The sequence below is a fragment of the Lampetra fluviatilis genome, chromosome 6 (assembly GCF_964198595.1).
Source record: "Lampetra fluviatilis chromosome 6, kcLamFluv1.1, whole genome shotgun sequence".
Taxonomy (NCBI): Eukaryota; Metazoa; Chordata; class Hyperoartia; order Petromyzontiformes; family Petromyzontidae; genus Lampetra; species Lampetra fluviatilis.
This window is the reverse complement of record NC_136280.1, coordinates 3,709,095-3,952,887: the sequence shown is the minus strand read 5'-3', so window position 1 is coordinate 3,952,887 and position 243,793 is coordinate 3,709,095. Positions and strand designations below refer to the sequence as shown.

At 48.4% G+C, this 243,793-nt stretch overlaps 10 protein-coding genes across 20 annotated transcripts in view; 3 read left to right on the top strand and 7 right to left on the bottom strand.

The window, feature by feature from the left end:
• Positions 1-4,647: 4,647 nt before the first annotated feature.
• PGAP4 (post-GPI attachment to proteins GalNAc transferase 4) lies at positions 4,648-7,815 on the bottom strand. Its single transcript, XM_078857556.1, has 2 exons — positions 7,316-7,815; positions 4,648-6,407 (listed from the first exon to the last, which is right to left on the bottom strand). The coding sequence occupies exons 1-2, from the start codon at positions 7,813-7,815 to the stop codon at positions 5,705-5,707; spliced, it is 1,203 nt and encodes a 400-aa protein (XP_078713682.1). The 3' UTR covers positions 4,648-5,704.
• Position 7,816: 1 nt separating this feature from the next.
• Positions 7,817-31,933, top strand: LOC144933063 (glutathione S-transferase theta-3-like). The gene is made up of 6 exons (XM_078857557.1): positions 7,817-7,938; positions 23,286-23,412; positions 26,253-26,340; positions 27,868-28,024; positions 29,320-29,496; positions 30,183-31,933. Exons 2-6 carry the CDS (start codon positions 23,301-23,303, stop codon positions 30,396-30,398), a joined length of 750 nt encoding a protein of 249 aa, XP_078713683.1. The 5' UTR covers positions 7,817-7,938; positions 23,286-23,300; the 3' UTR covers positions 30,399-31,933.
• Positions 31,934-38,287: 6,354 nt separating this feature from the next.
• SLC8B1 (solute carrier family 8 member B1) lies at positions 38,288-61,176 on the top strand. Its single transcript, XM_078857555.1, has 15 exons — positions 38,288-38,812; positions 44,125-44,277; positions 45,030-45,082; positions 47,159-47,216; positions 48,475-48,580; positions 49,169-49,336; positions 50,149-50,265; positions 51,174-51,233; positions 52,609-52,772; positions 53,595-53,736; positions 54,866-54,984; positions 55,778-55,931; positions 56,614-56,694; positions 58,097-58,158; positions 59,420-61,176. The coding sequence occupies exons 1-15, from the start codon at positions 38,681-38,683 to the stop codon at positions 59,606-59,608; spliced, it is 1,758 nt and encodes a 585-aa protein (XP_078713681.1). The 5' UTR covers positions 38,288-38,680; the 3' UTR covers positions 59,609-61,176.
• RITA1 (RBPJ interacting and tubulin associated 1) lies at positions 61,017-66,066 on the bottom strand. The gene is made up of 3 exons (XM_078857349.1): positions 65,903-66,066; positions 62,959-63,282; positions 61,017-61,584 (listed from the first exon to the last, which is right to left on the bottom strand). Exons 2-3 carry the CDS (start codon positions 63,222-63,224, stop codon positions 61,017-61,019), a joined length of 834 nt encoding a protein of 277 aa, XP_078713475.1. The 5' UTR covers positions 63,225-63,282; positions 65,903-66,066.
• Positions 66,067-67,958: 1,892 nt separating this feature from the next.
• On the bottom strand, positions 67,959-79,992 carry LOC144933060 (protein NipSnap homolog 1-like). Its single transcript, XM_078857553.1, has 10 exons — positions 79,928-79,992; positions 76,674-76,813; positions 75,733-75,778; positions 74,807-74,904; positions 74,364-74,434; positions 72,982-73,122; positions 71,947-71,978; positions 69,917-70,011; positions 69,445-69,528; positions 67,959-68,490 (listed from the first exon to the last, which is right to left on the bottom strand). The coding sequence occupies exons 1-10, from the start codon at positions 79,957-79,959 to the stop codon at positions 68,426-68,428; spliced, it is 804 nt and encodes a 267-aa protein (XP_078713679.1). The 5' UTR covers positions 79,960-79,992; the 3' UTR covers positions 67,959-68,425.
• Positions 79,993-81,916: 1,924 nt separating this feature from the next.
• EIF4H (eukaryotic translation initiation factor 4H) lies at positions 81,917-89,091 on the top strand. 2 transcript variants are annotated; one of them, XM_078857552.1, is made up of 6 exons: positions 81,917-82,063; positions 83,569-83,795; positions 84,735-84,799; positions 85,093-85,159; positions 86,223-86,552; positions 87,273-89,091. In XM_078857552.1, the coding sequence occupies exons 1-6, from the start codon at positions 82,005-82,007 to the stop codon at positions 87,425-87,427; spliced, it is 903 nt and encodes a 300-aa protein (XP_078713678.1). In that variant the 5' UTR covers positions 81,917-82,004; the 3' UTR covers positions 87,428-89,091. The 2 variants fall into 2 exon arrangements, with proteins under 2 accessions (XP_078713678.1, XP_078713677.1); XM_078857551.1 differs by having other exon boundaries at positions 85,093-85,189.
• A 2,665-nt stretch (positions 89,092-91,756) lies between these two features.
• On the bottom strand, positions 91,757-107,000 carry PPTC7 (protein phosphatase targeting COQ7). The gene is made up of 7 exons (XM_078857550.1): positions 106,701-107,000; positions 104,693-104,991; positions 98,967-99,146; positions 97,853-98,051; positions 95,449-95,572; positions 94,305-94,434; positions 91,757-94,135 (listed from the first exon to the last, which is right to left on the bottom strand). The coding sequence occupies exons 2-7, from the start codon at positions 104,895-104,897 to the stop codon at positions 94,077-94,079; spliced, it is 897 nt and encodes a 298-aa protein (XP_078713676.1). The 5' UTR covers positions 104,898-104,991; positions 106,701-107,000; the 3' UTR covers positions 91,757-94,076.
• A 1,586-nt stretch (positions 107,001-108,586) lies between these two features.
• Positions 108,587-121,766, bottom strand: HVCN1 (hydrogen voltage gated channel 1). The gene is made up of 7 exons (XM_078857285.1): positions 121,659-121,766; positions 120,530-120,602; positions 112,946-113,186; positions 111,999-112,103; positions 110,947-111,178; positions 110,341-110,432; positions 108,587-109,336 (listed from the first exon to the last, which is right to left on the bottom strand). Exons 3-7 carry the CDS (start codon positions 113,123-113,125, stop codon positions 109,256-109,258), a joined length of 690 nt encoding a protein of 229 aa, XP_078713411.1. The 5' UTR covers positions 113,126-113,186; positions 120,530-120,602; positions 121,659-121,766; the 3' UTR covers positions 108,587-109,255.
• Positions 121,767-127,963: 6,197 nt separating this feature from the next.
• Positions 127,964-138,295, bottom strand: PPP1CC (protein phosphatase 1 catalytic subunit gamma). Of its 2 annotated transcripts, none has more exons than XM_078857538.1 (7): positions 137,803-138,295; positions 135,398-135,529; positions 134,697-134,927; positions 133,668-133,772; positions 131,629-131,852; positions 130,552-130,686; positions 127,964-129,630 (listed from the first exon to the last, which is right to left on the bottom strand). In XM_078857538.1, the coding sequence occupies exons 1-7, from the start codon at positions 137,870-137,872 to the stop codon at positions 129,535-129,537; spliced, it is 993 nt and encodes a 330-aa protein (XP_078713664.1). In that variant the 5' UTR covers positions 137,873-138,295; the 3' UTR covers positions 127,964-129,534. The 2 variants fall into 2 exon arrangements, with proteins under 2 accessions (XP_078713664.1, XP_078713665.1); XM_078857539.1 differs by having other exon boundaries at positions 137,818-138,295.
• Positions 138,296-148,381: 10,086 nt separating this feature from the next.
• LOC144933057 (homeobox protein cut-like 1) overlaps positions 148,382-243,793 on the bottom strand; it is a 198,265-nt gene continuing 102,853 nt past the window's right edge. For 4 of the 9 annotated variants that reach the window (XM_078857540.1, XM_078857543.1, XM_078857542.1 and 1 more), the window contains 19 exons: positions 242,666-242,744; positions 210,588-210,723; positions 209,683-209,759; positions 209,026-209,092; positions 205,817-205,868; positions 204,292-204,432; positions 192,708-192,875; positions 190,597-190,652; positions 189,182-189,230; positions 188,021-188,120; positions 186,733-187,556; positions 184,934-185,078; positions 184,331-184,492; positions 178,051-179,300; positions 171,567-171,729; positions 162,381-162,698; positions 159,274-159,525; positions 156,564-156,906; positions 148,382-153,571 (listed from right to left, as the gene is read on the bottom strand). In XM_078857540.1, coding sequence (XP_078713666.1) covers positions 152,596-153,571; positions 156,564-156,906; positions 159,274-159,525; positions 162,381-162,698; positions 171,567-171,729; positions 178,051-179,300; positions 184,331-184,492; positions 184,934-185,078; positions 186,733-187,556; positions 188,021-188,120; positions 189,182-189,230; positions 190,597-190,652; positions 192,708-192,875; positions 204,292-204,432; positions 205,817-205,868; positions 209,026-209,092; positions 209,683-209,759; positions 210,588-210,723; positions 242,666-242,744 — 5,358 coding nt within the window. In that variant the 3' untranslated portion in view covers positions 148,382-152,595. The remainder of the gene's footprint in view (positions 153,572-156,563; positions 156,907-159,273; positions 159,526-162,380; positions 162,699-171,566; positions 171,730-178,050; positions 179,301-184,330; positions 184,493-184,933; positions 185,079-186,732; positions 187,557-188,020; positions 188,121-189,181; positions 189,231-190,596; positions 190,653-192,707; positions 192,876-204,291; positions 204,433-205,816; positions 205,869-209,025; positions 209,093-209,682; positions 209,760-210,587; positions 210,724-242,665; positions 242,745-243,793) is intronic. The other 5 variants (XM_078857541.1, XM_078857545.1, XM_078857546.1 and 2 more) reach the window with 4 other exon arrangements.

Here is a 243,793-nt window from a genome sequence, read left to right as displayed (position 1 = left end):
ACATGAAGAACCAGAGGCATCTACATCTGCAAAACGTGATGAACCAGTGACATCTACATCTGCAGAACATGAAGAACCAGAGGCATCTACATCTGCAGAACGTGAAGAACCAGAGGCATCTACATCTGCAGAATGTGAAAAAACAGTGGCATCTATATCTGCAAAACATTAAAAACCAGCGGCATCTACATCTACAGAACATTATACAACTTTTAAAGTAATTTCCCGTGTTTAGGGTACGTGCCGTACAACACGTTTGGTCTCGACAGGAGCAGTGAGACTTACGAACAAATCGACTTACGAACAGATCCCTTGAACCTAAATCGTTCATAAGTAGAGGAGTCCCTGTAGCCAGCAACACACGCACACACAGCTCTATTAAGAGTTGTAATAGAAAAGGGGGGTTAACACGTTTCTTGAATTGATCAAATTGAGAATTTCATAAATGCGGGAGAAGTACCGAAATGGAAGTGCTGCGACCTTCAGTATGCTCGTTCAATGCAGCATGGATGGGACGAAAAAGCCCGGCAGACGAGTTCTCAACATGGGTGGAGGATCTTCTTGGTTCTTTCGGTAAAGTCACGTAGAAGGGAAGTAATAAAATAATAAAAATAAAACATAATAAAATAATTCTCACGACGTTTCGGCCACAACGCAAGCAGCCATCCTCAGGTGAAAACCAGGTCTGTCGAGGCGACAGCGTCTGAAAAAATGGGTGGAGGAATCAATGAAAAGTGAAATTGCTGTGGAACGGTAACAGGTGGCAGTAGCGACAGAAGAGTGCTACGGAGGCGACTGGCAGTCGGCGAGCGAGGCAAGTTAATCGAGTGAATCGGTGAGTTCTGGATCAAGCGATCGGTGAGGTGAGAAGTGGGCTGCTCCAGATCTGACAACAGCACGGTATTCCAATGCCAGATTACCGTTGATCGGGCCGGCCCAGTTTGCCAACGTCGGTACTACTCAAGACTTCCCATGCCACGCCATGTGTGCGTCCACTACTTGCCAATTTTCACAACCGAAACCTTTTGTTCTTGTTGTCGAAACGAAATGCGTTTTCACACGCCGCCAAAAATGTAGACGACTTTCTGATTGTTATTCCGTGCGTGCTTGGCATGAGTCAACCCGCCGCCGCTGCCGCATCCACACGGGCAAGGAAGGCCGCTCGCTGGGTGGCTGTCACTTTGTCTTGAGGACCTGTCCATGGCTCTTGGCTGAGATGCATCTTACTGAGAGAAAGAGAGAGATCGGGCGTGGTGCTGGTCACCCTCCACCCCCTCGCCTGCAGTTTCTGCCTTCATAGGTGCTCGCTAACAGCGCTTGCCCCAAAATTATGTTGAGGCTATACGGTGTGGGGTGGAGGGGGGGTTTGTGATTCACATTTTATTGTTGTCCGTTTTATTCCCATAATTGTTGAATGGAATTTTTTAAATGTTTTTTTTGCAAGATGGTTGCTGTGCAGTAGTGTGGGTTTTTTTAGCATCGCCGGGTTACATAACCACGATATGTCGAGGGTTGAGACGCAGAGATAGATGATGGGGGCATGGTGATTGCCCCAGTGTTGGGAAATCCATTAATGTTACAACGTGACAAACGACGATACATGCAGTACGTAGTCATCATTTTCCCCTTAGTATTTTTTCACCGTCCCTTATTTAACCACGTGAAATATAATCCGCGCACCTCATGTTACATTTACGGTTGCTATCCTATCCGTGCCCCGATTGTCGTGTTTGTGACAGTTTGACCCATAAAAGTCTTTCATCTAAAGCTCAACAAAAGGAGTTTACGATAAGTTGCGTAATTTTTGAAACTCCACGCTGCCAACGGTTGCACTCCAAAATAAACGAGAACACTTGGAGCATTGTGAAAGCGAGATTTCATTTAAAGACAAAACGTCAACAATTACTTTGTACGCGAGAAAATGAAAACTTTTATAATTTCACTCACGGGAACATTGTTTCGAAATGCACCGAAAGAAACCAATACTTACAAAATAAAATACCGGAAAATAATAACAACCGATTTTACCACAAAAATATGTTTAAATCATCACAAGCCCTTTTTTGTTATATGAGAAAACAAACTCGTTTTTTTTGCATCAATTTTTTTTACCAAAATGTTATGGGTTCCAAATTTTAAACATGTTGGGGATATCAAATATCAAACGTTTGAACCTTATTTTTACAAAGACATTGTCGTGATAAAATCTTACACAACTCAGCTGCACGTACAGAGAGTTAGCGATCCTGTATTGATAAACTAGAAATCTCAAGCAATACCAAAGCGACAGCCGTGACAACCAGCACCGTCAGCTACAATAATTTAAGATAACGATGACCAGGCCCTCGTTATTGCACTCGAGGGCAGCGAGCGGCCACCACAAACGCATAGCGAAACTCCGCGACGAAAGCATCATTTTGCAATGCATAATGAATTACAAATAGAAGGCATTTTACGATTTTACTTGGCTATTCCCCCTCCTTGGCTCACACTTCGCGAGTCGGGGTACACGTGCGTGTGCAGTTGCCCCATGGCCCACAAGTTGACCGAGCAAAGTCAACCAGCAGTGAGTTACCGGGGGCCACAGCTGAGATTAGTGTGGAGTTAATGGAAATTATTTTCACGTGAGTCCGCAGTCTTTCGTGTGAACTACAACCTGCGGCATTTCAGTCGAGTCCATTTGTGGAGTTTGTAGTCTGAGTTATTAAATGTTGGTGTGAGGGTTGATGCAATTTCCCCGTGGTGAGCGGTGGTGCAGCGGTTAGCGCTACGCTGCGATACGAACCCGGCGATCCGAGTTTGATTCCCGCTCACGGCCAACACCAGTGACGATAATTATCTGAACCGGTCCTGGGCCTCCCCTAGGTCGACTCAGCCTCAATTGATACCTCGTGTGATGTGTAAATATGGCCACTGGGGAGACAAAGGCGGTCTGGCGTAGTGCTGGCCATCCACCCACCTCGTGTACCGTGCCAGCCTTCATAGGTGTTCGCTAACAGCACTTGCCCCTACAGTCTGTTCAGGCTATACAGGGGATCTTTGTCTTTTGTCTTGCAATTTCTCCCCCCCCCCCGCCTCCCAATATTGTCAGGTCAGCCAATCAGTGAACCATTTTATATACTTATACAATACTCTACCTACAGTCAATTATCATTTAGGTCTTCCTAAGTGTACTGCAGTGTTAAATAAAGTTCAATCTTAATTTTAGAACTTTCGTGACTGCAGGAATTATTATTTGGTTCTTTCGGTTAAGTCACGTCTAAAGATAAAATAATAAATTAAATTAAATAATAGAATACGACGTTTCGATTGCAACACAAGCAATCATCATCAGGTATAATGAAATAGCGACATAAAATCTAACCAGAAAACTATAGACAGACATATTAGCAGACAGATATTACCAAGATACATAGAGAGAGCAACACAGGTAACAGAGAGGGGTGATCGTCTCTGTGGGGTGGCCTTAAATAGACAGAGGGGGGGGGGGGGCGGAGGCAGAGAGATGGAGGAGGGTTAGAGAAAAAATTAGCATATCAATGAGTGGTCAACAGACGTGGTGCTGCGAATGCGATGGCACGGGAAGCAAGCCTGAAAATCAGGAGAAGGACACACTAAAATTAAATAACCTAGTAAAATATCGAAATGTAATGTTACTACGTTATGAGTCTGCGTCTCCATTCATACGAGTTAGTTTCGTCTCATCACAGTTTTGGTCTTTGATCGGGCAGTCGTAGTCATCGGCACGCCTTGTGGTTTTCGTAATGACTGAAATAAATACAAATAATACTTTGTGGACGAATATTCTCATCACTAAGTTCGTCAAAAATTCCATCATTGGAGCTGAAGTTCCAGTAAATCTATCCCCCCCGCCTCCGATATAATAACTGGATAGGACGTTACATGAACAAGACATACCAGGCTCACTTGTGGTGGCACATTGACCAAAAAAAACCACCCACGCATTCGAAATTAGAAAGTAGGCTCTCAACGAGACACCGTTTCATCTATGGAAAATCGATACTAGCGCTCACGATGCTCGCATCGAATCGTGCACGTGAGAATCTTTGAAATCCCTGTACGGTTCGTTGCAACATATTCACGTGACCTCGTGGTTTTAAAAAAATATTCTCGAATTGCGTAGGTGGGTGAGTCGTTAAGTACCCGTCCGAAAGTTTTTTCAAGTAATCCCCATTGCAGATGTTTGGAGTGATGAAACAGTAAACCTTTGTTCTTATCAAAGTTGAAAAGGCAAATAACTCTATATCCTCACCATCACATGCCGTGCCACAATCATGTAATTTTAGGGGCCGTCCATAAATGACGTCACGCGATTTTGGACGATTTTTGACCCCCCCCCCGCCTCGTCACACGGCATCACAAAAAGTTAGACCCCCCCTCAAATATGACGTCACAAAGCTCTGCCCCCCCCCCCCCAAAATAAAACACGCTTCAAATCGCTTTAAACTATTGTCATTGTAGTGCGTATTTATGTGGCGCGGCACTCTGATGTCGTAGGAAAAAACATTTATGAAAAAATCTATTTAATTAAGTAGAACGTGTTGTCTATATTTATTTAAACTTGCGCATTTTAATGTGACGTCACATTTCTCAAACCCCCCCCCCCTCGTCACACATCGTCACAAATATCTGACCCCCCACCCCTAGGTGCGTGACGTCATTTATGGACGGCCCCATATCAATAAACAGAAAATATGGGGGAAGACCAAAGAGCTCTCTCTCTCTCTGTGTCTACTGTGCAGCGGCTGCTGTGGGATCCGGCGGAGGGGAGTAAAGCGTCGGCAAGGTGTGGCCCTGGGAGGTCAGCGGCTTTGACCATGATGGCTTTGAATTTTTACTGAACTTTGGTGCAGCGGTAGTGCAATGGTTAGCGCACTACGCTATGAAGCTGCCAAACCTGAGTTGGATTCTTGGCCATGGCTAAACGGTGGCAAATGATATCTGAACCGGTCCTCGGTCCATACCACCTTCACCGCCCCGAACTGACCGGTGTCAAGTCACCTATAAAAAGCACTGCACAATGTACCCATCCATACACATTTTTTAACTAGTTCCTGAATATATAATCACCACTCATTTGTTGGAAAAAAAATATGAAATCGTGTCAGACGGGTTTTCTAGCAAACTTAACCACGCACATGTAAACATCACACCGAGTGACTCCAGTACATCACAGCATTACGAGTTTACACAACAAATAAGATCATGTTTATAGCATTAAATGTAACTGGCAGGACCCGAAACAGACTTCTTTTGCAATAGACACCTTGAGAAGCGTGACGGCATAGGTTGGATGTAACGTCAAATAAATGCAGTTTGGGCTATGGCGCGAGACGCTATGCAGCACACCGGGTTGTCAAGGGCGGTTCCGCGGTTGTCCTCCGCAGTTTGTCAGCAGAGGGCAGTGCAGCGATACCCATCGTAGGACTTTACTCTGCTACCACATCTATGGCTGCCCGCCTTGACCAAACCCCCACGGTCAAGAAAAACGCAAACGAAGCACGTGCCGTGGGGAGATCCTCACCCACGGGTGGGTTGACAAAACGGGCTGTACATGTGCATGATGTTACGCAGGCACAGGTCCCACATTCAGATTCACCACTCGGCAATATCTGGGCAGTCTCTACCAACAACAGCAGGGGTTGATAGTGGCGGCGGGCGGCGGTGGCGGCGGCGGCGGTGGCTACGACCGCAGGGAGCTGTACCGTCCGATATGCCGTACCAGGTTGGGCTCCAGCACAAGGGCGCCGTGCTCGGCGCGGTGCATCGCGGCGTACAGCGCCATGTCCTTGCCGTACTTTGGCGCGCATTGCTCGGCGTCGAGCAGCTCGGCCACGGCGAGTGCCGCCGCCGCGCTCGGGAACGCCATGGCCGGCGTGCAGCACTCCGTGGCGGGTGCCAGCGCGTAGAAGTGCGGAGACGCGCGCCGCAGCTCCAGGAAGTAGTGGCGCCCCACCATCTCTACGCACAGCATCGCGTAGAGCGCGAGGGCGGCGACCAACCGCCAGCGGAAGGGCGTCCGTGCCAGCCGCAGGTACACCGCCATCAGCGCCAGCCCGCACAGCCCGCCGGCTCCCACCCACTCCAGGATGCGCATCGGCTCGGGGTTCAAGTAGCCCTGCAGCCGCTCCGGGTGGAAGAGCTTCACGTAGAGGGCGCGGCGCAGCCGCAGCGACGCGGCACGGCGCTCGCCCAGGAGGTGGTGCAGCACCGGGAAGAAGTCGTCCGCCGGGAGCGCGTCGTCCTCCAGCAGCACCACGGCGCCGCCATCGCCGCCCGCCGTCATCGTCGCCGCACGCCGCAGGCACCACGTGTAGTCACGCTTCTCCTTCTCGAAGCGGCTGTGCGCAGGCGGCTTCCCTGCGTCCGGGTCGCTCTCCGAGAACCTGAACGCAGTGGCAGCGATGCTGGAATCCGAAATGTTCCAGTTCCTTCATGGCCCGCCGGCGATTGCCATCGCAATAGAGTGTGCAGGCCGTGCAACTGCACCGGGCCCAAAGGGCCCTAGGGTTGCAAGCACTTCGCGATGAAGAGCGGGGAAATTGGAGAGAGGGGGTCCCCCATTTCATTCCTTGCACAAGGACCTATGCCAACCATGCTAAGGTTAGCGCTTTGAGATACTTCAATATGAAAGGCACTTTATAAAATAGAGGTTATTATTATTAAGGAATTGCCGCTGGCTTTGTGATTGCCAACATAGACCTTGCCAATGTACCTATGTTCATTGCTATAAAACGTCAAACCCATTATTAAACGCAATTTTATATACGTAAACTAGAAAACTAGAGTATTAGCTACCCAGATCATTCTTCATTCCACAATAAAAAAAATGTCTTCACAGTTTATTTTTTTCTTTCATTGAAACGTTTTAATGTGGTACACACCATTTAATACTATCGCTCCCTGGTTCCTTCCACAGGACAGAATCAACCATTAATTTTGTAGGACAATTGCTCAATAAAGTGTTGTGAATGACTTACAGACTCGCAGAGGGACAAATTCAGTGTCTTATACTGTAGACCAGCGGTGGCCATACGACGTCTCCCAAGCCGCTTGCGGCTCTTTAATCCACCGCACGCGGCTCTATCGACACTGATGCACTTGGCTCTTTGCAGAACTCATGGGCACTTTTGGCTCTTGGTCTGTTACAGGTTGGCCACCCCTACTGTAGACAAACCTCAATGTATTTTATAAATCCGCGGGCACACACTTGCAACACATCCCTTGTCAATGAACAAGACGTTATTAAAACGTGTGGGCCGTCCGATGAACGCGGTTGTCCCGAGGGTTTTACCTGGCGACGGTGTGCACCAGCGCGGAGATCTCGCCTGCCTCGATGTGGTCCTCGGGCACCGCCTGCACGTTGCACACGAGAAGCCGGTGGCGCTCGCACGCTGGCCCGCACGCCCTCAGCAGCGCCAGCAGCCGCGCCACCACCCGGCTCAGATAGGGCTCCTGCCGCCGCACGCTGACCACCGCCACCGCCAAGTCGCCCGGCCCCTCGCCCCGCGTGCCGTTGCCGTGGTGGCGGCGCCGGCGGGGGACGTCGTCCTCCGTCGCGATCCGCCGCAGGAAGCGGCGCGCCCGCTCCGCGTCCAGCGCATCCTCCCGCGCCTGCGCCTCGTCCTGTGCCTGCGCCACGTGGCCGCCGCTGTCGGAGTAGTGGGAGTAGCGGAGGTGGCGGCACGAGAGCGGCAGCACCACCAGGAACGTGAGGGCGAAGAGGGCGGCCACGCGCGCGAGGTTACGGCTGGAGCGGAGGACGGGCGCACGCCGACGCACCGTCGCCGTCATCTCTCAGTCGACGGCGCTCATTCGTCTTCGAGCGCTGCGTCCTGGCACAGGGAAGGAGCTGCGTCACGCTGTGCAATGGAACAAAATTCTTGATAATGACGATGACAGTGGATGTGAGAAGAGGTACGTCAAAGTGCACGTAACAAATGACCCCAAGGAATAATTCGAGTTTTGCCTTAATGATGTTGATGATGATGATGGTAAAGTCCCCAGTACGAACAATGGAAAACTACAACTTGCTAACTTAACGTTAAAAGACTTTTTAGAAAAGTGCCAAAGAGATTGTATCCTCATATCTCATGCCAAAACGTCCTACTTTGCGAGTAGTGGACCTCTGTCGTCTCCACTCGTGCTCACAGCAGACTGCTCGTAAAACACTCTCGCTATCATTGTGCGTCCAAAAACCCAACTTCATGAGAAAAGCATTTTCCAAACCTGATAACCGAGGGAACAGCAACAACAGGCGGAGGAAGCAAGTGAAGGCAGCGGCGTCGCCTACTTTACCACACCTACGATAGCACTGTCGTCTGAAAATGATCAACTAGTCACGCAAATTTTTTTAAATCTCTGTACACGGCAGGAAACCTTACTGTAAATGGTAATCGACAAAGCACACGTCTTTATGGGCTGCTCACGGCAACCACGCCCAGGCGGGGAACATTACTCGTTTCATAGAGGGGTGTCGTAGTCAGATTAGGGTTTCATGTGCAGGCCAATAATGTTGCTCCTCAGCTTTTTACAGTGCACTTTCTTTCATCATTAAAGTCATTTCACCTGATGATAGTCCATTGAAATGTACCATAATCCATGGCAGACCTTGATAAAAGTTCGGGGGGTGGGGGAGGGGTGAATACTACTTGCAACTTTGTAACGGTGGAACACCACAGGAAGGGGGAGTAGAGTCGTGGATGCATAGTAAAAGGGGAGAGAGAAGATTTCAAAAAATTGGGGGGGAAATGTGGGGGATGGAAAAGGGAGAAACAGGAACAAAGGGGTTAGGAGAGATGAGGATGGGGAGGAAGAGGCTGCATCAGGGCCTTGATGCTGCTTTACGGAGGAGCGGCGTCTGTTTTCACAAGGGGTGGCGGACAGGAGAGGGATTCAGGTGAGGGGGGGGGTCACGTGTTTTACAGGAGGCTTGGGCTGATATATAGATACAATACACGATAAATGGTAACGCTCAATATAACAGCAGAAAAAGCTTGGCTCCAACAACATGGCAAGCCTGGCAAGGATCAGGACCTGTCTTTGGTCCGAGTGAACGTGGCTGACCGATTTCACTCTCGTGTCTATTGGAACGGTCACACGTTGACCTGTGACCCCTACAGCCGGCACATGCTTGACCAGTCTCGTGTCTGTCGGTGAGGTCACACGGTGACCTGTGACCCCTACAACCACCACATGCTTGACCAGTCTCGTGTCTATCGGCATGGTCACACGCTGACCTGTGACCCCTACAACCACCACATGCTTGACCAGTCTCGTGTCTATTGGCGCGGGCACACAATGACCTGTGACCCCTACAGCCGCCGATTGCTTGCCAGCTCAACGTCCTATATCGTGGCTTGCCACGGAGGGACACAGTCAATTTTTGACAGCTGTCACTAATATTTGTATTATTTGGTTCTTTCGGTAAAGTCACGTAGATAGAAAAATAATTAAAATAAAGTGAATAAAAATGAAAAATAATAACCATTGCTACACTCTACATTATAAACTGCCAGTACACTCACCCAACTTAATAACCAGGCTACAGTCAACATTATAGATTAGCCAGAACACTCACTCCGATTAATAACCAGGCTACAGTCTACATTACTGTGTTTTTATTAGTTTTTATAACTTTAGTTTGTATTATTATTTTAATCTGCGTGACTTTACCGAAAGAAACAAAGAATACAAAGGATGGTGTTGCGTGTGGTTGTTTTTTTGGTTACTGAATTAGAACAAAACGTGCTCCCTCTTGTTATTTTGGTTGCAACACCAATGTGCTCTAGACCCAATCACCGCGGCTTATTTATATTCAACTCGAATAATAATCTCCGATGTTTATAACTCAATATCCTTAAGGCGTCAACGGCGCCCAATGTGAAAGGAGCAAAATAAATGTTAAGTACAAAAAGTTCACCGACCAAATCTAACTTCACGACGATTCGTGAGCAAGACGTGCAAAGCTGCACAGAACACAGACTACACGTACAGCACTTATGGAAAGCAGATATCATAAGTGTTGTCTTATATAACTCTATACACAACCATACGTAACATCGCAGGCACACGTCACCACGGGTACACTACCTCACGTGTACACACAACCACATTTACACAACCACACACACACAGTGTACACACAACCGCATGTGCACAAACACACACACACGTCGTCACAAACATGTGTACCCAAACAACCTGTCACACAGACGTGTTGACCTGCGCACATACAGGTGTGTGTATCCACACACCCACACACAAACCCCCACACACACACGAGTGTACCCACACACAAACCCACACATACACGCGTGTGTACCCACACACACAAACACACAAACCCACACACACACAAACCCACACACACACGAGTGTACCCACACACAAACCCACACATACACGCGTGTGTACCCACACACACAAACACACAAACCCACACACACACAAACCCCCACACACACACGAGTGTACCCACACACAAACCCACACATACACGCGTGTGTACCCACACACACAAACACACAAACCCACACACACACAAACCCACACACACACGAGTGTACCCACACACAAACCCACACATACACGCGTGTGTACCCACACACACAAACACACAAACCCACACACACACAAACCCCCACACACACACGAGTGTACCCACACACAAACCCACACATACACGCGTGTGTACCCACACACACAAACACACAAACCCACACACACACAAACCCCCACACACACACGAGTGTACCCACACACAAACCCACACATACACGCGTGTGTACCCACACACACACACACACAAACCCACACACACACAAACCCCCACACACACGCGAGTGTACCCACACACAAACCCACACATACACGCGTGTGTACCCACAAACCCACACACACAAACCCACACACACTAACCCACACACACACACGCTAACCCACACACACACAAACCCACACACACAAACCCACACACACTAACCCACACACACACACACAAACCCACACACACACACTAACCCACACACGCACAAACCCACACACAAACCCACACACTAACCCACACACACACAAACCCACACATACACACTAACCCACACAAACCCACACACACTAACCCACACACACACACACAAACCCACACACACTAACCCACACATACACACTAACCCACACATACACACTAGCCCACACAAACCCACACACACTAACCCACACACACTAACCCACAAACCCACACACACAAACCCACACACACACACACAAACCCACACACACACAAACCCCCACACACACGCGAGTGTACCCACACACACAAACCCACACACACTAACCCACACACACACACGCTAGCCCACACACACACAAACCCACACACACAAACCCACACACACTAACCCACAAACCCACACACACAAACCCACACACGCACAAACCCACACACACACACAAACCCACACACACACAAACCCACACATACACACTAACCCACACAAACCCACACACACTAACCCACACACACACACACAAACCCACACACACTAACCCACACACACACACACAAACCCACACACACTAACCCACACACACTAACCCACACATACACACTAACCCACACAAACCCACACACACTAACCCACACACACACACAAACCCACACACACTAACCCACACACACTAACCCACAAACCCACACACACAAACCCACACACACACACAAACCCACACACACAAACCCACACACACACGCGAGTGTACCCACACACACAAACCCACACACACTAACACACACACGCTAGCCCACACACACACAAACCCACACACACAAATCCACACACACTAACCCACACACACACACAAACCCACACACACACACTAACCCACACACGCACAAACCCACACACACACACAAACCCACACACTAGCCCACACACACACAAACCCACACATACACACTAACCCACACAAACCCACACACACTAACCCACACACACACACACAAACCCACACACACTAACCCACACACACTAACCCACACATACACACTAACCCACACAAACCCACACACACTAACCCACACACACACACACACAAACCCACACATACACACTAACCCACACATACACACTAACCCACACAAACCCACACACACTAACCCACACACATACACACTAACCCACACACACTAACCCACACATACACACTAACCCACACAAACCCACACACACTAACCCACACACATACACACTAACCCACACACACTAACCCACACATACACACTAACCCACACAAACACACGTGTGTGTGTGTACCCACGTCCACTCACGCGCCCACCCGCAAGTCCGGCCCCGCGCGTCTCCCCCCTTCCGCCCCGCCCCCTCCTCGTGACGTACTTCCGGGCGCTTTAAACCGCTCACGAACCTCAACACTCAACCATTGCTACCGATTACTTAAGCCGCTAATAAATAAAGCACCGATTAACGTGGGGGTTTGTGTGTGTATGTGGTTACACACGTGTGTGTGTGTGGATTTGTGTGTGGGTGTACACACGTGTATGTGTGTGTGGATTTGTGTGTGTGTGGGTTTGTGTGTGGGTGTACACACGTGTATGCGTGTGTGGATTTGTGTGTGTGTGGGTTTGTGTGTGGGTGTACACACGTGTATGTGTGTGTGGATTTGTGTGTGTGTGGGTTTGTGTGTGGGTGTACATACGTGTATGTGTGTGTGGATTTGTGTGTGTGTGGGTTTGTGTGTGGGTGTACACACGTGTATGTGTGTGTGGATTTGTGTGTGTGTGGGTTTGTGTGTGGGTGTACACACGTGTATGTGTGTGTGGATTTGTGTGTGTGTAGGTTTGTGTGTGGGTGTACACACGTGTATGTGTGTGTGGGTACACGTGTGTGTGTGGGTTTGTGTGTGGGTGTACACACGTGTATGTGTGTGTGTGGGTTTGTGTGTGTATGTGGTTACACACGTGTATGTGTGTGTGGATTTGTGTGTGTGTGGGTTTGTGTGTGGGTGTACACACGTGTATGTGTGTGTGGGTACACGTGTGTGTGTGGGTACACGTGTGTGTGTACACACGTCTATGTGTGTGCGAGTTTGTGTGTGGGTTTGTGTTTATTCGCTTTTGAATCTCACCACCACCAACCAACCACCCCAAACGTATTTGGGTTACAGTCCACCACAGGCGTGTCTGGTGGTGGTGGGACAAATTGTGAGTACGCCGAACTTATTCCCAAACGTCTTGACCGGCGTGGAAGAGAAGGCCAAATTTCCCTCCCAGAATGGCATCTCTTATACTTTACAATTACCGCATCTTTAATTCCACATCGTCGTTATATCCAATTAATTTACAGGTTTAAAAGGGGCTTACATCACCAATGAATACACGAATAAGAACAATTAAGCTCGGGGTCAGCAGCTATATCATGGGATCTTTTTTGACAGTATCAAAGTATGAAAAATAGAAGAATAGGTTTTACCCTTTCTGGCAATAAAACAGGTGTTAAGATTTTCAAACACAACAACACATTGCATGTACGTGTGGTTAATGCAGACATGACTCTTTGCAAAAGGTCTCCATTTGGTGTTTGCACATCTTGACACCTGTTTTATTTCCAGAAAGGGTAAAACCTGTTTTTTTTTTCACCACAACTCTCTCCCATCACTAAATCAGCATGGGATGTGCGTCAAGTACCCATCACTGCACTCACTTTTCCCCCCAGCAATACCGTTAATGATCACGATTTCGTATCGCAAATAGAATTAATAATCTACCGTTAAATAATAGTTTTTTTACCCTTTTATCTGGCAACAAAACTGACACCTTTTTTTTACAAGGAGTCATGTTTGCATTGACCACAATACCTGCAGTCGGAATGCAAACAAAAACCATAACTCTGATAATGTATGCACAGTCCTTGAAGTTGATTGGTCCACACCCGAGACAGTTTTCTTTAGAGCCTAGTCTCACATACATTATCAGAGTTATGTTTTTTGTTTGCATTCCGACTGCAGGTATGGTGGTTAATGCAAACATGACTTCTCGTAAAAAAAGGTGTCAGTTTTGTTGCCAGATAAAAGGGTAAAAAAATTAACCCGTAAAAACAAAGTTTTTCACTATAAATCCTTTATATGCGTGGCGGCTAGAGTCCTCTCGTCCTCTGGCTTGAGATGGCTGCCACCTATGGGTCAGATGATTGCCTGCCACCATTAAGCAATTGGTAATTAAATATAAAAAAAATCCTACAATGTTGAAAATAAATTGTCACGCACAACGAGTCTGTGTGCAAAATGTCAGCTCGATTAGATCACGGGAAGTGGGTTAAAAAACGACCGAAAGATTTGCACGGTCGTAAGAGCGCAAGCAAGCAAGCAAGTGAACTTAATATAAAGGATTTAAAAAACAATTATCATATTTTGCTACTGGCAAATGAGGTTCCAATGGTGGAATCGACCGTTTGTTTGTATTTCCTCTCGGCCATCTATTGGAAAGTATATCTCGCTTGTTGTACCATCTCCATCCATAACATCGTCCTATCTCGCTCGTTACAATGGCTTACAAATACATTTGCTCAATGCTTTCATGTATAATTCGCTTAAATCGTTACCCAATCGATTCTTGAACGCAACGAAATAGGAGAATCGATGTTAATTTGATGCAGTATTTTGCATTTTACGTATTAAATTCGCAATTGCATCTAATCTGCCTAACGATTAATCTCACCAGGCCTCCGCGTGGTTCAATAACAAACCATTAAATCATTTGGGTTAGTAATTTAAAAAACTGATTCTATCCGAAATATTCGACTATCAATGTTGGGCCTCATGTGCAGTGACGTCACGCACAGGGGGTGGGCCTCATGTGGAGTGACGTCACGTGCGGGACGGACAGACATTTCTTGCTGATCATAGTAGGTAATAATGTTATATTGCCAGAAAGCGTAAAACCTATTCTTAGTTTTCATACTTTCATACTGGCAAAACATGCCATGAGATTCTTCTTCTTATTGTTGTTTACCGAGGAAAGTATCAACTGAGTGCCATCATGCCTCTTTCTTCATGAGGGTCTTGACAAGTTTTCGTATCAGGGTAGGGGCGACGATTGCCACGTGGAGAAATGTGCCATGACGTTCACACACAACGCCCTACTCTTACAAATGACTTTAGGTGATCTTACCGACAGGTATCTGTCACTAATTTTTATATTTGTTTTATCCAGAGTATGAGTTATTCTTTAAACACAATGACAGAAGCCAGCCTTAGTGTCCAGATGCTTAAGATATCTCGCATGTAACGGATGGATTTAATACCTCTTCAATCTCACACCAAGAGACAGATTTTAATGAAAACAAGTCTATTATACACTGGTCAACACACTTTTTCTGGCATAAGGTATTCCAACGGTTTTAAGGTAATTTTGGGGTGCTGATTCCAAATCTGGCATCAGTTTTTGTCTATCACAGGTTTTTGAGATATCAAATATTGCATTTTCAATAAAAACTGCAGAAGAAAAATATTAAATAAATGTGGATATCTACATAAAATTATATTATAAACACACTATCCTAAAAATACAGCACCATATTTTGACACTAAAGCAGTCACTGATTCGCAACAACTTGCAATCATAAGTGAGAGAGTTAATTTAGGGTAAAATCAATGAAAATGGGGTATGCCGATAGCATAAAATGAGATGTGATAGAGCAAATCTGAGATCAGATTTGGAATCAGCACCCTGAAATTAGTCTAAAACAGCTGCAAAACTCCAGGCCAGAATTTTTTTTTTGTTGACCAGTGTTATATATTATAAATCAGAGCGCCACTCGGTCCAAAGAACACTTGATACGATCATACAAATTAGACTCGAGTCTGTGGTGCCAAGTTTCCTAACCAAAATAACTTAAATCTCACAACTATTGATTCAACAATTATCATTTCCATCCTCATCATTGTGGCTAGTGTGAAACAAAACAATATAATTGAGACCATTCGTATCTATCCTACTCAACACTACTTGTTTTATTTTATAAGGGTATATCCATATGTTATGGTTATTACACCCGCAGATATAACTACTGGAAATAAGTGAAAACTACTGGACGTCTTTGAAAAACCGCTGGACATCTGCGAAAAAGAGCTTCATAGCTCGTCGGATTTCTCCAGGATAAATAAATAAAATCTGAATAAAAAGATCAAGTTTATGACTAACCAGGGCGGACGCTGGATACGAACCGTGATCCACTGCAGCAAGCGCTGGGTCACGTCATCGTGTGATTAACGGAATGTAATTTAGCCAACTTAGAGCGAGCGGTGATGATTGATGTGAGAGAGCAGTCACGGACAAGACCTCTTCAATCACATTTACATTCCCGCATTATGTTATTTGCATCAACGGAATGTCATCCATTCATATACATCGGCACACAATGGTGAACTCTTGTGGACAATTAAGATCCTTGGTGGTTAATTTGCATATTTGGAATGTCAGTTCATTAGGTTGTCGAGCAACGTAGTCGTCTCTACTCTTGTGTACATCCGACGAGGTCTCGCTCTGTACAGATTGATTAAAACTAATTTATGTACAGATTGATTAAAACTAATTTATGTACAGATTGATTAAAACTAATTTATGTACAGATTGATTAAAACTAATTTATGTACAGATTGATTAAAACTAATTTATGTACACATTGATTAAAACTAATTTATTTACAGATTGTTGGATTCTGCACGGCGGGACAAAGAGTACAGAGCGCGTCCTCTGCTGGCTGAAGTTAAAAGCGCAGCGCTGCAACAGCGTCCTCACGCCACTGTCGGCGGAAGAGCCTCCACTATAGGGCGCTCGAGAGGCTGGAGAACCACCCCAAAGGGAATTTGGCTTACTCTTCCACACTAAACAGGGGGCGTCCATAAATGACGTCACGCACCTGGGGGGGCGGGGGGGGGGGTCAGACATTTGTGACGATGTGTGACAACGGGGGGGGGGGTTGAGAAATGTGACGTCATATCAAAATGCGCAACTTTAAATAAATATAGACAACACGTTCTACTTAATTAAATAGACTTTTTAATAAATGTTTTCTCCTACAACATCCGAGTGCAGCGCCACATTAAATACGCACTACAATGACGATAGTTTAAAGCGATTTAAAGCATTTTTTTATTTGGGGGGGGGGGGGGGCAGAGCTTTGTGACGTCATATTTGAGGGGGGGGGGTCTGACTTTTTGTGACGCCGTGTGACGAATGGGGGGGCGGGGTCAAGAATCGTACAAAATCGCGTGACGTCATTTATGGACGGTCCCACAGACGTCCTGGTAGATGTGGCGTGCCCACACTTTACCCCAACAGACGCGACCTACCGATCGACTGATACGGCTTACCCATTCACCTTCTGCTGGCAGGACATTGGCGTAAAGGGATACACTTTTTTTTGTTATACTGCGTTGGCAGTGGTGGACAATGCAACAAAGAACTCGAAACATTCGCCGATGATACTGCGATAGAGAGGAAAACATATATATAATAGGCGACGTTTTGGGTAACGGCCCTTCATATTATGGCGGCCAGTGAACTTTAGTTTGAAAATCCCTATACCATGGGGCCCTGGAAGAAAACAAGTTTTACAAATGTTTCTAGACGAGCAGTCTAGACTTGACATATTAACAGTTCCCCATTGGTAGATATGTAGTACTGTAATAATGTATATATTTAGTGACATCGTGATGTTTGTTAAGTCAGCCAATAGATGTCACCACCGTATTATGTCCATGAGCCAACGGGGTGATTGGTACCACCTGGTTTGGCAAACGCAGTGTCCACCAGGGACTTAAAACTTAACGAATATACCGCACGTTTTATATATGCACGTCCTATTTTTATAATATTCATATCGTAATTGTTTTTTTACCCTTCTATCTGGCAACAAAACTGATACCTTTTTTACAAGGAGTCATGTTTGCATAGACCACAATACCTGCAGTCGTAATGCAAACAAAAAACATAACTCTGATAATGTTATGTTTTTGTTTGCATTACGACTGCAGGTATTGTGGTCAATGCAAACATGACTCCTTGTAAAAAAAGGTGACAGTTTTGTTGCCAGATAAAAGGGTAAAAAATAAATTATCATATTTTTCTACTGGCAAATGAGGTTCCAATAATATTAATATTCTTTCGATGTTTCATATCACATTGTTTTTTTTTTACAAACCTATATTCTCGATTAAGCACGCTGCGTTAATTCTTTGGGAATAATATTCATACGAAGCTTCCAGGATGACTTACCTACCATGCATGTATGTTTACTACAGATTATATTTTTCTATACAACTATATTTGGCATTTGCCATCTTGTGGGGTTCATTTACTGTAAGACATTTTTGCACTACTGGCTCAAAGTCGATAACTCCGCAACCGTCCTGCTTAATCACTGTAGTTCCTAAGTTTATCCAGTAGACGGCAACATCGTTTTTATTGAGACAATCCCACAAGTTAAATCAGTCCATGTTTTGGCTGAGTCTACCCTAAAGCAGGGGTCCCCAACCCCCGGGCCGCACAGCAGGAGGTGAGAGGGGTGAGTCCGTGCGTGGTCCACCAATGCTTTTATTATTGACCACTTCCATCCGCGCCTCTTTCCCGCACTGCTCACTTATCTCAGTCACAGTTTTGGCAAGCCCACAAGCTGCTAACCCCTAGAGCCAGAATGAGTACAAAACAAACATCGCTGGAGAGCTTCTTTGAAAAGGAAGAAAGACCCAATGATGAACCAACCCACCCCCCGGTCCGTGAAAAAATTGTCTTCCACGAAACCGGATCCTGGTGCCAAAAAAGGGGTGGGGACTGCTGCCCTAAAGGACACCCGTGCCAGGTTCGGATAACAATTGCCACTGATGTTCTTGTACATGGCTCGCGGTTCAAGCGAAGTCACTGGGAGCGTAAGGTGGTGCGCATACAACAATAACAAAAGTCCCCTGTTCAGCCTTTTAACGAACTGCTGGGGCAAGTAGCGGGATATCCCTCGACATATGTAACGTATACGATCCTAAATTTCGATTTAAAGCTTTCGTGACTGCAGGGATTCATCTTCTTGGTTCTTTCGGTAAAGTCACGTAGTAGGGAAATAATAAAATAATAAAAATAAAACATAATGAAATAATTCTCACGACGTTTCGGCCACAACGCAAGGACGGCTGCTTGCGTTGTGGCCGAAACGTCGTGAGAAATATTTAATGTTTTATTTTTTTTATTTTATTATTTCCCTTCTACGTGACTTTACCGAAAGAACCAAGAAGATATACGATCCTGAAAATGTGTCCGTAAAACGAAATTGCGTATATGAAATCCTATTTTAAGAATGCAGCAAATTTTCAAAAAGTACTTTCATAATGGAGAACAAAATTTTATATGCTTAATAACAGTGGTAGGGGCACTCTTTTTAAGTTCCTTCCCTAACTTATAAGTTACGTTGTAGCGAAATTACGTATATTGAATTCAAGGCCGTAATTATAATATATATTGGGGGGGACACATCCCCCCCAATATTCAAATATGCTCAAAATGTCCCCCCCCCCCCCAATATATTGCTATAAAATATATTTCTGTTTATATGATTGTGGTTATGGTTGTACTTTATTAATCCCTCATCTCTGCCATTACATACAATGAAACAAGAAAAGGTAAAAAAAAGAAAAAAACAGAGCAATGTAATACAATACACTTAGGCATTATTGTAAAAAAATTAATAAAAAGTCCATCCCATGTGTTAGTATTTTTTTTATATTTTAGGCAGGAAATTAGTTTTCAAATTTAGATTTTTTTTTCTGGGCGGGGGGGGGGGGACCCCAGACCCCCTGGAAGATTTGGTCCCCCCCAATGTTGACTCCATGGCTACGGCCTTGATTGAATTGCTGTATAACGATGAATGACTGTACTGTGAGCATATAATACTGGTAGGAACCTCCTGGTTCCACCAGCCCATAGGGGATTATTGTATCCGTCCGTCGTGCATCCAAAAATGGGAGAGGTGGGGCTGGGTGGAGAGGGGAGGGTGGGGCGGGAGGGGCTGGGTGGGGTGGGGAAGGGCTGGGTGGGGAGATGGGAGGGTAGGGAGGGGCTGGGTGGGGAGGGTGGGGAGGGTGGGGAGGGGCTGGTCACCCCGTGGTGCCCTTATAAAACTCAACGTTTCACCTACTCATTCCGGCTTGTGCCCGCCCTCACAATCGGGCATATTTGCGGAATACACCACGCCGCCGTTGACCCTGGCCATTGACTGAGCAACCCAACGTTCCTACCAGCTCCCTCCGCAGGAATGTGTTTTGCACCATATGTAGCCAACCATGTCTGCCTCTATCAATCTATCTCCATGTCTCTGTGGTCGCTCTCTCCACATCGCTCTACGACCCTGGTTACATCTGCCTCTATCTCTGTCATTTTTTTACAACAGCGATTAAGAAGAGTGGAGTCAGGGCAGGAGGACACGTCGCTAGATGGCACGATGGCTCATGCAGGTCAAGGATGAGTGACAGTGGCAGCCACTGATTAGAACGTGTCCCAGAGGACACTGCACCGTGGAGATGGAGCAAAACATTCAGCTGGTGTGCAGTTCTCAATAGACTGTGACATCGCAAAACAACGTGCACGATAGCGACGTCTTGGGGAAGCCTTTAGCCAGCAATGGCCTGATCATGGCTGCTGCTGCTGATGATGTTGACTATAACGCTACTCCCGGTCAATTATTCAGTCCCTCCAGAAAAACGCGATTATGCGATCGCAAGATTTCACGCAAAATCAGCCAAAGTCCGCATATTTATGCGGGGGGCGCGTTTTTTCAAATACGCCGCACTTTCGCCGCATAAATTGCAGATTTCCGCGCGCAAAATATGCGGGCTTGCATGATTTCATAATCCCCGCATTTTCGTTGCAAAAAAACACATATCTTAGCAGAAAGTTGAAAAATGTTGCGTTTACTTCACACAAGCGCAGCCATTTCCCCTGTTGCCATGGGAACGTTATGAAGTGACGTCACTCATTACGCGACATCATTGAAAAGCTGCAAAGCCCGCGATGCCAATGAAACCATGATGAAGCCCGCAAATCTTTCTCATTTGCCAACAAACATAAGCGCAAAAGACCGCGCAAAGCAGTTCCCCAGTGTGTTACATGACAGTGGGGGCAAATTATTGTACATAGCTACCTCTGTAAAACAGGAAGCACACATTTTATTTTTTAATATTTTATTTATTCATTTTTACAGAAGTTGTAGCATATTCATTTTGTAAAGCTACAGAACTTGTTCGACTCAATGTTTTGTAAGTTTGAGCCATCTGTTTGTTAAGGTCTGAAATAAAACAAGATGAGAACTTAAATATTCCCAGCACTTTCTGTGATGTAGTATGCTTGCTTATCATAGGAAGTAATAAGAAATGACTCTTTACATTAAAGTAGTAGCCTAGTGAATAGGGTGTTGGGGGAATCACTTTTTTTTCTCTTTTTCATCAAACCGCAGTTTTTGCAAGTTCCCGCAATTTTTGCAAGTTCCCGCAATTTAATCGCATAAAATTGCATAAATATCCCGCATATTCCATCGCATTTTTTAAGAAAACGTGCCGCATAGTCAACGGTTTTTGCCCGCAACAATCACCAAAAAACTCCGCGTTTTTCTGGAGGGACTGATTATTGATGTTGTTTGTAAAGAAAAACCACATGCATTGGAATGCTGTGGCCTCGCTTCGTTACATTGTGAAGTATGCTTTTGAAGTCTTGAGTGGCAGTTGAAATAGTGAAACAGTGTTCTATATAGCATTATCGATTGTCAATGTTTTTTTCTATCTGTCCCCATGTGCTCTTTGTCTCTTCTTGCTCTCCGACTCTCCATGTATCTCTTCCTAACCATCCCTTGCTTTTTCTGTTATGATGGATTTTCAGAAAATCTCGCATGAGCCGAGCTCATGCGCGCCATAACTACAGACGTGGAGACTGCAAATATGTTTCCCAGAGGCAGCCTTTGCAGCAGTGAGCATTGTTGACTCTATTGCAACTGGTGAGTCTTAATGAGAACCAAACAGGTCTATCGTTATCTGTCAGTCTCATTTTCTGCTCGCTCGTCAGTCAGATTTGCTGAAATATATAGGTTGGATGGGGGCCTCAAGACGAGATGACATTGCAGTTTTTCAGGAACTGTTGACAGATTTTGTTTTGTTTTGCAAAACGCACACACGCTGACGAGTGCTTTCATTTTCTCCACGGTTGGCTGTGCTGCTTGAAACGTGTGTGTTTTCCGGCCTGCACCGATTGTTTACGATCGGACACGCACTATCGTCGTACGTATTCGTGCATCTTGCCTCTCCGTCCCTCTCCAGATCTCCGGCGTGTTCCTCTCTCTCTCCCTCTCTCTCCATGCCCTCTCCCCCCATGCGTCTTCTCTTTGTCTCAAAGTTTCCATCTTATTACAAGCCCCCAACTCGCTCTCCCTCCACACGAGGGCCCCTCAGTTGCGATGCAGCAATGCGGTTTCTCAGCTGAATTCATGATTCTGACCTGACCTAAGGCGTCTCTCTCTCTCTCTCCCAACTTCAAATTAACTGGAATTTCCGCTTCAGGGTACACGAACTCCGAGAAACCTCCCTAGAGGGTGCAACACAGAAAGAGAGAGCGAGAAAGAGCGAAATAGCGTGGGGGTTGTGGGGTTTCAGAGGCGGTTGGGATAAACTAAAGAAATAAATTAGGAACGACCCCGTCAAAGCAGAGAGAGGGGGGATAGAGAAAAAAAAACCCACACACACACACGGGGAGGGAATACAATAACCCCGAATGTATTCGCACGCACATCCGACCCCCACCAAAACCCACCCCAATGGGCCCTCAACATCCCCGGCGTGATTGGATGACCGAGGTCGAGCATCAGCCCGCGTCTATAAAGCTGCTTGCGAACGCTGCGGTGGCCAAACCTTTACTGACATCATCTCTCATCTCATCTCTCTCTCATCTCATCTCTCATCTCATCTCTCATCTGATCTCTCATCTCTCTCGTCGGCCTCGACCAACTTTTGGCGTTGGTTATATTTTTGTTGTCGCATCGATTTTTTTTGGTTGTTTTTGTTTTCTTCCCAATTCGCTGTGTCACTTAACTCGCTCTCACTGCTGCTGCTGATCTTCCTGCGGATTCTCACAATCGTAGCTCGCTGCTCCGTTTTGTTGGAAAGTCTGATTTAACGAACTAAAACAATCAACCCCTCTCAAAACTAACCCACCGCAACAGGGTTATTTGATCGCCATGGGCCTGGAGGTGTACGTGGACCTGATGTCGCAGCCGTGCAGAGCCCTGGTGATCTTCCTCAAGAAGAACAACATCCCCTTCGTCCAGAAGACTGTGGAGCTCGCCAAAGGTACCACACCGCATTCCCTGTGTTCCTGCACGTGTTCTGCGCGTTCAGGAACACGGTTCTGACAGGTTAAGTCTTCGTGTCTGTTTAATCCCCCCCCCCCACACACAGTTGATCCGAAATCGGAATATTTATCCTGGAGAAATCCGATGAGCTATGAAGCGTTTTCTTTTTTTTTTTATTGCTTACAGATGTCCAGTGTAGGTTTATTTTCACCTCTTCCGAGATGTCCGGCGAGTGTTTCTGGAAGAGTAGGCCAAAACACCCCCTACAGAGAGGGCTTTAACACCGTTCTCTCCCCTCTCTCGTCGAAGCCCTGCAGCGGTGTAAAGCGAACAAATTGTACGGCCACACAAGAAGTCAGGAATTCTCCGCAACTATGTACGCATCTTAAAAAATATTAATTAATTAATTACTTATGTTGTATTTACTATGGAGCGTCATGTAAACCCAGCATTATTCGTTTCACGGAAAGGTAACTGCTGCTTAAGACTCCAAAGGTTGAAACCGGAGCAGAGACGTCTTAATAAATGTTGTTATAGAGTACTCGTCTGCAATTCCCATAAGCAGATGTTTGTTAATTGATTTCACAAGTGCACTATTGTTTGAGTGCCTTGCAGCTGCTACTGAGAGTTGGACACTTTTAGTCCATGAGCCCAGACCCGACGAAGCCGGAGGTGCAAGAAACAGACAACAAACTAAACACACACAATCGTGATTTGACACACACACACAGAAAGCAGTTCTAAAAAAGAAATGAGTTTTCAATCTTGTCGGTACCACGTGAAGGTGGCATAACTTTAGCGGTTCCAATTTCTTAATGTGGTCAACAACCGTGAATTCTTATTGCATACCCGTGCATTTGAAATTAACGGGGAGGTCATATAATTCACTCGTTTCAATTTAAAGCTTTCGTGACTGCAGGGATTCATCTTCTTGCTTCTTACGGTAAAGTCACGTAGAAGGGAAATAATAAAATAATAAAAATAAAACATAATAAAATACAATTCTCACGACGTTTCGGCCACAACGCAAGCAGCCGTCCTCAGGTGAAGAACAGGGCTGTCGGAAAGACAGCGTCCGAATCGACTTTCCGACAGCCCTGTTCTTCACCTGAGGACGGCTGCTTGTGTTGTGGCCGAAACGTCTTGAGAATTGTATTTTATTATGTCTTATTTTTATTATTTTATTATTTCCCTTCTACGTGACTTTACCGAAAGAACCAAGAAGATAATTCACTCGTGTTTGTGGAAATAAATAGGTCCGACTTAAACCGCATGTGCGTGTGTTACAGAACATTTCTTGGTTGTTAAACTTGGCCCGAGGCAGACATTAACAAGGCGCAGCCAATGCCAACGGAGACAATGCGTGTGGTCGTGAGCGTTAAAGCATGTTCAGTTCCACTCATAAGGGGGCTGCCTGCCTGTAAATTAAGTCAAAATTCTGCAAATCGACCCGTATCAGCATCAAACGCAATTCATTTGGTAATTTACCATTCGCATCATAGCATCTGCAGCTTGAAAGTGATGTCAAAATCAGTCTCGTGTTTGTGGGTTTTTTTGTTCCAATAAAACCTAAAAGTGGATATTTTATTCGGGCGACGATACATCGCAAAACTGTGAGAGATGGCGGCGACTCGCGGAAAGCCTTCATGCAGCAGTGGATAGACCACGGCTGATGATGATGACGTTGACATTTTGTCTACCCCAAGTGTTAACGTTTGTTTAAAGGAAACATGCTTTTGGAACGCTGTTTAGCCTCCCTTCATTGCGTCGTGAAGTATTCTTGTTTGTTTGAAGCCCCCGAGCGGCAAGCCGTACGCGTCGATTCTTGAGACTCAGGATGCGTGCATTCCGATTTGCACGGGGTGGGTATCATCAGTTTGAATTCCCGAATTGCCTCGTCACGTGCGTGCAGTTTGATCACGCGATTCGTATGTTGCATGGGCATACTTCACCACGCTGAGCAGTGCGGGTTGAAGGTGGGGGGGGGGGAGCATCCATCCCCGCCTCCACAACCTCTTCATCAACCCACACTGACCAGCATGGTGAAGTATGGTAAAAAATATCCTACCGTGACCGACAATGCTTTGGAAGGCTGTCGTGTCCATTGGTTGATCGAGAATGGCTGGAAATTATTTAAATGTTACCTTTATTCAAATGCAGTCTAGAGCAAATGTGAGGATAATTTTTCAATCTTTGCCCAGGACTTTTTCCAGGTGTGTCCCTGCTTCGCATTTCTAACCGTTCTCTGCGTGCTCCTGTGTGTGTGTGAGGACCCCCTAGAGTGACGAGACAAAACCCCATGCACGGAGGCAGTGCTCCCCCATCTGCACCCACGCACAGAAATCTCAGCAACCTGCACTGTCACCTGCAGGCATCCCATCATTATCAACATATGGTGTACACAAGCACACGACGTTTATGATTGGACAGGTTATGGATCGAGATGGATTTTGAGTCGTTCACAATACACACGCATGTAGACACCTTAACATTCAATTTGATGTTTGCTTTTAAATGGGCTTAGGCAGAATACATCATGGCCAGAAAGGATGCGTGCAAGAGGATAATTTACACGGGGATGCAGTGATAAAGATCAGCCAATGCGCAGGACAGAGATTAACCGATTGTGGCATCACGAAACCGTAATGGATGGTGATGGCACGGGGCGGCCGTCAACCAGCATCCTACCCCGTAGGGTTTTCACGGTTGTGCCGTATCGGCTCCCCCTGTGCGCTTTTGCGGTTAGTTTTTAGGTGCGTGGTTCGGCATGTCGCGAGATACACCGCACGTGCTTGGGATCGTCTTCGGTAACTGAAAAAGTGTGTTCTGATGTCACAGGTCAGAATTACTCCGAGGAGTTCCTCGCGGTGAACTCGTTGGCCAAGGTGCCAGCGATCCTGGACGATGGCTTCGCACTTGCAGAGTGGTGAGCTAATGGCGAGAAGTGCGGCCGCTTCTTACAAAGTCGCTGTGTTCCATTCAACCTTGCATTCCACAGAGTGAACCAGTCAGCCAAGGCTGAGCTACAAGCGTTGCAGTTTTAACACTCCCCCGCATCAAGGACAACCCCCCCCCACCAAACTGGATTGTGTGTGTGCATTTTTGTGGCAATCAGCAGACTTTGCAACGTATAGAAAATGTTCAATGATGGGAATTGACTTAACTTAAAAAAAAAACATTTTATTTAGAGATAGTATTCCAGTTGTTCTACTGGGTGTCGTGAGAAGAGATGAAGACATTTACATTCTGCACTTGCAGAGAGCGGTGCATCACCCTGTGTCAGTCAAGCGGTCCTGGAAGATGATGATGTTGCAGAACTGCATCTGAAGGCACTTCAATACTCGGCCTCTCTAGCCACACGAGGGGCACAGCTTTTAATATCCCGCGAAGATTTCTCGTCGCATGTCAATCAAACGAAATTTTAGTAAGATTTCCAGGGCTGGAACATGCCAAACTAAAAATCTTAATTTAACTTGACAGTTTCTTTGCGTGTAACCATTGAGACAACTCACCACAGCTGAACACCCAGTTTAATCACAAGTACAGTATGCTGAAAATCAGATTTGACCCCCAATAACTCAGCAGTGTCAGCTGAATGCACCTGGCCATCTCTAAGTTAATGTTGTCCAATGACTAACCTCCTCTACTCTGTACAAGTCTGGCTTTTTTGTTCTTAAAATTTTGCTCAGAGCTGGAAACGCGAAAAAAACACCACCCACCCTTACTCCTTTAAACAGGAAACCACTTAGATTTATTTTTTACGAAATCAAATTGTGCAACAGACATTGGTATTAAGGTCTGCAGAGCTATACCCACGGGTACGATTTAGATTTTAGCCATCCGTGATCTAACTGGATTCTCAAGAGTAGAAAGCTGATGATCTCAGCCTGGTCACCAATGACTGGCAAGAAGTGAACTGCCTTGCCTGGTATACAGGAGGTCGTGGGTTCGATCCCAACCCTGATGCCTGCTGTATATTTGGAGTTTGCATGTTCTCCCCGTGGTCGCGTGGATTTTTCTTTGGGTCCTCCGGTTTTTCCTTCCACATTAAGAAATATGCGTTTAGAGTATTTGGCTGTATATAAATGTCCACATGATAAGCCACTTTTGTTTGGGATATCATTTGTGGCCAGGCCATTTCTGAAAAAGAGCCTTATCTGGTAGAATAAAAAAAGTAAAATAGTTTTAGTTTTCAAATATTGTTTTATAACTTAATTCAGCTAAATTCCAGCTCTGAGAATTGCATAGCAACCTTACAAGTAGCTCTGCAATGTTTGCTTCTGAGGGCTGTTCTCCAACACGGGGTCACACTGTTCTGCAGGCGTGACCTCGTTACAAACGGATACTTCATCTCGCGATACGAAACCGCTGACGCGTATCTTTACTATTATTTTGTTACATACAAAAAATCCCCCACCATTGCTGCTGCTGCTGATGATGATGACCCTGGCAGCGTGGCCATCCTGCGTTACCTGCTGGCGCGCTACTCCTCGCTCGTGCCCGACCACTGGTACCCGGCGGACGTCCAGCAGCGAGCACGCGTGGACGAGTACCTGTCATGGCAGCACACGAGTGTGCGTCCGCACGCCGCCAAGGTCTTCTGGCTAGAGGTTGGCTTCACGCTGCCACTACCCTTGACGCTCATTGAGAGTCGCATCACTACCCGAGCAACAAGAGGGGACACAGTAAAGCAGTGTTTTTCGCAAATTTTCTGGAGGGGGCCAAATTTCGTCGATAAGACATCAGTGTGAAAGGCCGCCACACATTTGAAACCATTGGGTTTGACAGCACGATGATGATGATGATGGGGGTGGTTTCACATTTTTGTATTGTCGGGGGGCGCACGTCAGGGGCCACATTAAAGGCCACCAGGAGCCGTCAATGGCCCGCGAACCTTGCTATGAAGAACCCTGTAATAAACTACGTACACGCTTATTAATTGGCCAATAACACCTAAGCTTGGGCAATTTCTGACTACGGCTCACCACCTGGCTGCCTTCCTGCTCCGTCTGCGGTTCTTTACGCCTCCCGAGTTATTCTCTCACTTTCGACAGTGAGCCTATACTGTGCTCGTTATAACTTGAAATTATTACATAAACACAAAAGGACGTACGCTGCTTTAACCAAAAGTCTTTGTTCCTGCGTACGTTTTGGCAGTTGTGCTGTGTGGCTCTGTGTTTTTGGGTGATACAGCATGCAGTTCAACCCCTTGGGTGTACAATACGTGGCACAACCAGAAAACACATCGTTATTTGAGCCGCGCGTGTCGTTGCATGCCTGCGTTCCAGCGGCACTTCGGAGGCAAGGGGTTGGTGGATTGGTGCAAAGCAGATTTGTGAAACTCCCAAATCTCACTAGGTTGCGAGGTGGTCAAGACATGGCAGTACAGCAGGTTGCTTTATTAAGTTTATCTTTGTGGAATTTTGATTGTTATCACCTCGAAAGAGTAGCCACAAACACACCTCTAGAGGTGGGGGGGGGGGCCCTCTCGACAACACCTTTTAGTGTTGAGGCCCATCTGCCAGCAATGGTGTGAGCGGGAAATTTGCGGCGCTGCACCTTTACATCTTCACGCAGAGTCTCAAACATCCTGGAGAGGAACGGGTGAGGTTGGAAGGTGGATGAAGTCAGTCGATAACTCCCTGCGGTGCAATATGTACGTATGCAAGTTGAACTTCTTTCGCACCGTACATAGCCAACCGTACTAATGGAAGGTGCTGGGGAAGGACAACAAACTAAACACAAAAATAAATTTTAGAGAAATGAGTAAAATATATATATATATTTTAAATGCATCCCATAAAGAAAAGAAACCACACAGTGCAGTACACATGAACGCACAGATCGTTTGCAGCGTGTGAGTGTGAACCCAGCGCGGCGCGTGGCTCATCGTGTCGTGCTGCAGGTACTGATCCCGATATACACGAGGGAGCCGGTGGAGCCCGAGAAGGTCAAAGAGGCCCTGGAGGACCTGGAGAATACACTCGTCGCCATGCAGTGCAAGTTCCTGAAGGACCAGCCCTTCCTGTGCGGCCAGGAGATCTCGGTGGCCGATATCTTGGCACTCTGCGAGCTCATGCAGGTGACCTCGCTCAAGCCAATTCACCGTTTTGAGGTCGTCGCCGGATTCTTACGATCTCGCAATTTATTTAACACGCGCGGAGTTTGAGCAGACGGCTTCTACCACGGGTGAACATAAGCACGGCCAATTGGCTGTCACTGATAAGCGTGGCATAATCAGACTTGGAAAGGTTTGCATGACCCAATAGTTGGTTGTGAAATTTGTGTTTTATACAACATGTCTTGCAATGATAATTCTAACAAAATAGTAATTTAGTATATTTGGTATTTGCGCCATTCTTCCAGCACGAGGGTATCACAAAAACGCTGTTTCACAGACGAGTCGTGGTCTGCCAATAGGGGGCGATGCAGCCACGTGGTTTACGCAATTAAATGATTTGTAAGTTATCAAATTCGGCAAAATTTGGGCCGCGATATCGGCAGACATTGCCTCAACTCTTTATTCAAACGACATCACGGCATCTTTAACATCCACCGGGGTAGCCGATGGGACCTATTCACAAGTATTAACCGGGGTGGTCATTGAGTTCGAACCGTGAACTTCGACAGCAAATGGCAGACACGATACCGCTCAGGCAGGTCACCGCCTTTGAAGCAAAGGTCACGGCCGCATCGACCTTTGACTCGGCGAAGGTAATTTATATTTCCGCCGCCTGCCAATAACATCCGTCTTGTCTGGCGTGACAGCCTGTCGCGTGCGGCCACGACCCCTTGGCACCACACCCACTTCTGGTGGCCTGGCGTGCCCGCACCGAGGAGGTGCTGGGAGCTGACCTGCTGGCCGAGGTGAACGCGTGCATCATGGGAGCCCACGACAAGCTCAAGAACTATTTGCACCCGCAAGGCGAAGGCACGCTGGCGGTGCCCCCGGCCATCAAGCACCTGCAGAAGCTCACGAGATGAGCGAGCGGAGAGTTGCCACGACGCTCAGTCCTGCCCGTCCGCAACGCTCACCATCTTGCAGCAATGCAAAGCATCCTGGGGATGAGTTCTAGGCATGTAACGATTCATTGAGTTGTCGTAATGTGGCGTCACGATTCGATAGCCGATGCTTGTTTTAGCCTCTCCGGTCTTTTTGGGTTGTCCATGTGTTGTTCGTCACCAAGTCGGACGCCTCAATCCATGTGCTTGAGGAGCTTTTTCAGGAACTGAACTGTGCTTCTCACTTTTTTAATGAGAGTGTTGTCGGCTGCTGCTGCTGCCGGCATTCTCGATTCTTGGCAATGTAAGCTCAGCTCTCTGATGTAATCGAAATCACGTTGCGTTTTACATTTGTTTTGTATCGTTTGTATTGTCTGCCTCTAAAATTATTTAGAACCACATTTATCAGGAACGTAAGAATCAATTTCAATCGATAAATCGTTACATGGCTACCAAAAATACAGTCACCAGGCTATATACTGTTGGGCTTTAAAATTTAGAAAATACTTATTTAGATGTGCTACATCATAGTTTGTGTAAATCATGTGAAAACATGTATTTCAGTAGTCTTTGAGCTACGTGTGTGTTAAAATAAGTTTTATTCAGACTGGAACACAAGTTATACTTTTAAAAAACGTGTTCGTCTTTTTCCATACTTATATCCTGACCATGTTATGAGATGAATAATCAATTTTTGATGTCTCCAAGGGCAGTGAAACCCTTTATGTTGAGAGAACAGTCCGTGGAAGTGGATATCACAGATCCACCACTTAAAGATCCCTTCAAGTGACCACTGGTCTACAGGGTAGAGGGCAGCACTCTCCCAGCTACTCTGCCACTGAGAATAATACGTCGCACAGCAGTCAAACAGATTCATTTTCAATTTTCAGAGCTCGAATTTAGTCAAACTGCGCGTAACCAAATTTTACGTGATGGAATTTTTGCGTCGGTGTTGGTAACCAGCATATGACTGTCAACTCGATACACTTGAGAACCTCGCTCCATCACAAGTGGCTGCCTAGATTCGACTACCGGAACTCAACGGTACCAGATCAGGGTTCTAACGTAATTGTTGAGCCACCGGTCCACCTCAGGAAAACAATTTACACTCAACACGATTACAGTATCATTTTTTTAATCATTATTATTCATGTAGCACTGTGCACAATAGCCCATAACTGTGAAGGCCCATGTAATAAAGTGGTCAACATTATAGTAATCTTTTATTATATGATGGATTTCATAAGCATTATAATAATTAGAAATCTAAGTTCTTGTAAGCTCACGAAAAGGGTGCACCAATATAGAGCATCAGTTTACTCAGCAACTCTCAGACGATTTCACAATAAACCGTGGCAGTCTTAGTACTAACTAAAGTATGTAGATCCAAATAAAAAAAATTGCCTTTTTCTAAATTTGTCTCTGTGCTTAAGCAGTGGTGGCTGTGTGGTGACGTTTGATGGAGAGGTGATGAGTTGTATGATCGGTTATGTCAATAAACTCTGCGACCGGAAAAACAGTGGGCGAGAGTCGAACTTGTTTATCTTGGGTAAATAGTATTATCATTATTTACAATTAACTCACTAAAAATATATAGTATATGCAACAATTAATTCACTAAAAAAATAGAGTATATGCAACAGGCTAACGACAATTAACTAAAGCATCTATATAGTTTATACAGATGAAAGGAATGTATCTTACATATGATTACTCTCTGTTTAATCCTACACAGCTGTATACCTTGTTTGTAGTCAGTCATCCTCTTAGACTGCACAGTCTAAGCCGAGCAGTTGTTACCAACCCCACCCTGACAAGAGGACCACCTGGGTCTTATCCCTGTCCATTCCCCCCCAAACGCTCCTCTGCCTTCTATTCTTCTCTCATATGCATTCATAGCAGCAGATTAAAGATGTAATTTTAGATTTGTTAATCACTCAATTGTCTTTTCAGACGCAGAGTGGATCTCGTCCGTTCCTCCTTTAAAGGAGTAAAGAAGGCAGATGTTTACAATGTGGTCGATCGTTTGGGATTCGTGCATCAGGTGGCTGCATCGGCCATGCCCGGTCCTGATTCAGTTAATGGTCGAGCATTGGCGCCGTGGAAGGTTGAAACCGGGAGGTTCCACGGTAGGGTTCTGTATGAGACGTTTACTTTTGACGTCGGCCGCAGTTCAGACTTGCTTCCATCTCTCGCCTTCATTTTTATCTGTGGCGTGGAGTGAGGCTGCTGTGATCCAGAAGGGGTGGCGTGATTTTAGGCGAACAGGCGGCACTGGGTTCACGTCCCTATGAATCGGAAGGTGCGGGGATTAACGAGAATTTACTTGGTACTCCCGGACGGCTGCTGTTTCACGACGGATTTGCGGCGGAGCGATGTGGGGCGAGCACTGGGACCCACTGGTTCGGCGTCGACTTCAGTGTACCTGAGATGACACGCATTGCGATGTTGAGGTGTGTGTTGATAACCCGAGTGTGAGCGCTGCGTCCACACACAGGTGAGCGATCCTCTCCCGTCGAATACACGAGGGCGAGTGTGGCGGTCCGTAGTGTTTGCGCATCACAGCCAAAACTAGCTCTCTCTCTTCCCCTATTCTAATGTAGGGTATGGCCCACGTGTTCAGGAGATAAATGCCAATGTCGAGGTCTGCGAGTCATGACGGGAGGGCTTCAGGTGAAAGTTCGTGTCGCTTTGCTATTCCTCCTTCGTTGAAGGAGCGCGGAGTATAGTGGTTTATATTTTGGGTTGTATGGCCGCAATCACACTGATTTGTCTTTAATGGTACCTCCTTGTGTCCATGTGAAACTCTACTTATCTGTGTTTCTATGGGTCTCTTATATGGGCCATAGTTTGGGTCGCAGGGCCAAAACCGCACGACTTTATTGGCTCGTGTTTAATGTTCCACTTACGAAGGAGATGTGCAACATCGGCCTATTCACGTTCCGATGCAGGTACACCATGTCCTACTTCACTGAACAACACAGCAGCCATGGGAATACCCCCCCCCCAAGCCACCCCGATTTATAAATGTGAAAATGTTCTCTTTTTAAAATGTTGCAACTGGCCGGTTACGTAGCATTTCGATGTTGCTGCAGTTAAAACCCTGTTGACCTCCCTCCCCCCCAGCCCACCTATTCACTTTCCAGATTTGAAGCTTTCGTGACTGCAAGGATTCATACTCTTAGGTTTTTTCGGTAAAGTCACGTAGGTAAAAAAAAATATTCTATTATTTTTCTTTTTATTATTTATTTTTACCTACGTGACTTCACTTTCCCCCACGTATGTAAAAATAAATAATACAAATAAAAATAATGGAATTTTTTTTACGTGACTTCACTTTCCCCCACGTTATTCCTGGGCCCCTGCATCACTCTCTCCATGCCAAGTGCTGCCCCCTATCGGCTTGCGGAGCGCAAATGGCTGTACGTCGATGTATATACGTATGCGTGTTGAACTTCTTTCGCACCGTACGTAGCCAACCGTGATAATCGGAAAGCGCGGGTCGTTTAACAACAAAGTAACACACAAAAGAGCATCCGTGGATTTTACATGGGGATTTAAAGTTTATGGTGCTTAGTTCACTTGCTAAATCCAATGTTTGTACCTCTAATTGGCTTATTTTACGGCTCGCTACACTTAAACTCGATACCTCTTGATAGAATCGCATGGCAAATCGCATGGCAAATCGATGCACTCGAATGTTCACGTTTGTTTCTTTTGCCTGTGCACACTCGTCCTTGTGTTGGCGTAGCGCATCGCTTTCACGAGCACCGGGTGCTTTGTCCGCTGCTCAGTAAACACGCAAACGTTGGGCCACCGTCGTGCCAACGTCGTGCCAACGTTTGCAAGTTGGAACCGATGGCCCAATATTTTGCCGAACTTTCCAAGTTGACCACACTGGACTTGCAATCCAGAGGTCACCGGTTCCATCTCATGGCGCGGCACTTGAAGCAATGGCATAGCTGTCAGCCCTTATACTGGTAGGAACCACCTGGTTCCACCAGCCCACAGGGGATTATTGCGTCCATCCGTCCGCCGTGCATCCAAAAATGGGAGGGGTGGGGCTGGGTGGAGAGGGGAGGGTGGGGAGGGGCTGGGTGGGGAGGGTGGGGAGGGGCTGGGTGGGAGGGGTGGGGCTGGGTGGGGAGGGGCTGGGTGGGGAGGGTGGGGAGGGGCTGGGTGGGGAGGGTGGGGAGGGGCTGGGTGGGAGGGGTGGGGCTGGGTGGGGAGGGGCTGGTCACCCCATGGGGACCTTATAAAACTCAACGTTTAACCTACTCACGCCGGCTTGTGCCCGCCCTCACAGTCGGGCATATTTGCGGAATACACCACGCCGCCGTTGACCCTGGCCATTGACCGAGCAACCCAACGTTCCTACCAGCTCCCTCCGCAGGAGGAATGTGTTTGTTTTCTTCCTGCAGTCACGAAAGCTTCAAATCAGGGTAGCCTTATTTGGGCATGACACATTCAGTTATCATTCATTGTATCGTCATTTATCGCTTGAAGTCACGCAAGCCCTTTGAGGAACCAATGCGCTTAACCTTAAACAATGCGACTTCAACCCCGATGAAGCTTGCAGAGCTGAATTGAGTTCAAAAGACCCAACGCAGAATATCTCTGGGTTTGATCTTTCCGCGAAGCTCATGGTCCATCCTAAATCGAATCCACTGCCACAAATAATGGCATTAGATGCGGATACACCTGAAGCACAAATGGAGAATCAAGAACTCTGCAGTAGTGTGCGACTGTGGCCATCCAGAACCAGACTGCCTTGAACACCTTGAACGTAAAATCGTAGTTGCTGTCTCTGGCATCTACATCAGCCGTACGAAATAAGATCATGTGTCGCTCCGTATTCATAGGGGCCCGTTTCATGGTTTGATCCTAGTCCTCCGTCAATAGGTGCGTGCCCTAAAGTGTGCTCGACTCCCACGTGTTTTTATCTTCATCGTTTAGCGAACTTATCACATTATTGTACAGGGAAATAGAGTTTCCAGGTCCATACAACCGTATGGACCTGAGAAAACAACAACTTTGTGTTTCTCCCTTGTGATGGGACTTTGTAGGATGAACGTTGAGCTTGCCCCACTTTGCACCCTTGTTACGTTCTTGCGTAAGTCCTTTCACCCATTCTCACATTTGCAATTAAGGGGAAATTATTATTATTAACAAGGTTTGGCTGATAGGCTCCTTAGCACTACGGAATTTCTGCCCGCTAACCAGCCTCGCTGTGACAACCGGTCCCGGGGTTGTTCTCGTTATAAACTCAACGTTGCTGAATGTGTCAATGTGTTGTTACACCCCCACAAAACATTTACCTTTGTCGAATTCCTCCAGTTTTAATGTTATTATTCTAATAACGTCACTCACATATCGTATGGAGGTAAAACCCCTCGGACCTGGCACGTGGCGCTTTTGTTGTGACCACGTGGCCAGCCGCGCGTCACTGGCACCGCGCCCCCCCGTACAGTAGACATACTGTACGCAATATTTATATACACTGTATGCAGTAAATACTATATTTATATACTGTATTAATACATACCGTACGTAGTATATATAGTGCACAATATACATTGTGTACAGTATACACATGCTGTGTACAGTATACACATGTTGTGTACAGTATACACATGCTGTGTACAGTGTGCGTGTGCTGCGTACAGTACGTACTGTGTACTCTGCGCAGCAATATGCATAGTGTACAATGTTTGCACTGTGCGTGTACACTGTATACATACTGTAACACTATATGCAGTATATATATACTGTCTACATTACCTCTATACTGTATATATACTGTGCACAGTGTGCGCACTGTACACAAAGTACGTACAGTGTACAGAGTATACCCCGTGATATGTACACGGGTGGCTACGTACGGTGCGAAAGAAGTTTCAACGTACAATAAATAAAAAAACATTCATTATTACTTATAGGTCATTAACAGCACATTTAGTGGGTTGTTCGACCATACCTCTACGTTACACTCGCTGCTGTTACATCAGTAACTAATTGCCACGTTGTGTTTACGTTACGCCACCTAAACTTTACTAATTGGCTGTGTCGGGTAGTGGCGGGTTTCACGACACATTTATATATTTACGCGATGTATCCCAATTTTTTTTTTTAAACCTCACTTGATACAGTAAATTTAGCTGTCCCACCTGAAGACGGAGACTTGTGTTGCCTCCGAAACGTCGTGATTTAATTTAGTTATTTTTTAGTTTTTGTAAGTTATTTTTCATTCATTTTTCATTTAAATTTAGTAAGTTTTCATTTATTTTTCATTTTAATTTAGTTATTTTTCAGTTTTTCAGTTATTTTTTAATTTATGTTTAATTTATTTTTCATTTTCATTAAGTAATTTTTCATTTATTAGTATTATATTTTATTATTCTTTTTATATATTTTTTTACGTGACTTTACCGAAACAACCTAAGAATATGCCAACCACTGCTCCCCCCCACAAACACTCACAATTGTACACAGACATTGCTCTTACAAAGGTTTCCCCCCTATCCTTAAGTGACCACACGTGCCGGTCATACAGCAAGTCCACCTCCACGTGTCTTTCTCTCTGTGTTGTTTGTACACAGAGACACGTGGGGCTGGACTCTCATTGCCCCCATTAATCATGAAGCAGCAACAACAACAACAGCAGATTGTGCTTGTGTGTGTGTCCACTAAACTTAGAGCCTTCTTTAATGTTATTCGTACACGAAGGCTCTCAATTTAGTGGACACACACAGTGGTTCATGTTACTGAATCGGCGTGCAAAGTGATGCCAGTGGTGTAACCACATTGACCACAAGACAACAACAACATCAACAACAAACACGATGATGATGATGATGGCACGAATAAAATATTATTGATCCCTCCCACTCGCCCACGATGTTGATGATGAAGATGTTGACATTAAATGTTGTTGATGGTTGTGGTGGTGGTGATAAAAAACTAAAAATCTCACCCAACCAGTTATGATGATACATACAGTACAGTGCAGACGTGTGAACACATGGCACGTGTAGCTAACGTCTTGTTCGTAGTTAAATTGTTTGATTTGGACGATGTTTGGTTGGTGGTGGTTGTTGGTGATGATAATGAAACGAAAAATCGAACGCTGTCGTGATAATCGATACACGATGGGTGATGAACCACCCAGCCGACTATTCCGCTACGAACCCTGCGACCCGAGTTCGATCCCCCCCCCCCTAGGTCGACTCAGCGCTAAAACGAGTACCTGGGTAGGAGTCGGTGGTTGTCGTCAACGTCGCCCACCGCGGGGAGACAAAGGCGGCCGGGCGCGGTTGTTGACCGCCCCGTAGTCGCTGCTCGAATCGAAGGGCACTTGCCCCCGACAGCCCCACACGGCTACACGGGGGACCTTTGTCTTTACACCCCCCCCCCCGATCCTCCACCCCCCCCCCACCCCCCGATCCTCCACCCCCCCACCCCTCGATCCTCCACCCCCCCACCCCCCGATCACCCCCACCCCCCGATCATCCACCCCCCCCACCCCCGAACCTCCACCCCCCCCCCGATCCTCCACCCCACCCCCCGATCCCCCCTCCCCTCCCCCGATCCCTCATCCCCCGATCCTCCATCCCCCCCACCCCCAATCCCCCATCCCCCCCGATCCCCCACCCCCTCCCTTCCCCCGACCCCCACCACCCCCCACCACTCCCACCCCCTCCCTTCCCCCGACCCCTACCACCCCCACCCCTCCCCCGATCCCCCACCCCCCGACCCCCACCACCCCCCACCACCCCCTCCCCCGACCCCCACCACCCCCACCACCCCCACCCCCTCCCTTCCCCCCACCCCCTCCCCTCCCCCGACCCCCCACCCCCGGGGTCTGCGAGGAGGACGCAGCCGCACGCAGCGCCACGGTGCTCAAAGTCGCAGCCGTAGAGAGACACACGCGCGCACAGAGAGAGCGAGGGAGAGAAAGAGACACACAGAGCGAGATACAACTAAATAAAAAATACGCCACGACGAGCGAGTAGTATTACAGACGACCGGCAAACAAACACGACAGATTTATTTGCGGTTTTTTATTTATTATTGGTGGTTATGTTTAAAAAAAACCCACAGCCGCTTCTGTTTAATGGGTCGTCTGTCGCGAATATGCGGCGCAGCACGAGGACGTTTGCCGGCGTTTAAGATGTTTACATTCTAGCCGCGAGCACCGCCTCAATTAGTGGACAAGGTTATTGTTATTATTTGTTTAAGTTGTTGTTTTCTTATCCACGACGACGATGTCCCCGCCGCTGCACGTGGTCGCTGTGATGTTGATGTTGGTGGTGATGTTGGTGTTGGTGGTGGGGTCCGAGGCATCGTCAGAACACCGTCACAGCGTCCACGATCCTCATTCATCATCAGCATCGGAGGTGAGAGAGATTGTTGTTGTTGTGGTCGTCGTGGTGGTGGTGGTGGAGCCGCGGCGGATTCTTGAATCTGTCTGTGCGGAGTTTTTGAGAGTTGCGCGTGAGATGTTAGCTCCCTTCTTCGCCTGGTGTGCAAGGATTCGATCTCCGGGGGGGTCATCAACATCACGCGTTTGTAGATGTATTTGGCTGCTGTACATGTCCACACGATGTTGGTGATGATGATGATGAGCCACTTTCGTTGAGCTCTCGTTTGTGATATCCTCTGACAAAAAGGGGCCTTTAACCTCGTAAAATTAAGACGACTTTATAGTTTTTTTTAAAAATAGTTGTTGCATCACCCTCACGTGCACGATTTGGGGGTTTCTTCGTGATCTCTGCTTCCTCCTCACAAGACAAACATTTCCGTGAACGCATTTGCACCCAAACATTCCAGTGTATCGATGAGTCTCGAGGACTGATCGATACACAGTGATGTTTCACCTTCACGTTGTTGAACCTAACCAAGGTGGCCAGACCACCAGGATAATCATCTCATTTGCTGCGACAATGACCCCCTGGGATTGAAGCCCTCTTCCCTCGGTGAAACATCGTCTTTGTCAATTATTCGTGCCACCAGCTCGTGCGCCATGTATTGACCACCGGCAGTTTGGCCCCACTGATGCCACCTACCTACATGGCATCATCTGGGTCCTCGAATTGACGCCCATGAGTTGCGCGTATTGCTGCTGTGGTCATAATGCTAAATTGATGGATTTTGCATTTCCCCTAAATATGCTAAATTCCGCTTCATATGCAAATTCTTTTGTCAAGGCACTCTTCCTCCTCCCTCCCAGCTTAAATAGACGCTCCAAGCTTAGGACATGTCATTCAGACTGTCTTATCGACAGACATGTTCTTCACCTGAGGACGGCTGCTTGCGTTGTGGCCGAAACGTCGTGAGAATTATTTTATTATTTATTTTTATTATTTTACTACTTCCCTTCTACGTGACTTTACCGAAAGAACCAAGAAGATGAATCCCTGCAGTCACGAAAGCTTTAAATCGAAATTGATGGATTGTCTCTATTTGCTATGGATATGCTTGCTGTCCTGTCGTTTTAAGTTGAAATATTTTTGGCTCAACTTACAACGAAAACTTGGAATTGTGCGGGATGGCGAAAGGTGAAAATTAGATTTTTTTTTAAACTACTTCAACTTAGAATCGAGGACAACTATCTGTTGACCATACACATCGAATTATAATCATAAAAGTAATTTGTGGACAAGCCACTTGCGTTTAGGTACTATTAAGGAGCGCGCGTTATCCTAACAATTATTGGTGTACGTAGTGATTATAATGATATGGCGCTGCCAATTCGCTGATGGAGTCAGGTGCCTGTGTGACCATGCCGTGTCAGGGTCATGGATGTTGTTTGACCTTACTCCACCACGACAGTGAATATCGGATGTTGAAGCTTTTGGGGGTAGGCGGATGACCGGTTAAGATACCAACCTCCACACGTGTTTCATGTATAATTGAGATATAAGTTATGCAATCAATTACAGTATAACAAATTCATTTAAGTACAGTTATATTCTTGGTTCTTTCGGTAAAGTCACGTAGAAGGGAAACAATAAAATAAAAAATATATATCATATATTGTTTTTATATTTGTATTATTTTCTTTCCCTTCTACGTGACTTTACCGAAAGAACCAAGAATATAAATCCCTGCAGTCACGAAAGCTTTAAATCAAAATTGAAGTACAGTTTTTACATGTACTGCTGGGTTATAAATAAACACGAGTACGTATACCGTATATGCGGGGGGAGCGGTAGTGCAGTGATTAGCGCCATCTGAACCGAGTCTTAGGCATGCCCCTCGCCACCAACCCACCACCATGACCAGCGTGGTGAAGTATGGCACAAGCAACCCCCATGATCGAAACGGCTTTTGGAAGGCTTTCGTACAGCAGTGGATACACGTTTTAGCGAACCAATTGCATACGAGGTATTATTGGCGCCAGTAACTGGCGTGTAAATGACCCGTACACGCGCCACATGATGAAAAAACACCTCCTGTAGGCAATGGGTCAGCCAAACTCTGCTAATCTGGGTGAACTTTAGTCCCATAGTCGTTTGTTTATAGAGATCCGCGGAAGCTGCCACTGCCAAGTGAATTAGAATGCCCTCTCTTCAAACAACCCACTGGAAATTTATTTGCTGTCCCAGATTTCCACTTTTTCTGCTCCTGTCCCAGAAATGCCATTGTACAAATAAATGACCATTCCCTTTGTGAGGCTAAATTACCATTTGTCTTTAGTTTCCCTTTGAAGTGTTAATATGGCATCAACAGCAGGTCATGAACATTGTTTTGGCCACATGCATAGACATGCACGGATTAGTCTCTTTAATCAGCAGATCGACTCACAACAGGTGGTTTGGAAACCTAAGGCTAATGAATCCCAACAACAGAACAAGGGGAAAATAATGGGGGGGGGGGGGTGAAAGAATGTTAAAGGGTTTTGTGCAAAGTGTAATTATTTACTCCGTAGTAAATGCAATTCTTAACATGCTAGCAAAAAGCGGTTCCAACACAATCTCTGACTCACGATTTCAAAAAAGCATCTTGCGGCGCTTTTTAAATACCTTGTAACCTCACATCTATATCCAAGCTTAAAATATCTAATTATCCCAAGCTGTGATAGAAAATAACAAGATAACCCTACGTGGTGTTTCCCACTCTCCCATTACACCTGTAAGTGCCTTTATCCAATGGTGCTTCAAAGCCATCATCCCTATTACTGCTCTAAATGGGAAACATATACCATAGGTGACATTTCGTGCTATGGCTCTTATACATATCACAGAGATGTGGAATATTGCAGTGTACATTTTATTTTTCAGGGCAGTGTTATTGACAAAGGTCTTAACTTGTTGCTTTGTCCTTGTGTGCCAGTAGCACACTTACGTTTTGTAAATATTCTGATAACATCGAGGAATTGATGTACTCCACTGCTTCCTGCCGAGTAAAGGGAAGAGTAGTCCTACAAGCCACGCTTTATTATATAACCCATGCACGTGTTGCGGCCACTTTAGTACCATATAACTGTGTAGAATTTGGCAAGCAAAATTTTGAGTTTTTATGTCTACGCAGGAAAGCGTTTCCTTGTAGTTCTACTACTCTTCACCACTAACGGTCTGCTAATCAATTGACAGTAAATTCTGCCACCATTACTATATAAGTATAGTTGCGTTTCCATCTCACTGTGTTACATTATTGTCATGTTCCATATCTCATTTGCGAGCCATTTGAACAATAAAAAAAATCCATCTTTCTGAACCAGATTCTCATTTTTTTTTTATATACCTTTCTGGATTTTGTTGCTTCCACAGAGTGTCCTGAGCGAGGGTCATCTTCAATAAATGTCTTACCCATTCAAACTTTAGTTTATACACTGCTGGTGCATCAACGCTACAGTCGGTATCTTATAATGCATGGCACTGGGTCTATTTACTGCTTTGATAAGGTATTTGACCAGTGACCAGGACTCCCAAATACTCCACGTTCGTGATTTACACGAACACACTCTTCAGTTAAGTTTATATTGAAGTACCCTGTGAGCTAAGAAGCTTTAAGTCGTGTTTCATCAATAAAAACACACCGTTTCCATGACAGAGATAAAACATAAGAGAAAATAAATGAATAATACAAATGAATACATTTAAAAAAGGTAAAAAATCATAATTTCTCAAATATAATTTATCTTTAAAAAAATTTAGATTTAAAGCTTTCGTTACTGCAGGGATTCATCTTCTTGGTTCTTTCGGTAAAGTCACGTAGAAGGGAAATAATAAAATAATAAAAATAAAACATAATAAAATAATTCTCACGACGTTTCGGCCACAATGCAAGCAACCGTCCTCAGGTGAAGAACAGGTCTGGTGGTCTGGTGGTGCCCATTCAGACGCTGTCTTTCCGACAGACCTGTTCTTCACCTGAGGACGGCTGCTTGCGTTGTGGCCGAAACGTCGTGAAAATTATTTTATGATGTTTTATTTTATTATTTCCCTTCTACGTGACTTGACCGAAATAACCAAGAAGAAGAATATTTTAAAAGTTTTAGCCAATTTAGGGATACATATAAGTGCATTATAAGGCATAAAAAGTGCTTGTGGTAAAACACCGTTTACCAAGAAACACTAAATTTAAACAAACCTGCAGTTCTGGGAGTTATAATCAGGTTCCGCCGAAAATTTGCAAAGAAGTTACAACTTGGCAAAACGGCTGCTTACTTGCATGGGGTCAAAATAATGTCTTTTCTACTTGTCAGTGCAAATAAAAGTGTGCATTCAAAAACGAGTTTTTACCAAATGTTTTACTCAATGTGCTTACATCTGCATATGTTCTATTCAACTAAATTGCAACTGTGTCATCTCGGTGAGGTAGCATGTCAACATCTGAATATATTGCGAGGACTAAGTATATAATTTGTAAAAAATACAATTTTCGTTCATAAAAGCATCGAAGACTTTAAAATGTCCTCCACCACCGTCATAATCATCAGCCTTGATGTATCCACTGCTGGATGAAGGCCTCCACAAGCCATCGCCATCCCTCGTGATGCAACAATTGTGAAATGAACAAAAAACACGTGCTGTATTTCTCAAAGTGCCAGCAGTATTGGGTGTATTATCAGCAGGTAAAGATAAATAAATAAAACGTCCTTCGGCAGCAGGCAAGGGGGAGGTTGCACGTTATATTTAAGGGTTTGTGCAACACCAAACCGCAGCATACATCTCGTGCTTCGGGAGCTGTAAAGGTAAAGGGGCAGCCCTGCAATTGCTTGCTTACGCCACTGCTGGTGGAAGGCCGTACACTGCAGGAAGCTTTGGAGAGCCTCTAGAGGCTATTTGATTTACTTTTTCGTACAATTTCACCCTGGACAGGTATCTTACAAAAGGTGGGAGTACTTACACTTCACCCCATCACACGTGACCTGCCAATAGATCGACTGACCAGTGGTGTACCCATTCAGAGGTGGGGGGGGGGGGAGATATAAGAAAATTGCTCATTGTTTCAACTGCCACGCCGGGAGATCGACCTCTAGATTGCAAGTCCAATGCACTAACCATCACACAACCGTATCATCCGAGCCATGCGATAATATTATTTTCAGGCAGAGAGACTCCTAGAGATTTCTGCCAGCAATCGCTGTTGTTGTCACAACCGGACATCTGCGAAAAAGAGCTTTGTCGCTCATCGGATTCCTCCAGCATAAATAAATATTTTTCTGAACTTCCCCTCCTCCGCGTGCCGTCGTCGCTTGCAGTGCCGCGACTACCGGAGCATCAACGTGTCGGAGCGATGCCACTTTGTCAACAGCACGCCCGACTGCAAGATCCACGATGGGTACTTCGACTACGTGCACATCGCCTTCTGCAACTTCCCGGCTCGCATGCTGCCGCTGCCCATGACACTCTACGTGAGCCCCCCCCTGCAATAACCACAAGTGTTCCCGTTTTTGCGTTTTTGTCCAATGGAGTAAAAGTGTGTGGTCCGGTGGCGCAACGTTTAGAGCGGCGCGGCAGCTTGCAATCGGAAATGTGTGTTGTATTTCTGGATGTTGCCCTCTCAGCTACTTTTTGCTCTAGGGTCAGTACATTTAATACAGTTGGGCCTGCCGCCATAGGAATGTGGAATTTCTAGCACCAGCTGAGGGCTTTAAACGTGAGATAGGTGCCTCCCGATGCTTGTCTACGTGGGAAACCGCTTAAGAATGTTTTTTTTCAGGTTACAGTACTCGTATATCTTGTGAGCAAAGATGTTGTGTTGTCAGTGAATTGGTTAAATTGTACTATACTCTCACGCATTACAGCGCCCACATTTTGGTGGGATCTGTATGGGTAAGCCCTCACATTAAACACCTAACAAGTCTTCCAAACCGTTACGCCAGCAATAAAGCGACAATGTTCATCCCGTCCCTATTATACAGTAACATTACTGCGTGTAATGGATAACATAGGCCGTCAATTCTTATCTTAAGCCAAAAAGGCACTTGCATTGCTTGTGGTGGACGGGTTGTCTTCCTAACGGCATGCGACTCACGTGGCTGCCTGCCTTCTCGCTTCACAATGATAAACTAGAGCAAGCCAGGCCCCTGACGCAGGTGTGCAAAGTTCCTTCTGCTTAAGTATAACATCTTCTTGCGATTTCCGTTTCCTCCGTCTCGCACAGGGCCTGTGGCTGCTCGTGCTGTTCGTCGCCACGTCCACGACCGCCGAAAACTTGTGAGTCGGCTTAGCCCCGGCCTACTCTGCTATAACAGTTATTAATGTGGATATTACAGAACGTGGCATTGTAGTCTCTCCGTGCCCCAATGCCACTCGGGTAATGGCAATGAGAAGCCACCCTGCCCTGCCCCCCCCGGGTCTAATGTGCCGCTGCAGATGGCTCCGTAGCCACTGAAACGAGCAGCTTCAGCGTGACGTTTCACTCGTGTCACTGACTTTTGCACATTATTTTGAAACTGTCGTAAACGTGTGATATGATGGTACCACTGTGTATAGTATTGGGCTGGTTATGACGCAAATTACTTGAGATCAGTTTCCATTTATGGATAATATCAGTTGCGAGTGATCTGAACTGGTCTTGCCAACCCAATCCATAAACCCACACTGACCAACTGTGATGCAATATGGTTGGCACACACCGGTGGCTGATGTTGCATGTGGAGGCCTTCCTCCAGCAGTGGATTGACAAATTGGCTCAACTGGACTAAGCTGACCATGCCTTTGTGTTTAATCAACCTTTCCCACAAACCAAATAGTTGTCAGTCTTTCCATCACACAGCCACCGAGTTAGATTAACCATTGCCAAGGAGTGGATTAACATCTCAATTCAGGGACGGTGATAGGAAAATAATTTTACTCTATTAGGCGAGTATAGATTTACCAATGATGCGACCACCCTCATTCTAGAACTCAAAATACTCATTCGCATGGTTGCGGAGAATATAACTAAACTAATAAAATAATATATTCGATACAGTACTGTGACGTGACATGTGAAGCGTGATGGGAGGACTGATCCTGTGCTCACAATTGCACCTTTTTGCGGTCTAGAAATCACCTTGTGTGTATTGTACAGCCCTTTGTTAATCTACTGCTGGATGAAGGCCTCTCCACGACGTGTGGTTCATGGGGGGGTTTAATTGACCATACTTCACTATGCTGGTCATTGTGGTTCGTGGGGGTTAATTGACCATACTTCACTATGCTGGTCATTGCGGTTCGTGGGGGTTAATTGACCATACTTCACTATGCTGGTCATTGTGGTTCGTGGGGGTTAATTGACCATACTTCACTATGCTGGTCATTGCGGTTCGTGGGGGTTAATTGACCATACTTCACTATGCTGGTCATTGTGGTTCGTGGGGGTTAATTGACCATACTTCACTATGCTGGTCCTTGCGGTTCATGGGGGTTAATTGACCATACTTCACTATGCTGGTCATTGCGGTTTGGTGAAGGAGGGAACCCAGGACTGGTTCGGATTTCACTTGTGGGGAATAATAAAAAAATGAGCGAACAATGTCTCTTTCACATATCCGTCACCACTTATTAATTTTTTTTTCACAACCAATCGGCCTTCTGGGAGTGCACAATTTCAGCAGCATTGATTCAATACAACCAATTTCTGGATTTGTTTTAACTCCGTCTCATTAGAGGCCAGGGTTGATTAACCCTACCCATCTGACTGTTCATTAGCATGCTTGCTTATCCCATTAAGTCAACATATTAGTTTGTTGTCCTTCCCCTGCACCTCCGATTAGCACGGTTGGCTACGTAGGGTGCGAAAGAAGTTCAACATACAGTGCATACGTGGGCATGCCATGAATCAGCTTGCTCCTCAGTCTCCCTTGCAAAGTTCGAATCAACCTCATCACATATATATAATTATTATGCCCAATGTTTAAACAGGATAACCTGAGACTGAAGAGAGTCCTGCTTTAGGATGTTTGGCCAGTGTAGGAAGAAACCCATTTATACAATTGGAAAACACTCAATGCTTTGCACAGATAGATTCAAGAATGCATTGCTGTGGCAAAATCTGATTACCTCTCGACCTAAACCTGGTATTCCCAGACAGCCTTTCATCCAAGTACTATGCAGACTCAACTCGGTTTAGCTTCCGAGATCCGATGAGATTGGGTGTGTCCAGGGCGACTTGGTACAAGGCAACGTTTCATTCGTAAAGGTTTCAATCAACAACTCGTTCATATTCGAGGGTACAATTCAAATTCACTCTGCGCTCCTTTTCCTCAATGTTTTATTTTAAAAAGGACGTGCATCTCTCTCCCGCAGCTTCTGCCCGGCACTGGAGTCCATCTCGCACTCCTTGCATCTCAGCCACAACGTGGCAATATCCTTTTTCCTGTGACCGTGCGCATTAATATCAGCAAGCGGCAGGGCCTTTGGCTTTATTTGGCATGGGGCTGGGTGTATTTCCACATCGGTCTCCGATAGGGAATCTGCCGCTGGTAAACTGGAGACACGCGCAAGCGGGAATGGCCTGGGGGGGAGAGGCGGTGGAGGGGACAATACCCCAGTGTAAAAACTAAAAGCCATAGAAACCTTTTTTGTAAATCACTGACCACGAATATCGCATTGTGGGAATGTGACTGGCCAGGAGATGAAAAGCAACAGCTTGTACAGTGAATCCATGCCGACGGTTGGGCGGTTGGGAGCTTCCACGTTCATTTCTCCTTTAGTCCACCGGATTATTTACGGGCAGTCCACATTCCTTTCCAGGCTCCCTGTTGTTTCAGGCTTGTTTGTGAATAAACACGTGATGGGAGTCCCCACACATCAGTTTCGCAAGTTAAAATTCTAACGGCTGTTTTTTTTTATCTTCCCTTGCCCACCCAGCAAGCATCAGCCTACCCCCATTGCCACCCCCAGGCCGTTGTTGTTGCAAGCGAAGTTGGCAGAAGTTCAGGCTGGGAATTAACCAATTCAGCTGAATTGCGCTTTTAAATTGGATTCATTCCGATCTGGGGGAACATGTCTGCATGGCTGATGCTATCTTTTCGTCTCCATACCAGGGACACCAAGTTGCTTAGTCTCAATTCATTTCTTAATTGTGGTCCTGGAACACCAATGTCCAGAGGAACAATGCAACATTCCTGTCTTTTGAATAGAATTTGTCTTGCTAGTTTGGTTTCTTCAAAGCTCTGAAGAAAATTAAAGGTCTTACTGCAATACTGAAATGGATTCTAGAACATTAAAAAAAGAAACTTGCACCTTAACCTTTTCCTTTCAAACAAAATAATTAGCAGTGTCTTGGTAGCTAAATTAATTTGAAACACATTCGATGAAACGACAGCGTTTAAAAAAACATACATACCATCTCCATTGTTTAAATCGCAGTTCAAACTTGTGGGTAATTTGAGATAAATTTACCCTGGACTAATTTGTCGGTTCTCTTTATCACCGTCACTTCATTTTTTAGGCTTTGAAGAATAAGTATCTGCGGCATAATTTTCATGGTATGCGTGTGCTAGATCAGGTTTTTGAGAAACGGTGGTTTGTTACACAAGGTGCCACTTCGTCTTAGTCCATGGGCTTGCGTGTGCCACGCGCGACAATCAAAGTGTTCCTTGACAGCCCTCTCGGTGTACGGCGTGACGCTGCTGGCGTTTGGCAACGGCGCTCCGGATGTCTTCAGCGCCGTGGCCGCCTTCTCCGACCCCCGCACGGGTGGCCTGGCTATCGGGGCTCTGCTCGGTATGTGCGTCTGTGAATTGCGGACAACCGTGAAAACGCGAGGGCCAGCGTCTTCTCGGCCGCGCGCCGCCTGTTTCTCTTCGCCAACGTGTGCTCAGAAATCGTAGTGACATCAGGAATAGTAGTCGTATGTTTCTAAAAAACAGGTGAGAGCTCACGACAGACCACAAGAGTCTCCTAAAAAATAAGACAGCTCACAAAAAAACAATGCAAAACATTGCGCGTAAAAAATTGCAGCGTACGGTCGAATGATCACGCAAAATGAAACAAAAAGCCGTTGTACGAAAAATGCAGCAATCATGTGGCTTACAGTTTAAAATAGTACTTGTTCTCAATAAATTACTATAAGACAGAAGATAATGTTCCTTGCATTCATAATGTCTCAACAATTAGCGCAATTTGTGCCACTAAACTTTATTTGAACTCAGAAGAGATGAAACATTAATCCTCGTGCTCGGTAGCACAGAACGAGCGGTTTCGCGTCACGGGGTCAGAGTCCTCGCGCACACATTTGATTGTCGAACGCCCTGCAACTTCTTGCTTGCCCCCCCCCCCCCGCCGTGCATGACCCCGTTGTCACATGCCCAGGCGCGGGGATCTTTGTGACGACAATCGTTGCCGGCAGCGTGGCCTGGGTTGACCACTTCTTCATCCCTTCACGCCCGTTCCTGCGTGACCTTGTCTTCTACTTGGTCGCGGTGTTCTGGACGTTCTTCGTGCTCTACCGGGGTCACATCTCCATGGGCGAGTCAATCGGTACGTTGCCCGTTCTGCTCTGCTGCCCCCATATGCTGGAACTACCCCCCCCCCCCTTGCTTTCTGTGGTCCGTTTCTTTCCAGCATGACATTTAGACGACATTGTATCAATCCAAATTGCATCGTAGCAAACGCAAGTATGGCAAGCTAGCGATCTCCGTCCCACGCGTATGCAACGTTACCAGGTTTCCAATTCACTTTTTCATTTGAATAAGTGCTGTTTATTCAAGTCAATAGGACTGTTCAACATGTATCCTATTTACCTACTTTACCGAAAAAACCTAAGAGTATGAATCCTTGCAGTCATGAAAGCTTCAAATCTAGAATAAATGTATCCTATTTACAAACCGGACAAAGGTGTGTGGGTCCTTCATGTCAAGTAAATGTGTACTGTAAAAAAACACGCTTATATCACAGCACACGATGCCAATAGCAGCCACTGAAAATAAACAGTTCCGTTTCAGAAAATGGTAACCGAGTAAACGTTTTCAAATGAATCACGGATATTTAGATTCAAATAAGTTGCGTTATTTCATATACTTGTTAATGGAAACCCAGTGATAGGCACACTTCATGCTGGCTCAATACACCAGCTCTATTAATGTGCTCAACTCCGCATCCCTTATAAAAAATAAAAACCCGTGCCAGGATTGTTGCCGTCATAAGCAAGCCTTTTGTTTTTGTAATCACAGCGACCTTATAAGACTTCTTGTTTGTGGGTTGATTACATGTATGTTGAATTTCATTCGCACCGTACATAGCCAACCATGCTAATCGGTTGGTTCTTGGTTGTCTTTGTGCGACGTCCCAAGGGTACCTGGGCCTGTACGGAGGCTACGTCGCAACGGTGCTCATTGGCAGCTGGATTTACAAGCGGCAGAAAGCCACGTGGTTCTCGCAAGGCACGCTGCCTGATTACGAGGGGCCTGGTATGTGCACCGCCCACACGCAGCACACCGGAGGGGGAGGGTAGGACAGGGGTACAGCCACACTTTAGAAGTTGAGGAGCGTCCTTCACTAAAGTCAATGGTTCAAGTCCCATTATTAGTCAGATTGCAGATCATGACGTTTGCCTCTGCCGCCCCCCTCCCCCCCCCCCGTTAGTCACAGATAAGAGGAGTTCTGCTTAGATTAAAACTATACAAAATTCTACAAAACTACTGGCTAATACTGAATGAGTACCGAGTGTACTGTTTAAGGTTTAGCATCATCAGCTTTTACGTCACCTTATTGAAAGGGAGAAAAACCCAGACTCAAAAAATACGAAATAATTTTTTGTTACAATGTTGCATCTGCAAGTCATGTCTAAAAAAAAGATTGGGGGTTTTGGACAACCACGACACCCACCAGTGGCTGCCCCCCCCCAACTGAGGGAACAGCTCCATATGACATCGATTTGCGTGGGACCAATTAAACAAATAGGTTTTCCTCCTGGTGCAACACACCCAAAAACTGTCCGCTTTGTACAATTATTCTGGCAAATGTGTATTACGAGGTGAATATGGACGATGGCCAAATCACCCAAAATGTACCCGATTTTGTCAGACCTTAGAACCTAAGCATATTTAAACTGGATAACGCATGGACGGGTGAGCACGATGTAAAACAGGCTGCAGCGTAAAGTGGGTGGGCAGTCAAGGGCGGTGCAAAATAATCCAATATTGTACTGTACTTCTACGATTCCACTTCTTTCCAACCCAGTTTTAACCATCGCACACCGACTCGTGTGGTGAAGTACGGCTCGATAACCCCTGTGAGCATTGACAGGCTTTCATTCAGCAGTGTATTGACAAAAGGATGGTAATGATGGCGATGCAATTTTTTTCCTCCGCTTTAGGTAACCTCAGCGACGATGATTACGACGAACCTCGGCGACGTGTCGCCAGCATTCAGCAAGGTTTGCCGATGCACGCCCCGCCGGTCCAAACATAGAACACGTCAACAATGAGCCATCATCTCCTTAAATAAAAAAGGACATTGCAAAGAAGCATGGGATAGGACCAACATCAGTACAATGTAGGTACATTGGCCAAAACATCACGAGATTTTTTTTTTACGATCTCATACAATATACTATTCTAATACTGGTAGGAATCTCCTGGTTACACCAGCCCACAGAGGATTATTGTGTCCGCCCGTCGTGCAGGGAGGGGCTGGGTGGGGAGGGGCTGGGTGGGGAGGGTGGGGTGGGGCTGGGTGGGGAGGGTGGGGAGGAGCTGGGTGGGGAGGGGCTGGGTGGGGAGGGTGGGGAGGGGCTGGGTGGGAAGGGTGGGGCTGGGTGGGGGGTGGGAGGGGTGGGGCTGGATGGGGAGGGGCTGGTCACCCCGTGGTGCCCTTATAAAACTCAACGTTTAACCTACTCACGCCGGCTTGTGCCCGCCCTCACAGTCGGGCATATTTGCGGAATACACCAAGCCGCCATTGACCCTGGCCATTGACCGAGCAACCCAACGTTCCTACCAGCTCCCTCCGCAGGAATGTGTTTGACATTCAGTCGCGGTCAAACCTGAAGAGTCGATTATTTGTACCATTGTGATACAGACTCTGTGGTCTCCATGGCCCTGCACGGCGTCTATGAACCGACTACGTAAAACATTTTCTAACATACACTAATCAAGTCTTGTATAGTGAACAAAGACATCTGTTCTTGTCCCAATCAATTGTTGCATCACCTTCCGCTATCGCAAAAAAATGTATTTCTTTGATAAAAAAAAATCCCCATATTTATAGCACCCGGCAAACCTCAGCTTTTCCTTGGGGTTACTTGGCCTTGACAAAAGGAGGAACACGTGTGGGTTTGTGCAGGACACAGTTTCTTGGAGGAATGATAGCAGATTAACGAGACCGAGGAAGGAATGGCAACCAAATGAATGATACATGCCTAAGAGGGTGACCTCCACGGAGATGGAGTGATCAACTCAGAATAAAAATGTTTTACTGTGAGGGATGCCGACGACCTGGGGAGGCTTTCATCCATCAGTGGACAGAGAGTGTCTGCTGCTCATGATGAAAAAGTTTCCCTATTGCAATACAGTACTGCTATTAATCTAATTCATGGTTGCTGAGCACAGGTGCCAAGCAGCCAGCAACGGACAGCACTATTAAAGTTTTCATCGGTAACGCTTAAAATATGTTTATTGAACTAAAAAGGTTGTTTATGAGTATTTGGCAAAATAGACAACAAGCCCATGGGAGGGAAGTAGAATAAAGAGAAACGTTTTGACTTTACTGTGACTTTGCTAACCCGGAGTTGAACCCTGACCCCGTCGCAGTGGTGGGGGATCTGAGCGAGAGCCTGCCACTGCTGGGTGCTCCATCGAGCCCCACGCTGGGCTGCGGAGGGAAGCTCTACCGGTTCCTGCTCTCTTTGTCGCCGCTCGACCTCGCGGAGTGGAGGCGGCGAGGATGCATCTGGAAGTTTCTCAAGGTCGTCGTGGTGAGGCTTGGGAGACATTCCCCGAGCGTACCGTTCGACGCTCGGCCACGTACCTATACAGGGTAAAAATGTGTTTGGGTTAGGTTGCGTAAAATATAAATGTGTTGTTTTATGCCGCCGCCACTCGATACAGACAATTTTTAAGGTTTGTCACAAAATGTGCCAATTAGTTACTTCTTTAGCACACTGGTGTGTTGGAGAGCAAAACTCCCACAACATTTACAATTTGAGTACGACGTTTCGCTGGTGATCATAACCAGCTTCATCAGCTGGTTGTGGGTTTAATCTCCTACACACCGGTGTGCTGAAGTAGTAACTAATTAGCAAGTTTTGTTTACGTGACAAACCTTACTAATTGGCTGCTGCGTTGGGTGGTGGTTGGTTAACGACACTTTTATATTTTTACGCAATCTAACCCAACAAACCTTTATTATGGAAAACGATCGCAAAAGCCTACGTGTAAAACTGATGGTAAAGGTGCAGCCCTGCAATTTCTTGCTCGCACCAAGATTTTCAGTAGGGTCTCTCACCGGGTGTTTTTGGCCTATTTTTCTACACTGGCCATACGTCTTGGAAAAGATGGGAGTAGTACCCATACTTTACCCCCACCACCACAATAGTGCCCTCTGTCTTACCCAGGAAAGCCTGAGTCTCATCCGATTTTCAGGAGGTCCTGCGCAGGAGGATGTTTGGGCCAATTGCACCGCGCCATCACTGTCCCATGCGATACTAATCTCGTTAACGCTGCTGCCGTTACAAGTTACCGCCGTCTCTATTGCCTCCGCAACAAGTTCTCACGGTCTCTTTCCCCCCCCCCCGCAGCTACCAGTGGAGCTGCTGCTGATTCTTACGGTGCCCGTCATGAATGTGATGCGTGAGGACCGCAAGTGGAATCGCCCACTCAACTGCCTGCAGCTGATAACGGGGCCTCTAGCCGCTCTCTACTCCCTGAACGGGGGGCTCTGTAAGTCGACTTGTGACCCCCCCCCCCCCCGCAACTGTGGAAGGTGCTAAAATGCCGAGCCAAACGCTTGCCCTCGTCTCGTCTAATGTTTTTCAGCGAGGTGGCCGGGTGACTCGGAGGTCATAAGACTGGGCCCGGGCGTTGGCTGACATCCTGGGTTTGAAAGCGGGTTTCAGCCCCCACCTGTGATTAAATCGTGTTCTCAGGTGTACAGAGTTGATAGGTTTCCAGCCTTTTCACAAAGGACTAAACAACAACAAAAAATCCGTCGCATTAAAGTTTGGTTCTGCACACGAGTTGGATCATTTCTATATATGTTGAACTTCTTTCGCATCATACATAGCCAGCCGTGCTTATCGGAGGTGTGGGAAACGGACAACAAATTAACACAATCAGTTCAAAAGAAATTAGTTTTAACTCTAGATTTAAACATTGAAACCAAAAGTTGACTTATGTTACGAACGCTAATCTCATAGCATTCTCGCGATGCCACAATGACATCACTCCCGTGCGCTTTCATACGTCAATGCAGTAATATCACGAGTGTAATGGTAGTGCTCAATCGTGATCTTTTAAAAAAAATCATTAATGAAGCTTCAAACTGGTGTTGGACATCCTGCAACACACAGCCGAGATATGTATCACCGTCACAGGAGCTGCATGCTTTCTATAGTGTCCTCAAGTACCAAGTTTTATTTTATTATCACCTGTTCTAGCAGCTCCAAAACATACATGAGGCCAAGCTCTCACCTAATGCTGCTCCCTCACCATTATCATCATGAGAATAGGGTTTTTCTCTTTTTTCTGGCAACAAAACAGGTGATAAGATGTTAAAACACCAAACTGAAACCTTTTACAAGGAATCACGTCTGCATTAACCACAATGCTTGTGGTCAGAATGCAAACAAAAAACAATGATAACATATGCATTGTCCCTGAAACTGATTGGTCCACACCAACCAACATCTTAACACCTGTTTTGTTGCCAGAAAAAAGGGGAAAAACCTATCATGTTTGGTACTGGCAAAGGAAGTCCCATGACATAATCATCATCTAAACATATTCTTGATATTGTGCATGTCGTAAACAAATAACGCCATGCGTCCCGTGCTTCTGTCCCCGTGTCCAGACTTCATGTTACCTGTGGGTGGTGTCCTTCCTCTCTGGAGCCTGATACTGGCTATTGGCGGTCTGCTGGCTGTCATAGCCTTCATGACGACCAGCGAGCAACCGCCACCCTTTCAACTGGTGAGTCCGTTGCCCCTCAACGCCTCGCACAGCGTGCACACTTCCATAAATTGTCAACTTACCCAAGCGCGCGACCACCGTCATCGAGCGGGGGACCGCAATATTTCGTAAGATGTTCCTCATCGGTCTGCACAGTGACGAGAGCGGACTTCTTAACACTGTTCAGTACAGAAGTGGTAAGAGCCAGGTGAAGGCCATGAGATTAGTTGGTCAGCAGGAAGCCGCCCATTAAGGAAGAAGTTAAACAGTGCCAAGACCATGTTTAGGTATCGCGATTAACGTTAGCCCGAGGTCTTCATATAGCATTATATTTTAAATGTGTGTATATATAGAGTACATATGAAGACCCTGTACAAAACAGTGGGATGTGTGCATCATGGGAAAAGGAGGCGTGTATATTTTCTTGCATTGACTCGTCAATTCTTATTCACACAGTACACGCATCGAACTGTCATTGTGCGAATCAGTTTACCGTTTTTGGAAGTTATTTGAAAGCGTTACATTTCAACGAATAGAATAAACGTAACGAGACAATCAAAACGAAATGTAAGAAACAATACAAATGAGATGTCAAAATGAGACAAAAAAGCTAAACCAGTGTGAAAGTTTGCATTTCCATTGCATTTTCTATCCTGAAAATACCATTTCATAGTGAAATTGTATCCTCAGCTCCGATTGGCTACGTACGGTTCAAAATAAGTTCAACATACATAGATTGTGTCAAATTTGATAGTAAATAACTCGGAACTCAAAACCTTCATGTTGAGTGCTGGTTCTGCGTTTCACCCGCTAGGCGTTCGCGGTTGTGGGCTTCGTGGTGAGCGCCCTCTGGATGAACGCCATTGCCAACGAAGTGGTGAACCTGCTGCAAACGTTCGGCGTTGTGTTCGGCATCAGCAGCACCGTGCTGGGTCTCACGCTGCTCGCCTGGGGGAACAGCGTGCCCGGTGGGCGCCGCGGCACACAACGCACCGCACAACGCACCGCACAACGCACCGCAGTCGCAGCCCCGCACGCCACTTCACGCACCACACGCCACGTTTCACTTCTCCACGTCTGCATCACGTGCCACCGCCACACCACACAACCGTGTCACATCACTCGATGCTATGCTGCAGCACGACGGCGCATGCCACTCCGCGCATCGCACAACGCCACGCTTCACTTCTCCACGTCGCATCACATGCCACACCACACAACCGTGTCACTTCACTCCATGCTATGCCGCGCGGCGCCACGCTATACTGCAATAAAGCTGCAGGCTGCTGCACCACAATAATGCATATATCTGTCCTGCACTGGACGTCGACCAGACATGCAAATTAAAATATATTGCAGCATAGTTGGTGACCTCGGGTAAACCCCTATGATTTTAAACACCCACCCGGTGAGGCAAGACTGACAAAGCTCTGTGCGGTGTCGGATTGATGTGCATTCAGATAGATAAACCTTTCCTGGTCGACACACCGACACTGTAAGCACGGTCAAGCGTTTGAAATACAACACACCACAAGGGTGCCACACTTGTGCCAGTCACACTGCACTTTTGATTGTCCAGAAGATCGAATCTGTTTTGTGGTCGAATATATGGCACCATTCCCCCTAACACTGTCCCCCGCACATGTGCAGACTTCGTGGCGGATATCACGATGGCAAGACAAGGCTACCCACGGATGGCCATCTCCGCGTGCTTTGGTGGCATCGTCTTCAGTATCCTTTTCTCCAATCGCGTCATTTGTAATTAAAGGAAGACGCGATTCTAATAACAAATAACTGTTCATGTTGCAGATATACGTTAATTGCAAAATATGTCACAGGCTATCCGATATGAGTTTGAAGTGTCAGTTGTTTTCAAAAAGGCATTCTCAAAGGCATAGTCAAGAGCATTATTATACCATGGATTTCACTTAGACATCACTCCCATACATGATCCAGAACATCATTTCCATACTTTCCAATACATGTCTGCAGTGCTGCTGACCATAATCTAAAATATATTTGATAATTAATGCAATTATGCACTTGCGTCAGACAGTTTGTACCACACAGCCTAGGTACGTATCCACAAGATACGTTTTACGAGTTGCGTTCCTTTGAACTAGGCTGCACGATTGCGATGATTAGAGGATTTGTATTTCATTTTGTGCAAGTTGTGCCTGAAAAGGGGTTATTGTCAGTGAGAAGGAAGGGCCACACAGGAAAAGGAATGGCTTGGAGAGACATCAAAGTGAAAACAGCCGATTGGCAGGCAAGCGTGCATCCAGAACTCATTTGTATATAAAATGAATTTCTTTTGAAAGGGTATTTTTTTTCAAACGTATCTCGAAATACCTGAATGACTAAATTTTTCACAGTTCCTCTACCACATCACGAGGGCACGTGATTTGTTTTCGGGCCTTGTGCTACGTGCTCCGAGTTATTACCTTTCATAAGAGGGCAGACTTGGTCGCTCACGTATTTAGCGTATGGGAAGTATTTAGCCGTTTTTTTTAAGATTAAGTGAATACAATAATTTGCTTTTATAGCACTTTATTTTTGCTTTCCAATGAGAAAAACAAGAAACTCTTTCCCGATCAATCTCGCTTAAAAATAAACTCAAACACATATGTTCTTAAATTGCAACATTTGTGCCCACATTCTGAATGACACTTGCATTTTAGTCTGTGCATGGTGTGTCTGGGAAAGTTTGGAACTTGTAGTTTTAAAACCGAACGTTGTAATTTTAATTCAGAATTGAAAGCCAGGTGTGGCTGGATAATAAATAAGAGAAATGCCTCAGTGGTGGTGCAGTGGTTCTTACACTGTGCTACAAATCCAGTAATATGAGTTAAATTCCAAGCCACAGTTAACATTAGGCCAGTTATACCTGAAATGGTCAGTCATAAATAAGTACCTGGTGCAGCATGAATATCAGCACTTGGGAGTCAAAGGTGGCTTGGACATGATGCCATCCACACCAACCCCTCTTGCGCATCGTGTCAGCCTCAATCGGTGTGCTCGTTAACAGCACTTGCCTCGGCAGTCTTGCACAGCTATACGGGAATGTGTTCATGTCTAGGACGAGATGAAGAGCAGCAGGAGACCTCATTTGCAGCCTTAACTGTCTGCACAGACATCCTGGTGGGGATTGGGCTGGGTTGCCTGCTCAGTATGCCCCCTTCTCACGTGCAGCAGGTATGGCCGTGCACACAACACCTTCAGAACGCTTGGACCACAACCAAACTGTTATGGCTTTTCACGATATAATAGTTTTGCCATCCCTGTGATTTATCGCCGTGATTTTAGGGTCATGATTCAATCAAATAAAATATTCCTTTCTCCTATACGCTACTGTTATATGCGAGCGTAAGACTTGATTGACATGCCTAATAATTAGTCGCACAATGTTGAAAAACATCACCCGTATTGCGCCTGATCTTGTTATATCTCAGAAGCCAAGCGGTTCCGTGCCTGGTTAGTGCTTGGATAGGCAACCCCAATGCATAAACGGGTGTTGCAGTCAGCTGGAAGGTTATGTTGTCAGCAGAATGGAGCGTAGCAAAATCGATTTCTGTACTCTGCTATGCTCCAAAGTCTTACACTCCATGCCCGTCAACTCGCACTGACCAGCGTGGTAAAGTATTGCCAAATAACCACCATGTACGTTGAACTTCTTTCACACCGTACATAGCCAACCATACTAATCGGCAGAGGTGGGACAAAGTCATTGTTATGCAAGTCCAAGTCGAGTCGCAAGTCATCAAATTCATGACTCGAGTCTGACTCGAGTCCAAGTCACATGACTCGAGTCCACATCTCATAGGTGGGACAAAGTCATTGTTATGCAAGTCCAAGTCGAGTCGCAAGTCATCAAATTCATGACTCGAGTCTGACTCGAGTCCAAGTCACATGACTCGAGTCCACACCTCTGCTAATCGGAGGTGCGGGGGAAGGACAAACTAAACACAAAAAGCAGTTTTAAAGAAATGAGTTTTCAATCTAGATTTAAAAGTGTATAGCCTTCAGTGGCTTCCTAATATAGGAAGGGTGTTCCAGACTGCCGTAGAAACACACCTGAAAGTACACGATGCAGTGGCCCCGCTATGACCAGCACACAGGGATGCTCTCATCCAGCAGTGGATTGGCAAAAGGGCTGTGCATGTTATGTATACACACAAAATTTATGTAAAACGGTTTAGACATGAGGTATGGCACACCAGTGAGCACATCTGCTTATTAGTTACATTTTTACATTTATTTTCAAACATCTGTAACCCAAACTGACCAGCTTGGTGAAGTACGGTCGATTAACCGCCCACGATCCGCACAGCATGGGGACGGCACTCATCCTGCTGTGGATTGGAACAAAAAAGGGCTGTACATGGACACACACACGTGTAATGTTGTGCCCTTTGTGCGTCTTATTGTGCCACCCCCACCCTTCTCGACGGTGCAGCTGGTGCCGGATGTACCGCTGGTGTGGGTGCTGTGCGTGTCACTGGGCATCAGCCTTGTGCTGTCCTTCGTGGCACTGCCGTTGCAGGGATTCTACCTCACGCGCAAATACGGGGTCTGCCTCTTTGCACTTTACCTCGCTTTCCTCACCGTCGCGCTCCTCACAGAGTTCCAGATCATTAGATTTTAAGTCGATCAACAGCGCGATTCGTGGTTTGTGTTTACGGTGACTAACGTGGTGCAATCGGGACTTTCGTTTTCGCTTGCTTTCGCTAGCGTGCGTCAAATTTGTCCCAGCGAAATTATTATGTTTTTACTTCTGAGATTTGACATGCCAGTGGACGGGCGATTTAATGTTATCTCCATGCGAGAGAATTTAGGTCACTAATGCAAGTAGATTTTTGTTAGCCATGAACGTAAAGAATGTTTAAGTTGCAAGAACATCTTTTGAAATGTAGGGTTAGGTTTGGATTTTAAGCAAGATTAAACGTCTACATTATTTTGAATGACACTTGATTTGTTTATAATTTTGTACAAATGGCTTGTACTGTATTTATATATGGAAATAGCCAGCGCACAAAGCGAAAGCAATCTAATTGTGCTGCACATTAACAATTATTGCAGTCGGTGCTGTGTTTTACGTGTTTTGAGTACTGCAGCCTAGTTTTAAGATGTTTTTTTTATCACCGATGAATGTTTTGTACGTGTGCGATCACTGTATTTTTCTGCTGCAACTATTGTAAAGCCGGCGTTTGTTTATTTTTAAAGCCTACAAACGGTAAGGTTGCATAACATTTAAAAACCTGTTAATTTGTTCTGCAAATACGATTTCTCACACCTCACCCGAGCTGTCAGGCTCCAAGACACATGGATACATACACACAGCGTCTTGTGCCAAACTCTCGACACATTCCTTCACTGCAAAATGACACTAATAGGTTGGTCTCAACTGGCATTACCATAGCAACACACAAATTGACATTTTAAAAAAATGTCTTGGCACATGTTTTATTCACAATTAAAAACAATATTTCCACACCTTTTTATAATCTGCCTATTGATCAATGCAACGCCATGTTGAAATGTAGCAGCTCAAATCACGTAGCTTAATTTAAATACAGTAGTCATTCACGTTCACTTGCCTGAAAGTGCTGAAGAGGAAAGTTAAAGGCAATCTATACAAGAAGAATAACGGAATTAAAAACGAATGAACACAACTATAATGCAAAGTACACACGGCAAAACTGCACTGAAAGTACAAATCCCATTTGTATGATGGCCTCAGCAGGGTTAACTTATCAAGCTAAGGAACACAACAGTGAAATGACAACTTCACTGACATTTTGGAATTGTTACTCTTACACTTTTGTTCATTAAAGTGTCTTTCTACCAGTAATTTTAAATATCAAGACGTACTCGTGTAATATTTAGAAACCGTTGTTTCAAAAAGAACCCTGTTTTACAGATACAATTTCACAAAGATGTCCTTTTGCCTTTGTTGTTCCTTTGACCGTTGCTCGTTTGTTTTGCGGGTGCCACACATGCTTCGCAAATCGACAACCCAATTTCATTTGGCCACCACCCTTTATCTTGGCCCTTCACCTCCAGGGTGGCCTGACTGCCACTAGCGACCCCGTCGAGCCGTACAGCCGCGCCGACTGTGGCCTGCGTGCAGACCCAGGCCGAACCACCTCCGTTTGAGAGGCCACAGACTCCCGCCGGCCATCCAGCCGCGGCCTCGCAAAGTCCCCGCGGGCAGACGAGGGCCGAGAACCGCATACCACGAGGTCGCCCGCCACCCCGTGCGCTCCCAAACTCACAGTCCGATGGTGCTTCTCTTTCCCCGGCTGATTTGACTTGTGGCTGCTGCCGCCGCTGCCCGCGCCGCGTCCATTTGTCGACGCCGTGGCAGAGCCCACGTTTGGCCGCCCGTCGATGGGTGCCGTTTCCAGGGGGGCCATTCTGTGCGGGGCCTTGAGCGGCGGAGAGTTTTTCTTGTGCTCGCTCTCGGCGCGGTGCGGCCGGTAGGACGGAGGCGTCCACAGCAGCGGCTTGATGCGCACACCCCGTTCCTCGCGCGACACCCACGGCGGATCCCAACCTGAGTCGGCCAGCGGTCCCCCAAACAGCATCTCGTCGCAGTACGTGGGCGAGTGCTTCACCAGCCTGCGCAACCAGCACACGAGTTCAGTGCCCGCCAAGATTCACGTGCGTCCTTGACGACGTGCGGTGCGCATCAGACGGGTGCAAGCAGTGCTTTGGCAAGAACTGGAAAGCGGTTTCAGGGTTCGTGACATTTACTTGGCATGTAGCGATTCATTCCCCCAACACCCAGAGATGAAATTGTCAAGATTCGATATTTTGAGTCTATTTGAGAGTAGATTTTCGTATCATTTTTAAAGATTAGTTTGTACTGTTTCTCATGTATTATATATTGTTTGCACAGGTTTATTTGCCACAATAGTAGCCTATATATAACAAGATTATTTTCATATTAAATCTGCGCATATAATTGATTCTCACATGCACCATGTGATGCAAATGAGTGCAAGAATTGAGGAGTCCATGCATAATCACATGCAGTGGGTAGGTCAGGTGACGGGTTAAACCAATGACATCGCGGATGAGTGCAAGGTTTAACTATTTAAAACCTGCACCAGTCCATAATAAAACTGGCTTAAAGTGTACCGTAACAATTCTAAAATGCCACATTTAACATCCGCTCGTTACCATGGTTAATGAATTCACTCCAGGCACAATCATGCCTTTGGCCAAGCTGGAAGTTGGCCAAAGTTTAACAGCATTAAATGTGCCTTGTTTGTCGACTACTGTATCTTTGTTGGCTTACGTAATATTAATTAGCATCTTACGAAGCAGTGTTATTAATGATTGTTGCAAACAATGCACGTATAACTCTAGAAACCGATTATAACACATTTCTAGTCAACAAAACAAATCCAGATCGAGGAAGTAAAACTGGAATTTATGCAGCCCAACCGTTTAAGGTATAATATTGAATGTTTTAACTACACTCCCATGCAAACTAAAAAGGGCTATACGAAAGGAAATTTGCACACCAAATTGCTGCTGAAAATCGTCAGATTCGAAGCCGTTAAATCTGCCGATTGAATCGTTCCCCGACCGCATATTATTTAACAGCATCACATGCAGTATTTGCTTGTTACAAAACCAGTTTCTGGCATCTTATTAATATAGTACAGTAAATCCACTGCAAAATCGGCAATGCATTGCTTGAAAGAACGTTAATCAGTTAATTACTGGACAGGCATTTGTGGTTAAGTGTGACATTGGGTGATCTTTTTATAGAGGCCCTATTTTTTGTATCACCCTGTAATTTCATCTCAATAGGCGATTGAAAATCGTGAATCGTACCGACTCTACGTTCCAGTATTAATATTGGTGTTAGAGGCACGTAGAGGCTCGGTTAAAAAAAAAATCTGCAACAATTTCCAGTTATTTTAGTGGGATATCAACAAACACGAAAACGGACCACAACCCCCATCGTTTCACCTGTCGTACCTGTACTTATTCCGAGTCATGGGCATGCCGCTGCCGCTCGGCGTTTTCGGAGTAGAGGGCGCGGATGAAGGTGCCGAGGTCGGGCGCGGTGACCCAGCCCACGGTGCCTCGAAAGGCCTCACGTAGGGCAGAGGCCGGCCCGAGGGGTCACCAAACAGGGTCTCCTCCACGAAGGAGGCCTCGGAGCGCACGCGGTAGCGGGCGCGGGCCGTTTTTGGGCTCCCCGTCCCGGGCCTGCTGCCACTGACGACCAGGTCCACGGCCATGGCAGCAAGCAGCAGCAGCAGCAACACCACCTCTCTCGCTTGGTTTTTTTCAACCTCCCTGACTCATCCGCAAGCGAGAGGTTTGGGGATCAGCAGGAGCCAGAGAGGGAGGGGTGAGTGGTCGTGGTTGGTTGGAAAAGCCAGACAGCCACTCACTGAACCCCCCCCTGGAATAAGCCACTAGTTTCGCCACGGCTCACAGGACAAAAGCCAAACGGGGCCACGTGACGGACACGGTTGCCATTAATAAACTCGGAGAGAACCTGACACTGGTTCTCATCATCACCAGCATCACCAGCAACACACCACGCGCGTGGAGATGCCCCCCCCACCTCCCAAACAATCCACGTTTAGAACAAACCACGTGCAAAGGATTTACGACCCCCACCCTTTGGTGCGAGATAAAACATCACGGTGGTGATGGTGCGAAGTGAAATTAACCACCGACGTCGTCTTCATGAGCGTGACCTTATTTGTGTGCTTCCAAGTGCAACGCACAATTACGTTTAATAAAAAAAACCACGAAAATGCCAGGTGCGGCGTAATTGCGCCTTTGCCACGGTGTATTTTTTTTCACATCTACCCTCAACACAATTGAAATCGAATTTAGTATCGATAACATAGGGCAGTTACGGAAGCGGTACCTTGTAAGGCAGCGTTAATTGATCATTAGCACTGCTTTTCAACGGACTGCATTAAATGTGTATTTATGTACATTATATAAGTGCTTACACTACTCCGTCTCAATATAATTAGCATATTACCGTGTTGTTATTGAAGTTGCCAAGAGTAGTACATTGGCAGTGATATGATGTTGGCAGGGAAATGCATATATCCAGTACAGTATACCATGCAGTGGCCAGTTATGTGAGACACCTTTAATATTCTTTTAAAATATATTTGTATGCATTTAAAATGTCGAATTAAATAAGAAATTACACTTAATGCGTTTTATAGGCAGGCAGGTGAGCCAGGTAAATGAATTAACCCAATTAATCTCCCATTAATTTATTCACGCATTCTTTTACAAAATTGAACGTAAAAAAAACTTACGAATTAATAAATCGATGAAATCGCTAATTCATTGATTACAATAACAAAATTATATATTTGTACGGTTGTTTTGCTGCATCTCAAAATATCGTTCCTCTCCATGGAAGAATAAAAACCGCACGTCTTGTAATTTGATTAGAATAAAAACCACACCACGTCTTGTAATTTGATTACACTGAATAAGCTCAGGGGATGGCAGGCACAGCAAACTTGCACAACCCATGCGGTTTACCCCCATTATTGTACAGGGAAATTGAGTTTTCAGGTCCATACGGCGTACAGCCGTTTTAATATTGGGCAAAACAAACAAAACATGGTCTATTTGTTTTTTTTATTTAAAGCTTTCGTGACAGCAGGGATTCATATTCTTGGTTCTTTCGGTAAAGTCACGTAGAAGGGAAATAATAAAATAATAAAAATATCAAACAATTAAATTCTCACGACGTTTCGACTGCAACACAAGCAATCATCATCACACCTGATGAATCATCATCACACCTGATGATGATTGCTGTATTGCAGTCGAAACGTCGTGATAATGTTATTGTTTTATATTTTTATTATTTCACTTCTACGTGACTACCGAAAGAACCAAGAATATGGTCTATTTGTGTGATGATGGGACGTTGTAAGATGAACACTGAGATTTATAAGGCGCACACGGGGTGACCAATAAGATCTGAATTGGTCTGTAATAAATAAGAGCACTAACAAGGGGTTGACAGGTATGGCATAGCATGCAGACACTATTAATAGAGCTCGCTCGTAAAATAATTATCCGTTAAATAGTAAAAAAAAGAATACCAAAATCAAGTACTCTTCGCATTCCGTGAATTAATTACAGCGTAAATTATTAAACCGCACAGGAATCGCCAGTCCCAAGCAGACACATTAACACAAAGAGGTTTTTTTTTTAGTTAGATCGCGTAAATATATAAATGTTCACCATTGGAACCTCCTTTGCCAGCAGCAAAATATGCTGTGTTTTTACCCTTTTATCTATCTTAATATATAAATGTTGTGTCGTTAAACCCGCCACCACCCGACACAGCCAACCAGTACAGCAGCAACACCGGTTGTGTGTTGGATAGCAAATCCACAACATTTACAATCTGAGTTTGACCTATCGCTAGTAATGACAACCATCATAATCAGGACAAATACGAGAGCTTAACGGATCATGAATATGTCACACACACACGCACGCACATTACATACCCACACGCACACGCAAATGTCTTACATTCAACAACATTCGCGACAATTCTAAACTACGTTACGTCTTGTTATCGAAGGTCTGGTAATATATATTGTATCAAGCGGACAGACAGACACGAGAGCTTAACGTATCGATTATGAATGTCACACACACACGCACGTGCATTGCACACTCAAACACGGTCTTTACAATTCGAAAGGATTTCACGTCGTTATCGAAGGTCCGATAACAATTATAGTGGGCATGAGGTCTCCCTCCCCCCGTCCAAATGCGGCAAATGTTGTTGTTGTTGTTATCTCTCTCTGTGGCCCAAGGCCCCCCGATGCAGCCACCACCGCCTTGCCTGACGCGCACGAACATTGCACATTAGACCGATGACGAACACAACGCGAATTGACGATCGTACCTTTGCAATCGGAGCGGTGTTGTTTAACGCGATCGTGTGTGTAGCAAAAACAATAAAATATTAATATTACGGGGACACAATAACCAACAAAAACCACCGCCACAGGAATTATCGCCGGCGATTTTTTTCACTTTTTGGATGCAAATTTTGCGCATGAGGCCCCATCCCCACCCACCGGGCACGTCACGTGCAGCGTCTCCAGGCGACGGCATTTAAACATTGACGCTTTAAACATTTACGATTAAAATATTGAAAACGCCTCCGTTCCCTCTTTGGTTCGTTTCGCTGATGAAATGCAATCGATTTCTTAAAACGTTACTTTACGCGCAAGCAGAGGGAAATGTTACGGATGTGTTTATCGCGTTTGTTTTACTTGGGCCCCTTTTTGTTATTTTATTTTACTGGAAAGGGCATTTGATAAGCATGCCATTAACACCCACCGCTGGAAAAAATCACTTTACTGGTAATGTTATAATTTAATAGTTACTACTGGTTACTATTATTGATTTTACTAGCAGATATACTCTCCTAACGTTTTGTAGTGGTCTAGTCTAACTATAAACTCACCCCCCCTAATCGAGTGTAATGGTACAGTCCCTGATAGTTGGGTTATCCTGAAGCCAAAGCACATGCTGCTTTGTGCTGCATGCACATCGTGCAATTCATTATAATTAACTAGCTTGTTTGCCCGTCCTAGGATGGAAGCTGTAACATTTACGAAAAAATTGAGCAGAGTATTATTGTATCTCGTGTACATTTCATGGCAGTGAATCTTGCACAAAAGAATGTCATCAAACACTTTCACGGCATTTCACTGTAGCATTATATACCACTGGCCTTCAATTTGTTCAAATTCACTGCTCTGATACTTTATTCTCTTCTGCTTGCGGTCGCTGGGGTTGAAATAAATTCGAATTCGATACAAAATCTGGAAAATCACCGAGAAATTTCTATTTTACCATAATGTAGAAGCACAAATTAGACTTACCTTTTGTCTCAAGTGCTGAAGAAATAAACAAAGACACCAAATCCACTTTTTTTAATTCTTGGTTCTTTTGGTAAAGTCACGTAGAAGGGAAGTAATAAAATAAAAACAATACAATTATCACGTTAAATCGAAATTCAAATCCACTTTGTTGCTGCGTATAATTATTTATTAGATTCACTTTCAATAAACGTCAAACTTGAAGCGAATTTGCTAAAAAAAATGTTATTTCTGCTAGACCTGCGCGAGTGCAAAAATCCACCTGCTCATGAATATTAATGACGGGGAGGGTGACATGTGGAGTGACGTCACACGCGTTACACACAAACATGCTTGGCTCCTTATAGTAGTAATCTGCATAGAATGCACGCGTGCACTTTTGTACCCAGGGGTTTATCCCGTGGGTTTTAACCTAACACATGTTCGGTGAAATTGTTGCATTTTTCAGGCGAAGGTATTTCAGCATTGGAGTAATGTTGCTCACATTTTGCAAGCACTGTAAAAAGTTCCACCACAAGACTGGCATACAATTGCTAATGAGGTATTCAACAATCCAGATTCATGGATTAAAGTACATTCGTACGCTGCAGATACGTGCATCATGTTGGCCCGCGACTATTATTTGCGATGCATGGATATTGTACGCAAATAGTATCCCGTGACATTGAGGCTACGTACCGTGAAAAAGAAGTTCAACACACACACAAAAACAAGGCAAACTATACAAATTAAACAGCAACATTTAAGACTAGTTTTGAATTGAATAACCACCCTGAATCACAACTTTATTCCACAATACGTTTTGTATATTTTAAGATCTCCCATGCTGGTTTTACGATATTTCAGTCCACTCTTGATAGTTTTTATTGGATCTGCCAACATTATCACACAATGTATGTAACTCAATAATTTTCATCCACTTAACCCGCCTATAACAACAAATCCTACTTTTTAGACAATTATATTTAGCGGGTTATTGATATATTCCAGAACCCTCATTGTTACACGCACTGTCCGTTACTACTAAACAGGTCATGCCATACGACCACCGAAAAGAAGCGCCACCCCAGAGAGATTTTAATGCATATTTTAATATTTTATCGCAAAAAATATACTGCAGCAATGTTTTACACCACAGGCAACATCATTGCTTACGACGGCCGCGAACAACTTGCGTGCAAAATGCGCTAAATTCAAACTAGAAAGGAACACCAGCACGTGCACTTTCTCTACAGTGCTTTCTTTTCAGTACTGACATCAACACCGCCACAGACTGCAAAGTAAACGCGTAACATTTTCTTTATATTACTCAATTTTAATTGAAGATCATTTAATTAGCAATCACAGGCATTGTACTGTACAACAATGTGCAAAACAAACTTCCTAAAAGGCTGCGATCATTTTAAGCCCCGAATGAAATCTGAGATTAAGTTGTGCGTATCTTCTACAAGACAGCTGAACGGAGAGGTTATGGAATGGGGACCTATTTTGGTACGAATGATCAGGATTGGTCCTGTGTCGGCTCAGCATCCAACTGTTCACTGGAGTGGAGAGAACTTTAGAGGGATCATGACCCGGCTCTCCATCCAGCGAATTAGAGGCACTGCAAGGACACAAACACATACACATGCATAGCATCACCATCATTCAATGGATATCAACTGCTGGATGAAGGCCTGAGCCAAGCCTTTACCATCTCTCACGGCCCTGTGAGGCCACAATCTTTCTTTCTCTTGCACATGAGCCACTTCCATTATGCAATCTCAACTGTCACGATTCTCTCTTGCATCTTCTCTCCTTCAGGTGCCATTCTGTCACCAGTCTTGTCCATGAGCGAAAATACCTTTCACACATTTTTCCTGCCCAAGCCACTTTTAGTCAATACGATGTGTGATCTAAGCGTCCCACATTCTCTCTTAGTAAAATTCCGAGCATGCATCTCTTACATCCGTTTTCGTGCAATTTTAAGATTGTATTACACGAGGCAGTACAACACAATGATACCACGTGACTATCGCTCACCACTAACCACTGTGGATGTCGTCGTGTCACTTGCCCAATGGCAAGGTCATGTGGTGTACCAAAAAAGGTCATTGGTAGAACCCAGGCATTGAGTAGGGGACAACAGAAATTAACTAAATCTGAGCAGACATTGCCTTCCACAACTACCACTGCTCATAAACACATACATGCCTATAAACAAGCAGAAGCACGCCCTTAACCAAACACACACCCACAAAACAAACACAGGGCCACACACCAGCTGAACAGGAATTGCAAGTGGAAACCAAGGGCGTTTTACCTGTATTAAATCAAATGTTACATGACACCACACAAATTAACATCACTGTGATCAGTCGCTGACAAGTCACACGACTGATGGGACTGGATCTAACTTTTGCGATAAACAACAAAACACGTGTGCAAATAAACATGCCGCTTATTTTAAAAGCACCCAGGTCTGACCAGAACTTAAATGGTGTGTTGCATGCAACTGGTCCGCTACACGGCCCTCCATCGATCCACAAATAGGATGTTTGCATGACCGGTTCCGTACCTGTGTAATAAACGCACTCCTCCCAGCCGGGTTTCTGCCAAGCCGCAGCACGCGTCTCATCACGTGACTGCAAGTCTCTGTAAGCTGCAACATTTAAACAATAGAGACACTTTCATTGAAACGGTGCATGTATTGCTCAGCAATGCACCTTGCACCAAGCCAAGTTTCGTCAGTGTTGCCAAGCACCAAACATAACATCTGGTGCGTCTCGTGGAACCTACAAGTTTCCACTTCAGTTCAAATTCACCCACAAAACCTTCCAAGTTGATTTGTTTTAGAAACTTTAAAATTACCATCTCTGATTTTTTTAATTGAAAATCACTATCTTTTAAGAAGTCTTTAGAAAGTATCATATTTTAGCATGCCTAAATTCGAGGCCTAACTTATTGGCATTTCCTTTATTGTTTTCACATATGATCATGTATTGTCTTAGATACGTGTTTTGCTGATGTTTGAATGCACTTTGATTTACCCCAGAGGTGGTGAACATTGTAAAGCTCGCCGATTTGAGAGAAAAATCCTCCCACAGCCTCGCTGTTCTCCTGCCGATAGCGGATAGCACGTGCCCTATATAGCGTAAAAAAGGTACAATGTAATGAATAGTACAGCCCTGTGATTTCTTGCTCACACCACTGCCCAAGCAAAGGCCCCTACTAGAGAAATCTCTACAAAGCCCCCGTAGAAGGCATTTTAGTCCCCTCTTCAATGCTGGCCAGACATCTTGGAGGTGGGAGTCCCCACATTTTACTCCACCACAGGCGACCTGCCGATTGACCATCGGTGTACCCATTGATATTGCTGGGTTGGATAGAGGCGTGGAATTTAAGAAACTTGCCCAATTGGTTCAACTCAACAGGGTGGACTACAATCTTCATCCATTTTCTGCAGGCACACATGCACAAGACGAAAATGTAACATGATAATTGTTTTTTTACCCTTTTATCTGGCAACAAAACTCACCACTTTTTTACACGGAGTCAGGTTTGCATTGACCACAATACCTGCGGTTGGAATGCAAAAAAACACACAACTCTGATAATGTATGCGCTGTCCTTGAAATTGATTGGTCCACACCCGAGACAGCTTTTCTTAGAGCCTAGTCTCACATGGTGTACACCATGTGTCTCGGGTGTGGACTCCTTGTAAAAAAGGTGTCAGTTTTGTTGCCAGATAAAAGGGTAAAAAAACAATTATCATATTTTTCTACTGGCAAAGGAGGTTCCAATGGTGAAAATGTAACATGTTTTGTCAAGCATGATGACATTACTAATTAATGTAGAGATATATTGAACACATCCCCATGCAGTGTACGTTCTCAACACGGGTAAACAACAATCTTTTAAACAGATAAAAATATCATTTAATATTCTCAGGTTTTTTTCGGTAAAGTCACGTAGGTAAAAAACATTAAAATTAATGAAAGTAAAATAAAACAAAAATAAAATTCACGACGTTTCGGAGGCAACACAAGTCTCCGTCATCAGGTGGGATCGTCACAGCCGAATTAGCTGCATCAAGTGAAGCAATGATTCAAGATGTAATCCCTTATAAGCAAGTTGAAGGGAGGTGGAGAGGGGGGAGAGCTTATCAGGCTGTGGTAGCCAATGAATGGAAACGTATCGGGAGGGAGGAGGAGCGGTGATCAAAGACTGCACGCAGTGCTCAACACAATGAATGGAGACGTGTCGGGACGGAGGGCGAGCGGCGATCAAAGACTGCACGCAGTGCTCAACACAATGAATGGAGACGCGCCGGGACGGAGGGCGAGCGGTGATCAAAGACATCACGTAGTGCTCAACACAATGAATGGAAACGTGGCGAGCGGTGATCAAAGAACAATGAAGAGATTACTGTTAAACACTGTGGATGTTAACACTCGGTGAAGTAAATTAAAATTTTAAAATTAAAATTTAATTAAAATTTTAATTTACTTCACCGAGTGTTAACATCCACAGTGTTTAACAGTAATCTCTTCATTGTTCTTTGATCACCGCTCGCCACGTTTCCATTCATTGTGTTGAGCACTACGTGATGTCTTTGATCACCGCTCGCCCTCCGTCCCGGCGCGTCTCCATTCATTGTGTTGAGCACTGCGTGCAGTCTTTGATCGCCGCTCGCCCTCCGTCCCGACACGTCTCCATTCATTGTGTTGAACACTGCGTGCAGTCTTTGATCACCGCTCCTCCTCCCTCCCGATACGTTTCCATTCATTGGCTACCACAGCCTGATAAGCTCTCCCCCCTCTCCACCTCCCTTCAACTTGCTTATAAGGGATTACATCTTGAATCATTGCTTCACTTGATGCAGCTAATTCGGCTGTGACGGTCCCACCTGATGACGGAGACTTGTGTTGCCTCCGAAACGTCGTGAATTTTATTTTTGTTTTATTTTACTTTCATTAATTTTAATGTTTTTTACCTACGTGACTTTACCGAAAAAACCTGAGAATATGAATCATTGCAGTCACGAAAGCTTCAAATCTAGATATCATTTAATTCTTACCAGTTGTTTCCCCATTCAATCATGGTTCCAGGCTGCAAGATAAGAAAACAAGGATAGAAACAAGTCTTACTATTATGACATGCATCTATTTCTTAAAAGTACCTCAATGTTTTTTTTCCTAAAAAGTGTCCATATTTAAGGAAGACTTTAAAAGGCCATGCACTCTTTGAAATGTGGCCTCAACTGTTTGCACAAATGTTTGCCCAGCTTCTTGAATACTACTTTTCAGTAAACGCTGCACATTTGTTTGAACAATACATTTCATCGTGACGCCACAATGACAGAAATAACAAAGCCGCCGAGGTTTCCCTGCATGAGGCGGGACATACTAATTGCACCATCCAAGTTAAACTACCTCAAGTTCTACTGCCTGTGCCGGGCTCTGTTTGTGGTAACGTAGAGCAAATTGAGTCATGAGCCAACTCATTTCAGGCAGGGCTTAATTTCAGCCGGGTGTGCCAGATCAATGACCCGAGAAATATTTTTGCATCCGGCACACCACATTCGCCATACCTCTTGCTATATGTCTGTGGCTACTCGACACATGGTGCCGACTCCAGTCTATTCGTGACACGGATAATATTCAGCGAGAAACTAAGCCACAATTAAATTTCGATTTAAAGCTTTCATGACTGCAGGGATTCATCTTCTTGGTTCTTTCGGTAAAGTCACGTAGAATGGAAATAATAAAATAATACAATTTTTCAAAATAAAATAATTCTCACGACGTTTCGGCCACAACGCAAGCAGCACAACGCAAGCAGCCGTCCTCAGGTGAAGAACAGGTCCTTCGGAAAGACAGCGTCATTCAGGTGAAGAACAGGTCTGTCGGCGTCAGACGCTGTCTTTTCCGACAGTCCTGTTCTCCACCTGAGGACGGCTGCTTGCGTTGTGGCCGAAACGTAGTGAGAATGATTTTATTTTGTTTCATTTTTATTATTTTATTATTTCCATTCTACGTGACTTTACCGAAAGAACCAAGAAGATAAGCCACAACTGTGCCACGCTGTGCGACTGTGGCACGGCGCGAGCCACCTTCAGGGAGTATGTGCGCAGCTCGTAGATGCTGGGGCCTGGACGTGGCACCGGCTCATTCCAGAAGCTGAACTCGAGCAGCAGCTGGTTCTTGCGCGAGATCAGCATCTTGCTGCGCTCACGTCTGAACTCCATGAATTTCTGATAAACACAAACACATTAGATTTTTTCCGCGAGAGTCACAACTTGTCTGGATGGGAAAATGACTCCTCATGAACAGCAGTACACCCTCTCCAGTGCCATCCCCAACCCCCGCCCACAAAATCAGAGGCAGCTTCTCGGGATGAGATGAAGAGGCGTTCAAGTTAAAAAGGTCATCATGCCTATTCCCCATAATCCTTTGACAACCTCCCTATTTCTCTCATCCTTCTGCCAGATTCTGCAGCAGTTGCATAAACACCTACCCTCTTAGAAATGTTATAAGTGTCTCACGTGTCCATTTTTCCAATTAAACTTACTGCCGTTTCAAATTTCTGCTGAATGAAAGCCTTCCCACACCGTGTTGTTATTGCATTTGTTTCACCAAATTTCACCATGCTGCAAAGCACATGACCAGTTTAGCTATATCTCATCACTGTTTGTTTGTTTGTTTTTGGGGGGTGGGGTTTGGAACAGGTAAAACCCCATTGGGGAATAAATGCTCATTTTCGATGGGGAGCTTTTTGCACAATTGAAACCTGGTGACAACATCAACAACAAAAAAAACAAAGAACTGTATACACGGTCATGTTCCATAGCAGTAAATCAAACTCACATCTCCGATAAGCACTGTTGGCTGCGTACGGTGCGAGAGGTTCAACATACGTACAAACTCAGGTTGATCAGGTTTACAGTGCAGTGCGCGCTAACCTCTGCACCACGGCTCCACCCCAGTGTTGTACAATCAGGGTATAAAATATTGGTGCCCTTCATTGAGTGGTACCTCTAATGGCGCCATTACGTTTACCGCATCTTAGAATCGTCACCGCCCCTGCATCAATCCAGCCATGCACAATATCATCAACCAACGAAGGGCAATTCATTTATTTCATAAAACCTTTGCCATTGTGAATTTAATTCCGGATACATTTCAAGAAGAACTCTCAAAATATTCACTTTATTTTTCAGACTCAGAGGTTTGAGTCTAGCTTAATCTCATTATATCCGTTTCCCCTAACAACCCTCAAACATTTGGATACATTCCTGTAAAACATTTCTAAACACAAAAAGAACACAGCTGTAGCCACAGAAGTGATGTTTTACACCATGTTTTTCTTTGTCTATGTCATTTTTCCTGTGGATTTAAGTAGAACAGCTAAATCATGCAGTAACAATTAAAGAGAGAAGTCACCGTGTCCCTGCCGGCACAAAGAAATTGCGTGCGTGCGTGCACATTTACACACCTTGTTCTGCCTCAGCATGTTCATTGCCTCTGTCAGGGCAGGGTAGCCTCCTTTGTATCTCCAGAGATGAACTGCAACGATGTCGAAAGCTCACTACCCATAGCTGCCAAGAAACAACATCTGTGCTGTTTGCAACATTGGCTGAGCGAATAAAAGTTTACAGATGGTTTATAAACATTTCAGAGAACTAGTTTGCGTGACAGTCATTTGTTTTACGTCTACAAATTATTGATAACATCTGTGGGGAATTACTGAAGCAACTTGATACTATGGGTTGGATCATCCTTACAAGAGTCATAGTGACCCAACGGCACAGACGGACGGACAGACAGCACAGACGATTCCCAACCTTAGTTGGAAAGCCTTCACGCTGATGTAATCCAAACTGAGCATGGAAATGCAAATACGAGTTGAAGGCGAAGTGACAGCTCGGGTGTGCGTACCAGCCTGGTCCTGGTCCCCGTACCAGGTATTCCAGCTGCCCACAATCTCGCATGGGTACTCGCTCCCAGACTCGATGAAGGCCGACAGAGCTTCCTCGCTGTATGCCGCAATACACACAAGAACAAAACGAACTGCAGGGAAACAGTATTGCTCAAGACCAAGTGCTGCTTTAACGCAATAGTTAAAAAATATAAATGTATCATGATTATTGCACTATAAATGATCAAAATAATGCTGTTACATTGTTTAAGACAGGCTGGCTTAAGTTCTTAAGTGTTTTTAAAGTGAAGATGAGAAATCAATCTTAATTTTGGAGCTTTCGTGACTGCAGGAATTATTCTTTGGTTCTTTCGGTTAAGTCACGTCTAAAGATAAAATAATAAATTAAAATAATGGCATATTACGACGTTTCGATTGCAACACAAGCAATCATCATCAGGCATAAAAGAAATAGCAACAAAAATCTAACTAGAAAACTATAGACAGACATACAAGCAGACAGACATCACAAGGGCACACAGAGAGAGGACACATATCGGCACAAAGAGAGGGGTCGTTTCTGTGACGGTCCCTTAAATATAGAGAGGGGGGGCGGGGACGGAGAGAGGGAGGGGGCAGAGAAAATTAGCATATCAATGAGTGGACGGCAACGTACTGCTGTTGCAAGTAAGATGACGACGTGGCACGGGCACGCAAGCTTGAAAATTAGGAGAAAGGCACACGAAAATTAAATAACCTAGCAAAATATCGAAATGTGTCTGTCTATAGTTTTCTAGTTAGATTTTTGTTGCTATTTCTTTTATGCCTGATGATGATTGCTTGTGTTGCAATCGAAACGTCGTAATATGCCATTATTTTAATTTATTATTTTATCTTTAGACGTGACTTAACCGAAAGAACCAAAGAATGAGAAATCAAAACTTACGTCAGCTGGTTGTACGCATCCAAGCATTCTGGCTTGACATTATGAACTGCAAATAAGCAAACAGATGTTTTACATTTACCAGGATTGTTATATGCACTTTCAAAAGTATATGCTGTATCCCTGAGCCAAAGACTGGATTTGAAGCTACACAGACACAAATGGAGAGAGGATAATTTTGTTCACATATAAAAGATTAATGTCCGAATTATTATGCTGGCATTAGTCTTACCTCCTTTGGTTTGTGATGCTGACAGTGAAGGTCAGTCGAGCTGCAGGCATATGTTTCTGGTTTTGAGATCTCAAATAAAATGGCTAAATAATTATTTTGCCAAGTAAACAATTACCTTAATTACTTCACCGTCATACGGCTAATAAGGCAGAGAATGCCCTCTACTGGATCAGGCAGTGAAGGTTGCTGCTTTACGTCTCTCAAGGCTGTGTTATCTCATGTTTAAGCGAGGGCAAGGATTAATGTCCATGTTACAGCTAAGGTTTTGGTTACGGTCAGGTTCTTTTATGGTTGTAGAGGAAATGAAGGAAATATTAGGGGTCAATGTTTATGTTACAACCTCGATAGCCATAATAGTGCTAAAAAAAACCTCGCCATACGAAAGATGTATGGTTAGGTGCAGGATAGAGGCTAGGTTGCAGTGCATCTTCCCTTCATGTTTCATGTATTTAACAAAATATTGCTTAGCTGCGAAACCATCTTGAATGTGCCCGACCTTGTCAGATCTCGAAAGCTAAGCTGGTTCGAGTCTGGACAGTGATTGCAGGGTGACCACCGTGCACAGATTTCATCAACCCACATTACCAGCGTGGTGAAATGTGGTCAAATAACCCCCATGTAACCGGCAACAATGTGAGTAGGCCCCTCATCCAGCAGTGGACACACAAAAAGGCTGCAACATGGACATTGCCACGCTTGCAGCGACACGCACACTGCAGCTTGAAGAGGCTGCTGGACTCCTTCTTGGCGAGCAGGTTGGAGTGCGCATCCTTGCGTGGGTCCACTTTGTGCACCAGCAGCGAGCGCAGCCAGCTGTCCTCCTTGTGGCAAACGCTCGCCACGGACAGCGCCCTGCATGGCCCACGCATTGAGCACGTGGAGGACACACCCGGGGAGTCAACGACAGCTGCAATTGTGACACATAAGCTTTCGCGACCAATATTATTCATAATAAAGGTTTTTGAGTTACATGATAAAGGGCATTGGGTTAGATTGCGTATACATTAATACTTACACATTTATACTTATACGAACACATGTATACTTATGTGTGTCACTTAATTCTAGATTTGAAGCTTTCGTGACTGCAAGGAATCATCTTCTTAGGTTTTTTTGGTAAAGTCACGTAGAAAGTAAAATAAAATAAAAACAAAAATCACGACGTTTCGGAGGCAACACAAGTCTCCGTCATCAGGTGGGACCGTCACAGCCAGATTAGCTGTATCAAGTGAGGCAATGATTCAAGGGATTACATCTTGAATCATTGCCTCACTTGATACAGCTAATCTGGCTGTGACGGTCCCACCTGATGACGGAGACTTGTGTTGCCTCCGAAACGTCGTGATTTTATGTGTGTCACATTTATACTTACGCGATCTAACCCAAAAATCTTTACTCTTTGGTTCTTTCGGTAAAGTCACGTAGGTATAAAATAAAATAAATCACGACGTTTTGATTGCAACACAAGCAATCATCATCAGGTTGGAAAACCATAGCAAGAAAACGGATTCCTGCAATCACGAAAGCTTCAATCCAAAAACCTTTATTATGTAATCTTGATTTGAAGATTTCGTGACTGCAGGAATCCATACTCTTTGGTTCTTTCGGTAAAGTCACATAGGTAGAAAAAATAATATATCACGACGTTTTGATCGCAACAACAAGTGACCGTCTTCACTTCACCTGAAGACGGTCGCTTCAAAATGTCGTGAAGGCGGTCGCTTGTTGTTGCGATCGAAACGTCTTGATCTATTATTTTTTCTTTATCTAATTGTGACCTTCGTAATGATTTTGAATATTCATGTAATGTTAATTTCAACTTCTACTGCTGCTATACCGTCATTTTATAAATGATCCCTGGGGGAGTAGCCAGCACATACACAGCACGCTGCTATAAACTTATCAACGTCATCAACTTTATCAGCAGTCATTCTCTGACCACTTCTGGATAGGGGATTTCATCCTGTGGCACCACCACCAATCGAATTCAGCTTTAACCCACTTCAAACCCACAACCATTCCAATTGTCTTTTCAGTCTCCTCTCTCAAGGTGCTCTGCCATGTATTTACAAACCATACTGCATCTGATTTACATTCAAGAATCATTAAAGTCTCAGCGTCTGATGGACTCCTCTAGCACTATTTGAACACTATGAATATAAATGCTCTTCATTCAACATTCTTAAAATGTAACGAAATCTTAAATTATAACCACAGTTAAATGTGTATTTGTTCACATGTTTTGTTGTGATGTTTATTGTAATTGTATTTAATATACGCATATCATAATAGAGTGAATTTAACGTGTTTAATGTTGTTTGCTTTAAAATATGCATTGTTTTATTTTTCACGTGGAACCAGTTTCATAAATATGCCATTGCATTTTGGACATGTAACCGGTTAATTTCTGCAATTGCGTGGTGTATTTTAACATGCAAATCTCTCTTGCAAAACAGAGCTCAGGTCTCAATGGGTCTCACCTATATTTACAGCCCTCTATATCCATCCACTGCTGGATGAGGGCCTCACCACACCGTGCGGGCTGACCATATTTCACCACGCTGGGCAGTGAAGTTAAATGAAGGTGGGGCGCATGGACTTTGCAGCATCAAAATACAATTTAAGATATTTTCTTTCTGCACTTTGCTGTCCATTCCTGCACTATCCGTGTTCAAACTTGCTTAGCTTCCAAGACTATCGCCCGGTAAAATATATATAATTTCGCATACTTACTATGAAACATGCTGCACAATGTTAAAAGAGACCATTTGCAACGAATTTAGACCACCGCACCTGGCATTCTCCTTTGCCTTGCCCCAATGTCGTCTCTGATATTATAAGGCTCTCCACATGCTCTAAATAACAAACCCACAGCTGAACAGAACATAAATGAATGCTGTGTGTGGGTTTGAAATGCTGAGAAAGCAGGATACCAGTACTGCGCAGTGACTTGGAAAAAACGCATTGAGGAGGCTTGGATAAACACTCAGTAAATAAATTTAGATTTAAAGCTTTCGTGACTGCAGGGATTCATATTCTTGGTTTTTTTGGTGACTTTACCGAAAGAAACCAAGAATACTCAGTAAATAACCAACGTAAGATTTTATTTTGCAAAAAATTACTCCGTTAAGCTATTTCAAAGGGCGTTGGGAAGCCTGAACAGTAATCTTTGGACGTTCATAGCCATGCACCAAAGTCCATCAGTAACACAGCGACTGCTGTAAGGGGGGCGACAATGCAGCAAACGAAGTTGTTTGCCGCATTGCACTGCAACCTCCACCAAATGCACAGCTGGCCGATGTGGTGAAATATGGTGAAATCGCACCCACGGCCACAGGGAGGGCCCTCATCCAGCAGTGGATTGACAACACGTGGCGCTTGCACATCAAACTCAACGCTGCCTCCAATTTCCGTACACAAACCTTGCACAAGCATCCCACTGGGATGTTTGCACACAGCGTTGGTGTACGGTGCTTTTTCTGCAATATTTTGCTGTCTTTTCTTGGATTTTTTATTTGCACATATTCACTTTAAGATGTTTTCTTGTTCATGTTTTTTGTTTTGTTTGTTGCGGTTGCACCCGATGAAAGAGCCGAATGGCTCACAGGGCTATACCAAATAAATTAACTTGAAAAACTTGAATGCACAATAACACACCACACACACGTCTCGCCGGCCAGTTCATCATCACATCACATCCCTGTCAAATCCTTATCAGTGCCCTATCTCAACGTTCGTCCTACAAAGTCTCGTTACGAGGGAGAAACACAAACACACAGAGACACGTTTGTTATTGCACAGGTATCGTCGTCATCGTGACAATCGTTGTCGTGGTAAGAATACAACGCGATCAATGGCAACGAGAAGTCCACTTTTAACTTGTGAGGACGGTGCCCGTGTTGTTGTTGTAGTATAATAATGATGATAATGATGAGGATGAGGAGGATTAGACAGTTCGGACCCGACCTGGTGAAGACGACCCGAGTAGCCACCGCCATGTCGCGCTCTGCCGCCCTCTCGGCGTCCCCGCCACGCCGATGACGTAGGCGACGCGTGACGTCACCGCGGCCATCTTACGCAGGGAGAGAGAAAAAGAATAGTAAGACGTTAATATATTTTTTTAATTTAAAATAGTGCGACGTTTATATTTTTATTTTAAATAGTGCGAGGTTTTAACTATTTTTTTTTTATTATAGTGCAAGGTTTATATATTTTTATTTTAAATAGTGTGTTTTTTTTTATTTTAACTCGTGCGGGGTTTTTATTTTTTATTTTAAATTAATGCGAGGTTATTTGGTTTTTTAATAGTGCAAGGTTTCAATTTTTTTTATTTTAAATAGTGTGTTTTTTTTATTTTAACTCGTGCGAATTTTTTATTTTAAATTAATGCGAGGTAAAAAAAAATATAGTGCAAAGTTTTTATTTAAAATAGTGCAAGGTTTTTAGTTTTAAATAGTGCAGGGTTTATATATTATTTTAAATAGTGTAAGGTTTTTTTGAAACAAAAATAGTGCAAGGTTTAGATTTTTTGTTATTTAAAATAGTGCAAAGTATATTCTTGGTTCTTTCGGTAAAGTCATGTAAATAGAAAAAAATCTAAAATAAAAGCAAAAAACCCAAATGTAGCTGCTTAAATTTGAAGGCTTGACCCAACTTTTCTCTCCGCCTGATGAAGACCGCTTGTGTTGCGATCGAAACGTCGTGGGTTTTTTGCTTTGATTTTAGTTATGTTACTATTGCAGTTAATTGTCTTCTTTGATTTACATACCTGTCAACCCCTTATCAGTGCCCTACCTTATTACAGACCAATTCAGACCGTATTGGTCACCCCGTGCCCTTATAAATCTCAACGTTCATCCTACAAAGTACCATCACAAGGGAGAAACACCAAAAAATGTCCACAATTTTTTAAACTAAATTTCCCTGTACAAGAATATGGGAAACCCGTATGGGTTGACAGGTGTGGTTTTGTCTCATCTGTGCTCTCTCCTACATGTTCTCTAATTTGCATTGCCTTGTTTGTACTCTACTGTTCAATGTGAACTGTGACATCTGCACTAATCTCATGCCACCATGTCTCATCTGCACCAATAGTTATTCATTTAATGAATGAACCGAAGAACCAATTTTTTTATACAATTTAAATGAAGCTATTATAATCACACGTTTTGCAAATATTTAAAAATATTCATTTTTACCATACGAATAATATTTCCAGTATGTTTGATTAATTGGCAACCAGGATAACTGCTCACTTTGTTGAGCTATCATTTGAAAAATAAGTGAATACCTCAGTGGACTTTACCTGCTAAAATACAAAAAAATATATATAGTTTAGTTTCATTTGTAAAATTTGTAAACGATTTATATTTCCTATACTGTGCACTCCCATCCTGTGTTTTTTAAATTGTTTGTTGCTGTAACGTTCTCACCCGTCATCCCCCTTACTCGACATCTGTGGGGAAAAAGAGCTTTATAGCTAATCGGATTCCTCCAGAATAAATCAATATATTTCGATGATTCTGATACGGCTGAGACACTAGGAAAATACGTAATTGCAATTTTATTTTCCATAAGTTTTTTTTATATATATCGCGTAACTATAAATGTGTCCACACTCTTAGGGTTTCTCGGTAAAGTCACGCAGGTAAAAAATAAAATGAATAATAAATAATATAAATAATAATAATATGATTTATTATTTTATTCCTATTATTATTTCTATTATTTATTATTTAGTTTACTTTTTACCTACGTGACTTTACCGACAAAACCTAAGAGTATGAATCCTTGCAGTCACGAAAGCTTCAAATCTAGAATATAAATGTGTCGTTTAACCCTCCACCACCCGACGCAGCTAAAAAAATTGTTTTTAAGTCAGGCACCTGCGCGTTCGTTTCGCGGTGGCCACCCCTGCCCGGGGTGGGTGGGGGGGGTAGTGGGGGAGGGGGGGGGTCCTCGGCCAGGCCACGTGGTCTCGCCAGGTCTCTCCGCCTCCTGCTCCTCGCCCCATTTTTGTTTCCACTCCGTGTCCGCGCCGAGCATGGCGGACTTTGACGACTACGGCGACCGAGCCTACAGCAGCTTCGGCGGAGGCAGAGGGTGCGCACATAGCGCGGATCGCCGCCTCGAAACGCGCGAGAGAGGCGCGGCCGCATGCGGGCGGGCCGCCGTAGATGGAAGGGGGGGGGGGGGTCTGCTGCGGCCTCGGCCTACGCGCGTGCGGCCCCCCGTCTCTTGCCTAGAAATTCCGCCGGCTCAGGAGTCGCTGATGCCGGCGGATGTACCCAGGCCGATGACCCTGCCACCCATCCTCCGCCACTCGTCGCCTCTCATACCTTTGCCCTCTCGCCTCCCACAGCCGCTATCTTGAGCCTCTCGTGCACCTTGCATCTTCCATTCATTCATCTCGTGCCCTCGTCCATGTTGCGACTCGCCACCTACACGCGCGATATTTAATTGCACGCGGTTTGGGAGTTGTGTTGAAAGCGATTGGTGGGGGGAGGTGCGCGGTGTATATATGGTTGTCCGGCGGGTAGTTAGCAGCAGTTCGTGTGCCGCGGCTATGTGGAGGACTTCTCGTGCATGAGGGGAAGGTGTCGTGCATCGATGTGCGAGGTTGTGGTCGTGCTGCATTGGTGCAGCACCCAGGGGTGTTGCTGCGAGAAATGTCTCGCTCCTTCACTAATCCGTCGCAGCGGCAGCAAAACTGCGTCAAAAAAAGTGTCGGAGCGCCGATTGTCATGTAATTTTTATAGTGTGCGCTTTTCATTTTGATTCCACGCGGTTTGCTCGACATTAAGCAGCGGCGTTTCACGCCCAGCGCGCATTGCAGATAGCGGATTATTTAACCTGGCAGTGCCATCATCACCACCCTCACGGTACCTCAACCTCGTGGCCTCTCGCTCGATCTCTCTCGTCCCGTTAACGCATTTGCCCTGAACAGATCAACCATCACCCGCCGTTCCCGTTATGAGGTCGTGTTCGTTAGTCAACCGGCGTCGAAATAATAATCGTTAAATTCTTTGCATTCGTTGGTTTAAAAAATGTTTCCGAAATGTAAGATGCACGTGCCCCCCCCCCCCCTTGTTTCAAAGTAAACCAATTACTTAATGGTGCGTCGTATAATCTGGTATGTGTGTGCGAGGGAGAACACATTTCTATGACGGTTTTATTTTTTTTGGGGGGGGGGGGGGGTGCCCGCATCTTTTTAATGTATAAAATAAGGCGATTAATAAATAATATCGTTTACACTATGAGACCTCCTTTACCAGTGACAAAATATAGTACAGTAATAGTTTTTTACCCTTTCAACTGGTACAACAACTGACACCTTTGTACAAGGCATCATGTTTGCAATAACCACAACACAAGCAGTCAAAATGCAAACAAAAAGAAACAACTCTGATAATGAGGACAGTGCATATCATCATCAGAGTTGTTTCTTTTTGTTTGCATTTTGACTGCTTGTATTGTGGTTATTGCAAACATGATGCCTTGTATAAAGGTGTCAGTTTTTGTACCAGTTGAAAGGGTAAAAACCTATTACTACTAAATAATATCGTGTTGACCACCACTGCCTTTGCACGCACCTTTGACGTTAACAGGTATGGCGATCGGCGAGGTGGTAGGGGAGGAGGCGGCGGCGGCGGCGGCCCTGGTGGTAGGGATGGTCCGCGGAGGCAGAAGGATCTACCGACGGAGCCCCCCTACACCGCGTACGTGGGGAACCTGCCCTTCAACACAGTGCAGGGAGACATCGACCAGATCTTCCAGGACCTGCGTGTCCGCAGCATTCGTCTCGTACGCGATCGGGACACTGATAAGTTCAAAGGTGAGTGTGAGGGTTCAATTGTGAGCGAGGGGGCTGGGTTTCGAGTGTCACCCAGCAAGACAGACATGGGAGATATTCTTGGTTTTTTCGGTAAAGTCACGTAGAAGGGAAAAAATAATAAAAATAAAACATAATAAGATAAAATTCTCACGACGTTTCGGCCACAACGCAAGCAGCCGTCCTCAGGTGAAGAACAGGGCTGTCGGGAAGACAGCGTCCTAGGACGCTGTCTTATTATGTTTTATTATTTTATTATTTCCCTTCTACGTGACTTTACCGAAAGAACCAAGAATATGAATCCATGCAGTCACGAAAGCTTTACATCGAAATTTAGACATGGGAGAATTCTATAATACAGAGAAAAGGGATGGATACATTTTTATTCTTTGGTTCTTTCGGTAAAGTTACCTTTGAACTGGGTGCAGTGGCCAAATATTTCACTTGCAGTGTGAATGCCACTGCTTAGAGGTGGGACGTTTTTCGGCTTTGTATAATGTAAGCATGTAGCGATGCCCTTGATTCATTGACTATAATGGATTCTCGCATCAATAAATGCTTGAATGCATTGAGTCGTGCACTTGTGAGGATAGATTATTTACGACGTGAAGATTACATACAAATTATATGACACTGTCATGTTAAGTTAATGTGAGAGAACTTTGAAAACAAAAAACAGTGCACGTGACAATTAAAAGACAAATAATTATTGAGTTAAATCGCGATTCCCCCGGATTGTGTCAATCATATCTCTTGGGTAGGTGGGTGGGTGAATCATTCCATCGGGAGGAATGATAAATTGATGCTTGTGCCATTCAAAGTAGTAAAAATCTTTCATCAGATAAGCTGAAAGTTGGTGGCGGGTATTGTGCGGTTAGTATGTGTTTGAGACATGCTGTGGGTTCGCCGAGTGACCGATTGTGAGTATCCTCCGTGCCGCAGGCTTTTGTTACGTGGAGTTTGACGACATTGAATCTCTGCAGGAAGCCCTGACCTACGATGGAGCGGTGAGTCCGTCCGGCGACGAGTCCACTTCATGTTACACTCGGTCACAACACCGATATCTGGCGAGTTTGTATTTTAAAAAATGCTACTTTTTACATTTCTTGTTTTTTTTTCTTGGTTCTTTTGGTAAAGTCACGTAGAAGGGAAATAATAAAATAATAAAAATCAAACAATAAAATAAGAAGATGAATCCCTGCAGTCACAAAAGCTTTAAATCGAAATGTCTTGTTTTGTTTAGACTCTTGAGTTAACCCATGCTGTGATGCACTGTCACTGCCCACACTGGTCTCCGTAGCTCTTCATGGACCGGTCCCTGAGGATTGACGTGGCCGAAGGCCGCAAGCAAGAGAAAGGAAACTTTGGTGGGTTCAGAGGTGGTCGTGAAGACAGAGGTATGCACAGTCCGCACTCAGCCCGTGCTTTTAGACCAAATTTTCAATAAAATCGCCATCACACCTGCTAAACCAACAGAGCATGTGTTTGGCACAAGTGTGTATGGTGTAAATTAGGTAAAAACTTAATGAGAGGCCAATTCAGTTGATGAGTCTGATGTAAAGTCCAATCAATCGTTGCATAAAATATGTTTGTATTGGTTTCATATTTTGGTGCAAATCGCATCGGCAGCTTCATTTGTGTAAAATCAATTGAATCAGTCCTATCAGTTGTTAGCTCAATTGGAAAACGGGTGAGAGCAATTTGAAATATATACTTATTCTATGAGGAAGACCTCTGTTTGGCTCGTTTACAACTGTCATAGTTGCCAGGATCAAGCTGGAATCGGCCAGCACGTTTATATATTCACCTTTTAGCGGGAGTGCACTGGTGGAGTGGCTCTGTCCTCCGTCGTTCTCATAAGCGGCAGCGTCCTATTAATTGGTTGAGGGGCGGTGGAGGCAGCGCCAAACACCCGAGCTCGTCCCTGTTGCTTTTGGGAGTGCACAGGAGGATCGAACAGCCGTGAATGGGGCTTTGGGGTGTATGGTGTGACCACAACGTGGCTCCTGAACAGTTAATTACATTTACCTGGTCATGAATACAATAGTCATCGGCATCATCGTTAACACAATCATTAGTAATATGATTAACAGATTAAATGACATGAGCATCGCGGTGTGGCTAACGTCACACGCCACCTGCATTGCAGCACGCGCTGCCTCACGGTGATGTCACCGTGCCCTCTGCCGTGGCTGACGTGAACTTGGCACCGTTTGAGGGCCCAGGAATCAGAGCTCGTGGCCGTGCGGCCCTGGGCCTGGCTGCTACGGTTGGTCTGAATGAGCCTCGTGTCGAATGGCTTTGGTCGACCAAAAATCTTCCTTCAGCCTCTCCTTGCTCTCGCAGCTGACAAATTTGCCTTCCGTCTTGCTCGGCGAATTAATTAACGTGCGGTGTCTTCCTTGTGCATCCACGCACCATTTAACGAAGGCGTCCGAGATGACGGCTTTGGCGGCGGTGGCGGCGGCGGCGGCGGCAGCTTTGGGGGCAGCTGGGGTGCCGGTGCCGGAGCCGGACCCCCCCGCGATGGCGCGCGAGGCGGCATGGGCATGGGAATGAGTGGCGGTGCCCGGGGAAGACCCAGCGACAGGCGTGACGGACCCCCCGGAAGTTTTGGCGGCGGTGTCGGCGGCGGTGTCGGCGGCGGCATCGGCGGCGGCGTTGGCGGCGGCGTTGGCGGCGCCGGCCCCCCACCACGCAGGGGCGAAGGACCCCCGCCTCGCGGAGGCGCCAGCTTCGACTTCCGGGAGCCCACCGAGGGTGAGTACAACCACGCATAGCATTGGTCGCGAAAGTGGGGGGGGGGGGGGGGCGACGGAGGTGCTCCTGTGGATCGGATCCCGTGCTTTGGAGCGATCCACTCTGGGCAGAGTGGAGCCTGGTTTATATTTATATGGGGGACTACCTGGGACTATACGGTGTTGTAGGCTTGGGTCGCAAAATAGCCAGTAGATGGCAGTATGGTGATGTATTGAATTTATGTACAGGACAGAGTTTTGTTACCCAATTTTACGTGTGGCTTTGCGTTGTCTATGATAGTTTCGTCCCACATTGCCACACGTGCATTAATGGAATTGGTCATAACATCCACATGCAAAACCCTCCTGAAAAGGTTTCAAGACTTGAGGCTTCTTCTGGGTAATATAAATCATGCTGCTCGTTACGGCACATAATTCTGCTGGCCAGTGTTTGCAATGTAATGATAAAAAAGCTATGTTTTGAAACATTTCCTTTCAATGGCAGCACAAACCCCCATATATCAGGCAGTCAAACAAAAAACCCGATAGTTGAAAGGTCTACTTGCGCTACTCGCATAATTAGTTGTTTTTGGCGCCATCGGCAAGCGCAGTTTGCATGTGCAGTGTCTGCATGCGTGTTGCACCTTTTCGCAAACCGATGAGATCCTCGCTCGGCCATCCGTCTCTCACTCGCCCCCTCGTCTATCCCACTTCCTCCCCTCCCTTCACGATGCCATCACAGAGGAGCGAGCGCAGAGGCCGAGGCTGCAGTTGAAGCCGCGCACCGTGGCCGTGCCACTGAACCAGGTGGCCAACCCGCAGTCGTCCATCTTCGGAGGCGCACGGCCACGCGAGGAGAAGCCTAGCGAGGAGAAGCCAGAGGCGGAGGAAAACTGATGTTTGCCGTCGTAACTCACTCACGCGTCCCCACGCCATCGTCCCTTCATGGCAGCATCCTTACAGCCACCCAACCCCACCCAGCGCCACCCAGCCCCCTCTTCCTGAACCCCCAATCCCCCCCCCCGACCCATCACCCCCTTCCTCTCCCCGACATCGGCAGTCGTTCTTAGCCTCGACGCAAATTATCCCTCGTTCAGAGCGGAGGATTTCCCTTTTTTTCTTGCTTAAAAAAGAGAAAACTTTAAAAAAAGTCGATCAAATAAAATTTTAAAAAAGCAGCTGATCCTAAAGCAGTCGGTGAATCAATTTACCTTAATCAACACTCTCCCTGTCGCTGCCATTGTGGTTGAAACATGTGGTGTATAATGGTGGCGTACGTCTTGTAAAAAAAAAAGAAATAAAAGAAAAGAAAAAACCCGATAAGTTTATTAATAGTAATATTAATACGTACTCCAGTGTTAGTGTGAACTGGGGAGGGGGGGGTGACTTGAGTCATCGTCATTCACAAACCTGCCTGTCTTCATCCCTCCTGCCAAACAGAGCTTTGGAAGTTATAATGGCAACGAATGATAGTGGGACTTCATTACTGCAGATTATGTAGAAGAAGAAACAAAAACGCAGCCCGCCGTTTGCAATTTCCTTTCGTTTAGTCGCTGCTTCGTTCAAGACAGTTGACGGGAACAGTGCAGGCAGTGTTCAACTGAAGGTTGCTTTCTCTCGCGAATTGTGAACGTGCATCGGCTTAAAAGTGCATGGGCATTCACAAGATACATCCCTGAACTGTGTTGCCGCAGTAGAACTGAAGGTAAAGTTCTCACCCTCAGCATGGCGGTTTAGCGCTGCATGGCAAGACAATATAAGCGTGATTATTTTTTTTCTTTGCCTCAATTCCCCTTCTTCACCCTGCCCTTTCAAGTCGCTGTCTACCCTCCTCTCACCCCTCGTTATCCCCCCCCACCACCACCACGAAACCCTCCACCGGTGCACTATGTGCCGATGACGACATACCTTGCCGTTAATAGATTTTTAGAACTCTTGCGTTGGTGTGCCGTTTTAAGAATTGATTTCAAATAAACTCTTTGTTTTTTTTAACCAAACGCATTTACAAACTCATCCGCCATAATGCTGTCACCTTGCCAATCAAAAGCTGGCATCCGGGGGGGTGTGGGGGGTGACCGCACGATTTGTCGCTGTGGAAACCTCACCTGGCGAGGCGGTGGCGAGCAATCACGGTCCGAGTTCATAGAAATAAAGGGGGCAGGTGTCGGGGGGGGGCATCATTGATTCAACTAAAAGTGGTTCTGTTCTAGCAATAGCGAAGCAGCTCCTTTGCAGAGCCTGTCCAAGGTCATGTAAGGATGTATTATTATTATTTTGTAATTGGCTACCGCACTGCATCACCACATGTGACCCGTCGATGGATTGCCATTTGAGCTGCGGGTGTGTCCGATGTGTGGAGGGGGGCACCGCGAGACTTGCTGCTCTATCGATGAAGTGGGGTGCGATCGTGTGCGCCGCCGCTGCATGCGCTGTCGTACGGACGGCAGCAGTGGCACCCAGCCGAGTACCGATGTAGCCGCCGATGAACTGCTGTGGAAGACGTGGATTTGGAGTTCTGTTCTTTGGCTCTAGGGTTACCAATAAAACAACTTAAAAACAAACCTCGGCTGAGCTGTGATTTGCACATCGCCTGACCAGCCCCGTGCGGTATTTGTACATCTAGGTGGCTGTATTGCAAAGTCTGGCGGTGCCGTGTTGCAAGGTGGAAGGTGTTCATTTGGATATCTTGAAAAGCAATTCATATTACCTCGTGGCTAGAGAATAGCCGATGTGGAACATGGAAGGCGACACCACAACTTGAGATCCTTTCAAGTAATCTGTTTTTATCCGTGAGGGAGCCCTGCACATTTCCACATGCCCTGCCCACACGCACGTTCTTTCCATAGCAAACCAATATACTCAAGATGTAATATTTAGCCAAAGGGAAAAGGCATAAGTGTTTTATTTATTTATGGTGTAGTCATTGGTGACTGTGCTGAGACCATAAACTCGCTATTTTTGACCTGATGTCATCACGTGCCGACCCAGCATACGGGGCATGAGCAATCATCTGACACCACCGAGTCATTTTGGCTACATCTTCCCAATGCTCTTTGACCCCCCCCCGCTTTCCAATAAAAAAGAGGCAACACTGCACTGGGGGAAAGTGTCTAAATAGCTCCACCTGTGACCTATAAACCCCAACATTTTGGATTCACAGTCGCGAGTCACCCACCCGTAAAATGACCCCAAAGTTTAACGTCCTTGCACCGTAAATCTTGCGTCGACTCGGTTGGACTGTCGCCCGGTTATAAAGTTCACATACTTGTGCATGGCCCAAGCAAGATTGGGACCAGCTTGATTTAAACATCCACCGATGGGTAAATTATCTTGAAACATTGATAGTCTGGGTTCTTTTTTAAAATCTCCCCTGCCCACCTCAGCAACCTCGTGATGAGCGAGTCACACCGCAGGCCTCTCACCCACATGGCGCATCTCGTCTCCTTCCACTCCCCATCTTTCCATTACGCCCGTATCACCCATAAGCGGTCTTCCCACACCAGCAAATGTAACCGATGTGCCACGCGGTGCAGTTGCATAGAAGCCTCTTCAGTCACGACGAATCTGTGTGCCCTACCCCGATTTACAGTTTTCCTTTAAACTGAATCTCGTGTTTAGTCGGGGGAATTGGGAACTGTTTTAAACCCAAACGGTTTTGCTCACCAACAAAATAAAATGACTATCCATGACCACATTTTCTCTTCCAAATACGATACATTAATATCAGCCGTTTACATGAGTGGCCATCAAATTCATGGGTTGATAATCCGCGGCTCATAACTTCACAATTGGACTCCTAGATTTTTTTTTTGGGGGGGGGGGGGATAGGTGTTCATTATATTCACGTAACTTGCAGCCTGTGCACTCGATGTTCTTATTCGTCACTCCAATGTCAAACTCGCCAGTCGACTTGCTCCTTACGCTCCACATTACCTGTGGACTTGTCACCTATTTGCGATGACATGTGTTTTACCCTCATTTCAAAGTCGGTTAATTTCCACAAGAATTTGGCGTGCTGACATAACATCTGTGGCTTGCTGTTGAAGCGTATACGAATGTTCTTGAACTTGTTGGAGTTTGAGGGCCATAAATGGTACTTGGCCACTATCCAATGTAATGTTTAGACCCTAAAACACGCATTTATTGTTACAAGACTTATAACCTACATAAGTAGTCAAACCCGCATCTATGATAGAAAATGTTGTTTTGGCCACATTTTCTCAACCAGTTGATCTCCACGAAACACGGCCACAGTTCGTTTGAGCTGGTTGTCTTAGGCCAAGCTTTGGTACATACAATGCATACATTTGCGTGGTTGCTATAAGCGTAGAAGATGTTTCCAGAACTGTGGCGTTTTCCCCCTTGCGTTCACTTCAAATGAGGCCAACTGCATGCCAACGTATTTTAATTCTGCAAAGTTCAACATTCGATCATTCAAATGGAATGTGTTATACGTGACGATGGTCAAATCCACAAGAGATCGTGGTTTTCGTGACAATTCTTAAGGGACGGCGGGAGACATTTGTGCTCAACCAACCAAAGTGGCGGCAAAGCGATTGCGGGCTGGTGCGTTTCCCCTTCTCAATGTGGACAAAAGGGGCAAAGATCATGGACCAGTCCTCCACGGGACCACATTGCTGCAGCGTAAAAGATTGCGCGCCTATTTTATACCGCTCGTTAACACGGAACTCAAACCTCGCAAAACAGTTTGGGAATACATAGCCATCAGAAGGCCCACCGCATTTCAATCACGCTGTACAAAAAGATGTGGGCATGATATTGTAAGAGCAAAAAGTGTCGTGTGCCAGTTTGAAAACCCTTGATGGGCCAACTACTGCAGATACGTAAACACGTGCTTTGGATTGTACGGATGAACACGGATCACTGCCCGTTATTCGTATTTGTCCTGGTATCATAGCCTGGATTTGCACAAAGGGTGCATGGTTAACACTCGCAAGTTTGGCATCCCCGGGACACATGTCTAAAATATTTTCGGCGCTTCCACAATGTGGAAGCGGCGACATTTGACCGCGACCACCGTGGTGTCCCATGCGCCCCCCACTTGACACTGCAGTCGTCGGGGGGGGGGGTGACATCTGCAGCTTCCATCGGCCAGGTCGTAGGGGTTACGGTGGGCGCAAGAGCACCAACGTTGCTGTAAGTCACGTTGCGAGAAGCGTTACATTTGTTTCGCAGAATGAACGACACCGCTAGATAAACAAAAAAAAAAATCTCTGACATTCCTTTATTTTTTTTTACAATGTTGCATTTTTGTCTGCGGTGCACCTGGTAACGTATGGTATTGCTTCAAAACAAACCGCACAGTGACCTACAGCTTTACGGTGAAAGCGCACACTTCGCTACGCTCATTTTCCCAACGCACGCACCCACACACACGCTGCTACTGCCTTTATATTGTCATGCGCCAAGGTTATGTTGTATGAGAATCAAAGCCATGAGTCAAAAACTGATTTTTTTTTTTTAAAGCATCACATCCTTCTCAAGTCTCCACACATTAAGTAACCTTCGCGACAACCACACATTTGGACTCTGCTCCTGGTGCCCGATGCTGCATGCCTCCGCACGCGGCCGTAATAAACCGACGCAAGGACATCGCGTGACAAACAGTGCCGCACACTGGCACTCCCAAACACCCAGGCGGCAACGAGTTGCCCCCATCCACGCTTCGGGTTTCAACCCGTCCTCAAATCTTGTCCGCTTGCCGCAAATGTCCAGAGCGCACTGCACGGGCCCGTCGATTGGTAAAACGCGGAGATTTATGGGGCGACGTACACCTGGGGGTTGGGGGGGGCGTTGAGAACGCACTCACCGACGGCCATGAAAATAAACTTTGTCAGCTTCTCAGATACGTGTCTCCAAAGAATTCGTGTAAGCGGGGGGGGATACATCGGGTTTTTTTTTCAGCAATGGGAAGGCACTCGCTAATGTCAAATTGAAGTTAAATACTGTGTATTAAAAATATAACGTTACAAGAATCTGAGAGAGCGCAAATAATTTTTCCTTTTTCCATGACCCCCCAGGAGCAGCTTTAAGCACGATGCCAAGAACGACTTGTTGTTGGTTCGTCACATTCTGAAAAGAAATGCAATGCTTGAACTTGTCCGGCACCGGCACTTATCGAAGGCGAAATCGAGGGCGCCCCCCCCCCCCCTTCCCTTGTTAGGAAAGCCAAACGGCGCCCACTCACGCAAGCCAAACGTACGAGCACACAGGACCGACCCAGACACCCATCTCTCTCACACTCGCGCGGCACAACCCTACGGCACCGAATAAATAAGTACTTTACATACAAGTGGGATGGAATCTGCACACACGTACGCACGTCACATAATAAATTAAGGAGTTTCTTCGTTGAATATATATGTATACGTATATGCCGATGGTATTAAAATTGTTGCTGCTTCAGCGACCACAGAGGTTATTGAATTTTTTTTTAAAAGAACATTAATAACACTATTAACAGTAACAATAAGAAAATAAAAACATTCACAAGAAAATGTTTTTTTCACCGAACAGACCATTTTAGGGGCGACTCGTCTTTCTTGAATACGTAACGGAAGCCAGCGGGTTAAAGCTACAGATCTTTCCCTTCACGTTCAGTGGAAAAAAAATGATATTGGAACGTATACACATATACATATATATACATAATGTTCTAGTTTTTTTTTTGCAATAGGTTTTCAAGTCTTGACTTGCTTTGTTTCAGCACAATTTACTCACGGCTGCAATTAAGAAAGGCATTAATATACACGATAAGAGGGTGGTGGTAGGAGGGCATTAGGAAGTAATAGGGACGGCATTTAACGTGGCGTAATCCGCCAATTCCTATCTGCTCTGGCACGTGGCCCGCACGGTGGTTGCGGGGCCGACGCGGCACGTGCGCGCCCCGCCATCCCTTGCTCGAAGGATCCTGCGACGCAGAGGAAGGGTCAGGTGGGGGAGTGAAAAACCACAGCATCGCTGGAGGAGGCGACCACCGGCGATCGGAGAGCCGAGAATTCTCGACGGTGGCGGTGCAGGAGCACGAAAGGGGGCGACGCAGCAGCGGAGAGGCTTCCCACGTCGCTTCGCGCGTGAGGATTATGCAGTCAGTGCGCGCGACGATGTCTCATAAGTCCGGGATTTTTTTCCTCCTCCGGAAAACAGGACGAATAAAGGGCGGGGGGGGCTTGCTGCTGGCTCCCCACGGTGCGAGCGCGTGAAGAGTCGGTCTCACAGGGTCACACGGCCCTCTGCGGGAACCACGGCAACCTCGCGTCTCCTGGCGCCCTCTCTTTCCTCCCCCATCCGACGTTCTCGTCGCCGCGAGTTGGAAGGGAGAGGAGTGGCGGCGGGAGGGACCGTCGAGCGGAAGTTGATCTCCGGTTGAACAAAACCAAAGAGAATTTGGTGGCAAGAAGGTGCAAGATTGCAGATGGAGGGGAAGACGGAGGCAAGAAGGATGGGGATGGGCAGTGTCGCAGAGATGGCGAGTGACGGCACGGCCACTTCAATCTCGAGGAGCACGACGGAGCGCCATGGTTAGTCAGTCTGTGTACTCCGCAACTATTGACAAAAGTACGGTGATGTCATCCGGCTTCCCGCCTGTGCAGAGACAAACACACGCGCGCAAACGTCAACACAACAGCGTACACCTTTTTAAAAACAAATTTCCCCCTAAAAATCTGCACAACGAACAAAAAGTGTCCACATTTTCTTTCGCTTAAAAAAAGTTGCTCTCGATTTGCCCCGTGCATGACCGTGCGCTTCGTACCCCTGAGGTTGAGGCCGTTGCTGCAGGCGTCGCGGGCGAAGGGCGACATGTACTCGGGATCGTAGGCCAGCTCGCGAGCCTGCTCCGTGATGCTGCGTGCCGTTTGCCCGATGCTTTCCATGTCCGAGCCCTGAACGGTCCCCACGCGCACACACACCAAGCACAAACCAATTTTGGCTTATTTAATTCGATCAGGATCCCTCACGGCAGCGCTAAACAACACATCTCCAGTGAACTGAATTCACCCCTTTCGTAAGGGGAGGTGTGGGGGACTTAGGAAGCCATTGTTATGTAAGAAGGGTTATTTATTTATTACTCAACTCAACTGCTGGAAAATTTCCAGCTTGGGGATTTGCGCTACGAAGCCGCCACACAAAAGGCCGCACTTTACCAACGATGACGTCGAATGGCGTTTGATAATCGTGGTGCGACAGCCAGTGCGGTGGGGGGGGGGGGAGGTGGTGGATGTTTTATTAATGCTGCCAGAAATGTTTTTACAGTGCAGTGGGGGGCACCTCATCCGTATCAGGCCACTGGCCGAGCCGGGGAGCTCATGTCAACTGGTCTACGAGGAGTGGCGGAACTGTTAAAATCAATTGTGGAGCAATTTTCTCGAGCTCTTGTTAAATAATTAAACAATAAGTAAATCCTTTTTTTGGGTACATTCCATTCCCCTCCCAAGGTTTGGCAGCCGAATCAAAATTACACGCATGATGCTGTCGGAAGCGGCCCTACACATTCGTGGGCTCATGAATGGACAGAGTGAATTCACGTTTACGTTTAGCCAGAAGACAAAGCTGCGGTATTCCGTTGCCGATGTAAACAAAGTACTTTTGCTTGGGACACGAAGAGCCCTGCTAGGTTTGCGGCTTCGGCAACATGCCTCATCCACGGTTGCCACCTCCGCGGTAAACAAAAAAAACCGGGACACATCATCGCAAGAATATTCTCGCACAACACCAGAATTTGGGAGAACTGCACGTATGAATTCATCGTCTTGGGAGGTGTATCTATTACACGATGGACAAAGAAACTGGGACGTTTTAACATCCGTCCTGGAAAAGACTTATGGGCTACCTGAATATCAGGCTCGATTCTAGCGAAATCCCAGCGCAGAGGCAGGTTAACCGCGTGCGTCGCACACCTTGAGGGTGCGGAGCTCCTGCAGGATCATGTGGTCGGGCATGTTGTCGAAGAGGCCGTCTGTCGCGGTGAGGATGATGTCGCCGAGCTGCAGATCGAAGGACGAGCTGTCCGCAACCTCGGGGCTGCGGGAACGGCGACGTTCTCGTTAATGGTCCGTGTGTAACCCGGGCGGGGGGCTTAATTTCAAGCGGGCCGCAAAATAATTCCACGCCCCGGCACACCGCGTCCAGGCATGTGTTCCACTGTGGCTGCAAGCGAATAATCACGTTCTGGCGCCCTACGATTGAGGTCCACCGGAAAATGTGCACACGGCCCCTGCCCGTGTCGCAACATTGTCGCACGTAATCAACAATTCGGCGTCATTTTTACGAGGCCGTGCATTAGCCAAGGGATATTTAAAGAAATGTACCTTTCTCGGAATTATATTCTCCTGCAACTGGTAAGGTTCGTAATTTGAATTGCAACTTCTCCATTTCGCCCCGGTAAGAGCCCATTGCCAAATAATGTGCGCGGGGGGGGGGTCAGAACAAATTATGGCCCAAAAACTACGTGCACGCGAAAAGGAAGCAAAGGAAGGCGTAGGTGAAAATTTCACAAGTTAAAGAGCCAAATTGCGTGACATTCAAATCGGCAAGTATAAGTGTAGCTTTCTGAGCCCCATAAACCATAAATTTATCTTTGAAACCAGGTATTTGTAATGTAAGTTACAATCTATAAAAAGCCTGCCAGAAAAGTCTAAAGTGGAGTGCAAGGGCTGAACATTAAACGCAAGTACTGTTCGCAAAATACAATACATCTGTTGTTTTCTAAGGTGCTTTGAGAAGATGCAGCATTTAAAAGCTTAAGAAATGCAAACCCTTATTTTTATTATTCATCATTGACGTCAAGACACAAGAACAGATTCTTCGTGCGGGAGAATTGGTCTTTTGATTCGCATACTGCCTCATGTAAAAAAAGTTTATCTGACCACACCCAGTAGCTCGAGGCTGCTACATTCACCACATAGTTTAAAGCAAATTATTGTATCTTGAACCAGATCACAACTCGGAATTGCGACATTTCATTGAATCGTGAGGTTGGGGGTGCCAGGTGAATCGTTACACCCATAGTTTACAGTTTGTTCCAAAAATAATAGACCTACGCAGCACATTCATCGCAACATCAAAATGCATGCTATGGAACAAAATGTATGGACAGAAAGAAAGATTTCTAGCCACCAGTGAACGAAGAATACTGCAATTCTTTGAGCACATCAAACATATTTGGTCAAACTAATCAACAGCCAACCCGACAAGGTTACTAAATATTGAGGGCTCTAGAAAGAGAGGTCTCCAATCCCAAAGACTTCGTTTCAGAATCACGGCGGATCGTGAAGAGGGCCCCCAAAAATCCACAACCAGCTGTTCCGTGAGGTTGAGAACCGGGCACAGCGACCGTGTTTGCTAGGCCGCTCGCGGGGACACGGACAGAAGAATCAACAAGCGCACTGCCGCGCCATCGAACGGACTTCGCCGAGCCGGACGGCGGATAAAGTGGCCAACTCGCTTCCCAGCGACCCATAACCAGGGGTGGGGGGGTGGGGGGTGTGGGGGGAATCTTGTCCTATTAAGATTCTCAAAAACCTTTTGGCGGGTCGCACATTAGTTGGCACTAAACATTGACTGTGTGCTATGAAATATTTAAAAAGACAACAGGTGAACCGAGCTTGTCAAATTTAGAACACAGGGTTGCCAACTCGAAAATATTCTGCCCCCCCCCTCCGCCCCCGCAATGCCCAAGGGTTATTTATTTATTATTCGCATCGACGGCGAGAAATATTGTTTGCCGGCTGCTGCAAGGTAGTAGGGGCTCGCGTGGCCGTGGGCCGGGCAAGATTAAGTTGCTGGCCGTATCTGGGGCCGTGGGGCCAGATGGTCCCAAACGTCGCACTTTCGGGCATGGCCATGAGGTCATGAGCTTTGGCCAGAAATGAGTTCAAGATTGAACTTTTTATGGACATGGAATTTATAGAAATTTTGCTTAATTTCAAAATTAATTCGATATTTTTCAGAATAAAATATATTTAAATGTAATAACTGTCAGAGCTTTTGCACTAAACGTAATACTTGTAAATATTTATATCTTTTTTTTTATTTTCAGGGTAAAACAGTCGTGACGGCATGTATCGTCAAACTGACGTCGTCACATGGCGGCAATTTTTTTCTGGCAAAAAGCGACGACGTGGAAATGACGTCGCCTCTGGTGACGTCACATTTTCTAATCCAACCAAAACACAATTATACATATTTTTCTTCGGATCGTCCCAATGTTCACACCCAGACTGGGTTCGTCACATTTTTCGCACACATCCGAAAACCTGCAGCGACGCATCCGCACACAGACGCGCCGGAAACGAAACGCACCTGTCGCTGAGCATGGCTCCTTCGGCGCCGGGCGGCGCGATGGCGAGCTGGAAGGGCGTGTTGAAGTAGTGGCGCTGCTCGTCCGAGCGGTGCACGACACGGCCGCCCCTCACCACCAGGAAGCCCGAGTCGCCGAGGTTTGCCGTGTGCAGCTTGTGGCTGCTCCGGTCGAGCACCACGACGCACGCCGTGCTGCTGCCTGCGTGCCGCACGCAACGACACGGCCGAGCGCGCGCACACAACACTGCCGCCGTCAACATTTGCTGCCGTTTGTCGTTTCCGTCTAAAGTAAATTGTTACGTACCGTGATCAAAGTTACCCAATCGATCTTTTTTTTATTCGTAGAGGTTTTTAACCTGCAGGTTCAGGGAAATCCGCCAGCCACAATGGCAAAAAAGTAACCAAATTGTGATAAATCATATCATCGTGATGTTTCATATGCCTGTCTATGAACGCACCACATGTAGAATGACTTATGTAGTAGTAGTAGTAACACAGAAAGAAAAATCACAATGATACTGCATACAAAGTACATGCGTCTCTTCTGGGAAACGCACAATGATCAGTTTGGCAAACGTTCCTTCTTTAATAGCTCTAATGCACTGGGAATAGAGAAGAGCGGTAATGGATTTGCCAGTGTCAGGTGACCCGCTTAGCATAGAGTGCTTGTCTGGCTTTACGCCTCGGCACAAGTGGTCACTCTTCCACTGTGACTGCTCGAGACCCAACACCCCTGGGTTGATTCCATTCCAGCAGAGGGAGACACGGGGGTGAGTGGTGGGGGGTGGGGGCGTGTCATGGCAAAGAAGTGCTGTGCGGTCACAGAAAACCCCATTGGAGTCATACTCTGTGGAGCCAGAAAGGCTCCAATTAATTCAATTCAATTTAACGTGAGGTATGTTCATTCACAGCATGCCGGAAAACCCTCCTTCACGGAAAGGATCTCAACCCCAATATCAGCGTCAAGAGGGTTTACTCTACTGCCAAAGTAACATGTGCAGCAATCCCAGCAAGGCAAATCAGAGGTGCCTATGTCGGCGTTGCCTGTGGACAAGTGCACGCGGCCTCGCGTGGGATTTAGGGGGGCTGTGGGGAGTGGGTGCTCTGACATTACCTAGCAGGGGAGCCTTGTGCTGCAGCATCTCGGCGTAACTGGCGCACAGGATGCCCACGGGGTTGGAGGGCACGAAGCGGCCTTCGCGTGCCAGCCGCTCGCACGTGCGCATGAGCGTCGCCGAGAACTGCGACGGGTCCACGCCGTAGTCACGCCACCCGCCCACGCCGTCTGCCACACCTGTGGGAGAGGCAAGGGCGGTGGAGGAGGAAGCACGCCACGTGGGTCAGCTCGACGTCAACTCGATCGCTCGCTGGCTCGTTCGTTCGTTCCCTCGCCGCTCGACGGAAAAACAAGCGGCGCTCTCCCCCCACCCCAATCGTGCGTTGGTTGGCGGCGTTGGCCAATCGATGCGCGATTATGTGCGCAACCCCTCACGAGAAGCCTGATCACCGCTGCGCATGCCAGCGTTTCACCGAATGCCTGCCACCGTTTTGCAAGAGGCTCCCCCCCCCCCGCACCAGGGTGAGGTGCAGAGCACAGCCTCATACGGGGCAGCTCATCCTCAAATTCCATGTCCTCAAATTGGAGGTCGTGAATCGCGCGAAACACTGACCCAGCGGTGGCGATTCGGCCCTGCTGGAAACCTGAAGCCCATGTGCAGTGATTTAGAAACTTTTCCCTTGGGCGCAAAGAATAATAAATATGGCCGAATGAAAATGAAAACAATCGTGTTTTGGGTCGTCATGTGCTTTGACCGTGTATCCCATAGGAACAGGGAAGGCCTGCGACTTTTTCCGTAATTACACCGGAAAGTGTAAACAAAGTTTAGCGACGGTTTACAGGTTAGAGAGTATCGGACGTCAAGCAGACACGGCAATGGGATGAAACAAACCAGAACTCTCCGTCGACAAAAACAACTCCCGTACAGTACCTGGTGTGGGTACTGTACAGGATACAACATTTGTGCAGTATTGGGATTTTTTTATACCAATTTAGAAACTTAACAAAAACATGACCTATCCCTGTTTATAGGTCACATGGCTTAAGCCTACGGCAATCCCTGCAGGAATGACACCACCCCCGTACTCACTCTTCAGTCTGAAAATCCCACACTGCCAACAGCGGCAATCCCTCTTGGCAGTCACAAACTTAAATCCCACAGGATACTTTTTTTCTTTGACGCGAACTGGCCGATTAATTTTTCTTTTCGCGAGTGGAAGCTGTCCAGCGCCGGCACTATTATGGCACGAAGATATGAGAACTGCGCATACCTCCCACGCCACGGCGCCCTTAAGAGGGGGGGACCCATTACCGCGGGCGCACTGAGAAAATACCAAACGGGCAACCTTCCAAGGTCAAAAGCGGGCGCAGGCCGGTTCTGTGCCCACTATGGCAATCGCATTCTTACGAGCAGCACAAATACGATGCGGTATCCGTTTCTGTACCACCATCGAGGTACACCTTTCACCACCTCTTCAGTTGGTAGTCGCTGGAGGCAGCAACTTCGACAGCAACACCCCGAGAAAGCGCCACGACATTTTTCACTACCACACGTGCGCCTGTACAGTACGCCTATACAGAGGGCGCACGCGCGCGTGTGTGTGTGTGGGAACAGCTGTAAGCCGTTTCACAGAAACACGTGCTTGGTAATTGTTTCAACACATGCCAAATAACGTTGTAGTGGAAACTTGAGAGACTGGTTCGATAAATACTGGTTTGTGAGCGACTAATAAGGCATGCAAGCTATTAGTGAGCCCAAAACCACGCATACCTGGACGACTTTGCCGAAAGCACAGGGCCTCTAGGTTACGATGACCTTGGAAAGTCTTGGGCGAGATCTTGATACAAATTTACCACCAGTGGTGTTAAGGCCATTAATCACAACCAAAGACTGAACCCGGGTGACCGGGATTGTGGGCGCAGCGTGTGCTTTCGACCACCACCTACATAACAACATTTCTGTAGACACACACACGCGTCCTCACGTGCATATGTACTCTATTTAAAGTAGCTACAGACACAAAAACACATCCACGTTCTGCACAGCCTGCAAAACGCAAGACTGTACACACCGCGCTGCCGTGGCAGGCATGTCACAGGGTGTGCGAGCGCGGTGACCTTGATGGGAAAAGGGACACGCGATTATCCCGAAGCAGCAGCCTCTATCGGAGCACGTGCACGGGACGTGGTCGGGGGCTAGGGTCGCGGAGGGAGTTTGGATTGGGATGAAAAGGAGGCTAGTGGGTGGCGAGGTCACCGATCTATGGCATGTGGTGGTCGTGGTAGTGGTATTGATGGTGGTGGTATTATGATCAGGGTAGTGGTGTTGGTGGTCAGTGTTAGTGTTGCTGGTGATTCTTGTCGTGATATTGTAGTCCTGGGTCTCCCCTAGGTTGACTAGGCCCTAAATGCATACCTGGTGCAGAATACAAACATCACCACCGTAGAGAAGTGATGTTGGTAATCAACCCCATCCTGCGCTGGCGTTTATAAGTGCTCACTAATAGCACTTGCACCAACAGCCGATGTTGGCTATAAGGAAGATATCCGTCTTTGATGTAGCGGTGAAGTAGAGGGGATGATGGCGGTTATCTGAGAGACAGTGGGCAATGTGGTGGTAGTGATGATGGTAATGGTGTTGATGGTAATAGCTTATGGTGAAATTAGGTTTAGTGATGGCGACTACAATTGCGGTGTTGGTGGCGATGGTGCCGCTAACGGCAGCGGTGTTGGTAGTGACGCGTCTGATAAAGTGGTGGCGCGAGCGGCAGCGATAGTGCGATGGTTGTGGCATTGGCGGGAATTAGAGCGGTTGAGCCAATGGTAGCGATGACAATGATTTAGAGGGGGTGATCTTGGGTGGCGCGTGTGGCCACGAGACCGCTCCATTTCTTGGCAGCACGTGGACATGATTGTGCGAGCGTATTTGCGTGCAGCCGATCGGTGTCCCCCGCGTGTCCTCTACGCGAGACACATTATGTAAGCTGCTTAAACAGGAAAGGCAAGACAGCCTGCACTGCCGGCTTCGCCGGTGACAAGGTCACGCCGCCGCCGACGAGATGAGGTTCTGTGACATTGGACTATTCGAAAAGGTCAGGCAATTATTTGTGGCGAGGTTTGGACACCGGAGCTACACAGGTCTCAAGGCTGAGATTTGACGTCTGACTTCTGGCACCACACCACTAAAGCCTTGGCACCACGGCTAACCACACAGACAGTCTCACACCCCCACCACCACCAGCACACGGGTGGCTGCAGAGAGGAAGAGTTTGTTCCATCGGCGCCGCAGGGCCAAACAAATATGTTTTCAAGCTAATAATGACAGCAACGATGATCTGTAACGCAGGTGAGATAATAAGTACATCGGCAGAATTAAGTATGAAGGCATGTGTTTACTGTAACCGGTGCTATTGGTGTTGAAGGCTCCGATAGTATAGTTTTTGGTGGCGATGCTGGTGATGTTGGTGGTGGCAATGGTGTAGGTGATGCCGGCGATTGTCGTGGTTGTTAGTGGCAGTGTTTTTGGGAGTGGTAAAGACAATGGCAATGTTGGTTAGTGCTGCTGGTGATGGTGGTGATGGTGGTAAGAGTATTAGTGCTGTGGCAGTGGTGCTTAGTGTTGGTGAAGATGACCGTTCGTGGGGGTGTTGTTAGTTGTGGGGGTGTTGTTAGTCGTGGTGGTGGCGATAGCTGTGGCAACTGCAGTGGCAACTGGCTGAGAATAGAAACACGTGGCTCGGTGCTTGTCCTAAAGCCACTTTTCTAAACCAAGGCCTCCAACACACAACCGTTGTCAAGCAACACTGTGTACATGGTCACCCCTCTGTCAATCCACTGCTGGATGAGGGCCTCTCCAAATCCACCGCCACAAGTGCAACCGCAAGCCAACAACGAATGTATCGGAGCTACGATCTCCACCCCAACAACTTGTGTCCCTACCTCCAACTCTAACCACCGTGACCACCCAAAAGGCACAACCATAGCCGACATCATAACCACTACCAACACCGCAGGGAGTGTGGTGGACCAACCCCCAGGACCACGCGTGAGCACAATTCCACAACCACTACAAAATACAGATAATAACCACAACCACCACAAAATACAACTCTCCAAAAGTACGACTACAACCAAAAAGGTACTGCATCATTACTCACTAGAACCACAAGACAATATCGCACCTACTAGTCCCAACCGTAGAGCATGCACACAACTGAAACACATAACAACCACACAACAACAATATACCTGGAGTACACACAATCCTAAAATAAATGCCAATAAAGTGCTCGGCCACAATGCAATAACTTATGATAACCACCACCTTAAAACACCACCACAGCCACCATGCTTGCTCCCCCAACCACAACCTCTGCGACCACCCAAAGCACAAGACAAGACAACCAACACGAAACATTCAGTTGACTATTAATTAGGCAGACAACAACCACCCAACAAACACTGCACCAGCAATGACATCGACACAAAAGGCAATCGATGACACCTTCAAATCCACCTGTTAAAAAACAAATCTCGATTGAAAACGCATTTCTTTAGAACTGCTGTTCGTTGTCCTGTCACCGCACCTCTGTTGAGCACGGTGGGCCACGTACGGTGCGAAAGAAGTTTCCAACGTACACACAGACACACACTCCCCTCCATCTACACAATAACAACACGAACCACGTTTGCAATCAACACGCGGTGGGGGCCACCGCCACAACAACAACAACCAACAACTCACAATTACTATTCGAATTTTAGAACTCGTCTAAATTAAAAACACAACCCCACCGTAATCTCAAGAGCCAGCCCCGCTTCGCAGCGACCAAGTGCCAGAGAGAGAGGACAACGTGGCACAATGATGAAGACCACAACAGCATTCCCCATCTCAAGATCACAACCCAATAAAAACACAAGACCACCGCGCATCTCGAAAGAGGCCGTGTTCGTTCACGTGTCGTGTGTCTGGGAGCAGCTGCGTCATGAAGCCCCGACGACCCCCCTCGCAACCACCCCCTGGGCCGGTCTCCCCCCTAGGTCGACTCGGCCTCAATCGAGCTACTCGGTGCGGTGGTGTGTTGTGAAATATCCGCGCCGGGAGTGGTGGTGGTGGTGCTGATTCTGCTGCTGCCCGGCCACCCCGATCCCTAGCCCCGTGTGGACACCCTGGCGCGTAGGGTTGGTCGCTTGGTCCTCGCGAACAGCACTTGACGGTGTTGTTGAGGCTATACGGGGGATCTTTGGCTTTGCAGTCATTACATACATTGTTTGAGAACAAGAGACAACGTTGCCGCCGTTGGAGCAGCATAATTATGATCGATATCACCATCGTCATCATCATCATCCAACAATTTCATCATCCAACATCATCGACATAATCATCATCATTCAACAACTTCATCATCGACACCATTATGATCGACATCATCATCATCGAACAACTTAATCATCGACATCATTATCCAACATCATCATCGATATCATCATCATCCAACAACTTCACCAACGACATCATCATTGTCATACAACTTCATCATCGACATAATCCAACTACATCATCATCATTCAACATCATCATCGATATCATCCAACTATATCATCATCATTCAACATCATCATCGATATCATCCAACTATATCATCATCATTCAACATCATCATCGCTATTATCCAACTATACTGTATCATCATCATTCAACATCATCATCCAACAACATCATCACCCAACAACCTCATCACCCAACACCACCACCGTCACCGTCACCCTCCAAAGCAGCTCACCGAGCACGTCGGCCGACCGATGTCTCGCGATGAAGTATGCGTCGTCCCCGAAGCACATCCCCTTCTTGAGCACCCCGAGTCGGCGGAAGTCTTTGCCGAACCCGCAGCTCGCCGTGACGAGCGAGAAGTCGCGAGAATCGCCCAGGGAGAGGCCCCCGAGGACGGCTCGAGCCACGAGGCGCCCGCACTGCAGAGCCGACAGCATCGCCCCCCCACCCCCCCCCAGGCACGAGACGAGCACAGCAGCCACCCCCCCAGGTAGCCACACTCACAGAGGAGGAGATGGCTCGGGGTTGTGGCTGGGGAAGGGGGTAATGGGGAGAGATATGAAGATGTGTGGTGGGGTGATCAGGATGATGGTGGAGGTGGTGATGGGAGGTGGTGATGGGAGGAGGTGATGAGAGAATGAGGTTATGGGAGAAGGTGATGGGAGAAGGAGGTGATGGGAGGAGGTGATGGGAGAAGGAGGTGATGGGAGAAGGAGGTGATGGGAGAAGGAGGTGATGGGAGAAGGAGGTGATGGGAGAAGGAGGAGACGAGGAGGAGGAGATGGGACGAGATGGCTCGGGGTGGTGGCTGGGGAAAGGGGGTGGTGGGGAGAGATATGAAGATGTGTGGTGGGGTGATCAGGGTGATGGGTAGGGTGATGGGTGAGGTGATGGGAGGAGGTGATGGGACGAGATGGCTCGGGGTGGTGGCTAGGGAAGGGGGTGGTGGGGAGAGATATGAAGATGTGTGGTGGGGTGATCAGGGTGATGGGTGAGGTGATGGGAGGAGGTGATGGGACGAGATGGCTCGGGGTGGTGGCTAGGGAAGGGGGTGGTGGGGAGAGATATGAAAATGTGTGGTGGGGTGATCAGGATGATGGGTGAGGTGGTGATGGGAGGTGGTGATGGGAGGTGGTGATGGGAGGTGGTGATGGGAGGTGGTGATGGGAGGTGGTGATGGGAGGTGGTGGGAAATGATGAGGTGATAGAATGAGGTGATAGAATGAGGTGATAGAATGAGGTGATAGAATGAGGTGATAGAATGAGGTGATAGAATGAGGTGATAGAATGAGGTGATAGAATGAGGTGATAGAATGAGGTGATAGAATGAGGTGATAGAATGAGGTGATAGAATGAGGTGATAGAATGAGGTGATAGAATGAGGTGATAGAATGAGGTGATAGAATGAGGTGATAGAATGAGGTGATAGAATGAGGTGATAGAATGAGGTGATGGGAGGTGGTGGGAGATGAGGAGGTGATGGGAGGTGGTGATGGGAGGTGGTGATGGGAGGAGGAGGTGATGGGTGATAAGGGGGGAAGGGTATGCGATAGGATGGTGGGGAGGTGATGGCAAAGGAGGTGATGAGAGAATGAGGTGATGGGAGGTGATGGCAGAGGAGGTGGGGTGATAGGGGGGGGGTAAGCGAAAGGGTGGTGGGGATGTGATGGGAAGAGGAGGAGGTGATGGGAGAAGGATGCGGTGGGGTGATGTGAGCTGTAGGATGGGTTCGGGATCACGAAGGACGGCTCAGGGTGAAGAGACCCGATGGGATGTTGAGAGGGGAGGAGAGGGGAGATGCAATGGGATAGTGTGATGAGATGGAGATACGATTAGATGCGATGGGGGTGATGAGGGATGGGATGGAGTCAAGATATTCAATAAAGACTCCAACACAATGGGGATGAAGGGTTCGGCAAGGGCGATTTGGGTTACGCGCTGGATAAGCTCCGCTCCGACTTCAAGCTGCAAATTCTCTCGCTGGTGGTGGTGGTGACGAGGATCACGAGGAGAGATGAAGGTGGTGGTGGTGGAAGTGGTGGTGGAACGACGATGAGGAGTCGTCGTGGTACACGGAGAGACGCCTCGATACGAGGCCGGCGAGGAACGAGAGAGACGAGCGGGGGGGGGGGTGGCCCCCCAAGGAGATGCTCAGGACGACGACGATGATGATGATGACGACGATGATGGTGATGAGGTGCAGAATAGAAGGCGCACGAGGCTCGTAGGTGGTCACCTACTCGAGTAAAGCTTGCGGCAGAGGCCCCTCCGCCCGCGCAGACGTCGTGACGCGTCTCCGTGGACGTCTCCACGCGGTGCCCGTCCGCTCCCTTCACGTGTGGGGGGAGAGAGAAATTCTCTCTTCCTTTGCTCCTTCAACAAAACGACGACGACGACGCCGCCACTGGTCGGAAGGAACCACACCGCCCGGCTCGTGCCGCGTGTGAGAGTAGTGGTGACGGCGGCGGCGAGTGTAGCACAAATAATAAAACTAAAATAATAAAAATAGAGCAACGCGTGGGCGACTTGCCCCCTGTGCCGCTACCGCTGCTCCTCCCCCCCCCCTGACAGGCTCCTCCCCCCCCTGACAGGCTCCTCCCCCCCCTGACAGGCTCCTCCCCCCATCCTCCCCCCCCCTGACAGGCTCCTCCTCCCATCCTCCCCCCTCCTGCCTGGGCTCCTCCCCCCCTCCTTTCCCCCCCTGCCTGGGCCCCTCCCCCCTCCTGCCCCCCCCTGCCTGGGCTCCTCCCCCCCTCCTGCCCCCCCCTGCCTGGGCCCCCCCCCTGCCTGGGCCCCCCCCTGCCTGGGCTCCTCCCCCCCTCCTGCCCCCCCCTGCCTGGGCTCCTCCCTCCCCCTGCCTGGGCTCCCCCGCCCCTGTCTGGGCACCCCCCCTCCTGCCCCCCCTGCCTGGGCTCCCCCCTCCCCCTGCCTGGGCTCCTCCCCCCCTCCTGCCCCCCCCCCCCTGCCTGGGCTCCTCCCCCCCCCTGCCTGGGCCCCCCCCCTGCCTGGGCTCCTCCCCCCCTCCTGCCCCCCCCCTGCCTGGCCTCCTCCCCCCCCCCTGCCTGGCCTCCTCCCCCCCCCCTGCCTGGGCTCCTCCTCCCCCCCCACTGCCTGGGCTCACCCCCTCCCCCTGCCTGGGCTCCTCCCCCCCTCCTCCCCCCCCTGCCTGGGCTCACCCCCTCCCCCTGCCTGGGCTCCTCCCCCCCTCCTCCCCCCCCTGCCTGGGCTCCTCCCCTCTCTATTGCAATTCCCACGCCGCATTGCCGGCAGTGACGGCGGCAGAGGGCGCCGACAGCCGCCGTGCGGCCATCTTGCTCAGGGGGGTGGCGGTGGTTGTTGTGGTTCCAGCTACAGTTCCACGCCGGTCAAAGAACGAGGTGTTGTCACCTTCAACTAAACTGCGAGGCTTGTGACAGCAGTGAGCCACACACACGCACGTCTGTGAAAACCCTCGCTCCGGGGGAACGCAAAGAGCTTCGCAGCTCATCGGATTCCACCACCACCGCGCGCCTCTCTCGCGTTGCCTCACTCCCCCCCCCACCTTACTCAAGATGGCCGCTCAGTTCGCACGCATCGTCGTGACGTCACGGGCAAGGTCGCGCGAGCTTGCATTGAAGGTCACGTGGAGGCAGCGGGCCGCTTGCCGATTGGTTGGCGGTTGCTTATGCGGAGTATGGGATTAGAAGGGGGCGGAGCGGGGGAGGGGTAGGGGGTGAAGCGGGGGATGGGGGGGGGTGAAGTGGGGGGGGGGCTGAAGTGGGAGGGGGGTACCTCCCGAGGCACGTGCTTTTGACGACGTCACGGAGGGTGCGTTCACGTGCGGCTACGTCACCACAGGGGCGTGACGTCACAACCCCCCCCCCCCAGGGTGACGTCAGCCAAGCTTGGTTACACGCACGTACAGTGCGGTACAGTGCGCGTGTGTGGTGAAATGCGCGGGAAACGCCACGCGATCTCGGATTTTCCGTCCCATTATTTAAACAATTTGCCAAAACGGGTCGACACCAGTCATGTTTACCTCAGTATAATATTCTTGAGGGGGAAAAAATTGAAATTGCTGCACTGCTATTTGCATATATTATTTAATTTGTAATACTGGAACTCATATCACGATTTTCATGTGTGGTGGTACAACAATGCGCCAAATGTACATTGTTATGGTGTAAAAAAAATGCAATACAGAAATACATATGGTACACATCGAAAGGCAAGAACGCCTATCGCTCACTGGTAACTTCACATCTTGTTGGTGATCAGTGACATTGAATTGGTGGCTCCACAGCGGACATCGTTAATGCATCGCTTAAATTCATCTTTAATTGATATTTCTCGAGGTAACTTAAATGTACGAGCTATTTTGAAATGCATTCACAGAATCAAAAACCCGAATGGCCGGTTATATAAAACACTTAACAAACTACAGTCGCAGATTATTTTTGGATTGGCATGTGGCAGAATGTACACTCACTCGAAAATTATGAGAACATCTTCCCGCACTGCAGCAAACTCCCTCGATTCATTTTAACCACCACATTTCCAGGTTTCTTCAGGAACTTATGAATTTTCCGCCACTTAAACTGGGCCTCCACACAAATCAATGCAAATTGCAGAGTGGCTGACCACACAGCTAAAGAAAATACGAGGTGGTCACATTCCCTAGCTGGGCCACCAAACATAAAAAGCCCTCTCTTACAATTATCAATCACGATACACGTGTATCATCAGGGTATGGTCCATGTATCTACAACACCTACAACGGTGCCCTTTGGATACAGCGATTCTGAACGAAGGTCTCCTAACACCTGGGCTGGCTCGGACGCTGCCACTTGATCCCATGCTGCTGCACCAGTGACCGCAGATATTCCAACTCTTGTTCCTGCGTGAGATAAAATAAACACGGATTTCTGTCAATCGATTGTCGATGTTTCGTGCTCCGTTGAGTCATTTTTTTTCTTCTACCGAACAAAACGTGCTTAAAAAAAGAGTCTGAACTAACATTCCAAAAAGGATGGCCCTGAAAAAGAGCCTTGGGAAAAAGCGGCCTCTCATCAGCTGAATGAATTCCAGTAACTGTTTGAATTTATATACATGCATTTAAATAAGTTATTTGAAAGTGTATGCATAGATGTGAGCGAGGGAGAATTGGCTATAATTTATGCAAGATTTTCAATGATACCTTTAGGCTGATAGAATGAGGCTGAACAAACAAGACAAAAATAACCTTTTTTTAAATTAAATTGTAACCCCCAAAGCAGGGACATTCTTAGAATCATGTGAATTAATCTTCAGATGTTCACTAGAAAAGCTTTTACTTCCATTTTTAAGTATGCACACTTGGCATAATGTTTTATTCTGAGTTTCAGCTTCCTGAACCACAGTGGGATGTTTTCACAGACTTCTGCTTTTAACATTTTCCGTGAAGCGTTTCCTCGTTTATGCCAACTGCAAGTCATTACGTGTATCACTGTACAACAATTTAACATTGTTAACTATTAGTTATCCAACATTCAATACACGCCATTTAATAGGCAAAATAATGTTTAAATAAAGTAGGGAAAAATGCGTCCAAAATGTTACACGTTAAATATAAGCCAACGCTACAAAACTGCGCCAAAGTCAATATAAAAAGTTTTCGAACATTCTTTTGGAAGCCTAAACCATCAAAGCATATTATGATCACAAGGGATATAACAATTACCGCAAACCAAAAGATCTTTAACAAACCTTCCACAGAATATGCCGACGTCAGTATGCGTTTTCAGGGGCAGCTAACTTGTGGGTTCGTGTGGCATTTTTTTGGTTTGAGCTTCCTGCAGAGGGGACATCGGCTCTGGCGCTCTATGCCCCATGGCATGAGGGGAAGGGGAGCGCAGACGTCACCTGTTCAAGACAGCGCCTCTGCAGAGCCTCCTTCTCGCGTTTGAGCACGGCGACACGGCGTGCGGTCCTGTTCTTCACCGACATAACGATGCCTGCGGGTGACAAGTACATTCATCAATCCACGTCAGATGTACCACACCCAAAACCTGACCATCGCAATGTCTGTCCGGCGACTTTAACGCCGAATAGAAATAAGCGGCTGATAAGAAAATCTCATCAGGTCTCACCGACGCGCACTAACCAGCATATTGAAAAATGGTCAATTCATAATAATGGTTTACATTGAAAGGCGCAATTCATCCAGGTATCTGTGCACCCACAAAATGCATGGAGAGCATCCCCATCCACCATGTACAACCTGAGGAGAGGCATAGCCGAAGGGTCGGATATTAATTGTAACCAATGCTGCATGTCATGACTTAGGAATCGATCCCACGAAGCCAAACCTTTTACAGCACCGCGCCCACACGCGTCAATTACTGGACATCTGTGAAAAAAAAACTACTGGGTATCTGTGAAAAAGAGCTTCATAGCTCATCGGATTCCTCCAGTACAAATAAACATTCTTATTCTGAATTGTACGCTCGTGCGGTTAGTGGTGCCAACCGTTTGCGATGCGCGCGATCCGCCAGAGACGCAGCAGAATGAGGAAGGCGGTGGCATCAAAGCCGTCGTGCCGCGACGCGTAGAAAATGTCCAGCGCAAACGAGATGACCACAACGGCGCCGTCCAGCACCTCCAGCGGGTGCCAGAAAAACTCGAGGCGGAAGGCAAACAGCTTGATGGCCAACTCCACCATGAAGAGCGACAGGATGGCGAGGCTCATGTAGTGCAGAACCTGAACAAAGACAAAGATCCCACGCCGTATAACCGAGGGATTAATTTTAGCTGGGTCCCCCTCACCTGGAAAATATTTCGACACATCACGCAACACATCAAGTATAGAACTCGCTATGGCTATGGCCACTATCCTACATTTTGGGGTTTGAACGGTGGCACGGTGGTTAGTCCACTGCGCTTTGGCCCCGGCGACCCCAGTTCAATTCCCAGCCACTGCTAAACATCACTAACACTGACTGGCAGTGGCGGTTATGTACATGACCAAACAACCCCCATGGATGAAGGTCTTTATCCAGTAGTGGTTTTGACAAATGCCTGTAAAATTTCAATGGGTGATGAAATACAAATTCCAATTATGTAGACAAAGCTATAGTGAGGAAAAAAAGCCCTTTCATACTTTGACCAGATCTGTTTACTGGTTTATGCCATAACTGACATAGCATGTGTGGATAATTACCCCTTGCATGGAGTCTGTATTTCACTAAAAACTACCACTCCACTCCCACGAATTGGCGTTCTTTTGCAGCAACTAATGTGAATATCATAGTCCATTCTTTCATCGAGCGAAGGGCATCAATTGCAGAGCATATTTTATACTGATAAGTGCAAGTGTGTTCCAGGCACACCTGTATAGCCCTTATAAAACTGTTTTGGCCACAACCAGAATGTTGTTGATGTTCTGTTGGCTGCACAACCCTGCCAACCCTGCCAACCCTGCCAACCCTGCCAACCCTGCCAACCCTGCCAACCCTGCCAACCCTGCCAACCCTGCCAACCCTGCCAATGCGTGACCCCTAACGTCGAGCAGGTGGACCCACCTCAGGGGCGACGCTGTCTTTGTGAGTTTTGATGATGGAAAGGTCGATTATCAGCTCGCCCATCACCAGCCCGGCATCCAGTAGCACCAGGCACACCACAGCCACCTGCGGCATCACAACAAAACTAAAAATTATGGTATGGCTCTTGTTAATCCACTGCTGGATGAAGGCCTCCCCACAGAGTGTCGGACATGAGGGTTGATTGACCACGCTTCACCATATAGGTCGGTGCAGATTGGTGATGTGGAATGGGTGGCCCAGAGTCAGTTCAGATATCACTCGGCACCAATGATTAGCTGTGGGCTAGAATCAAGCCTGAAGTCACAGGTTTCATAATGCAGCGTGACCCTGCTCCAGCCCACTTCAGATGTTTGGTTAGACACCAAGCCTCTATAACACGTAAATGTTCTCAGAACATTAGGCTATGACTTAGTGAAGTAGTATATGAGTTAATCCTTTTTTGCGTAGATTTTAATGATTGTGCTGGATAGCTTTCGGTTGTACCTTTGGGAAGTAGCATGTGTCGTAACAACCAGAAAGCACAACAGAGTTATGAGAAAAGGAGCTGTTTATACTGACAGCGGTGGTGAGATATTAACTCCCTCGCCTGGTATAAAAGAGGTCGTGGGTTTGATCCTGACCCCGACGTCGGTATGTAGAACTTCTTTTGCACCATACGAAGCCAACCGTGCTAATAGGTGCGGGAGTTTGCATGCTCTCCCATGGTCACGTGGCTTTTCTCCGGGTCCTCCGTTTTTTCCCCTCCACATTTAGAATCAAAGTGCATTTAAGAGTATTTTTGGCTGCGATAAATTCCCACGTTATGATAAGCCACTTAGTTTAAACTATAATTTGTGGCCAGGTTGCTTCTGAAAAAGATCTATATAGAGTTCAGTGGGCCTTATCTGGTTGTAGAAAAAAAATAGTGACAAAAAATTATTGAGTACCTGGAAACGCTCAGACGTGAGTATGCGTTTGAGGGACTCTCGAAATGAGGAAGGTGGAGGCTGCAGGACGCTCTGCTCCACGTCGTCAGACTCCTCCGAGACGATGGCCTCATTCTCGTCATCGCCCGGGCTCCTTCGCGGGTCCCCCAGCGTCGAGAAATATTGCAGATAACGCTCCATCGGAAACGGTTTTGTTTTTCAAACGTACGTTTCGATTCTCCCACTTTGTTTCCCTCGAACCCTACAACCAAAGGGAAAGGAGAATGGATTTGTTCCACTGTGCTGGGTGGAGTGAAGAGCACAGATCGGTCTCTTTGGTTGATGGCGGTTTTAACAATTGCGGTCATCCAACATCTCTAGGTGATCATGCTTAGCCTGTGTCATTGGGTGAAAAAGAAGTTTAGAGAATGTTAAACACAATAAAACACTCACTTATTACAAGTGTACAATTTTTTTGTAAATATATAACTGTTTTACAGTATTAATTCATATGATATATTAATCAACATACAAATAATGGGGGCTTCGAAGATTGGGTCAGCAAGGCTGGTACCATATTATATTGTCAAAACCTTTTTGATTAAACCCCTCAAAGAGTACTGCTCATCCTGAGTCACTGGTGCACATTACAGTCTTGTAGCAAGCGTGCGATGTATTAGTTCGGTCTTTTTTGAAACCCAAGTCTGACCTCGCTGTCACGCAGCACTGCATTGCCGTCTCTTGATATACGAGGAACATTCTGTCAAAAGTTAATTATACCGACCACACGTGCCGATTTTTACAGCCATTTGTCAAGCCGCTGGTGGGTGAAAGCCTCACAGTTTCAAGAGCCGAATGGCTCACAGGACTATACCAAATAAATTCAACTGAAACTGAAACAGTTCTGTATTGGTCGTTGGGGGTTGTTTGACCATACTTTTCCCAAAGGGCCAGTATAAAAATTTTACTCACCACTCATTTCAGCCAGGAATCAAACTCGGGTCGCCCGGGTTAATGGTTTAGTGTGCTAATCACTGTGACCGCAGAGCTCTACAAGTCCCAACATCGACAAGTAGAAATAAGCTACGGAGCATAGCATTGCATGAGGACCGGCAAAATGGGTACATGGAGTATCTTATCAGTGTCGAAACAAAATGGAAATGGAGGATACTATAACCAGTACATCAATTTGGGTCACTCAAGTTGTAATCGTATGTGTGTCAAAAAGCCACACGAGTTAAATTCACATTTTGCAGTGTTTTTTTTTTACATTTCTATTACACAAGTGGTTAGATTACACGGAATTGTCGACATTAGCAGGTGCGGTACGTGTGTACAAAATCGCACGACAAACTTGGTAAACTAGAAAACACGTATTGCGATTGGCACATTTTGGGCAGTCTCTCTTCGATCATGAATCAAGAAGCTGGAGCTCAAAACGAGCCGCATATTCTCACACACCAACTAGCCCCTGTTCCGAGTGCAACTAATGCGACCGCGACCTTTCACTTCACGGACACGACGCTTAAGCCTTGCATCAGGACAAGGTCGGGGGGCGAGCTATTAAAAAGTGTCACCGGAGCTGCCCGACCTTCCAGTCTGTGCAGAGCATAATGGCTTACTCAATCCCCCCCGCATGTGCGGGTAATTCTTGAAGTGATCTGGTGGCAGGAGAGCGCTGCGGTTTTTTTGACCGTGTTGTGGCGGGGATGAAGCAGCATTCAGTCAACAAGCCGATCCACCGACACTAAACATAGTCGGCGTGATGCCCTCAACGCGCATGCTGCTGGCACCATTGGCACACCTTGGTGCACATATCCAGGCCTTACCGCATGATTGATGTCTATCAACTGGTACGAACCCATTGAAAGTAATTATAAACAGCCGTGCCAGTGTCAACCCTTCAGGGTCGTATATATTTGCTGTGCCTCTTGGTTGCCACTGCTTGGCGAAAAAGTCTGCAACGACGGTAATTTCTTTGATTTTTTTACCCGAAGACTTCGCTGTGCCAAAGTCGTCATCATCAGCAGCCATGATCAATCCACTTCTGGATGAAGGCCTTACCAAGCTTTCGCCATCCCTCACGACCTTACGATGTTATACATCCTGGACGAATGTGAAACTTAGATAATTTCCACGTTTTCACGGCAGGACCAAAAGAGCTGTACCTATGATGTATGCATGAACTTATTCCACACCGTACGTAGCCAAACCTTGCTAACTTGGCTGTACACGTGCAGCCCTCTTGCCAATAAACTGAAGCCCTCCCCACGCCGTGTGGGTCATGAAAGCTTCTTGACCACACTTCACCACGATGACCGGTGTAGTAGGTTGGGGGAAGAGGAGATCATAGAAGTACAACACATCCATGAATTGTGCTTGCACTGCCCTCTGCTGCCCACTCCGAAGCTCCGCTGCCACCTGCAGCCAGCTGGCATCTCACGTAAGCAACTCTCCAGGTTCAACCTTGGATAATAAAAAAAAGTCATACTGTATGCACTTACAAATTTTTTTGCAAGGTGTAATGTTAGAACGATAGGAGGCTTGTAAAAAAAATGTTGGTCGTGGTGCTTACAAAATAAACAAACAGGCAAGCCGCTTGTCTGTCGGCAAATATTAATCCAACATCCAAAGTCCTGACAACACGGTTTGGACTTTCCACCCCGAGCACCCTTGGCCTGAACTTTGAAAGGCTAAATTGCAGTAATACTTAAATCATTAACGGTTTAACACGGCTCGATCCACTGCAAATCGCGTGCGTCTCTGTGTGTGTGCACGCTTCTACGTGCTTCCTATGATCACTGTTACATTGCTTATGGCTTTATTTTAGTGAGTTCGAAACGTTTTTTGGTTTGGCCATGTTTGTTTGTTGTAGTACGGAGTTAGAATGATGGCTTTAATCTAAGTTATCTTGTGGTTGTTGTTGTTTGACTTACATACCACTGGGAATTTTGCACAGCGTTGTTGTACGGTGCTTTTTGTTCTGGAAGACTTTGTAGTTTTTTCCTGGATTTTTCTGTTTGCGCATAGTCACTTTATGATGTTTTCTTGTTTTTGTTTTTTTGTTTGTTGCGGTTGCACCCGACTCAAGAGCCGAATGGCTCACAGGGCTATACCAAATAAATGAAACTGAAAAACAAACTGATATTGAGAAACAACACATGGAAAACAACAAGCGCTCGCTACGCCACTTTTTGACCTTAAAACGTCAGTGTCGGCGGTGAAGGGCGAGCCGCTAAAGCTGTTGAAAATGTGACATTTTCCTCGATTAAAGTTGCATCAAATAATCTTGTCACCCTACAACACACAACTTTGTTCAAATTAATGGCGAATGTTGTTTTTTGTTGTTGTTGCTTATGCAACAGCTATTGTCATACCGTGTCAACCCATACGGTTTACCCCGTATTCTTTTACAGGGAAATGGAGTTTTCAGGTCCATACGGCGTACAGCCGTTTCAATACTGGCAAATATTTGTTTGCGTTTCTCCCTTGTCATGGGACTTTGTAGGATGAACGTTGAGATTTATAAGGGCACGGGGTGACCAATAAAGGTCTGAATTAGTATTGTCTGTAGTAAAGTAGGGCACTGATAAGAGGTTGACAGGTATGTAATGGTGAGTGTAGTAGTGGTGAGTGTACTTACGAGTGGTGAGTGTAGTGGTGGGGATTGTCTATTTGTGTTGCTCCCTAGTGATGGGACTTTGTAGAATTAACGTTGAGATTTATAAGGGCACGGGGTGACCAATAAGGTCTGAATTGGTATTGTCTGTAATAAAGTAGGGCACTGATAAGGGGTTGACAGGTATGTTCTGTGGTCGCCTGGATGAGGATGTCACAGCGAGCCATCGTAGCAACATTAAAACAGGGTGGATTTTCCTTAATCTACGACAGAATAGAGAGGTTTAATATTACAATAAACGACAGAAGGTGGATGAATGCGCCTATTTTAAATAACACACATCAGTTGTTTGCCCCTAATACAATACTGTACTTTCTTCTCGACCTGTTTTTTCCTCCCCACAGTGCCTCGTGTTTTCATAGATTGGGGCACACATCGTTCCCTGCCCAGATTCCTGCCTCTTGCTGACGACGATGGGTGGATGTGGAGGAGGATGCTCTTTGGAGCTTGGCGATCTACGGCAAGGAGGGTTTGGTGGGGATCAAACCTCGTGCCTTCATCTTCCCGTGCGTACACGATCGTGGGCACAGACTCTCCGTCTGCGATGAGTCGCAATGGCTCGGAAAATGTGCAAATACGATGCAAAACGGTGGCAGGGAGAAGCGTCACCGTTTGCCGTATTGAATGTTGCATGTAACATTTATAACCCCAAAAAGCAACTTATGGATGATATCGGTCGCGAAAGCCTACGCATTAAACGAACAAAGCCGTGTGAAAAGTTGCACCATTGGACTTCCACCTCAGAACAACCGAAAGCCTATTCACAACATTTGGTCAATAACACTGTAGCCTTAAGAGGACAAAAATAACGTATTTATAATAGGCAACGTTTCAGGTAATACTAATAGCCCTTTTTCGTAGCACAGACAGGCCAGAGAGATAGAGTGGATGAAGAGTTGGAGGACTGCACTTTACACCACGGGGCCTGATGAGAATTACATTTAAATGTTGTTTACCAAGTAACATTTTTTTAAATGGTATATGGATACAGCAGTTAGCTATTGGTAGCTATTGAATAACCTTTACAGATGTCGAATGTTGTGTGCATTAACGATTCAATTACTGTTTTACTCTTCAGTGTAACGATTTGATCGATTCTGTTGGTCTAGTTTTTACCGCCTCGTCTATATTGTTTCTCGTTTAGCACCACGAGCATAATAGTTGCATATAATTTGCAACAATTTTAAGTAATCTCTTCTCGGGCATGCTGAGCTGCACGGTATTGTGAGCGTAATCACACAAAAAATGTTTTTTTTGTATTCTCTAACATTCCAGCAGCTGCAGAGTGATTTCGACACGCAGTGTCTCATCAGCAGAGTCAGGCTTGCCCCGAAACGAATCAATGCTGTTGAAGTGCCCATCTAGATTGACGCAAAGTTAGAGCGGTTAATACATAATTCATTAAAATAACACACAATTACTGTAGTAAGTACCAGAGGTGGGACAAAGTCATTGTTATGCAAGTCCAAGTCGAGTCGCAAGTCATCAAATTCATGACTCGAGTCTGACTCGAGTCCAAGTCACATGACTCGAGTCCACATCTCATAGGTGGGACAAAGTCATTGTTATGCAAGTCCAAGTCGAGTCGCAAGTCATCAAATTCATGACTCAAGTCTGACTCGAGTCCAAGTCACATGACTCGAGTCCACACCTCTGGTAAGTACCACAGCTGCATCACTCGGTTCAACACCAACCAAAACATATACTTCCAAACATAATTGTGGTTTTATTTGCTATGAAAAAAGACCAATTGCCCAACATACTGCCAACAATATCTGTTCTTTTGAAGGCGATGTTGTTCACGAGTGTGTTGAGTCGTGTTTTTTTTACATTAACTGTGGCTAAGCAGCGGTCATTGCCAGCACAAATGTTTGTTAGCAGAATCAATTGTGTTATTATTGCTCTCCTTGTTATTTCATATCGTGTATACCAGAGGTGTGGACTCGAGTCATGTGACTTGGACTCGAGTCAGACTCGAGTCATGAATTTGATGACTTGCGACTCGACTTGGACTTGCATAACAATGATTTTGTCCCACCTATGAGATGTGGACTCGAGTCATGTGACTTGGACTCGAGTCAGACTCGAGTCATGAATTTGATGACTTGCGACTCGACTTGGACTTGCATAACAATGACTTTGTCCCACCTCTGGTGTATACTTCTTGGACAGAGGCCACCATTCACGCAGCGGGGTGGTTCTAAGTTTTGGGTTGCAGAAGTGCAGCAAGATACATTTTTGCACCGTACTCTACTCGGATTCATGTCTTCTGGTGGGACAAATCAACCTCATCAGAGCATCATCTTAAGTCCGATACGCGCAACTCCTCCGTAAATGGAACGTTAAATAAGTAATATTAAAAAAAAAACTTTTTTTAAAACACGCTTTTATGAAATGTACTAGTAATGGAAGAACTCCATGACTATAGGAAGTAGCCCCGAAGCTTGCCATAACGTAAGGGACCCTGGCCAATTACAGCCAACGTCAGTTGACCGTGGACAATTAGTCCCAAGCCGAAACATAACATATAAAAAAACATTTTGTTTTTATTTTTATGATAGAATATAGTATTGTCATCAGTATTACATAAGTATGCCAAGTTGGCAGTCGATACCACATTGGGAAGTGGGTTAACATTTAGTTCCAAGATTTGAGGGTACAACAACAACAGAGTGAGTTAAATGAAAGCGTGCAATAAAAATACAAGCCGCAGTGCCACGTGAGAATGTGACCATGCCCCCATAGAAACACACCGACACCGAGATTCATAGGGGCCACATAAAAGAGATACGTGAAAGGCTGAGCCACAGGAGTGCGATTGTGGTCATGTAACCCACACAGGTGACCCTATGGGCAAACCAAACGTGGCATTCGCTCTGTTAACGGAGGAGGAATGGCCAAACGACACGAACTCTCAACTCCTGAAAAGCCCTCTTTGTCGTGGCCAGCAGACTTCGGGGCACTGGCATTTAGCTGCTGAACAGTTCGCCGCAACAATTCGCAATGCTCTACCAGAAATAGATTTTTATTTTTTCAAAGTCTATTCTTTCGGTCTTTGAATCGAAGGTTCATTCACCCCACCACGGCACGATGAAGTATGGTCTAAACAACTCCACACGGCCTCGAACGGCGTGAGAGAGACCTCATTAGGCGGTGGATTGATTGCTCAAAGGGATGTGCATGTGGCCCACTGTGTTATGATGATGGCAGATGTTTTTAATTGGGGAGCGGTGGCGCAGTGGTTAGCGCTACGCTGCGCTACGAACCTGGCCACCCGAGTTCGACTCCCGCACACGGCCAACACCGGTGACGATTATCCGACTCGGTCCTGGGCTTCACCTTGGTCGACTCAGCCTCAAATGAGTATCTGGTGTGTAAGAACATCGCCACTAGGGAGACAAAGGCGGTCGGGCGTGGTGCTGACTACCCACCCCCTCGTGAGCCGTGCAGACCCTTCATGGGTGCTCGCTAACAGCACTTGCCCCTACAGTTATGTTCAGGCTATACGGGTTGATCTGTCTTTGTTTTTGATTATGGTGGTGATGGTGGTGATGATGATGGTAGTGATGATGATGGTGATGATGGTAGTGATGATGATGATGATGGTGGTGATAGTGATGATGGTAGTGATGATGATGATGGTAGTGATGATGATGGTGTTGATGATTATGATGATGGTGGTAGTGATGATGGTGGTGGTGTTGATGATTATGATGATGGTGGTAGTGATGATGGTGGTGGTGTTGATGATTATGATGATGGTGGTAGTGATGATGGTGGTGGTGTTGATGATTATGATGATGGTGGTAGTGATGATGATGATGATTATGATGATGGTGGTGTTGATGATTATGATGATGATGGTAGTGATGATGATGATGGTGGTGGTGATGGTGGTGATGATGATGGTGGATGTGGTTACTTACCCACGCCGCTGCGTGGCGGAGTTGGAGCAGCGCAAGGGGAACCCGCGGCGTTCTCGACCTCGTCGAGTTGCAACTGCGAAACAAAAGCGTGATAAAGTTGCTGGTGCTGGTGATGAGGGTGCTGGTGATGAGGATGAGGGTGATGAGGGTGTTGATGATGAGGATGTTGACGACAGTGGTGGTGGTGATAACGATGAACCGACGAGACCAATCGCTGCTGATGACGATGACGGTGTTGATGATGATGATGATTATTATGAGAGGTTACAAATGAATAATCGGCTGATGGTGATTATCTTAATGATGACGATGACGGTGGTGGTGTTATTGATGATGACGAGACGAATCGTTTGGTGGTGGTGTTGGTGGTGATGATGCGACGACGAGAGGAAGAGCCAGTCAATGATCTTCGTAACAATGGCGAAGGATATACAAGGAGCGATCTTAATTTTAGAACTTTCGTGACTGCAGGAATTATTATTTGGTTCTTTCGGTTAAGTCACGTCTAAAGATAAAATAATAAATTAAATTAAATAATAGAATACGACGTTTCGATTGCAACACAAGCAATCATCATCAGGTATAATGAAATAGCGACATAAAATCTAACCAGAAAACTATAGACAGACATATTAGCAGACAGATATTACCAAGATACATAGAGAAAGCAACACAGGTAACAGAGAGGGGTGATCGTCTCTGTGGGGTGGCTTTAAATAGACAGAGGGGGGGCGGAGGCAGAGAGGGAGGGGGGTTAGATAAAAAAAATTAGCATATCAATTGGTGCTGCAAGAACGATTACACGGCAAGCAAGCCTGAAAATCAGGAGAAAGACACACTAAAATTAAATAACCTAGTAAAATATCGAAATGTAATGTAATACAACACAGAGGGTCGGTCAACACACAATTAACGCATAGCCTGGTTGATTACGTATTTCAAAGATTGCTAAGTTAGAATTTGAGTGTGAACATTCTAAAGAGAACACAGGCAGAGAAAACAAGTCGCCAGAGAGAGAGAAAAAAAGATAAGCTTAAAACTTCCCCGTAGGAGCGCTTAAACAAAGCCATGCAGCAGCTGATGATGATTATAACAATGGGGGGTGATGACAAAGGGAGCCGCCTCTCACGGAGATGAAGAGTGAGCTGCTGCTCCTGCCGATGATGATGATTACGATGATGATGTGGTGGTGGTGAACTGACGAGACGTCGCTTTGATTACTCGTTTGTCCGCAAAGAACGGAACTGTTCCGCTGTGTCAGAGGGCAGCAGCAGCAGCAGTCTCGAGGCATCATGTGACTCGGTCGGAGTTTTAACGCAACACACAACACGCACACGCCAGAGAGAGAGAGAGAGAACAAAACAAAGTTTAACGGATGTTTGTTATTGCTGTTGTCTTTTACCCATTGTGTATTTGTTCTGCTTTGCTTTGCACACAGGATCACCGTCAGAATATGTAGTTATACTTGAGGAATCCGATGAGCTATAAAGATATTTTTTTCACATGTTCAGTAAGGGGCGGGGTGGGTTCGAACGTTGCAATAAACAATACAAAAACACGATATGAGTGCAAAGTATAGGAAAAGGTAAGCAAATCACGAAACATTTTTTAAAAATAAAACTAAACTATTTTGATAAAGTCACGTAGAAGGGAAATAATGAAATAATAAAAATATAAAACTATTTTTATTGTTTTATAAAAATATAAAACGATTAAAAATTTTTTTTTATTGTTTTATATTATTTTTTTATCGTTTTATATTTTTATAAAACAATAAAAATAGTTTAATATTTTTATTATTTTATTATTTCCCTTCTACGTGACTTTACCGAAAGAACCAAGAAGATGAATCCCTGCAGTCACGAAAGCTTTAAATCGAAATTTGGCAGGAGTTACTATAGATTTCGAAAGCACACATTCGATTTAAAAAAATCCCTGATGCTACGTCTCCCAGTGATCTCAATAACACGTGTCATTATTTCCACGCCATATATTGTCCCGTAAAGTCTCACAAATATCCAATTGGCCTTTGCAAAGAAAGTCAGAGAGGGAGGGTTATTAGAAGAACCGAACAAATCAGTGTGGTAACAATAAATGGCTTGACCCTGTACGTGGACATTTGTTTAGTGTAACCACTCGATGTGCATTTTTTTTGCAATATCGATTTGAATGAATACCAAACACGACACATCCTTGAAACTTGTACACAACTCAGAAGTCTAAAAAAAATATTTTTGTAGGTAAACTTTTTAAATTATTTATTTGAATTAAATGCAAGTATTTGGACAATACTTTGTTAATTAGCCTTTCACATCCCCCCCCCCTGTTTGTTCGTCGAAATTCAGCAAGAGGTCCAATTGTGACCCATGTTTATAAAGCCGATAAGTGTTCAGTGCTGTCTTTCATCATCATCCTGAGCCATCATCGATCCACTGCTGGATGAAGGTCTCCCACAAGCCCTTGCCATGTCGTGACGATCCACCGACCCCCAATGTTTCTTCACTAATTGTCAGTGTGAGGGGCCACCACGCATTTTAAAGCATTGGGGGTTTGTGACAGCACCACGATAATGGGAGCTGTTTTCACATTTGTCATATTTATATGTTTGAAAAAAATCTGAGTATCTGCTGCTGCTGCGTCCTGTACAGCGCTTTGAGATCCTTGATGAAAAGCAGTATTTTTTTATTTGTGTAGTCAGGGGCCGCCCAGTGGGCCTCCCGCATGCCTTGCAACAACGAACACCTTTTGCCAACACCTTACCTATCGGAGTAGCAGCCCTCCTTGGGCTGCTACTCCGACATGAGTCTCGCCTACCCCCCCCCCCCTTCTGTCTTTAAGCGACGTGATGAATCCCTTTGTGCTGGATGGATGTAGCCACCCACCACCACCACCGCCTCCCCCCCATTGTGTGATTCATTGATGCAGAGTTTGACCGTAACGGCGGAGGAAAGGAGGCGTGCAACATTGTGGCGACGTGGGAGTGGAGTTTGAAATCCGGTGTGACTATAATTAGAACCGTATTTTTTGCGTACGGTCGCCCAAATGTGGTTAGTATGACGTACTCACTGTATTCAATCTGGCTTAAAAAAAACATTACATCTCGTGATTTATTTTGTGAACTTATAAACCAAAAGGAAACTTCAAAGGTGCTGGCTGAGGACGCTGTCCCAAAAAAACATCTTTAGTTCCAGATATTCCAAAATTATGTTGTCTGCACAGGGCATTGCAGCGAATATCAATTGTTGGTGCGTACTTTTTGTTGTTGCCACGGTTCAACATCGAAGCTTTCTTGCCTTCGACTATAGTGTGGTGAAGTATGGTCATCGTAATAACCCCCTCGGGCCGATCGACATCTCATTGAGCGGTGCGTTCAGGAAAAACAGGTGGTAGTACATTCCACAATTGTTGTGACATCGGCCGTGTTACAAGTACTCTATCAATGCTTGGAATTTTTCACCACAGGTTATTGAGGGGCTCCTTGGGTTTTCGTATTCGAACGTTGGCGAGATGTTAACTACCTCGTCTGGTATACAGGAGGTCGTGGAGTTCGATCCCGATCCTGACACCTGTATAATTTGGAGTTTGCGTGTCTCTCTCACCGTGGTCGCGTGGAATTTTTCTCCGGGTCCTCCGGTTTTTCCCTCCGCATTTCGAAACGTGTTTAGAGTAATGTATTTGGCTGCAATACATTTCCACGTAAGCCACTTACTTAGTTGAGCTATCATTTGTGGCCAGGTCGCTTCTGAAAAAAGAGCTCTTGAACTCAGTGGGCCTTACCTGGTAAAATATAAATTTTAGTTTGTATAGTTTATAGCTTAGGAAGGCTTAAAAAAGTGTACGTCCTTCGGAAAAAAATGATATCCTACTCACGAACTGGACGTCAGCAAGTTTCACGTTCTTTACGTTGTCAAAGAAATGCAATTGGGGACGCGTGGCGAACGTGTTTTGTGAGTTTCGCAGCTCATCCCGTTATGACCAGCCACGAAAGAAGCCGCACATGGATCATGACGGAGATGAATCGTTACATGCCTTCGTTGATCCCAGGTCTCCAGAGTTCCTGGAACATTTTTTTTTTAATTTCAGACACGTCTCACTCACACGGCTGCTGATCATTATGAACCAGATTGAGTTGGCCCTGCCACTGTAAGAACATTTTCCAGATAAAGTGTGTCAAATGTATGGGGCCCTCAAGGAGTTCAGAAGTGAGTTTCAAGTGACAGTACGAGAAGATACCGAAATTTCGATTTAAAGCTTTCGTGACTGCAGGGATTCATCTTCTTGGTTCTTTCGGTAAAGTCACGTAGAAGGGAAGTAATAAAATAATAAAAATAAAATAAATATAAATAAAAATAAAACATAATAAAACAATTCTCACTGAGAATTGTTTTATTATGTTTTATTTTTATTATTTTATTACTTCCCTTCTACGTGACTTTACCGAAAGAACCAAGAAGAAGATACCGAAATATTTGCCATGCTCAGTGCAGATTGACATTCATATTCGCTTGGTATTCGGACATTGTGCCTGTATAGCGTGACATGCGGATAAGCTGCCCTTGCTATTTACAATGCCAATGGAAAATTCATTGTTGCAGGCAATGATTGATAACTTATTTATTCTCATTGTTTTGTTGTTTAAATAATGGATTAATTAATGTATAGTGGTTTTCAAATACAGTACTGGAGACCCGAATACCGGGTCTCCAGAATGCAGGAAACTCACCAACGTGATACGGTGACCGATGCTGGTATCACACAATTTCCTATCTCAAATCAATAATATAATTGAATTATTATTATACATTACCTGTATATTCTTATTGTACAGCACTTTGATACTGTAGTAGTATAAAAGTATGTATTTCCCGCACCTGCGATGAGCACGGTTGGTTACGAGGGGTGGGAAAGCAGTTCAACATACATATGTTTTATGTTTTGTTAGGATTGTAGTGGTGGTCTTTTAGTTGTCTGCCGTTTGAGCAGACTTCACCACACTGGACAGTGCGGGTTGGTGAAGAGGTGGACCCAAGGTTGCTCCAGATGTCACCAATTATGTTGAAAGGTGGCTTGGCATTAAACACAAGTCATTGCGCTAACCACTCTGCCACTACTCCTAACCTCTTCGTATTTTATACGAGAGGTCTTAGGTAAAAAATAGTGTTGTCGCAAGGGTAACCAAATCAAACCTACGCAGTTTTTTTTTACTTGCAATATTTTTTTCAGCAATGCGCGTTTGGTGACCTATTCAGCGCTCCGTAATCAAAGGGGCAGATACCACGTGTGCAACTCAAATGCAGAGGAACTGGCTCATCCGGCTTCCAACATCTCATACGTGCAATTACCGCCCGTGACGGTAACAATTAGGCGTTAATGAACGTGCAAAAATGCTTCCAATCCGTCCGTCTTCACACTGGCGAACCCACATCACCTAATTAACGGCAGGTGGTCGCGGTGGCAATGGGCGACTGAATGTGTTGCGTTTCCTGCGGCCGGCCAAGTCGGATTGAAAATAGAAATGTGCCGGAAGAGTAAGATGGATTGTGGGTGGGGTTTGAAGGGATTACCACATCACCAGACGGACAAGTTCGAACCGGTCATGTTATTGCACTGTACGCCGACCCTGGTACACCCAGTCGTATTCTGATAAGACTTAACGTATCTGCGAAGTGTTTTAAAAAATCCCACTTGGCTAACATTGCGAGCTTATCGCCCCTCCCCATCTCAATTTGTTGAAATACCTCACGGGCCAAATGAAGTGCCTTGAAAATGATGCGGAGATGCACGGATAAGCGGTGACTTTGGGTCTCAATCAGCTCCAGCGCTGGGCCAATTTAACTTCAACAAAGGGAGTTGGTATGTATAATGTACATGGTAAGGCACCGTTTTAACATCGATCAGTTTCACTACGGTGTTTGCTGCACCAGTCGTTTTGATTACACTAGGGTACGATCAGGAAATGTCAAATACTGTATAAAAAAAATCGTACATTTCCTTCCTTATATTTTTGCTAATCTGGAAAGCCCCATTATCAGGTGTACTTTTTATTTTAACGAGAACCTATTTTCCAACATGATAAAGTTTTGTTTTGCAAAGGAAATGTTAGGACACCATGTGTTATGGGAAAATGGTACTGGTTTCCAGCTAAATGTATTCGAAACTATACTGTTATTTTACCAGGTAAGGTTCATTTCCTGATCGTATCCACGTGTAATCAAAACGACTGGTACACCGAAGTGAAACTGCTCGATGTTAAAACGGTGCCTTATAGGTACGTTATACATCCCAGCTCCCTTTGTTGAAGTTAAATTGGCCCAGTGCTGAAGATGATTGAGACTTGAAGTCACCGCTTATAGCCCTTTTTGAGAAGCGATCTGGCCACACAAATGATAGCTCAAGTGGCTTATCATGCAGAAATTTATAGCAGCCAAATACTTGAAACGCATGTTTCTATGCAATGTTTATCCTAGCATTTAAGATGACCCTGGTTATTTGATGGCACTTAAAACACAAGTGGACTCATCTGGAAATCCAGCCAACTCACCAGGATGTTACTGAGACTGCCAATAATCTATAACATTATGGAACCATCTTTATCATTTTGGTCATGCCCTTTATTGTAATTCAGGCCCCAAACCATGGCTCTTTGTTAAAGGAATAAAAACGAATTTCTCCTTACAATATCATAGGGCTCCTTGTTAAGAGGCAATGTGAGTTACAAACAGCTTGGAACAAGATTAAAACCCCATTACAAATTACGTAAAATAAACTCACTGTACTGTTTACTATGGTTGGTTTAACATAAAAAAAATGCCTTCCCCCCCCCCAATTTAACCTACAATATTGAGAGATGTCTTATCCTTCCAGTTAAGATTTCATTGCAATGTACGTGCTTTTTTGATATGCAATACAGAAAAGGGGACTCATAAAAAGTTGAAAAAAACGTGAGAAGTGTCAGTAGTTTATAGCGTTGGACTGTAAACCAGTGGAAAAGCCAAAACATTAAACTGAATACCACTGTAAACATGGTTAGACTGAATTTAACTGCAGGAACCATAGACCATATGCGATTGCCTTAAACTGGCTATATGAAAATATAATGGGGACAGGATTATAACGGTTTAATAGATCGGAGGGTAGTCTGTTGCTCATACAAATTTACAATTAATTTATCATCCCAAAAAGGTTGCTTTGCCTCAGCACATAACATCGCCAAAGCTGGTAAAAAAAGAATGATAAACATTGCGTCAAACATGATGCTGCATAATGCCAAGCGGACGACTTAAGTTGGGTTTACCTTTATACAAGAAAAACAAAACCACGCCCTTCAAAGTGTGTTCAGTGCAAATCGCCAACATTTAAGGAAAAACTTCGGTAATCAAGCACATGCAGCACGCAAAACCGAGTCGTGGTGATATATGTGAAACACATCGAGTGTATAAAATACCATTTATTACATTCAAGAATACAACTAAATACAAAATCAAGACTGGAGCCTACGGCACTATTGAATGAGGCAATAACAATATCCGCTTACAGGGCAGAAGGTCACGACACCTGCAGACGGCGATCCACTGGCCGTTCCCGCTTACCCGCCCATCTCTTCTCATTGCGAGGTTTGGCCACAAGACAACTGATGGCTTCTATAGTCTGCCAAATCACAATTCTACTCAATTTATTTCAAGGAGAAATCATTTCTTTTAAAGGAGGCTCAGTTCAAGAACCCTACACCACTAAAGCACACATAATAGGACAAAAAATTTAAAATAAAAAAACAGCAGTCACAAAACAGATTTGGAGTAGACCCAACCGCTTTTTTGAGTGGTGATTATTGTCCGTCTACATTACGTATGTTACACCACAGAAAACTTCCACGTGCTGGCAAGCGAAAAAATAACAGAAAATAAAAGAATGGACAAAGCAAAACGTCAACTCACAATTTACCTCTCTCCAGATCACTTGTATGTACACAAAGCTTTAAGGTCGAATTTTTTAAACCCCTGATTTTGTGGTTTATAAAAGCACTAAACTCTGGAAAAAACGAAAAGCAGGCCAAAGAGGAACAGGTGCCAGCATAAGTTTTGCCGACGTGTGAAAATGTAAATGAGCACAATACAGTAAGTACTAATCGTCAACGTACATCGCAAACGCCTCATTAATATCAAGTCTGTGTTTCGCTCCGTTGGTCAAGACATTGCGAGCCAAGAACAAAATGGAACCGTAACCCTTGGAATGCCAACTTTTGCAGTTGCCAAAACAAAAAAAGCTACCAAAGAAACATTCTATTCAATATGCACAACTTGGGATTGCAAGGGCCACGCTGGAACCATGGCAACGATATGAAAAGGACTGAGCCAAATAACGGCGAAGACAACACGCACGGCAGCCTGTCTGCACACAAGGGGAAGAGAAACTTCCGATTCCCTCCAATGTATTGCCATGCTCAACCAGTCCCCTGGGGACCAAGGCAGCGATTCCATATCAGTACCATGATGCCCCTGAGTATGCGTGGGGGGGTTGTATCCACTGTGCTCCATTTCTCAAAAGACAGCTAAGGACAAAAAAAGAATTCAGGTTTCCTGTTCAATTAAAAAACGAAACTAAAAAAAAATGGCCCTCCCCCCACCCGCCCGCAAACAAAAAAACAGATCACGTAATTAGACAAACTCCTGCGAATTATGCAGCACTACAGCGCCTAGCGAGGCCAGACTAGCGAGGCCAGGCTACGCAGCAAAACGCGTCAGCGCCCCCCAATGACCTGGACTACTGGCACAAGAGGGTCCCCCGTGGGAGGCAGCGACTAACGTACAGGATGTGGTGTGGGGGGCTTGGCTGGAGGGGAGTCTGAGAAGCACTCTCATCATTTGTGTCGGGTAGAAACCGACCCGGTCCGCTTTCCATTCATCCTTCGGCCGCTTTTCAAAGTTGGGTTGAGGGGGGGGGGCAAGGGAGGTGGGTGAAAGATAGGGGCGGGTAGGAGGTGGTGGTGGTGGTGGTGGTGGGAGCAGCTATTTCTTCTTGGCGGCGTTCCGTGGCGGAGTCACGGGCCGTCCAGCGTTCAGGCCCACGTACGGAAACTTCTTTTTGTCTGCGGGCTTGAGGATCTGCAATGCACACATAGATCGTCATTGTGAGACTCCTCGTAACTTTAATAATGCTTTTACAAACCGAGGTGCGAGTTACGTAAGCCTCAAATCGCTTGCGAGAAATAATTTTGACATGCATGTGATACAATGACCACAATACAGCAAATACTTTGTCTGGTAACACTACCTCAAATTACAGAGTAGTTGCAGAACATTAAACATACTGCAGCAGGCTGGGTTTGTTTAGTGCAAAGCTCTGCAATGATGGCACTCTACAATGTTCATGACCAAATGCTCCAATTGTTAAATGTATTATGACATCTTTATTAACCTCACCGTTTAACCTCCAGGATCCCCATAAGGAAAGTTAAAAGAGCACACTGGGTTATCAAATTGTGCACATTATGTATTTGCTTGCACAACAACTACATAATGGAATCAGGTGTCCACAACCTCAGTTATTTATTTCCATTAGTCACATGCTTTTTTACTTAATGCATTTTACAAAACGCACACCAGAGTGTGCAAATGATGAGCAATACGCAGCCAAGTCAGTTCTACTATAACGCGTAGCGTTTTCATAACGCGAATTGGATACAACGCGATGAATGCATCGGGAAACATTTTTATAACGCGGATGCTAATTGGACATAACGCGATTGACACTACGTCACGCGAGTAGGAAGAAGTGGTTGTTACGCCTGCCTAGGCGTAGCATCATCGCACAAGGGCGGGACACGCTGCTGGGTGTTTCTAGATGCCACCCACACATGCCTCAGTCTTTGTTCAGCATGCGTACGCATTACACCAATTTATCACGCACCGTGCATTACTACACTATTTTTTACACAACGCGGCGTTGTTCAGGAACGCTGCTACTGCATTTACGGGAAACAGATGGTCGCCCCAATGACGAAAAGCTACACAGCAGTCTCTCACCTGGAAGGAGCACATGAGCGTCTCGTCCACGCTCATCATGGCGCCCGCATTGTCAAACTCTCCGCAGTAGTTCGGCGCCGAGAAGAGAGTCACCAGCTGCCGTTTGGCAAAGAACTCGTAGCCGTCCTCGACAACCTGAACGTGAGAAAAGGGTAATTTGAGCCTTGCTGCAGTTCAAACAACATCACAGGTGGAGGCTTCACATCCCCCCCCCTCCCCCGCCCACATACGCGACGGGCGTAGCACAGCAGAATGACGCTCGTCTGGTTTTATACCATGAACTTGTTTAACAAAGTAAACTGCTGTTTATTGAAAATACATTTGGAAAATCTATAGGGATAGACATTTATGGAACAGGGGGCTATTTCGGGTGCGAAAGAAGTTCCACATACATACACCAAGACTAAATAAGCTACATTTGACCAACTTCATCCAATTCGCCAGTTGTAATCAAAAAGGGACTAAAATTCCATGCTTCAGTTAGCACACAATGGCAGGAGTGGCCATTTAAGATAAAAACATATTTTGAAAAATGGTAAGTTACTCAGCTTATTAAAATAAAAATAGCCATTTGAACCTTCTGGCGGTACCCCGGGACACCATAGTACTCCAGCTCTTGCATAATGTCCGTGATGCAGTCATTTTAAGTCTTTCGATGTTCGGCGATGCGGCAATCGACTCATCTCGACGAGCTGTGCACGATGCACCACTACGGTGCGTACGAGCGTTCAGGGTTTCAGCGTAATCGTCCTCGCTGCGTTTCGACATCGCGGAGTAGCACCGATTTTGGATTGATTGGTACCCGACCCGCCGAGTTAAGTACACCCCTGGAAAAAAGTGTCCCAGATATAAAATATTTAATTGCCTCAGCCATTTGTATTATTTGGTACCCCAGGGTACCGCCATGAGGATAATTTGTATTTCAGAAAGTTATTCATCTTACTTCTTGATGAAAAGCCAGTGAGTTGACTCTGCATTACAAAATCCTTTCTGTCTTTCCCAGATGTTTGTGGATACATCCATGGGAGCGCCTTGCTTGTGTGTGCGCAGCCAGTTTTCCCACGTGTCCCAGCTCACCTGGTGCGCCCTGCAGATGAGGTCCAGGTCGTGCTTGTGAAGAAACTTGGCAACCACTTCCGCTCCGAAGGTGAAGGAAACACCGCGATCATTCTCGCCCCAGCCCATGGTGTCCTTGTCGGGATCCGACCACAGCAGATCGCACAGCAGGCCCTGGTCTGGCACGTCCGTAGGACGCATTATCCGTCGGATCTGCTCCATCGACTGCAAGTCTGGGGACAGGCCTGGCCACACACACACACATAACTTCATGTAACATCTGTACGCTCCTGCACAAGTGCTTTGCAAAATACACAACAATCTGGTACGGTTAAAAAGTTATTTTAAAAAAATACTGGCCATGCAGTGAAACCTTTATCCTCTACACCAGATTGAGATCGACTTTCTTGAGTTTGGCTAATTCAGGAAATTATATTGAATCAACAATTTTAAGCAGGACCCACGTGACTAATTCCTGACCATGGCTAACATCAGTTATCACAAGTGCCCCATCCACCCCACCGCTTGACCATTCCTAAGACTAGCATGGTCAAGTATGGTCAAACAACCCCCATTAGACACTGGGGAGGCCCCCATCCAGCAGTAGTTTAAAATGGGCTTGTTTACTACTACTACATATATACACAATACGCAGAGAATATTTAGGGGCGAATGCAATACACACACGCGCAATACAAACATCAATACAAAGATCCTCCATATAGCCTTAACTGACCATTGGGACAAAGTACTGTCAGAGACCACCTATGAAGGCCGGGACAAGTGGGTGTGGGTGACCAGCACCACGCCCGATCGACTTTGTCTCCCCAGTGGCGATGTTTACACACCGCGCCAGGTACTCATTTGAGGCAGAATCAATCTCGGGGAGGCCCAAGATCGGTTCAGATAATTGTCACTGGTGTTGGCCGCGAGGGGGAATCGAACTCTGTTCCCAGATTCTTAGCACGGTGCACTAACCACTACACACGCACAATTAACTTACAAATGACATACGAACATAAACCAATGATATACTAACACATACATGCAAATATACGTTAAACATGGCATATGTCGATACCATAACATGCAAATGACCAAATAAAGGCAGTCTGTATGAATGCACACCAAGTAAATTCACCCTCGATTACGGAAACATGCACGCACCTACAAATGCAAAACACACATTACCAACCCCATCCCATGTCTCGCTTAGGAGTAGGGTGAGGGGGTTACCTTGGTAACGTGACGTCCGTGCGTGACCGGACGTCGGTGTTTTATTAATTTAAGTATAAACTACTGCAGTACCTATCTCGAGAGGATGGTGGTTTTTTTTGTGAACGTTTTACGGGAAAACTACAAACATTTCCAGGTAAATTGTTTTATGTAGTTCAAGAGAATAGCCTTAGCTGTAATACCAACATTGTGGGGATAGGGTTTAAGGTTTTATGGCAGAGATAGGAAGAGATGTATAAACGTGTATTGACAGCCCCATAACGAGTACTGTAGTTCCCAGCTATGGGAGAAACTAACGCCGTTCTCCAGAAAACACCCTTTCAGGGCAAAACTTAACAAAAGCGACCCGAATATGCTCTGCGAGAAAGCCTGTGCGTTGTACAGTATTAAATTACTCGAAAGATTTCTTTAGATTGAGCGGTAACCCCAGGAACACCCACGTGTGCTAATCCTGACAAGCAGTAAGCACATCAAGGTTTAAGCTGCATTCAGCATACGCATTTAAATCACATTCACAAGGCGTCTCACCAATGGCATCGCTACTACATCTACTCAACTCCTCCGCTCGCACGACTACGACTGCATGCGCGACTACACACCCAAAAACATGTGCACCTTTTAGTTGTCGGCTCACCAAGATTTTTCCGTTTGACCCCCCTTACAGGCTAATGGAAGTACTCTCCAACATACACGAATAAGCCAGTGGATACTTTACACCTCGCCACCACCTTCATTGATTGGGTGGCTGCAGGGGGGTTTGCGCACAATGTCCGGGAGCCATTATGGGGTTGAGAAAAAAAACTTGTTTGACTCTTCCGTGTTACCTCCATGGCAGCAGAAGATCTTCTCGTCGACGATCGCAGCGATGGGTAGGCAGTTGAAGCAGTCGGTGAAGGTCTTCCAGAGCTTGATGTTGTATCGCCTTTTGCCTGCACAGCGAGCGGCAAAGCTGTTCAATAGCGACCTAATACAAGAAGAATGTATTCTTTAAAAGTTCCGCTGGAGAGATTCGGTCAATGAAAACAACCGGCCATGTTTGTAACACCCAGATGGCAAATTGCCAACATTTAAAAGACTTGACAAGCTTTTGTCCAATGTTACAAAGCATGGAATGCATCACAAATACATTGAATAAAGTTAAACCCAAACTTGAAAAGTGAGTAACAAGCAAGACACACTGCCACTTTGGAGTGCAAATATCAAGCTATCGCTCGTTTTTTCTTGCTGCCAACAAGCGCGCAAGTCTGCGCACCTGTATCAGTGCACTTTGCACGGCACCTTGCATACCAACTGTGCTACAAAGCAAGGCGCAGGGTTTCCTTGGCACATCCACCACACACAGGCAATGCCACACAGCCAATTAGAAGTGGCTTACACCTCACACTCTCATGCCATAAACAGGTTGGAACCCCACCAGTCTCTACAGGCAACAAACCCGAGTTGGCCGCACAAACATGTAACAACCCCTCCTCCACGCCGCAGTAAAGGGCTGCATTTTAGTCGCACACAAGAGCACCTTCCAGCTAAGAAAGCTCACACACAAGGCATGTTACCACACCACGGGCCCCATAAACCAAGTTACCGCTGACACACGGCAACTGCAAATAAAGAAACGCCAGCCCACACACACAAGGAAACGCACGCACGCATCCCCAACCCCACTAGAAGCTGGGGTCTCTCTACGTGGCAACGCCCCTGCAGGGGCGGTCACAGGCTCTGTGCAAGTTGGGCCACGGGATTACAGAGGACAGTGTCGCTCGGAACAAATAAATCGTTAAACCTGCACACGTCAGCCGAGGGGGGACAAACTCCCTCTGGCCACCCTGCTGGGACCGGGCACGTGCGCAACTCACACTCGTCATAGAAGCCGTAGATGCGGTTGATGCTGGCGCACTCGTGGTTTCCGCGGAGAAGGAAGAAGTTCTCCGGGTACTTGATCTTGTAGGCGAGCAGCAGGCAGATAGTCTCAAGCGATTGCTTGCCACGGTCAACGTAGTCGCCCAGGAAGAGGTAGTTGCTCTCAGGAGGGAAGCCGCCATACTCGAAGAGCCGCAGCAGATCGTAGTACTGCCCGTGGATGTCACCTGGCACCACAGCAACACGCAGGGACCCCAGTCACACAGTGCCCCCAGCCATTTTTTTCAGCAACAGAACTGGGCAGAAAATACTCTGCGATTTGGCAGTCTTTCCCATAAAATATTGGCAAGTGCCCTTTTATGTATGAATGAATCTGGCAAATTCGGGTAAAATTGTATCCGATGATGCAATTATCAGTTTCCAAAACAGATTTTAAAACGTTAACATGGAAATGGACCAACATGTGCATGCAATCATGCCCAATATGATGAGAGTCGGGTTGAGAACCCACGCACACACAAGACAACTAAAAAAACAATTCACTTTATTTTTTGCAGCGTTTCCTCCCCTCCGGTAGAACGGAGGCGCCTGCTGTTATATAAAATGAGTCTTGCCTAATCTCCCGGCCCGAGGTGCGGGCTTCCCACCACCACCCACCCCCGCCGCCTCTCCCACCGTGCGTCACGTCAGTTTTTACCGCAAATCTTCAGCGGCGCCTCCAGCTCCAGAAGGATGGGCTGACTGAGGAAGATCTCGCGGGACTTTAAGCAGAGGCCGCGGATCTCGCCTTCCGTCAGCTGCACGTTCTTGCCTGGTCGTGACCCACGCACTGCGGAACAATTAAAGTGTGGGTGCGCTTTTAAATTACACGTTCTTCACACTGCACGGCTAACGCGAAACCCCGCAGAGGTGCCGCATACTCTCATCTTCCGCGAGTTGCCACCGTCCCCCACCCACCACAACACACTTAATGCCTGCAATGTGCGCCTCGCGAGTTCAGATTACGTTTTAAACAGGCACCAGTGGGTTCGCAAAAAGCTCGTCGACAAATTGAGTTAAAGCCGCGCTTTGCGGCCAAACGGGGGGCAACATGTTGTTCGCATCGCCCGTATCGAATGGGCTTGATGCGCGCGGATTTCAACAGCGAACGAATTGGAATGGGGGTGGGGGGGTGCAAACTTGAAACTTTGGCGGCCGGGTTCTGGGTGAGGTTGGGGATAACGCGGAATGGTGAAAGGGGTCGACGCATGAAGGGTGGAATGCACAAAGCTAAACTTGCCGCCAAATAAGGAAGGGACCCTTTCTATATGACGACACTAAACGCCCCCCACCACTACACCTCCCGTAGCTTCATGGTTAGGGTGCGATTCTGACGTTTTAAAATAAGGTAAAATGCTCATTAACGAGGAACGTGGTGGATCGCTAACAGTTGTGTCGAGCCCTGTGCTCATCATCCCCAAGCTTACTGGGAAATAGATTTCAACGTGGAAGAGAGGGTTTAGTAACGAGACGTTGCCGAAGGGCTCAAAATGAATAAACACCAATTGAGACACCCCCCGTCTGCTCCTAAGTGCAATAAAACGGGAGATTCAGACGAGTTTCAGAACGCTCAAGTCATCCGCAACACGCTTGACCCCATTCTAATGGAAATCCTGTTCCATTTTTTTTAACAGCCGATACTTTCGTCGATTCCATTCACAAAATCAAGTTGTGTGGCGGTTTATCGTCATAATAATTTTCAACTCAAAAACATTAGCAGCCCCCCCACACATCAACATCACAACACCACCACCACCAACTCCCCCCTTCCCCACTGTATGCCATAAATTTTAAGACGTTGTATTTCGCATTATTGTACAGCAGCAGCACACGCAAGGGGCAATAGTCCATTCAATCCTCGCCGTTCCCTCCCCAGGGCCTTCGTTTCCAATGACTTCATCGACCTCAAAACCCGCCTACACCACCACCAACCACCACCCCCTCCAAACGCACAGTAACAAAGCCATGGCTGCCCGCCCAGCCTTCATCAAGCTCCCAATTTTGATTAGCCATTGTAATTTACAAAACCGGATTTAGTAAAGGTGGTACTGTAACATCCACCCCCCACCGCCTTTTAAATAACCACTGCTCCAGTGTGTCTGTGGGATGGGTTATTTGACCATAATTCTAGATTGGAAGCTTTCGTGACTGCAAGGATTCATACTCTTAGGTTTTTTTTATCATACTTCACCGCGCTGGCTTAAAAAAATGCTGGTGGTTGAAGACGGAGTTGGCAGAGGAGATATACGGTGCACACCAAGAGATGTTGGTTGTGCTCAAAGGATAATGCAATGGGAATTCAGTCGTGAAATCTTGATTGAATTTAGGCCAGAAGTGGCCCATCATAGCCAAAGCCAAACAATGGATTTGTGAAATAACCCGACCAAACAAAAGATAAACTCCCCCGCACATTTTTTTTACCTGCTTGAGAAATATTTGTTTTAAAAAAACTCCCGCAATTTTAACGGTGTACATAGCAGCAAAAGAGAAATGCAATCATTGTACATTTTAGATGTTCGAGTTAAGGTTAAGTTAAAATGCCCCACACCACCATGACACCACCGGTATTAAACCACCACAGTAGTTTCGCTCGAACAATAAAACATTTTTTTTCGGAGGTTAACGCTTTTAACTTTTAAGCCTTTCAGTGTTGTTCCAAAAAAATAAATCCACATTTGAGCCTCGCTTTAAACGCAAAGAATAAAACATTTAAAACAAAATCCCCACGTCCATTTAAGGGCGTTAAAAGCCTCAGCGCGATCCGAGCGCCGCGTTAACTCCACACAGCGTGGCGACATCACATTAATTCACCGATTTAAAACAAAGCACACGCTAGCCACTCACTATAAACAACAACGTAGATCACATTTACAAGTTAAAAGCGTTTAAAGTTAAACGCGACGCGGTTAACGCCACACGGCTTTAAGGAAGGCCTTAGGGTGTTGAACCACAAAAAACGAAGCTTTTCAACCTTTCGGCCCCAGTTTTTTTTAAAATAAACAATCGCGAACGAAGCACCCACATGTGACGGTGTAAAGAATATGTATAAATAGTTATAATTACAAGTGCTGTCGTTACCTTCGAGCAACCGCGCTATGATGCTGTCGATGTTCAGTTTGTCGGCGTCTGCCATTTTCTCAAAAACTGGGCCCCCCCCCACTGGCACCAACCCCACACCACAACAAAATAAAAAGCCTTTAAACGCCTAACAAACAAATTTAACTATTAGCACTGTCGCTTTATGCATACGTATATCGATCTGTTACAGATAAAAAATGGCAGACGGATTTATTGCCTCTACGCGCGTGTGTATTAGTTAAATGTTTAACCCACACACGCTACGGCAATTGCGGCTTGTTGGGGAGATGAGTTGGTTTCGTCGACTAAAACTAACGCGGTTGCTGCGAAGAAGACGACGATGATGATGAAGACGGCGACGACGACGATGATGATGATGGTGGTGGAGGCGGGAAAGCGGCAGCGTCTTTCAAGAGACGACGGAGAGAGAGAGGGCGGAGGCGGATTACAAAAAAAGAGAGCCGCTCAGAAAATGGCAGCCGTTAGGGCGCGGATTGATACACGACGCGCGCTGCCCCCACCCCCACCCGCCCGCGCGAATGAAAGTAGTGCGCGTCTCCTCCCCCCTCTCTACGCACGCCTAGACTAGCCCCGCCTTCCACTCCCACTAGCCACGCCTACACGTCCAGCAGGCCCCTCCCCTCCACCACCACACCCCCCACAAGAAATCGATTCGCAAGAATCGATTTCTTATTCTTGGTTCTATAAAATAAAACGGTAAAGTCACGTAGAAGGGAAATAATAAAATAATAAAAATTAAACAATTAAATACAGATGCTGTCTTTACGACAGCCCTGTTCTTCACATGAGGACGGCTGTTTGCGTTGTGGCCGAAACGTCGTGAGAATTGTATTTTATGATTTTTTATTTTTATGATTTTATTATTTCCCTTCTACGTGACTTTACCGAAATAGCCAATAATATGAATCCATGCAGTCACGAAAGCTTTAAATCGAAAAAAATAGATTTCTTTGTTTTGGGGCAAATTCATTGTTTTGGTCAGAATCATCAGAATATTTATTGAGACTGCAGGAATCGGATGACCTGTTAGGTTCTTTTTCACAAATGTACCAAGTAGTCGGGGATATAATTGAATATATTTAATTTAGATAATTTAGCTGCTGTAAATTTTAACGTGATGAGCCACTTTCGTTGAGCTATATCTATCATGTGTGGCATGGGTTGCTTATGAAAAAAGAACTGTATAGTAGCTCAAGTGGGCCTGGTAAAATAAAAAATAAAGTTTTACTGACACGGGAATCGATACGCGACTAGTCAGCGTGGGATTAACTCGTTGATACCTGAATCGATCCAAGCCGCACCCACTCGACCACCCCGCCTCCGGGAGCAATGACGTCACACGGAAACCGTGGCGTCACGCGCACCAACCACCTTCCGTCGACGCGATTGGCTCGTTTCAGGATGTTACGTAGGAGGTCGCGCGTCGATGATTGGCTGGTCGGCGGATTTTGTACCGAACGCCCCTCCCCCCGGCCTGGTACTAACCCCGCCCCCTTCATTAGCGTACACCACCCCGCCACCCTTCATTAGCATACAACACCCCGCCCCCTCTAATTAGCATACAACGACTACGCCCATCTCATTAGCATACGACCACGCCCCTTCACTCAGCATGCAAGCCCCGGCTTTATCCCAGTGGTGAGCGCCCTCAGGATGAAGGCGGCTCACCACTTCCCATTTCAAAGAAGGCCACGGCACTGTGTCGTTGCGTTTGTTGACGGCGGATGGAGGAGCAGCGGCGCTTTAATTCATCGTCGGTTAATGACAGCGCCGAGGAGGGCTCGAAGCCGGTTTCGTTGCGAGAAAGTGCCCCTGGAGGTGACACGAAACGTGCGAACCGTCGGACGTTTTCTCCTTCCTTACTCGCCCCTAAGCGAACGTGGCGACCCAGTCGAGACGCCCGATTGTTTGCGCGACAATTTTCGCCGTTTAAGTGAAGCCAAGTGTCACTTTCGTCGTAAAACGGACGCGGATTTTTTTTTTGTGCCTCCGCGAATCGGAGGCCGCGGTATTGAAATGGCGGCCGGGGGAGCCCCTCCCCCCTCGTCCACCACCAAATCCAGTGTGACGTCACATCCCATGACGTCACGGGACGAGGCCCACGTGACCTTGCACTGCCCTCCCCACCTCCACCCATCCCCCATGGTTCAGGGTCAAAGATTCCGGTCACCACGTGCACTCCTTTAGCCAGAGCCCTCGCAAGTCAAACTATAAACTACTTTCCTCTTTGGTGCTTTCGGTAAAGTCACGTAGAAATAAAAATAAATTAAATAATAGCATACGATGTTTCGATTGCAACACAAGCAATCAATCATTGTGTTGCAATCGAAACGTCGTATGCTATTATTTAATTTACTTTTCTTTCTACGTGACTTTACCGAAAGAACCAAAGAGTAATTCCTGCAGTCACGAAAGCGCCAAATGAAGTTTATAAACTATTTTATTTCACCAGCTTAGACCCACTGAACCATATAGCTCTTTTTTTGGAAGCGAACTGGCCAAAAATGATAGCTCAACTCAGTGGCTTATATCGTGTGGACATTTATAGCAGCAGCTAACGCGTGGTGATGTTGATTCTAAACTTGGAGGGGAAAACCGGGAGGACCCGGTGAAAAAAATCCACGCGACCACGGGGAGACAAACGTGCAAACTCGAAATAATGCAGCAGGCGGTCAGGGTAGAGATCGAACCACACGACCTCCTGTAGACCAGGCGAGGTAGTTAACATCTCATAGCCACCGCGGCGCCCCTTATCATGCCAGTCTGGTTAGAAAGCAGTCCCAACTGGTCACCCCGCAGCATGTTTAACACAAGCCTGCCTGCCTGCCGATGAAGACAGAGGCGGTTGCAACAGATCCAGAGGAGTTTGCATTGGTTGCTTAAACAGATTCTGCCGACTGATATATTTGTGTGGAAAGGCAATACTTGTATGCGCTATGAAGAAGGGTTATTGCTCGAAACGTCGCCTTATATAGTTTTACATTTAAGGCGTATTGACGAATGTGCTGAGTCTTCTGTTATTTATGCACCACTGCCAAGTCAGCAGCAAGCAGCATAACCAAACAATGGGTTTAATACTGTCGGCTGATGGACGAAAACAGTTCCATTTTTACCGTATGTGGGGATATATAACGCAGTTCTGCTACAACGTATTAGTTTTTACCTGTGCAGATTATTGACCGATTTACATGCTCGCTGATACATTGCTCGTGGCCTGGGGGTCATAGGTTGCATTCCCAACCTGCCGTGGCAGGTGAAGGAGCATCGTGGTTACGTCGGAATGTAAAAGGCGAGACATACCGTCCTGTTCTTGCTTAGGTAGCTTCCCACCCACCTCGTTAATGTAGAGCAGGCGATTCATACAATCCGTGCGCAGAGAACACCGATCCAAAAACACCCTCTGCGCTGTTAAGCAATTATAACATCTGTGAAGCTAATGGCTCAGTGACGCTTTACCTGGGGAAAAAAGTGGTTTTATTTTAATATTATTTAGCGATTAGCTTACCTTTCCTATACCTTTCACTCATATCCCATCGTGTTTTTGCATTGTGTGTTGTAACCTTCTGAGCTTTGTAGCTCATCGGATTCCTCCAGTATAAATAAAGATTCTGAAATCCGATACGGTACCCTCAAATCAGCTCTACCCAAACCTGCCCCCCGTCATCATCAGTGCCTCCGTTGCAAAATCTGAGCACACAAATGTGCAAGAATCACTTGGCGATGGGACATGGAAATAAACCAAAAATAAAAACATCGATATAGCAAACACTCGATGTTTTTAATGAAAACATCGGTGTACACTAAAATATCCGAAGGCAAACATACACGATGTTTTCGAAGACATAAAACATATTTACAGGAAATATGATATGGAAATATTCGTAAGAGGTGTTTATTATCCCCCCTCCCAAATAATAATGAATAATTAATAAGTAAAATGGCAAAACATCTAATAAAAACCACGAGGTTGTTGTTGCTAGGTCAAAACTTTACTAAAAGATTCAGGCCTCTATAGTTTACACACCTTTCAAGGGCATTTGTAGAGGCGGCCGTGGATTTGTATTTTCGTCAGTTTTACATGAAGGTGGGCCGGCTGGGATATTTGAATATTTCGGATTTTTGGATTTGGAAAAACGCAACGTTGAAAGGAAATCATCAATGTCAAAACATCGATGTATCCGAACCAAAACATCGATGTTTTTTGCCCACCATCGCATATTTAACTTGGGCGACGGATCTTCAAAAGGTATAATAAACCTTTTAAATTAGTGGGCTTAAGACTTTTAAATAATGTGGTTGCTTCACAGTCAAATACTGCACGTGGAGTAAAGAACTCTAAATGCCAATACAAAACACAGTATACAGTACTCTCATGCCTATAACCAAGCCATTCGGAACGTTCCCAATCTCATCAGATCTTACAATCTTAAGCAGGGTTGAGCCTCAATAGTGGTTGGGTGAGTGACCGCCATGCACATCAGGTTGTGACAGGATAGCTGGATGGCTAACGTGACGAACAAGACAAGAGGCAGTGTTTTCGAAAACAATAATCCATTGTTTTACTGTGCCTGCATGCTGCCCGCCTGCAACCTGCACTGTATCCAGCCGTGAAATGTCATCGAATAAGTCTCCAACAATTAACAACAGCGTGGGAGAGTTCTTCATTCAGGAGGAGTTTGACAAAAGAGCTGTACTAGCACGCATACCGAATACCAACAATGTATCATCAAAAGAGCCCCGTAAAAGTTCATTACTACGTGCCCCGGTGTGAATCTGAGACCGGGTGGCTGAAGCAAAGGCATACGTGGTGTTTGAGGCAATGACACAGTTACGGATTAAACCAAGCCCTTCACAGGGCAACTCCATTCTCATGATGTACCCACTGCCTCCCACGTGCTCTGATGTGGCTAGATGTTAACTATCTCGCCTGGTCTACAGGAGGTCGCGGGTTCGATCCCGACCCTGACGCCTGCTGTATATTTGGAGTTTGCGTGTCTCTCTCTCATCATCACGGTGGCTAGGAGATGTTAACTACCTCGCCTGGTACACAGGAGGTCGTGGGTTCGATCCCGACCCTGATGCCTGCTGTATATTTGGAGTTTGTGTGTTCTCCCCGTGGTCGCGTGGATTTTTCATCGGTTCCTCCGTTGTACCCCCTCCACATTTATAAACGTGCGTTTAGAATATTTGACTATGAATTTCCACGTGATAAGCCACTTCGTTGAGATATCATTTGCGAGCAGGTCGCGTCTGAAAAACAGCTATATAGCTCAGTGGGCCTTACCTGGTAAAATAAAAAGTTTAGTGGGTTAGCGTGTGATGCATTGTGTATATTGATCAATCCGTGGCATAATCACAATGACTGGCCATATGTGAATAACAGAGACGATGTGGTCTTGCACTTCCGTGATTCAGCAGGGGGCGTCCTGGTGCGGTTGACAAGAGACACCAACTCACCTTCGACGCAAGCAGTCCATCCCATCGATGGCAATACCGTCCATCAAGGATTCAAACGTTTAAACGATAATCATCGCAGAATACAAAGACAAGTCCATGACGCCACCGCCAGCAGCCACGCCAGACTGGTGATGTGTTCTTCCATCGATCTGTAACCCCCATGTCGGCGGCTCCAATAAATTGGGCTGAACTTATCCATCCGAACACGCCTGCGAGGGGAGGACGTCATCCACGGAGATGGAGCGATGACATCGTTATCGTGTGCAGAAGCTCGGCGGATTGTTGCATCACAGGGCAGTGAAGCGATGGTGACAGCTTAATCAGGGGGGGCTTTCTTCAGCGGCGGATAGATCATGGCTGACCATCCACCTGAAATAGCTGACCATGAGTAAAAAAAAATATATTGCTTCACGATTATTGCCAGCAAACGTTGATGCAGTCAATTATGTCCCGGAAGCTTTGTCAGTGGGGAAAACTTGCGACTCAAAAACAAGACGGGGCTTTAAAATGCTTAAGTATCGAGTATAATTTATATATTGTTAATGTTACATTAACAAACCATTACACTGCAGTACTGTCTAACACAAAAGCCTCGTCAGTTGAATGATTTAAATTAGTGTTTTATGGCCACTTTGAATATTCCGTGTTAAGAGCTGCACTGTTCTGTATTTTGCCTATTTATCTCAAACTCATCTTTAATGTTCATTGAATAATTTAACAGGCTACGGCAACCATCAGGGTTCGCTATTAACACCTTAATTATGTCGATACGCCGTTGGCACCAATCTCTCAAATTGATTGTCCGAGGTGCTAATGACGTGACATTTATTATTTAAACATACGCAGAAATCTCAGCGTTCGCTAATTATACAAAAAAAATTCGGAAATGCTGCGGCGGGGAGGACACGGAATGTATACAGCTCTTTCAGACGTGTCCGTCTCTAAATGGAAGGGAAAAAAACTAGACGTCGGCAGTTTAACACGTGGTAGGCTTTCGCGACCAATATCATCCATAATAGTTTTTTTTTGGCTTAGATCGCGTAAATATAAATGCGTCGTTAAATCCGCCACCGCCCGGCACAGCCAAATAGTTAGGTTTGTCACGTAAACAGAACGTGGCAAATTCGTGTTGTGGCCGAAACGTCGTGAGAATTGTATTTTATTATGTTTTATTTTTATTATTTCCCTTCTACGTGACTTTACCGAAAGAACCAATAAGATGAATCCCTGCAGTCACGAAAGCTTTAAATCGAAAAATAAAAGTGATTTCCATTTAATAACCCCCAAAAATTTCGAACAATGTTGGCAGCTCTTTTAATAAAAAAAAGTCAGCGGTACCTAGCCATGTGGGTAGCCTAAACATGACCTGTAGCTCCACGACCCCACAAGCACCGTTTCAACGCTGGTTGCTTCGATATTTGAGTTATGGGGGTTATGCACAAAGTTTGTTCCCCGTTCTCGTTTCACCTTGCCCGAGCAGACAGCAACTATGGCTGGAAGGATTACCAGCAGGGGGTGTGTGTGGTGGGGTGTTTGTTACGGGGAGCGGTGGTGCAGCGGTTAGCGTGCTGCGCTACGAACCCGGCGACACGGGTTCGATTCCCGCTCACGGCCAACACCAGTGACGATGATCTGAACCGGTCCTGGGCCTCCCCTAGGTCGACTCAGCCTCAAATGAATACCTGGTGCAGTGTGTAAACATTGCCACTAGGTAGACAAAGGCGGTTGGTCGTGGTGCTGGCCACCCACCCCCTCGTGTACCGTTCCGGCCTTCATAGGTGCTCGCTAACAGCACTTGCCCCTACGGTCTGTTAAGGCTATATGGGGGATCTTTGTCTTTGTTGTCACGGGGAAATGTCACAGGAGAAGAAAAAAACAACATCAGCCTCTTATTTGTGGCTCAGTCGATGACGCAGGACTCAAATTTTCAAATAAGTTTAGATGCGCGAGTGATGATGTCCTCGAAAATGGAACGGAAGAACCGAATTGAGTTGGTTATCAAGTATAACCCGTAAAAACTAAGTTTTTCACTATAAATCCTTTATATGCGTGGCGGCTAGAGTCCTCTCGTCCTCTGGCTTGAGATGGCTGCCACCTATGAGTCAGATGATTGCATTGCACCATTAAGCAATTGGTAATTAAATATATTTTTGTCCTAAAAAGTGTAAAATTTTGGAAAAAAATTTCACGAACATTAATTGTCACGCACAACGAGTCTGTGTGGAAAATGTCAGCTCGATTGGATCACGGGAAGTGGGTTAAAAAACGACCGAAAGATTTGCACGGTCGTAAGCAAGCGAGCGAACTTAATATAAAGGATTAAAAAGGGGGCATTTTTAAATCATCCCCCCTCCACTATTTTCTCTCCACAGTCGACGATGCACATTTTTCTGAGCACCTCCATACATACGGTACTGGGTTTCCAATTTGACTATGTTTAATTCGAATAGGTGCTATTGTATTCAGATAAATGTCACACTTTGGACAGTCAACAGGATCAATAAAATTGATTTTCCTATCCAAACAATGCATCCTAATTTGAAATAGGATAATAAAGCAAGTGCATTTCATATCAGCTTTCGTGGCTGCAGGAATCTTTCGGTAAAGTCACGTAGAAATAAATAAAATAATAATAGAATACGACGTTTCGATTGCAACACAAGCAACCATCATCAGGTACAAATGAATAATAAAACAAACATAGTAAACTTGGAAATATAATGCAATATAACACAGAGAGTCGGCCAACAAAACAGTCAACACCCCACCTAGTTGATTACGTTCTTCGTACTTCCAAGTTTACATTCATTTGTACCTGATGATGGTTGCTTGTGTTGCAATCGAAACGTCGTATTCTATTATTATTTAATACAATGTATTTCTTCGTGACTTTACCGAAAGAACCAAAGAGTGCATTTCATATCGTTACATAATTCAATGCACTCAGTATGCAGCTATATCAAATTTAAGACGAAATAAGCCACCCATTGAGGATTCCATCCAATTGTGTTTCTAATCGGGATGACACATTCACGTGTGGGTACTTTGACCTCTACCGGGACATCTGGCCGGTGTGGAAAAGTAGGCCTGTAAAAAAAGCAGGCATTATCACGATGGTAAACAACGCCAATTAGCGAATGCTGGAAGATAAAAACAATTCCGTTTTTTGAAAATTGGTAAACGACTCAGCTTAAAGTTTATTTTTATTTGTATATATTTTAAGTGATTTGTTTACCTTTCCTATACTTTTCACTCCTATCGTGTGTTTTGTATTGTTTGTTGTTGTAACGTTCTGACCCACCCTTACTGGGCATGTGAAAAAATTAACCCGTAAAAACAAAGTTTTTCACTATAAATCCTTTATATGCGTGGCATCGGGGCGGCTAGAGTCCTCTCGTCCTCTGGCTTGAGATGGCTGCCACCTATGGGTCAGATGATTGTGTGCCAGCATTAACCAATTGGTAAATAATTAATTTAAAAAATTTCCCTAAACAGTGTAAAATTTTGGGAAAAGTTTTTTCACGAAAATTCATTGTCACGCACAACGAGTCTGTGTGCAAAATGTCAGCTCGATTGGATCACGGGAAGTGGGTTAAAAAACGACCGAAAGATTTACACGGTCCTAAGCAAGCAAGCAAGCGAACTTAATATAAAGGATTTAAAAAAGAGCTGAAAAGCTCATTGGATTCCTCCTGGATAAATAAACATTATTCTGAAAACAGGGGTGACACTGCGACTTGAATAAAGTTACGTCTCATACTTCTTAAATGGAAACTCAGCGAGAGAGCGTAGCCCTATGACAGATGAGTCAGAGGCGGGGATGGCACCTGTGCTCTGTGGCAAGATGGTTGGGTTCACAGGTACAAACGCCATCTTCATGTGGGCTCCCTCAGAAACAATGTCCGTGCTCTTGGGGATGGAAAAAGGGGCATGTTTTCCTTTGCATATCACACTCTCCACCGGCGATTCTTGTTTTTAGCCGGCCAAAGTTGTGCATTGTACGGTTGGGGGTTTTGTTCCGTTTGTTACTTTACTTAAATCTTAACTCAAATTCGATACCGTTCCAGTACACTGCATCGTACTGCGTGTTCCCATTGTGATTGCCGATCGTAGGATTACAAACCCCTTGGTACGTTAACCACCTCGCCTGGTATGTAGGTCGTGGTTTCGATCCCAAACTTGACGCCTGTATATTTGGAGTTTGCGTGTCTCTCTCCCCGTGGTGGCGTGGATTTTTCTCCCGGTCCTCCGGGTTTTCCCTCCACGTTTAGAATCAACGTGCGTTTAAGGGTATTTGGCTTCTATACATTTCCACGTGATACGCCACTTTGTTGAGCTGTCATTTGTGATAGTCGTGTCGCTTCTGAAATATAGCTATATAGCTAGCTTAGTGTAGCCTAGCTACGTAAAAAAGATTTAACTACACATATTTGTACCATCTTATTTGACAGGTACTATTCTACTTTAACGAGTGTTGACATCCCCAGCGTTTAACAGTACTGCATTCTTTTATGCTTATTATAAGCTAACACCGGCCACAACCTTGAGTCGATGTGCACCATACTCTTAGGTTGTTTCGGTAAAGTCACGTAGGTAAAGAAATTAAATTAAAATTAATAAAAGTAATAATTGAAATAAAATAAAATAATAAATCACATTTCGGAGGCAACACAAGTCTCCGTCATCAGGTGGGACCGTCACAGCCAGATTTACTGTATCAAGTGAGGACCATTGTTCTCTTTTACCCCCCCCCCGTGCCATTCCCTGGCTACCACATTCAGATAAGCCTCTCCCCCCCTCCCCTTAACTTGTATTTAAGAGCTTGTCTCTTGGATTTTTCCTCACTTGATACAGTAAATTTAGCTGTGACGGTCCCACCTGATGACGGAGACTTGTGTTGCCTCCGAAACGTCGTATTTTCTAATTTTATTTACATTTAAAAAAAAATTTAACCTACGTGACTTTACCGAAAAAAAAAAACCTAAGAGATTAAATCCTTGCAGTCACGAAAGCTTAAAATCTAGAAGTAGCCTAGCTAGTTTATCAAGTAGGGCCTTGACTTTCCATCTGTGAACACGGTCCGGTTCCTAAATTGTGTGCAACATAAAGCGTACATGTTTTACTTTACGCTATTCAAGACTCCCACGGTGGTCGGGGTGATGCTCGGATTTGCTTATCAGTTTCGGAAACAAAGTCGCATTTGCAGTAAGCACACGGAGATGTTGATGTCGGGTTTGTTTTTTTTTCTTTTTGTTTAATCTCTATAAGTTATCTATAGGCTACGACTATTGTGCTTTCGGAGGTATACAATACAGTGTGAGATAAGATGCCTTCATGGATTGGACTAAATAATAACAGTTTTATAAATGTCCGAAAAGTAACAGCAGGGGAAGCAGTCACTGCACAGTGTATTACAATGTACAAAACCTAAAATATTCTTGTAAAGGTATAGTTATTGTAATAGTTTTGTTAACCAGAACTGTAACAGTACCCGGCAGCGTAACAGTGACAACATGAGGAAGGACAGGACGAATCTGTTATGACCTTTGACCTCTACCGGGGTCATGCTGCAAAAGTCACCCTGGGCTGTGGGGAGTCAGACAATTGAGGAGGAAATATCCGTGGTTACATAAATATACAGAATACAAAAAAAACAACAACTCATAACGCAGCAAAAAAAATTGAAAAATAAACTGAAATAACACAGTGCAAGTTGTACATGTGGTGGCAGCTACTCACTGAGGGCACAAGGAGAGGTCCAGAGGGGGGGGGGGGGGAGTGGGGCTGGCATTTGAGTGCGCGCATGACACATGGCGAGAAAATCCAGCACATTTAAAAAAACTTATTTTAAAAAATAAAAATGAATTTTAAAATGTTGGGACCAGTTTAGCGTACGGTTCTGTGCGCGTTGCGTTGTGTACGGAAATGTTAAGCAGACGAATCCTGCCAAGTTGCACGAACAAACGATTGGGCTGGAAATCCAGCAACATTCCTACCACCTCTACTACATTGTGTACAAAACAATGGTTCCAAGAACAAAAGAACCCGGCAAATTTTGTTACAAAGGTTCAAGTGATAATAAAAAGGCTTAACTTTGTGCGCGACAAGACTTGCAAAAAGGAAGCATGCAAACCACTGACACCGCCAGCACGGTAGTGAGCGGTCGAGGCATGTAATCGTGTTCATTTTTTGCTCAACTCGGGATGGGGAAAAAAATAAAGTCTTGAAAGCACTCTTGTTTTGGAATCCTTCCACAGGAGACAATTCTCAGAGCCTTCAAGACAGTGGCGTAGTTAACTGCACTTGGGCTCGTGGGCCGGCTGGGCCCGGGTGCCAGGTTACATTAGAAGAGGGAAATTATATGAGGGAGGGAGGGAGGGGGTAGCCCCATTTCACTGCCCTTTCCCAACCACAGAGTGCCCTGCTAACCGCACACCTACGGGCCCCCCCCCCCACTTCGCTTCAAGACTTCCAGGAAGGTCCCAAAATTAGTACATAAAGCCAATAACATTTTTTTTCCGGTTTAACAAAAAAAAAGAAAAACTAACGGTCTCGGGTCAACGGTAGCACCACCCTTCTCGGCTCGGTTCGGTTCCAGAATCGATGCAACGTGGCAGGACTTCTCCGGCATGTGCGAGAGTTTACATTCTTTTGTAAGAGACATCGACGGGGGCGAATGTGGAGAGATAAGCGACGATGGGGCCAAGGGCAATGGGCCCCCCCCCCTCCCCAGGTCTGGTACCGACGTCCGCCCGGCGTAGCAATCGAGTGCTCGACGCAAACGGACAAAGAGGGGGGGTGGGTGGGTGAGTAAGAGGCATGCGGAGCGTGTGAGGCGGAGCCAAACCGAACGCGTCGAAAGCAAAACAAACGGCAGTGAGGGGCAACTGCTACATACATAGAATAAAAACCATACGTACGCATCAGACCAGCGCAAACACACACCATGAGGTAAAGGGGCATTCTATGCTCTCTTGTTTGTCAACTCTCTTGCTATTTTCAAATCAGGCCTGAGGTGATGCACTATCATCATCATCGTCGTCGTTGTTGTTGTTGTCTTAGTTATCGTTATTATTGTCAGCAGTAACACGAGACTTTCAAATAACCGAGTCGCTTTTTTTTTAAACAAGGACGTACACTTATAAAGAATGATAACGCAAGAGGATAACGAGGAAAATAAGGGAGAAAAAAAAACTTCACAGACAGATCGTGGACTTGTAAAAAGTATGCGGTGTCTCCTCCAGGGCAAGTGATTTTAGGCCTGGCAGCAGACACGGTTTGCTGTTGTTGTTGTTGTGAGATCCAGAATGCACGTAAAGGAGTGTTTAGGACATTTAAGTGCTTTCAGGTTGCCAGTGGCCGTGGCATGTGTCCGTGCTTCTCGGAGACAAAAGCTCCCCGCCGCTTTCATCCGAGAGGAGACCGGGAGCGTAGTTTTTTTTTGTAATTCCCTCCTGCCCCAACCGCCTCTCACGCCCGATACAGTGAAACTTTTGATAAATCCTCAGCGGGTGATTTTTTTTTCTCTGTTGTATTTCTCTCTCGCTCGCGCTCTCTCGCTCGCTCGCTTGCACGCGATTGCACATTAGTGTCTTGTTCACATTAAACAAATGTACAATTATAAGAAAAAAAGAATCCCCGCACTATGTTTTAAAAACACGCAGAGGGAGATCTGTTTTAACAGAAACATTTAAACCTGGCATTTAAAAATCCAGTTTCTGAATGAATTTTTTGTCATTTTTAAAATGTTTTTTTTTTACTATTTTTTTACATATTTTATTATTAGCATTATCACTATTCTCATTTTTCTTCATTTTTTTAGAGTCCACTCTTCCTGCACAGTGCATTTTCCTGGTGGCTTCATTTTTCCTTTTCCTTCGGACTTCTTAAAAATCTCATCGGCTGATGCTTTAAAACATTTTCTCGCTGGAGTCTGCTCAGATACAGCTGCTAAAAGATGAAGAGAGAGAAAAATAATAATCAGTCCAAATGAAGATCCCAGAGAATAACTCCTCATCTCAAGCTTCGTACACCCCTTGACCGAGACGACGTCTTCAAAAATACAGTAGATTTCTAAACGTTTGTTTGAGACACTGTAGACCTGAGGAATGACAGTGATGCTTCTCTCTCTCTCTCTCTATTTTTATCGTATTTTATTTTTTACGGTCCGTTAATTTAAATAATCGCTCTAGGCCAAATTGTCTTCTTCCAAATTCCACTTCTTGCGCCAGGCTTTAAGCCTAACTTAGGCCCGATTGGAATCCAGCAAAGCACACAGGGCACTGAGGGCATTGGCGTGTGGCCAGTTTGACTAGCGCTTAAAACCTAAGCTTTATTATGCCTTGAGCGCAAGGCATAAAAAAAAGCACCTCTCTCTCTCTCTCATTCAAACTCTCTATAGTTTAACGTACAGTATTAATTCCTACGCAATAGCGATTTACGTGCTATAAGTGGTAAGTGCTTGTGAGGAGACGGGGAGAGGTGGGGTGAGAAAAACAGGCACTAAAACAATATCTCGTGGTGTTAGTTCAATGATGCGTAACTTCAAAAATCAAATAAATACTAACAAAAGGAAGGAAAGGAAATGCCTCCTCTGTACGCGAGTGGCATTGTGACCAAACCTGATGCCAAGCAACAATGGGCCCCCTTTTAGAGAATAAAGGGGAAAAATAAATCCATAAAAACTTTTTACACTTCAAAGATAGAAATCTAACAAGATTCTTGGCAGTTTGCCTTCTCTGTATCTATAAGATTACCCTTGGTATTATTAATGTTATTATTTATGTTACAGATGGCTTGGCCATGTTACTTTTCACAAGTGATTGTTGAACTACATTGACTAAGTGCTTCTAAATGCCAGCTTCTCAACAGTACACTTCAAAAGACCCCAGTTCAGAGGGACTCCACACACCCCTGTGTGTGGAGCAGTTTAAAAATACAAATTCAAAGATTCAAAGGTCCTGATCAAAGTCATTTCCTGCAGTATGTTGTCTCTCACAACTATAACGTTAAGTGCACCACAGCATTTTCCATAAAAATGAGTGACCCTACAGACGCCATATACCACACGTTCTGTGAAGATGTGGCTTCGCCAAATCAACGGTGGACTGACTTTCAGGTAGTATGCAGTTTTCTCCACAGCGGTTCTATTTTTTTTTACTTCGGTTGTTACATTACATCTTGCTTGTCTCGTTTGTAGTTTTTCTTCTCCTTTTGTGTAGGGGTGGTTTATTGTTTTTTTTTTCTAAACGCAGCCTGACACCGGGGCCTCGCAGTATTGTCATTTTAAAATAACAAAAGTTAAAATTCCCAGTCGGGGGAGTCTTCCTTGCTCGCCGCTTTTTCCAGTCGGTTGATGATGCTGTTCAGATTGGCCGCCTTCACTTCGTCTCGCCGTAGCCGCCGGCCTTCCTTCCTCGGTTTGCCGATGACGATCTCGGGCGTCTGCGCGGTCGGGCTGGATCCCTGGACGGCCACAGACAAGGGCGGCGACAGGGCGAGGCCCTGCGAAGAGCCGGAGCCCGAAGGCCCGGCCTTGGGAGCCGCCCCGGGTGTTCCCGCTCGATCTCCCGTTGCGCCAGGTGTCGAAGATTGTGGTGGCAGCGGCGGCAGCGGCGGCGATAAAGAGCGGCTCCCGCCGGCAGCCTCCTTCGCGGCCAGCTCGCCTACCTCCGGCTTTGGCGAGGACGCTGACGAAGGCGACGAAGACGACGACGAGACCGGATTGCCAAACGGAACGGCAGCCTTGGCGGAGGCGATCTCGGGGCTGTGCATGAGCAGAGCCGCATTGTTCGCCCGTGCCATCAGCAGCTCACTGAAGAAAGTGCTCGACCTTTCTACCGACTGGCCTTTCGCTTCGTCGCCCACCTGAAGTTGCTGCTGCTGCTGCGGCTGAAACAGCTGTGGGAGTACGGGACTCGCCCCAGCCATTCTGTCGACTGAAAAACACAATGACGGTGGCTGCTGAGGTGGCTGCTGTTGCTGCTGCTGCTGCTGTTGCTGCGCCACGCCGTCTTCCTCGGACACTTCCTGCTTAATGATGGGCCCCCGCGTGGTGGACGCGTATATGCTGAACGACAGCACGCTCTGGCATCGGCCGCCCGACGACTCGCTCTCGTTCTCCGACTCGGGGCCCTGGCTGCTCTGTGGCCTGCTGGGATTGGGGGCCTCTCCCTCGCCGGGGCCGTCACGCGTGCTGCCCGACGCTGACGAGGGCTCGTGGCCTGGGCTCGCCTGCTGGATCTCCTCGATGAAGAGCTCGCGGCGAATGCGGGACCTGTGCGGCGACACGGGCAACAGGGAAAACGTTTTGTCGTTAACGCCCGTCCCGTAACTGTTTGCGGATTATAATGTTCCCGTCAACTTCACTCACCGACTGCTCCACCCGTGTTGACGACTCGGTCTGCCAGACACTGACTACGGCGTTAGGGTGGCGAGATGTTAACTAGCTCGCCTGGTATACAGGAGGTCGTGGGTTCGATCCAGACCATGACGCTTGCTGTGTATTTGGAGTTTGCGTGTTCTCCCAGTGGCCGTGTGGATTTTTCTCCAGGTCCTCCGGTTTATTCCCTCCACATTTAGAAACGTGCATTTAGAGTATTTGCCTGCTATAAATTTCCACATGATAAGCCACATTGTTGAACTATCGTTTGTGGTCAGGTCGCCTCTGTAAATGAGCTATATAGCTCAGTGGACCTTACCCGGTAAAATAAAAAAAATAGTTTTGTATAGACTGTTTAGTCTGATCCACACTGGGTTCAACCACCACGACCAGGTCACAACATTTATCTTTCTGTCTCTTCCCTCAACTCCATGCCATCATCTCTTTGTTCAAGTTCAAACAACCTTGCTATATTCAAGAATTACGATCATCATTATCTATTAACACCTCCAAGTCGTGCTGTTTGTTCCTGGCCCCTTGTCACTTTAGGCCTTTGTTCAGCAAACCGCAGATTCTTGGAATTGCACCGAAAGACGCAGGAAAACATCAACGATATTCCAGCGTTGAGATATCCGTGGATAAATAATGGCTGATGATACGCCGATGATGATACGCCGACGATGATACGTACCTCTTTGGTATTGGCTTAATATTTGCAGGCTCTATACAGTCTCGACGCGGCACAGTGGCCAAAAAAGCAAACAATTCTCGAATTGAAATTTGACCCCGAGTCAGGACAACACATTGGATAGCGAGGTGGGCAAATCACTCAAACAAACAAGCGTCAACCTCAATAACATCAAAATAATAGATACCTTCGGCTGAGCCCAGATTTCCTTTTGAACTCATTTCACATCATTGCTGTTGTCACTGGCAGACAGCCACCTTGTTGTAATTTCCCCCTCACGCTGAACAGGATGACTAACCTCAACGCGTGGATACATTCATCCGGCCTGAACGTGCACGGCAGAGTCAAGGGCAAACGACAGCGCAATGGAAAATAAACTCCCAAGGCTTTGAAATGTGGATTTTTTTTTTTTAACCACGTAAGGCCCACTGAGCTATGTATCTCTTTTTCAGAAGTCATCTGGCCACAAATTATAGCTCAACGAAGTGAGCAGTTATCCTGGTTGCCAATTAATCAAACATACTGGAAATTTACAGCGGCCAAATACTCTGAACGCACGTTTCTCTAAATTTGGAGGGAAAAAACGGAGAACCCGGAGAAAAATCCACGCGACCACGGGGAGGATATGCAAACTTCAACTATACAGGCGCAAGGGACGCAATCGAACCTTCGACCTCCTGCACACCAGGCAAGGGAGTTACTGAGCGGCAGCCGAAGAGAGAATGCCGATCGTGGAGATGGAATGATGAAATCGGTGCACAGGAGCAAGTTGAGAATGTATTGGTAACGGCTTGGAGGGGGAAGCCTTCATCCAGCAGTGGATAACACACGCAGAAGAAAACGTTAATATTCTGAGCGTGTTGTTTCGTTTCGGAACGTTTTGAATGACTGGGGACTCCAGCCCCGGGTCGCACGGGACGACGCACGAGATCGGTTGGTAGGGAGGTCACGGCGCCCCCACCCGCCAGTTCACGTGCGTTAGTGTCTCCGCGTACGAGTATGCTGGAACACTTTGCCGGCGTGAAGACGGACGGGAGGTGAGCAAGGGGGCGACAAGAAGAGAAAAATCGATCGATGGCGTCAAGAAATGGAGCTGTCCCAAGACAGAAGGAAGCTTCGTGAAGAGCAGAGGCCAGAAGTAGTACACAGAGATGCGTGGCCTCCGACTAACAATTCACAACCCCTCCCTCGGTGATTTGATGAAATGTGATGATTTGGGAATGCCAATTTTTGCCTTCTCGTTTGTGCAGTTTTGTTTGTCCCATTAGCACAAATGTAAAAAGCAAATCGCATGTCATTTTCACGCATGGAAAATAACTGGTTCTTACGAGCAAAAATGAGTACGCATGGATCATGAGCGAAAGACTAAATTCGATTTGAAACGAAACTTTGTCACGTGTGACGATGCTGCGTGACGCATCGATTAGTGTCACACATTTGTACAGTTTCATACAGCCGACCATCGCACACTGGGCGGCCACTCCTTGTCCCCCACTACCCCTGTGGTGTAGAGCTCTATCCACCCAGCCATCCGTGCTGGTGACACTCTGCCGCCCCTGTTCAGACCAGGCTCAAGCCCTTCTCTTCTCCTCTATCTATGACTGACTCTGTCCTCACACCAAAATGATATATACAAGCCTGCTTTTGTCCCTCACCCCCCCCCCCCCCAACATCATGATGCAGGTTCCACTGTTTTGTACAGAGCTCCAAGATGTGGTTGCATTTATCATCATCGTCTGGATGCTTTGCTGGAGCCTTGGCTCCTGCAAAGCGAGCCGAGTTTACCATCGATATTGTATTGTAAATTGTGGTTATGGAACATACGTAGGTTAGAGCATCGTATTGACCATTGAGAAAAGCAAGTGGGCTTGGGCAAGGACGCGTTGCTCGATGGTTGAGACTAACGAAGGAGCAGCAGCGAAGGGATGGAGCGCGCCCCCCACGAGCACGTCGATCGTGGAGACGGAGCGACGAAAGTGGCTCGTGTGCGGGCGCTGCCGAGGTCGTTACATCGCAGGAAACCGCGAAAGACGACGGCGGCGGCGGCCAGGCGATGCCTTCATCCGGCTGATTGACAGCGGCCGATGATGATGGTGATTGTTTATTGTATCGGTCTGATTGAACCACAACAAAGTACAATTCTCAAGCGCACCTCTCCCCCGCCCCCATCCGCCACCGACCTGGCGGGGAGCTCCCCACCTGTAGTTGTGGAACCAGTTGATGACGGTGCTGGTGCGGAGACGCAGCTGGGCCGCCAGGACCTCGATGGTCTGCTGCGACGGGTACGGCTCCTGCTCGTAGGCCCGCTTCAACGCCTCCTTCTCCTCGGGCGCCAGCACCACACGCGGCTTCTTGGCCACGACACCGCCACCGCCGCCGCCACCGCCACAGCCACCGCCGCCGCTGCTGCTGCCGCCGCCGCCGCCACCGATCGAGCCGACGAGCGACGGCGCGGGGCTCCCGGCAGACGGCGCGGGGCTCAGGGGCGGCACCAGGGCGCCGTCGACGTCCATCGCGCCCACGCTGCGCCGCTTGAGGGAGGCTGCGGCGCCAGCGCCGTCCGAGGGAAGATAAACGCACGCACGGCATGAGTCTACGCTTTACTACCACGTGGCCGTGAGCTGCATCGATCTCAACATTACCAAGCAGCGGTTATCGAGGGACACTTAAGGTGGCATTGCCTTACACTTCTGCACCAGACTATTCCACATGCCTTGTATGAAAAACTGTAATTTACAGCCCTTTTAATTTCTGCATAAAGGCCTCCGCATACTATGTCAGCCATGGGAGATGTTTAACCATACTTCACCACGCCGGTCAATACGGGTTGGTGAAGTGGGGGGTCCAGGACCGGTTCAGATAACGCTGGCCGCTGGCGGTGGCTCCGGCTTGGTATATAAACTCACGTGGCCAGCAATTGCTCTTGAATTATATTTCAGAATTTCTCATTTTCATCATTTAAATTGTACGCGTGCATGGTACAATAAAATAGTAAATATTGCATAGCGGTGACGCTGACAATATTAGCATATGCCATTAACATAAACGATATTAACTACAAGTCCATGGGCATTATAAAATATCACTATCTCCTGTAGCGATTTACAGACAGAAAACTCAGGAACCATTAGGGTCACCCTTCTCTAACGCAACATAATCACCATCATCATTATTAACAAAACAAATCAAGGCTCCGCGAGTCATTAATGGATAACGATGATGAAACGGACACACACGACGATGGATGAAGTGCTGCTTGAGATCGGGGTGGGTGGTGATTGGTGGGTGGTGGGGGGGGTTAAAACGTGGCGAATGTTTTCGAGTGCTCAGTTGAATGAGTGGAGGCGTTGCTATTCCGGCGAGCTAACACACGGTGGCGCTATCGGCATGCTGCACGCGTGGAAGGCCCCACACACTTCAAGACGGCTTCGGTGAATTCCAGACGAGCCGATTTCCATTCAGGCTCTTGTTGATGTTAATCACGGTTTAGAAGTAGAAAAAATAACACGCGGTTTGATGCAAAAAAAAATGCAAGTCCATGTTCATTATTCATCTAAAAGCAGCTGCCTGGCACAAAAAATGTTTTAATAAATAAATGAGCCTCCTGCCTTCCTGTAGACACCACTACCCCCCCCACACACATACACCCACCCCCTCATCCTGCACCGACACACCGCTCCCACTCCCCCTCTTCCTGTCTGGCTCTCTCCATCTCCCTCCACCGTCTGTCTACCACTCCTCCTCCCTCACGCTCTCCCCGCTCTCTCCCCGCTCTCCTTCTCGCCCACTGTCGAACACGCGACAGTGGGAGCCTTGCATTCGGCTAAAGCCATCGAACAAAGGCGGTGGCCACCACGTCGCGCGGCGCTTTCGGATGTGCTCCTGTGGCCGTCTGGAGCGCTCTTCCTTCCGATATTAGGAAGCCACTGGAGGCTATGCACTTTTAAATCACCATCTAGATTGAAAACTACTTTCTTTAAAACTGTGTTTTGTGTTTAGTTTGTTGTCCTTCCCCACACCTCCGATTAGCACGTTTGGCAACGTAGAAGTTCAATATTCATACCTACATAAAGCCCTCAAGGTGCGCCTTTTTTAAAATTACGTTTACCGACCACAGGCTCAAGAGTTCCAATCGGCCAGCAACAAACGGCACCGTTGAAGGCGTCCTAGAGAATAATCAATTCGTTTCTTGAATCGAGCAAGGCTGTAAGAACGTGAGAAAAGAGATGATGGGAGGGAATTCCCAAGTGAAGCAGTGTGGGGAACAGAGAGAGAGAGCGCTGTGCGTGACCTGCAAGTACGGTGCTTGAGCGCGGTACGGATGAGGCGACACATTCTAGTAGACAGTCCTCAACATGGGCGGAGGAATCAATTAGCAACGTTCGCAGGGAATATAAACTAGGGTAGTAGCGATAGAAGAGTGATAGGGAGGTGGCTGATCTCCGGTGAGCGAGCGACTGGAGTGAATGAGACAGCACTGGAACAATCAATCAAACATTAAACAAAGTATTTTACCAGGAAAGGCCCGCTGAGCTTTATAGCTCTTATTCAGAAGCGACCTGGCTATCAGAAATTATAGCTCAATTAAGTGGCTTATCACGTGGAAATTTAAAGCAGCCAAATACTCCTAAAGCATGTTTATACATGCGGAGGGAAAAACCGGAGGACCCGGACAAAAATCCACGCTACCACGGGGAGAAAGACACGCAAATTCCAAATATAAAGGTATCAGGGTCGGGATCGAACCCACGACCTCCTGTATACCAGACGAGGGTAGTTAACATCTCGCCTCCGTGGCACCCAATCACCGGATCCGTCCACACACGAGCAGGACCACCGCCGACCTCCTGTGTCCGCTCCGCCCTTCTCCCCCCCCCCCCCTAAACACCGAGAACCCAGAGCCTCTCACTTCCGCAGAGAAAACCCCAGCCCGCGGCTCGGGTCGACGTCTCGTCGGCCGCGCTGCGCTTGCCTTTCTTCTCCAGGCGCTTCATGTCCCGCAGCCGCTCCACGCTGTGCGGGTCGTTGAGCCACAGCTGCATGCGCACAAACGGCTCGCGGCCCTTCAGGCTCAGCTTATGCCAGGGCTTGGGCCTGGCGAGCAGGTCCGACACGGAGCCCTGCGTCAGGCCCAGCACGCTCTCGCCAAACAGACGCTGCCCTGTGGTGAGCGACGGCGGCAAAGGGTGGGGGGGGGAGGGGGGACGGGGGGGGGTCAGCAGGTCAACACGGCTATACAAAGAGAGGGCCTCACGGGCGCTTTTGTTTTGCTAAAGCCAGCCAGGGGTGAAGGTGTGGCAGCCGATAAACGGTAACGTCGGTATAACCATTTGCGCCGAAACTCACTCCGTGTTCAAATCTAAAAACTTACTGCGTCCATCGTTAATACTTGCAAGCTTGCCAAAATTTTTAAATTGCAGCGCAAATTACTCAATCGGGATTCTACACGGTAGAAAAAGTCCCCCCCCTCCTCCCCCCACCCCCAGGTCGCTCTTGCAAATCCGACTCTATCCTGTTCTCTTGAGTTGTCACGTGGTTAAATAAAATAAACTACGATTGAGAAACTTTCGGCTGATGCTTCAGACAACAGTCCTCCTTCAGACTTAAGGAGGCAACGTTCGTGACGGTCTTGTTGAGCTTTGTGGTCATATGGGCCCTGCCATGTCGCGGGAGAGAGAAACCCCCAGGCTGACAACCTGTAACAGTTGCCCCATGCCTGCATGTTCCAACTGTGTGCATCTATTTACATTTCGAGGTGAAAAAATACAATTCTATAGCAAAACAGTTATTCTGTTAAATAACTTCACGTGTTTTTTTTTTCACTACAAAAACGGGGCATCTGTTACAAAGAGAAATGCGTTGTTGGCATCACTGGAAACAGTCATCAATATCGTGAGTGATGTCACCAGACAGGAATAGCCCTGGGAGTGTCCGAAGTAAGTGTAAACGTCGGACTTTGATGACAGGGCTGTTTTTTTATCACGCGATTGCTCGTGGCCATCAGCACCCGAGGCAAGCGACAACCCAGAACTTAAGAGGCGCTCGGCTCAGTGTCAGGCTTACGGTTGCCTTCAAAACCGCCGACACATTCCAGGGTATAAAATAGCACGCCAATTCAACCGCCGCTCCCAACAAAAAAAAAGAAATGTGAGCCGTCCCCTTGGTGAAAAGCTGTTACACTGTAAGCGAAATTGCATCGAGATCTGTACGCGCGGGCCTCTAAATATTCACACCGCAAGCTGCCGCTGCTGCCGCTCTCGCCGCGTATGCCCACAAGAAAGCGGCGCACAAAGCAGGGCACAACTATTCCGCCATCCCTCTGGTGTCGCCACCTCCGTTTAATTTCTCACACATTTTTGCGAGTTACCCAACATCCTCGCAATCCCCCTCCCCCCGTTCGCCGGCCTTCCCACCCCGGGCGAGCGTTGCGCTGTGTAGTTTGCCTTAATGGGACGCGTGGGTATTGGGGATCCGCGAGCAGCCGCTGCGTCGGTCCGGTTCGCACGGGCTCCGGCACGCGCTCCGGCACGCTTCGTGCCCATCGTGGAAAACCAACGTCGCGATACGATTGGTAGGTTAACAACAAAAAAAAACCCCATCACCATCAAGTGCGGGGGTGTGCGCGGAGACGCTGCTGGTGTCGACATTCCTTTGCAATGTTCCGAGGGTAAAATGTCAAGTTTGTCAAACGGTCCACTCGACCACGGTGCTCTGCCATTCTCAGCCTTTCTTGTTCTTAATCCACCCACTTGACAAAGGACTCCCGGCGTTACGTCGGTCACGGGGGGGGGGGGGGGTTGTGTGACCATACTTCTCTGTGCTGGCGCCACGGCGGCGAGATGTTAACTACCTCGCCTGGTATCCAGGAGGTCGTGGGTTCGATCCTGACGTCTGTATATTTGTAATTTGCATGTTCTCCCCGTGGTTGCGTGGATTCTTCTCCAGGTTTTTCCCTCCGCATTTAGAATCAACACGCGTTTCGAGTATTTGGCCGCGATACAGTTGCACGTGATAAGCCACTTCATTGAGCTTTCATTTGTGGCCAGGTCGTTTCTGAAAAAGAGCCATACAGCTCAGTGGACATTACCTGGTGAAACTAAAAAAACTGTTCAAAATGGTTTTTAAAGGTGGGTGAAGGGCCCAGGAATTGTTGGGATATTTTTGTTCACCACTGATGTTCACCATTGACCGGCAATCGAGAGGCAGGCCGCAAGATTCGTAGGGCAGCGCACGAATCAATGCACCACGCCGCTCCACAACGCTCCTCGTACGCGGATTGCGATTGTTTCCCTGACGTTCTGAAGTGAACTCCTTTCCAATCAGGACTCAATGAAAACTTGGTTTCATTGGGTGGACAGTATGAATATGAATGCTTTTAGACCATCTCAACACTTCGTCCCAACTGAAAGCTTAGTTTACATATTAAGCCTAAGATTGGCGAGTTCAACTTTTGATTTTTGTTTTATCTGCACAATGCATTTTGTTTTGTAATCTTAGTCACAACAGCAGAGGCATGATGACGCATCGGCTCATCGATGTGTACCAATTCTTTAAGCTCATGCAATATGCTTTGAATCTCGCATGCATGATTTGTGTGTGTTGTATGTATCAGGCTCATGCGACCCATCCAGCTACAAGTACCAACCGTGCCCACTGCACTCACATTTATTTTCACAAAATCAACCGGTGAATTGAATCGCAACCATGAACTGTGACGATTCATCCAATCACGGGAAATCGTAGCACCTCCACTCAACCGGCTGTCACAACTAGGCGGACAGCCCTTTTGTCAACCCACCGCTTCTTGACAAGGACTTCCCCACGGATGTGGGGCTCGTCGTGCGGGTTGCTTGACCATACTTCACCACGCTAGTCAGTGGCGGGTTGGCAAAATGCCAACACGCTGTCATCTAGCTTCGTGGAACGTTCACGAATGTCCTGTTAATTTCCGTGTGTCGCGCTTTCGCTGGCACGCCGCGTTGCCCGTCCCGCGCTCCTCCTCCTCCTCGGCCTCACCGAGGTTGTTGTCCGTCAGCACCTCCTTGACCTTCTTGGTGATGGCGTACGTGTCCAGCTCTGGCGAGATCGCCACCAGCTCCTGGATGCTGAGAGCCGATTGGCCGAAGGAAGGCCCCCGGGGCTGCCCGACGTGCTGCTCCTCGTGCCCGCCGCCACCGCCACCGTCACGGCCCGGGAGCGTGGCGCTGTCCGTCGCCGCGGAGACGGGCTCCGTTGCCGGGACGACGGGGTCTGGGAGGCTGCGCACCGACTCGCCGGGGCTGGGCACCGGCGATGGGGAAGGGCTGCACCCGTCCATGTCACCGCTGGGGTCTCCTGGTGGGGGGGCGGCACGGGGGGGGGGGGGGGGGGGGCACGTGCACGATGCCGGATTAGCGGTGGTCAGAGATGGCCGCGTAGCGGGTTGGGAGGCGTTTGGGAAGGAACGTAACAATACACAGATTCGTTGATTAATATTGATTCCGTTCAAGTAAAGTAATACACCAGTGGTGTAGCTGACGAGGGTGCAGGTGGTGCAACTGCACAGAGGCCCATGGACTGGACTGACCCAGGTGCCAGGCTATTAAAAAGAGGTCAATTGGCTTAAGACAGGGGGGGGGGGCCCATTTCACTCCTTGCACCAGGGCACATAACATCCACGCTATGCCACTGGACACAGGATTTAAAAGAGAAAAACAGAATGTCGGATTGTGATTTTACCAAAACACAGTCAAGACCCACGATGGCACGAATGTTTCTGGGCGTTGGACACAGAGGAAAAGCTCGAAAATCCCAAAATGAATTACGAGCGGCTGCGGTGGATTGTGAGTAAAACAACAAATGAACAGGCATTGGATTTATTTCACCACAGCGAAATAAAATTACATTTTATTCCATCAGCCTATGGCCTTTCTGGACCAATGTTTCCCAGGCCACACTCTTTTTGATGAGACTTAGAAAGTCAAAAACCAAGGAAGGTTCCTGCCCGATTAAAACTAAACGTTTCTGAAAAACATTGGTCCTTAAGGGCCATCCACACGGGCCGATGGACTAAAACGTTTTTATTTACGTAGACGAAACAAAGCCCTGTTTGTTTATTTACCGTACTGGAAAAAAAAACCCCATTTGTTGTCGTGGCTACCAGTTTAATGAATGTGTGTGAGAGGCCAATGCAGATCCCACGCCTCATTAGCAGGTGTTTTTATTTGTGTCGCCCTCGCTCATGGGCAGCTGCGGTGGCCGATGACGTTCATGGCCCTTGGCGACGCGGGCACGAGATGCCCGTCTGTGACCGTGGCGAGGGAGGGGAGGCTTTCAATTTTAATTTATTAGGTATAGCCCTGTGAGCCATTCGGCTCTTGAATCGGGTGCAACCGCAACAAACAATAAAACAAAAACATGAACAAGAAAACATCTTAAAGTGACTATGTGCAAACAGAAAATCCAAGAAAAGACAGCAAAATATTGCATAAAAAGCACCGTACAACAACACTGTGTGCAAAAATCTTTTTACACAAGTGGATTAAATGCTTCGGCTAGTTTTAAGCCCTTATCTCTTGTAAACGGGACGGGATTCGTGGGCGAGTTGGACGTGTTAAAAAGCAGCGGTTTAAGAGACCCCTCATGCACAGTGGACTCCGAGACTGGTTTCACTTGTGGGGTGGACACGCAAAGCTGCACGTTTCCGACGTTTTTGCTCCACGTTTACTGGAAGCTCCTTTCGTCTTCCTGAAGCTCGTTGAGTTTCTTGAAGACGCTCCCCAGCAGCGCGCCGAAACAGAAAACGGCGCACTCGATGCAGCAAAGGGGTGCCACGGTGGCGAGATGTTAACTATCTCGCCTGGTATACAGAAGGTCTTGGGTTCGATCCAGGCCCTGACGATGCGACGCTCTCCCCGTGATTGCGTGGACCATTCTCCGTGTCCTCCGGTTTTTCCCTCCACATTTAGAAACGTGCGTTCGGAATATTTGGCCGCTATAAATTTCCACGTGATAAGGCACTTCGGTGAGCTGTCATTTGTGGCCAAGTCGTTTCTGAAAAAGAGCTATACTGTATAGATCAGTGGGCCTTACCTGGTAAAATAAAAAATAGTTGAATAGTTGTTTTAGTTTAAAAGACACAGGCATCCTGTTGTATTATTATTTTGTATCACACTTCTTTACACCAAAAAAGCCTCGCAAAGTCTCAACTATTTTCCAGGAGGGCCCTGATTCTTTTTGCAGTGGGGGGGGGGGGGGGCGATCACTGAAATCCCAATTTGAGTGATTTGCAAGCATGTGTTACATTGTTTGTGTGTTTTTTGCTTTCTATGGGAAGAAACTACGGAAACTGGAGGAGGCCCATGGAGAACAGGGGAAGAAACACGCAAACTCCGTACAGAAAGGTGCGCAGGGTCAGGAATTGAACCCAGGGCCATTCTTGCTGTGAGGCACGAGTATTACACCGCTGCGCCACCCCTGCCACCAAACTTGTAAACAACGCACGTTTAACTACTTTCGCACCGTACGTAACCAACCGTGTTAATCGGAGGTGCGGGGGGAAGAACATCTAACTAAACGTAACATTTTGAAAGAAATCAGTTTTCGATCAAGCCAACATATCACCATCAGGGGCTTGGCACTGCCACGTGGATGGGGCAGTTGTGGCCTGACGGCACAAAAGGAGTACTTGAAAGAGAGGCAAAAAAACGTAGGTGTACAAGAAGTGACCACCATGGCCCCAAAAAAAAGACAAAGGGGAAAGATGTTCGACCAGCCTCATCGTCAGCTGCCATGTGACGACCGATGTAAGAGATGAGAGGGAGAGAGAAGGAGACGGAGACTGGCGACAGCCGTGAAAGAACGGCGTTTACATCTGCTGGTGTCTTAACGAAGAAAAAATATAACCCGTAAAAACAAAGTTTTTCACTATAAATCCTTTATATGCGTGGCGGCTAGAGTCCTCTCGTCCTCTGGCTTGAGATGGCTGCCACCTATGGGTCAGATGATTGCATTGCAGCATTAAGCAATTGGTAATTAAATATAATATTTTTGTCCTAAAAAGTGTAACATTTTGTAAAAAAATTTTCACGAACATTAATTGTCACGCACGAGTCTGTGTGGAAAATGTCAGCTCGATTGGATCACGGGAAGTGGGTTAAAAAACGACCGAAAGATTTGCACGGTCCTAAGCAAGCAAGCAAGTGAACTTAATATAAAGGATTTAGCAAAAAAACGACTGAAAAGCGGGGGTTCAATAAACACACACTTGTAAAACGCCACCCAACCTTGAGGGTTCATAACCATAAAAAGTGAGGCAAAAACATCTGAAAGTTTATGACAGTTTATTTCATTTATCAACCTACCCCCCCCTTTTTTTTATATACGCTGTAAATTACCGTGCACGTTGATACGCTGAAAATAACAAAGCCCTGCTGTGCGGTCGTGAGAGATCGTCTGGCCCCGCTTGGAGGCTGTAGCGGGCATCCCAATAATTGGGGGTTTATACAGGGGGGTTGATTTCATCACCCAGGGGGTTATGTACCCCCCCACCCGCACCCAATGTAATTAACCGTAATCAATTCCCTGCTGCACCCCCCGCCCCCCCACCTCTTTCCTCCGCGCTACCCCTCCTCTTCCATCTGCCTACATCTTTAAGCGTTTGTCCAACCATCTTTTCCATTTTTTTTTATCAATCGTTAAGATTTGTTGTTGTCGGGCCCCGGTTACAGTGTGTGCCGCCGGGTGATGTTTTCAGCTGCATGGGTGGCGGAATTCCTGGGCGCGCTGTGCGAGCGAGAGAGTATAATCCCGCAGACTTAATTTCACTAGTCCCCCCCCACCACCACCACATCGAAAAAATATTTCAAACAAGAGCCATTATGCAAGTCTCATCTTATTTACATTTAAAACCGAATCAAGTTGTGGTTGGGCTTGGGCCGCCCAGCAAAACCCATAATCTAGAGATAATTTAATTTTATTCTATGCTACATTTGACTTGCTGAATTCATTTTGAAGTTTAACTTTAGCCAAACAAGCAATTAGCTGCGTTAGGATACGGAATTACCGCCACTTTATGTTCGTACCTCCTTCCCATCGCTCTATTTTATTTAATATATACGCATCCACCCCCCCCCCCCCACACACTTCCCCGCTGCTGCTTTTAAACTTATAAATACTCGAAGTCTGTAACACAAAACACATTTGGAAAGCCGGAAATCGGGAAGACCAATTTTATTAAAAGTTACACCCATTAAAAAAAAGAAACGAATGTTACAGTAGCGTCGGTTACAAGCGGCTCATTGAGTCCGGGGATGGCTGGGCCAGAGACGCTCACAGCTGTTACCGATTACCAGCAATAATCTGCGTGGCAGCCCTCATTGATATCTGATAGGCGGACCAGAGGGTTTTTCGATAGTTAAAAGGGCCACATTAATAAGCGAATTAGAGCTAATCAGACCGTGTATTTATACAGGAATAAGGAGGCCTGTTTCTGCTGGCGGGTCCCAGGGGTGGCTGGGGGAGAGATGGAGTTGGGACAGTGGCGGTGGGGGGTACGGACATGGGTGGTAGCTGAGTTGAGAGCGGCAACTCTTTAGCAACTCGCACATGTTGTTCGTGGCTTTTGGTTGCTTGGTCGGGTCGGCGTACTCAACTCACGACCCTGACCTCCGCAGGGTTCCAACTCACGACCGTGACCTCCGCAACGTTTTCCCCGAGTGACCTGTAGCTCTCTCTCCCTCCCTCCCTCTCCTTGTGCACACTCGCACACCGCTTCCCTTTGGGCACACTCTCACACTGCGTCCCCGTCCCCCTCTCTCTTGGCCTGCAAAAACGGATCACCCTAAATGCACCCCACCAACACTCTTCGTCGCATCTTGGAAGGCCAAGCGGGGTTTGGACCCCGGGTTTAATACTTATATAAAAAGAAGCCCAAGCATGTGCGCGTCTAGGTCGGGCTGCGTGGCGGCCAGGAGACGGCAGCACTGCGATGCCGTTCTTCGATCTATCCGTGCGAAGCTTTTGAGTTTATTACCAATGCGTACGTGCGGCCTTCCTCCCACACACAAAGCCAGACAGCTCATTACACGAATTGGCTAAATGTCGCAACGCGGGACCCCCGCTGAAAATGAGTTCTCGAGATTCGACGAGACTTTTCTGGGTAAATAAAGTACATTTCACCACCATCATCATTATTATTGTTACAATCAAAATACATTTGCCTTGCCATGCTCTCTCACAACCCAGGTGGGCTGACGAGGGCCCGCAACCCAAAGGGCTGTGACGGCCGCTACGGCAGGCGACCGTCGGCGGGAGCGGCCACCACCCAAGGGGGCCTCAGGGGGGGTCACGCGCTGTGGCCACGTGAGCCGGCCCCAACCCACAAGCACGGCGGCCCACACAGTGGCCCGCACGCACGCACGCTCCCTCCCTCCCGTTCGGCGCGACCGGCACACAAGCTTCGGCACTGTGGACAGTGCGGGCGCGTTTTCATTTTCACTTCACATGACACATCACGCCACACTCACGGTTCATTAAACCGGGGTGCTTAACCCTTGCTGAATTAACAGTTCCCAGTTTTCGCTGCACCTCGGACGGCCTCTGGGGTTTTTTTGTTGTTGTTCTTCTTCTTCTTGTATAAGCACCGTTTTATGTCGTTACGAACGTCGTCGCCACGTTTCATTTTTTGCCTCGAGCGCCCGACCCGACTCTCCGTCCGCAGCCGCCGTCCTTTCTTCTCCTTATTATTTCAACCCCCGATGAAAGACAAAAAAACTAAAGGAGATAATTGTTGCCGTCCTTATTGTAATAGCGTTGTTGTTGTTGTATAGCTATTGTGATTTAGACGAATTTTCCACAGCAGAAGTAATTACTGTGAGCGGCGCGGCTCGAAGGATAATCTTGTTAAAAATAAATGATGCATGGGAGGGCCTTCGCTTCGCCGTGTTTTGTAAACAGGGGTATTTCAGAGCTTCGGGTCACTGTAACCCCCTCGCGATAAATGTTGTCTCAAGCCGCCAAAAGGAAATCTGAATTAAACATCACGCATTGTGCCCGAGCGGAGCCTTGGAAGTTTTAAGAGTGTGGTAAATATTTCGCAAGCCGCTCCTCGCTTATTCTGTGTTTTTTAATCTAGAGGCGGACAACTTTTGCAACACACAGTGGTCCTTTCGGTACAGTAAAATAAAAACAAACATGACCGGCCTGTGCTACAAACAGAATCAACCCCTTCATAACGCTTTAATCCTCAACAAAATCGCAATGCACGAGTTTCAGCCACAGGTTTTTTTTCCCACCTAAGTCATAGGCCATCGTCAATACCGTGAGTTCCCGTTTCCTTCTGGTTAAGGATGAGATCTCCCTCCGCCCTGAAACTGCGACATTTACGGGAATTCTATTCAATTCTTGTGCATGGGAGCAATATGTTCGGGAGATAAATGCCAATGTCAAGGTCTGCTGTCCACGACGAAAGGGCTTCAGGAGATAGTTTGTGTCGTTTTTTTGCGATGCCTGCAGCGTTGAAGAAGCACGCACACAAGAGTGGTTTACTGTACAATCCATTACCGGAGTAAAGCGACGTGACCGATGGGAAACTCTCAGGCTGGCAAATTAAGTTATCTCATCGCGTTGATTTCTGGTCAAAAATTTCTCGCGAACGAGACAGGATGACCGCAAATGCATTCCCCTACGTGTGAATCATACGTTGGTGCAAGTGCAATAATATCTCAAAACTGTCGGCTTCGCTGGATAAACAAACTGTGCGGGAGTAGGAGTGTTTGGTGGGTTTTCTCCGGGCACTCTCATTTCCTCCCGTGTATTATACTTAAAAAAAATAAACACTGGGAATAAATTAATGGAATGAGAGTAAGAGGCATTTGGATACTTTAAACAATCCACTGCACAAAAAGGTCCTGGACCACCATTCAAACTTAAGCCTTCAGTTCTTCGAAGAGAAAGTGAATAAAGACGACTGGCTCTTCCTGAAAAATTACGAATCTCAACAATAACAACGGCAGCACCACATCGGCCACAGCTTCTGCCCACGGCCGAGGAGAATATGGGGCTGACATCACTTGACCGCCAGGTTGGGAATTCATCGTCCAGAGCCTCATCACAGGAGTAGCGGCCACGCGCCAACATCACTGGCAAAACGAGATCAATCGCCCTGTTGCCATCCTGGGTAAGCGTAACAAACTGGAAACGTTTTAAGCCGACGACATTATGGGTCATGGATCTCTGCACGTTTCAGGATGTGGGGGGTGGTGGGGGGCGAGGGGGAGGAGGTGGGGGGGGGGGGGAGGTGGGGGGGAAGGTGGCAGCGCCAGGCGGCGCAGCGGTACGACCGATAAGAGGCCACTTGTCCCGCGGCCCCCGAAAGAGAACCCGCGGTGTCGCGCGTGGCACCGCTGTGCTCACCAAACGCCGATAGCTGCGGCCTTCCACCATCCGAGCTCCGCCAGCTCCCGCACGCCCCCCCCCCCACCAGCTACCCCCACTCCCCCCCGGCACCCCCCACCAACACCGCCGGCACTTCCTCGCCAAACATCGAAGATCACGTTTAGAAAACTACCGGCCGCTGCGACGTCGGTCTGGCAAAATATTTACGCTGAAAAACGCTTTGATGTTAAGAGCGGGAATTAAAAACACGTGTGCGGAAGATGAAAAAGTAGAGGGGGGGGGGTAGGGAATAATTAATTATATATTTTTTAAGCTCTCCGCTTTAACGATTGAATTCTTTGTAGTTTGGCCTCACAAGAGCGCGGCAGCGTCACTTTGGCGGAGCTTTTTTTCGTTTTCAAGGACACGGCACGACACGCAGCAGGCCCGTGCCTGTGCGCTTGTGCCAGGCCGACAAAAAATATCCCCCCCTCCCCCCGTCAGTCAGCAAGGTCCCAGCGGAAGCCACGATGCCCCCAAGCTAATTCTGACGCCTGCCTTTCGAGGCGGCCGCACGGCACGTACCCACACAGGCTTCAAGCCAGATTTAACATTTTTAAAACGTGAAGATGCACTTGTTACATCGCGTACATGTTTACGTGTCGCGGCAGTATTAACGATGGAGGGTGGCCGTGGTGGTGGTGGGGGGGATGATGATAATACGTTTCACAGCCGGCCAATATCCGTCAATGTTATCCGAACGATGCCAAGCCTCTGCAGAAGCGTGCGTTGGCTTCGCTGTCGCGAGACAGACGCATGGATCCCACGAGATTGATTCTTCGATCCTCCGTTGAACAATCCCAGACCGAGTCCCGACGCTTCGCGTTTAACGATGCACGCGCGGCGGGTCCTACCGCGCACGTACGCGATGCAAACCTCGCGCGTGTCTTCCCCTCCCCCACCTATGCCCCCCGCCGCCGACGTTATTCCAATTGTGGAATCGTCATCGCGTTACCGAACAAAAGGCATTTTGACAGTTGGCAGTGCATCGCCCACCCTGTGTCTCAAAGAATGGTTCCCACAAGATGACTCTCGCTCATAACGACAGTAGGCCCTCGCTTTTAACGCGGAGAGTGTGCCGTCGTGACGGGGAAAGCGCCGTCGTAGCGCGGAACGCGTGCCGTCGTAGCGCGGAACGCGTGCCGTCGTAACACGGATCAGCCGACGACGAACTACTTTCTTGAGCTGCGCGGCTGAGCGGTACAGTAATGCGGAATGATACAGTACGTGGCGGTGTACTCTCATCTCAATTCTTTGTACCGCCGTGGGATCATTGCAGGCTGAGTTTACAGCGCAAACGTGCGTCAATAACACAGTCATTCCTCGCTTAACGATGTTTTCGCTTGATGCAGCTCTGTTCGGGAACGCATCTACCGCATCAAACGAGAGGTTGCTGAACTTGTGAAATCACGTCACTGAAAACAGAATTTTTGCCGCGAAATAACCAAACCGTGGGACAAAATCTAGAGAGAGAAAAATGACAACACATTTGTTTTGTGCAGCGTTCGGTAACATTGCTAACTTGAGAACCCAAGATTCTCGGCGGTGCCCAGGTCAACCTCGCACAGTCGCCTCAAATCTCGTGAAAATTGCCGCTATTGCGAGATTGGGCCGGGGGGGGGGGGGCGATATAGAGGGCAGGTGCAGGGAGGAGGGGTGAAGGAGGAGAGGGGACGAGTGATGGAGTTGAGGGGAGGGAGGGGAGAGGAGGCGATTGAGTGATGGAGGGAGCGAGTGAGTGGAGCGAGTGAGTGGAGGCAGTGATGGAGGACAGGCTAAGAGACCCACCTTGGCTGGCCGGGGAGGCTTGTGAGTTTGTGCTTGAGCCCAACTCGTTGTGAAGCCACAGCTGCATGCGGATGAACGGCTCCCGTCCCTTCTGCGTCAGCTTCCCCCAGGGCTTCGGGCGAGACAGCATGTCGCTCACGCTGCCCTGAGAGAGGCCCAGCACCTGGCAGTGCAGGGCGCACGCACAAACAAATCACACACAAAGTACGTTCCCCCGTTCGGCCTTACGGTGCGGCGTTGGGTTTCGGCGAGCACGCGGTTGAAGCCGGCACGACGCACGTCCCGCCACCCGTGGTGATAGCAACACCATACTTTACCAGGTACCCTTACGCGTGGTGGAGAGGACAAACGAAAATAACCGTCCCGACTGGCGGAAACAAAGAGATTAATTTGTTGGATGTAGGAAAATTATTAACCCTTTCCCGTTCAAAAATGTTTGCAAGTTGCAGGGTGGGTGTCCCGTTCACCGCTGAATCTCGGAACGGGCGAGCGATTCAGTGTTCATTTGATTTGGAGAGGCGTCGTAGCGCCGCTGTTTTTAAAGTAGACGTACGTACGCGTACGTCGTCGGAATGGGAAAGGCTTAAAAGGCAGATCGGGATCAAACTGACGGAATAAAGGGGCGAGCGAGGGCAGATCGATGGAGCTTCTGAATCCTGAACGTGACTATGAAGAGCAGCAGCAGCACCAAAGGTGTCTGGAGAAGAATCGTGTCAGCACGGGTCGGTGAGGCCGAGGATGTCGCTCGCCACCGACGTTAGCCGCGGCCGGTAAATCGAGCTCGACGAAGCAGGGTTCATGGTGCGGCACCACACGCTCCTCCTCCCCATAAACATGCCGAGAGTGCTTAAAAACATTCTTACGTAGACAATGAAACCCAAGCCAGGTTCACACAGCGTTCACATAAAGGCCCGCCCCCCCGCCCCCTGTCTGTATGAAGGCCCCCTCTACAGGCTGTCAAGGCCAAGTGTTGTTCGCGAGCGCCGATGAAGGCCGGCGCGGCGCACCAGGGGTCGGCCGTGTTGTCCAACGCCACGCCCTTTGCCTCCCCCCAATGCTGCCGTTTGTACACCGCGGCAAGTACTCATTTAAGGCTGAGTCAACCTAGGTAAGGCCCAGGATCGGGTAATAAGTCACATGCTGCCGCACACGCGTGCTGTCGTGCACACGCGTGCTGTCGTGCACACGCGTGCTGTCGTGCACACGCGTGCTGTCGTGCACACGCGTGCTGTCGTGCACACGCGTGCTGTCGTGCACGTGTCATGCGGCTGGGTCCGTTCCCCCCCCGCAAACGCCTCTGACCACGGCCCGAACATTCACCTCTCGGCCCGTCAAGCTCGTCACCCAACCCAAATGTCACCCACCCACGATTGATAAATAAAAAACTAAAGCACGTGCGCACACACACAAAACACCACATTTGTCTTCTCGTTATTAACTCTGCCTCCGATCGCAATGCCCCGCTTCGCCTGCTGAAAGAGAAACTGTGCGAAATCGTACGCAGGAAATGAAGTCTGAAGTTTCAACCCGAGACTTGGGTTCAGCCGCCGGGTGGATGGGACGCCCGGCGGCCGAGCGGGCGAGCGATCGGGCGGGTGGGCGAGCGAGCGGGCGAGCGAGCGATCGGGCGGGTGGGCGTGTGAGCAAGTAGGCGAGCGAGCGATCGGGTGGGCGAGCGAGCGGGCGGGCGTCACCCTTTGTTCCCTTTGCGTGTTTTTATCTACCCCCCCCCCCCCCGCCTCTTAATGAGCGCTAAAACGCCGGCGCGGAACCCCGAGGTGGCCACCAGAGTCGCAGATTGGCGGCGACGCTCGCCACGGGAATCGTCCGACTCCTGCCGACGGACACGCCAACGAGGATGGCCTCTCTCTGGGGGGAGGACGAAATGGGGTGGGGGGGGGGGAGTGCTAACGACCTGTCCGGGCACGCGCGCCGTCGCTGCGCCACCTCTCCCACACCTGTCGCGTGTGTCACCTCTCCCAGGCACCTGCGCTCACCTGTGCCCAACGTGTAAGGCGCGTGGCCGCACACCTTGTGCGCTGTGACGCACGGCCGAATGCGACCTGCGTTCAACTGTTTTGCTCTTTCGCCGCGACCGCTGGTCCCCACTAACAGCTCCTTTCCGCTGTTCTTCGTGCCATGCACGCCGTCACGACTCTTGCGCTTCTGTTCTCTCTCAGTGGCGCTCTCCCTCCGTCTATGAATGGTTTCCCTCGCGTGCTCACCGCGCTGCCTTCTTTCCTTCCCTGCCTTCACCCAAAAATATCAATATCAAATGACCTTCCTCCTCCCCCAGTTATTAAGGTGCTTAGCAAATCCATTGGTAAAATATTATTGTAATTCGCCCACCGACACGTCACACGTAGTCGCCTCGTTCATTTATTTTAGGCAACGCAGGAAAAAAAATTCCACGTTGGCTCTTTTCTTTTTCAATTCTCATTGTAAGCTCACGTCTCCGCAGACTGCCACACGACGAACGGAACAACTTGCTTGGGTTCATCCACTTCATCCGCCTGACTCTCAACAAAACCACACTTTACTTTCTGGGCAAATGAGCTGCCGTGGGTTATGAAGTTATTCCAGGAGACACCCCCCCCCCACCCTGCAATCCGTTTACACGCATACCCGGTGCACACACACGCACGCGTGTGTGCGCCAACAGCAACAACAGCGGCTGCCATTCGCCGCTGAGTGGCGGTGACGTCGCCGCAGTGCTTGTGCCAGGCTAAGGTGCACGCATTGAGGCTATCACGGGAAGCGTTGAAGGCTCGCAGCCGACAGGAGGTCACGGAACAGACCCAGATGCCATGGCTTGACTGGGTTGACCGACTGAGGATGACCGACCAGATGCACCACCTGCGCTCCCCGCTGTGCCAACTCGCTGCGTTTTAGCCGCCCGTCGCTCCGTCCGCTCGTCGTTTGCGAGCGTCGTTCCATGCGTGCGACACCTCCGTGCGAGTGCGCACGCTCGCGGCCGCGCGCCTCGCTTGGACCTACGAGCTGCCGGGTGCAGGCGACCGCAACCCCCCCTCCGCCACCCGCCCCCCACCAAGAGGCTCCCCCAACGTGCGTGTGCCGCTGTGCACCCCGGCTGAGCCTGCTTGTGCATCCCGCGGTCGCGATTTGCACCGCAATGGCTCGCCGGCAAGATCTGGATACAGCGACATATGGCCTACACGTGTGGCTTACCATAACACCCCTCCCCCGCCCCACCCCCCTCGGCACCACCTGCACATTGCACCTTGTCGCCTCGGTGATATCAGCCCAATAGACACGTCACAACCATCGTCTTCATCATCATCGTCGTAGCGTCACCGTTACCCCAGTGGCGCAGCGTGGGTGGCGTTGGCCTTGCTGGAGGGCATGGGCACCCCATGCCCTCCAATACCCCCCCCTCCCTTCGTAGCCTTAAACCTGGGCTCCCTGTGCAGTTGCACCGCCTACACACGCTCGACAGCTGTGTGCCGCCGGCCAGCCGTATTTTTTTTTCTTTCAGGTAAGGCCCACTGAGCTATGTAGCTCTTTGTCAGAAGCGACCCGGCCACGAATGATAGCTCAACGAAGTGGCTTATCATCACGTGGACATTTCTAGCAGTCAAACACATGTTGATTCTAAATGTGGAGGGAAAAACCGGAGGACCCGGAGATAAATCCAAATATACAGGAGGCATCACGGTCGGGATCAAAGCCACGACCTCCTGTATACCAGGCGAGGTGGTTAACATCTCGCCATGCCCACGTGCATCATCGATTCCTGCCGTGACCCCCCGCCTTCTCAATCGGGAAATTCTGGCCACACGACTCCAAATAGCCACGTGAAGCTTTAATGAATTGCTGGCAGAGGGCCTCCCCACACGGTGCGGGGTCACGGGGTTTACTTGGCCGGTTGAGGAAGGGGGAGGCGTAGACGCTGAAGCGTGGTCAAGCACAATAATACGTGCACGTATTTATATTGCATCAACCTCTGCCGCCCGCAATGTGGAAAACCCCCCCCCCCCTACCCCCGTAGCAGTCGACAACCGCACCTGTTTCATGCACGGCGGCCGCCCATCCGATCACTTTTCCAGGCTCGAACCTGCTTAGCTTCGGAGGTGAGACGAGACCGCTCGCGATCTGGCCATTCGGCGTACGTGGACAAGGGGGCTCACGCTCTCCACCAAATATATTCTGGGTCGCTGTCGAGGCTGCGGCGGGTGGCACGTGACCGACAGTAGGCACAGCCGCAGCGTCGGCGACGAAGACAAACCCGGTCGATGACGAAGCCGCGCCTCCGATTAACGCGGTTGGGCTACGTACGGTGCGAAAAGAAGACGTCCAACGTACAAGCACACAGATGTACGCACACGCCCCGGGGCGTAGCGTACAGAGGCGCGCAGACGCGACGTACGCAACCAACAACCCCCCCTCCCCACCAACTAATCGCGGCCTGCGTTGCCACGTCGCCCCCCCCCCCCCCCCCGTATCGGTGTGGCACCGACGCAGACCCGATCGGGGGCGTTCTCTCCACCCTGCTGGCTTGCGAGCACGCTCTGCAATTTTTAGTTAATTAGCAGCGTTGGTGGCGGCGGTGGCAGCGGCGTAGGAGGAAAAAAAAAAACTCACTCACCACACCCCCTTGTCAATTGTACCGACACACGCGCTACACGGCGCTGGCAAGCGCGCGCAATGCACCGAAAATTAATCTCATCAGAGGCTTCCCAGGATGCTACTTATCGCAGCGTGATGGAGGGGACGGCGGCAGCGGCGAGCGCACGGGGCCGCTAATTTGTTAGCGCTAAAGGTATTAATTTTCGAGCGTGTCCCGCTAACTGGCAATCCAGGGGAGGCACAATCAGCTCGCGCGATCACACCGAGCGCTGGATCTCGGGGTCTCCCCGGCACTCACGACGGACGGAGGATATTTAAATGGCGCAAAGTTGTTTCACTGCGACGATTTAAATAAGGAACGCGGAGAGCGATGGGAGCCGCTCCACTAATTAACCCTTCCCTTGCTGTTAGGTTATGCCACGAAGCACCTAGGTAGGCATGTGTGAATGAATAGCAGAGCAGATTAATACGTGGGTTGGTAAGAAGGTAGCTAGACAGGTAGGTGGGCGGGTCAGTAGATATTTAATTATCAGCAAGGTAAGTACATGGGCAGGCAGGTAGGCGGGTGGGTGGATGAGTTAGTAGGTATATTGGTGAATTAGTAGGTAGTTGGCCAGACAGGTGTGAAGGTGCATGAGTAGGCAGTGAAGGGGGGGACAGTAAGGTCAGGAGGCAATTAGGCAGGGTCGCAACACCGGTGTGTCGATGAATAGGCAGGGAAGGCAAGTGGGTAGGGAGGTTGATAGCCAGAAAGGAAAGCGAGCAGATGGGGCAGGCGGGTGAGGGGAGAGAAGCAATGAGTGTGCGTGTGTCCTTGGGAGACAAAGGTGGTCTGGCCACACCATCAGCCCCGTCATGCTGGCTTTAAAAGGTGCTTGCCAACAGCACTTGCCCCAACAGTGTGTACAGCCATGGGGGGGGGGGAATCTCTGTCTTTTGTGTATGTGTACAGGATACGTGTATCGATGCCAGAGGAGCGGAACAATATCCAGACTGACCGCGTCTCTACAAAGTAAATCTGCCGGTGGTGTCCGGTTGAATTTGGACGCTGCGTCAATCCAAATTGTCTCGTACTCTATTTAAGTTTTGAAAATCCAAATTGTGCGATCGGTGTCGCGCCGCGAGGTGAGGAACCCAATCGGACAGCGGCCGCACAGAAGTGAGTATCACGGAACTACCCGTCAGATCCCTTCAGCACGTCCCCATCCTCCTTACCATGGCGGGAGTAATGTGCGTGGCAGTCAAACCAAGATTTCCACTTCTCAGAGCTTGAATCTATCCAAATTGAGTGCCGCAACAAACTTCATGCGATGTTTTTTTGTTTTGTTATTGATGACCGGAGATGAGTCCATCAACTCCGCTACATTTATAAAACCCGGTCTCATCACAGGCTGGTGGTACCTGGATTCAAAACCAGGATGATTATAGCTGTCAGCTCTCCGCTCACACTTCGTGAATTTGTCCTTTTCTTTTGTTTATCTTCGAGATGAAGAGATGTGGGCGCCAAGGTGGTGAGTTATTAACTACCTCGCCTGGAGTTTGCGTATCTCTCTCCCCGTGGTCGCGTGGATTTTTATCCAGGTCCTCCCGATTTCTCCCTCTACATTTAGAATCGACATCACGCGTTGAGAGTATTTGGCTGCTGCGAAACTTTACCACGTGATAAGCCACTTCGTTGGGCTACCACTAGTGGCCAGGTCGCTTCTGAAAAATTGCTGCATAGCTCAGCGGGCCTTACCTGGTAAAATAAAACCGAGTTTAGTTCATAGTTTAGTTTAGAGATGACGCCAGTGGATAAAGAAAGGGCGATCATGAAGGGGGCTGATGGAGGGGGGGGGGGAAGAGGACGCAGGGAGGGGAGGGTGGAGTGGACACATCGTTTCGGCGATCGCCTCACCTTCTCGCCGAAGATGCGCTGGCAGATGCCGTTCTTGGTGAGCTTCTCCTTGACGAGGCGCGTGAGCTCCGCCGTGTCCACCTCGCGGTACATGTACGCCTCGTACTGCTCGGGCGTCAGCGGGGCGATGCACGGCCGCGGCGGCTTGCCCGGTACCACAAGCGGCGACTGGGATGGCGCGTTCGCGCCGGCCGGCGGCGCTGACGGAGACGGGGAGGGCGGCTCTGAGCCGCCCGACGCGTCGGCCCCGAGGCTGTGGCTCGAGACGACTGCCGGCGCCATCGCCGCCGCGGCCGCCACTGCGTGCACCACCTGCTGCTGCTGCTGCGGAGAGTCCTGCGTCGCCTCGCCCGCCGCCGGCCCCTTGAGCCGGTGCCTCTGCTGCTGCTGCGGGCTCTGTTGCTGCTGCTGGGGCTGCTGCTGGTGCGGGTGGTGATGGTGGTGGTGCGGATGGTGCGGGTGGTGGTGGTGGTGATGGTGGTGGTGGTGGTGCGGCGGCGGGGGCGGCACCAGAGGCTCGGGCCCAGCCGACGGGTAGAAGCGGTACGCGTCCCTCCGGTAGACGGACAGCGGCGACGCCGACGAGTTGAAGTATGAGGACGAGGACGAGGAGGACGAGGACGTCCGGTATTTGCCGCCACCGGTGATGCCGGGAATGACGCCGCCTCCGCCGCCGCCGCCGCCACCCTGCGAGCGGCCGTCCTCCAGCTCCGTCTTCACCCTCTGGATGATGCTCTGCACGAACTCGGCGTGCGACTGAGACGTGGGCACGATGCTCTGCTGCTGCTGCTGCAGCTGCTGCAGCTGCAGCGACGGCGTCTGCCGCCCTTCCCGCTTCACGCGCACAAGCAGCGCGTCGCTGTCCCCACCGCCGCCACCACCGCTGCCACCACCGCCGCGAGCTATCACCTGCTGCCCGTAGGCCAGCAGCTGCGCCTGTTGCTGCTGGTGCTGTGGCGGCGAGTGCAGGAAGGGGTCGGCCAGCGACGAGGCCGACACGGACGAGGCAGAGGAGGACGAGGACGAGGACGACGACGACATCGCAAGCGTCGACGATGCGGTGGCGGCCGCGGCGGCGACGGCGGAGGAGGATGAGGAGGACGCGGGGTCGCCCCCGGCGACGACCTCCGCCCTCATCATGGCGGCCTGCTGGGCCTCCATCTCGCGGCGAGCCTGCTCGAGCAGCGCGCGGATCGTCTCGTCCGAGCCGCCCTGCTCCGGCACCGGAGACGGAGTCGGGTTCTGCTCCACTGCAGACCACGCACGCGCCAAAAAGCAGGTCAGTGTCGTTCGGCGCTGTGATGTACAGAATCAGAATAATGTATTTATACTTGAGGAATCCGATGAGCCATGGAGCTCTTCTTCAGAGATGTCTCGGAGGGAACGCGGGGTCAGAATGTTACAACAACGCGAGGTGGAGCGGTGGCATTCCGGCATCACCTGGAAGCAAGCATTCCACACTTCACGTGGCCTTAAAGTGCACCTAGTCTGGCACAGGTGCTATGATGACGCCACCGCCAACGAAGTGGCAAATAATGGTGATTGCACAGTTCTTGTTGTTGTTGTTGTGCGTGCGTGCGTGGCACGTGTGTTTGTATGCATGTTTGTGCTTATGTGGAGGAGTGGTGGTGTAGTGGTTAGCACACTGCTCTATGAACTGGTCTCTCTCCGTTCGATTTGTGCCTGCTGGTGACATCAAGTTGCCAATGATATCAGAACCAGTCCTGGGCCTCCTTCAATTTCCCAACCTGCACTGACCGGCGTGGTCAAGTATTCTCAACGACCAGCATGACATCCCAGACGGCACGTGGTGCTGTTATTGTTTTTGTTTGTATCGTTACTCCTCTCGTTCAGTTTCAACCGCAGCAAACGACGGGGGACATTCCGGGAACCGAGTCCCCCTTGGTGAACCTGACGCAAGGGGACCAGAAACGGTGTCTCCTCCTCCTCGTGTCCCACACCACCAGACTTTCTCGTGTCCCCCACGACCACACTCTGCCTCGTGTCCCTCACGATGCCGGGCGGCTCCGTGCTGTCTCCGCGGACGGTTCGCCACGGCAACGCCGAACGGCCGGCGAACTAAAAGGAACCTCACCCCGCAGCGCGATACGACGACAGGCCATCGAGCCTCGTCTCTCGGCCGCCCTTCCTTCCTGTGATCCGGCGAGCGCCCCGTTTATATTTAGGGCTCAGGGCGATGCCAGAGGCTTAGTTGAAGCCCTCGGCTGAGCTGCCGAGCCCAAATCGGAGGCGACATTGGCATCGGCGTTGATACCGGAACTTTGTCCTTCCGAAAAGAGCACCGCCCATGACAGCGAACAGGGAACAAGGATTCATATTCTTGGTTCTTTCGGTAAAGTCACGTAGAAGGGAAATAATAAAATAATAAAAATAATAAACAATAAAATTATCACGACGTTTCGACTGCAACACAAGCAATCATCATCAGGTGTGAAATCCACAGCAAGAAAATTTGAGGAAAGTGGCGTTTTTTTCTAATTTTACCGAAAGAACCAAGAATATGAATCCCTGCAGTCTAGAAAGCTTTAAATCAAAAGGGAACAATTAGTTAAAAGACATCATGAAGGGCACCGCTTTTAGCCGCTTGCGCTCGACGGAGGTTATCTCTCGGTCGAGCCGGCCAACCAGATTTTGTACATCCGGGAAAACGCATGGGAACGACCTTTGACCTTTGACCTTTGTACCTTTGGCCGAACTTGAGTAAGGGAGAAATGGGCGAGAGCGGGAACTGGCCACTACCGCAATCGCACGCTTCACCGCTCCGCACTCACCACCCCCCCCCCCACCCCCGGCTTCTCGGTGCGCTTCCTCTCTCTGTGTTTAACTCGTTAACCGCGGACATCGCCGCAAAACGGAGGTGCGTCGTGGTGGCGAGCGGCGCTTCATTCCGCGGGCTATGTGGCCACGGGACGGAGCGTTGAGTAAACATATCGATCCGTGAGCGAGCAACGTGTGTCGAATCGCGCGTCCAAGAGTCTCCACAAGAAAATAAATAAATAATCAATTCAAATTGTGTCCCCGAACCACGACAATTAATACAATTTGCCAGGGTGGACAGTAAGGGTTGAAGTGGGGCGGGGGGGAGGAGGTAATCATTCAATCCACATTGTTAAATATATGTTTGTTAGCTTAGTCAGCAATTGTTTGCCAATTGTGCCGTGGAACCTATGAGGTTGTAATAAAACTTTCTTTGAACTCGCGTGATTGGTAAGAGGGGGGGGGGGGGTCACGTCATGTGAAGAAACATCCCTGGAAAGAAAGATGAGTCCTAGAACATGTTTACATTTTAACTGCACACAAAGGGTGAACTGTGGTGCAGACCATAATGTGGTTAACATGGCGGGGGTGGAGCCTGGGTTTGTGTGAGTTCATGGGGACCCAGCTGACAACCATCAAATCTCCGAACTTTAAATATCATAGGCTCTGATGATATTTGTGAATGCATAATGACTCGTCCTACCGGACGGGTCTTGCAGTGCGCGGCGAAAATATTTATTTGGAGGAGGCCTGCGACATTACTTCTAGGCCACTGGGTACAGCTCTCTGGTCAATCCTCTGCTGGATGAGGGGCCTTGACACGTCGTAACGAGTCATGGGGTTTATTTTACCGTACTTTCACCATGGCAGCCGGTTTGTGGGTTTGTGAAGGCGTGCAGCGCAGACGTGGTACCATAGCAGTGCAGCACAGCGATGGATTTTTCTGCACTGGGCCATTACAAAATAAGAAAAGTGGTGAAGGTGTACAGGAGTACAATTGGTTAAGTAACTATTTCCCATGGAATTAAGGCACACGATGTAAATTATAGTTGTTTACATTGGCTGCACGAGATCAATTTTTCGACCAGTCCTCTGTGGCAACCGAGCGTTATAAAACAGCAAGATGCTGCCGACGCTGCTGCTGCTGCTGATGATCATCGCTGCCGTCGTTGTCATCGCCATCGTCGATAAATAATACGTTGGTTTTTTTTAAATAGCGGTCAAAGCGCGAACAGGTATCTGGTTTCCTTGTAGGCTACAAGCTAGGGCCGTTATCTGCTAAGTGCTAACAATTAATTATGCACGACATAAACGTGTTTATTTCGACATCGATTCCCGCGCCACAAGCAACGAACGCGCCTCCTAATTGCATCAGCGTCACGGCGAGAGTGCGGCGATCGACAATGGAAAGACACTTTTTTTTTTTTTAACAACCGCAATGAGAGTGTGGCTAGAATCGCGATCAGAGAAACCTGTCAGGACCATTGTTGTTGTTTGTCGCTGTTGTTGTTGTTGTTGTCACTACATCGGAGGTGGCCGGGTGGTTCAAGAGCGATTAACTGTTCATCCTGCGCTGCTGAGATCCTGGGTTGGAATCCAGCTTTCGGTCAACCGCGATTAATCTGGATGCTCAAGTGTAGCGAGGGTGACTGCCAATGTGGAGCACTAAAAAAAAGTATGAATATTTAATTTGGTTTTCAATTTATTTGGCTCAATTCCGGCTGCGATCGTTAAGATGGTTCAACTGCCGTCGCACGAACGTGAGTCTCTGTAGCGAGGCGTGTGGGACATTGCACCCCTGACCCCCCCTGGGTGTGCGTGGGTCAAACGGAGCACTTGTAGGGATCTCAGAAGAGGTCTCTCGTACATGACGGGTTCACTAACCCGCTTTCTCCACTGCTGCCATTTCCTGGTCACGTCATCGTCCAGTCGATTTGGAAATTTAACAGGTATACACGATTGACCGATAATTGCCTCCAGAACTCTAGGGTCACAAAGCCATGAACAAGCGTGTGTGTGTGGGGAGTCACCTGAGTTCGATTCCCACTCACGGCCAACACCAGTGACGATTTATCTGAACCGGTCCAGGGTCTCCCGTAGGTTGACTCGGCCTCAAACGAGTACTTGGTGCAGTGTGTGAAAATCGTCACTGGTGAGGCAAAGGCGGCCGGGCGTGGTGCTGGCCACCCACCCCCTCCCTCGTGTGCCGTGCGGGCCTTCATAGTTGCTTAACAGCACTTGCACCCACAGTTTGTTAATGCTATATGGGGGGGATCTTTGTCTCTGTATTTGTGCTAGAAAACGGTCCCCAGAAGCAGATGTTTAATTTGCCAGTTTTCCCCGGGTGGCCCAGGTTCCCTCCCACACGCCAAACACTCCTTAAAGTAGAATTGACCAAACATCTCAATGCGGACCCATCCTCAAGAAGTGTCTTGGAGACTCGAGGCTTTTCCTGAATGACAAAAAAAACCTTGCCATTTTTTGTATCATAAACGTCGGCTCGACGCCGGTCCAACGCTCCGCGTTTACTGGGAATGTTACTGTGGGGAATATGCACCGGCCAAAAACTCCTTGCAAGCCGCGTCTCTGAACGTCAAATGAAAGTGAAAGTTATAACGGAGAGAGAACGCTCTGGGTCTCATCGTGATGCGCTCACAATATACGTACACATGTATGTGCGTTGGAATATTACATTTACCCACGTGTACGAGATACAAAAACATCGTATAACCCTCGCGCCCTTAACTCGCCGTCGGGATGCCTTAGCACGCGAGCGCATCCGACGTTGAACATATTCGTGTGCGAGCGCACGCACGCGCAACCAGAGTGCGCGCATTTGCATGTGAGGGTTAGCGTGCGCGTCTCTCCACGCGTCTCTCTCTCTCTCTCTGTTTTCCTTGGTCGATTCAATCGGAGGCATAACAGATCCTGTAGTGGTTTAACCATACTTGAGATCGAGGGCGTGGTCCGGGATCGGTTCAGATATCCCTCTCGTAGCGACGTGGTCCTAGTGGAGTGGACCTCTGTGAAGCTACTGGACATCTGTTACAAAGAGCTTTGCAGCTCATCGGATTCTTCCAGTGTACATAAATGTTCACATTCTGATTCTTCTGAGCGTGCTAACCACTGTGGCGCCCCTCCAGACCCACTCCCCCATGATGCCATGCTAAATCCCTCTCTGGCATGTCGAATTCTCACCCCGCATTCCCTGCTGTAATAATAAGTTACAAACGAATACAAACAAAACCCCTGCACAAACTGTGCATGTGCGCAGGTATCACCCTGTCCGTACGGCGTCTTGAGACGGGCGGGGGGGGGCATCGCAATTGCACGCTGAACGAAGACAACCTTTTTTTGTATTTTGGGGGTTTTTAAATGTGTAAGGAACGAGCGCGAGCGCGCGCGCGGCCCCCTAACCGCACGCCAAACGTGCCAGTGTGCCGCGCCCGCCAACAACCCAGGTGTTCGCAAAAAAAAAACACACACAACGCGCTTTTTTTACCCGACAGTCCGGAACGGCTACGCGGCGGGCGTTTGTCTTTGTCACCGCGCTCGTCTCTCCAACCTTTCTGGGCCTGGATCTCCTTCTTCGCCTGCTCCAGGATGCTCTTGATGGCCTCGTCGGAGCCGCTCTCGGGCGTCTTGATCCTCGGGGTGATGCTGCCTGCGGGGGCGCCGGCAATCAGGTGGGGGGGGGGGGGAGGGCGCCAGCGGCCGCAACGGCGACGACAGTCGCGGCAGTAGCAGCAGACGCAAGCAGCGCCGACAGCAGTAACGAGAATGACGAGCAGCAGCAGCAACAACAATTATGGCACCAGTAGCAACGATAATAACAACAGCAGTAACATGAATAGCAGCAGCACCAACGATGATGGTACAGTAGTGGCTCCAGCAACAACAACAACAACAGCAAGTAGCAACAATTGCAACGGCAGAAGCAACAGCAGCAACAGCTGCGGGAGGAATTATGTTCTTGAGAATGGAACCAGCGGCAACGGCAGCGGCAGCAGTGCCGTGTGGGGCCGAAGCGGGGGGGGAAGAGAGAGGGGTGTCGGTAGCGGTGATGCTGGTGATGGTGGCGGCCGGACGGCATATGTGGGCGCACCTCTCTGCTTGACCTGGATGGCGCGCAGCGCCAGCACGTTCTGCTCGTCCGAGAGGAACTGCTTCATCTTGAGGAAGGGCTCCTTGCCCTTGACCGTGAGCTTCGACCAGGGCTTGGGTCGAGCCAGGATCTCGCTCACGGAGCCCTGCGTCGAGAGTGTACAAGAGCACATAAAGACAAAGGTTCCCCCCTTGCCCCGTGTCGCCTTAACATACTGTAGGGGCTGTTAAGCGAGCAGCACCTATGAATAGGCTGGAGCGGCACATGCGGGGGTGGGTGGCCAGCACCACGCACAGGCACCTTTGTCTCCCCAGTGGCAATGTTTACACGCAGCACCAGGTCCTCAATTCAACCGACCTAGGGGAGGCCCAGGAATGGTTTAGATAATCCGTCACTGGTGTCGGTGGCCACGAGCGGGAATCGAACTCGGGTCGCCGGCTTCGGAGCGCGGCGCGTTAGCCGCTGCACAAGTGTACACGCACGCGCGTACGCACGCACAGAAAAACGCGACACGTTCATCAATGGCTCTGTGGCCTTAAGAGGAAAATATATAATAGGCGATATTTCGGGCAACGGTCCTTCGTCACAGAACGAGTGTTTTGTCATTTGAGCTTTTGCACCACTGCCGACGCCAGGTATCCGCCGTACAATCTGACAAAGAAACGGCACCCTCCAGAGCAGGAGATCCAAGAGAATCGTTTAAATGGCAGCATCGTTCCGAAACAAGCCACGAGACTCAGCGAGGCGTTCCGAGATAACCACAATGTGGTTATGAGTTGACGGCTTAGGAACGACAACAACATGTAGTGTGTGGTCTTGCCTTGCGAGGAATGCCACCCACACGGGGTCTTCAACGTACTCTTTGCAGCAAATGCAAGAATCTTGAACCAATTTCAAACTACTGCCTTTGTCAGTGGCTTTCCCGGCTCTCCCTTGCCAAGAAGCCCCGGCCAAAACATCTTGGATCAAAGCTCAACACAACTACAGCGGACTTGGCACCGATATTTTCATGCTTTCCAACTAAGTTTATACATTACCTCTGGCCGTCCATCTGTCCGTAACGGGCGGGGAGGGTGAGGGAGGGGAATCTATAATAAACTCTCATAAAAATGATGCAATAGTAGCCAAACTTTGGTAGAAAGTTGTATTGCTGCTATTAGAGACCTACCAAATTGAGAACCATCCAAATTGTGAAGAAAAAGTTGCCCAAAACTTGCGGAAACAAGCCAGCAGAAAATAAAAAGCACTATTAGAAATATGCACCTGCTCCTGGCGTGAATTGTGGGTAGCGGGCTGTGGGAAAGTGAGGCGGCAGAGGCAGGAGACACGGCGCTCCCTACGATCGGTGCCCAGATGGGAATCGCTCATGGTTATGAACAACGACCGGTGGACGGCAGCATCGTCGACCAAAAAAAAGGACTATTACGAATCTGCACGCGTGTTCTGCTCTGAAAGCTATCCATCGGCTTCCGTACGGTAATGAACGCTAAAGACGAATTTTGCCGAGCGTTACATAATCGATGCAAGCTTCTCGTCCCATCTGTTCTGAGCACCCAATCGCAGTCGGTCGCCATTCGCTCGCCCCAAAAAACAAAACCGCGTCGACGCCGCCCATCCGCTCGCCCGCCCCGTGCCCGCCCCGTGCCCGCCCCCCCCACGCCCGCTCGCTCCACTCGCCCATGCCTGCCCGATCACCCACGACCGCCCCCCGCTTGCCTGCCTCGCTCGCCCACGCCCGCAACCGCTCGCCCGCAACTCGCTCTCCCGCACCCGCCGCGCCGACGCCGTCACCCCCCCACCTGCGAGAGGCCCAGCACGTAGTGTCCGAAGACGCGCTGCCCGATGTTGTGCTTCAGCAGCTGCTCCTTCACCTGGCGCGCCAGCTCCGTCGTGTCCACGTCCTGCTCGTCCAGTTCTCCCGCGAGCCCCGCGCTGCCGCCGCCGCCGCTGCTGCTGCTGGCGCCCGACGCGCACTCGGCCTGCCCCGCCGCGACGCCGTTGCGCAGGAGCCCCGGTGACATCACCGCGGGCGGCGGCAGCGGGGGCGGCGGCGGCGACGAGCCGCTCCGTGCCGAGCCGGGCCTGGCGACGCCCGGGGAGAGCACGGCCGGCGGGGACGCGCTCGGCGGCCCGTACAGGCCCGGCTGGTGGTAGAGCAGGCTAGACGTGGCCACCGTGGCTGCGGGCGATGAGCCGATGCCGCCGCCGCCGCCGCCGCTCGTGCCGCCGCCGCCGCCCGGTGCTCCCGAGCTGGCCTCCTGCGCGGCCTTGGCGGCGTACATGGAATGCAGGAGCTGCACGGGGAAGAACGTCCCGAGCGATCGAACCGCCGCCGCCGCCGCGACTGCTGAACTGGCAGCCGACGAACCGCCGATGCCGCCGCCGCCGCCGGCGGAAATCGGCAGCTGCTGCGCCGAGCCGGGGAAGAGGGACGGCACGAGGTCGGGGCTCAGGCCCAGGCCGAGGCCCAGGCCGGCGGCGAGGCCCAGCGCGGCCGCGGGCTGCGGGTAGAGCGGCGTCTCGGCCTCGCCGCTCGCGTGGCCGGGCTGCGGCGTCACGCAGCTCGACAGTTCCGAGGGGCAGCGGCTCCCGACAGAGCCGTTCTCTTCCCGGCCGAACGAACCTGGCGGCGGGCGCGAGGGAAGGGCAAGGCAGGGAGGGGGCGAGGCCGGGGGAGAGGAAGGTAGGCCAGGCAATGCCGGGATAGAGCAGAGAGAGCAAAGATAAGTCGATTAAAATGCACACCGACACATTACTGTCCCCGCTTTAGGCTTCGGCTTTCAATTGTAACGTGTTTTCACTTTTTCATCGCGCACCTTTTTCCATCCCCTCTTTAAAGCCTACGTTCGGTCAACGAAGCCGATATTTATATTATCAGCTCTGCTGGAATTCCTCACAAATGTGCTTTGGCAGCCCGCAGAGACCTCCAGAATTCCAACGGAGCCGGCTCGCACCGCCGCGGATTAGTTAACGGAACGATCACCGTGGCAGTCGACCGCCGGCTAAAGAGCCGCGTTTCAGGCACACATTCCTCGGCCAGCCACGCCTCCCTCCCTCCCCCCCCGAGGGTCAAGGGTCAAGGGTTACCTCGGGTGTCGCCGTCGAGGATGTGCGAAGGCTCGCTCGCCATCACCGGGGCGCGCACCTTCTGTATCCGGAAGAGGTCGTCAAGGGGTCGGCTCACGACCTGCACGACAGGCGAGAGGAGCGTAAAACAGGGCAGGCACATGGAGGGGCAGACGAACGGTCATACCAAAGGGGCATTGGACAGCCCAGGGTCGTCCATGGTGGGTGGGTGGAGGGCCCAGGGCAAATCACGCCATGCGGGCCTCCCCCCCCCCCTACCGCCCCCAATGTTTTAAAATCAAACCGGAAGTATTACATCCGACACAGTGACGTCGAAGCGCGGGGGGGGCCCCCAAAGCGCGGGGCCCTGAGCGGTGGCCCCCCCCATTCGCCGTACCCCCAGGGACGGGCTCTGTGGACAGGACCCATCTCTCACAGGGGGCGGTCGGTTGGTAGGTCTTCGAGTCAGATGCATAAATTCTGCATTCCTGCAGTGGCGGGCTGAGAGATAACTTAACCGTGGCTTCTACGCCCGTGAGGCAGGATGAAAGTCACGAAGGAACCCTTCATTACTCGAGCCCACCAACTGGGATTCTTTTGTACCGAGTAACCCGGCTCCTCATGGGCGTCGGTCGGCGGAGAAACGGTTCGGGAGAAAAAAGTGGTTTACCCCTGGAACAAAAATAACCCATACATTTCTTAAGATTACAAACGTCCTCCCGATGCGACGATTAAATGTCAAGGCACAGCGCTGTGCTCGCCCAACAAGTCCACAACGCCTGAGTAGTTATTGTCATTAACAATTGTTTTAAATTGATATTCATAAATGTGTTTGAAAATAAAAACTAGCTACCTTTATTTAATGTTAAATGTGCTTTCTTAGAGGTAGCAACATCATGAACACCAATGCTTGAATGAGTAACGTCATGTTCTGCAGCAGCATCACCACCATTAGCAGGACAACCCTTGTCAATCACAACATATCCATTTTTAGAAGCACTATCATCACTGTTATCGTCACATCATCAGCAGCATCCCCATTATCATCAGCAGCATTATTATCGTTACATCATCAGCAACAGCAGCAGCATTATCACCATCGTCATCATCACGCAATGAACAGAGCAGCATCATCATCGTAATCAGCGGCAGCGATGCGAGGAAGTGATCGTGGGCCCTCACCCGTGATACCGTGATCCCCGACGTCGCCAGCCCATCGGTCTCCATCGCACTGAGAAACACAACAACAACGAAGACAATGATCCCCCGTGTAGCCTACGCACTCTGTTGAGGAAAGTACTGTGAGTGAGCATCTCCGAAGGTTGGTACAGCACTCAATCGGGGTGAGTTGGCCGGCACCACGCCCAGCCAGCTTTGTCTCTTCAACACTGATGTTTAAACACCAGGTAATCATTTTAAGGCTGAGTCGACCTAGGAGAGGCTTGGGACGGGTTCAGGTAATGGATACTGTTGTACCGAGATCAGAAATATAAACTCAGGTGGTTGGGTTTGTAGCGCTAACGACAGGCACACAAATAATAGACAAAGATCCCCCGTGTAGCCTTAACAGACTGTTGGGGATAAGTGCTGTTAGCGAGCACCTATGAAGGTCTCCACGGCACACGAGGGGGTGAGTGGCCAGCACCATGTCCCGCTGCCTTTCTCTCCCCTAAGTGGCGATGTTTACGCACCAGGTACTCATTCGAGGCCAAGTCTACCAGTGGTTGTTATAATGTCGGCACTAGGGGGGCGCACTTTCCAACACTCTCTGCTACAGAGAAACGTTAGCGTGCCTGGGAGTAAAAATTATATCATTCATTGTCCGGGCTGGAATTCATCGAAATAAAGTGAAAGACTAAACTTAATGCGTTGGTTTTTTTTGTGCGGTAATTAGTGACCATACTCCAAGGACCCGGTTTAATCACAGGTGGCCGAAACCTGGATCTGAACCCAGGATCTGAACGGTATCGGCTCGGTGGTCTAATCGCTTGAGGCACGTGGCCACAACAGCAAGAACCACCGCCATTCGCCACGAAGTGGCGGTGACGTCACCACGGCACTTGTGCCAAGCTATGTGCACTTTAAGTGTCGAACGCCAACTGGCAGGAGGTCCCGGGACAGACCCAGCAGGTGCCACGGGTCGACTGACTTGAGACGACTGGCCGATGCGCCACCTGTGCCCCCTACTGTGCCGACTTGCTGTGTTTTAGCAGCCCGGCGGCTCCGCTCGTTGTTGTGAGCGTCGCTCCTTTCCATTGTTGCTGGAGGGCCACTGCCTCCAACTGCCACATCCAAATGTGTCACCGTCGCCCAATGTCGATGCTGCGTTTATTTCCATGCTCATTTCTCTCGTCTCATCAACAACAAAACAAATGTTTAGTTCAAGTTGAAAGCGGTCCAACATTTTTGCTGGCTTAAACAAACGCTTCTGAAAAGCATTGGCCTAGATAGCCTCACAGGCTCTGGGACTAGAATGTTATTTGATATTCATGCAGTAAAACAGACCCTTGTCTGTTTAATTAACTCACTTATTATTACACATGGTGACACCGTGGATATTTTGAATGAACTGAACGCAAAACACGAACGACCCTTACTTGATTTCAGACTTTATTTCACAGTTTGTCCGGCCTTGGAGCTTTTCCTCCAGTTTCTGCGGAGACAAAGACGGACGCACGGGCGAGTTGGGCGAGCGGTCCGTCGCGGCGAGTAACGTCACGGCGCGTGCAAGCGGGCAGGGTGTGCTCCTCCGCTCAGTATCGAGGGGTCGCGAGCAAACGCGAGCACTGCGCAATTAAAGTAAGTTGAAAAAAAAAGATCTTATATCGCAGATATGGCCGCGCACTGCGGGCTGTCCGTCACAAACCCGAAGAATCCTCGTTCGCAGTGGGGGGGAAAAGAGATAAAATTCTGTGATGTCATTAAGAGCCGCAACGTCCCTCGCGATGCGACTGCTGCGCGATTCCGCGTGCCCTTCAACGTGTCGCCCCGGAAATTTTTTACGTCTTCATTGTCATCGACGAACCCGTGTTGGGGTGGCGCGGCAGCAGCGTAGGGCTTGGGCAGGTGCCGCAAAATAACAGCTGCTCGCTTTCTGGGGGCTGCGCGTTCTTTCAAAACCAAGCGGCGGCCAAGAAAAATTTTCATATTCGGCAATAAAAAAAAAGTCATAAAAATAATGACAGAGGAAAGTGTGGCGCGGGGAAAGCATTTGATAATTACGCGTACGATTTTATCTGCGCCACTGCACCCATTTATTATAAATAAACCACAGAGAGGCTGTAGGTGTGGGGACTACAAACGTGTTTTTGCACGGGGACTCATTAGAGGGCATCTGATTGGCGCGACTCTGACCTTTATTACTGCCAGGCACTAATTAACACGCGCGTGGGACTCTTAATTGTGGTTTCTCTCTCCCACTGCACTGTCACACTTGTCCAAACACAACTACACACGCACACTCGCGCACACACACGCACAGGCGCGGAGGCAAAGCGTCCGTGGAGGCGAGAGATCGGCCTCACCGAAGCCGCAAGGTCGACAATTTCACAGCGGCATAATTTCACGGTGTATCCGTCCCCGCAATCAAATATAGGCCGAGGAGGCACTGTTGCTGCCCGTGAGCTCGTACGTTGTTTTTGAACGCGTCTGGACCAGGATTTTAACTGCCTTGACAAAAAAAAAATCAGCGCACCAGGGAGACATAAACCACTGCTCATAAACCGCTAAAATAGCTCCCGGAGACTCGCAATCCGATCTCACGGGCTGCGGCGGCTCGTGCAGGGGGCGACGCTTGAAATAAGGGCCGCTGTGTCACGCAGTCTCAGCTTCGGGGCTCGGAACACCCGGCTGCACTTGCGGCGTTGTCTCTCCTGCCCCCGTGAAGCGCCGCGTGTTTGAGACCCCTCAAACCGTACACGTTGAGGAAAAGGAGGCGGGGGGGGGGGGGCAACAAGAAGCGACTGGGATGCTTTGCACGGCACGCGCCGCAGCCGTTCCGTCCACGAGGCGCGCGCCTTCGAAACGAGCAATGAACTGTCGCAAGCCACCGAGCTGGCGAACGCGACGCCAGGTTTATGGCAACACGCAGGCAACGGTGACGCTGAACAACATTTTGTTTTACTTTACCAGGTAAGGCCCACTGAGCTATACTGTATAGCTCTTTATCAGAAGCGACCTGGCCACGAACGAAGTGGCCTATCGTGTGGAAAATGTATGCCAGCAGAAAAAAAGACTCTAAACGCGTGACGTTAATGCTAAATGTCGAGGGAAAATCCAGAGGACCCGGCGAAAAATCTACGCGACCACAGGGAGAGAGACACGCAAACTCTAAATATACAGGAGGTGTCGGGATCGAACCCACGACCTCCTGTGTATTAGGCGAGGTAGTTAACATCTCCTAGCCACTGTGATGATGATCAGAGAGAGAGACACGCAAACTCCAAATATACAGCAGCAGGTGTCAGGGTCGGGATCGAACCCACGACCTCCTGTGTATCAGGCGAGGTAGTTAACATCTCCTAGCCACCGTGATGATGATGAGAGAGAGAGAGACACGCAAACTTCAAATATACAGCAGGCGTCAGGGTCAGGATCGAACCTCCTGTATACCAGGCGAGGTAGTTAACATCTCGCCACCATGAGACCGGAGAGCGGGGTGGGGGGGGGGGGGAGCCGGGCGGCACGGAAGCGAGCGCGGGGACCGCACCTGGATGCGACGGTTCCTCTCCTGCAGCTGCGCCTCCATCTGCAGGATCTGAGCGGTCGAGGTCTCGCGCAGCTTGACGAGCGCCGCCTGAAGGCGCCGGATCTCGCCCATGAGCCACGAGATCTCGCCTTCCTTCTTCAGCACCTCCATCTCCAGGTTCCGCGAGGTCTGCCGGTACAAGCGCGGCGGCGCCACGCCCGCAGCACGCCAGTGAGACCAAGCGAAGGGAAAGCGTTCGAGAATTCTAAAATGACAACGATGAGATTGCTTCACGCAACCTCGCCCAATCAAAGAAACGCGTCGACTGTTGTTTGTGACGTCACGAGGGCTGATAATTGTTTTTTTTTACCCTTCTATCTGGCAACAAAACTGACACCTTTTTTACAAGGAGTCATGTTTGCATAGACCACAATACCTGCAGCCATACTGCAAACAAAAAACATAACTCTGATAATATATGCACTGTCCTTGAAGTTGATTGGTCCACACCCGAGACAGCTTTCCTTAGAGCCTAGTCTCACATGGTGTTGGACCAGATGACGCCAAAAGGCGCACAACTCAAAGACAGTTCAGTTTTGTTGCCAGATAGAAGGGTAAAAAACCAATTATCATATTTTTTACTGGCAAATGAGGTTCCAATGGTGTAAATGCCACGAGGGCTGTTTGGTTTAGGCTGCTTGGCGTTTTACGCCTTTGGGCCTGCGCTCAACGACCTTGATAAATGATAAAAAAACGATGACACCTGTAAGGTCCGCAGATATTTGTTCACGAACCCACCTGACGTACTGCTCGGGAGTTTCATACATCTATACGTGGCCCCCACCAACCCATGCCTACACAGCGGCGGGTGTCACAGGCACGCGTGCCACCAGCCCCGGGCGGAAACACACTGCCAGATGCCTGGCAGTGGTGACAAACACAATAAGCAAAAACACCTCTTCCCAAGTTGACAAACGTCATCTCAAGTTTAAATGAAAAATAAACAAAACTCAACAAATCAACCAATTACGCTGCAATTAAAGAAGGAAAAAAAATGTATAAAGTAACTTTATAAACATACCTGTCAACCCACATGGTTTACCACGTATTCTTGTACAGAGAAATTGAGTTTTTAGGTCCATACGGTATACGGCCGTTTCAATATGGTGAGTATACTAGTGGTGAGTGTAGTGGTGAGTGTAGTAGTGGTGAAGATTGTCTATTTAAGTTTCTCCCTTGTGATGGGATTTTGTAGGATGAACGTTGAGATTTATAAGGGCACGGGGTGACCAATAAGGTCTGAATTGTTCTGTAATAAGGTAGGCACTGGTAAGGGGTTGACGGGTATGTATATATATAATAGGCAACGTTTTGGGAAATGGACCCCCTACTCTGAAAAAGTTTTTTCTCTTTCTCAAGTGCCACTGCTTGTGACGTGCGTCTGTCCCTTGCCGCATTCGCTCCACAACAGGCCGCAGAAAACAAATGGCAAGGCCAGCTGCACGGCGTCTCGAGAGCCTAGAAACCGGCTCTGCAGAGAGCCAGACAAAACCAGGAACTTGCCAAATTATTTGACTCGCCGGTGGAAGCACTTCCGACCAAAATACGAACCGTGCTCTGTAAACCGCAAAATTTTCACAATCGAAGGGATAAATCCCCATTACATTAAAAACACACTCCCACGTTCGCCGAAGAGGAAGCGACGTTTGCGAGGAAAAGAAAACTGCTTTGAAGCCGAGGGTGGGGGGGGGGGATGTGGCTTCTTCCGAGGCCACTCGCGCACACGCAGGTATATAATAAAAGCACGTGCATTAAAAAAAATGAGCCAAAAAAAAAGAGCCAATGAGCAGCACTTTTGACAAAGCGAGAGCCGCCGCTATCACTTGCGTTTCAAACTCCAGTTAGCTCATTCCGGCTCCGCGAGCATCCGGTTTCACGTAAATGCGGACGAACACCAGCTGACTTTGGCCAGGGCTGGATCACCAACGTCACCAGGATCAAAAACCGTCCACGGCTGAGAAGGAAGGAAGGTGACTGGCAGCTGGCGAAGAGAATTCCCCCGGTGGGGAAGTCCAATGCCGACGAGCAGTGAGCTCTCTTTTCTTCCGCTCGGCCGACCCTGTCCATCAGGCCCCTCTGGACGTAGAGATACCTCCCCTGAGTGGACGACGACCAGGCTGACGGGGCGGCCACAGCCTCGTGGCTGTAATCAGATCGAGCTGTAATCAGATCGAGCTGTAATCAGCCGTGCCGGTCGAGGCTCGGAAGGAGATTTTTGCTACCCGGCACCTTTCCGTCAGAAACCCATCACCACGGCGCCCCGAATTTCGATTTCTGTTCAATCGAGTCTCTACTGGAATCGATTCGACAAATGTCAGAAAAAAGGACTCAAATTACTTATACACTATTAACCGTTTGCTTTAAGTAAAAAAAACTATTATTGGTTAATTCACCAGCTTTAAATATACTGGATATTTGATTGTTTGAATAAAAATATTTCAGTGAGTTTTTAAGTATAACATTCGACCGACTATATTTGCGAGGTCTGTCCGTAAATTTTCTCCCGCATATCGGCCATGAATTTCACCAGGTAAGGCTATTTTCCAGAAGCGACCTGGCTATCACAAATGATAGCTCAACGAAGTGGCTTATCATGTTAATAGCAGCCAAAGACACGTGATGTCGATTCTAAATATGGAGGGGGAAAACCGGAGGACCCGGAGAAAAATCCACGCGACCAAGTGGAGAGTGAGACATGCAAACTCCAAAGACAGCAGCAGGCGTCAGGGTCGGGATCGAACCCACGACCTCCTGCATAGTTAACATCTCTTAGGCAACGCGGCGCCTGTATTGCCTGACCCATCTCCGGTGGCACACGAGACAACTTCTCGACAGCGCCATCACCTCCCAGGGGGGCCGTCCACCCGGCGTCTGAACGGCAGTTGGCACACCGTCACGGCGGCCCCATTTTCTTAGCGGCGCCGGCGTCGACGACAGCGGTGGCGGCGGCGGAGTCGGCCCCGTGCCCGGGCCGTAGGCGTCGCGGCCCGACATTCAGCGGGACGCGTTTAATTCCAGCGCCGTAATTTTTCAGAGCTCTTTGAGCAGTGCCCCCCCCCCCCCGTAACGTAAAACGAGGGGCCGCGGTCCTGCCAATTATCAGCAGATACTCCTCCGCCGTAATGTTACCCATCAATTCCTGTCGACGCGCGTGGCACGAGATCGCCGACCTGGTAATGGAGAAAAATGACGTCTCCAACGCCAACTATTAATCTCCATTAGGTTCAACAACTCTCCGCATAAACCTGACAGACCCATGAATTACTAATATTTAATTACGGCAGTGGGACATGGCACGGGGCATTATTAACGCTGCTCCTATGCACACCACCATCGGCTCTGAAACTTTTATAAGTATTGAGCATAAGTGTGTACACGTCCAACGTGCGAGCTGGCGTGGGGGTGGGGAGGGGTAAAGGAGGCGAAGGCCGGAGCCACGGTGCTCGGATTTTGTAATGCGGCTCACTGGAGGGTTAATGAAGCTCAAACGAGAAGAGCAGCAGAACCTTGAGCGTCAAGCCTACAAAACAGGGCCTCTAATTACGTCCCGTGGCCTCCACCGCGAATCCATCGGACCGAGCCCCCCGGCATCTCGCAGGGGGGGGGGGGGGGGCGGGAGCGAGCATCCAAGCCACCATTTTAATTCGTACGGGTTTGCGTTTTTGTTGTCTTAAGTTATTAATGAATGAACGCACTCTTTTTTTTCCCTCTCCCTCTTCTAATTGCGCGCACTTTTACGTAAAGTGTTTACAGCGTTACCCGAGGCCAAAAAACCGCCAACAACGGTCGAATTACGCGAGCGCTTCAACCCACCAAAACTTCTGACGCACGGAAAGCTGAAGCGATAAACAGCGTGCGGCTCTGAAGTGTTACAAACCCCATGCCGCCCCCCTCGCGAAAACACTGTCGTTTATTTACCCAAACGCTTAATGGGAAATTAATTAAGTTTGCACAAAAAAGCTGCCTGTGCGAAAGGGGCGAAAAAATTAAGGGGGGAAACAAAAGGGCCGTTCTACGCGCCGCTTTAAAAGATTACGGCGCGTTCGTGAGGAAGTCGCGAGCCATACTCCCCCCCCCGCGCCGATGTGGTAATTGCGTCAATTGCCGCGCAATTAGGGCGGTGCAACAAAAAAAACCTCGACGAAACAATCACGCGGAAGTGGGTGGGTGGGTGGCGGCGCTGCCGCCGCTCAGTGACAAATCGCCCACGGAATCCCAAGAATGCTCTCCATCACCGAGGGCCCCCACCCCTCCCTCGCTCGCTCCGCAGTTGGGGGGCTGCCGCACGCCGTCGGCGCGCCACTCATTTGCCCTGTGTCGGGGTCAGCTCCGTCGGTGGGTTTCGCGCGGGAGCGTGGCTTTTCTCCTGCGCGCTCGTGAAATGGAGGTGTATTAAAATGTGTTTTAGTTGCTCGTCAAAATGCACTCGTTGATTCCCAACAACGTCCGTGTTGTACTTCGGCAATTGTGTTCAACTGCCGTACCGCGGCGTCACGACCAACTCTTCTCTTCTCTTTCTTCTTCCCTGCCGCTGCTCTACTTTGGAATTCTCTCCAACGGTTCTCTTTTCCCAAGCCTCGTTCAATAAAAGAAACGTACAAATTATTTGTTTTATCTATTACAACTTCAGTCACGGTGTTCGTTTGCTGACCCCTTGGCGTTTTGGGCTTTTGGGCCTGCGGTCAACAAGAGTGATTTTCATGACCGTAAATTAATTGACAGGTGATTATTCAAAGGTCCTCCCTCATGACAGAACTTGTTTCTAAAAAAATAGTTATTGTTACAGAATGCGGGGGCGGCATCACCACTGGAAAACCACCGCCGATTTCCAAAAACGCTGCCACAGCCTCATAACCCGTACTGATTTATGCCAACTCCGGAGAGATAATTACCATCGATGAATAATAACCGTTACGCCAACGACGATGATGATTACGACAATGACAAGAATTGTGAAGAATACGTGTCGAACCTTACTCCCGCTCAGCGTAGTTTCAAAGGGAAATTAAAAAAGAAAAATCAATTGGCTGTGAGCACATCCCTTGCAATTGTTTACACAATAACCCGAGGCCCGGGGTCCTGGGGCACGGCGCTGGGTATGAATGAGAATCACAGCAGAGATGAAGCCTTAATGGGATTTCACGGCGCATTTGGCGCGGACACTCAGCCAACCGTCATCTACATCCGCTACATCACCGTGGACCCCGACCTTTGCACCGATAAAAAAAAAACCACAACGCCGCTCAAGACGTAACCCAACCTAATAATTTACCGCCCGCTCCTGAGCGACTTTTAATAATTGAACGACAACAAACAAACACAACGAAGGAGACAAAAAAAAAAGGTTTGCCTGCACAATTAAATTGGATATGGGGGCTAAAGAGGAATTGGCAGCCGTGAACGCGGAGGGTTGTCTATGGTCTGGTCTCCGGCTCGGACAGCGCAGATCCGCAATTACCTGCTGACACCACTTGCGGCGGGGTGGGCTTCTCGAGAGCCCCTCTGCAGGATATTTGGCCTACCGCCCCCCCCCCCCGCTTCCATACTGGTCAGGCGTCCTGGAAGAGGTGGAGGTATCCGCACTTTTACCCCACCGCACGGGGACATTTCGCCTTTGTCTCAACTGATCATTTCAGATTCAATGCCCAGGTCTCACCGGCACTACTTTGACTCTCTAAATAGCCGCTTGCGCAAATCTGACGCTGCAGTCCCAAACGGCCATTTTTTGCCATGACACAGCATGTCGCGAAACGCAACGCTTTCGCGGACGATCTTTCTCCATACTTCGTTACGATCGAAGGTGGCACATGCCAATGCCCAAACGTGCTTGTTGCCCAACTCGCCCCGTGGCTTTGCGCGACGAGGGTCCGAGAGGGCCTAGGCCATGGATTGTGAGCCAAACTGCGCCGGCATCCCGAACCAGACACAAGTCATCTCTCGCTTTGCTCGCTCCTTGTCAATCCACTCGCCGCAACTGCCGGTCAAGTTCAGGTCGGTGGAGGTAAGGCTTGGAGAAATCACTCGCTGCTAAAGGCTTGCCGTGGAACGAGGCTTGAACTCACATGGGCCAGGTTCACAAGGCGGAATCGGAATATTGATTTATTGCTGGAGGAATCCGATGAGCTGTAAAGTTATTTTTCGCAGATGTCCAGTAAGGGGCACGGGGTCAGAACGCCACAACAACAATAATACAAAAACAACAATAGGTAGTGCAAAGTACAGGAAAGGTAAGCAAATCACAAATAGAGTACAAATATAACTAATGTATTTTTATTTTACCAGGTAAGGCACACTGAGCTATTGGCTTCTTTTATTAGGAGCGACCTGGTCACAAATGACAGCGCAACAAAGTGGCGCGTCACGTGGAAATTTATGGCCGCCAAATAATCATCAGAACAATAATCTAATCGCGCGTTTCTAAGTCTGGCAATGCCGCTAACCGCCGCGCGACCACTTCACTTCACCCGTTTGTCATGAAGCATCAGACAACGGCACAATTCACTCTGGGGCGGCCCTACTCTCCGTTTTAGCTTCGCGAGCGGCGTCATTAACAAGACGCGGGGGTTTTTATTTTATTTTTCCCTTCCTTTGACATCGTCGTATCTCGCTTGCTCGCGCTCTCTCTCTCCCACTTTGTTTTTGCGTCTTGTTTTGGACGCCATAAAGAAAATGAAAGCGAATAAAGCAACTCATTCGTTTAATGTAACCTCATTTGCGCGGGCTCCAATCAACGTAATGATAACCGCGCAAATAAAGAGGGCGACGCGCGCTAGGATTAGGCTCTCTCAATCGACGGGACGAACGCAATCGTCAGATTAATTACGTTACGCTATGGATTAATTGTGTCCGCCCCGCCCCCCTCCGCCCCCCTCCCCCAGCACTTCCCCCTCATTCTCTCCGCGTCTAATCGTACTGGAGCGGGCCGATATCGACGAACGTGGCGCAAGCGAAACCAAACCAGGGCAACCGTCAGAAGAGGTCAGAGGTCAACAAAAACAATCGTTTGGTTTTGTGAGAATTCTTGAGCAGAACTCGGGAGATTACGACTGACGCCCTCTCGATCGGCGGATTCACACTGCTCGCACTTTAACGACTCATTAACGACTCATTAACTACTTGGCTCCAAATGTAGCCAACTATCTCCATCCGTGAATGGGCTCCGTGACATTTATCTAACGTTGACCATATTTTCTGGTTGACTTTTTTTTTCACTTAAGACCTCATCGTCGTCATCGTCACCGTAAGGAGAGGCTGCCCCTGAACGCTGCGGTGAAGGTCTGCACGGAAGACGCATCACTAACAAAACATCAGTTGTCATCTATCTGCTGCTGGACAAAAGCCTCGCCCCAACAAAACCACCACCACCTCTCACGGTCCTACGATGCAACAATCCACCGAGCATCCCGCAACACGAGCTGATCTCGTCGCTGCGTCCCCTCGCCAGACGTCCGTCTCAGGCGAGCTCTCTCCTTTTGGCTGCTACCCCTTGCTCAGTCTCAACTACCGAGCACTGTCCCTTCTAGCGAAGTGTTCTCCGTAAGCGCGCTTTGGCATTTCTTAACATAAAAAGCTCTCGCAAGCCAAAATCACACTAAATCGTTCAAAAACGACGGCGCGATGATTAATGCCGATAACTCCAAAAACACAGAAATGGTCACAAGGCTCCAGTGAGCCTCCGTGTCTCACCGGGGGTGGTTGAGTCGGTAATGGCCCTAAGTTGGAAATCTTTACCTACCGCAGTAATAGTCATAATTGCGCAAAACCGTTTTTTTTAAGGAAAGTAATTTTTTTAATTGCTCCCCCTCCCCGCCTTCCATATTCTGTACCCACCCCCACCACCACCCACACCCTCCCCCCCCACCACCACCACCCCCCACCACCACCACCCCCACCACCACCGCCAGCACAGCCCCTGCCGCTCGCTTCCCCTCCCGCCACGGCCTGTTTTTGTACGCCGGCTAATTGTACATATGTTGAGCTGATACGGCTCCCAGCACGAAGAGAGCAACGAACTTGACTGTTTAATGATCAGCCAGGGGACCCTTCTCAGGCGCGTCCCGACGGGGCCCACGTCTACTTAACAACTGCGCACGCACGCAGGGAATATCTCTATCTTTATCCCACGCCCCCCGCTTCCACCATTGTGCTCGCCCCCTCTCCGCATTAAATTATATATATTTTTTTACACTTTTCTCACCGACACCTTCCATTGCAGCAAAATTTCAAAGCGGACGCTCTGGGCAGAAATATGTAAATGTGAGAGCGCCAGTGGCGGCGGCGGCGGCGGTTGCGGCCGCAGGGGCGGTGGGCGCGCCTACCCGCGTTGGCTCGAATTACAGCCCGTTACCGTTTACGGCAGCCGTGAACGTCGGCCTTTGTGTTTTTTTTCTTCCCCGAAATGATTTTTCTAACCCTCCCTCGCTGCTGTTGGCCGCGTGCCCCGTTTACCAGAAAATCAATACGAGCGCCGGATTTTACGTTCAAAATTTGATAGAAGGCCGAGGAAGTCGCAGAGCACTTATTTAAGTTCCGCTAAAAAAACGGTTGTTCGGCTCTGCGCACGCGCCCGCGCGCTCTTTCCACCCCCCCCCCACCCCAACGGCCGCTCGCTTTCTCCGCGGCGCGAGCGCGCGAAACCGAAGGGTGTGGGGGGGGGGAGGCTCTGAGGTTCTGGCGTGCCGGGCGGCGACCTCGCGACGAAGCGTGCGGCGGCGGCCTTCGTCGGAAGGAAATTCAAGTGGAGGATAAAAGCGGCAGAATAAAAAAACCGCAGGACCGGAGGAAGCTGTTCAGTGGTGGCATCTGCGCGATCAATTGCCCCTGCAGGGCACTAACCGTGACACTCCCACAGTGACGGCCGCCAAAGCCTTGTCGTGCACAAGCCAGACGGCCATCACCTCTCGACCTGTGTGAAAGCGATGGCTTTTATTTTACCCAGCAGAAGCTTCTGTGAGTCTCAAGTCTCTCTTTTTTTCCCGCCACGAGGCTCCTGCTACGTCGAGACGTTTGGCCAAATTCCACCGATAGGTATTTGGCTTTGTGTGGGAGGAAACTAGGGAAAGCCGAACGGTACCCACGCACATAAGACGAAAAGACATTCAAAGCTCTGCACAGATTGATTCAAGTACTCAGCCAAGTCTACAACTTGTGATATTTCCAGGCAGTCTCAAATCCCAAGTATTTAACCAAGCTGAGCCCTGTGCCCATCTTCCGAGTTTTGGCAAAATCGGGCGGATTCAGGGTGATTTTCATAATTAAGGTTTTTGGGTTAGATCGGGTAAGTATAAATGTGTCGTAACCCTCCACCATCCGACACAGCCAGTAAAGTTTGTTACGTAAACAACGCGCCAATTAGCTACTACTTCAGCCCACCGGTGTGTTGGAGAGTAAATCCACAACATTTACTGGATTTATTTGATCTAACCCAAAAACCATTATTATCAGTAACATTGGTCACAAAAGCCTGCGTGTTAAACGGGGTGATTTTGTTGTCGGCAAAATACGGATGCCATTCAAAGCTAGTATATGTCTTGAGACATATACTCCCTTTCGTGACGAGTGGATTGATAAAAACATGTGCACGTGGGAAAGTGACCAGGCCACGTTACTGACCCTCACCACCCTTTCACGTGTGCTGCTCAGACTTTTAATAGACGCTCACTAACAACACTAGCCTTGGCCGTCCACGGGGGAGCCTTGTTTTGTCCACATAACATCGCACACTAATAAAAACGGAACATTCCCGACCCGGAGAAAATGAACGTGAACGTGTAACGACGCAAACGTCACGGCTCTTCCGCTGGTCGCACAGCGACGATATCCTACGAGAGGGAAGCCTCCGGAAAGAATGTTTTTTTATTAAAAGAGAAAACCTGTTGCTCTGAGGCCCCGGGGCTCCCAACGTTGATGTTTTTCACCAGCCACGTGGGTCAAAGGGGCCTCGTGAGGTCAGAGCGCTGAGCTGGCACCGCTGAGATCCTGAAGTTACAATTTGGGTTTCTGCTGCCCATGATTTTCATTTGTTCAGAACTGATTTTTGTCTTTCGTTTGTTGTTGTCCTTGCCCCGCACCTCCGATTGGCTTGGTTGGCTACGTACGGCGCGGAAGAAGTTCAACGTAGGTACGTATGTTAAAGCGAGTCCTCAAGCTTGGTGGAATTTATGGTCTCAGCCCCGGTCACCATTGACAGTACAAACACAAAAAACTCCACTGTTATAAAATTTTATTCAGCGCGAATTTTGGCTAAATTCCAGCTCTGAGCATTTGAAAAAAACACATCAGTTTGAATGTCACGTGACAAACGTTGCTGCCTGTAACGAGGCCAATTGGAAATTGCTGCCTTCTACGGTTCTACGAGCAGAGGTCACTCTCAGGGTTCACGGAAGTAGTTCTATGATATCCACTTCTGGTGATGTTCTACGACTGTCCGATTGCACGCACGATACGATAATAAATCCCACTGCCTGAAACCAACAATATCGTGGCCTTATAAGGTAGCAGAGTAACACTGTACTTGCCAAGCCTCGTACTTATTTAAACCATTTCACCGCACACCAGTTGCCTGGGTGTGCAAGCGTGGTACAAAGATCGCTGATGTAGCTCTACTGGATTTGTTTTTCTCCGGATAATCAAGAAGTGAAAAAAACAACAACAAAAAACGTCACTCAATGAAGATTCGTCCAAACTTACAGCAACTTAAACCAAACTAAATAATGTTTATTTTCTTGGTTCTTTCGGTAAAGTCACGTAGAAGAGAAGTAATAAAAAAATAAAAATAAAACATAATAAAATAAAATAATTCTCACGACGTTTCGGCTACAACGCAAGCAGCCGTCTTCAGGTGAAGAATGAGACACTGTCAAGCTAGGAGCTTATATATAAGCTGAGTTGGAGGTGGAAGAAGAAGAGAGCCTTAACAAAAGAATGTGCATATCAAGAGGAATTTAGCATATTCATGGGAAATGCGTAGGAGGTGGGCGGGGGGGTTTCAAAGTCTTCTTCCACCTCCAACTCAGCTTATATATAAGCTCCTAGCTTGACAGTGTCTCATTCTTCAGCTGAAGACGGCTGCTTGCGTTGTAGCCGAAACGTCGTGAGAATTATTTTATTTTGTTTTATTTTTATTATTTTATTACTTCCCTTCTACGTGACTTTACCGAAAGAACCAAGAAGATGAATCCCTGCAGTCACGAAAGCTTTAAATCGAAATGTAATGTTTATTTTACTAGCAAAAAATCCACAGAACTATATGGCTCTTTTTCCTAAGTGACCTGGCCAATAAGTGGCTTATCATGTGTAAATTTATAGCAGAAGCCAAATACTCTAAACGCCCGTTGATTCTTAAATGTGGAGGGAAAAACCGGAGGACCTGGAGAAAAATCCACGCGACCACGTAGAGAGAGAGACAAGCAAACTCCAAACATACGGGCATCATTAGGGTCGGGATCAAACCCACGACCTCCTGCATAGCAGACGAGGTAGTCAACATCTCGACACCGTGGCGGCGAGCCCAGCGCCTTGCTGCTCCACACCGCCCCTCACTCACCGAGGGGGCAGGCACAGCCGGCTGCCCTCCCGGGCAGGAAGGCTCTTCGGGCATTGCTCCCTCCTCCTCTTCCTCCTCCTCTTCCTCCTCCTCCAGTTCTTCCGTCCCCCTGCCCTCCTCCATCCGCTCGGCGTCCTCCTGCTGTGAACGAGATTGCGTTGGCGAGATGCGCCGGCCTGTGTGGAGGCGCGCGTACACATGCACACTGACACGTGCGCACGTGTGCGCGCGCGTGTGTAAAAGGGAGCGCGCTGCACTACGAACCCGGCAACCCGGGTTCGACTCCCGCTCACAGCCAACACCAGTGACGATTAATTATCTGAACCGGTCCTGGGCCTCCCTGAGGTCGACTCAGCCTCAAATGAGTACCCGGTGCGGAGTATAAACATCGCCACTGGGGAGACAAATGCGGCTGAGCGTGTTGCTGGCCAGCCACCCCCTCGTGTGAAGTGCCGGCCTTCATAGGTGCTCGCTAACAGCACTTGCCCCAACAGTCTGTTAAGGCTATACGGGGGATCTTTGTCTTTTGTATGTGTATGTGTCCGTGCGTGCAAAATGTACGCGCCGGACCGCATCAGTGCCAAGAAGAACAATCCCTTTATTTATCCAGGAAAGCCTCACCGAGTCTCCAGACTCTTCTTAGGAGGGTCCTTCAGTGGCCTGTTCAGCCAATTCCATTCACAAGTGTTTGGCTTGTGAGAGAAAACCAGAGGCCCCGGAGAGAACTGACGCATATGCCCGATGTGATAACGCTCGAAGCTCCACACAGATGGATTATAGAATCCATTGCTGTGCTGCCTTCTCCTGACCACCTCGTGAGTCTAGCTTACATTACCTACTGTTCCCAGGCGGTCTCCCATCCGAGTGCTAACCAGGCCCAAACATACTTAGCCTCCGAGATCGCAACAAGATCGGGCGGTTTGGGGTGCGAGAATGGGAGGGGGGGGATTAGAAGGGAGAGAGGTTTGGGAGGGTTGGGAGGGTGGGTTGGGAGGGAGCGAGAGAGGGAACGAGGGAGGGAACGATGGAGGGAACGAGGGAGGGAGCGAGGGAGGGAGGGGGGGAGGGAGGGAGGGGGGAGGGGGGGAGGGAGGGAGGGGGGAGGGGGGGAGGGTCCAGAGCCCGCGGAGGAATTAGGAATTACGCGTCGTTATGCAGCCGGGCAAGGAACGACAAGGCCCCTTTAACGAGGGCTCGGCATCCTCTTAACGAGATGCAAATCCGGGCTAATTGCGCGCCCCTTGGCAAAATTACGCCGCCATTAAGCGCAACACAATCAAACCTCTTTACGGTAACCGCTTTACTTTTTTTTTACCAAGACAATGACAAATCAAAACAGATTTTTTTTTTTCTTTTTGCTCGCTTACGTGGGAGCGGTGAGCTCATCTCAATTATCAATCGCTGAATGTCACACTCCTGCCATTGACACGTCCCTCTCGCAGCGGCGCCTTGTGGGGTGGAGCGGGCGAGCGGGAGGCGAGGGTGTGAGGTGTGTTCGTTAGTTACCACGGCAACGGTCGCGTACCTGCCGCGAGTCGTCTGTCTCCGCGCAGTCGGGCTGCTCGGCGCTGTTCCCACTGCACGCGCGCGTGAACAAAGACAAGCAGCACCCGTATAGCCTCATCAGACTGTTGGGGCGAGCGCGAGGGCATATGAAGGCTGGCACAGCGGGTGAATGGGTGGTGTGGCCAGCAACGCGCCCAGCCCACTGCTGATGCTTACACACCGTACCAGTTACTCATTTAAGGCTGAATCGACCTAGGAGAAGGCCCAGAACCAGCTCAGACCTGTACACACAAACACGTGCACGCGCCAACACGTGTACGTACATGCGCACACACAAACACTTGCACGCGCCAACATGTGCACACACACACAAATGCACGCACGCAATATGTACACGCAAGCAAGAATGCAGGCATGCACCATTAACAAAAAAATATTCCTGTGCACTTTGATTGTGCGTCTATTTTCGTTGATTTCTTTTTGACTCGTGAATTCGTTAGTTTTTTTTTTCTTTACCGCAAGCAGCCTCTAGAAACCAAGCAAAGGATTTTTCCACTGACTCCCGCATCTCCCTACGGGCAGAAGAGCTTTCACACCACGCTGAGCAATGTCCCCTACGCGACACCATCGGCCTCCGCTGGAAATCCGTTCAGGGGTCTGTCGTATTTGCTCCACCTCTGGAATTCACTCTGCACGTTCGTTGCAGACGGAGAAGTAAAAAGCGGTTGCTTCTCTCCGTGGCCGTCTGGGCCAACATGCTCCCCCGTTGCACGAGCTGAACCAAATTCGACACGAAAACTAACATTTCTTACTGCTGCTGTTTTTTTTTTTAGCCGTCATCGCTGGCGTGAGATGAGACAGCCCCTAATCGCTGAACACGAGGAACCCGGTCCTGGTTTAACCTCAAGAGGGCAGTCCAAGATTCGGGCTCATATTCTCGACGGAGTCGGCGCGGTGAGCCCGACACGGGCACCGTTGGTGTGAGCGTCACCAGCCCCCTGCGAGCCGCTCTTCATCGCAAGACGAGCCGCGGCGGAAGCCACCGGGTTTCGCACCTCTCTCCCCGCAGCTGGCCGGGTGTGGTCAAGGCTCGGTGCTGCATTCGGAAAGGGACGGCCGGCGAGATTTGAACGGCCGATTTGCCGAGGCAGCGTCGCTCGTCGGTGGGCGGTGGTGAGGAGGGGGGGCATCTCCCAGCCAGCGCGACGACCAACGACGCGACCTAACTTAACGTGGCCGCACTAATACGTCCCCACCAACAACTTCATGATCCCCCGCGCGCCCCCCCCCCCCCCCCCCCCCCGGCTACCTTCATCTACTCCACCGGTTCCCCCCCGGACACCCGGAACGAAACGGTTCGTTCCGGCCCATAATCCGCGACACATGCTTGTCGCTGTCAGGGTGGCCGTGGGCCATGCAGGTGTGCGCCGAGATTTTTGAGATCGTTTCAAATTTCACGCGGCGGAGCCAGGGGGGGGTGAAGCGGGGCGGCAGGAGCGGAGAAATTTTAGCGGTGTACGGGCAACGCCATTCCTGCCCACCATCTAAGCATCCCACCCCACGATGCGCACATCTGCACCCCCACCTCCCCTCCTCGCTCCTCTCCTCCTTCTCCTCTTCCCATTGTCCCCCCACCTCCGCAACAACCCACACCCCCCCCTCTCCCCAGATGTCATCAACATCGCGGAGAGATAGGCACGAGAGCGAGCGAGCGCGCAGTGCGCTTCAGCGAGCAGAGGGGGGCCTCGAGGCTTTAGGCGCAGGCCACCATTAAGCAGAGGCCACGCAAGCGAAAATAACAGTTACTAAACAAAACGGCGTCTTGAAGAAATGCATTACGATGGCGAGGTCTGCCCTGCCACTCATTTACGGAGCCCGCCTGTGTGCGGGGATGGGTGTGGGTGGGTGGGTGGGGGCCCGAAAAAACACAACAAAAAAACCACAACAACGGCCTGCAACCAACCCAAACGCAGTGCAGCAGCCGGGACGCGGGTTCCCCAGTGGCTGCGGTGTCGCATGAGCGATGATATTTTATTTTCTTACCTGACGCCTGCAAAAAAAAAACAAAGAGCAACGGGCGCCCGAGCCCTTTACGACACGATTCTAGAAGCGCTGCTGGCGGCCGCGGTGGCGGCGCCGGCGTCGTATTAACCCACAACGCTCGCCGCCCACCCGCCCGCCCGTCAATCCGTACGGAAGTCCGTCCGCCTGTCTACCTGTCTATCTGTCCGCCCGGTTGTGCGGCAAGTTTGTCACTTCGACCGTACACATACCTGGGAAAAATGCGGCATGGAACGCCTTGAAATTTGTAGCATAAATTGCACATTGCCACGGGTGCCAATGTGCAATTTACGGCAACGTATACAGTCCTGTATTCAGGCTTATTCATTCTATAGTCCCGTACAGAACTGTAGCATTATTATTATTATTAAACGAGCAAGTTTTATGCTATAAATTAATGATCTTCAGCGATTAATCATACATTCATTGCAGTATTGTGTTCATCATCTTTGCTGCTGCTGTGGCTGCTATCATTAGTTTTCATCGCCTTAATGATCAATAATTAGAAAAATGACAGCGGAATAATAATGCCATTACTATTAATGTACTGTTATTATTGTGGCTAATACTCTTATCACACTGTTACCATCATCACCATTAATATCGCCGTCTATTATTCCAGTAATAACTATTATAATTACCATTACGGCAATTAACTATGTCATCATCGTTATTATTGTTACCGTATACATTATTATATCCTACTCGTTATTGTCTAAGCGTTGTCATCGCTCCAAGAGTTGCGTCTACCCATCGTCGTGTTGCTCTACGCCTGTGTTCCCGCGCGTCGTATTTCTGTTGTCATTGCAGTTTGACGCGTAGGCTTTCGCGACCAGTATTATCCACAATATTGGTAATGTTATCCATGATGTGGAGCTTTCGTGACTGCAGGAATTACTCTTTGGTTCTTTCGGTAAAGTCACTTAAAAAAATATAAATTAAATAATAGCATACGACGTTTCGATTGCAACACAAACAATCATCATCAGGTACAAATGAAAGAGAAAACAAACCTAGTAAACTTAGAAATATAATGCAATACAACAACACAGATAGTCGGCTAACATAACAGTCAACACCATACCTATTTTTCTTTCTACGTTACTGTGCGTTGTCACTGTAACGTTACCGTGCGTCGTCACGGTCGCGTTGCCGTGCATTACTCACTTGACGGCGACACGATCCAAGCGCTTGCTCTTCAGTGCCGCCACCTCGTCCCGTGTCCTCTCCACGGCTGTGCCGAGCCATCGAACGCAAACCAACAAAGCACACGTCAAAAACATGTGGCGGTATTGCACACTATGATGGGCTCTTACAGCTAAAAATGATGATGAAAGGCGATGAAGGCAATCATCATCATTTATTTTAATTAGGTTAGAGCTCGCCGAGCCAAATAGAAATCCATTTTGCAAGAGAAGCGACACTTGGCAGAAACATAAAAAGTGCGTGCAGGTTGCAAACAAAGGCACAGGGGTAGCAGCAGCGGGGAGCAATGGCTCCGCTATGGTGATGATTCCTAATAAGGATGATACTGGTAAAAAGCTGTCTCATCATACTACTGCTGCCTAAAAATAGCGTGGCCATAATTTTTTATCTTGATGGACTTAAAAAAGGCTGTGCGGATTCTACACGTGGGACGGTGAGGTCATGCGGAATGCAAGGCATGATGGGAGGACTGGGCCAGGCCTACGGTTGCTATACATTTCCACGTGATATGCCACTTTGTTGAGCTATCCTTTGTGGTCAGGTTGCTTCTGAAAAATAACTAAGAGCTCAGCGGGCCTTACCTGGTAAAAATAAAATAGTTTAGTTTCCGACGCTCACCTGCGTGGAGGTCCTGAACCCGGCGTTCCGCGTCTGCCACCTTGGCCGAAAGCTCAACCTGAGAGTCTCGCAGTTTTCTGCGCGAAAATCAAAAACGGAAACATCGAGGAGGTTATGAAAACTGACGTGGGCGCCAAGAGCGAAGAGAGAATAATGAAACGAGCCTCCCCTGCGACGATTCGGCGTCCATCAATAAATCGGTTCCGTCCGCCGTGAAAGAAAAAATTTGCGTGTAAAAAAAAAAAACACGAAGAAGTCTTGCAAGCGTCCACAAAACTATACTTCTCCAGATCTACAAAATCAACAAAAGGAACACTTCAGACGATTCAAGGGCAGCCCAGAACCGTTTCTGATAACGCTGCTAGCCCTGGTTGGGAATCGAACTCGGGAAGCAAGATTCATCATGCGGTATGCTAACTACCGCATCACCACTCTCAAAAGTGCATACAAAAAGACAGATCCCCTGTATAGCCTTTAACAGACCGTTGCAACAATTGCTGTTAGCGAACACCTATGAAAGGGGTGGGTGGCCAACAGCATACCCGGCCACCTTTGTCTTCCCAGTACTGATGTTTACACATGGTCACAAGGTACTGATCTATAGCCAATTTGACCCGAGGTTCGGCCCAGGTCAATGACAGGGAAGTGAACCGAGGTCGCCGGGTAGGAGGGAAGTGTGTAAACCAATCCACCTGCTTCGTGCGCATGATGTACGTGGCAGATTCGTTCTCGCTCGGAATTAAGAGCCGTGCTGCTCGGTGTGGCCTCTCCATCACCTTCCCCTCCCTCCCATCATCATCATCGTCGATTCCTCCAATCCTCTTCTTCTCTCCTTCCTTACCCTTCCACCATTACCTCATCCTCTACCCCTCTACCTTCTACTCCAACCCTCCCCCCCCCCGCACCGTTCGCTGTGCTCATCCTGCCGCTGGTGGTCGGCCTCCCTCTCCAGGGCGTCGCGCAGGACTTGGCTCTCGGCCTCCACGTCTTGCAGCCGCTCCAGCGTCTCCTCCAGGCGCTCCAGCTGCACCGCGGGGTCTGCTTGTGGCGGCACGCGGCGACACAAAGACACGCGCACACGCGTACAGACACACGTAGTTTAGTTTTCTGTCCTCCGATTAGCACGGGTGGCGACGTACGGTGCAAAAGGCGTTCAACATACATACAGACACGTCTGCGCATACGTACAAACACACGCGCGCACGTACAGACACATACATACAGACACACACACCTGCATTTACACACACGTGCATGCACGTACACACACAGACACGTACTGACACACGCGCGCCCACGCGTACAGACGCATGCGCACACGCACGCACATACACACAGCGGGGTTGTGGTCTTCAACGCGTGAGTGAGCACTCCTACGCGAACAACATCAGGATTTAACGGGCTCAAGCATCGACGCGTCGATTCATCGACTGCAGCGCTCGTGATACGCCCGTCAGCCTCCGAGCTCCGGAGCAGTTGCGTAACGCACCCCTCTTCCTGTCTCAGCCTCTCTCTGCTTATTTGTGCACCCTTAAGCTTCCATTTCATATTCTTCGTCAGCGTCCGTGTTTCTTATCCATATGTCATAGCAGGCAAACATATACACAATGGCCACTTCCACAGCCTCAGGGAGACCATCTCTAGCCCCGTCCTCTTACCCTGAGGCTGCACGCATCTCAGGCCTACACAAGACCTTGAGTTTCAGTAGCTTTCTCTCTCTCTCTCACCTGAAGACGGTCGCTTGTGTTGCGATCGAAACGTCGTGATCTATTCATTTTCTATCTACGTGACTTTACCCCAAGAACCAAAGAGGATGGATTCTTGCAGTCACGATAGCTTCAAATCGAGATATACACCGATTAAAACGTGTTTCTTTTCCCTTCGGCACACTCAAAACGTTGCTCTTGATTATTAAGTTCGGCTTTGCAGCAACGCTTTCAAGCTGCTGTCTCGCTCTTTATGCCATCATTCTGATCTTTACCTGGTTATAAACAACGGCGTTCAATCTGCTTAATTACATAACACCGCTGGCAGCCCGTGCCGCCCCAGGCTAACCCCGCGGCAAACCGGTCACATTTCTAGCCTGGGTAGGCTGCTACTGGGCCGAGCGCCTATTAAGGTCGTGGGGAGGTGGGGCCACATTCATTGCTCGGGAATTGAACAAAGCGCAGTCCCAGAGAGACCTCGCCCGAGTTAAACCCAGGTGAGGGTCCCGGGCTGCTTCAACTCGTCGTTGTGGCATAGGCCAAGAATTAGATCCGGATTGTGCAATCGAGCACAGTTTCACGAACCAAAAACGCATTTCAATTCGAACCTGGGCTCACGTCGAAATCCAGTGAAACCACATCTTCTCGACGGCGTACAGAGAAAGTAAGATGGGGGGGAGGGGGTATAAAAAATAACTCTGTTTACAGAATTATTCCGGAGTGCTGTACACACAGACAAGGGGCCCATATACTGCGACTGTTACTCGAACAGAAACGTGCCACCTGATGAAAACTCAAATACGTCTCGGGATCAGTTCCATTTTTAAGGCACGTACCGATACTCGCTGTTTGTATCGCGACCTATTTAACCATGATTGTAGTGAAGGTCTGTGTGCTCTATAACGTCTGTGCCATCGCATTCCTGCTGCGGTAAATAAACTCTACCTACACCCTGAGCGGTTGAGGTTAGGCGAAAATAAGCGCGGAATTAAACCAAGAACACACACTCAGGTATGCGGTTCTAGAATTGCTTTTTGTGTTTAGTTTGTTGTCCTTCCCCCGCACCTCGATTAGCGCTGTTGGCTACGTACAGTGCGAAAGATGTTCAACATACACACATACATGACACGTACGCCCACTGCGTACGGTCACAAGACGGACCCCCACCACGGACGGCCAAAGATGCCAAGCGTAAACAAATAATGAAGACAAAAAAATGTGTTTTAGACCTCGTGTTAAACCCGGTTTCCATAGTTGGTCACCAACACGTCCCGATGATGCGCAACGACCGCGCGGAGCGTGTCGGTGACCGACGCGGAAAGGAGCGCCGCGCCGGACAAATCGTCGCATCGCGCGGTTCCGGCCGCTCGGCGGCACCTCCGATTAGCACGGTTGGCTACGTACGGTGCGAAATAAGTTCAACGTACGCACATGCACACAAAGATGAGTCACACGAGGATGAAGACGGGGGGGGGGACACACACACACAAAAAGGAGAGCGAGCAAAATAAAATCCAAACAAAAAAGCATTCAGGGTTAAAAACACAAAAACAACAAAAAAGCAGGCATGGCAACAAGCAACAGGAGCGGGCGTGAACGAGGGGAATGAAAATTCCATCGGCGCGGCGGGGAAACGCGTGAACCTGTGACCCCCCCCCCCCCCGAGTGCGGGCGTTTGGGTCCAGCGAGGTGCAAGAGCGGGTGAGGACAGCCTCCGGTTATTCATTAATGTACGTATTTATTTACTCACTGAGCGCTTTGTTGGTGGTTGTGCTGCTCTTGATGTACTGGATCTAGAGCAGCATCGGGCATGAATGAATACAAACCGCTAAGAATCCCGAAGCTGCTGTCATCTGGCTCGCCCCGTGTTGAGCACAACAACGACAAAATTACAATAATCATTACCGAACGTAAAGTGGGCACGCTATTCGCAAATGTGTTGGTCATCTACCTGTGATAATCTGGCACTTGAGCGGGGTTGTACACCGGTGTGTGTTGAACAATTCAGTTCTTATTTCCCCTATTCCTATCCTGGTCGTCACTTTAATAATCAACAACAGCATCGCCATTCCTTGGGCCACACAATAGCGAGATTAATCACGAACGAAGGAGAAAACGAATTTCTACTTACTACGGGGGTTCAACGTCCCCCGTCGCGGAAGTTTCGTGCTCCTTGCGTGCAACGTCTTGCCGACGAGACCCAGCAGCGTCGAAGCTAGCACCAGCATTTTGCCGTCGTGAAAAATAAACGACTGCTGCAAAGCACTAGTCGAGAGAGAGAGAGAGCCCACAGGGCGATGAGACCAAAATAAAATCTATTTTACGCGGTGCCACAGACTTCTTGCTTGTCCAGTATTTACCCACTGCGCGCGATCCTACACCACCCATGCCTGACGAGCTTCACACGGCTCAAATTATGAGCGGACCAACTTAGTCAGCATGACGGGGGGCCCCACAATGAGATAATTTTGCCGGGTCCCACGCGCCCAGCAAGCGGATGGACAAATTACAGGGAAAGCGACGACAATACTTTTAGAACGAGGCCCTGGGCGCCATCCCACTTAGCCTAGGAGATAGCCTTGCTCCCTACTAGCCCCCCACCCCCCCCGGAGGAGCGAGATAGAGAGAGCGGTTCCGACCCGACATTTGTCTCGAGACACCGCTCATTTCGGCGCCCCTGAGGAGTGGGTGTTTTCAAGGTGGGCCCCAGGGAGGCTCCATGCAAGACGTCCCCGTGGACCTCATCAGGACGGGCTGCCTCACAAAAATAACTTTATTATTAGCGATAGTTTGTCTACTCTCCGCGTCTTGCTCTGCTGCACACCGGCCCGCAGCTCTCCCGTGGTTTTGCAGATGGGGGGGGGGGTGGGATGAGTGGGGACGGGATAAGCTCGAGGACATAATCTTAATGACCACCGCCGCCACCACCACCACCACAACGCTCGTCGTAGCAATCGCGATCGCCATTACCTTCATAACCATCGTCGCACCGCAAATGTCCCGAGTCATCGTCATGGCCACTGCCTAATAACCATTACCGTCACGGTCACTGTGACCTTGCGAGTCCAACTCTGGCGGTGACTAATTCTCGCTCCAGTGATCTTCTTCACACATCCAGGAAAGCTTTTGCTTCATGAATGTGTGTCTGCGTGCGATTGACGGGAGCGGTAGTTGCGGCGTTTAGTGCGTTGAGCTACGAACCTGGGGACCCGAGTTCGATTCCTGCTCACAGCCAACACCAGTGGCGACTCAGCCTCCAATGAGTACCTGGTGCTTTGCATAAACATCGTCACCGGGGAGACAAAGGTGGCCATGCATGGTGCTGACCACCCACCCCCTCGTGTGCCTTGCCGACCCGACCTTTATGGGTGCTACTCGCTAACAGCACTTGCCCCCAACAGTCTGTTAAGGCTATACGGGGGATCTTTGTCTTTTTAATACGTACTGCTCGGAAACCCATATTGTTGGGGTTATTTGTCTTTGTGCCTTCGAGTGCCTCTCTGCTCCTCCGATCGTCTGCCCCTGGCCGCCCGTGCCCGTCCCCGCGCGTGGGTTTCAGGGTTCACGTGAACGGTCCGCAAAAATAGCCGGGGGTTTCCCTGGAACCCGGGGCGACCAGGGTTCATCGGGGTGACCAGGGTTCAATTTGGCGGCCAGGGAAAGTCAAACCCGGGGTGACCAGGATTCAACGGGGTGACCAGGGTTCAATTTGGCAGCCAGGGAAAGTCAAAATTCGAATCGCGGGGAATCTGGCTATATGCCCTTGCGGTGGTCTCGTCCTAAGACGGCCAAAATAAAACCCAGCGTGCCACGTTGACGCGACGAAAAACTGGGTCGGGAGCGGGTGCTGGGGACGTGGGCCCCCCATTCAGTCTGTAAGCCTCATCAGCCAAGCCCTGGTGCTCGCTAAGAGCACAGCTGCCACGGCAGCATTATCCTTTACGTGCTTGCACGTACGCATACGTAGGTTGATCTTCTTTCGCACCGTACGTAGCCAACCGTGCGAATCGGAGGGTGCGATACCCCCGTCACCAATTATAACAGCATCAGTTGTGTCCGAACCTGTAAGGGGCCTTCATCAAGGTCTATACAAAGCCTCACATGGGTAACCACGTGGTGTCACCGTGCGTGTGCTCGTACGAACATTGGTTCTGGGGAGACAAAGGCGGCCGGGCGTGGTGCTGGCCACCCCACCCCCTCGTGCGCCGTGCCGGCCTTCTGTAAATCTAATTATACAAACATATTTGTTTCGTTCCTGGGTAGAAAGTGTTATTTCTAATTGCTCATGCCTCAAAAGTACATAAAATGGCTATTATTCCTAACAATCTTTGCTTTTGTGACCAGGACAGTGACATTTTGTAATTTACCTATTTTCAATGACAAAACGTGGTGTGCATGTGTCAACATTCCCTTCACATACAGTCCTGGTCACAAAAGCAAAGTTTGTGTGTGTAATAATTGCCGTTTCCTTTACTTTTGAGGCATAAACAAATAGAAACTACCACTTACTATACCCAGGAACATTAATCGTGTTACACAATGTGATGATCTACACGATCTCTTTCGTGTTTGGTCGATGGTGGTGGTGGCGGTGTCTGCGTGCGTGCGATACAACGCGAGGATGATTTTGATCGATTATTTTTGATCGATTAATTTCGATCAGCTCCACTCTCAACGACGATCGGCACAAGCATCGAATAACGGCGCGCGCAGTTACTGCATTTAAAGACAAACACACAAACAAATGCACGTTTTGTACGATTCGTACGTTGCAAAGCGATCCTTGGAGAGGGGGGGGTTGTTTCGCGTCGAACCTCCTTCGCAGCCAGCCGCGTAAGGCGCGAACCGATCGATTTATCCACTAATCGATTCCTCCACTAATCGATTCGAGAAATCGCAACGACGATTCGAAGCGTCGAACCCCCGTTGCGGCCAACCGCTAACCGATCGATTTCGCCAGTAAATCGATTTTCTTCACTAATCGATTGGAGAAATGTCAACGATTCGAAGCGTCGAACCCCCTTTGCGGCCAACCGCTAACCGATCGATTTCTCCAGTAAATCGATTTCTCCACTAAGTCGATTGTAAAAATCGCAACGATTCGAAGCATCGAACCCCCTTTGCCAGCCAGCCAGCCGCTCGAGGCGTTCACCGCTCGATTTCTGCACTAATCGATTCCTCCACTAATCGATTGGAGAAATCGCAACCAAGAATCGAATCGTTCGACTGTAAAGAACCACGCCACTTTGTAACTGTGCCGTGGTGGAAGTTTCTAGAGGCGCTTCTCCCTCCAACTTGATGAGGTTTTTCGGTAAAGTCACGTAGGTAATAAAAAATAAGAATAATAAAATAAATTAAAATAAAAAAAATGGTAAAGTTATTTTAAGAATAACTAAATAATTTAGTTATTTTCTTTTATTATTATTTTTTCCCCACGTGACTTTACCGAAGAAACCTTAAGAGTATGAATCCTTGCAGTCACGAAAGCTTCAAATCTAGAATTGATGTTCACACACCACCCCAGTTACTCTTTTTGAGGCTGAGTCGACCTAGGGGAGGCCCAGGACCGGTTCACATAATCGTCACCGGTGGTGGCCGTGAGCGGGAATCGAACTCGGGTCGCCGGGTTCGTAGCGCGGCGCGCTAACCGCTTCACTACAATGCGTGACGCTTCCACGTGCGCGGGTCACATGACATATGTGACGTCACAGTTCACTTGGCGTGCAAAAATTAAATGCATTATTGAGCTCCCCCCCCCCCCCAAAAAAAAATAAAAGTGTATTTTTATAATTTTTGCATGGTGTACAGTCTGGAAAGTACCCACATGGCACATTTCAAGTTTGTTGCATGTCGGGAAGTACGCTAAACATTTTGAACAGACAGATAATCACAACTTTGCCTTTTATATATGTGGAGATATCCCCGTCAGCCATGCGGTTCTTGAGTTGGGTGCAACCGCAACAAACAAAATATGAACAGAGAACATCTTAAAGCGACGACGCACAACAGAAACATCCTGGATAAACCTCGCCCTGGTATGCAAGGAGGCTCGTGGGTTCGATCCCGAGCCTGACAATGCCTGCTGCTGTATATTTGGAGTTTGCGCGTCTCTCTCACCATCACCATCATTATCACGGTGGCTAGGAGATGTTAACTACCTCGCCCTGTATGCAGGAGGTTGTGGTTCGATCCCGAGCCTGACAATGCCTTCTGCTGTATATTTGGAGTTTGAGTGTCTCTCTCACCACCATCATTATCACGGTGGCTAGGAGATGTTAACTATCTCGCCCTGTATGAAGGAGGTTGTGGTTCGACCCCGACCCTGACAATGCCTGCTGCTGTATATTTGGAGTTTGCGTGTCTCTCTCTCACCATCACCATCATTATCACGGTGGCTAGGAGACGTTAACTACCTCACCCGGTATGCAGGAGGTTGTGGTTCAATCCCGAGCCAGACAATGCCTGCTGCTGTATATTTGGAGTTTGCGGTGTCTCTCTCTTTCGTGGTCGTGTGGATTTTTCTCCGTGTCCTCCCGGTTTTTGCCTCCCACATTTAAAATCAACATCGTCCTACGTGTTTAAGAGTTATTTGGCTGCTGTCATTAATGTCCAAATGATGACGATAAGTCACTTTTGCTGAGCTATCATTTGCGATAGTCCAGTCGCTTCTGAAAAAAAGAACTATACAGTATAGCTCAGTGGGCCTTACCTGGTACAATAAAAAAAACTTGTCTTAGTTAAAAAAAATCTTCCCTTAATACGTGAAAGAATCTCCCGATATCTGCGCTGTTACCCACAGAAAATTATAATCAACGGCTTGCTGCAACGTATTACCGTCACGCGCGCCGAGACTAGAACGGGGCAACCATATTTTACATTTCCAAACAATTAGGCGCTGTTTCCCCTCTTAACTGTAATTAAGAGTCGCTTAATGAATGCGGTTTTAAGAGAGGTGGTGGGGAGCGGTGGCGCAGCGGTTAGCGTGCTGCGCTTCGGACCCGGTGACGAATATACACACAGTGTAACACGATTTTTGTTCCTGGGTAGTAAGTGTCATTTTCTATTTTCTCAAAAGTATAGAAAATGGCTATAATTCCCCACAAACTTTGCTTTTGTGACCAGGACTTTATGTGAAGGAATGATACAAATGCACACCACGTTTCTCATTGACAATAAGTAATCTTCTTGGTTCTTTCGGTAAAATCACGTAGAAGGGAAATAAAAAAATAAAAAAACAGTGAGAATTATTTTATTATGTTTTATTTTTATTACTTTATTATTTCCCTTCTACGTGACTTTACCGAAAGAACCAAGAAGATGAATCCCTGCAGTCACGAAAGCTTTAAATCGAGACAATAAGTACATTTTTAAATCACTGGTCCTGGTCACAAAAGCAAAGTTTGTGGGGAATAAAAGCCATTTCTGTACTTTTGAGGCATAAGCAATTAGAAAATAACACTTACTACCCAGGAACAAAAAAAATATGTTTTTGTTCCACTGATATCTGAACCGGTGCCGGGCCTCCCCTAGGTCGACTCGGCCTCAAATGAGTAGCCGGTGCGGTGTGTAAACAACATCGCCACTGGGGAGACAAAGGCGGCCCGGGCGTGGGTGACTCTGCCCCCCCCCCCCTCGTGTGCCACAGTGCCGGCCTGCTGAGGGTTCATTAGGGGCTACTGGCTAACAGCACTTGCCCCAACAGTCTGCTAAAGGCTACGCGGGGGATCTTTGCTTTTGGTGGTGTTGGTGGTGGTGGAGACGGCATCACCTTACAGGGATGGTCGTCAACGTGAGTGAAGGCACGGACCACCCCCCTAACCACCTGGCGAGATGAATGAAATATTTGAAATGTAAATATTTTGGTGACCACTCTTACTTAGTCCATCAAATTCGTGTGTGTGTGTGGGTTAAGTAAAGCAAATTACTGCTCGCCTCTCGGCACAATGACGTACTTATTAAGACTACGACGGTATTTGGTGGAGGAGGGGGGGGGGTGAAGAGCTTTATAGTTTATCGGATTCCTCCGGTATGAATGAATGATTCTCATGATGCCACGGAGATTCTGCAAAAGCCACGCCGTGAAAAGCCCCTGGCTTAATGCGGTGTTTATTATTGTTGGAGTAGTCGTAGTAGGTTTGTTTTTGTCCGGGTTTAATGCTAGGGTTGAGCGAGTTTGTTTTGGTGGGATAGTAAATAACTGCAGGAGACGTTCGTGACGCAAATTTTTGTTAATAATTAAATCGCATCTCCACCCCCCCCGTCACATTCATTCCTGTTTGCTAAACCGCATTACTGCTGAATCTTGGTTGTGCGTAACAATGTGATTATTCTTTCGAGTGATATTACTTTAAAATGATTTTAATTGCCAAATGTTTTTGTTGTTTTCGTTGTTTATCTCTCGTGCTACCGATATAATTAATTTCAGTGGTTTTTAATTATGCGCGTTAAATTGCGTTTTTTTTACGATTATTAATAATAACTGTTCCTCCGTCTGAAGAAATATCCTTCTCGATGAGTATCCATTAAACGTGTAATGATTAAATTCGATTATTTAATGCGCGTATTGACTCCTGCGTCAATTTGAGTCAATTTAATACTGATTCATATTACCCACCTGCAATGGATTTAATAACAATTTTAAAAAATTACGGCGTTTTTTCAAAATTCTAAATTCAGAATCACAATCTTTGTCAATCCATTGCCAAGGTCCAGTCTTTCCGAGGCCATCCCTCTCTCTCCCTGCCATACTGGCATCGCACCCGCTCCCTCACGCTTCGCCCTGCCGATCGTTGGGTCCACAGGAGGAGTGTAAGTACCTCGGCGGCTCTCTTTCGCGAAGGATGGTAAGTGGGAGCAGGAGATCGGCCGGCGGATCGGTGCAGCGTTCGCCGCGATGGCGGGCGCTGTACCTTTCCGTGGTAGTGAATCGGGAGCTGAGTTCACGAACAAAGCTCTCAGTTTACAGGTCAACCTACGTCCTCACCCTCCCCTATGGTCATGAGCTTTGGGTAATGACAGAAAGGATGAGATCGTGGGTATAAAGGGGCCGAATTAGGTTTTTCTCCGCAGGGTTGCCGGGCTCACTCTCCGTGATCGGGTGAGGAGCTCGGTAATCCGGGAGACCCTCAGAGTCGAGCTGCCGCTCCTCCGGATCAAGAGGAGCCAGATGAGGTGGTTTTGTCACCTGGTAAGGATGCCCTCCAGTAGACTCCCCCTGGAACTCGGGCAGCACGTCCCACTGGGCGAAGACCCCGGGGCTGGCCCAGAACACGCTGGGGGGGACTATGTCGTTCGGCTGACCTGGGAACGCCTGGGAATTCCCCAGGAAGGGTGAGAGTATGTCGCCCTGCTCAATATGCTGCCGTCCCGACCCTCACCAGGACAAGTGGATTGATAAACGAATATTTATTTATCCTGGAGAAATCCGAAAAGCTACGAAGCTCTTTTTCACAGGTGTCCCGGGGTGTCCAGTTGCTGACCCGTCCCTACTGGACACCTGTGAAAAAGAGAGCTCAATAGCTCATCGGGTTCCTGCAGTCTTAAGATAAAGATTCTGAGCCTGCCATAAGAGGTTTCTTGGGTTAGAGTTAACCCAAAACACCTCGCGAAAGCCATCGTGTTAAACATTCCGAGTCTGATCCACTGCTGGACGAAGGGCTCCACCACGCCGTGTCAGTCACGGGGAATTAATTTGTTTTGCCCATACTTCATTATCACGGTAGGTAAAGAAGGGGTGCTGCAGGTAACGGCCACCACTGATGTGTTAGCCGTGGCCCGGGATTTGAAATCAAGGGCCCTGTAGGTTTGGTAGTTGCGGCATGCTAACCGCAGCGCCACCGATCTGGCCACACGTACAACACGTGGTGTGGCGAGGAGGTAAACCCGGAGGGGTGGATCGCTATAGACCCAGTTCCCAAAATGTTTGTAAATAATTAACAAAGGAATGTTTATAAATAAATAGCACATTCTATTGCTCCGATAATAAGTTGCAATTTCTCCCCCTTCACCCTCTCTCGCTAATGTGTAACTTAGTTTATATATTCACGAACTTTCTTTTTTTGTTCTTCTGGCTGCAGCTGCTGCTGTTTGGATGGCTCCCGAGTGAAGATTGATCGAAATAGAGTCCAACAAACGCACGACGGGGACGGTGGGGAGGGGTGGGGTCAGAAGCCAGGGAGGGAGGGGTGGGTCAGCTATGTCATGGGACCTTTTTGCCAGCATCAAAGTATGAAATATAAGAATTGGTTTTACCCTTTCTGGAAATAAAGCAAGAGGTGTTAAGCTGTTCCGACACCGAGTAGAAACCTTTTGCAACCACACACGGTACTTGTGGCGAACATTCAATCAAACATGCTCTGATAATATTTGCATTGTCTTTGCAACTGATTGGCCTACACCAGAGACAGCCTTCTTTAGGGCCTAGTCTCACCACCAGTGTCAGACCAGAGAACACCGCCAAAAGGCGAACGGCACAAAGACAATTCCACACGTATCAGAGCATTCATAGCTCGGGGTGAGCAGCTACAAAATGGGACCATTTTGCCGGTATCAAAGTATGAAAAAGTAAGAATAGATTTTACCCTCTCTGGCAATAAAACAGGATGAGTTAAGATGTTCAAACAGCAAATAGATACCTTTTTCCAGGAATCAAGTAGTGCATTAACCAGACACGTTACTTGTGTGTCACACCACAACAGGTGTCACACCTCTACCCGAAACACCGCCACCGCCTACAGCCACCGCGGGCTGTGTGCTCTCCACGACGCCCGAACGCAGACGGACGGGAACGATAGCCATGAAGCTGAAAGGCAAAGCTCGGGAAAAGGGCAGCAGAAGAGGAGGAATAATCGATAATAATAATAAAAACACTCACAGCGCAGTCGTCCGTAAGAAAGGAAGGGAAGGAAGTTGGGAAGGGGTTTCCTTCGCGGGGCTTTGGTGAGTGGCAACACTCTTTTCCGCGAACCCCCCCCCCCCCCGTAGTTTACAAATGGTCACCACCGCCACCACGCACGCACACGTAAAACGTGAGCTTAAGTGATAAAAATGCTTTTAGTTAAAAAGACGGTGGTGGGATGGGGGTGGGAGCTCAAACAGGGATAGAGGAAGCGGAGGGAGGCCAGCTTCAAATGTCTGAAAGCTGCTGCCTTTGCTAAGCTGCAGTGGCCCCAATCGTTTGTTTGTGTGTTGGTTGTGCAGTAATAGTTTTAAAGTGGTCAATAATCCAGGCAGAGGCCTTTGCAGCAGCAATGCTACAGTCATCTCCATGCCCGGGAAAACTCATTCACGCATCCGTTATTACTCCACGTGTCCCGCTCAGTCTCTCTGACAATGGTCACCAAATACAACTTTGACCGGTAAAAACGACCAGTAATTAACACTTGCTTGGTTTTTTTTATAATTTATATTTCAGCGTATTTGTCAACAGTGTTGATCATTTATTGTTTGAGATCCGGGGCAGAGTTGACATACCATCATCACTATCGTTGTCAATCGTCATCATTGTCCAATATCGGTGGGTAAATGAGCAACATCTGGCGTTGGCGGCGAAGAAAAAAAGTCAAGCTAACACGGAGGCCGTGTTAATCTCCTGTTTATAGCCCTTAGCCATTCGTGTAAATCCCACATTGATATGGCGGGAGCGAGTTGACTTCCCCGCAAAGTGTTTCTTCATTTTATCGACCTATGAGGGATGATGAACCGAGTCAACCCACTTCCAGGATTTGAACTCTGCGCAACCTTCCGATTACGAGCCGCTCGCTTCTACCCCCTAAGCCACTTGGCCGAATAACAGGTGTCGAAAGAACACTCGTGGCCCTGCCATAGGAATGTGGAATTTCCACCCCGGGCTCAGAACCAACGAAAGACGGGACCGCCCGCGCAAACGCTGTCTCGAGCACGGAGACGACAATGGTGTCTGAACTTTCAAAAATAGATTTTTGGCTCCAGCCCACCGTGGCCAGCATCTGTAACAGACTAAGGCGCAAATATGGCTCTCGCAAACTTTACCGCTCGAGTCCTCGCAAATGAAAACCTCGCCTGGGTGGATTTATTCCCGTTCATGTCACTGCCTAATTTCCTTAACGATCCTCGCCGTGACGAAAATACATCGCTCCAAATCTCGGAGGGATTTTTTCGGGCCGAGCACTAATTCTCACCGTTCTTCTCCACGCACGTGGCACCGGTGCGGGAGGCGCACGCACGAACGCGCGTGCGCGCACACACACAGGCGCACGTGCGCACACATACAGATGCACGTGCACACATCCAGACGGGCGTGTGCGTGCACGTGGTGCAGGTGTGCACACAAAGCAAAACATCCTCCATGTAACCTCACAGACTGTTGGTGCAAGTACTGTTCGGGAGCGCCTATTAAGGCTTGCACAGCAGGAGCAATGTGGCCAGAACCATCATCATGATGATCAGAAACGTGCAGACGACGGAGGCCCTCGTTGCGCCATCCGGAGCGTTGTACGAGGCCGTCCTCCTGCGCGGTTAGGCCGGTGTCTCGGCAGATCGGACGACCCCAAGAGACCCTTGAACGGCCTATTGGATGGTGCTGTGACATTGATGGTTGCGATCCATCCGCTCTTTGACTGGATGGATAGAAATCGGGTGCGGTGTGTGGGAGCGCCGTCCTCCATTCTTGCAATTTGACCAGAGCCAATCGCCTTTGTCTTCCCAGTGCTCTCCCAATGCATGCACACCGCACCAGCTACCCATTTAAGCCTAGAGAAGGCCCAGCGTTGGGTCCAATGACGTTAGCTGCGGTCGAGAATCGAACTCTGGATGGCCAGGGATCGAAGTGCAGTGCGCTATGCCATCACTCCACAAACACACACACGAACCACAACAAGAGCCCTAGCTACATTAAAATCACATCGTTAATGTGGGGGTAAGGTACACAATCATAATGACGTGTAGACTTTATGACGTTAAAATACCGGTGGGAGTGAAACGAAATTTCAAACGCCGCTAAGGCGCGGGGAGTGGTTTTCCGAAACTTCTCAACAGCCTCGTCGTCGGGAGACCTTGGAAGGAAGAAAATTAAAATAACCAAAACCACGGCGTTCGGCGCCGTGAAGCCAACGTGCCCCTGCGCCAGTCTCCACGGCCGTTGGCATTCTCGCTGCTGAGACAGCCCTGCACAGAGTTGATAGTCAGAGTATTTTCTCTTGGCTGGCCATCGAACAAAGACGGTCACCGCATCGCGCGCTTTTAGATGCGCTTCTGCGGCCGTCTGGAACGCTCTTTCCTTCCCCTATTAGGAAGCCACTGGAGCTATACACTTTTTAAATTTAGATTGACAAACTCATTTATTTAGAACTGCTTATTGTGTTCAGTTTGTTGTCCTTCCCCCGCAACTCCGAATAGCGCGGTTGGCTATGTACGGCGCAAAAGAAGTTCAACATACATATTTTCATAATTTACAAAAGCTTTTACTGATCCACTGCTGAAGGCCTCCCCGAGTCCAAGGCCTTCACACACCATGTTTTTTACCAGCACGTTTCACCGTGGTGGTCGGTGAGCGTTGGCAAAAGGGGGGTATGGCCAGGGACAGGGGTTCAGATATCACTCGATGATGATGCAGGCTGAGAATGGGAAGCAAACTTGGGTCACCGGAGTACGGATACCTCACGCCGACTTGTGCCAAAACCACACGCGTACGCACAACAACAACAACTACTTCCATTCGCCAGGAAGTGGCGGTGACGTCACAACGGCCCTTGTGCCAGGATATGTGCACTTTAAGGCCACGTGAAGTGTCGAATGGCCGCTGGCAGACCCAGGTGTCATAGGTCGATTGAGATGACTTGGCGATGCACCACCTGTGCCCCCTACTGTGCCAACTTGCTGTGTTTTAGCCGCCCGGCGCTCCGCTCGTTGTTGTGAGCGTCGCTCCTCTGCCCTTCGTTGTTGCTGGAGGGCGACTGCCTTCAACTGTCCAATAGCGCCCTTCACAAGCCTCTTCCACAGAAGCCGATCTTAACACCGCTGGGACCAGTCATTGGCAGGTCCACTCAGCTCCATACCACATGCGCAGGCACACGTGTGCACACACGCATGGATGTGCCAGTTGCCCTAAACCTTCCGCAAATGCCGCCGCGTCCCGTGGTTTTGCCAGGAGCCTTGATCTCTGCGGGGGGTGGGGGGGGGCTGCGCTTCTTGGTTTCTGTGCCGCAGCCGAGTGAGAACTCCCAACGGTGGAACGGCGCCAATATAAAGATGGGTTTAAATATATATACACAGGAGCAGCCATGAGGGATCGTCAGACGGGACGGATTCTCGTGACTCGTTGGAGCTGCTGTGTGACCGCCACTGGGGTGGGGTATGAACGATCCATCGATGCACCTACTAGACATCTGTGAAAAAGAGCTCTAGAGCTCATCAGATTCCTCCAGTGTCAATAAAGATTCTGATTATGTTTACAATCGTTTCTAAAGCCCGCGATACGTGCATTTTGAATCACGTGTTCCAGAATTGATGTTTTTTTGCGAGTCATACACACTGTTAATGGGTTCATATGCAGCCACTCGCGGCTGCTTATAATCATCACAAGGTAAAAAAGAATAAGAGTTTCTGATGGGATCCTGACCCACCCCCGAATCGCGACAGTTCGTCACTCAGCGGCACCACTGTGGTTGGCGCCGACTGAAGGGCGGATTTGCACGTAAGCTCACAACGACAACAACCCTCGCTCACCACTTAAGTTTGCGGTGATGTCACCACGGTGCTTGTGCCAGACCAGGTGCACTGTGAGGCTTATCCGAAGTGTCATAACACCGCTCGGTAGGAGGTCACGGGACAGAACTCGGCTATTGGGAGTTAAACTGAGATGAACTTGCAGATGTGCTCTTTCTCACTGTGCCAACTTGCTGTGTTTTAGCCGCCCGGTGCTCTGCTCGTCGTTGCGAGCGTCGCTCCTGGAGGGCGACTGCCTCCAACTGACCAGTAGCGTCCTTCGCGAGCCTCTTATCTTAACACCGCTGGCATCAGTCATCGGCAAGTCCGATCGGCTCCGCATCATCCCGTACCACGGTCAAGCCCATCTGTTCTCGAGCCCGTGCCGCGCCCGTTTAGCCCCCTCTATCCGGCCGAACGTAAGCGGCTTGGGCTTCGTACACGAGCAGACGTGCGGGTACAGGTGCAGACGTACGTGCCGAGCTGTACCCAAATCTGCGTCCACTCCCCCCCCCTCCCGCACAGATGCCCTGGGTCAGCCGGCATTGGCATACGCGGTGCCTCGTATCGCTTTCAGGGCAATTACCCCCATTTACTCGCTAATTTTGACTTGATTACATACGTACAAAATGTTTAAAAGGGACGCTAAATTGAGAGTAGTTTATTTAAAGTGGCTAACAAAGTTCAGTTGGCACCTAATTGCATCATTATGCTTTAATTGCCGAACGCTCTACTTTGTCTCCGCGACACTCGATGGCGAGCGTGGGCATCGGCAGGGCGGCCGATCCAGCTGCCGCCGTCAACCCGGAAGGTGCTTGGGGGAAGGGGGCCCCCCCCCCCCCCCACGGGTCGGTCATTGTCAATCTGGGCTACCACATCACACCGCCGGGGATCCTTCCTCCAAACGCAAGATTAAAAAAAAATTCATTCTCAAGCGCCAACACGAGCGCACGTGCCAGACTGAAAGCTCGGATAGGCGGCTTCTGTAACGCCACAAATAAACCACGATACCTTGCTGATCTGGTGAAGGAGCGTTAACCATCACGTGAACGCCGGTCATCCTCGTAGAGGCCTTTAGCTACCCACCAAACAAAGATGGCCACCGCATCGCGTGCTTTCAGATGCGCTTCTGCGGCTGTCTGGAACGCTCTTCCTTCCGATATTAGAAAGCCACTGGAGCTATGCACTTTTAAATCTCGATTGAAAACTCCTTTCTTTCTAACTGCTTTTTTGTGTTTCGTTTGTTGTTTTTCCCCCGCACCTCCGACGAGCACAGTTGCCTACATACCCTGTCAAAAGTAATTTTACATACACACGTACAGCACTGTACAGGCGAGGGTTTGTGAATCACTCGCGTCGTGAAACTCCCTCCCAGTCCGTGGGTGACAAGAAGTGGCCATACCCTGGCTTGCTAGAAGGCAGTACAGCAAAGGTGGACTCCCACCTGCTCTATCTGCATGGGACAGAGGGTTGCCCCCCGCCCCCCCCCCCCCCCTTTGCATGCGTGGGTGTTCTCGGGCTGCTCTGGTTTTCCTACCACACGGTAAATGCTCATGAATTGGCTGGTAACATCTTAATATATAGCGGTCCGCAGAGCTTTGAGGAAGGAGGGGGGGGGGGGGATTTGGTGCTGGCTGCTGCTGCTGCTGCCTTCATGCTCGTCTTTGGCTCCTTCGTGCCTCCAAGTCGTAATCTCTCCTCGAGAATGAGCGTATTGTTACAAGTTTACGTAATTATAATAATATATACCTGGATTTGAGGAGAGTTATCCTTGGGATGTTTGACTAATCTCTTATTGAACATAAGCGTGTATCAATTCATTATTATAGCAATCGTTTTTTGTTATTAACACAAACGAGAAATATATATTCGGAGTCTAAAATAAACTAAAGTGGCGAGCAATAAACCTTTCCAAGAAGGAAAGTAAAAAAAAAACTACGAACTGAGAAACGTTTCTAAATGGGAAGAAAAAAAATTACAACCTTTTTGGCCAACAAACCCTCAAGGTAAAAATATCCCGCTGGCAATTGTGCAACGCAAGACGCGCACGCGCGCGTATCGACACTGCACACGCAGTCCCCACACTCTTTTATATATTTTTTTTAAAACACTGAACATTTGGCGGCTGGAAGGAGACTTGGGAATAGCAGTGCGAAGGATAGACCAAACGGGGAGAAAAAAAGAAATGGAAGATTTTTTTTATTTTATTTCACTGCCAGCCTTTTGATACGGTTGAAATTTTAACAAAATCTAAAATGTAATGATGCGAACATTTTCTGGGCATAAAAAAAGTCTTGTGAAATGAACAAAAAAAACCGCCGCGTTGAACGGCAGAGGAGTTGTGGCGGGCAGGCTGTGGCTGCTGGGGGAGGTGGAGGAGGAGGTGGTGGTGGTGGAGGAGGAGGAGGTGGTGGTGGTGGAGGCAGGGAGGGAGGGTTTCCTCGCGAGTAGCGGATGATGATTATGCCGCGCGGAGCGTGCCGGGCGCCCCACGCGGGCGGTTACACAGTAAAAGACTCCTGAGGGTAATGTAATTAGCCTGTTACATCATTAACCTCCGCCGGCCCCATTAGACAAATGAGGCGCGATTTCGCCGCTAATTATTCATCTGGCAATTAGCGTAGCGGGGAGGGCCATCTCCTCCTCCGCCACCGCCGCCGCCTCGGAGCCAGCGGGTTCCCGCACGCCCTCGCACGCACGCACAGGAGGGAGTGTGGGAGAGACACGGGGAGGTGGGGGGGGGATGAGATGAGATGAGGTGGAAGCAAGACGGACATGCCGACCGACGCACCTCGACGTGCACAGGCAGGAAAGGCCACAGGGCCCATGGAGTGCGAGCAGACAACACGGTGCGCGCAAAGAAGATAGGCGGGGAGGGATATTCACATTCAGTATTTGCAGGCAGACAATTAAAGAGGTAGGCTTACAGACAGGTAGGGACAAACACAAAAGACAAAGATCCCCCGAATAGCCTCAATGAGTAGCGAGTAGCAGGACCTATGAAGGCCGGCACGGCAAACGACGAGGAGGTGGGTGGCCGACACCACGCCCGGCCGCCTTTGTCTCCCCCAGTGGTGACGTTTAAACACCGCAACAGGTACTCATTTGAGGCCGACTCGACCTCGGGGAGGCCCAGGTACCGGTTCAAATAATTGTCACCGGTGTTGGCGGTGGTTTGGCAGGCGTGAAGCGAGCCGGGCAGACTTACAATACTCGCAAGCAAAATAGACGCAACGGATCGGTAGGTAGACACGCAGACGCACGGACAACACTGACACCACCACCTTCAAAGAGGGCTCTCTTTGGTTAACCATGGAGTGCGGAGAGACACGAGGGAGAGGATAATCAGGCGAATTGGCACGGACAGAGAAGACGAGGGACTGAGATACGCAGAGGGAATGGAAAGATGATGACGACTATGACGATGACGACTGTGACGATGATGGCTAGCAGCAGGCAGAGCGGGGAGTGCACGGGTCACGTGCGACAGAAGGCAGAGCGAGGCGCACGAAGGCTGCTGTGGAATGCCTGGCAGACAAAGACCCCCAGTGTAGCCTTAACAGACTGGGGCAAAGTGCTGCCAGCGAGCAGCACCTATGAAGGCCGGCACGGCACACGAGGGGGTGGTGTGACCAACACCACGCCCGGCCCGCCTTTGTTTCCCCAAGTGGCGACATTTACACATTGCACTGGGTACTCATTTAAGGCCGAGTCGACCTAGGGGAGGGGGGGAGAGGCCCACGACCGGTTCAGATAATCGTCGCTGGGTGTTGGTGGGCGGCCGTGAGCGGGAATCGAACTCGGGTCGCCGGGTTCGTAGCGCAGCGTAGAGCTAACCACCACCACAACGTAGCGCTAACCACCACCACACCGTAGCGCTAACCACCACACCGTAGCGCTAACCACCACCACACCGTAGCGCTAACCACCACCACACCGTAGCGCTAACCACCACCACACCGTAGCGCTAACCACCACCACACCGTAGCGCTAACCACCACCACACCGTAGCGCTAACCACCACCACACCGTAGCGCTAACCACCACCACACCGTAGCGCTAACCACCACCACAACGTAGCGCTAACCACCACCACACCGTAGCGCTAACCACCACCACACCGTAGCGCTAACCACCACACCGTAGCGCTAACCACCACCACAACGTAGCGCTAACCACCACCACACCGTAGCGCTAACCACCACCACACCGTAGCGCTAACCACCACACCGTAGCGCTAACCACCACCACAACGTAGCGCTAACCACCACCACACCGTAGCGCTAACCACCACCACACCGTAGCGCTAACCACCACCACACCGTAGCGCTAACCACCACACCGTAGCGCTAACCACCACACCGTAGCGCTAACCACCACACCGTAGCGCTAACCACCACACCGTAGCGCTAACCACCACCACAACGTAGCGCTAACCACCACCACACCGTAGCGCTAACCACCACCACACCGTAGCGCTAACCACCACCACACCGTAGCGCTAACCACCACCACAACGTAGCGCTAACCACCACCACAACGTAGCGCTAACCACCACCACACCGTAGCGCTAACCACCACCACACCGTAGCGCTAATCACCACAACGTAGCGCTAACCACCGTCCCACCGCTCCCCATGCGCACGCGGTTGTGCGCGAGCACACATCCGACTGAAAGCGAGAATGGGCAGGGGACTGCATCCCACGTGCAGCGCCCCGCGCTGCAATTCCAATGCATATTAATGTCCTTTATTTAGAAGCTACCCCCGCACTGTATCGCTCCCCGAGGCGGCAGCGCTTACACCAACAGGGCAAGGGGCCACGGTTTGCCAGCAGTGGGAGCGGGGGGGGGTGAGATGAGGAGGGGGGGGGGTGACGAGGGGGGGTGACGTGGTGGGGGAAGGAAATCGCTCGACATGCGAAAATAAGTTTTTTGGGACGAGCGGATATCATTTCACATCTTTCGGAGGTAGCGAAACCAGCGGCCCAGGGTGTTGTTGCAGGAGACACGGTGTGGGGCATTGGTTATTTAATTATTTATTGTTTCCCTCTCGCTCCCCCCTCCCCAAACAAAGGATCGTGGAATGACACCGGAGGAATGGGGAGCACTGAGCTCTTTGTAATAATACGCGGGTGTCGTGTTCCACTATAATAAGTGTTATGTCCTCCAGCTCACCGGGGTGCCTTAGTTTGGCTCTGAGAGCCCTGGGCGTTGTTGTTGTTGTTGAATCTTACGAATAAACCATTGAGCAGACATGCGACGGAGGTGTGCGGAAGAGAGACAGACAGATGGACAGACGGACGGAGAGATGGATGCATGGATGGAAGTTGGAACGGTCGGGAGAGAATAATGGGCGGACAGGCATGTACAGCTTTACATGGGACGGATGAAATGAGAGGACAGACGGACAAGGCTGTGGAAACCTCAAAACTAAGGCCAGTAATGTCGACCAGGTTAATAATGGGGGCTGGCAGGCAGGTGGATGGATGGACAGACCGGTAGACGGCGAGACAGAATGGACAAACATACAGAACTACGGACGGATGTACAGATGGATGTGTGCATCTGCCCTGTGCTGACAGACAGATGGACAGAGAAGCAGATGGACGAACGGTAAAAGTGCAGATGAACCGACGAACGGGTGGACAGACAGACAGAAGCATGGGCAGAATGGATGAACAGGCAGGCAGGAAGGAAGACAGAAATATGGATGTGGGCAAGGAGAGAGAGAGGGATGGGATGGGCACACATTCGAAGAATGGGGGGCAAGGGGGGGGGGCACACTCCATGAGCAGCACACTCCAGCTGTAGCCCTGGGCCAGAAAATCTCCCGCACTTAATTTTAATCGTCCGCCGTACATTTGGAAATGGTAGGGGGGGGGATGGAGGTTGAAAAAAACAATGTCTCGTAAAAGCCTCCCAGCAACCGAAAAACGCGTCGGCCCGTTTAATTGCGATGAGAAGTTTGATGCTCGTAAAGCTCTAGTGTGTGTGTACGACGGCTCATTAGCACTCCGTTAAGGTGCACCTTTAAGGCACAACCCGGTCACCCGGCGGGCCCCCCCCACCTCCCCCCCGCCACCGATTTAAGCGGTCCACAACGGTGGCGAGACTGAAATATTTACACGTGAAACTTTCTTTTCGCGTTACTCCCCCACCGTGTTGCGCGAGTCATACGTGGCTTTGACGCGCTTAGAAATCCGCCGGGTTATTCTCTTTCCTTCCACCCCCCCCCTCCGCACGCACTACTGGAGAAAATGCCACTTGGTGATGCTATTAAGTTAAGAATGCATTTCAAATTTGCACTTTTGCCGCGACGTCTTCCGCTGCCGCCGCCACATTTCCTTGTCAGCGTCCCCTCGTTAGCACGGCCATTGACGATAACTACCAGCTCGATCGCGATCGTTCATGAAATCGAGAGCTCGCTTTCTGAATCCAGTCTCCCCCCCCCCCCCCCCACGTATTCGAAACCAAAAGAGAACAAAAAACCCAAAAATTAAGCTGCCCATCTCGGGTCGCGAAGGTGGGGTCTGACGAAGGACACGTCCCCGATGTTGTTATTTTAGTTTAAAGGCCGCCTTTGGTTCAAGCCGCGCCCGCGCGAGGCCACCACATCATGACTGCAATCGGCAGCAGGAGAAAGCAGATCGACGTTGACGCAAAATGAAATGAAGATGACGACGCGCGCCGCTCCTGACTCAACCTGTCGGCCGGGGTAGACTGGCGCTGGGGCAACGCAGACTTGGACGGGCGGCAATGCGATTGGCACGCAGCATTTGGAAAGGGAAAAGGGGTTACGTACGTTAATACGAGCGCAACCGTTTGCAGATTGAGATCCCGTTGTTTTTTTCATCCACCGTATGTGTGTGTGTAAGAGGTGTCGTGTAAGAGCTAGCAAGCGGTGCCGAGGTTAGGACACTGCGTTGTGGAACCTGGCGACCTGAGTTCCGTTCCACAGTCCACAGCTAACATCCGAGGCGGAGTGATTTCTGAACCGGTCTTGGGCACACCGTTCACCGACCTTAATTCAGCAGTAGAGTGACACCGGCCCGTAAATGAACGTTTTATTTTTATAGTTTAAGCTCTGTGTTCATACGTCGCCGCGGCTATTTTCATACCGAACAGCAACCTTGATATCGCATCAGGAACAAACTGGTTGAGCAACGATGCATCGGTTCACAGATTAAAGTCGATTGTTACGCACACGATACACGCATTTATAATGGTGCGTGCGAGTGACCAACTGTATCGGAAATGTTGCCGAGGATGTGCAAATGGCACGCTCAAGTCACGTTCAGGCCCATGGTGCGCACGTGAAAAGTATACAGGTGGGAAAGACAAACAAACTGAACGAGAAACGACACGAACGCTGACCCCTGAATCGTGACGACTCGTCGACTCGCTAGGTAGAGGAGCGAAACGGTTTTAACTCCCGAGTGAGAACAACAAGATCCTTGTGCAAGGGGAGAGCTGGCCTACCTACCACAAGAAAACTCACACGAGGGAGCAGAGGACTACAGTTCAGTGCAAACATTTCTCAAGACCGACGGGAGGGAAGCGGTTTTGCACGCGACGAACCGACTGACAGACCGACCGTTAACCCCCTCGCCTGGTATACAGGAGTTCGTGGGTTCCATCCCCACCCTGACACTTGCTATATATTTGGAGTTTGCGCGTCTCTCTCTCTCTGTGGTAGCGTGGATTTTTCTCAGGGTCATCTGCTTTTTTTCCCTCCCACATTTGGAATCAACGTCACGCGTTTTAGAATATATTTGGCTGCAATGAATTTCTACGTGACGTTAGGCGCCACTTCGTTTCGAGCTATCATTCGCGATTAGTCAGGTCGCAGCTGATAAAGAAAAAAAGTGCTATATAGTAGCTTTACCTGGTAAAGTAAAAAATTGTTTATGAAGGACAAAAAGAGGAGAGAGGGGGCCATGGCGGGGTTGGAGAGGCCGGCCCCACGCCCGTGTAACCCAACGCTCAGCGTCACACGTGGCTGCACGGAGGCCGTTTTATTACACGTGCAGCCTCTGTGCTCTCTTTACGCGCACGCACAAAAAATCCCCCCCGCCACCCTACCCGCGGCGCAGCTTTGAAACGTAAACATCTGTGTCCTGTTCACGACTAACGCAGGCTTTGCAGGCAGACCTGGTGGCCCCAAAACACCGGTGTACAGAATCAAAAGCGAGTATTCAAGAGTCCGGGGTGGCGGAGCTTACATAAGTAATTGAAGCAAAAATTTTTTTCTAAAATTTTAAAGTAAATTGATACGTAAAAAATGTAAAATCACTGGCGCACCAATGCTAACATACGAGAAAAATGTGGGTCCACACGGCATCCCAGTGAATCCGAGGGTCGGTGGACCGCATAGATTTCTAGGAGGTGAAAGTACAGCAAGCGGGCCTCGTGAACCCATCTGTGCGGACCTTCGAGCGTTATCCCTACTCGTACGTGCGTGCGGGTTTTCTCCGTGTATTCCGGTTTCCTTCCGAAACTTCACTCGTTCCTGAAAAAATACATTTCTCCACATCCTCGTGCAAGGCAGTCATAAAAAATGGCCTTCGGACCGACTGCGAGTGAGGCTTCCAGGGAAGGTTTAGAACGTGTTAAAAAAATTGGTTTAAATGACACCTATTTGAACCTCCAATTAGCACGCGTGGCTACGCACTGTGCGAAATAAGTTTTACATACGTACGTACCGAAGAACGGTGTTGCGTTTTTGCTACGAGTTAGCAAGTTAGTCATTTTCATTACCCGCTGACAAGAGACGTGTGTTTCCTGCGCGAGGAGAGCTGGTAATGACGATAAAAAGAGACGCGAGGGAGCAGAGCAGATTGCCGTGCAAAAATGTCACCGAAATGGTATTTCAGTGCCAAATGTTCTTATTGTTGTTCTTTTGCTGGGGCGGACAAGTCACATGACCTCCCTCTTGCAGCTCAAGTGCAGCATGGCAGTCAAAAGAGACTTAAATATGCATGCTGCGAGAATGCTGCGAGAATGCAGCGAGTTTTTTCGCAGCGAGCGTACATGTCGCGGGGAGGGAGCATGTTGAGGATGTGCAGATCACAGGTGAAGGTATCGTGCAGCAAGGTACAGCTCACGAGAAGGGAGAGTGCAGAGTTTTAAGATCATAGGGAGTGTGCAGTGACCGTACAAATCGCAGGAAGGGAATGTGCAGCAAGTGTGCAGATCATGGGAAGGGGAGTGTGTAGCGATATCGCAGATCGCAGCGAGTGTGTGGATCATGGGGACTGTTCAGAAAGGGTGCAGAGCGTGGGAAGGGAGGGTGTAGCGATGGTGCAGCTAGCAGGGAGGGTGCAGTGAATGTGTGGATCATGGGAAGGGATAGTGCAGAGCGTGGGAAGGGAGGGTGTAGCGATGGTGCAGCTAGCAGGGAGGGTGCAGTGAATGTGTGGATCATGGGAAGGGATAGTGCAGAGCGTGGGAAGGGAGTGTGTAGCGATGGTGCAGCTAGCAGGGAGGGTGCAGTGAATTTGTGGATCATGGAAAGGGATAGTGCAGAGCGTGGGAAGGGAGGGTGTAGCGATGGTGCAGCTAGCAGGGAGGGTGCAGTGAATGTGTGGATCATGGGAAGGGATAGCGCAGAGCGTGGGAAGGGAGGGTGTAGCGATGGTGCAGCTAGCAGGGAGGGTGCAGTGAATTTGTGGATCATGGAAAGGGATAGTGCAGAGCGTGGGAAGGGAGGGTGTAGCGATGGTGCAGCTAGCAGGGAGGGTGCAGTGAATGTGTGGATCATGGGAAGGGATAGTGCAGAGCGTGGGAAGGGAGTGTGTAGCGATGGTGCAGCTAGCAGGGAGGGTGCAGTGAATGTGTGGATCATGGGAAGGGATAGTGCAGAGCGTGGGAAGGGAGGGTGTAGCGATGGTGCAGCTAGCAGGGAGGGTGCAGTGAATGTGTGGATCATGGGAAGGGATAGCGCAGAGCGTGGGAAGGGAGGGTGTAGCGATGGTGCAGCTAGCAGGGAGGGTGCAGTGAATGTGTGGATCATGGGAAGGGATAGCGCAGAGCGTGGGAAGGGAGGGTGTAGCGTGCCGTTCCGATCGCAGGAAGGGAGAGTGCAGCGAATCGTGCAGCTGGGGCACGCGTTCTGATTGGCGTGTGCGGGCGGGTGGGTGCTGCTCGAAAAGCACCACACCTGCGACAGCGGTTTGCTGCTGACTCGCAGTGGGGCGTGGCAACCTTTCAAAGCAGTGCGATTAATGTCCGAAAAGGAGCCGTGGCACGGACGCCAATTTAACGGACAGGTCGAGGCGCGAGAGAGGCGCTGCTGGGAAAAGAAAACGCCTCCTGGAAAATGGAATGCAGTGCGCGTGACAAGGGCCAACGGAACCCGTGAACAAAAGCCAGGGGGTTTGGGGTTGATTGGTGTTAGGGATAAGGTCCATGGTTAAGCCGTGGCTAAACTGGTCAGGGGTAGGGGAGGGGGATTAGCATCTGGGCTGGGGTCAGGTTTAAGGTCAGGGTTTCTAAAGCGGTCGGGGGTTAAGGTCAGTTGAAGAAGGGCCAGGGTCGATCTTTGAGAAAGCGGTCAGTCATGGTTGCCTACGGGAGGAATGGTGGGGGAGGGGTCCCTTTACCCAGAGATGACTCGTTTGGAATGTGTCTTCAAAAACACTAACGAGCATTGAAGGCTAGGGCCGTGATGAAACGCAGAATGCGAAACATTTTCCCAGGTCGCAGTATTTTAACATATCACCGCACCTCCCAGCTCTTTCTCCTGCAACCACCATCTCCACCTCAGAGCATTTGCTTGGCCCAAGCCACAGCACAACCCAAACGGCCCCCCCCTACCCAACTCTCTCTCTCTCCCTCTTTGCTTCTCAGCCCTCCAGCGGCCGCCTGTGCATCGCCACGCTCTCCCCATCCCCCACACAACACACTGCACCACCACCACCATGGCCACGGTCACCGTCACTGCCCCCCCCCCACCTTAGTGGAAGCCGTGGACTGCCCCACGAAATGCAAAGCACGGACGACGCGCGGCTGGCTACCCATCCCCACCCCACCCCACCACCCACCCACCCCCATCGCCGCTCAATGTGACGCCGCGTATGGATCGCTGCTCTCCTGTCGTCAGGAGACGGGAAAATTCACGATCGATAGCGCTCTCCGCTCAGATAAAATCAATGAGCGCGCAGAAATCTTTTACCAATCGTGTGCCGACGCCGCCGCCACCGCCCGCCCGCCGGTGTGGGTGGGTGAGGTTTTGTGTGCGTGTGTGTGTGTTTGCAATACTTAACGTCGTGTTTAAATACTGCAGATATTAGCAGCCACAGCAACAACGGCAGCAGCAGCAAGGTAACATTAATATTTATGTTAAACGAAACGTTGAAAAAAAATTGAAGGTAATTAAAACTACAAAAATCTTCTATGCATTTATTTCCCACCCAAATGTTTTTTTGTTATCAATGGGGCCATTTTTTTTCAAATTTTAAAAAATCTATCGACGCTTTCTTTTTCATCATAACGGGTTTAAATTCAGTCTGCTTTGCGTGGCAGGACAAAAAAAAAACCTCTGCCCCCCCCCCGCTCCCGGCCCCCCCGTTTCTCCATCGTTGATGGGAGGAGAAGGCTGCATGCACGGAGTGCTGCTCCCACGGCTGTCTCGCCGAATTTGCTCCAAATGCACTTGGTCACGCACTGTACTTTGCATTACAGGGATGGCCACGGGGAGGAAGGGAAGGGAGGGCAGGGAGGGGAGGGCATGGCAGGGAAAGGAGTGGTGGGGGTGGCGGTGGGAGATGGGGAGGGCAAGTGGACAGGCAGTCAGGGCAAGCAGGCTGCTTGGGGGGGTGTGTTGGGGGTAGCGGCGATGGGTGGCTGAGAGACAGAGAGACACAGACACAGAGAGGTGTCTCGATTAAGCACGGAGCAAACAAGACGCTGCTCCAGCCGCGTCCGCCAATTACTTCACCAGGCTCTGCGAGCCGCCTGCCCCCCCCCCCCCCAAAAAAAAGCCGCCCCGCCTCGCTTTCGTTGGGCAATTTATTTTGGGAATATCCCTCCAGGAATACCGGAATGCCAGAAAGAGGAAGAGTGGTTGGGGTGTAGGGAGGTGGGTAGGTAAGGGAGGGAGGGAAGGGATGAGTGGGAGGTTGGGTGAAGGGTTCTGTGCTTGTGCGGGGAGGGAGGGAGGGAATGGGGAGGGAGTTGGTGTGACACAGCCATCTGCATAATTCCCATCTCGCTGCACCCAGCAATCTAGGTCACATAATAGGGTATGCATGGCCTTCGGCACGAGGTAAAATCTGGGATGGAGGGCGCCGTGATTTGGTGGGCCCGGAGTTCGTGGAGCTGCCGCCGCCACCGCCGCCTCCCCATGTGCGTTGTCTTTGTTTCGAGAAAAATATTAAATGAGCAATGAGGGCACCATTGATTTTTTTGTTCGCCTCCCCCCCCCTCACCATCCTTATTTACCTATCCGATGAGCTGCTGGTGTTGTTTTGCATCGTCGCGTTTCTACCGCGCGCTGATACAGTCCCTGGTAACTGGCCAATGCTTTTATTTTTCTCCGGGTCCCTTCCCGGTTCCCCCCCCCCCCCCCCTGCACATTTAGAATGAACATCATGCGTTCTAAGAGTTATTTGACTGCTCTAAATTTCAAACGCGGTAAGCCACTTTCGTTGAGCTATCATTTGTGATAGCCAGCTTGTCTCTGAAAAAAAGAGCGAAATTAGCTCAGTGGGCCTTACCTGGTAAAAAATTAAACAAAAATTGTTCATGCCCTCATTTATGTACGTTTTATAATTACTGCATCATTAAAATCGCATTTCCATTTTTTACATTTACACTTCTGTCGGCACATAATTCACTTACAAATGTCTACACAAATAAAATTCAAAACACCAGCCACAATCTTCTTATTGTTTAGTCTACTGTACGTGTTGTTTTCACAATGGCCATGTTGTCCACCCATCCATCTCTACACACACCTACTTCATGCCTCTTGAACCCAAACATTTCGATTAAATTGCCCGTCCAACGAAAAACAATTATACGCAGCAACAACAACAACAATCTCACAAAACACAAGCTACCTGCAGCAGCAGCAGCAGCAGGGCCGATTAATATCACACGCCGACAGTCACAAACGTTCAGACGATAACCCTGACGGACAACTGGATAATCGTGTCTCTCGGCCTGTCTCTTGTCCTCCCCTCTTTCATGTCATTAGATTCCTCCTGCCCAACGCCTTCTGCCATTTCATAACCAATCCAAATATTTATTACTGGAAAAATCCGATGAGCTATGAAGCTCTTTGTTTGTTCCCAGATGCCCAGTAGTCGAACAGATGTTCGACAGCAAATGAGGCAGAGAGCAAGGCTTTGCAGAATGCTGGCACGGCAGTGTGGAAACCCGTCCCAGAATCGTTCTCTGTTCAAGGTACCTTTTTTTCTATCATCCTGGGAAATCTATCACTCTCCACGGGACATAAAAAAGAAAGTTCTGGATTTTTTTTTCAGTTGTGAAAAAATTATTATTATAGCAGCAGCAGCAGCATCATCATCATCTCGGAGACAAAAAAACTCACATCCAGCCGGACCCCAGCTAGCCGGATTTCGCATTGCGCCACACCAGATGAGCTATTACATAAAATCGAAGTATTTAAATCGCAAGAATTTCATAAATGTAATGAAGTAACTTGCACAGTTCACACTTTACAGTGCATTGTGTGATGTAGCGGATGTGATGAAATGCACACGAGCGCGTTGAATTGTGCACAATTTGTCATGTAGTTCAAAGTGTTACATTTTATGTACTTGCGGTAATCTGTTGGTGATGGGGCGATCGGGGGGGGGGTGGTGATTGATGGTATATCAACACCAGCGCACGTAAGTACAGAGAATACACACGTACAGTACACTTGTGTGTTTTGTTCTGTGACAACAACACGCGCACACATTACACAATCAATTCACACGCATACTGCACAGGGCGGGGGTTTAGATGTCTCGTGACCCCCCCAATTAATTTGACCCCTAACATTTTCTTTCCTCCTTTGCATATTCATTTCCGTTTTAAAGAAACCTTACTTTATACAATATTCAGTTTTAGAGAATGAAATGGAGGGAGGGGGGGGGGTCACAAGACATCTGCACCACACTGTACAATACATGGCGTTATTGTGTTGGGGATAGCTTTCTTTTTTAACATTGATTCTCACTGAAAGCGCGCCTGGCCAGATCGTTCCACTTGGCTGGATCAGGGCTCCAACCTATGTCCTGGGCTTGCCGGGGTTTTACTCTTCTGTACCCTACAATAAATACACCACGGCCGGCGACGTACGGTGCGAAAGAAGTTCAACATAGATACATTTACGCGTACAGTAGCTCTCCCCTTTCTCTCGTGGTATCCGTCTGATGTTAGTCAGCCCCTGGCTATTTCTAGCTCAGGTGGCATTCAACTCTGTCTAGCTACTGCCTCTCCTTCCCCTGCTGCGGCTGAACTACCCCGTGAGCCGGTTGAACTACCAATGAGCCGCGGTCATGCCGAGGGCAGGGGTGAAGAGGGGGGGGTTACCAACTCTTGACTGATGCATGGCACAAACCGGGGTTTTTTTTTCTCTCCGCTCTCTCCGACAGGGGAACCACAGAGACTCGGTTACCGAACACAAAATAACGTGGGCTCAGTGTTTTGGGGGGTAGATGTATTTTTAAATAAATAAAGAATGGTGTTTGTGTTGTTGTTTTTTCTCTCCGGAGGCTGCACGCAAGGAGAAACCGTTTCGTCTGCTCTGGCCAAATCCGCCTTTCAAACGACTCTCCAGTCTCAATGGGGCTCTCGGCCGGTTAGAAAATAAAAAGTCTCGATAACAGATGAGCGAATGAATGGATGGTTGCGCGATGATGGTGATTTTGATTGACGATGACGGATGATGACGACTTGATTTTCAAGATTTCTCATGTGACGCTTTGGTATTATTATTTTTTTGCTCCAATTTCTGTCTGCTTCATTTACTCGACGTTTTTACAAATAATTTATTTTTAGCTGTTACCATTTTTTACTCTTGACGCATGAGACTTATCCTGGCCTCTTGAGTTCTCTCCTGACCATCATCATCATCATCATCTCGGTACCCAAGCCCCCCTCCTCTTCTGGCCTAGGTATCTTCTGACGGGCCACACCTCTGTACCTTGCCGTCCCCCGTGCCCTAACCCCTCAAGTTCTCGCATCCCGATTCTGCTTGATATTCCGCTCTTCACACCGAGCCTGTAAATAATTCACCCTCTGCAGCCCTCGCCCGCACCAAAGACAAAGATCCCCCCCTCCGCTCTCCCCGTATAGCCTTAACGGACTGTTGGGGCAAGTGCTGTTAGCGAGTAGCACCAATGAAGGCCGGCACGGCACACGAAGGAGTGGGTGGCCAGCACCATGCCGGGCCGCCTTTGTCTCCCGAGTGGTGATGTTTACACGCCGCACCAGGTACTCATTTGAGGCTGTGTCCACCTAGGGGAGGCCCAGGATCGGTTCAGATGATCGTCACTGGTGTTGGTCGTGAGCAGGAATCGAACTCGGGTCCCCGGGTTCGGAGCGCAGCGCGCTTATCGCGACACTACCGCTCACAACCACCACCACCACCACAGAAAGTCGATTGTCACGATTCTAGATCCTAATTCGATTCCGGTATCAATTTAGCATCTTGTTTTTACCATCTCGTTTCTAAAGTTTATGTCGGATCCATTATCCTAAGTGAGACAGCATCCAATTACCATAAATAATCAATAATCGCGGATTGCAGGCATTAATCAATCCGTCCATCGTGGGCGTAAGCATATCAATGAGCCGCCGCGTGCCAACTTGTCCGCAAGTTTTCTAGATCCCAGACCCCGAGCCCACATTGCCTCGACGCCTTCCCTTAAACCCAAGAGCCTGTCCCGTACGACCGACATCCCGTCACCGATGCCCAATTCAGCTGGCTCATTGTGTCACCACTAACCGAGCGACGCTTTCTCGGCAAGATCACGACTATACGATCGTTATCGTAAAAATTGTAAACATCATCATAATCAGCATCGTCGTCATAACCCACCACACTGCATGCCGAGTGTCACGAAACTGTGACAACCCAAATGGAACTGGTAAAACAAAACCAGTAAATGCTTCTGTTGAAAAAAAACATTTGGATGTCATTTTAGAGCGTGTTCAACAGGGCTGTGTGCACTGCCGAGGAGAAGCCACACACTCGCACGGGCGCACACACGCTCGTGCGTGTGTGCGTGTGAGCACACGCCGGGGAAAAGAAAAAAGCGCCGCCTGCGTTAGCAGCGGGAATTCATCACGCGTCGCAGACAGCCAGTCAAGTTCACCCACGACACCGGCGCACAATGGGTCCACACTCGCGAGCAGCCGCCCGCCCGTCCGCCCGTCCGCCCCGCCCGCACGCCGCACGCACCCGGCCCGTCGCACGGAATGGGATGCGCGGAGCGGAACGGTGCAGTATGAGGTGGTGCGGGATGAGGTGCTGAAGGTGACCGCGTGTGAATCTCCAATCCCCCCCCCCCCCGGCACGGAGGAGCGATCGCGGTTGGCCAGCGAGGTCGGGTGACCGTGTCGCACGCAGGGTCCATACCTGGAGCGTCTGCCACCCTCTTGTAGAGGCCGAGGAAAGCCGCTTCCGCCTCCTTACTTCTCCACAGCAGGGAATCGATCTGCGCCGAGAGAGAGAGAGAGCGAGCGAGAGAGGGAGGGAGGAGGGGGAAAAACACAAACACAAGGGGGACGTTTAAAAAAAAGGCAAAACGCGGATTCGACGAAACGAATAATGGAAATAATTTATTTGGCGACGGGCGGGGAAGGGGCCGGGCCAGCCGGGTGCCGCGACGTACGCGGGGACGCGCGATGGCGTGCGCCGTGCGGCGTGAGCGTCCATGCACACAAACACACGCGCGGGGGGAGCGCACGCAAACGCTCGGCGGCGTGCGCACGCGCGCACGCCGCCGCGTCACACGTTCCGGGGCCATCGGAGTGGGCGTCGGGAACCGGGGAGCGACAGACAGCGGAAACGCAGCGCGCGGGAGGGACGGAGTGTGGTGGGGGGGGGTGGTGTGTGGAGGTGGCGGGGTAGTGGAGAGGGGAGGGCGGATGGGACCGAAAGAGGGAGGGCACAGGGGATGCATTCCGTTTCACGGCGGGCGGGCAAGGGAAGGAGGGAGCGGGTGGTGGGTGGGCGGGCGAGCGAGAGAGCTTCGTGATGACAACTCGGAGCCGGCACTTGTCCAGCCCGGGACTGCGGGCGAACGCGAGAACAAGCCTCGGCGCGAACATCGCGCCGTCGCGGAAACGGCGGGATTAAACACTCAAGAAATGAATACGATTATCATCAGGAATTGCTCAGACAAATGAGCCATCACGCAGCGTGTCCTAACGGGACGCCGATGAGGCTGAGGCGACCGGGATTTGAATGAATCACCGTTTTATTGTGGAGAGCGAGGGGGGGGGAGAGAAAAAACGTGTCGTGAAACATTTCCGCACGGCTCGCGCTCTCTCCCTCCCTCTCCTCCTCCTCCAACCCAGCCTCCCCACCCGTCCCGTCTCTTCCTCCTCCTCTCGTCTCCATCCCCCCCCCGCCACCACCCCCACCGCCGCCGCCTGCTTTCTCCACCCTCGTTCCTCCCGCCCCGCCTCCCCAATTTTTTTTCTTTCCGCCCCAATTTCCCTAATGCAGCCCCCCGATACATATTAGGAAAAAATATTGCCT

What these genes read in the sequence shown, in the direction of transcription:
- PGAP4 (XM_078857556.1), bottom strand. Translation starts at nt 7,815, where the DNA reads ATGACGGCGACGGTGCGTCGGCGTGCGCCCGTCCTCCGCTCCAGCCGT. An exon ending in CTGGTGCACACCGTCGCCAG is followed by an intron (nt 6,408 to 7,315) that starts GTAAAACCCTCG and finishes CACTGCGTTCAG; the next exon opens with GTTCTCGGAGAGCGACCCGG.
- LOC144933063 (XM_078857557.1), top strand. Translation starts at nt 23,301, where the DNA reads ATGGGCCTGGAGGTGTACGTGGACCTGATGTCGCAGCCGTGCAGAGCC. An exon ending in GACTGTGGAGCTCGCCAAAG is followed by an intron (nt 23,413 to 26,252) that starts GTACCACACCGC and finishes CTGATGTCACAG; the next exon opens with GTCAGAATTACTCCGAGGAG. An exon ending in CACTCTGCGAGCTCATGCAG is followed by an intron (nt 29,497 to 30,182) that starts GTGACCTCGCTC and finishes CTGGCGTGACAG; the next exon opens with CCTGTCGCGTGCGGCCACGA.
- SLC8B1 (XM_078857555.1), top strand. Translation starts at nt 38,681, where the DNA reads ATGTCCCCGCCGCTGCACGTGGTCGCTGTGATGTTGATGTTGGTGGTG. An exon ending in CTCCATGGGCGAGTCAATCG is followed by an intron (nt 49,337 to 50,148) that starts GTACGTTGCCCG and finishes CGACGTCCCAAG; the next exon opens with GGTACCTGGGCCTGTACGGA. An exon ending in AGTTTCTCAAGGTCGTCGTG is followed by an intron (nt 52,773 to 53,594) that starts GTGAGGCTTGGG and finishes CCCCCCCCGCAG; the next exon opens with CTACCAGTGGAGCTGCTGCT.
- RITA1 (XM_078857349.1), bottom strand. Translation starts at nt 63,224, where the DNA reads ATGGCCGTGGACCTGGTCGTCAGTGGCAGCAGGCCCGGGACGGGGAGC. An exon ending in ATGACTCGGAATAAGTACAG is followed by an intron (nt 61,585 to 62,958) that starts GTACGACAGGTG and finishes CTGGTTGCGCAG; the next exon opens with GCTGGTGAAGCACTCGCCCA.
- LOC144933060 (XM_078857553.1), bottom strand. Translation starts at nt 79,959, where the DNA reads ATGGCGGTGGCTACTCGGGTCGTCTTCACCAG. An exon ending in GATGCGTACAACCAGCTGAC is followed by an intron (nt 74,905 to 75,732) that starts GTAAGTTTTGAT and finishes TGCGGCATACAG; the next exon opens with CGAGGAAGCTCTGTCGGCCT. An exon ending in ATTGAATGGGGAAACAACTG is followed by an intron (nt 70,012 to 71,946) that starts GTAAGAATTAAA and finishes TACGCTATATAG; the next exon opens with GGCACGTGCTATCCGCTATC.
- EIF4H (XM_078857551.1), top strand. Translation starts at nt 82,005, where the DNA reads ATGGCGGACTTTGACGACTACGGCGACCGAGCCTACAGCAGCTTCGGC. An exon ending in AGCTTCGGCGGAGGCAGAGG is followed by an intron (nt 82,064 to 83,568) that starts GTGCGCACATAG and finishes TGACGTTAACAG; the next exon opens with GTATGGCGATCGGCGAGGTG. An exon ending in CCCTGACCTACGATGGAGCG is followed by an intron (nt 84,800 to 85,092) that starts GTGAGTCCGTCC and finishes TGGTCTCCGTAG; the next exon opens with CTCTTCATGGACCGGTCCCT.
- PPTC7 (XM_078857550.1), bottom strand. Translation starts at nt 104,897, where the DNA reads ATGCTGTCGGCTCTGCAGTGCGGGCGCCTCGTGGCTCGAGCCGTCCTC. An exon ending in TCGGTCGGCCGACGTGCTCG is followed by an intron (nt 99,147 to 104,692) that starts GTGAGCTGCTTT and finishes CCTCTCCCACAG; the next exon opens with GTGTGGCAGACGGCGTGGGC. An exon ending in CAACGGCCTCAACCTCAGGG is followed by an intron (nt 94,136 to 94,304) that starts GTACGAAGCGCA and finishes GTCTCTGCACAG; the next exon opens with GCGGGAAGCCGGATGACATC.
- HVCN1 (XM_078857285.1), bottom strand. Translation starts at nt 113,125, where the DNA reads ATGGAGCGTTATCTGCAATATTTCTCGACGCTGGGGGACCCGCGAAGG. An exon ending in TCACGTCTGAGCGTTTCCAG is followed by an intron (nt 112,104 to 112,945) that starts GTACTCAATAAT and finishes GTGATGCCGCAG; the next exon opens with GTGGCTGTGGTGTGCCTGGT. An exon ending in AGAGGCGCTGTCTTGAACAG is followed by an intron (nt 109,337 to 110,340) that starts GTGACGTCTGCG and finishes TATCTCACGCAG; the next exon opens with GAACAAGAGTTGGAATATCT.
- PPP1CC (XM_078857538.1), bottom strand. Translation starts at nt 137,872, where the DNA reads ATGGCAGACGCCGACAAACTGAACATCGACAGCATCATAGCGCGGTTG. An exon ending in GGCGCCGCTGAAGATTTGCG is followed by an intron (nt 134,928 to 135,397) that starts GTAAAAACTGAC and finishes CTGTGGTGCCAG; the next exon opens with GTGACATCCACGGGCAGTAC. An exon ending in GATCTTCTGCTGCCATGGAG is followed by an intron (nt 131,853 to 133,667) that starts GTAACACGGAAG and finishes GTGTGTGGCCAG; the next exon opens with GCCTGTCCCCAGACTTGCAG.